The following is a 286136-nucleotide window of genomic DNA, read 5'->3' as shown; positions in this document are numbered from 1 at the left end:
TGCCAGACCCAGCTTTGTAGCCAATCCACCTTATTTGCTGGATTGGCATATCAGAGCAAGTGATAAATATCAGAGCAAGTGATATTTGTGCACTCCATCTTATTAAAGCTAAAGGGGCTTGCAACCTACTTGCAGCCAACAGTTCCCATCTTCTGAACCAGGAAATTCTGTAACTCCTCCTGTCACCACCACAACCCAGCATAATAGCACTTCTACGGTCAGATCTGCAGCTAGCTTTTCAGCTTCAACCCCTTGAAAGCTTGCAATACTTCTGGGCTGGCATCAACTGAGAGACTTGAGCAAGCTCAGAGAGAGGGAGAGAGAAAGACCAATTTCTCCCTTTTGGTCATGTGCAAACCTATGGCTCTTTTGTTGATTACCCTGCTCTCCTCTGCTTTCTGCAGTCAGCCAGGCATATTCCTGCTGCTCGGGGGACTCCAGCTAACAATGAAGAGAAAGAAGCCGATAGCCTGGAGAGACCCCCAAAATCCACGAACCAGCCCTCCCCACTTGGCTTTGTGCCAATAAGGATCCACTGGGCTCTATCGATCAAAAATTGTCTTGCATGGGCAGCGCGTGGCTGGAGGACATACCAGAGACACCCCCTCCCCTTCCAGAAAACAGGACGAAATAATAGATCTCTTGCCCACCCCCACCCCAAAAGCAGTGAGAGGGAAAGGAACAGATCTCTCATATGAGTGCGTGTTGTGTGCATTTGTTATGTTGAAGGAAGGATGGTTGACAAAGCCCTCAGCAGTGGAGAAGATGCCAGGCAAATGCAACATGGGGCGAGTTGGGTGCGGGGGGGGTGGGGTTGAGATTTGAAAGGGGAGGAGGGGAGGAGAACAGCCTGAGCCAACTAGGGGGTGGAGGTGGCAGCTATGTGGTGGCGGCGGCGGCTCCCCGCTCTTCCTCCCTGATGTGGCTGCAGGAACTGCACAAGGCACTAAGGCTAAAAGGGGTCAGGGATGGGGGTGCTTTGAAAAATATTTATAAGGAGAACCAGAAGGTAGCTAAGCTAACATTGTTAGCCTAACAAGGCTGTTTGTTTCTCATCTATGGAGGGTTTTGGAGGTGCTAAATTCAGTGTGGGTACCTGACTTCCAACTCAGCTTTCCTCTGTATAACCTGTAAACAAGTCAGAAGTGGGACCATTTTCTACAAGAGCACAGGCAATACGAGAAGCTATACATCAATTGTTCCTCCTCTGCCCCCCACCTTCCCACCCCCAACCTGCCATTTCAATTAAGAGCTGCCACCCTTGTGCAGGGCTTCTGTTCATTATCCTTCTGCTGCTCTTCTAGGCTCACCGCTTCAAGCCTCCTGCTGCCGACTCCCCACAGATGTCCTCTGCGCCATTTTTTAATATGCAGCCCACCCGCTGAGCTGCGCCAGCAAATGGCTTCTCATCTAATCAGAAGCAAAGAGGAATGCTGGGAGCAACAAAAACGCTCTCTGACTCCCACCCAGTCGTTGCCGACAAAGTCCACGTGCAGGCGGTGAGCTGGGGAGGAGGCGACGCATGGGCGACTGGTGGCGGGGCAGGGAGGGGAGTGCTCCGCTCACTCAGTCACTGTGATGTGATGATTCAGAAGAGACAGTCCGTTGGCGATGGCCGACGCCGAGCCGAGGCAGCAAGCAAGCACTGGCAGGCAGGCACACTGCAAACTTTAGGCACCCGCAGCACTGGAGCCGAGCAATGGGGGGGGCGGGACCGGGGGAGGGGGCGCCACATGCAGACTGTGCGGACTGCTCTTTGTGCTGCGGACTGCTGCTGCAGCTCAAAAAAAAGTTGTTTTTGAAAATTTTCAGGAAAGGGCCAAGGCAGGGGATCGGCGGGGGCACTTTTTGGCACCCCCTACCAAGTGGCGCCCAGGGCACTTGCCCTGCCTGCCCCCCCTATCGTTACACCCCTGTGCCTGTGAAGAGGGGGCCAGAAAGATATTCCAAGGGAGAGAGTTCCAAAGTCTAGGTGCTACCACTATAAAGGCTCTGTCTCAGGGATGTGCATGAACTGCGGTTTATGCACCAGTTCTACTATGAACTCTGGAACTCCCCCCCGCCCCAATATTTGGTCTGCTTCCTCCCCTTCAGCCTTTAAAACCTTATTTCTTTTCCTCCAGGCATTTGCCCTATAAGTTTCTTGGGATGTGTGTGTGTGTGTGTGTGTGTGTTTTAAATCTTGGATGCTATCCTTGTTTTGTACACCACCCTGAGTCTGTGGATTGGGCGGTATATTAAATCTCTGAATGAATGAATGAATGAATGAATGAATGATCCCATTCAATGATGTAGTCAACAAACTCAGGTTATCATATCTCTAAACCACAGCTGAATTCTGAATCTAGTTCCACTGCTAATGCAGATTCTCCACTGCTAATGCAGATTCACTGGTGACTACTGGGCTTGTATGCCTGACCCATTCTTCCCCCTGCCTACTATCTGGGTTTTCAAATGCTGTGTTTTCACCATTGGAGTGGAAAGATCCTCTTGCTCAGCACATTTAAACCTCTCAGCTGACATCTGTATCTCGGTGCATCAAACACATGCAAAGATCTAGGCAAATCCTAACATTAGCAGTTGATGTAGCTTAGAGGACTACATTGAAGTTTGAAATATGGCAGTATAAGTCACCTTCCAATAGTGTGATATATTGATCTTCTGCACCATTAATTTACTATTTTGTGTTCTAATGCTGAATTTGTTGTAATCATCACCAATACAAAAAAAATCTGATTGGCAATATAATTTTCATTATCTAGTTTTATCAATCGCCTGTAAACTGTCTAGAGACTTCAGTAGTGCGCAGTATACAAATATGTTAAATGAATAAATAATAAAATAATCAGATATTTCTCATTGAATGTACTCCTTGCTAAGCTGAACACCTTAATTCTGAAGGATGACTTGGAATTAATGACTTGCTTATGTGCGAGCCAGCTCAAGTTTGAGCCAGCTCAGCTTGAATGCCTCAGGTCAAGCTGAACGGGGCCTGGTTTGGGCCAAGTTTGGACTGAACCAGACCGGGTTTTAACAGAGTTTGGACTGAACCAGATCCAGAGAGATAGATAGATAATTTTTTATTTCAGTCATTGACCAGTAAACCAGACCCAGTTTTAACGGAGCCAGCATGATTTCCCCTTTGCCATTTAAAGGGGGGGAGGGGCTTCCCTAAAAGCCAAGTAGGAGTGAGAAGGGAATAAAAAGGTACCTTAAAAGTGCCACTGCAGGCAGTTGTGGTGGCGGTGCCCTGGGTAGGGGGTAGCGGGGAGGCGGTGGCTTCCCCCACCCCCCAGTCTACCCCTGCATAGCCCGGGCTGGTTCAGGCCTGGTTCATGCTCAGTTTGGGCCTCTGAGCAAGTGTGGAGGGCACTAAATGGCTTCCATGCATGCGCAGAGGCCATTTTCGTGACCTTTTTACTCCCCTCACAACTTTTACGGAAGGCCTTCTGCCCCTCCCCCCTTGCGCTATAGTGGTAAAGAGGGATTGTTACTGGATTCCTCTTTACCAGTAGGTCTCCTAGCCTTTCAGACTGGCTCAGTTCAAACTCAAACCGGGTCCAGTTCAAGAGTGCACTGAAAAGAATCGGGCCAGTTCAGCTCAAGTCCAGTTCAGTCTCGAACCGAACCACCTTTTTTGGTTTTGTTCACATCCTTATTGTTTATTAACAGCAGCTGAAATATGCCTTGCTTGTTGGAAATCTCCTGGACCACTTTTGATATTGGGCTGCATTAACTAGATATAGATGATACATTTAATAACCAAATTATTACTATAAATTTTTATTAATGACCAAATTATTAATATAACTTATTGGAGGGCACTGGGTGAAGAAGTAACCAGGAATAAATTCCTTGAAAGATGGAATATATTCATCAATGACTGGGACGACAAATCATCAACTATATAAACTGCTATACTTTTTATAACCTTATAGATAATCTATGATAATCTTCTATATTTGTGATAATAATAGGATAACAATATAATAGCTTTTTGCATGTTTATAATAACGTCTCCCCAGAAAAAATGTAAATGTATCTTGGATGCCTTATGTGGAGAATAAAAATGCAACTGAGAGCAATTGTATTCCTTTGAAACATTTATATAAATTTTAAATGGCATTTTGCATATGATAAAGTAATATAAAGTAATATTTTGTGTTTTATATTACCTTTTAACCCAATAGGTAATTTTTTAATATATATTAGTATCCTTGAATCTACCAGTACATTGAACATAAGTTTAACTTAGCATGTTTGAGGCTCTTTTAGGTTAAGGACACGTTTGACCTTTGGCTACTGACTGGGTTGCCAAGTTTACACTGTACTGAACCAAGGGTAATGATAAATATTAAGTAGTAAATGGCAATGGTAAATCGGCTTCTTTTCATGTTTTGCTTGGTTTAGGAATTTGGAAGGCTGATTTCGTAATTCATTCCAGGTGCAATCATTCCTCTGCTACGTTTTCTTTCCAGTTTCTTCAGAGAACCATTTGATTCAGATTACAAACATTCCATGCAGAATTCAAATCTCAGAGGGAGATCAGTGTTTTCAAACTTGTTGAAATGCTGCCCAAAACTATGCAAGGCTTAAATCCTTTGGATTTTGAAAAACTGATGTGTGTCAGTGTATGCACACAATCACAGGCCTTGGATATATTTAAACATCCAAACTGCGTATATATGTTCATGCATCAAATATTTGATCCTGTTTGCTCTATTGTTCTCTCCGGTAAAATGACTGGTTCATGTATTCACCACTTCAGAGATTACAAGAATAAAAACAACTGAGAAAAGTTTGCTGCTTCGGTATAAATGATGAGTGAATTTTGAAGGTATACTTTCCTGTTCCTGGCCCTCTTCATGCATTGGGTAGACAGCTTCCTATGACACAGAAAAAGCTGAACTGCTGGTTAGGAAATCATCAGGAAATTGCATATCTCCCTTAAATGCCTGCCTGGAGGCAGCAATGGGCTGGATGAGGGATAACAAACTGAAGTTGAATCCAAATAATATGGAGGTACTGACTGAGGGTGGGGAGGGACCTGAGAGATGGTTTAGATATGCCTGTTCTGGATGGGATTACACTCCCCCTGAAAGATCAGGTAAGTAGCTTGGGAGTGCTCCTGGACCCAAAGCTCTCCCTGGTTTCTCAGGTTGAGGCGGTGACCAGGAGCACTTTTTATCAGCTTCAGCTGATACATCAGCTATGTCCATTTCTAGAGGCGAATGACAAAAGACTGGTATATATGTTGGTAACTTCCAGGCTTGACTACTGTAATGCGCTCTACGTGGGGCTGCTTTTGAATGTAGTCCAGAAACTACAGTTGGTACAGAATGCAGCAGCCAGATTTTTCTTAGGGACAACATGAGGGGACAACATAACACTGGTTTTGAAAGAACTGCACTGCTTGCTGATATGTTTCTGGGTTAAATACAAAGTGCTGGTTATTACCTATAAAGCCCTTAACGGCTTAGGTCCAGGCTATTAAAGAGAGCACCTCCTTTGTTATAAATGCTGCCGCCTGTTACGATCTTCTGGAGATGTCTGGTTATGGATGCCACTGGCTCATTTGGTGGTGACTCAGGACTAGTCTTTCTCTGTGGCTGTCCTTTGGAATATACTCCCTACTGAAATAAGAACATCTCCTTCTCCGTTTGTTTTCAGGAAGACCCTCAAGACTCTCCTGTTTTCACAGGCTTTTAATTAGAATTCTATTGTTTTTATTGTCATGTATTTTAATCTGTAACTTTTAAATATTTTAAATTTTGTACATCACCTAGAGATGTACATAACAGACAGTATAGAAATATGATAGATAGATAGATAGATAGATAGATAGATAGATAGATAGATAGATAGATAGATAGATAGATAATACTGGAGCTTGGTGGTGAGCCTGACTTCCAGTGGAGTGTGTGCCATATGCCAACATTGGGTGTGTCATCTGAACCCGCTAACATTGGCATATTCCACCCTACTTGTGGTTCTGAACCCAATACCTGTAACTAACTTCAGATCTTGGTTACAAAAGTCAGATTCAGAACTGCAAGTAGGGTGGAATATGACAACATTGTTAGGTTCAGATGACACATCCAACATGCGGGGGGGGGGGCAGGGTTTCCCGCCCCACCTCACCCCACCCACTGGAAAATGGGCTCACCACTGAGTTCCAGGAAGTGGTGGTTCAGTTTTTGCCATGTTACAGGAAGCCATCTGATGTATCCGAAGAAGGTTAGTCGTGACTAACTGCCATTGAAATCAATGAGACAAATTTGTCATGACAAGCTTAAGGCGATAGGGTTGCCTTAAGCTTAGGATAGAATCCTAACTTTCTTAGAATGCAACCCATTGCATGTTTCATTGTATTCTGAAAAAAAATATGAATTTGACAAACATAGGTTTGCAAACCATCCATCTATTGCAGGTAAGGGATAGAATCCAACAAGCTAGAAAACCTAGGAGGACCATAGTCCCCAAGAGAACAATTATGGGTGACAATATGAGGAATGAAAGGAAATGTGTTACTAGGGGTGTGTTATTGCTCTCTCAAATCAAAACACTGAGAGTGATCTGGAGTTGGAGAAGCAAATCAGAGAGGCGTCAAAGAGAGACAGAGCTGTAATAATGGGTGGCTTAATTACCCTCACATCGATTGGTCAAATTTACCTGTGGGCATTGACAGAGAGGCCAACATTCTAGACGTGCTAGATGACTGTGCCTTAGCACAGTTAGTCATGGAACCAACCAGAGAGAAGGTAAACTTGGACTTAATCCTGAGTGGTGCCCAGGACCTGTTGCAAGATATCAGAGTAGTAGAACTAATGGAGAACTGTCAACATAGTGTGATCCATTTCCACCTATTTGCGAGTGAAGCATTGCCAAGAAAGTCCAACACAGATGCACTGGACTTTGGAAGAGAAAACTTCTCAAAAATGAGGGGACTGGTAAAAAGGAAGCTGAAAGGGAAAATCAGGAGGGTCAAATCACTCCAGAAAACTTGGAACCACACTATAAACCATAATACCAGAAGCTCAGTTAGAATGTATACCAAGAAGGTATACAGCCTTCAGAAAATCCTTCCTTCAGAAAATGGAAGTCCTGCCCAAATGAAGAGAACAGAAAGGAACATAAACTCTGGCAAAAGAAATGCAAGGAGACAATAAAGGATGCAAAAAGAGAGTTTGAGGAGCATATAGCTAGAAGTGTCAAGGGGAATAACAAAAAAGTATTTAAATATATCAGAAGCAGAAAATCTGCAAAGGAGGCAGTTGGACTCTTAGATGACGAGGGTGTGAAAGGGATTATTAAGGAGGATAAGGAGATTCCAGAGAAGCTGAATGTGTTCTTTGCATCTGTCTTCATGGCTGAGGATACTGACAATATACCCACTCCAAAAATGAACTTCTTAGGCTTGGAGGTTGAAGAATTGTGCCAATTTGAGGTGATGAGAGAGGATGTTCTAAACCAGGGGTGGGGAACCTTGGCACTCCAGCTGTTGTTGAACTACAACTCCCATCATCCCCAGTCACAATTATTGTGGCTGGGGATGGTGGGAGTTGTAGTTCAACAACAGCTGGAGTGCCAAGGTTCCCCACCCCTGTTCTAAACTGTCTTGAGAAACTAATATAACAAATCACCAGGGCCAGATGGCATCCACCCAAGAGTTCTGAAGTAACTCAAATGTGAAATTGCTGATTTCCTAGCAAAAATATATAACTTGTCCCTACAATCAGGCTCTGTACTAGAGGACTGGAGAGTAGCTAATGTAACTCTGATTTTCAAAAAGGGATCAGGGAGGGGTGGGAGTGGTCCAGAAAACTACAGGCCAGGTAGCTTAACTTCTGTGCTGAGTAAGTTAAGCATACTTAAGGACAAAATTGTTAAACATATAGAAGAACAGGCCTTGCTGAAGGGGAACCAACCAGCTTGGCTTCTGCAAGGGCAAGTCTTGCCTAACTAACCTTTTGGAGTTCTTTGAGAGTGTCAGCAGGCATGTGGATAAAGGTGATCTGGTTGACATAGTATTCTTGGACTCCCAAAAAGATTTTGACAAAGTTTCCCATCAAATACTCTTTAGTAAACTTAGCAGTTTACTAAGGGCGGGATAAGGGGGAAGGTTCAATTGTGGATTGGTAACTGGTTGACGGACAATAAATAGAGGGTAGAATAAATAGACAGTTTTAGCAATGGAGGGAATTAAGAAATGGGGTCCCACGGGGACCTGTACTGGGACTAGTGCTCTTTAACTTGTTCATAAAGATTTAGAAGTTGGGGTAAGTAAAGAAGTGGCCACATTTGCAGATGACACTAAACTATTTAGGCTGATGAAATCCTCAACAGATTGTGAGGAGCACCAAAAGGATCTTCCCAAACTGGGTGAGTGGGTGACAAAATGGCTAAAGCAATTCAATGCAAGCAAGTCTAAAGTCATGCATATTGGAGCAAAACACCTGTTACCAGAAATACCCACAAGGTGCTAGCTAGACATCTCAGCTATGCTTTGGCTTGACTTTAGGAAATTAGCTTGGCTTGGTGAGCAGTTTGGTTCCAGTATACGATGAATACGAATATGACAAATATTTATATAATGCTTTTCAACAAAGGTCCCCAAAGTGGTTTACATAGATACAAATAAATAAAATGGTTTCTGTCCCCAAAGGGCTCACAATCTAAAAAAGAACCATATGTTCTCAGGGTATAGACACCAGCAACAGCCACTGGAGGGATGCTGTACATGGTATGATGTACATGGTAGGGCTGTGCCTGAAACTGGTATGCCCGGTATGGTTCAAGTCCAAATTTGACTCGAACAGAACCAGGCATGTTTGGTTCCCCCCCCCCCGAACAAACCCCCTGGTTCAGCTGAAATTAGAGCCAGTCCAGGGGTTCTAACGAGAGAGAGAAACTTTTTTAGAAACTCACCACCTCTGGGGGGTGCTGCCATGGCTGTAGGGGGGGGGTCTCCAGTTGTTCCCCCTCCCCCAGCCTTCCCTCAGTCTCAGATTGGCCCAGTTCAGGCCGTTTTAGGCCCATTCTGGGCTGTGCTAGCAGTGGCCATTTGGGAGGCCACTGCCCATGCACCCTGGCCATCTGCGTGACCATTTCTTTTCTTTCTTACTCCAATTTTAACTTGATCAATGCAGGCTGATCATTCATCAGGTGAACCAACCCAGTGAATGACCAGCCTGTGCTGCTCATTTGAAAGCTGTGGTGAAAAGAGACAGAGGAAGAGTCAGCCGTGGTGGGGCAGGAAGAGAGAGTGAGAGATTAATGCAGATGTGGCCATTTCTACCAGAGAGAGAGATGCTCACACAAGTAAGGGCTTTCCCCTTCTTCCATATCCTGTATTACTTAGACCAGATAGGAGTTGCTGTGGACTGAACCTGGGCCCTTATGCAGGCATGGCATTGAGCTATGGCCCCTCCCAATCTTTTATTACCTTAGAGGATCTTCTGGGATTACTTTCGTGATTCATTACAGAAATAGAAGAACATTATTCTATAGGATTGTGCCGTTTGGCCCTGTCAGTAGTAGGGGAAAAGCCTTAATGATCACAAAAACCACATATGTTTTTAGTCAGAGGAATTTTATGACATGTAAAATTTACCTACCACAGTTTTTGCATTGTGTGACAGACAATAATAGAACTGCCTTTTACGAAGTCATTGCAAGTGTGAATAGTGAAAGGCAGCCACAGCCATCTTATCGACAGAACAGAAATGAGTAATTAATATTTTTCACGAAGAAAGTTGCTTCCTTTAAACATGCAGCAATCACAGGATTATATCAGAGCCTGGTTACATATTATAATACTCACACAGAAAGCAAAAGCTCTCTGCTTCTATAGAACACTGAAGGTATTCTCCTGCATGCTGTTTCTCTAGGCAGAGCCCATCCGGATCCACAGGGGGCCTGTTACCATCCCCGTGCCAAGGTATTCCAGGTCCCTTCCCTGAATGCTCAGCTTTCATTTAAAAAGAAGAAGTCAGCATGAGTAGCTTTTTTGTTTGTAGAGATATAATAGAAAATGTACAGTCAGTGTTCCAACCAATTGCTGCATATCAGCTAAACCTGCTGCTACATTCTGCCTAAGGAGTGCAAAGGCAATGGGATATCTGAAAGCACGGAGGGCACTTATTTTATATGTCCACTATATAGTGCAGTGTGCAGCACCAGCAGTTTCTGTTGAGATAAGCAACAACTACAGCTTTGGACGTATGGTGTAGTTTGTGTGTAACCTGCTGTAGTCCAGAGAGGGGCACTGTAGCTAGGAGTTATAATGAAGGGAAAGAAGGTGTTTCCTTATTGTGTCCTCCCTTTGTTCTCTTGTTGGTTGGGGTTTCTGGGTGTTCCTGTTTCTCTTCTTCCTATGCCTGTCTCTGGGATATGTGACTGTGAGACAGCACGTTGTGTATTGACCTCTAACTTACCAAACTGAGCCTATGCTCAGGCAATACATGTGGCAAAGAAGCTATTCTTTTCTGCCTGTATTGCGTCCGCAAGCTCACGTCCAGCTGAGTTGTTTAGGGTTATGAGAGGGCTAGTAATGCCCCTCCTCCCTTGGATCAGAATTTGGAACCATCAGTTACCTATTGTGATATTTTAAATGAGTCCTTTGTGGATAAAATGTCTTGTATTCAGGCAGACTTAGATCTCATAATTATTGCAGAGTCTAATTTGGAGGTGTCCAGCAACTCTTCTTATGTGGTTAGGCTGGATCAGTTTCAGTTTATGACTCCTGATGATGTGGATAAGCTGCTTGGAATAGTGCAGCCTACCACCTGTTCTCTTGACTCTTGTCCAACATGGCTTATACTATATGGCAGTGGGGTAGTTGCAGAAGGCCTGGTAGATATTACAAATGCTTCTCTGAGGGAGGGCAAGATGCCTCCTTGTTTAAAGGAGGCAATTATTAGTCCTCTTTTGAAGAAGCCTACACTAGATCCCTCAGAGTTAAGTAACTATAGGTCTGTCTCCAATCTTCCATGGTTGGGCAAGGTAATTGAGAGGGCCTCCCAGCTCCAGGCAGTCTTGGAGGAATCTGATTATCTAGACCCATTTCAAACTGGTTTTCGGGTGGGCTATGGGGTGCAGACTGCCTTGGTCAGCCTGATGGATGATCTCAAATGGAGAATTGACAGACGGAGCATGACTCTGTTGGTCCTTTTGGATCTCTCAGTGGCTTTCAATACGCTCGAACATTCTGAAACCATTTGAGGAGGTTGGGAGTGGGAGGCACTGCTTTGTGGTGGTTCCACTCCTATCGTACTTCTTGGGCAGATTCCAGATGGCGTCACTTGGAGACTGTTGTTCTTCAAAATGAGAAATTTTATATGGCATCCCTCAGGGTTTCATACTATCTCCAGTGCTCTTTAATATCTACATTAAACCACTCAGAGAGATCATCAGGAGATTGGATGCAGGGTGTTAATAGTATGCTGATGACACTCAAATCTATTTCTCTTATGTCAATATCATCAAGTGAAGGCATAACCTCCCTAAATGCCTGTCTGGAGGCAGCGATGGGCTGGATGAGGGATAACAAACTGACTGAATCCAAATAAGATGGAAATACTTATTATGCGGGGTTGGAACTCGGGAGATAATTTTGATCTGCTAGTTCTGGATAGGGTCACACTTCCCCAGAAGGAACAGTACACAGTCTGGGAGTGCTTCTGGATTCAAACCTCTCCCTGGGGTCTCAGGCTGAAGTGGTAGCCAGAGGAGCTTTTGTCAAATTTGTCTGATACACCAGCTGCGTCTGTTTCTTGAGATCAATGACCTCAGACAGTAATACATATGCTAGTAACCTCCAGACTTGGCTACTGCAATATGCTCTATGTGAGGCTGCTTTTGTACATCGTCTAGAAATTGCAGTTGTGGCCAGCCACCTAATGGTGCAGTGCGTAAATGACTTGATTAGCAAGCCAGAGGCTGCCGGTTCAAATCCTCGCTGATATGTTTCCAAGACTATGGGAAACACCTATATCGGGCTGCAGTGATCTAGGAAGATGTGGGAAAGCATCATCTCATACTGTGCGGGAGATGGCAATCGTAAACCCCTCCTGTATTCTACCAAAGACAACCACAGGGCTCTGTGGTTGCCAGGAGTCAACACCGACTTGATCACATACGTTATCTTTACAGAATGTGGCAGCCAGGTTGATCTCTGGGTCATCTCGGACAGACCATATTACTCCTATATTAAAAGAACTATAATGGCTACCAATAAGTTTCCAGGCAAAATACAAGGTGCTGGTTATAACCTACATAGCCCTAAACAGCTTAGGCCCTGGGTATTTAAGAGAACGTCTTCTTCACTATGAGCCTCATTGCCCATTGAGATCACCCAGAGAGGTCTGTCTGCATTTGCCACCACCTCGTCTGGTGGCTACACAGGGAGTGGCCTTCTCTGTTGCCACCCTGAGATTCTGGAATGTGCTACCTGCTGAAATAGGAGCCTCCTCATCTCTGACAACTTTTATAAAGTCTTTAAAGACACATTTATTCACCCTAACCCTTTAAATTAGACTTGTGGTTTTAAATTGTTTTAAGGTTTTTATGCCTGTTTTAATTGGTTTTATATTGTTGTAAACCACCCAGAGATGGAGGTTTGAAGCAGTGTACAACTTAAATAAATAAATAACCAACCAAGCTGTACCCAGAAGAAATTATGTACTGAGTAAAGCTCTGTTAAACTTCCACTGGCATTTTTTCTTCATTTGTTAAGACAGGATGCACGCTTCTGCACAGTGCGTGCTGCTGCATGCACTGATAGGACGATCGATCTAGTTGCACTACGGTGCTGGTGTACAAATGGCTAAAATTGCACAAACACAGTTGAATATCACTACAACCAGCTTGTACAGGGCCAAAGGTGAAAATATAATGGGGGGGGGGAGAATCATGAATCAATAGGGAGAGGAGAGCTGGTCTTGTGGTAGCAAGCATGACAAGTCCCCTTAGCTAAGCAGGGTCTGCCCTGGTTGCATATGAATGGGAGACTTGATGTGTGAACATTGTAAGATATTCCCCTCAGGGGATGGAGCCGCTCTGGGAAGAGCAGAAGGTTTCAAGTCCCCTCCCGGGCTTCTCCAAGAGAGGGCTGAGAGAGATTCCTGCCTGCAATCTTGGAGAAGCTGCTGCCAGTCTGTGAAGACAATACTGAGCTAGGTAGACCAATGGTCTGACTCAGTACATGGCAGCTTCCTATGTTCCTCATATTGTTCCAGCCCTGCCATAACTAGAAATCTCTATAGGGGATGGACTGGGAGGGAGGAGCTTCGGATCTCAGTCAGCTGGGGGCGGGGGCACAGGGCCAGAACTCTAGTCTCTATAGTTTGGCTGCAGCATGGATGTGAGGCTTGGGTGTCTGTAAAACATGAGGTTGGGTGTCTGTATGTACCTGAGGCTCCCCTTCCGACAGCTTTGCTCGGGAGCTTATTGACCATGTCTGGTTGGCCTTTTTAGGAAGCAGGATGATGAGACTTCAGCCTGATCCAACAGGGCTCTTCTTATTTTGTTACAACCTAGTGATATTTTAGGTGCGTAGAAGGGTGGGCATCTCCATGCGTAGGGGGCTGGTCCTTTCATGAGGTGTCCGGACCCCACTTACCAGACATGATGAGGTCCAATGATGCCACTGACTGTCTCAGACCAACTGGGCTCCCCGGGTCTCCTCTAGCCAGCCAGCACTCTTTTCCCAAGGCTGGGATGAGCACAGGGCCGTCCTGGAAGCATTAGAGGCCTCCGTGAGTCGGGCATGCCAAGCCATGTTAGGGCTAGATGCCTGGCAGGTCCGCCATGCCCCCACCTACTCCAAGGGCAAGAAGCAGTGGGGAGTCAATGGGGAAGGGAGGAGATGGATTGAGAGGGAGGAGCTTGGGGTCGCAGTCAGCTGGGGGTGGGGGCACAGGGCCAGAAGAGGCAAAACCGGGGAATGGAAGGGTGGTGTTTTGAGGAATGTTGGGTCTGCACAGGGGCAATAAAACCCAGCCAGGCTGGGTTTTAATGAGGGGTGGTGTGGTGACATGGGGGCTCAGGTCTTCCTGGAGATAGGCTAAACATAGAGCACTGGCCACTGTTGGAAGAGAAACCAAGGTGTCAAAAAATCTCTCCTCAATATTCTGGCAATGGCTGGGGGCAGGAAGGCAGACACGAGGCAAGGTGAGGCAATTGCCTCAGGTGGCAGTTTATTAGGCCAACAGCAGGTTGGCAGATGCCTTTTCCCGTTGCCAGTGGAGCAGCTCTTTGGGGCTGAGCTGACCCTTGCCAGCTTTGCAAGGAGCACCTTTCTTCACAGTCCTTGCAAATCTTGTAGGAAGCATGAGGAGAGAACAGGAGAAGGTTTTACAGTTTCAGAGTGTGTAGTTTTTAAATTTTAGTGCTTTTATAGTTTTTACTGGTTTTGCAGCACTATAGCCTTTATAGTGTTTAGATAGCCACATTGATTTTTATAGCCTTATAGTCTTGGATGGTTTTAACTTCCACAGCTACATAGTTTTTCACAGTTTGATAGTCCTTACCAACTCCCTGGAATTCCAAACTAGGTTCCTGGAACCTCAGGTCTTGGGATGCCTCCTAATGCCTCTTATACCTTTTATGCCTATTATGCCTTACAAACCTTTGTGCCTTTCATACCCTTTTGATGCTTTGTACTTATGCTGGTCTAAACCGTAATAAAGCTGACTTGATTTGAAGAGGAGAAGACTAGCAAGCAACCGTCCTTCCTCTGTGCTCTGAATTCATTTTCAAAGCTTGAAAGGGGCATGGGGCAAGGCAGTATTTTGCATCTCACCTCAGGCCCTGCAGTACCTTGGGACACCCCAGCATACGTAGATTTAGATGCATGGAAGGGAGCAGGACCCATTTGTTAGCTGCACCCTCACTTTTGAGTGATAGCCAATTCTGAAAAGTGATGTCCACGTACATAGGCACTCCATGCAACCCGGGTTTCTTTCTGATTGCATGCAGCACCTATTCATGTACAGCTGTATGCTCATAAAGTTGTGCCTTTGAGTCAGTGTCAGCTCCTGGCAACCACAGAGCCCTGTGGTTTTCTTTGGTAGAATACAGGAGGGGTTTACCATTGCCATCTCCCGTGCAGTATAAGATGATGGCTTTCAGCACCTTCCTATATCGCTGCTGCCTGATATAGGTGTTTCCCATATTCTGGGAAACATACCAGCGGGGATTTGAACCAGCAATCTCTTGCTCGCTAGGCAAGTCATTTCCCCGCTGCGCCATTAGGTGGCTCATAAAGTGAAGTGTGCTGTCAAGTCTGTGTTGACTCCTGGTGACCACGGAGCCCTGTGGTTTTTCTTTGGTGGAATATGGGAGAGGTTTACAATTGCCATCTCCCGTGTTGTATGAGATGATGCCTTTCAGCATCTTTCCTATATTGCTGCTGCCCGATATAGGTGTAGTCTGGGGAACATATCAGTGGGGATTCGAACTTGCAATCTCATGCTTGCTAGGCAAGTCATTTCCTGCTGCGCCATTCGGTGGCCCTATTTGGAACTTTTGCTCTTGTGCAGGTTTAAGGGCGAGGCAGAGACACAAGGGGTGGAGCCCGTGGCATGTTCCCACTCCCTCTTCTATATGTAGAGTGTCTGTATGGAGAAGGTGTTTTGAAGAAACCTATTGCAGCTTGCACATTTTGCCCCTCTTCTGCCAGTGCCATGTTACACAACGCTTATCTGCTGTTGAAGCATGTAGAAGCAAAACTATCACAGCAAATATGGTCTCATTAGTGTGACTGGGACTCTTATGATGAAGCACTGAAGTGGCAGGGCATAGGATTGTGCTGTCAGCCTTTTGAACCAGACTGCCTAAATCCATGTAAAAAAAAGGAATGCTTCTTCGACTTAATGTTTCTGATCAATTTTCCTTTGTTTATGTTACAGATGACAGATTATAATGGAACTGCAGATGTGGGTAACACGGAAAAAATACATAAAACTTAACATTTATATATTTCCAGCTCCTTGTCACACGTCAAAAGGATTTTAAAAGTTGAGGGAGGAATTTATAGCTACAATCACATTTGCAGGTATAAGAAGAATTTCAAATGGTCTCATAATGAAAAGGACTTGAGAAGGGGTATTCGAAAAAAAAGAAGAAAAAGCTTAAGGTAGACAAAGACCTATGCATGAGAAGCATACATATATACTTTTCAGGATTTTAAAATATTCAAATGTTGAGTTCTCAAGAGAATAGCATACCCATTAAAAAGCCCAGACATTACTACAATAAAAGCCAAGGAATGTTTAACATAGGGCTATAACATTAGGGTTATAAAGCCCTAAACAGCTTGGGCCCTGGGTATTTAAGAGAACGTCTTCTTCGTTATGAACTCCACCGCCCACTGAAATCATCAGGAGAGGTCCATCTGCATTTGCCACCAGCTCGTCTGGTGGCTACTCAGGGACGGGCCTTCTCCATCGCTGCCCCGAGGCTTTGGAATGCGCTTCCTAGTGAAATAAGAGCCTCCCCATCTCTGACAATTTTTAAAAAGTCTTTAAAGACGCATCTCTTCACCCAGGCTTTTAACTGATACTGTTTTGATTGTTTTTAATGTTGTTTTAGAATATTGTTTTAAAAATTTTAGATTGTTGTGTTTTAAATTTCTTGTTTTTGTTTTAAACTAATGTTTTACATTTGTTTTTATCTTGTTGTAAACTGCCCAGAGACGTAAGTTATGTGTGGTATAAAAATATACAAAAAACAAACAAACAAACAAACAAAAAACCATTTATGACACACACTGTTGAACAAATTTTTCTTAACTTTTCAACCACATGTGAAGCTGCCTTATGTTGAGGCAGATCATTGGTTGATCTAGCCCAGTACTCCCTGATCTAATTGGCAGCTTCTGTCCAGGCTCTCAAGCAGAGATCTTTCTCATCACCTGCTATTTGACCCTACAGCTGGAGATGCTGGAATTGAACTTGGGACCTTTTACATGGAAAGCATGTGCTGTATCACTAAGCTATGGTCCCTCTCAAGGATAGCCTTTGGGGGCATACAGTAATTCAGGGGAGCATTCTTAACCTTGAATCTCTGATAGAAATTACTAGTAGAGACCAATGTTCCCTTTAACAGAGATTCCCAGATATTGTTGACTAAAAGTAAGGTAAAGTGTGCCGTCAAGTTAATTTCGACTCCTGGCGCCTACAGAGCCTTGTGGTTTTCTTTGATCCCCAGTCAAAGGCCATTGCAACTGGTGATGATAGGAGTTGTAGTGAACCACATCTAGGAATCCATCTTACAAGGAAACCTGATAGAGACCAGTATAAATTACACATAGTGGGCCAGACAGAAATCTTGCAGGAAAATAATTAGATCAGGGTAAGGGTAAGCAGTTTCATTCTCCTCTCACTGCTCCCACCCAGCCACCCCGTTTGTCCTGAACCAGTTTGCCTGAACCAGGCCTGGTTCTGTTCAATCACCGACTGAAAAAACCATGATTGAACCACCATGATCGAACTGGCCCTGGTTTGAGGTGAACTGGTTCAAGATGAATCAGTTCTGGACAAACCACTTGTGCATGCCACTATACGTTTGTTGGAATTGTATCCACAGACAGGGCCTAGTTTAAAATCCCCCCCCCCCGCTCCGAAGTGACATTCAAAGTGAATTTCAGGGCTCCTCCGATGCAGAAACATCCAATAATTTTCAAAGGATGCCAAACAGGTTTCTATGTCAAGTGAAATTTCTGAGGGGGATTTCTTTTTATCCCTAGCATCTGTAGGGGATGGGGCTGTGCTGTAGCTCAGTGGCAGAGCATGTGCTTTGCATGTCGAAGGTCCCATGTTCAATCCCTGGCATCATCTCCAGATAGGACTGGGAAATACTCCTGCCTGAAACCTTGGAGAAGCTTCTGCTAGGGTTGTGCGAATCGATTCGAGTACAAAACGTTTTGTAACCAAAGCTACCTGTTTTGGGCGATTTGTGGGCAAAACAAATTGCCCCTGTGCTAGCTGGCCAGATTCGAGTCCAAAACAAATCATCCAGCTTTCAGACCTGAAAAATTTGTAGATTCAGATCGCCATTTTGTAGAGATCTCTCTTGCTGTCTCCATTTTGTGCCAGGAATATTTTTTTTAAATCCTACCCTCCCAAGCTTCAGATTGGTGACTTACAGTGTGCAGCGATTGGCTGGCAATTCCCCCCTGGTTCCAGATTGGCTTGTTTCCATTCAAATCTTGTGTTGCCATGACTGAATGACCTTGCATTGGTTAGGGGAAAGGTCAAAGAAGGGACAAGGGTTGGGGGGAGTTCGAAGGAGGGATTTATAAATGTACTTAAGGAGGCAGCCAGCCACCATTCTGCCTTCTGCTCCGTGGGAGGAGAGAGAGAGAGAGCGCCAGAGGAGCTTTACTTTGCCTTGCCTGCTTGCTGCCTTGAGTGGATTCTCTGCTTTTTGTTCCTGCTTTCCTGATTGAGGAAAAGAGAAGAGATTTTTTTCCCCAACCCCTTCCTGCTGCTGAAAGAAACACTGTCTGTGCCTGCTGTCTGTGCGAATCGAGCTGGGTACAAAACAATTTGTACCCAAATCTACCTGTTTCAGTAGATTTGTAGACAATATAAATTGCTCCTGTGCTAGCTGGCCAGATTTGGACCCCAAACAAACCAGGGGTGATTCGATTCGGGTACAAATCGAATCAAAAAAATCAATTTGTGCACATCCCTAGCCTCTGCCACTGCCAGTCAGTATAGGTCAGGGTTTCTCAGTGTGTGGATCCCCAGATGTTACTGGACTTCAACTCCCATAATCCCCAGCCCTAGTGGCCTTTGATTGGGGATTATAGGAGTTGAAGTCCAATTACATCTGGGGACCCAAATGTTGAGAATCCCTGGTATAGGCAATACAGAACTAGATGGACCAATGGTCTGACTTGGTACAATGCAGCTTCCTCTGTTCCTAGCACTGGTGCCTTAGTTATACAATACTCTCCAAAGCCACTCATCGGGCACGTACTCTGACCAACGTTTCAGCACCAGATGGAAATATTCCATGCTCCTACACTTTTAATAAGTGGCTTGTTTTCTCTGCTACTATTTGTTTTATGACAGGTACTTTTTGGGATTGATTTTACTGTTTTGCTGCTTTTAGTGGATTGATGTTGTTGTTGTTTTTCTTAGCCTTTTGGTGGGGGGGTGGGCATAGCTCAGTGATAAAGCACCTGCTTTGCATGCAGAGGGTCCCAGGTTCAATTCCCAGCATCTCCAAGTAGGGCTGGGAGAGATTCCTGCCTGAAACCTTGGTGCACCACTGCCAGTCAGTGTAGAAAATACTGAGCTAGACCGACCATTGGTTGGACTCAGTAGAAGGCAACATTTTATGTTCACTTCAGAAGTTTCTTAAAGTTAAAGCTGGAATACAAATATTAGGATGGAAGGAAGGTAGAAGGAAGGAAGGAACCTAAACACAGAAGTGACATAGGAGAACCATAAATGTATCTATGAAGCACCTGATCGTATAGTGTATCTTCCTCCATGGCCCTTGTATCCTTTCTGAAGACAGGAAAATATGCTCCGGAGTGGTTTTCCTGATATTATCCCAGTACCTATAAAACCTAAAAAAAATTGAGATCATTTTTGGTAACTGTTTAAATATGTTTAAGAGTTATATTAAAGATTAGTAACAATTTTAAATAATTTCCACTTTAATACCAGTATAGACGTTATTATGTGTATATACGTATGGAAACATACCATTAAAGTATATCCATATGTTTTATATTTTTATTGCCTTGATTTTGCTGGAGGCTATCAAAAAAAGAAATTTGCACCTCGTAGGACATGTTAGCTGTATACACATGTTCTCCCACATCACTAGAAGGTATAAATCTAAAGCTGTACTAAAGAGTCACCAAGTTAATAAATCTTTGAATATTTTCCCTGCTAACTGCAAACGTTTTAAATGTTGATTTGCTAAATGGAAAATAGACTGTAAAAAAAATGAGGTGAAAGGCAACAATTCACTTGCTTGACAAATCTGTTCTGAGACTACATACCAGTGGAAGTGAACCCTGGTCTACACACGCAGAATGAGGTGAAACAGTACTGAAGCATTACCGTGCACTATACTACTTAGAAGCCACCTAATGGCACAGCGGGGAAGTAACTTGCCTAGAGAGCAGGAGGTTGCTGGTTCGAATCCCTGCTGGTATGTTTCCCAGACTCTGTTTCCCAGACTATGGGAAACACCTATATTGGGCAGCAGCAATACGGGAATTTGCTGGAAGGCATCATCTCATACTGTGTGGGAGATGGCAATGGTAAACCCCTCCTGTATTCTACCAAAGATAACCACAGGGATCTCTGGTCGCCAGGAGTCGACACCGACTCAGTGGCACAACCTTTCCTTTGCAGGTAGAGAATGCCAGTTTTGAATGCTTCTCCCTGGCAAAAAAAAAAAAAAGACCTTCCTGCATGAAAAAAGCTAGTGCATGAGAGAGAGAAAGATTCAAGGGCCATCTTCTTCCTGCTTTGTCCCCCCACCCCACTACTTTCAGGGAGGTTAGGAACATAGGAACATACGAAACTGCCATATACGGAGTCAGACCATTGGTCTATCTAGCTCTGTGTTGTCTTCACAGACTGTCAGAGGCTTCTCCAAGGTTGCAGGCAGGAATCTCTCTCAGCCCTATCCAAACTAGAACATAAACGCTACAAACACCGCACTTCACAGTACTTGTTGCAACCCGATTGCTCTATCGCTCTCTTTAAGGAGAAAAAGGTCCCTTTTGATTTATGGGAAACGAGATGGCGTTTATACCACCAAGTACTACCACTTAATGCGGCTAAGCCATGGCTCCCAGAGGACAAGCAAGAGTGTCCTAAAATCACCTGCAAACAGAAAGCTAGTGAGCTAGGCAAGACATTCAGGGAAACCCACTCACATTTATTAAAATATTGTATGGTAGCTAAAAGAGTGTGGCAAGGAGTAAGCAAGTTGTTAGAGTAGTGGCCTGATTTGGAAAAACAGACTTGGGAAGAACTAACCTTGGGTTTGACCAATAGAACCTCTCCTCTTTTCGAAGACCCAGAAAGAAACCTTCAAGGAAACAGGATGGAACAGGTGCCCTCATACTAGGGAATTGGAATGTTCCCCTTCTCGTAATCAGGTTAGTAAACCTGTATGTCATTTATGCAATGCTCCTGCATAGGAATGAGCAGGGAAGACGCGACCAAGAGGTTCATGTAGATGAGACAGTAAATTTCTTCTGAAAAAGTTTGTGTGGTTATGTGCAAAAAGACAAGTGTGTCTCTTCTAAACAGCAGTGGAACAAATCGTGGAAATGGACAATGGACGTTGGACGTAAACCCCCCCCCCATTACCTGATGTGCCTTGTAATCCAGCCCCCCCCCCACGTGTTATAACCCTGTGGGTTACCAAATCCTTGTTTGTAAATCTTTGTAGATAAATGATGTACAAACAACCACTTTGTATATAATTGTGCTTTGGCAACGTACTGTATGCTTTGGTAGTTTGTTGGTTCAATAAAAAATCTTGTCCTATAAAAAAAAAAATCTTGTCCTATCTTGGAACCTTCTGCTTTTCCCAGAGCGGCTCCATTCCTTGAGGGGAATATCTTACAGTGTTCACACATCAAGTCTCCAATTCATAGGCAACCAGGGCAGACCCTGCTTAGCAAAGGGGACAAGTCATGCTTGCTACCATGAGACCAGCTCTCCTATATATTTCAGATGCTGCTGGAATGTCTTCACCTCTGCGTGAGGGATTAGACATGGGGGTTATAGTTTATAGTTCTCAGTTCAAAGCTTGATATTCTTTTTCTGGCTGGTACTTTATTGATAAATGCAGTTTTCATTTTGGGAGGTGAACTTTCCTGCCCCCTTCTCCTGCTCTTTGACTTCCAGCTTTCTTCTCCATCTAGCAAAATACTGTGTCTTGATCGGAAGCAACTCAGGTTACAGTCCACTGACACCCAAAGCTACAGTGAATATATACAGGTTGACTCTTCAAGGATTAAAAGATAAGGAAAATGCAAATCTTGTCCTATCTTGGAAAGGCCAGAGAGGGAACTTGGAACCTTCTGCTTTACCCAGAGCGGCTCCATCCCTGGAATATCTTACAGTGTTCACACATCAAGTCTCCCATCCATATGCAACCAGGGCAGACCCTGCTTAGCTAAGGGGACAAGTCATGCTTGATACCACAAGACCAGCTCTCCTCTCCATGGTTTGGGGTTTTACTTTAACATTGTGGGAATAATTAAGAATGTGACTTCCTCCACCACCACCCCCTGGCAATCTGAAGAAATACAGTGCATTCTGGTGGAAACAGAAGCCTTGTGAAAGGGAGCCTATTCGCTACTTTCCAGCTCCAAAATCCACTGCACTCCCAATTCTGTCACCGGCAGAAATAATGCCTGTTACCCATCATGTGACAAATGGTCGATGGGGATGCAGGTTTGTGCCCTTGGCCCGAGAAGGGAACAGCAAGTGCCACACCATCTGTGGGCACATGTTTTGTGTGGCCTATCAGGAGTGGGGCAGGAGGCTGCTTGTATGTATCTATGTCCATATCTATACCTACATTTACTATCACAACTATGGGTATTATATATTACTTTCCAACAAAAGTTCTCTAAGTGGTTTGCATAGGGGTGTGTGTGTGTGTGTGTGTGTGTGTGTGTGTGTGTGTGTGTGTAAGATAGTTCCCTGTCCTAATGGAGAGGTGCACTCTATGTCTGAGGAGGCACTTGCCCTGAAAAAGGGAAGTGGAGAGGCAGAGAAAAATGACGCAGTACCAACAAGTCAAGAATGAAGGAAGTGGTGGTGGTGGGGTTTCCCAAAGGTGTTGATGAATTTTTAATGAATAATGTATCCAGTTAATAAATTGCCTGATGCCAGATGTGTTTCAAATGTGAGATGATGTTCTCCAGAGGCAAATTAAGTAAATAATATTAATCAAAGTATCTTCTACTTACTGGTCCTTCTGGGCATCCCATGAAGAACATCTCATCCCACCACACTCGAAACATGTCAGGCAATATCAAATAATTTATTTATTTAAATTGTACCCGCACCTTTGAGAACTCTCTCCCCCACCCCCTACCCATTATTTGGTCAGGACAATTTTGCCTCCTAACCTTCTGTTGCCACCTGTGATGGGTGGAGTTCTGCCTATCACAGGACCTCAAGCTAGTGGGAAATGTGATATCACACACCATTTTCTGTGTTTTGTTTCTGCATGAAACTAGATGTGTGCACCTGCAACCAGTTGCTACATTGATAAATGAATTGGTGTCTCTCCTTCTGCACAAGGATTGTATATATTGCTACCATCTGTGCGGCAAAATCTTTTAAAGTACAGAAGCTGGGGTGGGGAAGCCCCAGTTCCAGCATTCTTCACATTCTAAAAATGACAGCCATTGCGCCACGCTCTCAAATTCTATTTTTTATGATCATGTTAGATTTTTGTTAAGATTTTGACTGGAGCAAGCAAGCTCAGTTTCTGAACGCTGAATGTCAGGCACAACAAAATCCTTACCAAAGCAATCTCAAATCCAGAAGCAACATGTCATTTGGGTTTTTCCAAATACCTTGGAAAGAGAAAAAGACTAAAATGTGGTTTGGGAAAAGGAGTGATATGTTTTCAAAGTTCAGCTGCAGAGTAAAAGAAAACATATTTATAATACATAGCCCCTTCCAGTATATTTATAAATCTGTAAATCATTTTAAGAGGGCGTTTTGTTTTGTTTTCTTTGTTTTGTTTTCAAGGGTATTCCTTCTTGGAGCAACATGTTGCATGGGACTCTACACCACATAATTTATATATTATTTGTATCCTGATATTTAACAGTGCCCATCCAACCCTAGCACAACATATCTCCAGTGGCTGTTGCTGGTTATCTATCTATCTATGGGGGGGGCCTCACGGAGGTGGGGAGGGACTCATGTGGTGGGGGGAGCTACGAAGCCCTTCAGGTCCCAGTGCCAAAATTACCTAGGTGCACCACTGGCCACAAGTGGTTTCATTATTATGCATTACAGTGCATTAAGTGAAGTAGTGAAGATATGGAGGAGGACTTCACTGATGACCAATGGTGAATTAAAAACCCCAGGGAGCAATGATACTGTAGCTGCTGAAGATGGGTGACCTTCCTGGGTTCCAGGATTTTAGAACATCGTCATCAGCTTCCTGAAATCTGATCTGACCTCAGCAGATTCCAGTCGCCTGCATGACTTTAGTCAGCCCTTGTTTCTCTCTGTGATCATTATTGCAGAGACTCGCAGCAAGCTTAGTATTTTTGTCCTCCTGCTGGATTATGGGAGAAGAGATGACTCCAGTGCGGTTGGTTTTTGGAACTGGCCACTTCCTCTGTCTGTCCTAGCTTTTTAGCAAATTGATTGATCTTATTTATTATGGTATGGTTGTTGCATTAATGTAAGAGGAGCAACCCACATTATGCATATTTTAACAGACTAAAACCAGTTTCTCTGTTCTTTGAACATGCTGTGCAACATGAGAAACTGTTCTGGAAGCATTTCCCGGTTTCAGGAGCTGCTTAACAGACAGCATTGCAAGGCAGGGCGGAGGATTCCTATTTGGGAAACAGAAGTCCAAAGATCCCTTGGATGCACTGAGCTAGTTGGCCAGCTCTTTTCTTTAAACAGGCTTTCTAGCTCACTCTTTTATAAAGATTATTTCTGAGTGGAAAATGTGTGTGTGTGTGAGTATGTGAGGTTTGCTCCCTCCAAAGCCATCTGTCCCCATACCTGGCCCAGGACCCCTTGGTGTCTGTGGCATAGCAAGACACTGTCCTTTATCTCTGTGGTGCATAGAGTGAGTCACAGGCCAGCCCCCATTCACCCTGATCCCCTTCCTCCACTTGTGATGCGTGTCGATTGCTTCCCCACCCAACCCTGATGATTTGATTCCCCATCCCTCACCCTGCTGATTCCCCCATCTACCTCAATCTCTTCCCTTCCATCCACAGCATGCAGAGTATATTATGCATCGTTTTTTTCCACCAGGGGCAATTTCCCCACCCAATCCTGACAATCTCCTAACTATCCCCTGCTGATTCCACCCCACCCCCTGCCACATGTCCCCTTATCTGGGAATGGCTGCCTAAATGTTGGAAGTGTAAAAAAGAGGAGGGTTCCTATATACATTTATGTTGGACTTGTAATAAGTCTAAAGGTTATTGGAATTTGGTATATAATGAGCTCAAGAAAGTATTTAAAATGACTTTCCCTAAGAACCCAGAAACAATATCACTTGGCATCGATAATAGTCCACTGCCTAGGAAATACTGGATCCTTTTTATGTATTTAACAGCAGCAGCAAGATTGACATTTGCATACAAATTGAAAGATACTGATTGTCCGAGTAAAGAAGATTGGACATTTAAGGTGCTAGAGCTGGCAGAAATGGCAAAGCTAACGGCATTATTAAGAAATAAATTTGAAGCATTTAAAAGGGAGTGGGACCCTCTTCTTGTTTACCTAAAAACATATTATAAAATGGATTTGTATCAGGCTTTTGAGTAATAACCAAAATGCCCTAGAGTTGATTTTTGCATGATTTAACGGGGGGGGGGGGGAGAACGATTAAGTTACAGGCAAGACTTGGGTATTGTAATTGATGCTTGTTCTAATGATGAGATGAAAGTCATTTTTATTATTTATTTATTTATTTTCTTCTTCCTTTTTCTGTGTGTGTGTGTGTGTGTGTGTGTGTGTGTGTGTGTGTGTGTCTTACATTGTGGGAAAACTGAATAAAATGTTATGGGGGGGGATACTTCCTCTTGTTGATCCTAAATTTCCCGACCTTCAGTTTTATGGGATGACCCCTGGTTCTAGTGTTGTGAGAGAGGGAGAAAAATTACTCTCTGTCCACCCTCTCCACTCCATGCATAATTTTATACACTTCGATCATGTCTCCCCTTAGTCGCCGTTTTCCAAGGTAATGAGCCCCAGATGCTGTAGCCTAGCCTCATAAGGAAGGTGCTCCAGGCCCCTGATCATTTTGGTTGCCTTCTTCTGCACCTTTTCCACTTCTACAATATCCTTCTTAAGATACAGTGACCAAAGCTGTATGCAATACTCCAGATGTGGCCACATCATAGATTTGTATAAGGGCATTATAATATCAGCATTTTTATTTTCTCTTCCCTTCCTAATGATTCCTAGCATGGAATTAGCCTTTTTCACAGCTGCCACACACTGAGATGACACTTTCAATGAGCTGTCCACCACAACCCCAAGATCTCTCTCCTGGTCAGTCACCAACAGCTCAGATCCCATCAGCATATATGTGAAGTTGGTGTTTTTTGCCCCAATGTGCATCACTTTACACTTGCTTACATTAAACCACATTTGCCATTTTGTTGCCCAGTCCCCTAGTCTGGAGAGATCTTTTTGGAGTTCCTCACAATTTGTTGTGGGTTTCACTACCCTAAATAGTATAGTGTCATCTGAAAATTTGGCCAATTTTCTGGTCACCCCAACTTCTAGATCATTTATGAACAAGTTAAAGAGCACTGGTCCCAGTACCGATCCCTGGGGGACTCCACTTCCTACCTACCTCCATTGTGAAAACTGTCCATTTATTTCTACTCTCTGTTTCCTGTCCTTCAACCAGTTACCGATCTACACATGAACGTGTCGCCTTATTCCATGAATGCTTAGATTACTCAAGAGCCTTTGGTGGGGAACTATCAAAAGCCTTTTGGAAGTCCAAGTATACTATGTCAACCAGATCACCTTTATCCACATGCCTGTTGTCACTCTCAAAGAACTCCAAAAGGTTAGTTAGGCAAGACTTTCCCTTGCAGAAGCCATGCTGGTTCTCCTTCAACAAGGCCTGTTCTTCTATATGCTTAACAATTTTGTCTTTAAGGATGCTTTCCATCAATTTAGCCAGCACCAAAGTTAAGCTGACCGGCCTGTAATTTCCTGGATTCCCCCCTGGATCCCTTCTTGAAAATTGGAGTCATATTGGCTACTTTCCAGTCCTCTGGTACAGAGCCTGATTGTAGGGATAAATTATATACAGTATTTTTGCTAGGACTTCGGCAATTTCACATTTGAGTTCCTTCAGAACTCTTGGGTGGATGCCATCTGGCCCTGGCGATTTGTTAATTTTTAGCTTTTCAAGACAGTTTAGAACATCTTCCCTTGTCACTTCAAATTCAACCATTTCCTCAACCACTAAACCTGAAAAGCTCAATTCTGGAGTGGGTATATGTACAGTATCCTCTGCCATGAAGACAGATGCAAAGAACTCATTCAGCTTCTCTGCAATCTCCTTATCCTCCTTAATAATCCCTTTCACACCCTCATCATCTAAGGGTCCAACTGCCTCCCTGGCAGTTTTTCTACTTCTGATATATTTAAATAAGTTTTTGTTAGTCCCCTTGACACTTCTAGCTATACACTCCTCAAACCCTCAAATATGATCATCTCTCTTTTTCTGAATCCTGTAGTGGGCACCAGTCTTCTGCAGGCATGAAGGACCTATTAGAATTGTCTGCCTCAGGAGTCTAATGAATCCTGATGGCTTTCTGGGGGCTTTTAAGGAGTTGCCTGCCGGAATGAGGAAATTATCTGGGTGGTTAACATGACTGTTCCTTGGTTGACTGAGAAGCTGAGGACAATGAAACATTTGGGACATGGCTAAAGCATCATTGGTGGAAAACTTGCAACAAATCTGACTAAGCATAGGTCAGAGCCTATTTCAAGACCCACTCTGTGGCAGTGGCATCAGCAAGGAAGACTGATTTCTCCACAAACTCCACCATTGCATCCAGGGTCAGCCCAAGGGTCTTTGGCACCCTAGACAAAGTATGACTTTGACGTTCCACCAATTCAGCACAGAGAAAAATGAGAAGCCCAGAATGAACTTTAACATGTATTTACTTGGCATTCAAAATGAAAAAAATATATAAAAAGAGACATTTATTGTATTTTTAAAATTTTCATTAATCCTAACAAAATTATACTGTACTGGGCAAACCACACAATAGCTGACACGTTAACAAATTTCCAGCTAAAAATTATTTATAGAAGTATATTAGTGATCCTTGCTAATCTTACAGAGCTGTTGTCATTACATGGGCAGTAACTCACCAGGAAAGTTTTCAATAGGCAGAGAGTAACATGCTCTATGGTCCCCTGGCTGGTTGGCAGGCTCTGTTTATCACATGTGGGCACCCCACACCCCAGCCAGCCAGCGCAGTGAGAAAACTACCCATGACACAATAGAACATGTTGCTCTTTACTTATTGAAATCTTTCCTGGTGAGTTTCTGCACATGCAGAGGCATCATCTCAGCAGAAAGCTCATGTCTGTGTTTGTGTGTGAGAGTAGTTCCATGCTATAAAGCTTGACAAAAGTATGCCCTTTGGAGTGTTTCAGATAACAGAAAGAATATGCACATTTGGTCTACAAAATATCCCATCTGCATTTTTTATTTATCTGCAATATTAAATAGAAAATAAATTTGGTTCTGTCTAATTTGGTACCCTTTAAAGATTGCTGCCCTGGGCAACTGCCCAGTTTGTCTATATGGTAGGGCCACACCTGATTGCATCTGCTCAGGATTGTCCTTTTCTGAGTGATCAGAGTCCTGCAACATTGCATTCCAAGAGCTGGGCTAGAGGACTGCTCAGTGGTTCACTTTTAAAATGAATGCATGTACAGTCATTCATGCAAAAACATTTATATGTGTATAGACACTTGAATGCACATGCAATGCAGTATCTGGATAGGACAATTTTTGGTGTAGATATAACCTTAGTTGCATATACTCTCCCGAACCCTTTTCAGACAATATTTGCCCTTGCATCCAGTGAACATATGAGGGAGAACTGAGAATGATTCCCATGCACCAGAGTTCCAAATTACAGCCATTATGTGCAGAAACCCTTTCTGTGTCCACACTGCGTCTTTCAGACAAACACCAAATGCATGATCACGGGGTGTGTGTGGCCAGCTGATGTATTGGTCCTGGGGACAGGGCTAATTAGTGCACTCCTGCTTCCTCCACTCACATTCGCTGAACATGGAATGGAACATTGTCTGAAAAGAAGCTAAGTGTGTAAGTTGTTGACAGAAAATCGAAAATACAGTCATCAAATGTAGAAAATGAAATTAAAAAGAGGAAAGCTAAGCCTGAATATCTGGGGAAAATATCTGACAGCAATGTACAATTCACTTCATGGAAAAGTTTTGCAAGGAAAAAATCCAGTTCCTTGGGACATTTAAAAATATGAATAATGTACAATTAGAGCAGGGCCACTCCTGCCTTTACTGGAAAATTGAATTGACCTTGTGACATAAAGGGAGTTTTGCCATTTTGGTTAGTGGAGTCCAGATGTCCAAATTTTACAGTTACAAAATTACAACAGTGTAACGGGACATGCCCAAACACATTAGCTGCGTAGCAGGCCTACAGCAAGGCATTATTCAACTTTTCAACATCAGTAAGAAAAAGCTGCTTGAATTTCTTACTCAACATCAGTAAGAAAAATGTGTTCCTCTGGATGATTCCTCTGAGCTTGCCATCTTAATCCCAGCCTTTCTTGCCTGGCATCTTCTACAACCCTGCACTGCACAGTAGTAGTGATAGGGAACTGGAGCAAATCCGGGGGGGATCATTTGAGACCATTTTTGATTCATTTACTTATTTCGTTTGAGATTATCTATCTATCTATCTATCTATCTATCTATCTATCTATCATGACTCTTGCTTTAAATTAATGGGGTTGTTCTCACAAGCAGCGAAGCCCAGGCTTAGGCTTGCCGCGGTGCCAAACCCAGCAATGAAGCCTGGCTCTTAGCCTGGGTTACGAAGCGAGTGCACCGGGATCCGGGATCATGTGTTAGCATGGGCTGCTTGCAACCCGCTCTGACACAGAGGTGAGTGCCTAGAGTGTCAGTCTCCTGAGGGAATCCCCCAAGGCATAGTGCTCATGTGGTGCATTGTGGGATTCCCCCAGCTACCGGAACACTGCCAGTCCAGATCGTCTGTGGGCAAGATAGGTTTAACCCTGCCTTCCCCCTGCCTGCCCACGCAATTGTGTGAAAGGCCCCAATGAGTGTTGTGCACTACTGTTTTTTAGCCATTTATCCTGTTGTAAAAATTTGTACATGGTTCTTTGCTTTTACATATTATACCGGGGAAGAATATTCATTGGTTTCATCTAATTTTGGCATGTTAATAGATGCCAGCATTTTCTAGGTGGGTTACATTTTTGGTTTGGGTTCTATTAGAATGTCTTGTCTACAGAGGCGTAACTATAGGGGGGGCGGGGGGGGCACGTGCCCCGGGCGCCATCTTTTCTGGTCACGTGGGGGGCACCGCAATGACCAAATTTTTTTAAAAAAATTTGTTAATACAAATGTTTCCTGCTCAGTGCAGCAGCGCTGCAGCAGTCAAGGGAGCACGTCGATGCCCCCTTCCCCATGAGCGGTCCCTTCCGCGCCGCCTGCGCCCCCCCATTGCTTTGCTGGCACCTGGCGGCCAGTCAGTGGCCTGGCTTGGCGGCGGCGGGTGCTTGTGAGGAAAAACCTAAGTATAATGTAGTATGTTGGGGGGGCAGCAGGGGGGGCGTGGTGGTGGTGGGGCATTTCAGTGCTTGCCCTGGGTGCCGTTTTCCCTAGTTACGCCTCTGCTTGTCTAGGTTTAACCCTAAAAGGTCTTTGCAATTGTGGATTACATTTGGATACCACCAGTCAATGCATCTCACAGAGGCTTACAACCAACAATATAAACAGTTAAAACAATCAAAGCTGTTGAAAACAAACAATTAAAAACTTCCCCCACAAACCATTTTAATGGGTGGGAATGATGCCTTGAGAATTATCACTGATCTTTAATCCTTCTAGATCCAGAACTTCCTTTTAACCCCAATCAATAATATGGGACCCACTTGTATATATTTTTCTTGCTTTTATCTTTCCTCTCTTCTAGCCCCTCATGGAAGGTGGACCTTCCATGAGGTTGGGTGAGGTGGTTGCTTCAGGCAGCAGATTACTGAAACACCAGCAAAATGGCACCCTGAAGAGTGCCATCAAAAGAGTGGGGAAGAGGGTGCACCCAAGGGGGAGCAGAATTTGGCACGCTGCCTCAGGTGCACAGAAGCCTTAAGCTGCCACTGAGCTAGCTACTGCACTGGAAGTGCTGCATTCTTCTGTATGTCATTTGACATTCTTCTGTCAAAAAAATCACTCACTTTTCTTGTTGTTCTGACCATATGATGCCTATGTCCTTGTCCACTCCTGGATCCTGCACAGACACCTCAACCTTATCTTCAAAGCTGGGGAGATAGCAGCCTATCTGCATAATCCCTCAGCAGCTTCTGGTGAAGACACTGTCGATTACGTGAGTTCACTAGGGCTTGGGCTTCTTCTTGCCACACAGGGCATGCATGTGTGCTCTCTCTCTGTCTCCCACTCCCAGTGGGTTGAAAATCATATTCTAAACAACATTACATCAAAGGAACTCAGGCACCTTTCAAACAATAGCCCCATTCACATGTAATGGGAAACGAGTTGAAGGGGCCTGAGGCTGAATTTTTAGTACGTCTGCGTGCAACCGCAGTTCAGAAAGTAAAGCTACCTGAGGTTTCCCTCCCAAAACTCCAATTTGAACCTTCAGTTTGTTGTGGGTTTCACCACTCCTACCTGAGGTTGGATGATGCCAGCATTACATCCGAACACTGCAGTCCAGTCCCACTGTGCTCCAACTGGAGTTGAGAGAAGAAACTCCTCCCTCTCTCTAGCTGTGATTGGCTGCTGGCACTGTCCTTCAGTCCAGTAGGAAACCCACAGAGGGTAGGAAACCCACTTCCCCCTCCCCTTTGCAGTCTTCCTGTCTGCAGTAGGGGTTTTGCCGGTTATGTTCAAATGCGGACAGGTAACCGTGCCGGGGGTGGGGTAGGGCGTGGCAGAACTGTGGGTCCAATGGACCCACGGCTCCGTGTTGCACACAAATGTGGCCAATATGTAATATTGACTCTGGGATGCACTCCCTATCTAAGAGCTTCTCCATCTCTGGCTGCTTTTAAAAAGACCTTTAAGACATGCCTGTTTTCTCAGGCTTTTAGTTAATTAATTTTAAACTGCTTGTTTTATTTTGTAACATTGTTTTAATCACTTTATACTGTTTTATGCTACTTGTATTTATGTACACCCCCTAGGGACACACATATCAGGCAGTATATAAATACGATAAATAAGTATGTGAGTGAGTAAGTAATACAGGAAGAAGCAAGAAGTTACCAAATAAAGCTGTAATTCTTGATCTTATGGAAAGCTAAAGGTAAGCACAGTCAAACATGTACCTCAAAATTCAGGATAGCTGAGTTAAATAAGCTCAGAGAAGTGTTAGGTAGGATTCTTTGGTTAGATAAACTAATGGGGAAAGGAGCCTACATTGGGTGGGAGTTCTCAAAACAGCAATTAATGGTGCAACCAAAAACAATTTCAAGGAGAAAGGAAAAATGCCACGTCTAAAAAAGTCAATGTGATCGTGCAAACAGCTAGTGATGAGAGGAAAATTAAAAAGGAGACATATAAGAAATACAACAAAGGACAAATCCCCACAGATGAACACAGACAAATTTCTCAGACTTGTAGGAACAGTCAGTGGCTGACATCCAGACTAAACCAGTACTGATGCAATGAGGGAGGGGTGGTAGTTTTGCAGATCCCCCCTTCACTTTGAAGCTCCCCGTGCTTCCTGAAAATATGTCCCTTAGGGTGGCCGGACCTCATGGACATCTTCAGGCAGAGGCTGGGGTGGGAAAGGCTGGAGGTGGTAAAGGATTAAGAGAGAAAAATATGCCAAACAGGGCAATTTAGGTGAAATTCAAAGATGTTGAAGGGTTCCAGAATAAAACAAGCTGATTTCACCAGAGGGGAATTCTTGTAAAGTTTTGAGGGTGGCAGCTTATCACTGCCACCGATGATGAGAGCAGCAGGTGTCTTTCCCTCCCTCCCTCCCTTACCAGTGGTGGTAGCACTAGTCATGATATAAAGCTTATTCTCATCAGCATCCTAACCCAGGCCAAGGCAACCCAGCCTGGGTTAGGCTGCTTCTGTGCAGCACCAGGATCCAAGCAGATCCTGACACTCCCTGCCCTCCTAACCCTACTTTTACCCCGGCCCTTAGCCAAGGTTAAGGGTGTGAGTTCGCCCTTAACCCCAGCGGCAGGATTGTGTGTGTGGATGCATGCTCTAGGCACCCGCAGAGTCATGTGCCAAGAGCGCCCAAATCATGGGGGTATCCCCCAATGCACTGTGCTCATCAAGCATTGTGGGATATCCAGAAGTTAGGATGCATTGTCCCAGCCTCCTGAGATCCACACTGCAGGGGCAGCAAGGATCATGTGGGTGTGCGGTGGCACACTAAAAATGGAAGGAAAGATCATCTGGGGGGGAGTAGGTGAAACATAACCTTATAGTGTCATTCTGAGGGGGGTTCTGGGGGCAAATTTATTTATTTTAATATGTATTTATCAAATTTGACAAATTTGAAAAAACAAAATGGCCACCATGCATGCGCAAATGACCTCTTCAAGGCTGTAGGCCATGCCAGACCTCGCAGAGGCCATGTATGTATGTGCGGCAGCAGCCAAAATGGCCACCGCGTGCCTTTACGGAGGCCCCAAAGGGCTGAAAATACTCAATTTACCCAGCCGTGGCGGTGATTTGAGAGGCTGGTCGGGGAGGGGGAACCTCCGTGGACCCCCTCGTGACCTACAGGAAGCCCCCTGAAGGGGCTACAGGTATTTTAAATCTATTAAAAAATTTTTTTTAAATTGCGGACCTGCCTGGACCAGACTGCACCGGGGGGGTTCGATGGGGTCCGGACCGAACTTGGCTGGTCTGGTTCAAGTCCAGTCCGGACTCAAACTGAACCGGGCCCGTCGGTTCTGTGCACACCCCTACTCCCTTTCTATCCTTCCTTCTTCTTACATCTATCTCTTCCAATCTTTCTCCATAAGTTGGACATGGCACTGCTGGTTCAACCCACCTTATCAAAAGCCACAGCTTACCAGCTGAAGATAACCAGTCTAAATTCATCAGCAAGCAATCCTAGTATCATTATATTAAAGTCCAAAAGTTAGAAATGTGCCCTTGCCAGCCATTATCTAAATGCAAGCACAGAAATCTATGAGACATTCATTCATTCCTGTCTGATTTTGACAAGCTTAGGTTGTGGGACAAAGAAGACACTTCCAGCACCATACCTGCAGAAAATCTTGCTAACATATGTATATAATATCTTAGAAAACCAAAACTAAACAGAAAAGCCACCATAAGCCATTTGGCTAGGAAGATTCTTGGAATCCTCACATGCCCATAAATCTGAAACTCTCAAACTTCAACGCTAAAACATCTCAAAACAGAAGGGAAGTGATAAACATTGACTGCAGCTTAAAAGAGAAGAGTGAAATGCAATCGTGTCCCACTAGAGGGTGATCTGGTCTCCTTCAACTCACCACAACAAGGTATGCAACTATGCAATCTGCTTTTATTAAGCCTGTCTGTACCACATTTATTGGAGGGACATCAAAGGATTCTTGCTTCCAGTATTTTCCTAGCCCTTCATGTCCCATCAATAGTAAAAGCATCCCTTAAATTTCAAAAGTATTGCTGAAATCCCTACATTCCTCAAACTTAATAAATATTACTGTGTTCTTTAGAGCCGTTGAATGCTGCTGACGTACGTAGAAGAAGACCAACACCCTGATTCAGAATCCCCATGTCGTTCTTCAGGGCTCAGACCTTCAGGGAGTCCAAAACACGGGCACCACCACTCAGTACTGACCAAAGGCGGAGACAACTCCAAAGAAATCCAGTTAGTTATACAAGGAAGCCAAGGTGGGTCAGCTGATACTGCCTGGCCCTGATAAAAGTTGCCAGGTCAGACTTGTGCACTGAGTTAGCAAGAGGGGGCCTTACTTGTGTCCTCCTTATAATGGGCTGTCTTCACGTTTGCCTTGTGTTGTGTGCCACACTTCCAGCAGTAACTCCATCTGACATTCTCCATGTTAATGAAGGCAATAGACCTGTATGTCTAAATGAATATGCAAGGAAAGAAGATCCTTGTGTGCACTCATAAAATCTCCTGGATTAAGCTTCAAGACCTTTTTTGCGACAAATGACTAACAGGAGAAATAATATGAACAAATATTACAGAGCTGTTGATTCAGTCAATATGATTTCTATCCATATTGTTTATGCAAACCTTGGATTACCTGAATAGTTTTACACTTTTGGATAAGTGAGACAGTACTCTAGATTATCTTTGGTGGCTTTTGCCACTACCTGTTGAACTTTCAATAATTTTTTTGCTGAGTCTGTTTAAACAGATCTCCATGGGTATATATTCCTCCCAAATAAGGACAACACTTTGTGCATCTGAGGAAGTGGATTGCAGCTCATGAAAGTTTATGCTCAATAATTGTTAGTATTTTAGATCTCACAAGAATATTTGTTGGTTTTGCTACAAAAAATGAGCACAGTTACCTCTCTAAAAGTTGTTGCCATTCACATGTACATACAGTAATTATGTCTAGTATTTACATTGAGAAATGATGTTTCATACACATTAATAACATTGACAAGTATTCTGCATTAGCAATTATTGACCCGACCTTAAATATTAGCAAATATTAAGCAGGGATATGTTAATTGATTTGAATTAAAATCAAATCAATTCACCTCTTATCTGGGTGATTTGAGTGATTCGAATTTGAATCAAATCACTTCTCAAAAGGGCAATTCGATTTGAATTCAATTTTTGCAATTCAATTTGAATTTGATTTGAGACCCATTTGGCACCTTTCAAAAACCATTCAGGCCCACTGATCGTTTTAAAAGGCACCAAAACAGGGTCAAATTGATTCAATTTTGATTCAAATTTGAATTGAGTTTTTAGACCAGATTTGAATTTGATTTGAATTTGAAATGAGTTTTCAGAATTCAATTCAAATTCAAAATGAACAAAAATATTGGTTCCATGCACCTCTCTAATATTAAGCACATAAGAAGAGCCTTGCTGGATGAGACCAAAGTTCCATATAGTTCAGATAAGGTTGGAATCATAATTTTGCCAAACTGAAATTTGAGTTCAGGTTTCCTTCAAGGAGAAACTGAAATTCAAGGATAATTTCATAAGCACATAGGAGGCTGCCTTATATAGGTCAGACCATTGGTCTATCTAGGCCAGTATTGTCTATATTGACTAGCAGCAGCTCTCCAAAGTTTTTCAGAAGTTTTCCCCAGCCCTATTTGGAGATGTCAGGAATTGAATCTGGGTTATGTTGTATGCAAGCAGATGCTCTACCACTGAGCTATGGCCCACCCCCATATTTTAAAGTTCCTCCTAGAGTGAAGCATTTTCTCAGTTAGTTTTCCCGCACCCCTTTCTCAGAATGGTGAGTCAGATGGCCTTGGGAAGTCAGTAAGCATGATAGAAAGACAATAGGCCATCTTGCTATTGCTCTGCAGTAATAGGTATATAGTGTCATACAACCTATGAACTTGGAGGTTCCAGATAGCCATCGTAATGTATAGCCTATGGTAGACCTTTCCTCTGTAAAGTTGTCTAATCCTCTTTTAAAGCCATCTAAGTTAGTGGCCATTATCACTTTTTGTTACTGTGAATTTAATAAATTATTAGCTCAGGCGTGATGGGCTAACATGTGGTGAATTTCATTTGTGGGGGGTGGGGGGGACTGAGTTTCTAATGGAGAATCTAACTTGAGGATTCAAACATTCTGGTATAGGGATTTGGAGATAACATTTCAGATAATGTGGGTTTGTATGTTGGACCCCAATTTTGCATATCATCAAACAACTGTGGGGGGGGGGCACTGTTTTATTTATATGTTCATTCCAGAAAATGTATTTTGCTGTATTTTTCTTAGCAGAATGGTTGCTGTGGGTGGGTGGCATGGTAAACATTGAGGATCAACACTTGTGGCCATCTAACCCTTAACAAGGAAGTTGCAGTAACCTTGTAAACTCCACTAGTGCAAAGTGGACCCCTGTAGAAATATAATGCAACATTATGTTTTGTGGTTTTAGCTGTCACAAGAAACACCTAGAAATGTGAAGTATTTAAAGTGTATACATGCAGTCAGAGGCGCTCTTACTCCTGGACTTGGCGCCGAAGTCCAGGGCCTCCACAGCCCCTGCCCCCCCAATCCTCTTTAGTCTGTCCCAGGTGGTGTGGTTGCCCAGCAGAACATGGTGATGCTTAATTTGCAGGGGAGGGGGGGCCTCCAAAGGCCTTTAGGTCCAGGCTCCAAAATTACCTGGGTGCACCTCCACACATGCAGTGCAATCCTATGCATGCCTACTTGGAAGTAACTCCTAGTACATTAAATAGCATTTTCTCCTAGCTAAGCGGGTATAGGCGTGCAACCATAGTATAACTTCCTTAGCTAATCCATGTTGTTCTGTGGTGACACAATATCCTGAAATATTGAAATAAAAATAGAACTGCAGGCAGTATAGCAGCTATTGCAAAGTTCTGTGGCTACCCTGATATAGTGATGCATTTTAAATGAATCAATATTGGCCCAATGAAACTGTGTTCCAGTTAACATTTAACATCCCATCGGCTGGCATCCTGACTAAGTGTGCATACACATTTCTAACAAAAGTGCACACACAGTACTAGTGCCTACTCTTCCAAAGCATGAGTGCTCATGTACAAGAGCATGATGATTTTGGCTGTGTTCCCCTTGCTCTGGAAGTGCTTTTTGACCTGTGGAAAACGAGGGCTTGTTTTGGGGGTCAAAAAGTGTTTCCAGAACAACGGGAATGCAGCAAAAATCATTGTGTCTTGCACAAGGGCATTTGTGCTTCAAAAGCATGAGGGCTAGCACTTTAGGTGTGCTTTTTGTTGTATTATATCCAGTAATCTTTTGTATCTAGTTGCTTGGACTTACATAAGATTCATTCGTGTGTATGAGAGAAGCAGCTATAAAACACTTTTGTTAGAAGTATGTCTGCACCGTTGGCCAGGATACTGGCCTTTGTCTATACTGCCTGAACCCATAGGAGGGCCTTCTCTATGGCTGCCCCTCTTCTTTGGAACACTCTTCCCCCTCTCCAGATTCGTTCAACCCCCTCCCTGGCTGCTTTTAAGAACCTTCTTAAGACCCATCTGTTTTGCCAGGTGTTTGCCCTTTAATTATTATTATTATTATTTTAATTAATTGGTATTGGTATTGTTGTTCACCGCCTAGAGTCTTTGGAGGAGGTGGTATATAAGAAAAATTTAATTAATTAATATTGGCCCTTGTCTTTATCGGTGTATGAACAGGGGCACACCTAGATAATTTTGGAGCCCGGACCTGAAGGGCTTCAAAGCCCTGCCCCCCAAACCACTTGAGGGCTTGGGGAGGGTTTGGGGCAAGTCAAATCTTTTTAAAAACATGTTTTAAAGCACCGCTGTGTGGTGGGGACAGGAGCTGCCAGCGTATGTGCAGGCACTCGGGGGAGGGAGGAGGTGGCAAGAGCTCCTTCTCTGAGCCCACCTGCCTCCCAAATTGCAGATTGGGCCATTTTTGGCCTATTTATGGTTTCTCTGCGCATGCATGCATGCTGGCAGCTCCTGCACACCCGCTGGCAGCTTCTGTCCCCACCGCACAATGGCATGTTAAAAAGGTTTTTAAAAAGATTTGACTTGCCAGGCGGGCATGGGGCAGTGGCGGGACTCTGTGGAGGCCCCCCCCGAACATTTGGGGGCCCCCCAGAAGACCAAATCCCCATGGTCCATGGCTAAGTGCGCCTCTGCATATGAAATGACTCTTGCTTTCTTTTTATCCAAACTATTGATTTAACCCATGATGGTGGAGGGTAAACTTCTCAAGAAGGTAAGGGTATATCTGAGTCAAGTGAGCCTGCTGCAGGCACATTTGTCCAATTTCACTGCTTGAAAGTGGTGACATTTCCCTGTTAAAACTGATCGGATAATTTCATTTTTGAGATAGGCTTCTCAGTTCATAAGGAACCTTGAAGGAAATGGTGTAATTGCATTCAGTGGAGGATTTCATCCCAAAGAACCAATTCTAAGCATATTTATTTGGAAGAAACTCCCATCAATTTCATTGAAACTAGCTGCCAAGAATGTCTGCTCAGGACCACAGTCGAGATATTAACAAGACTCAGTCCTCTGCTTCCTTTTGAAATCAATGTGACTGCACTCAGAGGAATTATGCCTTGAGAATCAATACAGGCATCTTTCCATAAGCAAACTCTCACTAAATCCCGTGGGAGTTTTCCATGAGGCATGGCAATATTGCCATGTCTCAGTTTCATTTTTATTAAATTATTTTTACAAGCACATTTTTACCATTAAATGGACATACAAATGACTTAATCTGAAGGAATATCAAATACATTCCTTAGAATTGGTCCTCCCTTAGGGATATTTTGACATCTGCATAAGCCTGGAGGAAAGAGCAGGCAGGATCTGTATTGTAACATGGAACATTATTCTCTACCACATTTTTAAAAACAATAATAAAAGGAGAAGAGAGTTCTGAGCATGGAAGCTGATTTAGAAACAGATGTAAACCATGCCGAAGCACTTGAAGTTAAAACATAGGATTTTGTGAGGTAACTCAATCACATTTTATGAAAGAGAAGCTATTTTCCTAGTTGGGTTTTTTCCTCTCTCCCCTTTCACAGAGTTTGGACACCAAAAGCATTTAGCATTATTAAAGAATGCAGCATTAACTTCATGGCATTCAAATCATATTAACAGACAAGGCCCAGCTGCTGTTGATGTAGAGTGAATTGCATTTAAGCTTCAATTGTCAATCTGGATCAAAATAACAAATAAATTTATTTATTTATTTATTTATTTATTTATTTATTTATTTATTTACTGTACAGCCCAGGGTGTTTCATACAGAGAAATAATTAACAAATAAGATGGATCCCTGTCCCCAAAGGGCTCACAGTCTAAAAAAAAATATTGCACCCAGGAAGGAACTTCTCATTCCTAAGTTCAGTGTGCTGTCAAGTCGATTTAGACTCCTGGCACCCACAGAGCCCTGTGGTTTTCTTTTGTAGGATACAGGAAGGGTTTTCCATTGCCTCCTCCCGTGCAGTATGAGATGATGCCTTTCAGCATCTTCCTATATCGCTGCTGCCCGATATAGTACCAGTGGGGATTTGAACCAGCAACTTTTCCTTGTTAGTCAAACATTCCCCAACTGAGCCATTCTGACAGAGCCAGTAGTGGCCAGTGCAGGTGCCAATGAAGGAGTGGCAAGAAGCATCTTAGAGCATAAATTAGTAGGTGCATTCCTCTGCTCCGGGCGCACCTGCAAGCTGCTCTGAGCAGCAGCACACCGCCCAGCACTCCCTGCAGCGGGGGATCAACTCTGCCACTCCTCCCTGCTGGTGGGGGATCGGCTCCGCAGAAACAAGGTAAGTGGCAGAGCTGATCCCCGGCTGTAGGGAGTGCTGGGCGGCACACTGCTGCTCAGAGCACCTTGCAGGTACGGCCAGAGTGGAGGTAAACACCTACTAATTTATGCATACAGGTGGCTCTCACCTAGCCTTGCCATGTCCCCCGGATTTAGGGTAGCCCCTGGGTTTTGGCTCCTAAATTTACCCAGCTGCTAAATGCCCCCCGGATTTACACAGATTTCAAATGTGCTGCCCAGATTGCCCGGATTTTACTCTGGATCCGATCACATGGGAGGGCAGAGGAGGAGGGGAAAGCATACAAATCTGTCAAATAAATAAAGAGATAAATGCAAGTTAGTGATCACATAATTTGCATAATATTCAAATTAGGCCACCCGGATTTGGGAAGCTTGAATACGGCAACCCTAGTCGCCATCCCACTGGTGGTGCCTCTACTGGCCGCTACTGGACAGAGCAGTGACATAGATTATTGTGTCTTTCATCTTATCTGAGCAAAGGTTACAAATCAAAGACTCTGCCCCCTTGGTAATCATTCCTCACCCTTCAGCATTTAGAGTTCAGCATGCATGGACAGTTTATTTGAAACTGCTACACCGTTGGCCCACCTAGCTTAGTACTGCATACTAAGCTATACTATACTGGCAGTGGCTCTCCAGGGTTTCAGAAGGATATTTCCCAGGCCTACCTAGAGATGCCAGGAATTGAACCAGGAACCTTCTGCATGCAAGCAGATGCTTCATCACAGAGCTATGGCCACTTCCCAACCTTGCCGTGCTGGCCTGCAGTGAATACATGGATGATACGTTTCCCAGTCAAAAAAACTTTGATGACATGATGACCTAATTGGTTGTCCTGAAATACAAAGATTTCTGACTCACTGCATCACGAGATTTCTTTACAGGCATTTGGTAAATCTTAAAAGCTGAAGTACACATCCAGAAGAAGCATGTAGTATAGCAAATTTACAATGCAAACAGGATATCATGCATGTGAATGTTCTCCCACATAAAGTGTTCCCTACACACAAGGGCTATTTACATGATCAAAAGCTGGATAGGACCCAGCTTGGGGAGCTGTGTACACTACACTTGCAATTTTCAATTGTGTGTGAGCAAACAACTAGGTAGGCTGAGGGGGGAGTGATCATGTATAAGAAAGGAATCAGGAAAGTTGGTGCCATCCTACCCAGCTTTCGTACTAGGAGGAACAGCTGTCTTTACTCCACTGCTCTCTCACACATGATCACTTCCCTCACCTGCTACCTAGTTGTTTGCTCACACATGATCGAAAATCATGAGCACACACTCAGTTTTCGATTGTGTGAACTTCCTTAAAGAAATCTAGCACGTCTGGGGAAAGGCTAGCCTAGAATTCTTCCTTCTGGCATTCTTTCTTTCTGGCATTCTTTCTTTCAACATCTGGTGCTCTTTTCTCCCCTTTATCATCATCAACCATCATCATCACCACCATCATCATGATCATGAAGTCAGGCTTGCTTCTCATGATAAGGCCTTTCTGTGGAGGCTACTTGAACTTGTTTCAGGTAGTGAACTGCTTCTTCGTGTGTACCATCATTGCCCATAAATTGCTGTCACTACATAGTTTATTTTTCTACTGCTACACAGCACCTCCATAAAGACAATGCATCTTGGGAGATGATCTATGTGACAAGTTGCTACATTAAAAAGAGAGCTTACCATGTAGAGCAGTTGCTGCATGAAATCAAATTCTTAAAAAAAAAATTAAAACACACCTTCATCCATTTACATTTACTGATAAACATTTCATTTTCAATTAATGATCCACAGGATACCTGTTGCACAGGCACAACTTTGGTCTGAAATACAAGCACCCATCTTAGTAGAACTAGCTAGCACAACATCCTTGCATGAGTGCAGCATCTTTGCGCAAGTGCAGCGTCAATCTGGGTGTTTACCAGAATGATGTGGCTTTGTGAAAACTAACACTCTATTGTGGTATATGCTTGGTGTGCCAGATGCACGACAAGGCAAATGCAAGTTGAGGTTGCTGATCTAGGATCTCAGTTTCACACTAATGGGAAGAATCCATCATTCAAAAACTACTGCTCTACCACCCAATTGAGATATGCAGGATTTGAAGAAGTGTGCTGCTATGTGCAATTCAAAAGGGCAAAGCAGGAAAGGTTCCAGGTGCATGGTGTCCAGTCTCCTCAGTTACCTTGGAATATCTTTCTTTCTGATCTCTTCTCTGGCCCAAATGTTCTGCAGCATAACGTGGGCACTGCTGAGCCTCCTGATCTGCTACAGGATCCTAAGGAACTGCTGGTGGCCTTGCACAAGACGCAAGAGCCCAAATACTTAGAGTAGCATGGTTAAAGTAGCATGCCTGAACTTTGGAAGCACTACTTACATTATTTCCAGTGTAAGTAGCACCCCAAAGCGCATGTAACCTACTTTAGGTATTTGTGCTCTTGCACAAGACTGCTGACATATCCTTAGGAGCCCACAGAGCGTGGGAGATTCAGAACTGCTCATGTTATGCCACAGAACATGTCAGCCACTGGCTCTTAAAAAGCAGGGCAACTCTTTAGCCTGTGTGGTTAATATTTCTGTGCTTGCTATGCTCTGGGCTCCTTAGAGGAAGAACAGGATATACTGCAAATGTAAAAATAAATAAAATAAATATAGAAAGAAGTCTCACAATGAAAACTCTTAAAACACACAGCTTTTTCCTTTTTTGCCATGTAATATTTGAAGGGCCCATCCGCACATAATGGCCAACTGCGAGTCCAACGGACATTCAGGTTGCCTCGCCGCACCCCCCTCCCACCTGCTCCCAGACTAACACAATCCCAGTCTAGGAACCAGAAATGAGGGTGGGACTGGCTGCGCGGGCATCCTCTGATCCCTGGAAGGACAGCCCTTTCCAGCCAATAGAGTTACAGCCCATGGGAGGAGCTTCCTCCCTTAACTTGGTTTAAGGAGGAATTTCAACCCGGATGACACAGCACTGCCAACAGACCCTCGGTCTGGTGAGTGAAACTCACTACAGAACAAGCAGGGGCGTAGCTATAATTGAACGAAAGGGTTCAAAGAACACAGGCCCCCAGCTCCTGAGGGCCCTCCAGGTCCATCCCTCCCAATTTTCTTCATTGTCTCCCTCACTCTGGGGGGCCGCCCGAGAGAGGGAGGAACACGGGCCACCTCTCCCCTAGCTATGCCCCTGAGACCAAGGGTTCATTCTGAGGTTTGGGGGTGAGATCGGAACCACGTTTTGGTACAGGAACTGCAGTTCCAATCATTTGGACAACACGGGGGCAGAACTGGAGGTGAATTCACCTCTGGTTTGGTGTTATGTCTGAAGGGGGCCAATGTGTCCAAAAGCAAGCCTTTAAACCCTCTGAAGAATCTTGGTCCTCGTTACTGAAATCTCTCTCTCCAAAATTCAGAATGGGAGCCCTTTAACAGTAAAGTTGCTTAAATCTCATTTACTTTCCTTCATTTTTTTTTAAATGGAGTGTAGGATTACAGCTGGTGTCCTCAGCAATTTGCTCAAACATCTAGTTACTGCAGTTAAAGAAGATTCCACTTTTTTGGAGAAAGCATGTGGACTTTAAACACTACAGACAGTATTGTGATGTAGACTGACATTTCAAAGAAGACAAACACTGTGTTGATTGTCATCTCAGACAGAAAATAAGCTTCTTGCCAACAGAGACGATGAATGTTCCAGCCACTTTCAATAGGTTTCTGTCTTGTGGAGAAATCAAGAGAAGTTTTTCCTTATAGACCAAGTCGACTACCAAGGCGAAGGCACTCACATCATTGTGTTTGGCTTCCTAGTCAGTCAGTCAGTCCTTTATTGCGGTCATAGACCAGTACATAGTTAAAACATACATACTTACAAAAAACTCAGCATAATAAAACAGACAGATTATAACACAATACTGACAGGTTAAAATTAAGGCAGTTGTGGAGATCTCCAAATAGATCTTACTGAAAACCTTACTGAGCAGAGCACCCTAAGAACATAAGAACAGCCCTGCTGGATCAGGCTCAAGGCCCATCTAGTCCAGCATCCTGTTTCGCACAGTAGCCCACCAGATGCCGCTGGAAGCCACAGGCAGGAGTTGAGGGCGTGCCCTCTCTCCTGCCATTGCTCCCCTGCAACTGGTACTCAGAGGCACACCCTTTTGGCTGGAGGTGGCCCACAGCCCTCTGACTAGTAGCCATTGATAGACCTCTCCTTCATGAAGTCATCCAAACCCCTCTTAAAGCCATCCAGGTTGTTGGCCGTCACCACATCCTGTGGCAGAGAGTTCCACAAGTGGATCACGCGTTGTGTGAAAAAGTACTTCCGTTTGTTGGTCCTAGACCTCCTGGCAATCAATTTCATGGAGTGACCCCTGGTTCTAGTGTTGTGTGAGAGGGAAAAGAATCTCTCTCTCTCCACTTTCTCCACGCCATGCATGATTTTATAGACCTCTATCATGTCTCCCCGCAGTCGTCTTTTTTCTAAACTAAAAAGCCCCAGGTGTTGTAGTCTTGCCTCGTAAGAAAAGTGCTCTAGGCCCCTGATCATCTTGGTTGCCCTCTTCTGTACCTTCTCCAGTTCAACAATGTCCTTTTTAAGATGTGGTGACCAGAATTGTACGCAGTACAATTCACCCTCCATTACAATCCTTCCTATGTGAAATTATGACCCTGAAACCTACATGCATTGAAAGTATAGTGAAAACTAATGAAGTTGCTCACTTAATTCCATGCTTGGTTTTGTTTTGTTTTGAAAAATCTGGAGTTCTGTGTCACAGATCAGCAGCAACCCCAGTTAATCAGGTATTCACAATATATTTCTGTATTTAATTAAAGCATAATTAAATGACAGTGGCCTATCTCTGAAAAACAGATGAAAGGTTTGTGTAAGAATCCCTAGGTTAATCCAGTTGTTTAAACTGTTTGTTGTATTTGACTACTTGCCAAGAAAAGGCCAGGATTACATGAGCCAGCTGGCAAATGAGGTGGCTGGTAAGGGAAGCTCTCAGCTGATTAGGACCATAGCGGAGGGCCTTTAAGAAAATACCATCTCTTTTTAAAAAATAATCTAAGCATAAGCCACTCTCTTGGCTGTCCAGTCATTGTACTACATCAAAAATCTTAAAATTACACACAGACCACACACACACACACACACTATGATTTGTAAATCATGCTACCTGAATCATTGGCCCAAGCAGTTTATTTAGATTCCTTTTAAACAGCTATCTGGGAGAAACAATACATCAAAGCCGTATTTTTTGGTGCTATAGACTAGAGGAGAGGATTGTGGGACTGGCAAATAGCAACACCTCTGATTGGGGTGGGAGGTGGAACTCAAGCTGGGGTGTTTCATATCTATGTACATCTAGAAGCATAAAGCGTAATAAATGTTGGCTGGCTTTTAGCGCACCCATAATCCCACCTGGATTCAGCAGAAAGGGCAGGTGGTCATCAGCATGGAACCCATTGTACTAAGTCCTAAGGGAGGAGAGCTGGTCTTCTGGTAGCAAGCATGACTTATCCCCTTTGCTAAGCAGGTTCTGCCCTGGTTTCATATGAATAGGAGACTATATTTGTGAGCACTGTATGTTATTCCCCTTAGAGCCTCTCAAAGAAGAGCATCTGCATGCTTGCAAGCAGAAGGTTCCAAGTTCCCTCCCTGGCATCTCCAAGATAGAGCTGAGAAAGATTCCTGCCTGCAACACAGAAGCAGCTGCCAGTCTGTATAGACAATACTGAGCTAGAAGATGATCAATGGTCTGACTTGGTATATGGCAGAGTCATAGGGCTAGTCGCCAGAGAACCATCGGGCTCACCCATGAGCCTGGTGATTCTCACAATGTTTGAAAACTTGGCTGGGCTCCCAGTTTTCATCCATCATGAGAATAGCCTCATTGTTATCATAATTGTAAGGTGCTTTTTTTTTAAAAAAAAGGTAGAGATAACAACGTTCTGCATTCCTAGGATCAAATTATAAACTTGGCATCTTGGCAATAAATAGCCATTTATTAATGGTTATTTTAATTTTTTTAAATACAATTTTAGATTTTAATTGTGGATAGGTTTTAATTGTAAACCACCCAGAGATTTTATATGGGGTGGTATATAAATATGACAAATAAATAAAATAAAATAAATCTTGTGATGCTGGACTAAGATATGAAGCAAATACTGTATAACAATATTTCCCCAACTTCTTTTCTAGCTTGGATTTTAATATAAGCCAGAAAAGAACTTAAACCATCCTTCCACCTATCCACTGACCCATCTGCTTGTCTCCCCACTGCCTTACCCAGTCACAAGTCTCCAACCTTGATCCCACCTACCTGCCCATACACCCACACCTTGCTGCTGTTGCTCACTTACTTTTCTGCTTTGCATGTGTTTTTACTTTCTGCCACAGATCACTAATTGTTCTTGGGTCAATAAATGGATGAAGGTTTTCGGCTTAATTCCTGGACTATGAAAGACATATCTGCATCTTGAGTTAAGTCAAGTTTGTGGCTTGACTTACATATTTGAGTAATCTGCCATTCATGCGTTTTGAGCTCTCTGCCATGGCCTCACTGATCGTCCTTGAGACTAATCTCAGCTTCTGGATTTATTGGGCCTTCAAAGGAACTAAAAGCAAAGTCATAAAGTCCTAAACAATTAAAACATAGGTATGGTGATGTGGGCGGCAGCCCGCAGCTATATCTTTTGATGGCTCCCACTGTCACTGGCCTCTGCAGCTGGCTCCCACAGCCACCTGCTGACCTCTTTCTCCCTCTCCCCCTCCCTGGTCCGTGCTGGAAAAGAGCAGATGCTCATGGAGCCGGGGAGCACCCACCTCTCACTCACCAGCCCGCCTCTCTCCTTTCACTCTCCGTGTGGACTAATGACATCACCACCTGGTGTGTGTTGACAGGTGGTAACATCACTAGCTTACACATGAGGGTGAAGGGAGAGAGGTGGGCAATTGAGAGGTGGGTGACCCCCTGGCCCTGGCCCCATGTGTGCCAGCCCTCCACTGGCATTGGCAAGGGAGGGAGGCAGGTGGCTGCTGTGGCTAGCAGCCCTGGGCCCATTGGGCAGCCCATGTTCACTGGACACAGTTGCCCAGTGGTAGTTTCACCCCTGAATTAAAACACGTTGTCAACATGACAACAAAATACTGGTTATCAGAAATGTAAAAAAGAAGAAGAAAGAGCAATACCATCAATGGGACCACATAAAAGGACCAGCCAGTGATAATTTATCACCCAAGTCAAAGACATGTTGCAAGAGCCCTGCCTTGAGTCGGCATCTACAAACAAAGTGGGAGGGTGAGAGCTAGACAGATATCCTGTGGCAGGGAATTCCACAAACACCAGCAATGAAAAGTCCCTGCCCCATGTACCTACTCATTCCACCTCAGCCAGTGGTAGGACAAGGAGCAGAATGTCCACTGAAGGATCTAAGCCTACAGCTGGCTCCTCATGAGGCTTGATTGCTGCTGGAGACAGTAACAATAGGTCACAGATGAGAATGGTACTATAGGACCAAGCAGAGATGATGCGGTTGGCTTCTGGAGGGGATGTGATGCAGGAAGAAACAGGGGCGATATGCATGTGGTTCTGGATGCAGATGTCTGCAAGCCAGGTGTCAAATGTGAAACATACCATATGAACTTGAATGTTGCAGCAGATGGGCACTGGTGATATTTTCTTCTTTCGCACCTGGCGTTTGCTGCAGCAACATGTCTGCCTTGCCATGTGAGATCTGAGAAGCTGTCAAAAAGCAGAAAAGAGCGAGGAATTTTTCAAAGGCCTGGCTGAGCCTGCCTTCTCAGTCGTAACACTTTATGACACTTTTATTTTCAATCCCAAATCTCAGATGCTCAATTCTCCCCCACCCAACCCCCTCAGGAGATTAGCAACTAGCTGCAGCCCTTCCAATTTCCCTCTGTTTTTCCCTTGCTTTTTAGTCAGGCCAGAGTTACCACTCAGGTTTCCTTAAAACCCAGCCCTTTAAAATTGTAACCTCATTGTAGGTGCAGATAGGCAGATATATGTTACCTCTCTCCATCTTACGTGAATGGCGAAGAGTGCAGAGCAACCATCAGAAACCAGTGTAACTTCCCAATCCCTCCCCATTATGGTGCCTCCACACAGTGCACACTCGGTACCAGGGGGAATCTCCCATGGGGTGACCATGTGCAGAAAACATGGGCTGCCCAGTGGGGTCAGAGTGGGGGGAGCCAAAACCACCACAACCACCCACATGCCAACTTACCTCCATTCCTTTGCACCCACCTCCCCCATTCAGTTATGGATTCACCACTGCATGGCACCGTTTGGGAGTTAGATCCAGCCAGGAGCGGCTCTTCCCTGCCTTTAAGGCAGAGAAGAGCTGCTCCTAGCCATGCTGTGAATGCAGCACCAGCCATTTAACTCTTGAATGGGGCCGCGTGGCCCCTAAACCAGCACCCCACTGCATCTGACATCAGACTCAGGGGGCGTGTTGGGGGCGCGACCCGGGTTCTTTGAACCCGGCCGCCCAATGGTGGCTACGCCCCGGTAAGACCCTAATAAAATGACATTCTACAAGATCTGTCAAAACATTAATATCACTTTATTAACCCCAAAGCCAAAATAAAGGAGCAAACTAACTTGAAAAGGAACAGTATGTTTTAATCCCAAATGAGGAGCAGTACCATGACATGAGGAGCAGTTCCTTGCAATAAAGGGTAGTTCCCTGAAATAAGGAACAGGTGGCAAGTTTATTGTAGGCAGCTTCTCCCAGCAAGGGCAGCCCTTGAATGAGTTGAGGTGAGGCAGTTGCCTCAGGCCGTGGATTAGTGGGGCAGCAGCAAGGCAGCAAGATGCCCTCTGCCACCATCAAAGATGCTCTTGAGGACTGATCTGACCTTTGCAAGTTCTGCGAGGAGCACCTTTCACACTCCTTGCAAGAAGCACAAAGAGGAGGCTGCTGGTGGCAGTCTTCCTACCACCCCTGTGCCTCTTTCAAAACTTGCAAGGGTTGGTTAGAAAAGGGGGCTTTCCCCACAGGGGCATGAGGCACGGCAACATTTGGTGCCCAGCCTCTGGCACCTCACTACTCTGGGCTGCCCGTCTCTCAACATAGATAAATGCATGACAGTACATTTCTATGAAGCTTGGCATCATCATAAAAAGTCACAGCTTGAAGAGAGCTGGTCTGGTGGTAGCAAGCATGACTTGTCCGCTTAGCTAAGTAGGGTCCACCCTGGTTGCATATGAATGGAAGACTAGAAGTGTGAGCACTGGAAGATATTCCCCTTAGGGGATGGAGCCGCTCTGAGAAGAGCATCGAGGTTCCAAGTTCCCTCCCTGGCATCTCCAAGATAGGGCTGAGAGAGATTCCTGCCTGCAGCCTTGGAGAAGCTGCTGCCAGTCTGTGTAGACAGTACTGAGTGAGATGGACCTATGGTCTGACTCGGTATATGGCAGCTTCCTATGTAACTGCTTCCTTCTATACCCATTGTTGTCTTCTGAATTCTTTGCAGCTGAGGTTTTTCTTGGTACCAATTAGTGCAGGTTCTCCGGGCATCCCTTTTATGTGGACTGCTTGACTGAGACCACCAACTCCCTTCTCATAGGCCACCAGCATCTGATTTATTTACAAGGTAGTTAAGGAAGCACATTTCTTTCACCAGCAAGCCTCAGAAGGAGTTATAAATCCCCCTCCCCACAACAACCTAATTTAAACAACAGGCAGAGAATTGACCTCACAGTGGAAGGTAGAAGAAGCAAATATTCAGTAATTGTCATAAAGAAAAGGCATTAATTCAAAACAAAAGACATTGTTTCTACAGCTCGGTGACAGATAGTGACATAAAATAAACCCACAAGCTTTCGCATTGCGACTTGAGTTGGATTTCCCCTGCAACAAGATCAAAGCCAGGGCATTTTAAGTTGCTGTCAGATAGCATCAGACAGGGAGGCTCACCACAAAGCTAGTGGAACCTAATCAGTCCCTTCCCTTCCCCTGTTTAACAACCACCCACCTTTACCACATGTACACACACTCTCTGTGTTTACAATATCCTGCACTTTTGTTCAGCGTTCTGGTCCATTAGACACAGTAAACCTCAAGTAACCTTGCTATGGGTCCCGCACTTCCAGGAACCATTTGGTTCAATGGTTTCGCTGCTTCTTTGATCAATAAAAAACAATGGGCAGTGGGTTTCTAGGAAATTTGTCATGTGACGTGTGTCAGTTTTTAGGCAAGACCCCAAAACCTTCCTTGGACCACTCTGGTCTTACTTTACCTACATCACCATGCCTGCCAGACAGTCTCCTCTCAGACCTCACTACTCATTGGTACCTTCCCTTATTGCTACATATCTATTGCAGATTGTAAGATTTCTGGCTGGGGTGAAGAACACATTTATGGGCTGTACTAATTAAAAGCGTGTGGAATTTCACAGGCAAAGCAGGGAGACACATTGGGGGCAGAGGAGGAAGAGGGCTACCTACCTTCTGCTCCTCTTACGCTTTTCCTGTCCTTTATTTATTTATTTATTGTTAAATTTATATGCCTTTCACTAAAGCAATCCCAAGACGGTTTACAGCAAAAAAATTTAAACACATGATGGTAAAAAAGACACAATTAAAATATTAAATGAAAAAAATATTAAACAAATCTGATTAAAAATTTAAAACAGAGGCATAAAAGCAGTACAGACTATGAAGAGCAGCAGCAGAGAATCAAATAAATGCCTGGGCAAAAAGCCAAGATTTTACACTTTTTCTACAAGCTGTGATGGAGACTGAGGAGCGAATAGCCACCGGGAGAGCATTCCAGAGTCTGGGGGCAGCAACAGAGAAGGCCCTGTCCCGCGTGCACGACAACCGAGCCTCCCTCATTGTCGGCACCCGGAGCAGAGCCCCCTCGGATGACCTCATCAAGTGGGCAGCAACCCTTGGGAGCAGGCGGTCCCTCAGGTATCCTGGGCCCAAACCGTTAAGGGCTTCAAAGGTCAAAACCAGCCCCTTGAATTGGACCCGGAAATGAACTGGTAGCCTGTGCAGCTCTTTCAAAATGGGTGTGATGTGCTCCCACCGGGCAGCTCCAGAGAAAACCCTAGCTGCCGCATTTTGCACAAGCTGCAGTTTCCGGATATCCTTAACCCCTGCCCTCATTTATTTATGAAATAAATACATCACTGAAATTAATTTTAGATCAATCAATTAATAATTTGAAATAAATTAAAATAATATTTGATTAAAAGAAATTCTATTGATTAGAAACATAGGAAGCTACTATATATTGAGTCAGACCATTGGTTCATCATATAATAAAATAATATTTGATTTAAAAAACATTTTATTGATTAGGAACATAGGAAGCTGCCATATATCAAGTTAGACCATTGGTCCATCTAGTTCAGTATTATCTACACAGACTGGCAGTGGCTTCTCCAAGGTTGCAGGCAGGAGTCTCTCTCTGCCCTATCTGAAGATGCCAGGGAGGGAACTTGGAACCTTCTGCATGCAAGCATCAGATGCTCTTCCCAGGGTAGCCCCTAGGAGGAATATCTTACAGTGCTCACACATGTAGTCTCTCATTCAAATGCAACCCAGGGTGGACTTTGCTTAGCAAAGGGGACAATTCATGTTTGCTACATTCAATAATTGTATGGACTTACATGATCTGCAAGCCGAACAGAGACCGTAGGCTTACTGCGCCTCTGGGGAGACAAGATGGTAGCACTAGAAATATTACTATATTTCTTCTCAGTCTGGCTAATGGGGGGAAGTTCAGGAATGCTTCTAGAGCAACTGCCTGATCTCTCCAGTAGTGCCGCAGTCTCTGCAGGGCTTGCAGATTATGATCTGTTTAGTGTTTTGTTATTGGGACATTTTAGAAATTTGAACTACATATTGTTGTTAGCAGCCTTGTGTTGAAAGGTGGGGTATACATGAAATGATTAAAAATAAATAAATCAGCCCCCTTCCCACATTGTGAGGGGGTGGGGGTGGGAAACCTTCCCTAGCCTGCTTTTGAACAAAGTTCTGATATGCAGAAATCAGCAGGGGAACCTTTTATAGGTGGAGCTAAACTTTAGCACCTACTAATGGCTTCAGATTAAGCTGGGAAAGTTTGATTGATTGATTGATTGATTGATTGATTGATTGATTGACTAGGGAAGAAAGGGCCTGTGTTCGTCCCACTCTCCAGCAGCCCCTAGGAGTGAGGGAGATAAGGAAGAAAATAGGGAGGGGTGGAGATGGGGGGACCGTGTTCTTTGAACCCATTCACTTAATTATAGCTATACCCCTGGATTGATTGTTGGATTTTTATACCGACTTTCATTAAAACAATCTCAAGGTGTTTTACAAAACATTTAAAACAATTTAAAACTATCAACAGATACATAATAAAAATTGGAATATAAAAATTGGAATATAAAAATTGGAATATAAAAAAACAGATCTAATTAAAATTTCATTAAAAAACTGATAATAAGAGCATAAAATACAGAGAAGCTGCAGCAAAAACAACACTCATATAAAAGTCTGGGGGGATATCTCACTTGCTTTTTAAAAGCAAGGATGGAGATGGAGATGTGATGGCGCTTGAGAAGTGGATATCCACCAGGAGAGCATGCCAAAATCTGGGGGCATTAACTGAGAAGGCCCTGTCCTGCTTGCACGAAAACTGAGCCTTCCTCATTGTTGGCACATGGAGCAGAGCTTCCCTCGATGGCCTCGTTAAGCAGGCAGAAATCCCTTGGGAGCAGGCAGTCCCTCAGATATCCAGGGTCCAAACCATTAAGGGCTTTAAAAAACAAAACCAGCACCTTGAATTGGACCTGGAAACAAATTGGCAGCCATTGTAGCTCTTTGTAATAAACCAGTTGGCAGCTCTGGATAAAATCCTAGCTGCCGCATTTTGCACAAGCTGCAGTTTCTGAATATTCTTAAAGGGCAACTCCACACAGTGTGTTACAGTATTCCACCCGTGACATAACTAAGGTGTAGGTAAGGTGTAGGCCAAATAGGTAAGGTAAGGTGTAGGCCAAATCGGCCTTCTTGAGAAAGGGATGAAGCTGGCGCACTAGCTAAAACTGTGCAAAGGCACGCCTGGCCACTGCCTCCACCTGAGCTTCCAAAAGCAGAGCCAGGTTCAGCAATACCCCCAAGCTGTGCACCTGCTCTTTCAAGGGAAGTGCAACCCCATCCAGAACTGGTTGAGGGCCCTCATCCCAATTCTCTCTCCTATTGACCAACAGGACCTCCATTTTGCCCAGATTAAATCTCAGTTTATTAGCCCACGTCCAACCCATCACTGCCTCCAGACCCCGACTCAAGACATCCACTGCCTCCCTATAGGATCAGGTGATAAGGAGAGATAGAGCTGAGTGCATATTGCTGACAACTCCGTACAAGTCCCTGGATGACCTCTCCCAGAGGTTTCATGTACATGTTAAACAATATGGGGGACAAACCAGATCCCTGTGAGATCCCACAGGTCAATGACCAAGGAGCCGAGCAGTAGTTCCCCAGCACCGCCTTCTGGACCCTTCCCCCAAGAAAGGACTGAAGCCACTCCAAAGCAGTACCTCCAATCCCTATACTCAAAAAGCAGTCCAGAATGATACCATGGGCAATGGTATTGAAAGCTGCTGAGGGATCCAGCAGAACCAAAAGGGATATACTCCCCTTTTCAAGCTCCCAGTGTAGGTCATCCACTAGAGCCACCAAGGCAGTTTCAGTCCCATATCCAGGATGGAAGCCAGATTGAGAGGGTTCTAGATAATCCATATCATCCAAGACTCTCTGTAGCCAGGATGCACCACACATGCTCTATCACCTTGCCCAGAAAGGGATGGTTAGAAACAGGTCTATAGTTGTCAAGGATGGAGAGATCAAGGGAGGGCTTTTTAAATAATGATCTTACCATCGCCTCCTTGAGGCATGGTGGTATCTTGCCCTCCCTTAATGAAGAATTGATTATAGCCTCCAACCATCTGCCTGTACCCTCCTTGGCAGATTTTATTAGCCATGAAGGCTAATAAAAGGATCAAAGCACACAATGTTGCCCACACACTGCCCAGGATCTTGTCCACATCATCAGGCTGCACTAACAGAAAAGAATCCAACACAATAGGACCTGATAGTACCCAAGGCATGTCTGCTGGTACTGCCAAAACCCTGGAGTCCAAACAGCATGGGTGTGAGTGACTTTATCTGTAAAGTGACATGCAAACTGATCTCAATGGGCTGTAGGTGGTTCCTCCCCCATTACCTGGGGGGAATGCATGGAGCAATGCTGTTGCTACACAAAACAGCTCTGTGGGTCTGCACTGAGGAATGGAGGCAGTGAAAAAATGTTTCTTCACCACCCCCACCCCCACAGAGTAGTCTCTAAATGGGCTGTATCCTGTGTTCGGTTGGATTCATCATGACTCTTCCTCCAGCGTCGTTCCAGCTATCATCTGTGTAGTCTGAATTGTTTCATTGTTCTAAGCTCCAAGGAAAACCAAGGAGCAGAACAAGCTTCATCAACCAAGCCGGAGAGGGCATTTAGGAGCAACCGTGCTAATAGTCTGGACTGCCTCCACGTTCAGCGATTCACCAGGGCCTCAATAGACTTGCCACTCTGGACCCTTGAAACTCCCTGAGGGCTGTCTGGAAACTGACCGGATCCATAAGCCTCCAGGGGTGGACCATTCTAATTGGTCCACCACCTCTGCAGAGGGTAGATGGAGCAGTCAAACGAAACCCCACCAGATGATTATCTGTCCATGACAAAGGAGTTATCGCAGACTCCCCCACGTCCAGATCATTTATTTCCTGGTCAGCAAAAACCAGATCCAGAGTATGTCCAGATCCAGAGTCCCCAGGGGAGACATTGAAGTCTCCCAAGTCAATAAGTTTAGGGGAGACCAACACCACCTCCGAAACTACCACAGTCAGCTCAGGCAAGGAGACTGAAGTGCAACAAGGTGGTCAGTACACCAACAGAATCCCCATCCTATCTTGGAGGCCGGCCCTCAAGGTCAAGCACTCAAAATTCTGAGATTGTCTAACCGGGCACCTGGAAAGGGGAAAGGTCTCATGACAGATGACCTCATGCCCCCTCCCCAACTCTCAAGGCAGGGCTGCCGCAAAACCAGAAAACCTGGAGGATGAGCTGAGAGAGATTAACCGCACCCAGCTCATTCAACCAGGCTTTTGTCACACATACCACGTCAGCATGTTCATCCACAATCAAATCATGGATGAGAGATGTTTTAGCATTTACTGACCTGGCATTCAACAGCAGCTCTCTAATCCTAGAGGGAGTGTTTCCAGAGCTCCCTGGGGCTGCAGGGCTGAGAGAAGAACTGGGAAAAGGACCTCAATTGACTGGAAGGTTTCCCCCTGTAATGTCAATTGCCTGGACTGTTTACCCTGTAACGTCCTGCCCAACTCCTACAACCATATCTCCCTTCTGAATGCTACCTGTGAAACCACCACCCCCAGACCATCCCCACTCTTCTGCACTCCCAGACACAACTCCCCAGCCCAAACACCCCCAGGCTCCTTTGTTTCAGTAACAACTGGCCCACAACTTTTGCAAGTTTGGGGCAGTATAGAAATATGACAAACAAACAAACAAACAAACAAACAAACTTCCTCAGGCATGCACAAGAGCTCTATGTCGCACTTGCTAACTCTTTTTTGAAAGCAAAGGAAGTTCCATTTGTTCTTTCTGCTTCCCAATCTGCTCACCTCAAGGCTGAGAGCCAAAAGGACAGGAACCCCTGTGCTCGCACGAAGAGACTCCCCCTCCTAGCTGTTGTGGAATTATGGAGGCTCTTTCAAAGGCTGGCTAGTTACGTTTTCTGTCCTTTCTTCAGGCACCATCTCGTATGCCACAGTTTATCCATCTTGGTGAGCCAGAGTCAGGTCTAAACAAGCATGCCTGCCTGCTCCTGCCCTTTACTTTATGCAATGGGCCACTGAACAGGCAAGGAGCTATCCTTTTTTCTCTCCTTAATTCCCTTTCATCTGATAATCATCATTCATCTTTTTCCAACTGAGACAGAAACTGTTGTCAAGTTTGGACACTGAGATATCTGTGAAGTCGGCTTTTAGACTTCCACTAAAAATAAATAAAAGGGATGTCCTAAAGCTTAGCCCAATATTGCGATTGGAGGATGCTAAATTCCATTATTCTTAATGGAATAAATAGCAATATTGGGCTAAGCTTCAGGACATCCCTTTTATTTATTCTTAGTGGAAGTCTAAAAGCAGACTTCACAGATATCTCAGTGTCCAAACTTGACAACAGTCTCTGTCTCAATTGGAAAAAGATGAATGGTTCAAACTCAGCCTACCAGAGCCAGCCCATAAGTTTGAGAAAGCATTGTCGAAGCTACATATTGCATTTTGCATTACTAAGGTAATGCCGAAAGGGGCCCTGAATAAACATGTAGCACTTCATTGTCTCTTCAGCCCAAAGTCTTACTTATTTTTACAAATATCTTATTTCAGCACATTTTTCCTGGCTTGCTGGAGAGGTATCTTGCTCAGCCACTAAAGTTCTGAGTGAGCAGAATGGTTGTCCTTGTTTAAAAGCATTTTCTATTCTGGCCTGAATAATCTTTCCAGAATGGCTGAAGAACACCTGTCCTCTGTAGGCTAACAAAATACATTAGCAGACGTTTGGCCAAGCTACCGTGGAGATGCAAAATAACAAAGTAATCCAGGACAAACGTTCAAGGAGTACAGAATGGCTGATATGATGTTCAGCTTATCATTGCCATAGTGGTCCACCCCAGAGCTGCAGCAAACTTCAAAGCAATCTCCCACGCTCCTCAGATGCAATAGATATGGAAGCAGCTTTTCTGCAGGTTTCCCCATTGTTATGAATGGAGAACATAAAAACATAAGAACAGCCCTGCTGGATCAGGCTCAAGGCCCATCTAGTCCAGCATCCTGTTCTACACAGTGGTCCACCAGATGCTGCTGGAAGCCTACAGGCAGGCGTTGAGGGCATGCCCTCTCTCCTGCTGTTACTCCCCTGCAACTGGTACATAGGAACATAGGAAACTGCCATATACTGAGTCAGACCATTGGTCTATCTAACTCAGTATTGTCTTCACAGACTGGCAGCGGCTTCTACAAGGTTGCAGGCAGAAATCTCTCTCAGCCCTATCTTGGAAATGCCAGGGAGGGAACTTGAAACCTTCTGCTCTTCCCAGAGCGGTTTCATCCCCTGAGGGGAATGTCTTACAGTGCTCACACATCAAGTCTCCCATTCAAATGCAACCAGGGCAGACCCTGCTTAGCTATGGGGACAAGTCATGCTTGCTACCAGAAGACCAGCTCTCCTCTCCTTCTCAGAGGCATCCTGCCTCTGAGGCTGGAGGTGGCCTGTAGCTCTCCGACTAGTAGCCATTGATAGACCACTCCTCCATGAAGTTATTCAAACCCCTCTTAAAACCATCCACATTGTTGGCTGTCATCACATCGTGTGGCAAAGAATTCCACAAGCTGATTTTGTGTTGTGTGAAAAAGTACTTCCATTTGTTGGTCCTAAATTTCCTGGCAATCAATTTCATGGGATGACCCCTGCTTCTAGTGCTATGTGAGAGGGAGAAGAATTTCTCTCTATCCACTTTCTCCACACCATGCATGATTTTATAGACCTCTATCATGTCTCCCCACAGTCATTTTTCCCCTAAACTAAATAGCCCCAGGTGTTGTAGCCTTGCCTCATAAGAAAGGAGCTCTAAGCCCCTGATCATCTTGGTTTCCCTCTTCTGCACCTTTTCCAGTTCTACAATGTCCTTTTTTAGATGTGGTAACCAGAATTGTAAGCAGTACTCCAGGTGTGGCTGTACCATAGTTTTGTATAAGGGCATTATAATATTAGCAGTTTTATTTTCAATCCCCTTCCTAATGATCCCTAGCATGGAATGAGAAACCATGAGAAATCTGCATGCGAAACCTGCAGAAATGCTGCTTGTGCATCCTCTGCTTTTGAACAGTGTGGGAATTTGCTCTGAAGTCTGCAGTAGCTCTGGGTTGGACCACTATGGCAATGCTAGGCTGAACATCATATCAGCCATTCTTTACTCCTTGAACATTTGTCCTGCAGTAGCTCTGGGGTACATCATTATGATGACAGTAGACTGTGCATCATGTCAGCCACTGTCCCTGATCCAGCTGTAGTTATACAGACCAATTACGTGAATTCTGCTTCTGCAATTAAAAAAATTGCATCCAGCTAGTTCAATTAGTTCAGTGCTTAAATTAACATAGAAACAGTGGAAACTTCTGCAGGCAGAAATCTATTAATGGCTTGGGGTAAGTGTCTTTTCCCCCTCTAGCAAAAGACTATGGCTGGCATCCTGATTAATGATGCAAGGGTGAGAAGCACTGGTGCTTCTGAAGGGTTCAACTAAGTCCACTGTGCCAACTTAATATATGTCCTTGGTGGTTGCACTGCCCTCAGGGACATATTTCAGGTGTCACAAAGGACTTCAAAGGGCATGAGAGATTGGCTAAAATTTCCCCTCCTCCATAGCATCAGCATAGTGTTTAGTCTGGATACCAGCCCTTAACTTTGTATAGAATTACCAACTTTGTTTGTGTGTGCCATGCCAACAGACTTGGCATGCAGAAATATAGCAATGAAGCTTTCCCCATCTCCTTATCTGTATGCCAGGAAAAGTGTCACCTGCTAAATTTCTCCATGTTGTACTGTGGTTAAAGGCACAGGAGCAAGGTCAGTTCAAAAACAAACAAAAAATCCCCAGAACTCCATAACATCATTCGTCTGGTATCCAAAGTCTGAGGCAGAGAGGGGCTAAGTATATACGACTAAGACGAAAACATGTGTTTTTGTTTTTAAAGAGAAGCTGAGGTTGGGTCAGCTGTTTTTGATAAAGGAAGCCTCAGTGCTGCTGAACTCATATATAAGAAGGGATTACTGGGTTTACCACAATCCAGAATTCCAAACTAAAAGAGTAGTTCTAAGTGTCCATGGTATTTGTTGTAATAAAATTTATCTGGTACAAAGCAAAGTCTTCTTACAGGTGTTCCATCAGCATTCAGCACTGGGTAATAATTACAGTGCAGTTTTTAAGCTATGTAAAATATGGCGCATTAAAGCTTCTAGAGTTCTGTCAAACAGCAGGATTAGGAGATCACATAGGATACAGCAGGTTTCTGTCATGCTGCAGCTGTGTCTCTAGGTGAAATACCTCTGCTAACAAAAGCATAACATTCAGAGGTGTCAGAATGAGTTCTGCAAGGAAGAAAAATGGCAGGGAACAGGGGCTGACATTCTGACTGAAATTACTAGAGGGAGTCCGACTGAAATTTAGTAGTGCTTTAGAGTAACTCATGAGTAGTGCGATTGAGTATCTTAGTCTGGATGTCAGCCAGGGTGTTTAAGCCTTGACTTATTGCACTAATTTAAGAATGTTTGATCTTTGTGTTAACTGGGACAGAAATATTCAAGAATATTAGACATAGCTGGGGAAAAGAAACACTCCTTTGCAAGAAAAAATCAGATTTATGATCTCATTTGCTGCCTCCAAATGTTTGCCTGCTACATCCTGGCCTTTTGCTTTCAGTTTCATTTCACTTGCACACCTTTACTCCTTTGCTTTTCTTGTGTCTTTTAAATCCTGATAAACCAGTGTTGAGACCCATAGAAGAACACTTTAGGAACAGGAAAAGAATTCTAGAAAATAACTTCATAAAAACCAACTAAATGTTTTCTGGTATTTTGGGATTTCGCCCCTCCCCGGTTGCCAACTACTATGCACGGTATTCCGCCTCTATACATCCTTTCTAACAGCCTGTACTGTAGCTATTATTACCTTCTTACCAGCCCTTGATTATTTCTTCTTCAAAAAGATCCCCCTGTCAGGCCTGTAGTGAGGCGGAGTCCTTACCAGGAAAGGCCCACTCTAAATAATTCTGTGGCCGTGACTCAAATCTATCTCTGGGCTGCTCCCCTCCAGATCCTCCATGAAGATGAAGCTAAACTAGGTTTGACACATCTCTTCAACTCTATATTGTGTAAGGCAGATTGTGATGCCCTCCTGAGGAGAGATATAGAGGCCCTCTTCAGACAGGACCACAAACCATCAGTCCATTCAATCCACAATTTGTTTCCATCCCCCCACCCCACTTGCTCCCAGGTGATCAAAATCTTCAGTCTGCGAGCCGGTAAAGGGGATAGGACTGGCTGTGCAGGCTTCCTCTGACCCTGGAAGGACAGCCTGCACCAGCCAATGGAAGAGAAGCCTGTGGGAGGAGCTTCCTCCGTGAACTCTTCCCAGAGCGGTTTCATCCCCTGAGGGGAATGTCTTACAGTGCTCACACATCAAGTCTCCCATTCAAATGCAACCGGGGCAGACCCTGCTTAGCTATGGGGACAAGTCATGCTTGCTACCAGAAGACTAGCTCTCCTCTCCTGCTCAGAGGCTTCCTGCCTCTGAGGCTGGAGGTGGCCTGTAGCTCTCCGACTAGTAGCCATTGATAGACCACTCCTCCATGAAGTTATTCAAACCCCTCTTAAAACCATCCACATTGTTGGCTGTCATCACATCATGCGGCAAAGAATTCCACAAGCTGATTTTGTGTTGTGTGAAAAAGTACTTCCATTTGTTGGTCCTAAATTTCCTGGCAATCAATTTCATGGAGTGACCCCTACATCTAGTGCTATGTGAGAGGGAGAAGAATTTCTCTCTATCCACTTTCTCCACACCATGCATGATTTTATAGACCTCTATCATGTCTCTCCACAGTCGTCTTTTTTCTAAACTAAATAGCCCCAGGTGTTGTAGTCTTGCCTCATAAGAAAGGAGCTCTAAGCTCCTGATCATCCTGGTTTCCCTCTTCTGCACCTTTTCCAGTTCTACAATGTCCTTTTTTAGATGTGGTAACCAGAATTGTAAGCAGTACTCCATCAGCATATACTTGAAGTTGGGGTTTTTCGTCCCAATGTGCATCACTTTACACTTGCTAACATTGAACTGCATTTGCCATTTTGTCGCCCACTCCCCCAGTCTGGAGAGATCCTTTTGGAGCTGCTCACAATCTGTCTTGGATTGTGAGTTTGGTATCATCTGGAAATTTGGCTACCTCGCTACTTACCCCTGCTTCTAGTTCATTTATGAATAAATTAAAAAGCTCTCCTGAGCTATTGTTTATATTGCTTGCAGTGAGCTAGCAAGAAAAAAAGCCTTCTAACTATCCAGGGCAGAGGGTGAAAGGTTGCTGAGGGCACTATTATTCCTAGGGTCAGCCCTGAATTTGTAGAGTAAACATGCCCTAAATGTCAAAAATAGTTTTGGGGTGTGTATGTGTGTGCACGTGCTTGCTTGCTTGCTCTTGGAGGTGCTTGATTGCTTCTGTGCCAAAATCAAAGACTCAAATGAAAAGGGAATTAGTGGACAAAATAAGGGACTAATTTCTTTCTCTCTCTCCCTATTTAATCCCCCCCACCCCGCCCTTACAGTGCTTGGAACAACACGGTAGTATATTCCAGCAAAAAAATGTTCCATTACCACCTCATAATTCTGCGCTGTGTAATCAAATCAAAACCACTTGATGAGAAAAAACAAAACCAAAAATCAAGGAAGATTATAAAGGGAGTAGAACCTGAAGATGCAACACACACATTATAATAAGTAATTGCTTGGTCTGCTTAATCACAAGTCTGAACAGACTGGCTTAAAGGCCCCCATTCTAATAGTGGAAATAATGCTCCATTCAATGGAAATTACTGGATAAGGTTTCAACAAAGGAGGGAAAGTAGTCAGCAGAGAGAATCACATTGAGGGAATGGCTGCTGCTAATTAATTAGTGAAACTCCAAAAGGAAGTCTGAGCCTTGTTGTAGCAACTAAATATTTGGGTTTTACCTGAGCTTCAGGAAATAAGGCAAGTCATCTGAAAAGATTAATCATCCGTTTTCTAACACTGATGAATTCAGAGGTCGGCAGTGTTTCCAAGATCAGGTTAGATGGAGCACAATAGTACCTTATTGAGAAGGAAGTTCCACAAATTGAGACGAGCCAATTTAATGGTTACTCTGGTATGTCACAAAGGAGTATACTATGTAATGTTTTGTTCTTCAAGCTAACAGATGCACCTGCAGCATTCCAGAGAAGAATAGGGAGATGGGGCATAAGTCTTGCCACAAATCTTCAGGCAGACGTTGACACTGAAGCAACATGTTATTAGGTTGAAACAGAATTTGTAAAGCGAGCTTTTGTTTTCTGACTGAAGAGATGTCAGGGTAAAGTGCAATGCATTATGCTATCAGGAAAAGTGGAAGGAATTAAACTGTGGAGGGGCCAGTCAAATCTCTGGCAATGATTGGCTGAGCTGTCCGGACATCACAGAGAGGTGGGATAAGCAAAAGGGGCTCTGGCTTCTATTGGCTGTGCTTCTCAGATCCTAGAAAGATGGGGCAGGTGAAAGGGCCTAGGAAAATAAATGAAAAATAAGTGAGGGCCTAGGAAAGCAGGAACCAAGGGCTGGATACAGGTGGTCAAGAGCAGTAGGGGAACTTAGGAAATGATGATAGGGAGAGGATAAGGTCCAGAAGAATGAGAGAGGGAAGGAAAATATGGGAGAGAGAAAAGGCAGGAAAAAGAACTTCATGTGGGCAGCAATGAGAAAGTTTTTTTTTAATTGCCCCCACTCCCCTCAAGCCCAGCCCAAATTGGTTCAGACTTGAGCTGGACCAGGGCCCAGCTCACCATGCACAGAACTGGACTGGACCTGATTTAGTTCGGGTCTGGCTCAATTCAAGCCAAACAGGCTTTTCTGGTTTTATAGGGTTGGTGGTGGAACCAGGGTGGAAACCTTTTGGTGAACTAGCCACCTTATCCCATTCAGGTAACTGACCAGCTCCTCACCTGCTTGGTTTTATCAATAAAGTAGCCTCAGATGGTCTCAGATCATCCCGAGTCCCACAATTTGCTAATCTTATACGTTATTTTGTTATAAGTCATAGGTGGTTGTAAATAATCAAAGAAATACACCAGTAAGACATAGGAGCATTGAACATAGGAGTGTTGTAAATAATCAGAGAAATACCTGTACAACCAGAAGCAGCCGGTGTGGGTGCCACCTGGAGGATGTTGAAAGGCACCTTTAAGCACAAATTAATAGGTGCTTCCCTCTGTTGCAGCTGTGAACTACTCCAAGCAGCAGCGCACTCCCTGCGGAGGCGGATCGGCTCTGCCCCTGACCTGGCTTCTGTGGAGCTCATCCGCTATCAGTGGCCAGGTGAGTGGTGCAGCCACTATGTCTCCATTAAGACACAGGAGTCTTGACATATATCACATTCATAAAATTGTACTGTGGCCCAATTATAATTCAAAACATATACTTTCATAACCATGAGTGCAAAATCCTTTTTCATCCTTCTTAGAGATATTTGCTTGACCAGGACCTTCCAAATTGACCTTTTGGCAAAATTTGAGGCAAATCTTTGGGACTAGAGACTTTTGAAAAGTTGAAGCCCCTGAATAGTGCCCTTGTCAATTGCTACTGTGTGTGCATCACTATTAACGTAGCTTTAGGTTCCTAAGGGTGACGGGACTGACTCATTAACAGCTATGGGGAAAGTTCCAAGCTGGGGTCTAACTTGGTTTCTGTTTTACAGCTGCTTCCCTCACAAACACAGAGTGATCTTATATAGATTTAATTAAGAGTTTATTCGGAAACAACTCCATTTTCTCTTTCTCCTTTCCCTCCCTTTCCCTTTCTGAGCAGTGGGGGCCAGTGTGGGTGCTGCCAAAATGGGGGTGGGGGGGGCAGCAGGAGGCACCTTTAACTGTAAATCCATAGGTGCCTACCTCTCCTCCTGCCACACCTGAAAGCTGTTCCTAGCAGTGGTGTGCATCGCCCAGCTGGTTGGTGGAGGAGGATCAGCTGTGGAGGAGGATCAGCTCTGCCACTCAGCTGGAGGAGGCCATGTGTATGGCCAGGAAATGGCCTCCATGCATGTGCAGAGGCCAGCTAAGTGACGGAGCTGATCCTCCACCGCAGGTTATGCTGGCCGGTGTGCCACTGCTCTGAAAAGCTCTCAAGTGCTGCGGGAGGAGAGGTAAGCACATATGAATTTACAGTTAAAGGTGCCTCCCGGCTCCCGCTGCCCCAGCAGCATCCACATTGGCCACCACTGCTTCTGACTCTATCCCCCCCACACACACACACAAACACACACACTCTACAAAGGATCCCAACTGGGAAAAACTTCTAAACAAAACATGAAAGACACTAGATATAAAACAACAGTATTTCATACTTTGCAAATCTTACATATCACAGTACTACTACTACTACTACTACTACTACTACTACTACAAATATTGCTTTTCAGCCAAAGTTCTCAAAGTGGTTTACATAGAAAAATAAATAAATAACAAACAATGGAAAGATAAGAAAACATAGAAAAATAAATAAACAATAAACAATAAACAATAAACAATAATAAGGGCTCACAATCTAAAAGGAAATACTAATACTAATACTAATAATGAGGAGGAGGAGGAAGAGGAGGAGGAGATATTGAACAATGGCTAACAACTGGGAAAACTCATCTCATCATGAAAGACCCAGCAAAAGGTGCAGTTCCAAGTAATTATAGACCGATAACCTGCCTGACAACCATGTTCAAATTATTAACTGGAATAACAGCAGATGAAGTGATGCAATACTTATTAACTAACAAACAGCTTCCAGTTGAACAGAAAGGAAATTGCCTGAACACCAGAGGCACAAAAGACCAGCTGCTGATTGACAAAATGATTTTAGAAAATTGCAAGAGAAGAAAAACAAATCTACAGTAAGTATTGCATGGATTGACTACAAGAAGGCCTTCGACTCATTGCCTCACACATGGATACTAAAATGTTTAGAAACAACTGGTGTCAGCAAAAACATTCAGATATTTATAAAAAAAGCAATGAGCACGTGGAGTATACAGTTAACAATCAATGGCAAGACATTTGGACAGGTTAGAATTAGAAGAGGCGTCTTCCAAGGGGACTTACTATCCCCTCTGTTGTTTGTAATTGCCATGACCCCACTTTAACAAATACTAAACAAAACAGGCCTTGGATACCAAACATCTAAAACATCAAGTAAAATCAACCATCTGCTGTACATGGACGATCTGAAGTTGTATGGAAAGTCCCAGTCAGAAATCGAATCACTGCTAAACAGTGTCCGTATATTCAGTAGCGATATAGCAATGGAGTTTGGACTAGACAAGTGTGCTGCATTAATCATGAACAGAGGAAAAATAAGAAAAACAGAAGGAATAGAACTGCCCAATGCAAGCAAGATCAAGAACCTGGAAGAGAAAGAACATTACAAATACTTGGGTATTCTCCAGTCTGATAACATCGCACACACTGAAGTTAAAAGAAAAATTGGAAGTGAATACATCAGGAGAGTAAGAAAAATCCTCAAGTCCAAACTCAATGGCAGGAACACCATACAAGTCATAAACACCTGGGCTATACCTGTTATCAGATACACTGCAGGAATAATAGACTGGACCCAGGCAGAGTTAGAGACGCTAGATCGTAAGACCAGGAAAATCATGACCATCAATCGTGCTCTGCACCCCCGCAGTGATGTAGATAGGCTATACCTCCCTTGCAGCTCAGATGGAAGAGGAATGCTGCAGGTCCATCAAATGGTAGAGGAGGAGAAAAGAGGCCTTGAAGAATACATCAAGGACAGTGAAGAAGATGCACTTAAAATGGTCAATAATGAGAAAATATTCAACACCAACGAAACAAAGCAGGCCTACAAGAAAGAACAAGTCAAGAACTGAGCAGAAAAATGGAAAAATAAGCCACTGCATGGTCAATATTTGACAATATAAGTGGAAAATCAGACATCACCAAGACCTGGCAATGGCTTAAGAATGGCAACTTGAAGAAAGAAACAGAGGGTTTAATACTGGCTGCACAAGAACAGGCACTGAGAACAAATGCAATAAGAGCCAAAGTCGAAAAATCCACAACAAACAGCAAGTGCCGCCTTTGTAAAGAAGCAGATGAAACCGTGGACCACCTAATCAGCTGTTGTAAAAAGATCGCACAGACTGACTACAAACAAAGGTATGACAAGGTAGCAGGGATGATCCACTGGAACATCTGAAAAAAAAAAATACAAGCTACCTGTAGCCAAAAATTGGTGGGACCATACAATTGAAAAAGTTGAAGAAAATGAAGATGTAAAAATATTATGGGACTTCCAACTACAAACAGTCAAACATCTGCCACACAATACACCAGATAGAACTGTAGCCGAGAAGAAAGAAAAACAAGTTAAAATAATCGACATAGCAATACCAGGGGATAGCAGAATAGAAGAAAAAGAAATAGAAAAAAAAATCACCAAATACAAAGATCTACAAATTGAAATTGAAAGGCTGTGGCAGAAAAAGACCAAAATAATCCCAGTGGTAATTGGCGCCCTGGGTGCAGTTCCAAAAGACCTTGAAGAGCACCTGAACACGGAGATCACCATCAGCCAATTACAAAAGGCAACTTTACTGGGAACAGCCTATATTCTGCGACGATATCCATAACAACAGCAGCAACATTGACAATAAAATTCAGCCATCCCAGGTCCTTGGGAAGGACTCAATGTCTGGATAAAACAAACCAGTCAATAACACCTGTCTTTACTGTTTAAATTATTATTAATAATAATAATAATAATAATAATAATAAGAAGAAGAAGAAGAAGAAGAAGAGCCTATATTTTGTGATGATATCTACAATAATAACAAAAATATTGATAATAAAATTCAGCCATCCCAGGTCCTTGGGAAGGACTCGATGTCTGAGTAAAACAAATGTCAATAACACCTGTCTGACTGTGTAAACAAGAAATAAGCAGAAGTCGTCACTCATAATGCCATAATCTTTTGGACTTTTCTTCCCACCCCAGTGTAGTTGATGTTGTGCATCTTTCCCTCTTGCTGTGCATATATGATCCCTCCCCCTAGATATATTTAACAATATAAAATCTTGAAATCCAGATTTTGAAATTCCAGTTTCCAGCCTCCTCAAAAGCAAATTTGAAACATGAGAGAGAATTTAATCCCCAAATTTTATTTTAGGTATAGAAAAATCAGTGTCACCAGTACAATATCTACAGAACCTTTTCCTTATTACAGCAGCAGACGTGTGTGCTTATTCATGAAGGGTACGTAATGAAGGGCAAGTACTGTCATTTCGGGAAGGTGACATCTTGCAACAACCTAGAAAACAAAGGCCTTTTAAATGGAAAGGAAGAGAAGGGCTTGAATAGCAATGAATGACACAGAAGATTAAGAATGTCACCTGAATGCAACTGAGATTAGGTTCACTGCTAATATTAAGAACAGCTAGACATGTTTACTATAGAAATCAGTGGATGCCTCTCCTGGGGAAAAAGTTATACTCAAATGACAATGTCATGTGCCAAATGGAAAAGAGAATGATTCAGATCTGTTCCATTGTGATAAGGCAGAGGAGACAACCCAAGAAATACTGGAATACATTTTAAAAACGGTTCCTCAGGCAAATGTTTTGTTTGCAAAAAATTATTCTAAATATTTGTGGCTGCCCCACAAAACATTTTAAATTGTCAAACATAAAAGTAACCTTTAATATTGAAATATAAAAGCTACCAACTTAAAATTTTTAGAATTGAAAGCATTCTAGGATGCCCCCCCCCCCGCCCGTTGTGGCTCAGTATAAATTACTCCGGGTGGGGGGTGGGGGTGGCGGTGGCACAGAAGTACTTTTCCTTGCATGAAAAGTAACAGAAAGAACAAGTAAGCCAGGGGTTCTAAACCTTGGGTCCCGAGATGTTGTTGGAAAAATGCCCCCCTTTAAGCCCTAGGTAGGTCCTCCCAGGCACAGGGGACTCTGTGTGTGTGTGTGGTTCTTTTGTGACTGCATCCCTTAAAAGAACTACAATTCTCCCAATTCCCTGCGTCTTAAGGGAATTGACTCAACCTAAAGGCAGGGGGAGGTACCTTTTAAACCAGAAGCTGTAGAGGAGTGAGGAGGCCCTTCAGTGCTCTGCAGGAAGTGAAGAGGAAGTAGTAGCAAGCGTGCGTGCGCCTGTTGTGTGCGCATATACACATGACGGGCGCACGCATGCTTGCTATTTCCGCCCACTTCTGGCCGATGGGGGGAACGGGGTGGCAGGGAGGAATGCTGCTGCCCCAAGGGACTTAAAAATAACAGCGCACCGGCGGGGGAAATATGGCGGGAGGGGTGAGTACACCCTCCCCCACCCTTAAAGTACAACCCCTGCTGGCGCCGAAGATCTTCGTGCACATCCCTCATTTCATGTTGCAGAACCAAAAGAGATATACTCCCCTTTTCAAGCTCCCAGTGTAGGTCATCCACTAGAGCCACCAAGGAAGTTTCAGTCCCATATCCTGGATGGAAGCCAGATTGAGAGGGTCCTAGATAATCCATATCATCCAAGACCCTCTGCAGCCAGGATGCCACCACACATGCTCTATCACCTTGCCCAGAAAGGGATGGTTAGAAACAGGTCTATAGTTGTCAAAGATGGAGGGACATCATGCCTTCTGTTTTGAATACAAATATGATCAAAATTTATATACCTCTTTTCAAAAGTTTCCAAAGCAGTTTACATAGAGAGATAGAGAGAGAGATATAGAGGCTATTCACACGATTGTAGAAAATCAGGCTAGCCTCCGCTAGCCTGATTTTCTACAACCGTGAGAACCACTGGACTTGGCTGTGAGCCTGGTGGTTCTTAAGCGGGTCACCCGCTTAAGTAGCCCGGTGCTTAAACTGGGTTTGTGGAGCGAGCACTCCGCAAACCCGGTTTAAGCAATTGTGAGTTACCCTGGTATGGCTCCGCGCCACAGCAACTCATGAGGAGACCCCTGGAGGGGAGGCAAAAAGCCACCTCCTGGCTCCGGGGGTCTCTCCAGCATGCCCTGAGTGCCTGCGCAGGACATGCTGGAGCTTCCGGGGGCCAATTTGCCCCCGCTCCCCCCAGCACCCGCCAGCTCCATAACGGAGCCAGCAGAGCAGACTGTCTGCTAGTGTGCAGGGAGAGTGGGCTAAGCCCGCTCTCCCCGCTCACCCTTCCCAGGCAAGTCTCTGTGATTGTCAGACCTGCCTCATAAAATGGCTCCCGGTCCCCAAAAGCCTCACAATCTAAAAAAGAAACATAAGATAGACACCAGCAACAGCCACTGGAGGGATGCTGTACTGGGCATGGAAAGGTCCAGTGACTCTCCCCCTGCTCCATAAAGAGAATTACCATTTTAAAAAGGTACCTCTTGGCTCTGTTAGCAGGGTTCCTGCACCCACCCAGGTATCAGATAAGGAATGGGGATGGAGTGAGGGCAATGTTTTTTAGTGTTTTTGTGGTGGGGTGGTGGTGGTGAGTTGTACAGGCATGTTGGAACTTTGACAGAGTTAGCAATGACAGGAGGGAATTTTGTTGGCGTTCTGACTGTGGGCACCCTGTATTGCTACAAAACTCATTCTGCTAATGCCAGATATAGGGCAAAGGTGCACCCAGGTAATTTTGGAGACTGGACCTAAAAGACTTTGGAGCTCCCCGCCGCCCCGCTGCAAGTTAAGCATCATTTTAATTATGTAAGTTCTTGAGGGCATAAACCACACCACCCAGGATAGACTACAGAGGATTGGGGGGGGGCAGGGTGTGTGGAGGCCCTAGACTTTGCCCCCAAAATCCAGGGGTAAGAGGGCCTCTGATATTGGGACCAACATGCCTGTCAGATCTGACCTAATGCATAACCCTAATTGGTACTTTTATTTGCAAGTCATCTTAGTGAATGGATCATGGGATACAGTAGCTGATTGGCTCCACCCCTGCGGCAGGATTTGCACTTGGCTTCAGTTGGTAGACCTTTGAGTTCTAACAGAAAACAAAGAAGATCTTCTTTCACCTTCTCTCCTTTTGCCCTATCTTCCTACTGCCCTCTTTAAACCAGCCCACTTTGTTTCTTGACCATGTTTAAGAACCATGAAGAAGAACCATGTTTAAATTGACATCTAGCTGGCTCCATCTTTTAACTGCTCAGACTTGCCAGTGTTATGGTAGCATTGATAGGTGCTGTGCTTGCCTTGTTTATAGTTCTGAATCTCAAAATGCTCTATTAGTAAAAGCCTTGATCTGAAAAATTGTAACGTATTCAAAGCATCTGAAGAATTTTTCCCTGCCCTTGTTTTCTTTGCTAGATGAAGCCCTACTATTGCTCTGCCTCAAAAACACAGCATATAGGACAGCAGATTGACAAGAGTTCTTCCTGAGATGATGGCTCATTGGGAAAGATCTTCCTTAGCAGCCGGTGTCACTAGCAGTGAGATTTAAGATTTTGGTAAGTTTCAGAGTTTGTCCAACAACTGCAGTGAGGACTGGGAGACAAAAATTTATCTTTAGTACCTGAATTACAGTCAGCAACAGCAGAAAAAATGGGATCACCTCGACATTATTTTGGAAAGCCTATCTATCTAGTAGGTGATAAGTGTTATAGTAGGAGGCTAGACTGTGAGGGCATTAACACAATCAAGAACTAGGGGTGTGCACAAGCAGTTTGTACAGAACCAGTTTACCTCAGACCAGGGCCAGTTGGGGGGTTTGATCATGGACCGAACTGGGGGTAATTCGGTCTGTGATCGAACTGAACCAGGCCCGGTTCAGGTGAACCAGTTCTGCATGGTAAGGGGCAGCTGGGCAGGGCCGGTGAGAGAGGAAAAAAGCTGCTTAGCTGGCCAGCTTTCTGCTGCTTGCCCTCCCGGGTTGGCCCCAAATGTGCTTCTGCCTCCTTTACCAAGCCACTGGCTTGGCGGTGGCTCGGTTCTGGCCTCCACACATGTGCAGAGGCCAGAACCAAGCCAGCAGCTTGGTAAAGGAGTGGGACCAAATGGCCCGGACCTGCTGGTCAGTTCAATCGGACTGTTCCAGAGCAGACTAAGCAAACACCATAATGTGTCGCTCCTCAGAACAGGATGTTTCAGGAATGGCAGGATCCCACTTGTCCATCGAGGAGAAGTCTATTAATGTTCATTGGCCATGATAGCTAAGTGATACCTCTATGCACAGGGGCAGCATACCTCTGAATCTGAGGTTCTGGAAACAAACAACTGGAGTAGGCTGTTACCCTCATATCCTACCTTGTAAGCTTCCCAGAGACATTTGTTGAGCTGCTGTTGCAAACAGAAGGCTGGACTAGATGTACCTTTGCTCTGATCTAGCAAGGCGTTCTGCCCATTCAACAAAGTGAATGGGGAGTTTTAGCAGTGGCTTTGCTCCATCTGCAGACCTTCAGGGGGACTCAGTTGTCATGCACACAGGAAAGGGCCTTCTCTTTTGTTGCCTCCAGGCTTTGGAATGCTTTCCCTGTGGGTGTCCGTTCTCTGATCTCTGTGGCTATTTTTAAAAAGCAACTAAATACTTTTTTTTGTTAGGTTTTCTAAATTCAGGATTTTACCCATTGGGGTTGAAAAAACATTTCTCTCTGCTTCCCTGCTGTTGCTCTCTCTTTGTCTTTTTTATGGCTGCAGCTTTTTTGGTGCTTTTATGGTTCATATTGTTTTTAATTGATTTTAATATTTTAATGTGATTCTTATGGAGTTTTATTATATTTTAACATTTGTAAACCACTTTGGGATGAGTTTTATGAAAGGCAGTATAGAAACTGAACTATAAATAAACAAATAGGGATTGCCACTACATAGAAAAGAAACTAAGTGGTTTATCTTGGATTATATAGAAAAGGACAAAAATATCACATAAAGCAAAAGTATTCCTAATGTCATGGAGGCTACTGGGGAAGGGGCATAGATCAGTGGAGGAGTCCATGCTTTGCATGTAGAAGGTCCCAGATGTTGCAGAGAAATTACTTATCTTCTATAAGTAATTCTACAGGAAGCAACTTTAACTAAGAAACAAGAGTAACTAACTAAAACATAGACCACCTTCACATTGGACCTGCAGTTTCCACCTCTCTCACCCCTGCCCCGCTGCGCACCTCCCAGGCAATCAAAATCTCAGTCCTGGAGACTGCAAAGAGGAGGGGGATCTGGCTGTACGGGTGGGGAACTGGTTGCACAGGTTTCCTTCACGCATAAAGGACAGCCCTGGCAACCAATCAGAGAAGGAGAGAGGGCAGAACTTCCTTTCCTTAACTCCGGTTACAGTGAGCACAGCCTTCAATTCAGTGTTTGGACAACACACTGCCACCTGCAAATCTCAGGTCGGAGCAGAGAAACTGACTACAAAACAAAGGTTCAAATTGGAGTTTGGGAAGGGAAACCTCAGGTCACTTTTGATATGGAATCGCAGTTGCATGCATTCAGATGACCACAAAATCTCCAGTTTTGTGTTACTTGTGAAGGCAGCCAAAAGCTTTTTAAAAAACCCACCAAAATAAACAGACTAACAGTCTCTTAGGGAGAACCTCTCAGTTTGAATTCAGGACTGCAAGTGAGGAGGAGACAAACACAGTGACTCCACTGCCAAGCCAGATCACAGACACATTCAAATATATGCAAACATACTGCACACAAAGAACGAAGATATGTTCGCCCAATTCTGTTGCTTTTTTCAAATTAAAGCTTTGCAAACGTCCCTGCAAAACTCAACCACATTTTCTTTAATTTGCAGAAAATAGACAATATTTTCATATCCTTCAGACAAGGTATTAAGCAAAAGTCCATTTTTTCTGGTTCTGGCATATATATCTCCTGCAGCCCCAACTCTCAGTATTCCCCAAAAAGAGCATATGTGCCCTTACAAACTCTCTCCCTCTTTGAATCTTTTACTATTAAAAATGCAGCATAAGAGAAACTTGATATTCATGGTTCTTTGTTGAAAGACCTCCTCCAGTCTTTCCCATATCTCTCTTGCTGTATTTTTGTCTTCTTTTTGATATATTAACTGATCAGTTACAGTCAGAGATATGTGTCCTATGGCTTGCTTATTTGCAGAATTCCATTCTTGCAGTTTCTCTGCATTCTTCTCTGTTGGTCTTTGTTCCTCCAGAACATAAGTATATTCAGCAACATCTTCACATTGCAGGACCATGTTCTGTAGTTTGTTTCATTGAGCAGTTCAGCAGTGGGATGCCTCCCCGCAGATGCAAATATAGTTATCTTGTCTAGCTTTCTTGCCTACAAACTCTTTATTTCACAACGTTTTGCTTCACAGCTGGGCCCATAACCCAGTGTTGCAGAGAAATTACTTATCCTCTATAAGTAATTGAACAGGAAGCAACTTTAAGTGAGAAATAAGAATTTGATAGTTATTATTAACTAAAACATAGGCTAAGAAAACAATAAACAGACTAACAGTTTCTTATGCGGAGAGAGGAAGAACCTCTCAGTTTGCATTCAGGACAGCAAGTGAGGAGACAAACACAGTGACTCCACCCGCAAGCCAGTTCACAGACACATTTCAAATATACGCAAGTATACTGCACACAAAGAATGGAGACAATGTCCATGACAAAATCCCAAAACCCAATTCAATCTCTGACATCTCCAAATAGTGCTGGGAAACCCCGAAATCCCGGAGAGCTGCTAGCTCGTGATGTAGACCAGGGGTTCCCAATCTTGGGTCCCCAGATATTGTTGAACTACAATTTCTATCATCTCTATCCACAATGGCCTGATTCAGTAGGCTAGTTCACATGATCACTAATTGGGTAGGACAAGCCTTCTACCCTAGGGATGTACACAAAACCAGCTTGGTTTGAATCTGAACTGGATTTGAACTGACCTGGCCTGGCTCAGTTTTGGTTCTGGTCGAACCAAACCTGGTTCGAACCAGTTCGGAGCTCTTCTGACAAAGGGGACTCTGGTGAGGATTCCCCTTTAAGGGGTCAGGGGAGCTTCCCTAAGCCTAGAGGGGGTGGGAGGAGAGTCAGTTCATACTTACAAGTACTATCATTGATGGCGGCGGCTGTGTGTGTGTGTAGGGAGAGATGTCAGCTACCCCCACCCCTGCCGGCCTGCCCCAGAGTAGCCAGGGCCAGCAGTGGCCTGCTTCTGGCTTCCACGTACACGTTGACACCTTTTTGGTGACCTCCACATATGTGGCCACCATGCAATTTGTGTGGTCACACAAAGGTCTTCTGCACATATGAGAAGGTCATTAAAATGGCCTCCATGTGTGCCAGGATACCTGAACCAGGCCAGAGAAGGCCTGAAGGCCCAAACCTGGCTGCTGCTGGCCTGGGCTACTCTGGGGGAGGCCAGGAGGGGTGGTGGGGAGCTGCTGCCCTTGCCGCCCCCCCTCCCCACAGCAGCCACTGCCAATGATAGTACTTGTAAGTACCATCCTCACTGGATTCCCCTTTACCAGTAGATCTCAAAACTGATTTGGTTCAGACCTGACCCAGTTCAGGTCAAACTCAGACCAGCCGAGGCCAGTCTAGTGTTACCCCGAACCTGTCAAGATGAGCTGGTTCGACATCGAGCCCAGTTCCAACTGAGCTGGCTCATACACCCCTATTCTACCCAAGTTTGGGAGCTGTGCACACTCCCATTTTGCTATCGTGTGTGATTAAAAAGCAAGGTCAACAGTGGGTGATAGTGTGTGAGGCTTGCACTAGGTAGGAGGGCTCTATCCTACCCAGCAGCTGTACCCATCTGTTTAATGAGGTAGGAGGGAAAGCTGTTCTACCCATTGGGACCCTCATGGGTTATCAGTTCTCCTGCCTCCTATCTTCCTTTTTACTTGCATATGATCAAAAAACGGGAGCAGACACAGCTTCCAAATTTGGGTAGGATGCTTGTCCTACCCAATTAATAATAATGTGAACTAGGAAGTTTGTATGTCTTGTGAACAGAGTTAAAACTGATGGGGAAAGTGAACTGGTATTTGGGTGTAGACTGTCAATCTGTTTAGTCGTATTCAAGTAAACTACCTTCTCTGTAAGAATGATTACAAAAGGGGGGGGGAATGATTTTCAAGAATCCAGGAAAGAGCCCAATGGATCTCTTCTGGGAAACTGTTTCCAAGCTTTGGGTCCACTACTGAAAAGGCCTAATAGTTCCACCAACAGTTTTCACTTCCTTTGCAGATGGTATATGGATCAGAACCATTTATCTTCAATAGGCTGGTGTTTTCCCCCTGTAAGATTAAAGAATGATACTTATTTCTGGGAATCTCCTCTGTCTCCTGCAGCATCCATTCTGTTCTAAATTGTCTTGTTCCTACCAGGTGATCTTTTTATAGAACTGACACCCTGAAAATTGAAACTGAACTGAAATTGAAATAGCAGCCTTCACAAGATTTATATTTTCAAAAATGTATGCCACTGCTAAACTATGCGTGCATTGTCGGGTCTTCAGAGAACCTCACAGAGTGTATCTTTCAATGCACGTCTCTCTTGGTTTTCGAAGACAAAAATTCTTATTTTAAGCTATTTACACTGGCAGCACTTCAAAAGACTACGGATGCTTTACTTCATGCCAGTCTCTGCAGCAACGAGGAAGAATCCTTTTCATAAGATGGCTCATATCTTCTTGACCTTTTGATACAGATTTGCCACAACACATTTTTGCCTCCTTAGTACATACTTGAAATGACAAAAACATTTTTTAAAAGAAAGAAAGAAAGAAATACAGTAAGCCATTGATATACAGGCAAACCAGTCTAGATGAGTGGCTTGGTACTCTGGTGCTTGTGGAAGGAAGACCTTTGTGGACCATGGCGCTTCTTGCTGAGAGGGTGCTAATTCCAGTGTTTGTACCATAAGATGAAGGCCGGTTAAAAGATCCATTTTTCATGTGCCACAGACAACATGTTGACGTTTTTAGTGATTTTGGCATGTTTCACTCTTCTCAGGAACGCTGAACAATGCTCGGGAATATCCAACTAGCAATTTGCCATGCCATAAAATGAAACTCATCCTAGCTGAGCCAGAATGGACTGTGCATCTAAAATGAGACATGTTCACACAACCAATAAGAGTTCTATCCATCTTTGGGAGCTGTGCGCACTCCTGATTTCTGGTCATGTGTGAGTTAAAAGCTAGGTTGGAGAAAGAGAAAGTGAGTGGCCGCTTTCGGATGTCATGGGAAACCTGAAGCAAAGTCACCTCAGGTTGACCCCCTGGGATATCCGAATAATCGGAACTGTGGGTACAGGACCAACCACGGTTCCGATTTCTCCCCCAAACCTCCAATGGAACCCTCAGTTGCAATTCATTTTCACTCACCTAACCAAGGGTCCGGAGGGTCCATTGTGTTTTCCTGGTTGGGCAAATAGCCCAAACCAGAGTTAAGGGAGGAAGCTCCTCCCACAGCTTCTACTCTATTGGTTGGTGGGGGATATCCTTTCAGGGTAGGAGGAAGCCTGTGCTGCTAGTCCTGCCCCCTTTGCCGGCTCCCAGACTGAGGATTGTAATAGTCTGGGAGCACACCAGGTGACTGCAGGCAAACTGCGGGGTCTGTTGGACCCACAGTTTTGAGTTATGTCCGAAGGCGGCCATAGTATGGGAGGTGGGCGCAGGCTCCGATGGCGTTTCCTCCTGACTTGATAATATGCTGGGTAAATGTGCTGGGGAGGACAATGCCGTCATGACCTTCATCGCCTCCCACACAATCACTTTCCACTTCTCCTCTGATCTAGCTTTTTGACACACGACTGAAAATCGGGAGTGTGCACTGCTCCTAAAGCTGGGTAAGATGCTTGTTCTGCCCAATTAACGATCATGTGAACAAGCCTACTGTGTTAGAGAGTTGCAAGGATATTTTATAGTCATCTCTACTGTGTTGTATTAAGGTGTGACGATGCATTGTCTGCTTAAAGACTACTCTTTAAGACTCCTCTCCTCCTCTCTCGTCCTTTAGACTACATGAAACCCTACTACAGAATTGGGTTGGGATATCTGCTAGGAATCAGTATATAACCTTGTAAGCAGTGGCATAATTACAATTGAACAAGATGGGACAAATGGCTTATAAATACGCATTTGAAGAGCCAGATGGAAGGCAAGATAGTTTGTGAATCCACTAGCCATCTCCATCCATGGCATTTCCTAAAGTATGAGAATCCAGGTCCCTACCCCAAGGGGCTCACAATTTAAAAATACACGGAAGGTAGACAATAGAAAAAGGAGCCAGAATTATTCATATCAAAAAGGGCACAGAAAATATCAATTGTGTTCGTATTTTGTTTATAATTTGCAAGTTTTATAGTATTGTTTTATTTTAGTTTTGTGTGTTTTAAACAAAAAATGGAAAATAGTTTAAAAGGAGTTGGAAGTGGAGGTAGAGAAACTGGGTGAAATTATGCAATTACTTCACATCTATATATGTAGTTTTGGTTACAGAATGGTATGGACATACATACACACACAGAAAGACACAGAGGTTCTCATAGCCAGCCATTTCTGGGTAGGAGAGGGTTAACCCAGGTACAGAGACTCCTCATTGCTTGTTTCTTGAGTGTCCTCCCGACAGAAGCTTGGGAAAGCTACGTTTTGTATTGTTTTGCTTTCTCCTCTTTATCTTTCTGCACCCTCCACAATGACGCAGATCATTTGCCACTCAGACAGAATTGCCAAAATAATCAGTTTCTTTCTTTTCCTCCCTGCCTATAAAACACTCACATATTCATAAAAAGTTGAACCATCTTGTTAAAGTGTGTTTCAACCTTACTGGATTCTTCATAACAATTCCTTTGTAAAGCATTCTTATCAATTTCTATGAGACCCTTCTAAAATATGTAGTATGAAGATTGCATTCTAGGGACATAGCCCAGCTGGGTGAATAGCTCAAGTTTTCCCATCTGTTTCTTCTTCATCAGCTCCTTGTTCCAAACCACAAACTGCTTGTTAAATATTTGAGAGCTTAAAAAGCAGTTTAGGGGTTGAATTAGAGGGGTAAGCAGCTGAAACAGAAAACAGGTGGAAAAAGACAGGTGCACAGAGAAATCTAGCATATGAGAATCTCTGAATCTCATCTCTCTCTCTCTTTCTCCCTCCCTCCCCCTCCCCCTCTCTCCAGACTGCCCATCTCACATGATATTGAAGACTACTTGTATTTGGATACTTTGCTGGTTTCTCTCCAACTATCCTAATACCTGAATTGTCTGAATGCAGACATCAATTAATTTTTTTTTAAAAACCTACATGAAAGCTGGTTTAGTTTCACTGGCTGACCTCCTGACTAACTAACAAAGCACTTGCAGGAGGAAATTGGGCTAGTGCAAAACTGTTGTGCTAGTACTTGTGTGAAGTCTGGAGCTTATGCTCAAGACTCATGTTCTGCTACTGCAAGAATGGTTTGCATTTGTGCAACAATATGCAATGGTGACACTTCTAACTCATTTTGATGGAACTTTTGCACAATTGTGCAAAGGTGCAGTTGCACAATTGCACATATCTCTAGGTTTTTAGTGCAACCGCATAACCTTCTTATGCTTGTTCATTATAGAAGCACTTCATTAGTCAGGATGCCAGCCAGTGAAACTAGACTGGCTTTCATGTAGGTTTTTTCAAAAATTAAATGATGTCTATATTCAGAAATTCAGGCATTAGAATAAGTGAAGAGAAACTAGCAAAGCACCCACATTTAAGTGGCCTCCAATATCATGTGAGATGAGCAAGCTGCAGAGGGAGGGAGGGAGGGAGGGAGGGAGGCTGCATTCACATGTAACGTGAAACTGATGATCATAGGACCCATGGTTAATTTTTCTAAACATGGATTACATTGCGGATGTTCATCCAACCTCTGATTTCACATTGCAGACATTCTAGCAACCTGTGATTTCAGGGAAGGGGATCCCCTTCTCTTCCTGGCCCACCAAGGCACATCCCAGCAAGCTCCATAGCACTTGCATCACCAGACTGGGCAAGGCATCAGCACAACATCATAAGAGAGTAGCTGCCATTACCACAATCTTCAAGGGGGCATGCCGAGCATGATAGTGCCTATGGTCCACCTGGCCTTGGTCGGAATGGTCCACCTGGCCTTGGAAAGGAAAGGGCATTTAAAACCTTTTAAATGCCATGCTGTGCCATGCCAGCGCTTCTTCTGGCAGTGATTACATCACCACCCTACTAACAGCCCTGAAACAAAACCATCTCGCACAAGCACAGTTTATGTTGGGGAGTGTCCTTGGGGGGCACTATCTCCCTGTTACTCAGGAAAGGGAAAGGAAGGTGTTGACTACCTAGGAGGGGGGTTGTATATGAGATGGGGGGAAAGATCCTGGGGTCTGGTTCTCTGTGACCAAGGATGCTCTTGCGAGGGCTCACCCCAGTAAAGCAGCCCATGCAGACCTAACCACACTCCTGCCTTCTTGGTGGCTTGCCACCAGTGGACTAGCACTCTCATGAGAGGGCCAGTCTACTGGGGAGGATGTTAGACTCAAAAACCTTCATTCTTCCGTTGGACTGCACGCTCATGAGTTGAACGAATGCAACAAAGTCAGCGTGCGCTAACCGCTCTCTGTTTAATGATAAAACTTTTGCACTGCAACCCCATCCTCACCTAGGAAGTAGCAGTGTGCCCGAACCGGTCCGGCGGCCATTCCAAAGAATGGCCGAACTGCCGGACCGGTCCGGCCCTGCCTGGTTCGGGTCCGGGTGGGGGGTATGCCTTTAAGGGCGGGAGGGCTTGCTTAGCCCTCCCGCCTCCTTGCCCCCGCCAGCGCCCGTATTGAACAGTATAGGGGCGCTGGAAACCAGCCACCCCCCCCGCCGCGGCGGCGGCGAAATAACCCCCAAAGTCAGCCAGCCAGCCAGCCAGCCCTCCCTCCCTCCCAGCTAGCTGCCCTCCCACCCACCCACCCACCCGCTCGCTCACCCGCTCGCACACTGGATAAAAAACGAGAGGAGCTCCGGCACAGAGCTCCTCTCGTTCGGAAGGCCTCCTGAAGAATGGCGGCTTGCGCGCGCGCGCGCATGCGCGCACCGCAAAGCACGCCATTCTCCGGAGGCCCGGTCTACCCGGCGGGAAAGGGCCGGGTAGACCGGGCCTCCGATCGCCGGAGGCCCGGTCTACCCAGCGATCGGAGGCCCGGTCTACTCAGCGATCGGAGGCCCGGTCTACCCGGCCCTTTCCCGCCGGGTAGACCGGGCCTCCGGAGAACGGCGTGCTTTGCGGCGCGCGCATGTGCGCACGCGCAAGCCGCCATTCTTCAGGAGGCCTTCCGAACGAGAGGAGCTCTGTGCCGGAGCTCCTCTCGTTTTTTATCCAGTGTGCGAGTGGGTGAGCGAGCGGGTGGGTGGGCAGCTAGCTGGGAGGGAGGGAGGGCTGGCTGGCTGGCTGACTTTGGGGGTTATTTCGCCGCGGCGGCGGCGGCGGCGGGGGGGGCGGCTGGTTTCCAGTGCCCCTATACTGTTCAATACGGGCGCTGGCGGGGGCAAGGAGGCGGGAGGGCTAAGCAAGCCCTCCCCGCCCTAGAAACAAGGCCCCCCTTCGGTGCCGGTCCGGACTTCTCCGGACCGTGCACATCACTACTAGGAAGTCTTTCATATGCCCAAAGGAGACTTTGCCACTCCATGTGTCAGACCCTAGACATGTGTATGGACTGGTAAAACATCAGATGCAGGGTCTTTACTCTCATCCAAAATTATCCTGAGGAGAATTGCACGAAAGGGGAGCACCAATTTCCAGTGATCCCAGGAGTGTGGACTCACCATTCCAGGCACAAAAAAGGTGGACATGTTCAAATGAGTGGATGGGCTGGCAGAGGGCATGCTTTGACAGCTACTTGGTGGTAGTCGCCAAGACAGGATGAGCTGTTGGCGAGGTACCTGTCCCTGTGGCTTTCTTATATAGAGCAACCTGGTAGGGTGGCATCTGCCATCTGGCTGCTATGGCCTGACATGCTTGTGAGAGAGTGGTCCATGGGAGAAGGCGATGTCATCCCTTTACTTGTAAAGGGGAATTTTCACCAGATTGCCCTTTACAAGTATACCACTTGAGCCAGTTTGTGAACCAGTTTGGCCCGGTTTGGTGGCCAAACCAGAAAGGACTCGGTTTGGCCAAGCCTGAGCCTGTACCAGGATGGGTCAGTTCAAATTTAGTCCGGAATTGAACCAAACCAGTCTCACGGCCATATATTTTAAATCATTACAAAAAAAATCTGGGAGCAGACGTATGATTTCTGTTCCAACAACAACATTATTTGGCAATTTTTTTCATGTTATATAAGCACTGAAAATCTTTCAATTATTTTTCAAAGTTCAGGGAATGTAATCTTATAATTGCTCCCAAATATACAGCACTTCTTGACTAATACAAGACAATTGAATAAAGGGATTTGCCCACTGAGGAGCTTTATGGATTCTCACCAACCAGTGTTGGACCAATTCCTTTGCTAGCAATTTGTGTCTTTTCCACATTGGATTTTGATGACTGCCATTGGAAGGGCTGTTCAGAAGAATTACATGGAATAGCCTTCCTAGTGTGGTGTTTTTGGTTAATCCATTTCTCGATCCAGGCCAACTTTTTAATGATGCCTTAGTTACTTTTAGTCCAGTCCTGGAGTAGAGGTGGGGCTAACAAACAACCAGCAGCAAGAGCATTGAAAGCAGTCTGCATTTGCCTCTTGGTCAATATTATCAATTTCATTAAACCATAAATATTCCTGATTTTATTCCACTGCCTTGTCCTTTCATGCTACAACACTTTCCTCTGGGTTCTACACCTGAGACTGTACTACTTTGATTGGAAATGTGGGGTGCTTGGAGATATGATTAGATTAAATGTTTCGCAGTGTCAAAAGCTTCCTGTTTATGGAAAGCTGGCCTCTGAAGCAACCCTTACCAGATGACTAGGAATGTGGTTTGCTTGTTTGTATTTTGTTTAAATGAAGAATCGTTCATTCATGGATCCCACTTGGGCATTCTGAAGTAGTAAAGTCCTAGGAATGCTCTATCATGTCATTTTCCTGACTCAAGCAGAGGGGTGGAGAGAAGAAATAGTGAGTATTTTCACTACCATAGTAGAAGCATAGGAAGCTGCCTTATATCAAGTCAGACTATTGGTCCATTTAGGTCGCTATTGTCTGTACTGAGACAATCGGAAGCTCTCCAGAGTTTGAGGCAGGAGTCTTTCCCAACCCTACCTGGGGATGTCAGGAACTTTCTGCGTGTTAAGCAGATGTTTTACCATTGAGCTACCACCCCATCCTCGGCTGCCAGATGTCTTGATTTTGTCCTGCTTGCAGAGGCGTATCTAGGGAAAATTGCACCTAGGGCAAGTACTGAAATTGTGCCCCCTGTCCAAGCATCTGACACCCATCATTCAGATAACTTTACTATAATATGAGCTGAAAAATACAAGTCAAGCTCATTAATCTTTTAATATTTCAAAAACTATTTAGCAGTGGACATAGCCAGACCAAAAAATGCTGGAAAACTACAAATTTCAGTATGCGGGGGCTCCTGAAATACCCAAATACTATGTGGAGATGTACTTGGAAAACTAAACAGAAGTGCCTGTTTAATTCTCTACTATGCATTGTAGCATCACTATTACATAAGTTTTAAAAATAAATGGAGAATTTGACTTTTCCCAGATATTCTGAAAATAATTAAAGGATATGCAGAGTAAACTGTGTCACTGCTTGGAATATATTCTAGTATTTCAGAAAGACAGTTAAAATGAGAGAAAGCGCAAGAAACTCCCAGTGGGCCTTAATACTAAGGATTTCACACTGATTCAAAGACAAACTCACCATTAATAGCCATATTATTAAGACATCACATTTAACTCACTTATCACAAGAAGCAAAGTAAGAGCAAATGAGTACAATCCTAGCTCATAAGCTTCAGCTCAGTATTCACAAGCCCTGATTCTCTGTACATAGTGCCAATCTGAATATGTGTACAGTGACTTATATTAAATTAATTAAAAAAATTTTTTTTACCTGTAGCCCCTTTGGGGGGCTTCCTAAAGGCCATGGGGGGGTCTTCAAAGGTCCCCCCTCCCCCCACTGGCCTCTAGGGCCTCACAGGGGCCATTTGAACATGTGTGGTGGCCATTTTTAAATATATATATATATATATTTAAAAAACTGGCCGCTGAAAACAAAATGGCCACCATGCATGCTCAAATGGCCTCTGCAAGGCCTGGCATGGCCTAGGACCTCACAGAGGCCATTTGAGCATGCACAGTGGCCATTTTGTTTTTCGCTGCCATTTAAAAAAAAAATTAATTTAAAAAATTGGCACCCCCCTTCAAGTGGTACCCGGGGCACGTGCCCTGCCTGCTGCACCCTAGATAAATGCCTGCTTGTGCCCTGAGTTAGAAAGAAACCATTAATGGATGGTAGGAAATGTCTTGGCTTTCTAAATAAAACAGGAAAGTAGCACCCCTGCTAACTTGGCTAAGAGGTACCTTTTAATGTGGTGATTCTCCTTATTTATCAGGGGGAGCCCTATAACTGGCCCTATCCACCCACAGCACAGTACCTCCAGTGACTGTTGCTGGTGTCTATATTATGTTTCCTTTAGATTGTGAGCCCTTTGGGGACAGAGATCCATCTTATTTATTTATTATTTCTCTGTGTAAAGGGGTGTGAGGTGTGGCCCTTGAGGGGCGCGGCCCGGGTTCTGTGAACACATTTGTCCAGTGGTGGTTCCGCACCTATTTCAACTGCTCAAAGTTTTGTTTCAGCCCTACACATTTTCCCCACCTCATGGCCCACCCCAAAAACTATTTGCCAGGACCCAAAGAGGCCAGGAGAAAATCCTTTATCCTTCCTCTTTGCTGCCCGCCATGAAGGAGCAAACAGCCACCTGCTGTGGCTTGACTTTTAAAAGGCCATGTTGTTGTTGTTGTTTCCTTTTCCCATGGAGTCCCAGGAATTGTGCAGGTGCTCCTGGGATTTTTAGTCTTTCCTGAAGCTGCAGCAATGGCTGCTGTATTAGGGTACAGGCTTTTGATCTGGCTGATTAGCCTCTACTAGGTGTGAGAAAGATTTCAGGTTGCAGCAGAGGCTTCTGAGGCAGAAAAACAGGAGTAGCCATTTCTCCATTTGAAAATAAAATCTAGCAATTACTCAGGTCTGTCTACATAACTTAAAAAAACACAAGGATCTCCTGCAAGGCAGAGAGCAGAAGTAAAGACAAATATAATAGTCTTTATAATGGCAAAGCTGGATATTAGTGTTGCTGGTACTTTATGTGCTAAACTGCTTATGATGAGGTCACAGTCTGGCAAGGACCATTAGCATCACAAATGATATGAATGCAAATTGTAACCAAAAAAATGCTAACACAGAAATGTGTGATGTGGTAATTTTGCTTATAAAAGGATAATACAGGGATAGTCAATGTTCACTTGCTATGTTGCCTGAGCTTTTAAAAAGGGACTTCTCCATAAACAGCCCTTGGGCCTTATGAAATGTTAACACAGTTGATATATAGTGATGGTGACAATTACTGTTCCTGTTGAAAGCATGGTATATTATATTCAGAGAGAAAGTAATTTATCTGTTAGCAGTAATATTTCCAGAACTGGACAGATCCCAGTTTGGGCTCTCATATTTAAGGCAGCTCTGGCAAATTAGATAGATATTTTCATGGGCATTTGCAGGAACTTTTCTGGTGGGGGCAAGCTCCCGCTGGTGGCCCTCAGGCCCCTGTCTTATTATAAATGGGAGCACGATAGTGCACGTGCCCTGACCATGTCCCCTACATCAACTTCAGATGGAGGGAGGCATGACTAGTATTGGGGAGAGGGTGAGCTCCATCTCTCTCCCCATCCTTGGTGGTCAGCGCTTTGTTCAACACTGGCTAGGGGTTACTTTCTCTGCCTCTGTAGAACTCTGTAGAACTGGAAAAGGTGCAGAAGTGTCATGGCTCAGACTTCTGACTCAGAAGAGTCAGAGCAGGAGGATTCACCTGCTAGTGAGGGCTCAGAGGCACAGCAACAGAATTTGGCAGGGAGACCAGACTCTGGAGCTGAGGATTCACAACAGCTGCCAGACATGATTTCTGATGGGGAGGAGCCTGGGATTTCACCTGTCTTGAGAAGGCATCTCAAGAGGCAAGCTCAGTGGCAGTCACGCAGGCATTGGAGATCACAAGAGAGGAAGCAGAAGTGCTGACTCAGGGAAGCCTGATTGGCTGCTGGTTCTCTTGAGCCATATATATAAAGCAGCCTCTCAATTGCTCAGATGCTGTTTGCAACTTTTGCTGGCTGCAGACAGTATGTTATTTGAATTCCAAAACTTTATCCAAGTTCCAGTTTGCCTTGTTTATGCTTTCCTGCTTTGTTCTGTTAATTCCTTGCTTCTGTTGTCCTTCGCTATTTTCATTCCTTGCTCTGTGTTTTATTTTCACTTAGTACTCAGTTATTGTTAGAGGGGGTGTACCTAGTTCAGTTCAGGGGACTTAATTCATTTACTGTTTTTTTCTTTGTGAGCCTTTTATTTTTCATTCGTGCAGTTCCACTGCCACTTTCTGTTAACTCACCGGAGAGTGCTGAAGGGGGTTGTAAATCCTGTTGGGTTAGCCGAGCTAACAGATTTATGAAAAGAAGAGGGCAACCAAGATGATCAGGGGCCTAGAGCACCTTTCTTATGAGGCAAGGCTACAACACCTGGAGCTTTTTAGTTAAGAAAAAAGATGACTGCGGAGAGCCATGATAGAGGTCTATAAAATCATGCATGGTGTGGAGAAAGTGGATAGAGAGAAATTCTTCTCCCTCTCCCATAACACTAGAACCATGGGTCATCCCATGAAATTGATTGCCAGGAAATTTAGGACCAACAAATGGAGGTACTTTTTCACACAAGGCATAATCAACTTGTGGAATTCTCTTCCACAAGATTTGGTGACAGCCAACAACCTGGATGGTTTCAAGAGGGCTTTGGATAACTTCATGGAGGAGAGGTCTATCATCGGCTACGAGTCAGAGGGATATAGGCCACCTCCAGCCTCAAAGGCAGGATGCCTCTGAGTACCAGTTGCAGGGGAGTAACAGCAGGAGGGAGGGCATGCCCTCAACTTCCGCCTGTAGTCTCCCAGTGGCATCTGGTTGGCCATTGTGTGAAACAGGATGCTGGACTAGATGGTCCTTGGGCCTGATCCACCAGAGCTGTTCTTATGTTCTCTCTGAAAAACTCTGAATCAGCACAAAACGAAGCTCTGATTAACAAAGATTGGGAACCGGGGAGCTGCCCCTTTCCCCAATACTGGTCATGCCCTCTGAATAGAAATGTGAAGACCCAGAGAAAAACCAGTACAAATCAGGGAAAAACAATTTTTACAGTTTTTTTTCTGAAGGACCTTTTTACTTTTTCCATAGAAAATTGAAACAAAAATTGAATTATGAAATATTTTCTTTTGGAATTATGAATAATTCCTTTACTCTTCTAAGCTTCTTGCTTGCTTTAGATTCCTCCTGCAGCATGTGAAAGAAATTGATCAAGAAATGAATAAATGTGAAAAGTGTAGAGAGGCATGTCTCAATCCAAGCAATTCAGTTTTCATAAGTTACTAAGATGATAAAAACAAAGTATCAGAAGAAGCAGAAACTGCTGATAGTGAATAGCTCAGAAAATGAGACTAATTAGACAAGATTTCATGTGGCAAAATTGTACTCAATAAATCTTTCTCCCCCTTTTTGTTTTTTCTGAAAGTGACGGGAGGTTCACCACTGCAATGGTGGCACAATCATTAATAATGACAGAGCCTCTGCAAGCATGGTAGAAGCGAGGACATGGTTTGGGGTACATGAAATGAACGTGCTTGCCCCACTCATCAGTTGGCAGAGTACTGTACTGTATGTAAGCTGTACTGTATGTAAGCCCTCTACTGTACTGTATGTAAGCCAGGGTGTTTTTTCCCACATAACGCATAGTTAACCTATGGAATTCTCTGCCACAAGATGTGGTGACAGCCACCAGCCTGGATGGTTTCAAGAAGGGTTTAGATAAATTCTTGGAGGACTGGTCTATCAATGGCAACTAGTCTGAGGGCTATAGGCCATCTCCAGAGATTCAGAGGCATGATGCCTCTAAATATCTGTTGTGGGGGAGCAACAGCAGGAGAGAGGGCATGCCCTCAGGTCCTGCCTGTGGGCTTCTCCTGGGCATCAGGTGGGCGACTGTGTGAAACAAGATGCTGGACTAGATAGGCCTTGAGCCAGTAAAGTCTAGGACTAACACAGGAGTGGTTCTTAGATTCTGGACTCTACCCACCCAGGCTGGCATTTGGATCACTCTGAACAGGAAGCCCTATAAAGGGCTTCCTGTTTGGAATATGGCTTTGCCCAAGTAACAGGTTCTTCTGGATTCTGGTGGATTCCTGTTTCTGATTCCTAACTGGACTCCTTGGCCCTGAGTTTCAGCCTCAGTCCTGGCTTACTTCTCATTTCTAACTTCTGATACTCTTGTGGTTGTTGCCCATGTCCCAATTCCTGCCTTGCAGATGCTCTGACCATGAAACAACATGTTAGAACATAAGAACATAAGAACAGCCCTGCTGGATCAGGCTCAAGGCCCATCTAATCCAGCATCCTGTTTCACACAGTGGTCCACCAGATGCTGCTGGAAGCTACAGGCAGGAGTTGAGGGCGTGCCCTCTTTGATGCCATTGCTCCCCTGCAACTGCAACTCTCTCCACTTTCTCCACGCCATGTATGATTTTATAGACCTCTATCATGTCTCCCCGCAGTCGTCTTTTTTCTAAACTAAAAAGCCCCAGGTGTTGTAGTCTTGCCTCGTAAGAAAGGTGCTCTAGGCCCCTGATCATCTTGGTTGCCCTCTTCTGTACCTTCTCCAGTTCAACAATGTCCTTTTTAAGATGTGGTGACCAGAATTGTACGCAGTACTCCAAGTGTGGTCGCACCATAGTTTTGTATAAGGGCATTATAATGTTAGCCGTTTTATTTTCAATCCCTTCCTAATGATCCCTAGCATGGAATTTGCCTTTTTCACAGCTGCCGCACATTGAATAGACACTTTCAACGAGCTGTCAACCGCAACCCCAAAATCCCTTTCCTGGTCCATCACCGACAGCTCAGATCCCATCAGCATATACTTGAAGTTGGGGTTTTTTGTTCCAGTGTGCATCACTTTACACTTGCTAACATTGAACCGCATTTGCCATTTTGTCGCCCACTCCCCCAGTTTGGAGAGATCCTTTTGGAGCTGCTCACAATCCGTTTTGGATTTCACTACCCGGAAGAGTTTAGTATCATCTGCAAATTTGGCCACATCGCTGCTTACCCCTGCTTCTAGATCATTTATGAATAAATTAAAAAGCACCGGTCCCAGTACAGATTCCTGGGGGACCCCACTTCTTACTTCCCTCCATTGTGAAAACTCTCCATTTATACCTACCCTCTGTTTCCTGTCTTTCAACCAGTTAGCAATCCACACATGTACTTGTCCCTTTATTCCATGACAGCTAAGTTTCCTCAGGAGTCTTTGATGAGGAACTTTGTCAAAAGCTTTTTGGAAGTCCAGGTAGACTATGTCAACTGGATCACCTTTATCCACATACTTGTTGACACTCTCAAAGAACGCCAAAAGGTTGGTGAGGCAAGATTTACCTTTGTGGAAGCCATGCTGGCTCACTCCCAGCAGGGCCTGTTCTTCTAGGTGCTTTACAATTTTATCCTTGAGGATGCTTTCCATCAATTTGCCTGGAACGGACGTTAGGCTAACCGGCCTGTAATTTCCCGGATCGCCCCTGGATCCCTTTTTGAAAATCGGTGTTACATTTGCTACTCTCCAGTCCTCTGGTACAGAGCCCGATTTCAGGGATAAGTTAAATATTTTAGCAAGGAAGTCGGCAATTTCACATTTGAGTTCCTTGAGGACTTGTGGATGGATGCCATCCGGCCCTGGTGATTTGTTAGCTTTCAGTTTTTCCAGACAGTTTAGAACATCATCCCTTGTCACTTCGATCAGACTCAGCTCTCTAGCCTCCATCCCTAAAAAGCCTGGTTCAGGAACAGGTATATGCTCAGTATCCTCTGCCGTGAAGACAGACGCAAAGAACTCATTCAGTTTCTCTGCAACCTCCATATCCTCCTTAATAATCCCTTTCACTCCCTCATTGTCTAAAGGCCCAACCGCCTCCCTGGCAGGTTTCCTGCTTCTGATGTACTTAAAGAAGTTTTTGTTATTCCCCTTGATACTTTTGGCTAAATGTTCCTCAAACTCTCTTTTTGCCTCCCTTATTGTCACATTGCTTTTTTTTCCCCCATAGTTTGTGTTCCTTTCTGTTCTTTTCGTTTGGACAGGCCTTCCAATTTCAGAAGGAAGTCTTCTTCCCTTTTATGGCTTCCTTGACGGTACCCGTTAGCCATGCTGGCATCCTCCTGGACTTAGTGGTACCTTTCCTCCTTTTGGGTATACAATCTAACTGGGCTTCTAGTATTGTGGTTTTGAGTAAACGCCATGCACTCTGGAGCGAAGTGACTTTCCTGATTTCCCCCCTCAGCTTTCTTTTCACCATACTCCTCATTTGGGAGAAGTTTCCTCTTTTGAAATCTAAAATATCTGTGTTTGACATCCTTGGTGATTCTCTCCCCGCATGTATGCTGAATTTGATGGCACTGTGGTCACTGTTCCCTAAAGGGTCGATGACACTGACATCACGCACCAGGTCCTGGGTGTCACTCAGAATTAGGTCCAAGGTCACCTTCTCTCTGGTCAGTTCCATGACCAACTGTTCTAAGGCACAGTCATTTAGCGTATCTAGAAATTTGACCTCTTTGTCCTGACTTGAATGTGAATTTACCCAGTCTATGTGTGGGTAGTTGAAATCACTCATAATTACAGCCCTGCCTCTCCTTGATGCCTCCCTGATTTCCTCCTGCAACTCCCAGTCACTGTCGGCATTTTGATCTGGAGGGCGATAGCATGTCCCCAGTAGCACGATTCCTTTCCGGCCTTGTATAGTCACCCACAGGGTTTCTGTGGAGGACTCCAGTCCACCTAGGTTTTCTAGCTTGTTAGATTCTATCCCTTCTTTAACATACGTGTCATACGTTTCATTGATCGTGTCATTCTTTTGTGCATGTCAAGTAATTCTCATATGTGAGAATAAATGTGCTAAATAAATAAATAAAATATTTAGTTTCCTCTGGTGATTTAATTATCACTGAAGAGAGGAATGTTTTTTCCTATAATCTATCATTATGACATTTTTTTTCTTTATCATTATGTGGCTCTGTACAAAGTAAACAGTGTATCAGCAATACGTTTTTATTTATAGTACTCTTTACCACATAAATTAGGAAATATTCTCAGCTGTTTGGGGATCTGCCATCCATCATTGATAGGCCTATCCTCCATGAAATTTGTCTAAGCCCCTTCTAAAGCCATCCAAGCTAGTGGCCATCACCACATCCCACGGCAAAGAATTCCATAGATTAATTATGCACTGTGTGTAAAGCAAAGTAACCAAAGATTATCCAGTACAAGAATAACTCCCTGCTAACTTGGCAAAAAGCACCTTTTAACATGGTGATTCTCTTTATTTAGCAGGGGGAGAGTAACTGGCCCTATCTCCCCCTAGCACAGTACCTCCAGTGACCATTGCTGGGGTCTCTCTTGTGTTTCTTTTTAGATTGTGAGCCCTTTGGGAACAGGGATCCAATTTATTTATTTATTATTTCTCTGTGTAAACTGCCCTGAGCCATTTCTGGAAGGGCAGCATAGAAATCGAATTATTATTATTATCATCATCATCATTATTATTATTATTATTATTATTATTAAGAAGTAATGAAGCATGTACTTCCTTTATTTATTTTATTTATTTATTTGTTCGATTTTTAGACCGCCCTTACAAAATATCTCGGGGCGGTTCACAAACATCAAAGAACCTTTAAAACATGATCCCCACCGCACCTTAAGATTATCTGAGGAGGTCCATCTCCAGTTGCCACTGGTTCGTCTGGTGGCGACGCAGAGGCGGGCCTTCCCTGTAGCTGCTCCTGGGCTGTGGAATGCACTCCCGGTAGAAATTCATAATTTGAGATCATTGTCGTCCTTCAGGAGAGCCCTTAAAACCTACCTATTTGGCCTGGCCTTCCAGGGTTTTAAATTATTAACTGTTTTAAATTGTTTTAAATTGTTGCCCTGATTTTCAGGGCTTTTAGCTGTTTTATTGGTTTTATTGTGTTTTAATAGTTTTTAATTGTTAATTTGTTTTAAATTTTTTTATCAAGCTGTAAACTGCCCTGAGCCATTTTGGAAGGGCGGTATATAAATCTAATTAATAAATAATAATAAATAATAATAAAATAATTTAAGAGCACTGGAAGGCCAGGTTGAACATGTAGGTCTTTAGGGCTCTCCTAAATTCCAATAAAGAATTCAAATTATGGATGTCTGCAGGGAGCGCATGCCACAGTCCAGGAGCGGCTACAGAGAAGGCCCGCCTCTGGGTCGCCACCAGACAAGCTGGTGGCAACTGGAACCGGACCTCCTCAGATGATCTTAGCTTGCAGTGGGGATCAGACCAAAGAAGGCGCTCTCTAAGGTAACCTGGACCTAAGCCGTTCAGGGCTTTAAAGGTAAAAACCAGCACTTTGTATTTTGCTCGGAAACATGTCGGCAGCCAGTGCAGCTGTTTCAAAACAGGCATAATATGGTCTCTCCGGGTTGCCCCGGAGACCACCCTTGCTGCCGCATTTTGAAATAACTGAAGTTTCCGAACTACGTACAAAGGCAGCCCCACGTAGAGCGCATTACAGTAGTCAAGCCTGGAGGTTACCAGCTGGTGCACCACTGTTCTGAGGTCATGCTCCTCTAGGAATGGACGCAGCTGTCAAATCAGCCTAAGCTGATAAAAAGCACTCCTGGCCACAGCCTCCACCTGAGATACCAGAGTGAAGCCTGGAACCAGGAGTACCCCCAAGCTGCGTACCTGCTCCTTCCGGGGAGTGTAACCCCATCCAGCACAGGGAGATCTAACTCATCCCTCAAATTCTGAGCCCCTACAATGAGCACCTCCGTCTTGCTTGGATTCAGCTTCGATTTGTTATCCCTCATCCAGCCCATTACTGCCTGTAGGCAGGTATCTAGGGAATGAACACCATTTCCTGATGAAGCACATGAAAGAGAAAAGTAGATTTACCCACCTCTTAGCAACTCCTCCCATTTTCCTTCATGCTGCTCATTCTACACAAATGCCCGGAGGTATCCTAGAACTGAGCTTTAATTCAGAAGCTTTTCATATGGCCTTCCTACATGGCGGCTGCAGCTTCAGACAATTGAGTAGTACAAATATGCAAACCATAACAGCAGTCTGTGATACAGTAGTCTGGAATAGCTGGCGTAGATTTTTTTGGGATCATCATCCACTTTTATCAACAGGTGATTCACATGTTACATTTAATGCATATAAAACATGTGCAAATGATTGTAAGAGCTGTTCAGTTATGGAACAACATAATTGTTGTTCCCATAAGCAGGGAACTAGAAGACTTCCAAAGTCCCTTTCAGCTCTAAAACTCTATGGGCCAGTCTGGCTGATACATCCTTGGCTGATGTGATTTAAAAGGGGATAGGGTTAGAGCATGACTGTTGTGACTTCTTTCATGGCCATCCCAACACCTCATAGCACTTCTTTGTGTGTGTGTCTGTGTCTGTGTGTCTGTGTAGTGCACTGGGGGGGGGCGTGTTTGCCCAAATGGCGGCTCTATGCATGACTCAAATTCTAGTTTAAATTACTATTTGGGTTGTGTATAGAACTGCCACTTGGTCAAACAACCCCATCCATTCAATAAAAGGACACACCTCCATTGTTAGGATGTGTATGAAATACAGCTAAAGAATGCACATTTGGTGCATCCCCTTTAATCACATGGGAATTATATAAAACCAGTCCTTTTATTGATTTATTGATTGATCGATTGATTGATTGATTACATTTATAAACTGCCCCATCCAAAAGCTCTGGGCGGTGTACAACAACTTTAAAAAGACATTAAAACACACAATTCAAAATTTTACATTGCTAAAACCAATATAAAAACAATTCACTAGCAATCAAAACCATTTAAAACCAATTAAAATACATTTTAAAACAATGACTGTATTATTTTTGGCCTGTAGGTGTGTGTTTAACCTTCTCTCATTTTCCCCAGAGTCCACACTCCAGAGACCAATACATCAGTAAACCAATACTCCAGACATCAATACATCAATACATCAGTACTCCAGAGACCAATACAACCCCTGCTAACTTGGCAAAGAGGCATCTTTTCAGATGGTGATTCTCTTTATTTAGCAAGGGGAGAGTAACTGGCCCTATCCACCCCCAGCACAGTACCTCCCGTGACTGTTGCTGGTGTCTATCTTATGTTTCTTTTTAGACTGTGAGCCCTTTGGGGACACTGATTAGTCTTATTTGTTTATTTCTCTGTGTAAACCGCCCTGAGCCATTTTTGGAAGGGTGGTACAGAAATCAAATGAACAAACGAATGAATGAATGAATAAATAAAAGAATTTAGAGGCAAATTTAATCATTAAAAGGTCTAAAGTAATCAACTTAAGCAAATATGCGTTACACACACACACACACACACACACACACACACACACACACACACACACTTACTTTTTCATTTATATCCTGCTCTTCCTCCAAGGAGCCCAGAGTGGTGTACATGGTTTATGTTTACCTTCGCAACACCCCTGTGAGGTAGGTTAGGTTGAAATAGAAGTGACTGGCCTAGAATCACTCTGTGGGCACATTAACACATAATGCCAAACCAGAGTTGAATGGGGCAGAGGTTTAAATTCTTGTACATATGAATGTATGAAACCGTGGTTTTGGAGCAAAAATCTCCTTTGGTTCCCCTTGCTTAATTCCAATTTGAACCTTGGGTTTGTAGTAAGTTTTGCTGATCCATTCTGAGATTTGAAATTGGCAGCATTACAGTGGTCCCTCGACTTACGAAGATAATCCATTCCGAACGCACGTTCGTAGGTCGGAATTTTCGTAAGTCGAAAAGTGCATCCACGGAGGTCCAGAAACACTCGTAAGTCGAGGAAACCGCATCTAAAAATTCGTAGGTCAAGGAAGCCGCATCTAAACCAGCAACGACTTCCGGTATTTTTTGTCGTTCGTATGTCGAAATCTTCGGATGTCGAGTACTTCGTAAGTCGAGGGACCACTGTATGTCTAAATGCAGATCCTGCCATAACCAGAGTTTCGTGCTGTTTCTGGAACCTAAATCATAGAGAGGATGGCCCAGACCTACCCAGGAATGCACCAGCTCCATGACTGCCACGCTTCTCGCTGGACACCTCTCTGAGCACTTGCCCCTCCCCTCCCCCCCATCTCCGCACTCCACAAGTGGTTGCCTGGCAACAGGGATACCGCCTTGTCCCATCCCAAGCTTCTAAGCTGGTCAAAGTGGAAAGTCACATTGCGGGATGCCTGCTTTCTACTGTGTCTCTTGCTTCCCCCTCTGGCAATCAGAAGAGAAATGGGACGGGGTGGCAAGATGGGCACTATGTGTTTTGGTCTCCAAAAATGAATCGATAAAGAAGTATCTTCACAAGCACATGCAGTCGCGCTGGCACCATAAACCAGGCAACTTGATTAGATCGCTGCAAAGATAACATATGGCAGGGCAGCAATACCCAGTGTTGGGTTTAGAAGGCAGCCCCAATCAGAAATTCTTGAATGGTTCTACTCTATTTTTTGTACAATGAAGTTGGGGGAGGCAGCGGGGAGGCTGCTGCTTCCCTTTGGATAAAAGCATGCAGTCTCTGAGAAGAACAATCCAGCAGGAGCAATATTAACTCCGGTCGTGGGAGAGATTCTTCCTGTGTGGTGAAGATCAATGCTGCTCCTAAATGGACCCCTCTCATCAATGGAGACATGCATACAGGCTGGATGGCAGCTGCCACCTCGTTCAACACAAACAAACCATGGGGACATGTAACACAGCAACACCTTTCCCTGCCCTGGCAACTGCTATGAAGAAGCAGTCCAAGCAGTCCATCTGCTAGTCCTGTCGTCCATTGTCATATATCCATGTTTGTTTTTGCCCAGTATGGCCGCCCTACTTTCCTGATATCGCTGATAATTTTGCTACTCTCACCCACGATTCCCTGTGGCGGCCGATCTGCATATGCCACAACGCCAGTCAAAATTCAGGAAATTTGAATGTGAGTCAAGATCTATCCTTGGTCCCGGTGTTTCTCTAGTCTGTCCATCCAGGACTGCCCGGCCACAAGGAGCAGCCACTACCCCTTGGGAGTATTAAAGGAGATGAGGGGGTCATGGTGTGCAAGTTTTATTATTTACCAGAGAGTACAGGGCCTGCACAAAAGCAGGGCCCCCTTTATTCAGATGTCCTATCTCATGAGAGCGCTGTCCAACAGAGGACCAAAGTTCACTGAGCCTCTGGTCCTCCCCAGTGGGCTGGCCCTGTCATGAGAGGGCTAAACCCCGGGCAGCAAGTCAATGCGGGGGAAGGTATGTGCTTGGATGTTCCCTGGCTGCTTTGCCTGGGTCTGCCATCGCAACAGCATCCTTTGTCACATTGGACCAAGATCCTTTGCCCTCCCTCATATACATATTCCCTCCTAGGAAATCGTCATGATCCTTTTCCGGAGTAACGGAGAATAGTGTCTCTCTCCATCCCCCACATTGCCAGTATTTGTTACCCCTGCTAGCTGGGCAAAGAAGCACCTTTTACCGTGGTGATTTTCTTTATTTAGCAGGGGGAGAGTAACTGGCCCTCTCCACCCCCAGCACAGTACCTCCAGTGACTGTTGCTGGTGTCTATCTTATGATTCTTTTTAGATTGTGAGCCCTTTGGGGAGAGGGTTCCATCTTATTTGTTTGTTATTTATCTGTGTAAACCGGCTTGAGCTATTTTTGGAAAGGCGGTATAGAAATCGAATTATTATTATTATTATTATTATTATTATTATTATTACACGGGACAGTTTTGATGTGGCGGCTGTTACTAAGGCAGCAGTACAATTGCTGTCAGGAGAAGTCCTTAAATGCCATTTAAAGGGGTTTAAATGCCCTTTTCCTGCCAAGTGTGAGCAGTCCATTCCAAAAAGGCACAATTGTGCTTGTCATGCCCCCTTGAAGATGGTGGTCAATGGCTGCCACCCTGCAGACATTCTGACGCCTTGTCCACAGTCTGGCAATGCAAGGGCCATGGAGCTTTCTGGGATGTGGCCTTGGTGGAAGAGGAAGAGGGAGGGGCTCCCCTGCCCTGAAACTGGAGGTGACTGGGCTACGGTTGGACGAACATCTGTGATGCGATTAACGGTTACAAAAATTAACCTCAGGCTCAGCTACCCATGGTCTGCCATTACACACAGCCATAGAGTTTCATGGTTGAACAGGGATTTCAACCCAGGTCTCCCTGGTACTCGTCCAACACCCCAATCCCCATTCCAGACTAGTAGAAGCCAGTAGAAGAAAACAGACCTCAGGAGTCTCACAGATTTTTGTAATTGACACGGGGTAAATGAAGCAGCAGCTCCTCAAGCTTCTTCGCAGTTCTTAGGCCCCAGTCTCCATCGTTCCTAGTGCTGACTCTGCAGCTGAATGAATGATGCTGGTGAGCAGAAAGCCAATGCATACTGATCTGTATTCAGGCACAGTTATTCTCATTGTTGGGCCCTCTCTCCAACGCTCAAGGAGACGGACCACTTACCGGACTGTGCGGTGGCAGGAGAGGAGGCCACAGCAGATATGGTCCCAATGGGAGTTGGATTGAGCATAGGGAGGGCGAGCACAGGGAGGGCGAGGAGACCAAGAGTACAACAGTACAGTTCTTATCTGTGCCATGCATTTGAGGGGCCTGTACCCAGGTTTGCTTTTAGTACAGTCATTAGCTTCATTCAGACACAGAGGTGCACCTAGGTAATTTTGAAGCCTGAACCTAAAGTCCAGGGGTAAAAGTCCCTCTGTAGACATTATCAGCAGAAGGTTGTACTCAGAAAAGAGGTGGGAAGTCCCGCCTAGCACATCAATCACTCTCCCCTGCCAGCTGGGCCCGTCACACTTACAGGCTTCGTCTGGAGAGGCAAAGGTTGTAAGCATGATGGAGTTTAGTTCTGCCTCTTTTTCAGAGGCTGTACTCAAGTACAGTCTCCTAATAATGTCTAAATAAGGCGATTCACACAAATACATGTATGTGTGTAGAGTCATCTGAATGCAGACAGCATATGTCTAAACAAGGTTTCCACTTCTCTGGCTTTTCCGGCAGGAAACATTGTAGTATTGAAGACTGAGCAAATGTTATTTAATCAGCAGAGAAATGTGTACCAAAAGAGTGTAGCTTCTGGTATAAGAGCATAAGAACAGCCCTGCTGGATCAGGCCCAAGGCCCATGCCTTTGAGGCTGGAGGTGGCCCATAGCCCTCAGACTAGGTGATTGCCTCAGAACATGCCACTCTTGGTTCCTGTAGCAGTTCACCAAAATGTCTTTCTTTCTTTTTTAGCCTATGTGATGTCTATTTTTTCTTCTCAAAATATTATGAAATGATACAGGAGTTTTTGGTCTTCATTCTGGGAAGGCAAAAAATAAAAATACTTCACAGGTAATGGATGAGGTTTCCCAGTGCCAGCATCATAAAAAGCCAAAGTATGTGTTAAACCTATTGGGCTGTAGATAAAAGGATTTTCCCTCCTGTTTATCTGCTTAAATAAATCTGGGAATAGTATTTAGAGAAGAAACCGAGAACTGGACCTTGTTGCTGTAACCCAGTCATGCAGTAATGGATGGTGATAGGCCTTGTGGAGTTGAATAAAACCTCATAGTTCCTCTGTATGCAAAAAAGCTGCCAAATATTCCTGGCTTTTGGAAAAGACAGGTACCATAAGAGCCAGGAGAGAATCAAGTTTTTTTTCATGTGTGTTTAAGATAAAATGGAAAAATCTGAAGAAGTGCAAGGCCATTTAATATGATTGTTTGATGGTTTTACTCTGCGTGGTTGACCTGAATATTTAGCACAAAAAGGCTAGAAACAGGGTAATTGGTTTTTCCACATCTGTTATGAATAACTGGTCTTCAGCCAGAATTATCTACTAATGTAAATAATTAAACCGGCCCAGGTAGCCATAAATAGGACTGTGGGCATATATGATGCCACTTGCAAAGAACTTGGAGCCAGGCACAGAGCAGTCAGTCCCAAACTGTGTGCCACAAGAGAATTGCTAGCATGCTAGGAAAAACAAACTAATTTTAAGGATTACATCAGGATCCAAACTTAGTCATTATACAAGTCCTGATATCCAGATAATGTTGCACTGGTGCTACAGGAGAGAATTCCCCCGCCCCCTCAATCTCCCCTTCCCTCTGAAGCCCACTGTGCTTCCCAAAAATATTTACCTAAGCATCATATTTTTGGGAGGGACCTATTTTTGGGAGTCACAAGGGGCTTCAGAGGGAAGGGGAGATTGGTGGGGGGAAATCCTCCCTTTTTGCACCAGTGTGGAATTAGTCTGGAAGTTAGCCATTAATTTCAATGGGATTTAGTCATGACTTACTTAGGGCAGGTTCAGACAACCTGCTGCAAATAAGCAGAAGATCATCAGGTGTTCCCAGTGAATATGTGTTCCCAAGGCAATCTGTTACTTCCACCCTTTTCCATGTTGTGTGAACCCAGAAATATTGGGTGCAGACTCAGCTTCCCTCTGTGACCAACGTTCTCCACCAAACTTCAAATGTTGGGCGAATGGTGGGCAGTGGAGGGAAGCTGACTTTTGCTACTAGATATTTCCAGATTTGCATGACATGGAAAGGGGTGAAAGTACTGGCTCGTGCTGGGAGTGCACCAATGCCTCAAACACCCTATTTCCTTCTACTTATTTGTAGCAGGTAGTCTGAATCCACCCTACATCTGGATTGTGTTCTATGTCTTCTCTGAGACCAAGGTATCCACCAACAAAGAGAGAGCAAGCAGCCTTCCATGATCCATTGCTCTGATCTTCTCTCCTTTTCATCAGCATTTTTTAGGGGGGCAGATGCAAGTACTTGCATTCAAAAACATAGTCAAATATGTATTTGGCCTTAATAGACTCAGTCAAAAGGATCATCTGGCTAGCTGTGTGGGCCTCTGGTATGTCTTTTTTGAGCTGTAGCACCCCTCCCCCTTTACCTGATTAATTTCTTAGTTTGCTAACCCTCTGTGGAGAGAGAACCATCCTCTTCTTCTTCTTCCTCCACCCCAACATGTAAACCGCTTTGAGAATTTCCAGGTTGAAAAGTGGTATATCAGTAGTAATAACAACAACAACAATAATAATAATGGCTGACATGTCCTACAGCCTAACACAGAACACATGACAGTATTAAATTCTGAGTGGCAGGGGCCATCTGTTACAGCCCATGAAGGGACTTGTATAAGCTTTGTTGAAAACGTTTTTAGCCTGGAAAAAAAAATGTCTTAAAAGGGGATTTTTTCACAAAGAGCTAATGTATTTCAGGGTATTAAGTGGATTCACAGAAATTGCAAAATCTCTTTAAACTATAAATGAAAGACACAACTTTATTTATGCGCATTGACAAGCTGCTGGGAAACAGGGCCAACAGGGCAAGCATGACCTCTCCTTATGTTCCTCTCTTTGGGGGCCCCACATCGCAAATGTGGTTGGTGGCAACCTGTGACAGGATCAGGCACATGGCGAGCTTTCCTGGAATTCTCCCCAGCCTCAGACCTCCACACATATTGGCCTCTTTGGGAGATTGCATTTCAAGTGTCCCATTTCTATCTTTGGACCTTTTTTGAGGTGTGGCGGGAGACACACAAAGGAATTCTCTTTTCTTTATGTCTAAGCTTCTGACTCCACTGACCTCAAGTCTGCAAAGCCCTCTTGAGGGAGCTTTAGCACATTTGGGGGGATTTAAACATTGCTGTAAAGTGGAACTCTGGAATTACCGCATAACATGCTATTTACTATAGCAAACATAAAGCTGGAATTTGCTGGAAGAGGCTCGGAGAGGATTTTTTTTTTTTTTTTTTAATTCCCCTCCCTTCTTGCAAAAGCAACAATTTCATTAGGACTAAAATCCCTGCAATAAAATGGTCGCTATTGAATTCCATGACAGCTTTTGTAACAAGAAAACGACTGCTGTGTTCACCCTGAAAGATGAAGAGACCATCCTTCTTAAAAGTAATTGGCTCTGCTTAACACTCCCTGAGTGTGGCGTAGACTGTTTTATCCATTTGTACTTGCTCACTCATCTCCCGAGTCAGGAATTGGTTTTCAAAGTAAAAAACAGAAGAAAATTCATTTTTCATAAAATGCACTGCCTAAGATAAAATGGCACCAGATTTAAAAAACAAAACAAAACACCCTACTAGACATATAACCTAGCCCAAAAGAACAAAGAAGCTTGAAAACCATCATCTTTCATAGCGCTACAGTGCTGCACATTAAATATAGATTTTTGCTGCTGATTATATTGTTGAGCATTCCATTGTTCCCTTGCCATTGGCCCTTCAGGACTTTATTACTTCTGTGTCCAAGATCTGACACAGTCAGCCTGAAATGCATCTGATCTCAATGAATGGCATGGGATGAAAAAATAAAATCAGTAAATTTCAAGAGAAAATGAAATACCATATTAATTTTCCTGCAAGGCTATTGATTGGTGACAGATGTTGCTTTTTTGCTGTTTAATTTTTCCTGATTCATTTTCAAAAATAAAAATATAGATAGCTGTCAAAGTATTTTACATCATCCAGAGTGTTCATTCAAACAACATTCCTTTATTTTTCTTTTTAGATCTGCCAGATTTGCAGATATATCAACCTGAACTGCCTACATCATAGAACCTGGTATTATATCATTTACAGGTTTTAAATAGTGAAGCCAGATTCCACTGTGACCTTATCAGGCAAGCAAGAATCCTGGCCCACTGAAGTCTTGCCATTGTAAAGCAAAGAGACAGGGAGAAAGGCCTGGATGAAACTCCAAATTTAGTTGACACCTACATAAATGGTGTTGCATTAACAGCAAAATTGGACTCATGTTCAACTATGTTCAGTTTTAAGAGCTATAATTTTTTCTAAGGCCAAAATCCAATCCTTAGGGCATGATCCAGTTGTCCTTCACTTTGTCCCTTCTGCTCATATGCTGTTGTGAGACTTCTCTGTTACCAGTGCTCCTTCTGCAGTGACAGCTGTCCTGAGCAGACAGGAGAGCTGTCACTCATGGGACAGTTGGATTCACCTAACTCAAGGGATTAACAAAACGAGGCTTATGGTCTGTGTACGCCAAAATCATATCTAATGAAGCAGGCAGGTCAGTATTTACCGGATTCCCTTTTACAAGCAGGATCCTCAAGCCAGTTGAACTGGGCCCGGTTTGGTTCAAACTCAGATCGGCCCCCTCTTTTGGGGGGCCAGTCCGGTTCGAGCTTCAATTGGTCAAACTGGGCTGGTTCGAATTGAACCAGGTTTGATTCCAATTGGTTCTGCACACCCCTACTCAGATGAGTCCAGCTCAAGAGTGACCATCTCTTTGGCGCTGAGAATGTGCCTGGCTCTTCCCCCTCAGGATCTGAGTCCTGGCTGTAGCTTGTGGTATGAACATTTCAAGGTGCAAGTACTGGTTTTTAAACTTTAAAGCTCTAAATGGCCTGAGACCAGGAAATCTTGGGAATGGCTGCCTCCCAGATGAACCTACCTGAGAACTTTGATCTCCCCTCGGAGGCCTTCGTCTATGTTTCCCTTCGGTCAAAAGCATAATGGATGGGCATGAGAGTGAGAGTCTTCTCAGTGGTGGGGCCCAGGATTACCCCAGTCCCCATCACTGCCTGCCTTTTGGTGGATAACAAAAACTGTCCTATTCCAGCATGCTTTTTCTTAGATCTGCCTTCATTTGCTAATTGCTTCGAACATCCTGGATACTTCTAGCTACTTTCTCTTTTAATATATAATCAAGGTTATATTTTATGCTGGTCCATGACCGTAATAAAGATTGATTGATTGATAATTTCTTCAAATTACTGTTTATGGTTTCCTAACTATGATTACAGTATAATGGTGTGTGTGTGTTTGTGTGTGTTTGTGTTTCTAATTCTGCTAATGGCTATAATTCTGCTATACTTGTCTAGAATTCTTTTGTGGAAAGGCAGGATATACATTATAGTAATTATAGTAATAAATTGTAAATTCTAAGGATGGTGCAAATATCTATATATCTATATATCTATATCTAAGCCACCTAATGGCTCAGTGGGAAATGACTTGCCTAGCGACCATGAGGTTGCCGGTTCAAATCCCCGCTGGGACCTATATCGGGCAGCAATGATGTAGAAAGATGCTGAAAGGCATCATATTGCGTGGGAGATGGCAATGGTAATTTGAAGTTAATTTCAGGGTTAAGGCGAAACATCTAAGAATTTTTAAGGGAAGCCAAACAAATTTCAGTAAGACGAGTGAAATTTCTCAGGGGAGTTCTGCACATTCCTACCTTCTTCCCCTCCAAGGCATTTTTCTCTTGCTCTGAACAAAAACATTGCTCTCTTATCCTACCTTTTGGCTTGTATTTTTCAACTCACAATCCTAGCATAGGAATCTCCATGGATACAAAAGATGAGACCATGGATCTGAATGGATCTGAGTGTGTACCTTTCTTAAACTGTAGAGGTGTGAGAAATCTGGAGGCTTCAGTAAGGGGGAAAGGGCATCGGTTTAGCACTCTAACACTTTCCTCTTCTTTTTTCTTTCCACCTCCTTAACTGCTGACCAAGTTGTTGTCTGGACATCGCTCCAAATGCTGATGTTTGAATTCTATGGTTAGGGGCCAAAATACTGCGCAATAGACTATTGAGGAGAGCTCGTCCTGTGGAAGCAAGCATGAATGATCGCCTTTGCTAAGCATGGTCTACTTGGTTTGCATTTGGATGAGAGATGTGAGCACTGTATGATATTCCCCTTAAGGGATGGGGCCATAGCTCAGTGGAAAAACATCTGTATGCTTGCATGCCGAAGCTCTTGGGTCCATTCCTTTAAGAGTGCCCTAAACACTTATTTGTTTGACCTGGCCTTCCAAGGTTTGTAAAGTGTTTTTTTTAAAAAAGCATTTTAATTGGTTTTAAATGGTTTTAATTGTTTTTTGAATTCTTTTTATATTGTTATTAGCAGTGTGTTTTGAATTGTGTGCTTTTATGTCTTTTTAAAGTTGTTGTACACGGCCCAGAGCCTTTGGATGGGGTGGTTGAGAAATGTAATAGATAGATAGATAGATAGATAGATAGATAGATAGATAGATAGATAGATAGATAGATAGATAGATCCCTGGCATCTCCAGGTATGGCTGGGAGAGACTCCTGCTGAGAGATTCTTGGAGAGCTGCTGCCAGTCAGTGCAGACAATACTGACCTAGATGGACCAATGGTCTGACTCAGTATAAGGCAGCTTCCTATGATCCTGTGCCAGTTTTTCCAAGCCACCGGGGCTGCTGCACATGTGAAAGACAGCCCTGGTGGTGTTGCAAGGGCCAGCAGTTATGCCCTGACTTGAACTAGTGTGTAGGCATTTGCATTGCACTACTTTCATCAATGGAAGTCCATGAGCTATTTCAAGTTGTTGCAGAACTGCAATCCGCCGCCCCCCATGCCAACACCACTGCAGCAACCCCAGTGAGTTGGACATGCTCACGCTCCATTACGCAACATGTTGGCCACTGTGTATTATTATATAAGCAAGTCTGCTACTGTTTGATTCATCAGTGTGATCCACTGAGTGATGACTTGAGCTCTGATCTACCCAAACTGACCATCTGGGCTCACAACTTCCCCTGTGTCCTCTTTCCTGCCAGCTGAGGGATGACTCTGCCAGAAACTGAGATTCTGACTGTGATCTATGGCTGAGCGAGCAAGGGGAAATGACTGGAAGAAAACACCACGCACAGCTGTTGTGCTTCATTTATGCTCCATTTTGCACGAAATCCCACCAATTATCAAATATGCTATTTGCATTCATTATTCATGAGCATTTTCAGTACATATTAGTAACATAACAGGCAAGTTAAAGAATAACTGAACATTTGGAAGCTAGGCTAAAGCAATGAGTCGGTGTGTTGTCCGGTGGCTTTGGTCCAAGAGTTCTGAGTTCCCCTTCCACATTTCCCATGGATGCTTCACCTTGAGCCAATTACAACCTGTCAGCCTCAATTTACTATCTGTAACATGGCAATCAAAATCAACCCTCCACCACAGAATTGTTTTGAGGATAGACATCAAAATGAGTGCAAAATATTTTGCACATTAGTAATGGCAGATAGAAGTGGGGAAGGGTTCTCGCTCAGCGGTAGAGCTCATGCTTTGCATGTAGGTGGCCACAAATCCCAGGAATTAAGCCGGTCTTCTGGTAGTGAGCATGAATTGCCCCTTTGCTAAGCTGGATTCATCTTGGCTTGCATTTGGATGGGTGACTACATGTGAGCACTGTCTGCTGCAAAATATTCCCCTTCGGGGCTGGGGCCATATCTCAGTGGTAGAGTATCTGCTTTGCATGCAGAAGATCCCAGGTCCATTCCCTGACATCTCCAGGCAGGACTGGGAGAGACCCCTGTCTGAAACCTTGGAGAGCTGTTATCAGTCAGTGTTGACAGTGCTGAGCTAGAGGGACCAGTGGTCTGACTTGGAAGGCAGCTTCCTCTGTTCCACCCCTGACATCTGCAGGTAAGGCAGGGAACGACTCCTGTCTGAGACCCTGGAGAGCTGCTTCTGGTCAGAGTCAACAATACTGAGATAGCTGGACCAATGGGCTGACTTAGTATATGGCAGTTCCCACATGTACCTCTGAATATCAGATGCTGGGAACAAATAAGGGAGGGCGGTTGCCTTTATGCCCAGCTTGTCAACTTTCCAGAGACATCTGGATGGCCACTGTTGGAAACAGAATGCTGGGCTGGATAGATGATGATCTGATCACCCAGCCAAGCAGTTCTTCTATTCTTAAGTGCTGTATAAATAATGCATCCGTCAAAGGCAAGTGTAAGGTGTTTCGTGCATTTGTTTTGGAACTTGCTGGAAGTGTAAACAAACAAGGCCCATGCAGCCTGAAAACCCCATGCAAACTTTGACATCTGAACAGAACCTTTTTTAAGACCAAGAATGCTGTATTGCAGCAACAGAGCACGCCAACAATTTGCCAGTGTAAAGCAAGAGGCTGATCATGTAGAAAGATAAATGGCGGACTTGGATTGACTTCTTTTGACCTGCGGAGTCTTGGCAAAGTTTCACTGTTGGCTCTTAATCAGACTCCTGGTGCATTTCAGGCATTCATGGTTTTCTCTAGTCAGGCTGATCCAAGTTTGGATGAACATAATTGGATATAGGCATTCGATACAGTGTGGATAGTGTAAACTGACAGGCTGAAAATGATCCTTATGGCCAGCCCTTTGCAGTTAGCAGTGATGACAGCCTCAGTCTTTATGTTTGCACTTGATTATGCAACCTCTTGTCACTTTCCCCCATTTCCCCCCATTTTCCTTCCAGTTTGCTCTTTGCTGAAGGAAAAGCATTGTTGACTCAAACGTTTCTGATTTAACATTTAAAACTGTTATTGCTTGTAAGCCGCCCTGAGTCCTATGGGAGTAGGGCGACATATAAATCTAACTAAAAAAAACTACCTCTTGGGTTGAATAGCTGATAAACTCCATGTCTTGTTCTGGATTCAGTGACTAGATTAGACTAGACAGAGATCATGAGCCAGATTGTGATGTGGCTGCATGTACCACATGGCAAAATGGATGGCTGTCCCTATGGACCAGCTGAAATCTCCTTTAGGCACTAGAATGGTTAAGAAATGGGCCCACTCTGGCTGACATGATTAGGAAAATTCTCAAACTAGTTCCATTGGAATAAAAAAGAGAAGTTAGATCTTCGGGCTGTTCTCAAAATCATTAATAGGTTTCGGAGCTATGCATGCTCTTGTTTGGTGATTGTGTGTGAGTTAAAACCCAGGCAGGAGGAGGAGGAAGTGATCATGTGGAAAACAGGTGCAGGTTCCAATGGCGTCATCCGACCCAACACTTTTACTCAGCATATAAGAACATAAGAACAGCCTTGCTGGATCAGGCATGAGGCCTATCTAGTCCAGCATCCTGTTTCTCACAATGGCCTGCCAGATATGAATATGAATATGACAAATACTTATATACCACTTTTCAACAAATGTTTCCCAAAGTGGTTTGCATAGAAATAAACAAAGTAAATAAATAATGCCTCTGGAAAGCCCACAAGCAAGGAAAGAAGACATGCCCGCTCTCCTGCTGTTGTTTCCGTGCAACTGGTATTTAGAGGCATCTTATCAAGGCATCTTATCTAATGGTGCAGCAGGGAAGTAACTTGCCTAGGGAGCAAGAGGTTGTTGGTTTGAATCCCCACTGGTATGTTCCTCAGACTATGGGAAACTCCTATATCAGGCAGCAGCGATATAGGAAGGTGCTGAAAGGCATCATCTCATACTGCGTGGGAGATGGCATTGGTAAACCCCTCCCGTATTCTACCAAAGACAACCCACAAGGCTCTGTGGTCGCCAGGAGTCGACACTGACTCGATGGTGCAACTTTACCTTTACTTTATAAAGGTAGAAGGAAACACCATCGGTGCCTACTCCCGCTTCCCACACAAACACTTTTCCTTCCTCCTATTTCCTTTTAAACTCACTCACGATCACAAAATGGAAGTGTGCATAGCTCCTGCACTTGCCTAGGACACTTGATCTATCCTATCAATGATCTTGGGAATTAGCCTACTGCCTAATTTGTCCTTTTAATTTCAGTGGGACTACTCTGCATAATTTGCCTCATCATGTAAGTCACTGGTAATAACTTTTAGCAAGTCATTGGCTGACACGCTATGCAAGCCCTACATAGACGGTAGGACTTGCAGAGCCACTGCTGCAGGGATGAAAGCAGCAACGAGGTTGGAGAGACCAAGTGGTGGCACGAGAAGTGTTACCATAATTCTTTCCATGGTTGTGAGTGGGTAAATGTGCAGTGATGCTTCTAGAGCAAGAGCCTGATCTCTCCAGACTTGCAGCTGCTTCCGTCTCTGCAGCAGTGTATGTAGGGCTTGCATATCATATCAGACAATATAGTATATGTGCAACTATCTAATAAATGAGATAAATCACACTGATTAAATAATCTCTGCAGAAAGTGCAAGAAAGCACAAGGAGAAAGCCTAAGATTATTATTCTACACATACTCACTTGCAAATAGTGGATGGTATACAAATATTATTTATTTGTTTATATATTTATCATATTTTTTATACCCCCTGATATGTATATCTCTAGGGTAATAAATAAATTATTATGCTAATAATAAATATGCTAATAAACAAACAAACAATCATTTAATGCAGTGGGATTTCCATCCGAGCAAACATGCACAGGATCGGGCTGTAAGATTCAAATGCAACTTTAAGTAACCTGATCATGACGTTCTGGAGTGCACCTGTTCTCTGCTTGTGGCTTTAGCTGAAAGCAAAATTTGACACCAACTTGAAATTTGACACCACCATTTCCAAACTGAAATACAAATGTTTGAACTTTGAAAAAGTTTTGAATTTTGCCTTTGGGGGGTACTTTAGCAAAGTATATGTTAATTAGTTTTTATTAGAGCAATCCTATTAAATAGCAGCTTGCCAAATTCAGCACAACAGGACAGATGTTCCTCTGTGGATGTTATGGGAGCACACACAGCTAGGAGGGCGCACAAAATCGGTTGGCCAGGTTTGGTTCGGTTCTGAACCAGACCCAGACTGGGTCAGTTCGGTTTTGAACCCTCTTGAACTTCCTCCGGTTCAGTTTGGTTGGGGGTGGGGGTGTTCCATGATTTTTTTAAAAAAAAATTAAATTAGCTTATGCGCTCGGGGGTGTGTGTGCTACAATGGCCTCAGGGGGTTTCCGGAGGCTCCCCCTCCCCCGTTGACCTCCATTACAGCCCCAAATCATCCTGGACCCAGCCCCAGATCCTGCCATGCAGAGGCCCATTAAGCATGTGTGGCGGTCTCCAAAATGGTCACTGTTGACAGAGGACAGGCCCAGAAACAGGCCGAAGACTGCCTAAACTGGGCAATTTGGGGCTGTAATGGAGGGAGAGCTTCCAGAGATCCCCCGTAGATGCGGTAGCACCCCCGGAGGGGGTAAGTTAATTTTTTAATTTTATTTATTTATTTATTTATTTATTTATTTATTTATTTATTTATTTGCTTTATATACCGCCCTCCCAAAATGGGTCAGGGTGGTTTACAGTTAAAACAAACCACTAAAACAGTAAAGAGCTGAAACAAATTAAAAACAACATAACAACTAACAATTTAAAAACATTTTAAAACAACAATTAAACCATTACAGTAATTAAAACCCCTGAAATAAGGGTTTAAATTTTAAAATAAACCAGATTTTAAAAAACCCCAAAATTTAGGATGCTGAGTAAGCTTGGGTGAAGAGATGGGTTTTCAGGTGTTTTTTGAAAATTGCCAGAGATGGGGAGGATTGTATCTCAGCAGGGAGCGCATTCCACAATCTCAGGGCAGTGACCAAGAAGGCCCGTCTCTGTGTAGCCACCAAACGAGTTGGCGGTAACTGGAGACGGATCTCCTCAGATGACCTCAATGGGCGGTGGGGCTTGTAATGAAGAAGACGCTCTCTTAGATACCCAGGGCCTAAGCAGTTTAGGGCTTTGTAAGTTATAACTAGCACTTTGTATTTTGTCCGGAAACCTATTGGCAGCCTGTGTAACTCCATCAGTAAAGGAGTAACATTGTCTCTCTGAGATGATGCAGAGACCAACCTGGCTACCGCATTCTAAACCAACTGAAGTTTCCAGACTACATACAAAGGCAGCCCCATGTAGAGCGCATTACAAAAGTCCAGTCTGGAGGTTACCAACAGATGTACCACAGTTTTGAGGTCATTGATCTCAAGAAACGGGTGCAGCTGGCGTATCAGCCGAAGCTGATAGAAGGCACCCCTGGCCACCGCCTCAACCTGAGAAACCACGGAGAGGTGTGAATCCAGAAGTACTCCCAGACTGTGAACCTGTTCCTTTTGGGGAAGTGTGACCCCATCTAGAACAGGCAGATCAAAGTCGTCTCTGGAGTTCTGACCCCGCACAATAAGTACCTCCATCTTATCTGGATTCAGCTTCAGTTTATTCTTCCTCATCCAGACCATTACTGCTTCCAGGCAGGCATTTAGAGAGCATATGCCAGCTCCTGAAGAAGTTGGCATGGAGAAGATCTGGGTGTCTTCAGCGTACTGGTAACACCCATCTCCAAATCCCCTGATGATCTCTCCCAGCGGTTTCATGTAGATGTTAAAGAGCATTGGAGAAAGTATGGAGCCTTGAGGGACGCCATACTTAAGCTCAGATCTCGAAGAGCAACAGTCTCCATTCAACACCATCTGGAATCTATCTGAGAGGTAGGAGTGGAACCACTGTAAAACAGTGCCTCCCACCCCCAACACTCTCAGACGTTCCAGAAGGATACTATGGTCGATAGTATCGAAAGCCGCCGAGAGATCCAAAAGGACCAACAGAGTCACACTTCCTCTGTCAATTGCCAATTGAAGATCATCCACCAGGCCGACCAAGGCAGTCTCCACCCCGTAGCCTGCCCGAAAACCAGTTTGAAATGGGTCTAGATAATCAGTTTCCTCCAAGACCGCCTGGAGCTGAGAGGCCACCTCCCTCTCAATTACCTTGCCCAGCCATGGGAGGTTGGAAACAGGCCTATAATTGCTCAACTCTGAGGGATCTAATGCAGGCTTATTTAGAAGAAGTCTAATGATTGCCTCCTTAAGACAAGGAGGCATCCTGCCCTCCCTCAGAGAAGCATTTATGATTTATACCAGGCTGTCTACAACAGCCTCCCTGCTAGATCGAACAAGCCATGTTGGACAAGGGTCAAGAGAACAAGTGGTAGGCCTCAATGGTTAGTTCAAATTTCGTTCCAGCTCAGAACTCAGTAGGTGGCCTTGGGCAGATCATAAACACTGAACTACCTCACAGGGTTGTTAAAAGGATTCTTGAGATAAGGCGTGTGAAGTGCTTTGAATTTTCAAAATTATGTAAAAGTAAGTTGGACTGTTAGAGCAAATGCTTCCTTGTGATTATGTCAACTGGTCAAAAAGCTTAGCAACCAAAGCTATTTGCAAATGTTACCCAAAGCAGATGATGGGGGAGAGGCCTGGTGACCCCGATTAATGGCATTGCACATGTTTACTTCTCTCGTGTTGAATAGAAGCACTTGGAAAGCGAATTTAATGAAGAGCCTCCAGGGTTCAACTCTGAGGTTACCAGCATCCTTCAGTCCTAAAAGAACCTGAAAGTTGTCAGAAAAACACTCCAGTTCCTTTGGCATCAAGCAAGTTGCTTGTCAGTCATACCAGTAAAAAAAAACCCTGAAACATATTTTCTTAATGCATTTGTTGGCTAACTCAGTCATCTCCCTCAGCTCTAAAAACTGAAACTCTTCTGCTTTTTGAACAGAGCTACAAACTAAATTCCTCCTGTTTTGGATCAACTCAGTTCATTGCACCTTCTGGGCCCATACATATTTGGCCAATGTTCAAGCCTTTTTTTTGCTGGTGCCGAGAGTTTTTATCTTCCATGTGTCTAAAGGTACTTCTGCATGGAATCTTTTAAAATCCTTGGGTGTGTTCATTTCGTGCGTCTGAGACCTGAAAGCCACACAGCCCTCACGGACAGCCCCTCCTCATGGCAGATGTGATTAATTATAGACTGAGTTTGGGCTGTGCAATTCTCATCCAGGAAGAAAAGACATGACTCAAAAAAATCCAGAAACCTATATTAAGAAGGGCTATTTCTCAAGCTTCCAGTTGCACATGAAAACATACACTGTCAGAGCATTGGAAGCTTTCCCCTTGTCGGTGTATACTAGGAAAATAAGGAAAGAATCATCCTTCAGTAGTTTAGAAATAGAGGGTGTAGAGATGTGCACAAAATGCGATTCAAGCATTGAATCACTGCACATCCCCCAAACCTTTAACAGGGAGGAGAGCAGGTCGATACCTGCTCCTCCCCCAATTGCGGCCACAGGAAATTTGGCGGTGCTCCCCCCGGCTATGATCCCAGCTGCCCTCGCACATTTCATGTGTGTTTTGTGCACATTTCTAATAGGGGCACACAGAATTCCTCTGGGAGATTTCAGTTGATTTGTCTTCTTTTGAAAATTATCATGGTTTGCCTTGGGAGGAACCCTGAAATCAGAAGTGGCTCATGCTAAGGAGCTCGAAGGGTGGAGAACAGGCTGCAGTAGTTTAGTTACCAGCAGGCACTCTCTTTTCCCCTTATGGCCCTTCTCCAGCGGTAACTGAGTAGTGTGGGCTGGTCATTCACCCAGTTGGGGATTTCCCTCCCCTACTGGGTGAATGACCAGCCTGCATGGCTCAATTACAGCCAGGTCTGGGGTCAGAAAGCTGTGGCTTGTCCTCCACCTTTCTAGCTCATCAGCACAGGCCACTACTGCCTGGAATCTTCTTCACATTTTACTTTGTGTGAAATTTTGGTGGGAGGAAAATTCCTTGACAAATTTCACTTGTATTATATCATATATCATTTGGCAGCCCTTAAATATTCTTAGGTTGAGAGCTATTTGACAATGGAACAGTCTGACTCACACAGGAGGTCTTCAGTCAGAGGTTAGACAGCTGTCAGGGATGTTGCAGCAGATTTCTGAACTTAGCAGCGGTCAAACAAGAAGGCCTCCAGTGTCCCTTCCAGTTCTAGAATTCTATGATTCTATTATTTTTCACCTTGGGAGAACCCCAAAATTTCCTTCAAATTTCAGTTATATGAAATTTTGGTATTGACTCTTCATAGGATATATACCACCCATTCTATATCCTCATTAAACCTTTGTGGGACCATTGTATCTTTCCTATGATAAATAGACAATGCTTCCATAGTCATTTGAGTGATTAACTCCACTCACTGCCTGCACGTGTTCCAAAAGCCAAATGTTTTCCAGTAGCCATGCATAGAGACTTGTCAGGTGCTTGTTTGCCTCAAATATTGCAATTTCAGGTGGGCAGTAGATGAGGAGGAGAAGATCCCACTTTAGAATCCAGTGGAAAGAGTTATGGTATGCAAGGACATGGAATTGAATGAGAAATAGTAATGATTTACTGAGACAGATATTATGTACAGAGAGGCAAACACAGTCTGCCTTCAGTGCTCTTGCTGCTGGCTGTTTGTTAGCCCTGCCTCTACACCAGTACTGGAATAAAAGTATCTAAAGCCCCATTCAAAAGCTGGCCTGGATCGAGGAATGGATTAAGCAAAAACACCACGCCCACCATGTTGCTACAACATAAGACCTCCAGTACATTGTCTCAGTTCAATGCAAGAAGCCCCCAGTACATCAGTGAGCCAATGATAGGCTGCGATCTGATCCCATTCTGATCTTTCAAGCCATGTAAGGCCTGATTTCAACTTCCCGAGCTCATATTTTGCACTTGGCACTGGCTGGAGACCAGAGCCATTCTAGTAAAATCAAAGTAAATCCCACAAGCCTAAAGTCTACTCATTCGTGTCCTTCATTACACTGCCCAGTATAGTTTACAGTGCACTGACACAAATTCTGCTGCAAGACAGCAGTTATCAGTCTTATAGTTGCTTGACCCTGAGAATTCACTAAATCACAGGGCTCAGAAGTTAATAGCTACTCCATAAATAGCATACCCTCCAAAGGTAGGGATGAAGTTCAGTGCAGGATCCCCACTACTGTGTCATTCTGCAGAAGCTGGTGGATATGAATGCAAAAGAGAGAGAAAAGAGTGAGGTGGGGGTGGGGGACACTCACCTTCAAACATAGAAAACATCTGTGCATCTTTTCTGTTCAGGCTTATTTTTTCCAATCTTTCACATACCAGAAATATTTCGGCATGACTCCTCCATTATGGCAGAAGAAAAGAAGGGGGGGAAACACCCCATACAATATTTTGTTAAGAAGAATTTTCCATTAATTTGATCAAATGACTTTGCCCTTGTCTCCTCTTTGCCTTTTAAAAAGAAACGCTGCCATTCTGATGCTTCAGGAGGACTGCTTCTTGCTACTGCTGTCTCTTTCTCATCTGACTTCAATTAGCTCAGGGCACTTGAGCCATGTTCTGATTGTAAGTTGTGCTAAGAGGTAACCAAAGGGGAGAGGGTCAAGAGAGCCTAATGTGTTATGAGAGATCTCTTTTGTGTCACTTTATTCCTCAGAGGGCACGCCAAGCAGATGCCTGGTCAGCAAATCTAGGAATGTCCATTAAAGTTCTTGATGATTTCCACAAATGTTTTTGATACCTTTTTAGTTCTTCCCATTTGTTCGACCTCTTTCTAATTTATTGTTATTAAGCAAGTATGCGAGTACCCCTGCTAACTGGGCAAAGAGGCACCTTTTACGGTGGTGATTCTCTTTATTTAGCAGGGGGAGAATACAGTAACTGGCCCTATCCACCCCCAGCATAGTACCTCCAGTGACTGTTGCTGGTGTCTATCTTATGTTTCTTTTTAGATTGTGAGCCCTTTGGGGACAGGGATCCATCTTATTTGTTTGTTATTACTCTGTGTAAACCGCCCTGAGCCATTTTTGGAAGTGCGGTATAGAAATATAATAATAATAATAATAATATGACCTTAGGATACAGTTCTGACAATTCCCAGGTCTGGCATATATAAACATTGCCATATAAATAACAGAAATCCTGTCTGGACTACTTTCAATACCAATATATGTCCACTACCACCTTACTTTGATAATAGCTGCTTATCCTAGTCACCAGATGAACAATCTGAGAGACAGATATTCACACAGTTGTTGGAATCCAGATTTAATGTGGGTTACCTTTTGCAGAGAAATTCTCTATAGAACAGGAAGCAACTTTAACTGAGAAACAAGAGTAGGGGTGTGCCCAAACTGTTAGTCCCGAATCGGTTTGCCTCAAACTCGGGGTGCTTCAGTCTGTGATTGAACTGAACTGGGCCCAGTTCAGGCGAACCATTTCAGGATGGTAATGGGAGGCCGGGTGGGAGTGGTGAGAGAGTAAGGAGCTCCTTACTAGTGCCACCACTCTCCACCACTTGCCTGGCATGGCCCTAAGCATGCTCCTCCTCCTTTACCATTTCACCTGGCTTGGCAGTGGGTCAGTTCTGTCCTCTGCGCATGTGCAGAGGTCTGAACCAGGCTGCGGCTGGCCTGGGATGGTCCTCAGGAGGCTGGTGGGGGGTTGGTGGAACCCCCGCCACTGCCTCCACCACCACTGCTGATGTCTCCGCCATGGCAAATACCCTTTATCTCGCTCCTGCCTTAGGGAATGCCCCTTTACTTGTAAAGAGGAATCCTTGATGGATTCCTCTTTACAAGTATATCCCCAGTTTGATGGCTGAACCAGACTAGACCTGTTTGGCTGGACCCGGAACTGAATCGGGTCCGGTTTAGCTGGTTTGGTTCGAACTGAACTGACCAAACTGATTCTGCGCACACCCCTAAACAAGAGGTTCATATTTATTACTAACTTAACAAAGGCTAAGAAAACAATAAACCAACTAACAGTCTCTTATGCAGAGAGAGGGAGAACCTCTCAGTTTGAATTCAAGGCAACAAGAGAGGAGCAGACAGACTGTGATTCCATCCCCAAGCCAGTACATCGATACATTCAAATAGAGAAGCATGCCCTGTATAAAGAACTGAGACAATGTCTATAGCAAATCCCAACATTACCGACATTAGAATGATTGTCTCAACCTACACACTAAGGTGATTCATGGCCCAAGATGAATCTGAGATACCCACTTTGATGTGGGTTCACATTATCATACCAGTGTGGGTATCCAGCATTCAACCATGATTCCTATGATTGTGAGAACCTGCCCATAGTGAGACTCTGTGAGGTTCTCTGATATTCATGTCTCTCTGTTATAAAGGTCCATACCTGCAACCATTTTCTAGCCAATTCTCTACATGTAGAACCATCTCTTAGAGCTTTGGTGTAAAGAGAGATTTATCCAGCCATGAGTGGCCTTCTATGCATGGCTAGTGGGTGAAATATTAGGGGCTCCTTAACTGAAGAAGTTGGCTCAGGGATGCAGATGTGCTTCCTTATTAGGCCTGTACAACTTGTGACCTGAATTCCGCCAAATGTAGCCTCCTAGAAATGCAGAGTAGGCCATCCGTAACTTGATACATCTTTGGTTGTTGCTGAATGCCTAGGATGGCAAAAGAAGAGGTGGTGTGTATTGTCAAGTGCCTACCAGGCACAATACATGACCGCTGAGTTGCATTCAACTTCAACGGCATTCAGCTTGGTCTACAAGTTGTGTAATCCTGCATTATTCCATATACTGAGGTAATTTCAGAACTTGCATATCCCTCAGTTTCTGATATGAGTTACAGACTGAATCCAGTACATGATTATTCTTGTACATTTCTTCTGAAGTTGTGGCCACTGTTAGAGCTTATAGCAGTAGATGAGGTTTGCAGGTTGACCCACCAAACTAAATGCAGCCCACTACCTAAGTATGATGAACCTCCAGAAACTTTGCTGCTGCTTTTTGATGCCTTTCTGGGATGACAAAAATAACAAGCCCATTCACATGACGAAAAGCCGGATAGGAGGAGTGTCCAGCCAGTATCCCAGCCCTGTGCACACTCCTGAGAACCAATTTGTTTGTTTGTTTGTTTGTTTGTTTGTTTGTTTGTTTGTTTGTTTATTAAGAGATTTAATATACCGCCCAATCCTCAGCCTCAAGGTGGTGTACAAAACAAGGATAGCATCCGAGATGTTAAAAAATCCCAAAAACTTAAAGGGAAACAACTGGTGGAAAAGAAATGTCTTCAATAAGGTTTTAAAGGTTGAAAGGGAGGAGGCAGACCGAATCTGGGGAGGAAGAGAGTTCCAGAGTGAAGGGGCAGCAACAGAAAAAACCTTCCATGGGCCCTAGTACCATGGACCTCTCAAAGACCAGGAACCGAAAGAAGGGCAACCTGAGAAGATCTCACAGGACAGAACAGGACTGGCCACGAGAGGCGGTCCTGAAGGCAAGCAGGCACTAAGCCCTGAAGGGTTTTTAAGGTAAGAACCAGCGTGTTGAATTGGACCCAGAAGCAAATAGGTAACCAGTGCAGCGACCGCAGGAGAGGTGTCACACTATCATATCTTTTAGTGCCCATAAGCAGGCAGGCCCCCGCATTCTGGACCAAGTGAAGCTTCCAGGTCATCTTCAAAGGCAACCCCAGGTAGTGTGCATTACAGTAATCCAAACAAGAGGAGATGAGGACATGGATTACCGTTGCCAGGACCTGCTGGTCAAGATAGGGCTGCAACTGGCCAACCAGCCAAAGCTGTGCAAAGGCACCTCTGGTCACGGCCTCCACCTGCTGCTCAAGCAGGAGCTGTGAGTCCAACAGGACCCCCAAGTCACGGACCACCTCCTTCAGGGGCAGCACCCAGAGAGAGAGAGACAGACTCAGCAATTGGCCTGGTCGAGAAGTAAGCAAAAGCAAGTCAGTCTTTGTGGGATTAAGTCTGAGCTTGTTTTGGCCCATCCAGACCCTGACAGCCTCCAGACACTGGTCAAGCACAGAAATGGCCTCTCCAGAGTGGCCTGGGGTGGCAATAAACAGCTGAGTATCATCAGCATATTGATGGAATTTCACCCCAAACCAACGGATGACCTGCCCCAGCGGTTTCATGTAGATGTTAAAAAGAATAGGTACAAAAATCGAGCCCTGAGGGACCCCAAAAAGGGCAGAACATTTGTCACCAATGCACACCTACTGAAAGTGCCCACTAAGGAAGGAATGGAACCACTGCAGAACAGTGCCCCCAATCCCCTTCCCCACAGGTACTCCAGAAGGATGTAATGACCAATGGTATCAAAAGCTGCGGAGAGATCTAAAAAGACCAAGAGAGGGGCGCTACCCTCATCAAGGTCACAATACAAGTCATCAGCCAGAGCGACCAATGCCATTGCTGTGCTATGCCATGACCTGAAACCTGACTGACAAGGATCCTTGTGTTGGCAAAAATTGAGGTAGGCAGATGGAAAAGTGATCGTGTGCTCTCCACGGCCTGGGTAGGGCAGCTGCCACCAACCTACAGAGTTTACCTAGCATTGTACCGAGGGTGGAGGAAAGCATGTCCCACACCATCCCATCCAGTTCACAGCTAGCACACAGTCACTTTCCTGTCCTCCTATTTCAATTTTTACTGACACACACGATTGCTTCTTGGGTCTGGAATCCTGACAGGACATTCCTCCTCCCCTGCTTTTGATCGTGAGAACGGGCTTAGTATCTGTGTGAAGTAGGCCACAATGGTTGGCTATAGTCTTTCCTCTAACAGAGATTCCCAGATGTTGTTGACTACAACTCCGGGAAACCACAGCTGCAATGGATTTAGCTTGGGGATTCTGGGATCTGGGAATCCCTGTGAGAGGGAACACTGGTTGGCTAGGGAGTTGTATTTGGCTTGAATCTGTGTAAAATAGATCATTGACCTAATCCAGGGGTTCTCAAGCCTGGTTCTTCAGATGTTGTTGGCTGAATGCCATTGTGGCTAGGGATGATAGGAGTTGTAGTCCAACAAAATCTGGACTATATGGTGTTAGACTACAAGGCTGGGAACCCATGTTCTAATCTATCAACTTCCAGACAGCAGAATGAGATCTAAGATGACAACCTTGTTAGGATAATTTCACAGTTTCCATACTACATCAGCCCATCTCCTGCAGTGCTGACAGCTCAGATGAATTGAGCTTCACTCAGATGTATGAGAACAATCATGAACTGGACTCCACCTGCAGGTCATGCTATTGTTCAGATGCGCATCATTACATTATGTCATTCATAAATGGGATTTGATGTATACATATCTGTATGCAATGACCGATGAAATGCAGCACATGTGGCCATCACCTGCACAACCTCCTACACATTTCATTTTGAGGGGCTAAGATGATCATCTCTAGGTCTGGGGTGAACTGCTACAGCTATTATCTACTTGCTTGTATAAAAAGCAGCTGTGTTGAAATTTATGCAGTTGTGTCATATTAAAAGGGAGGAAATAAGCTCTGAAATAGAATACTTTTAGAAAGGATTGCTCGACAAAATAGAGCTTATCCCCTCTCTTTTTTAAAAAAACCACGTCTCTTATAAACCCAGGAGGTATTTCATGAAAGATAATAAAGCACAACATTAGGGTATAAATAAACAATTAAATGCACTGTCTGCATTTAAGTAACAATGTTGCTTGAGTGAAGGGCCATTCATTATGTAAGTGAATGTGCACTTGAGGGTGATGATAACACAAACATTGTTTGAGCTTTTTAGGCAGGGCTTGAATTGACATTTTACTCAGTTGCACTAGTTTGTTTTTTAAATGCCCATTCCAGAAGACATTGCTGTCATAGCATTTCTGGTTGTCTTCTTTAATTTTGCAAGTTATGAATTCCAGGCAGAATGTGTCACCTAGGGTACCAAAGGAGAGAACAGTCTGGAGAAATGTAAAAAGAACCTGGGAGATGGAGATGAAGAGAGTAAGAGCTAAAGAAGAGGTCACTGATGGCATATGATGATGACCATTTGATGATTGACAGTAGATGATACAATACACTGGAAAGAAACCCAGAGAGCAGGGACTCCTTTTATTACAACACCCACTTCACTGACAGTTCTCAGATGGAGGAAAAGTTGGAGATATAGCTAGAGCCTGCCTTGAAGAAAGCATGTCCTGATGAATCAGGCAAATCTCTTTGAATCCCCCACTGTTTCTAGTAGGGACTAACAAGATGCTTCTGGAAGCCCCAAAGGCGTGAAGGCAACAGCATAAACCCATTGCCTCAGGGGCGGAGCCACCATTGTGCAAATGGGTTCAAAGAACTTGGGTCACCAATGAAAAGGGCCACTGATGCCTGCAGGGGGGGCATGGCTCCGGCTCTGGAGAGCCTGTCATTTCAGGAAGCGCTTGCTGCCTGACAGCATGCATTTCTCTTTCTTTCCCTTGCTAGAGGGAGAGAAAGAGAAATGCATGCTGTCACGCAGCAGGCGCTGCCTGAAAATGACAAGAGAGAGCTTGCTCGGGGCTCTATGGAGCCCAGGCATGGGCAGGGGGGAATTTGCTCGGGGCTCTTTTGTAGCCCAAGCCATGTCCCCGTGCACATATGGGCATAACTAGAGGGCCCACCGAGCGGGACCAGACACAGGCCACCATTCAGCTGGCTCCACGCCTGAATTGCCTGTCTCCCAGCATCTGCTATTCTAAAATACGCTGGCCACCTTTGGACATAATGCAGAACCCATGGTTCCGCACCCCTCCCCCCGTTCTCTCATCTGTATTTGGATGAAATGGAGAGCTCCCTCACTTCAGTCTCATTGACTGCAGAGAGGAGGGGGAACTGGCTGCCGGAGCTTCCTTCTTTAATGAAAGAAAGCCCCAGCAGGCAATAGCAGCTGGAGTAAGGGAGGAGCTTTCTCCCTCAACTCCAGTTTCATAAGAGGAAAACTGCAGTTCCAGCATTTGGATGTAACGCTGGCACCGCGGAACTGCAGTTAAAGGCGGTGAAACTCACTACAAACTCAAGGTACAAAAGACAGTTTGGGGAGAGAAACCGGGGGTCAATTTCTTCACGAAACTGCGGTTGCCAGCATTTTCATTTCCAATACTGGAAGTGAAGAGACCTCTGGTTTCATGTTATGTGTGAATGCGGCCATGTGTCTTAGAACGTGGAGTTTTCATTTAACTGTCATGACTAATTGCCTTTAATAGACCTGTCCTCCTAAACTCTACAAATCACCACTTGCCTTTACTTGTATCCTCTTTAATTGTGGCATTGTGCAATCAGTTTGAATATATTGGTACTTAACGCTCATTTCATTTTCTTTCTTTGGTTGCTTAGGCTTTTGCTCTGTAGAGACTCTGGAAAACTTCACTTACCACAAGAACAATTTGTCTAGATTTCAACTGCAAAGTTCAACTGATATGAACTTTGCAGCAAACACTCAACATAGGAATATAGGAAGCTGCCACATACTGAGTCAGACCCTTGGTCCATCTAGCTCAGAATTGTCTACAGAGACTGGCAATGTCTTATTCAAGGCTACAGGCAGGAGTCTCTCTCAGGCCTATCTTGAAGATCTCAGGGAGAGACCTTGGAACCTTCTGCATGCAAGCATGCAGGTGCTCTTCCCAAAGTGGCCCTTTCCCCTACAGGGAATATTTTACAATGCTTGTACATGTACTCTCCCATTCAAATACAAACCAGGGCAGACCCTGCTTAGCAAAGGGGAAAATCCATGCTTACTACCACCAGAGCAGCTCTCCTCCAGTTCAGCTCCCGTTCATGGATCCAATGAGCTTCCACTCATGCATGTTCCTCTTCCATTTTTACCCTGGGGTGATCATTCATCATATGTCCCTATCCCTATGAACATATGGACACAGATATACACACCTCAGAATAATGAAAAGAAGCCATGGCTAGGCTTTGATAAACATTACCTCATATTTCGAGCACTGCTGATTTCAACACTCTAAGCTGTTTGACATGTTTTTGTCAGCTCTGTGGGTGATTTCCGGCTCATTTTCTATTACAAAGCCAACAGCTATTAGCCTTTTAAAAACCAAGAGGGTTTGTTGAACAGGATCGAGTTTGAAATTCTGACAACTCCATTGAATTTCACTTCCTTCCTAACAGTGGCAAGGAGTCTTTGAAGGCTTCAACTACCTTTGAGTTTTCACAAAATTTTTCATTTTCCCTCTTCTCTTTGTTCTTTAAACCATCACAGGTGGCCACATGAGGGCCACTATGCCTTTTCTTCAGTGTTGTAACTTGTACAAATCCTATGTTCCTTGTAGCTGAGGTGCACTTTTTTTAGCCCTTATCTGAGGGAACTCCAGCTCGCAATAAAGCTTCCGTGATGCTCTCACAGTAAGATTCCAATGTTAACTGGTTTCCGCAATCTCATTATTCACATTTTCCAGTTTAATTTCTCCTCTGGGTCCAATTCAGACTCTCTAAACTCTTCCACATGAGTGTTTTCCTGTGGACACAGACAAATGGGAACTCAGCTACTATTTATTATTATTTAAACACCCCGGCTGTTTAAATAATGACTTAAATTTTGTGTAGCATCCTGCTAATCCAAGAGTGGGGTGCATGCACTGGTTCAGTGCAACTCAAAAGCCCGTCCATGCTGCTAGCAAAGGTGGAGAGCCTCTGTGGCTCCTAAGGATCACACCCTCACTGTAGCAATGATCTCTCATTGGGGATGATGGGAGATTGTTGCTACAGTGATGATGCAGTCCTTAGGAACTACAGAGATTCTCTGCCTTTGCTAACAGTGCGAACGGGCTTTGGAGGCACACCGAACCAAAGAGCATGTCTCACCCTTGGATTTGCAAGATGCTGCACAGGATGTAAGCCAGTATTTGGGTTGCTGATGACATAATTGGAACACTAATTATCCGGTACAATACATCCCCCTAAAGTTACCTTGTTTCTGGGTGTTCTAAATTAGTTCATAATGTGTTGGCACATGCATATTATTGCAGTGCGGCTTGGGAACTGTAGTGTGAGGAAGGCAGGTATCAGTCTGTTGCCTAAACTCCAATTTATCACATGCCCGTATTGGTCCGGACAATGAGGCTCTATATGCCAAATGCTTAGTAATTATGCGGGCTCATGTCTGATGCAATCTGTTAGCAGGCTTGATATGTTTATACTAAATGGATCGTCGGAAGGTGATTTACCAGGGGAGTTCACATACTGGCATGGGTGTGGGGGATCTAGTATGATTGGCTATTTTGCAGTCTCCAGAATTCTGCTTGATTATATCCTATTCCTGAAAGTTGACTTTAGAGTGGAAAGTGACCATATGCCCTTGACCCTGTGTTTGATATCTCCAGATTGCAATCTTTTTACCTTGGAGGAACCCACCCCTGTCTATGCCGATACTGTTTCCCACTCTCGTGTCAGATGGACCAGTGAGACCTCTAAAGGTCTGAGCAACCTTCTTGAGTCAGAGGAACTGTTGCACCTTAGGTCTAATATTCTAATGGTGGTTCAATAAATGAAATTTTGGACCATTACCAAACATTGATTCAACAATTACAGAGCCCCCCCACTACTGAGAGGCGACCAGGTCCCCCATCCTATAATAACAAATCCAGACCATGGTTCGGCCATGAATATGTACTAGCTAAGAAATAGCTGGTTAAAGAACTTAATCTATTTAGAGCAGGGGCCCTGTCAACATCTTCTTAATCAGTGATGGCCCAGAAAAAAACACTATAAAAATCTGATTCACCATAAGAAAAAACTAGCATTGAAAGTGTCCTGCCAGGTGCTGATACCTCTAGATTTCTCTAGGTTTTGGTCACTAGTAAGAGGGAGAATAAGGCCCAGAACAGTCCAAGACTATTACCTGATTCCACCTGGTATTTGGGAATCCCATTTTCATGCCCATTTTATGGCCGCCCCAGGTTGTCTTTATACAACAGATGATAGGCCAGATTCTTCCACCCTAGAATGTCCCCCAGTTACTCCTGGGGAGGTTAATGAATTGGTTGGGCAACAAAATTCTGAGAAGGTGCCTGATGGTGATTTTGTCCCCATTGAATTGATAAATTGATTGATGTGGCTTGGTGGGCCCCAGTATTAGCATCTGGCTTGGCGGGCCCCAGTATTAGCATCTATCAATCAGACTGTGTGTATCCTTCACGATTGGGGTCAAGCTATAATTATCCCAATCTTCAAGAAAGGCAATAAAAATGTTCCAGCTAATTATAGACCTATTAGCCTCCTCTCCATAATTGGTAAACTTTATGCCAGACACTTATACTGGAAACTCCTTGATTGGATTGACCGAGAAGATGTACTGGCAGATGAGCAGGCTGGCTTCAGAGCTGGACGATCTACCTTGGACCAGGGTCTGGTCCTGAGGCATCTAATAAACAAGTATAAAAGAGTGCAAGCCTTCAAGGCAGCCTTTGATCACATCTCTCATAATAGATTATGGGGGAAATTATCAAATTCTTCAATCAATCAAAGATTACTTCTGCACTGCAATCCTCAGGGACACTTAACAAACCCTGTTAGAGCAGAAAGGGGGGTCTGGCAGAGCTTTATATTAACCCCAGTACTGTTTAACTACTACATTAATGATAAGGTGGACAGACATTCTAATCTGGAATTTCACCCACCTAAACTGAGCAGTAGACATCTAGCTATCCTTCTCTATGCAGATGATGCCATGCTTCTGTCACAATCTCTGGTGGGGATGAGAAAAATGCTAAGAGCTCTGGCTGACTACTGTCATGAAAACTTGCTTTCCATCAGTTATCAGAAGACTAAAATCATAATGTTTGTCAAGAAACCTGTTATGCATATATGGCAAATTAATGGGGTTGGTGTAGCACAGACATTGCAATATAAATATTTTGGGGTCATCTTCCAGGTGACAGGTAGCTGGAAAGAGCAAATGGCCTGAGGTGTGATTCTGATATTCTTCCTTTCTGCAGGGGGCAGATATGTTCCAGCTGCCATTAAGGTCTTTCAGACTAAGGTAATTTCACAGCTTCTTTATGGCTCACACAGATTTGCATATATCGTGACTTTTGTCCCCTTGAAAGGATCCAGTCTACATTTCTCAGGGCTATTTTTTCAACCCCCTGCTGTGTGTCAAATGTCAAGCTGCAACTGGAAGCTGATTTGTTAAACTTGGATTCCCCTGCCTGGATTTATATTTTCAACTTCTGGTTGAAATTGATCTTTTTTTCCTTCTGGCTTAGCACCCTTAAACTTTAAAGATGAATACCTTAAATACTCTGATTGGACACACTTAATCACTGAAAAGTTAAAATATTATAGGCTGTCAATAGAATTTTTATTCCCTCTAGGCTATGATAATGCCAGGGTGATCCTTAAGCAGTGCATTATTGATATGGAACACCAGATAGATTTAGGCCGAGCATCAAGCTACAGGCGGTTTGAAACAGTTAATCCCTTGCAAAAAACAGCCAACTACCTGTATAACCTGACATATCCAACCCACAGAAGAGCCCTGACACTAGCCCGGATGGATGTGTTGACCTCTGTGGTATTAGAGGTAGGTTTGGGAGGGCCCCTTATTTGGAGAGATTGTATCGTTGTGGGAATGGCAATGTTGAAATAGTTGGTCATGTGCTTTTGTATTGCTTTTTAAAATTGTGATTTGCGTCTTAGATTTATTGATCATCTTGTTTTTAGGTATCCAAATAACTCTGTTGAGTTCTATTTAAACTTATTTCTTTCTGATACATATACTGATATCTTGCATCTGGTGGCCAAATTCTGTATGGCTGTGATTAAGATCTGCACATGGTGTGTTGGAGATGGTTAACACAGGCTTTTAATGGGTGTTGGGGTTTTTGTTGTTGTTGTTGTTATCGTATTCCATTTTATATTAATTTTATGTAATAGTTCTTAATTGTACAATCTATCTATCTATCTATCTATCTATCTATCTATCTATCTATCCACGCACACACACACACGCACACATTTATATCAATATTTAGTTTTAAGGACCCTTATATTTGGATCTGAATTGTATATTGATCTATGATCGTAATAAACTGAATCTGAATCCAATTTATCAATATTTGTTGCACTGTTCTGCTTTAAGGAAGATAAAATCTGGGTCATTTGCTCTTTGTAAAGGACTGAAAGCTGGAATTTATTAGCCAACAGTGATAAGGATATTCCTGATAAATTGCTTCTTTTGTCATTGTAATGACAAGTATCATACCTGCCAACATTTCAGAATAAGAACTAGGACAATGTTTTTTTTACTCTCCCCCTCCTCCCTGCCAGAAAGGCATTCTGTGCATAGCTAGTAGATGGCAACTAGCCAAAGCAACCATCTGATCTCAGACGATCTCAGAAAAGCAAAGTCAGTACTCTGTCAAATAATCTGACCCTTTTCTGCAGGGCTGTATTATATAAACTGAAGAAATTATTCTGAAAAACAAAGTCAGTGCTCTGTCAAATAATCTGACCCTTTCTGCAGTGATATAAACTGAATAAATTAATATCCTGAAAAGCAAAGAAGTCAGTGCTCTATCAAATAATCCTACTCTTTCTGCAGAGATATGAAGCAAGTGCTCTCTTAAATGCATCAGACCCTGCTTTCCTGCAGGGAAATCCATGCGCTCTGAAAGAGAGAGACCTTGTGGCCAGGCTCCCTTCAGAGACAAGACATCTCTCCATGATGGCCTCTACCTCAAAGCTGCATCTCAGGTGCAGATGACTCTCTGAAGGGAGGGGGAGTAGAGAGGCAGTGGAGATAGGAATGTTCCATTGCATGGTCGTGAGCTGGGAAACATGGTGGGAACTCGTCGCTGTCCTAGGTAAATAGGGGCAGTTGGCAGGTATGAAATATCTGATCAAAAATGGTCACTGTTGATGTCACTGATAGTTTATATGTTAACTGTTTTATTGTTCTTATATCACCAACGGCTTATCTTGTTATGACTGATCTAAACAATTCACACTAATTTTTATTCTGATTATTATTTTTTCCTACAATGATTTTTTCAATCATTATAAAGGCCCCTGTTATCTTTTCTCCATACGATGTTTGTGCTGCAGGGAAATTGCTTTTTTCAGTGTTTAAACAGAATATTATTTGCTAGGAAACCATGATTGCCTATATGATCCAGCATTTTGTGATTCTGTAGTGTGAGTGTTATATGGAAAGTGAATTCTGGGAGGTAATGCCTGTGATGAGGAGATAGGCTATAAGGTCATTATGCGGCATCATGTGAAGGCCTCTAGATATAGCCTCTATAGACATATCTCTACAGTGCCTCTCTAACAACTATTCCTGCATCACATCAAGGCAATCCATAACTAGAGAATCCCAAGACAACCTTTAAAAAAAATTGTGAAGACTTTTGGGACAAAGAACTATCTTCTGTTTTCTTTTGCTGTATAAACCTCTCTGAGAATGTTTTAGTTGAAACATGGTATGATGATGATGATGATGATGATGATGATGATGATGATGATGTGCAAGGTAATGCTGGTGTTGCCGATCAGCCGCTGCTACTGCACTTATAAAAGCCAGCCCCAGCTGTGTTGTGTAGGAGTGCAGTTGCACAATAGCATAGGAACTTACATGGTTCCCAGGTGCACATGTGCTGTTTTAAGTAATTGCACAACTGCACTCTTGCATAACACCACTGTGGCTGGCTTTTATGTGCACAGGAGCACCAGGTGATTGGCGATGATGGCATTGCCTTGTGCCTCATGTCAGCCAGTAAATAAGAAATAACAACAGCAATAGTAGCAACAGAACCTGACATTGGTGTAAGGGCTTGATCCTTCCATGGGCAATCTCCAGATGACGTTATAGCCATGGTGAGGGTAAGCCATCACACTGATTTCTTTCCCAGCGATTGCCACGTGATGTCTAGTATATGCCCTTAGTGTCACTGTATGTCTGTGGGGAGAGAAAGGGAAATGTTATTTTAAAATTTAAGTTGTGCTTCTTTAGGCTCTCTAGGCTACATCATTTCTATATTGTATTATCTGATTAACGTTTCCCATTTTTTAATCTTTCCTTTCTATTCCCCTCCCCCCCCCCGCAACTGATGTGGCAGAGTTTTTCCTATCAAATAGGTCCCTCAGAGGGAACTATACAAAGAGGTCCCTATACTGCAGATCTGTATCAAAGGAGTTTAGTGTTGGAAGGTCCTTCGGAGGTCTTCCATTCCAACCTCCTGCCCACTACAGGAAACTGCTACAGCTACCCTGAGAGATGGCTATCCTGCCTCTCTTTGAAAACCTCCAGTGAGGGGAGAGCCCACCACTGCCTGGGACAGACTGTGTTGCTGTTAGAAAAGGAGGCTCTACACACAATCAGTGTGTAGAGCCTGCAGGGCTGCTGCGGGGAGAGTGGGCTTGACCCGCTCTCTCCTCAGACAAACATCCAGCCATCCCTGGGCAGCCAGATCAGCTGCCCACATGACTACCAACTCCGTCATAGAGCCGGTAGGGGTGGTAGGGGCCACCCATTCTGGGCAGACACCCAAGCAGAGGCGTAGCTAGGGAAAACGGCGCCCGGGGCAAGCACTGAAATGGCGCCCCCCCACCGCGCCCCCCCACCGCCACCCCCCCAACATACTACATTATACTTAGGTTTTTCCTCACAAGTGCTCGCCGCCGCCGCCAAGTCAGGCCACCGACTGGCCGCCAGGTGCCAGCAAAGCAATGGGGGGGGGGCGCGGGCAGCGCGGAAGGGACTGCTCGTGGGGAAGGGGGCACCGACGCACTCCCTTGACTGCTGCAGTGCTGCTGCACTGAGCAGGAAACATTTGTATTAACAAAAAATTAAAAAAAAAATTAAAAAAATTTGGTCATGGCGGCGCCCCCCACGTGACCAGAAAAGATGGCGCCCAGGGCATGTGCCCCCCCTGCCCCCCTATAGTTACGCCTCTGCACCCGAGACCAGGATACTTGTTGGAGCCTCCTGGTTGGGGGGCCTCCACGTGAGTCGCCACGGTGTGGAGATGCACCATGGCAACTCACAATTACCAAAATGAGGTTAGCAGAGTGCTCGCTCTGATAACCTCATTTAAGGGGAGGACTTAAGCAGGGTAACTGCCAGGAGCGGCATGGTCTCCCTTAGCCCGCTTTTGAGTGGTTGTGTGAATAGCCTCAAGGTTTCCTAATGTCTAGCCTAAATCTGCTCCCTTGTGACTTCAACCCACTGGTTTGGCTCCTGCCCTCAGAAGCAACACAGAGCAGGTTTGTTCCTTCCTCTATGTGACAGCCCTTCAGATATGATCATATCTGCCTTCTGTCTTCAACAGAATGGATACAGAAACAGGTACCCCAGATCAGGTGCTAGGTCCATGAAAGGGTTCCTTGCACTCCTGTCTCTTCCTCATCTTTCCTTGGAAGCTTGTACTTCCATTTCAATAAGAATTCTAAGTATAGGTCCTCCATTTAAGGCACATCACTAAGGTGCATTGGAGAGTCATAGGTTGCTTGTAGCACTAACAATCTCCCAAAACCTCTTTGAACCCTTGGTTTCCCGATGGCAAACCAGGACCACAACCATAGAGCCCCTGAGTTTCTAACCTCCCCCCACATGCCAGCACATACTCCCCACTGTTAATTTATCAGTGCCATTAACAGAAACACACATCATGCACATAAAGAGAGATTGTCTTTCTTTAACTAACTGAAGAAGAAGAAGAGGACCACAGCTAGGGTTATTGTGGCTGTGTTCATGCATTCATTTCAATGGAACTTGCACTGTGCCCAGGTGCAGCATCTGAGACTTTTGCACTTTAGAAGTGGAGCACTCCATCACCCCATAGCTGTCTTTCCTGCTGTTGGGGCAGGGGTGATGGAGGAATGCTCCCAGATATATATGCAGAAAACTCATCTTATTGCCTGCACTTTTCTGCTGCTGCTCTGTGGCTGGCACAGGGGCAGCCACTGTGTGTGTGTGCAGGAATCGGTTTATGTTTGTTTGTATGTAGGGTTGACATAACATAAATACTGAAATGATAACATTTGAGAACTCTCTCCTGCTATCTCTGTCTTTTCCTCCAACCTTTTCTTGCTCAGGATCACATCAGGTTCAAAGCAAGCAGGGGAAAGCAGGCTTATTCCAATCTGGCTCTTTCCCTTTAAATGCAGGAAGTCTAGGGATGCAGTGTCCCTGTTGCCAAGCAGTGGCAGGAGGAGTGAGGTGATGGCAGAAGCGGAACATTTACACTGAGAGACAGCCAGCAAGAGATGTGGCCACCCTAGAACAGACACATTTCTGAGCTGCTCTGAGCTGACCTCTTTATGGTAGCAGGAAGAGCTTCCTCACAGAGCCCAAGTTACAGCAGCCCCAGAATTTGGACAACACAGTGGTGTTCCAGAACCTCCGGTTTCAGCAGTAAAACTCACTACAAACCAAGGGTTCAAATTCACGTTTGGAGGCAAAAACGGAGCCATGGTTGGGTGACGGAACTGCAGCGTCACGCATTCAGACAATCAGAAACACCTACCTCAGCTACGTTTACCCTAGGTTTGGTTGATTGTCTGAATTGGACCTTAAAGAACCTTATTGCACAGGAGTACACTCAACAACATTTTAAAATAGTATCCCCAACAGTTTCCTCAATAGCCGGGGGGAGGGCCAGATGATACTCCCCCCCCACTCGAAAATAGAGATTGTCCCTGGTTAATAAGGACAACTAGAATATATGATATTATAGTCTCGCTTTTTTAACTTTTGAAAGAACAGCTAAAAGAGTTTTGTCCACATTCTCCAAAAATTTAAATCTCTCACTGCAAAATAAACAAATAAATTGGAATATAATAGTCCCAGATATAAACATGTGACAGCGTTCTAAAGAATGCTGGGTTATTCCTCGTGACCTTTCAGAACTGCAGTTGTAGTTATAATTCCTGCTATATTTGATACACATCACACTGGAAGAATTATAAAATATATTAAGGTAGTTTCCTATTTTTCCATCTATATACTGATGACATTTCCACCTGCTGTTTGCCTTATTGTCCACAATGATAAACTGCCAGTGTAACACCTAACGTATTTGTTTTCAATCTCATCCTCCCATCACTCACAGCTTTTAAAAAGTTTTATTTCCATTCTATTGCATGCCGCTAAAGCTGTTATGTTAAAGTGAAGGTCTGTAATTTTTGCAGTTGTTCCATGCCTGCTTCTGCAGTTACACCCTTGGTGTTACTGAAAATCATCATAAATGTTAAAAGTTAGCCAGTTAATATTCATCATGGGATACGCATATACTTGCATGAAGCCACGGCTGTATATGTGATATATTAAAATTCTTTTAAAAGTCTGGGACAAGCTCACATTCCTTTACAATCAAACAATCTTTTGCGCAGCCAGGGAGCTGCCCCTGTTTTTCTCTTGAATATCCATTTGGTCAAATGTAGCAGAGCTTCCAAGAAGGCCCTCCTAGATTAGCATGAAGAAATGGGGACAATAAAATGAAGTAACCGGACACAGATTGTGGGTGCTTAGGGTGTGTTTTGGGGGAGTTTAGCCCCCCCCCATCACAGACAATGACCTTTGGCTGGCTGCCATTATTTTGCTCATGAGAGGGAATGACAATTTCTGATTAAAGACTCCAGGATTTTAGGATCATCTGACCCATAATTTTAACAGAAAAGTAAGCATAATCAGTGATCTTGCCACTTAACTTTCCTCCAACATTATTCTATCTCTCATTTGGATGTGAAGTAAATGGAAGGTATTCATGCTTTCAACCAGTGATGAGTGGCCTTCTCCTAGCCAGGCTGGGATAATGCCCTAATCCCACCCCCGCAAAAAAAACCACTTCAAAAAGTCCATCCTGAACCTACTTTGGCTTCTGTTCCAATGATGTAATGGGGAGTGACTCCTCTTTTCCCCTGGAGCATGGAGCATGGGTTTATCAGGGAAATTACCCAAGGCCCTCTTAAACTCAGTGAGAAACCCACCCCTAGGCTAACAAGCATAGCAAAAATGTTTAGAAGTAACACCAATTTTGCCCCCCGCCCCACATCAGCATGGCATATGATGGGAGTAGAACCTATGATTCACATTCAGGTCCCCTCTGCCACCACAAACATGCTTGCACTTGCACATCTGTTGCACATCTGTGGCACACTTCATCTGATTTCAAGGAAATTTTACACACAAGCATTGTAGCACAAGAGCGCAATCCCACAAATTCTGCTTTTGTAGCTAACAGACTGTACAATGGTACTTCAGCCTAGTTACTTTGTATGCACACAAGTTGTAGAAGTTACACAAGTTGCACAAATGCAAAATTGGTGTAAATGACATTACACAAGAGTAAGCCCATTGCAAACAATGGGCTTACTCTCATGCAATGTTGTTTGCACAACTTGTGTCCATGCAAAGTTACTAGGTTGGCATACCATTGTGCACTATTCCAGGCAGTGCAGCCATGCGAGATTCTTGCTCTAGCGCAGGGATTCTCAACGTTGGGTCCCAAGATGTTATTGGACTTCAACTCCCATAATCCCCAACCAAAGGCCGCTGGGGCTGGGGATTATGGGAGTTGAAGTCCAATAACATCTGGGGACCCAATGTTGAGAATCCCTGTGTCTAGCGCAACATTGCTCATTACACAAGCACTTTGTTCGGTTGTTAGCCACCATATTTAAGTCTCTGAGCCACACTTTGCTGGTTTTCATCATCATATGATGAATGGTCTCTCAACTTTATTGTTATTTGAGGAAAGCTGAACCTATAAACCTTATATTGAGTCAGGTCATTGGTCCATCTGACCAAGTAATAGCTTCCTGGAATTTTAGGCAAACATCTTTCCCAGACTTGTTGCTTTTCACTTGAGATAAGCATTTCACTTGGAAACTTATACTTGTGCAATGTGGAAACCATAGGTTCAGAACATAAGTTCATGTTCTGGTCTTCTCTACTATTAGCCAGTGATCTGCCTAAGAACAGAATTGATCAGCTGGCACTCATAAATCATAATCTCAAATTCACTACAATACTATTTCAGTTGCTTTGCAGATATATAATACCCATTGCTTTGCAGATATATAATGCATGGTGCAGTGCTGTTCTTCTATTAGTCCTCAACTGAAAACAGTTAGGAGTAGAATAAGAAGAGCGACCCCCCGCCCCGCCGGGCACTAATGAACTTTTGTCAAATTCCATATATAATAGTTTAAAACAAAACAATGTTATTAATACAAGTGATTACACTAAGTTGCACAAAACCCCTTTCTGATAAGATAAAGGACTGGCATGTCCATCATTTGCCAGGCTCAAAGTTGGCCACTCAATGCTGAAGTCACATTTAACATTATTCTTATCCCCTGAGATATTTGGAGATCTTCTGAGTTAGAGTAGTGATGCTTCTAAATACTATCTGAGACAGCTTAGATTTACAAACTAGGGTTGGCCCATAACACTCACCTCAGTGTGGTTAAGGGAACTGCCCCAGGGTGATCGATGAACACCCCAAAACTGCATTCAGGCTTTGTGTGGGGAAATTAGCTCGGAGTGGAGCAGTTCCACATCAGAATATTTTTTTGTGAAAAGTGTTGGTGTTTTGTGAAAAGCGTTGGAAATGAACTGAGAGAGAGGTTGAAGTTCAAATTTTAGGTTTTATTTGAAGGTTTTATTTGAAGGTAAGGGATACAATGGAGTGAGCCAATTAAAGCAATATTCCTACTACAAATATGTTACAAGATTAACCAGATTACTGCAAGAGGAAATTTAGCTTAGTGTCCGAATTAAAATTAGGGTTGTGGGTTTTGTATTTTTTCTGTTTTGATTTGTACCAAATCCGAATCAACCCCATTTTGTATTTTGTCCAAAATTAAGCCTTCTGAATCACCCCAGTTTTGTTTTGTATCTGAATTAATCCGAATCTGAATCCGAATTAATTCAGATTAAAAATTGGGTCATGTGGTCAAAAGAGTGGGTGGGGGTTATAGTGCCCAATGAGTGGAAGCTACCACAAAAATTTCAAAGGAATTGGGCAAACTGCTGATTTTTGGTTAATTTTTGAAGTTTGCGCGTCTTTCAGATTTTCTCCATAGGGTATGATGTTGGTTTCAGGAAAAGTATAGCTTCACGCGGGGTGGGGAGAAAGGGTGACCCAGAGTGGAGTGTGGTTGGTGGTAGTGCCCAGTTGGTGCAAGGAAGCTACCACAATTTTTTCAGAGGAATTTGGCAAAGGGCTGATTTTTAAAGAACTAATGAAGTTATGTGTCTTTCAGATTTTCCTTGTAGGGTATAATGGAGGTTTCTGCAGTCCCATAACTCCACTTGAGGGGCACTGGGGTGGCCCAGAGCAAGTGGCAGTGTAGCACACATAGGGTGCCAACCACCCACATGGGTTGCCAGCCCATGAAGTACAGGGGTTTGTTCTAGAGGTGTTCTGAAAGTAGATTCTCTGGTAGCATATGAGAGTGGATTCATGGTTTTTCATTTAAAATCTCATTTGCTACCAGAGAATCTAAACCTAACACCTCAGAAACAACAAAGCCCAGTACCCCAATGGGTTAGCAATCCATGGGGGTGGTTGGCACCCTCTGTGCACTACACCACCACTCACTTCGGGCCATCCCAGTGCCCCTCAGGTGGAGTTATGGGGCTGCTGAAACCTCCATTATTCCCTATGGGGAAAAAATCTATACAGGAGAAACTTAAGTATATTGTACACCATTCTGGGCTCCTTGGAGGAAGAGCGGGATATAAAATGTAAAATAAACTCCTGGTGATCACAGAGCCATGTGGCTTTCTTGGTAGAATACAAGAGTGGTTTACCATTGCCTTCTCCTGCACAGTATGCAAACCTCCACATAAAATGCAGTCTGAAGTAAGGACGTCATCACCCTGATGTTGTTCAGTTCATTTAAATAAAGTGCATATCTCAGTATTAGTTTTGTAGGCTGTATGCCACTCCACTATTCCCTAAGGTTGAAAAATTGTTGCTATTACTAGCCTGAACAATGAGTCATTTGCACTCTCTTCAAGTTAACAGACACAAACTTAAGTCTGGGGGTCTCAATTTGTTTGACCCATTTACCTCAAGCTTCCCTTGATAGCTGTGGTGGACTTATTGTTTAAGTTAAATTTCTCACACTCTCTTGGAAGGTAAGACCGCTGAGTTCCTTTTGATTCTCTTTATGGACATTATCCAAACCCAGCCTGTCTCTCTTTTTTAGGGCCAGACTGCAGCTGCAAGTAGAATGTACGCCTGCCGACTGCTCTCTGAAAATAGTTGTCTTTGTTGTGACTAAGTTATCCAGGGTCCTTTTGCAGCAATGCTTTTATGATTGACCGAAGTGCCTGCAAGTTATTTTCGAATCAAGGGTTATTTCAAATTCTGATGTAACTTCTGAGTTCCTGGAAAAGGAATACAAGGGCCAATCTTTTATTTGATAATCATTTTAAATCCCACACCAAAGCAAATTGGTTTATTTTCTAAAGTTGGAATTTTCAGAAATATTGATAGCCAAGTTCAGATGATGGGTGTCTACTTTGCATATTAAATTACATTGCCTTGAGGCATAGTAAGTCTCATGCTCTCCAGAAATGTCACAGGTCTTTCAAATATTCTTTTATACTTTCTGCATAGGAAATCTTCCACAGCGTTTATTTTTTGGTATCAAATTCACACACATACAAAATGTTTTCTTTACAGATGCAGCACTCAGAAAGAAGTTCTGAGATGGGTTGAAAGATTATGCAGAGAGATGGTTTTACACTACTGCTACTACAGATATTTATATACCGATTTTTGACAAAAGTCCTCAAAGTGGTTTACATAGAAAAATCATAAATAAAAAATATGGCTCCCTGTCCCTAAAGGGCTCACAATCTAAAAATGAATGAATGAATGAATGATAAGGCAGACCCCAACAGCAGCCACAGGAAGGATGCTGTGCTGCAGTTGGATAGGTACAGTTTAGCTCTCCCTGCTATATATATAAGAATCGCCACTTTAAGGCGTCTCTGCTCAGTTGGCACTAATGCTGAGTCAAAATGGGGACTTGAGCTTCATTCCCTGGAAATGTGGTTTGCATTTGGGGCCATTCCCCCACCCCTGGGTCTACTCAAAAAGGTGTGGAAATGTTTGCAGTGAATTTCTAAAACCTACTACTACTACGACGAATATTTATATACCTCTCTTCAACCAAAGTTCACAAAGCAGTGTACAAAGAAAAACAAATACTACTTAAATAAAATGGTCCCCAAACCCCCAAAGGGCTCACAATCTAAAAGAAACATAAAGGCAAATACCAGCATCAGCCACTGGAGAGATGCTATGCTGGGGCTGCATACGGCTAGTTGCTCTCCCCCCGCTGAATAGAAGAGAATCACCACTTTAAAAGGTGTCTCTTAGTTAGCAGGAACAAAATCTACATCATTATGCACACCAATGCACAAAAATCCAGCTGGTGGGGGGCGGAGGGAGGAGCATGGTCGCCAGGACCCTGTACATGGATTTCATATCACTCTGGAAAAAATCAAGTAACATGTTAGATGGGCGGATCATGTGGGATATTACCATGCTAATGCTGCAGCACCCTGGAGGAGTCAGCTATGCAGTTGTAAGAACTTCCCAAGTGATCTTCCCATCCTATGTGATGCCTTTATTTAAATGTCAAGCTTTGCCTGAAGCTTTAGCTGTAGCAGCACAAGTCAGTGTTTGTGAATCTGAAAAAGTGGTCCAAAGATTGGGCTACCAGAATTTAAATGCTAGGGCTGACTTCAGCTGATCGACACAATGGTGGATTTTGTTTATAACAGGCTTAAGGAACACAGACGTCTCACCAAGGACACAGTGAGGCTCTACACATGATCCGTGCATACAGCCTAACCAGTTTCTGCGGGGAGAGCAGGCTTAGTTACTGGCTCCATTATGCAGCTGGTAAGGGCGGTGGGGATTGGGGGCAGCCCAGCCCCCAGAAGTCCCAGAATGCCCCACGCGAGTGCTGGGGTCTCTCTGGGGAGACCCCCGAGGTGGGGAGGCTTGTTGGAACCTCCTGGTTGAAGGTCTTCTTGTGAGTCGCTGTGGTGCGGAGCCGCATCGGGGCAACTCATGATCGCCAAAATGGGGTTAGCGGAGCGCTCAATCCACTAACCTTGTTTAAGGGGTGTGGGGTTAACCTGACTAACTGCTGGGAGCTGCACAGCTCCCAGCGGTTCTCACAACTGCTCGAAAGCGGTCTGGGCTCCCTTAGCCCATTTTTGAATGGTCATATGAATAGCCTCAGTGTGTGTGTGTGTGTGTGTGTGTGTGTGTGTGTGTGTGTGTGCACGCTCAAGTTTCTTTCTGTTTTTTATTATAGCTGGCTTCACACAATCACAAGGATCCCAATTAAAAAGTAAATCAGAATTAGCCCCACGGAGCCGATTGTGTGAATCCAGAATTTCAGGTCAATCCTGATAAAACCATTCTTGTTAACTAGCATTTAACCAGAATCGATAACCATGATACAGCACACAGAATAAAACTATGTATCAATCTGGGTTTACATCTGGGTTCAAGATGGAAGTTGTATTGGTGATCCTACTGGATGATTTACATCTACTCTTTCTCATAGAAGTTAGAATTAACAAAGAACAGGGGGAAGGGACTAGCATGTGCGTGCGTGCATGCATACATACAGGGACTTTGTTCTGGCCCTGCTTTGCGTTGGTTCTGTTTCTGCCTACTAAGGTGGCTTCAGAAGGTGGCATTTGGGGACTTCTGCTTTACCCCTTATGAATTGTCTGCACAGTACAGAAAGTACTTGTCCCCAATATTGTTTAACAACCTTAAGGGAGATTGCCCCTCAGGCACATCATGAGCATTGGGCAACATTCCCTGTATAGAACATAAAAACATAGAAACAGCCCTGCTGGATCAGGCCCAAGGCCCATCTAGTCCAGCATCCTGTTTCACACAGTGGCCCACCAGAGGCCTCTGGAAGCCGCAGGCAGGAGTTGAGGACATGCCCTCTCTCCTGCTGTTACTCCCCTGAAACTGGTACGCAGAGGCATCCTGCCTTTGAGGATGGAGGTGGTCTATGGCCCTCCGACTAGTAGCCCTTGATAGATCTCTCCTCCATGAAGTTATCCAAACCCCTCTTAAAGCCTTCCAGGTTGTTGGCTGTCATCACATCTTGTGGCAGAGAATTCCATAAGGTGATTATGTGTTGTGTGAAAAAAATACTTCCGTTTGTTGGTCCTAGATTTCCTGGCAATCAATTTCATGGGATGGCCCCTGGTTCTAGTGTTATGTGAGAGGGAGAAGAATTTCTCTCTATCCACTTCCTCCACACCATGCATGATTTTATAGACCTCTATCATGTCTCCCTGCAGTCGTCTTTTTTCTAAACTAAAAAGCCCCAGGTTTGTAGCCTTGCCTCATAAGAAAGGTGTTCTAGGCCCCTGATCCACTTGGTTGCCCTCTTCTGCACCTGTATAGTTTTTTTATACAGGTAAAGACCAGAGGGAGAAACAATAATATGTCTTGTGGCAATCTTAATGACTAACACATTTATTGTGGCATAAGCTTTCATGGACCAGAGTCCACTTCGCCAAACACAGACTTCTTCATTCTCTCCAGTCTTTTCACTGTTGGAAACATGACTCTTTATTACAGCTGGCTGTGCTTCCTCCTTATATACGGGTTTTTAAAAAATTGGCTTTCTTTTATTGCATTATTTTCTTTAATTACTATTCCTTGTTCTGAGCACTTCTTCACAGGACAGTGATCAATCAATTGTATTAAAAAATAAAGTTAGAAAGAAGAGAGGCAAAAACATGTGAGTTTCCCACCTGTGGTGGGCACACTTTTCACATTTTGGCTACAACCCACAACCAGAGTGTGGTGAATACAAGGGCTGTTTAAGCGGTTCGCAGATTGCAGGCTGTGCCCACATATCATTCCATGCTTGTTTGTTTGTATCGGTTTCTCCAAAAATAAATGCACATTCAAATGCTCGCCTCCACTCTGAGTGGCAGTTTTCTTGCCAGAGTCATTGAACGAGGGGACGTGACAAATACATTCAATGTTTCATGAAGAGGGCCTTCATTCATTAGACTGCAGTTAGTTCCTCGGCTCAAATCCACTTCTGTCAAATTAAGGCCAGCTGTTTTTCTTAATACAAGTACTATTTGCAGGCTCAATTAGAGTACATTGTTAATAGATCAATGGGGCAGAGCATAATTGCAGGAGCGGCTCTTTCCTGAGGGAAGGTGAGTCAGTTGCCTCAGGAGGCAAAATACTGGGGTTCCAAATGGTAGCTGAACACCCCCTGCCGTTGCCATTGGGGCAGCTTTCTGGGACTGATTTGACACTTGCAAGATACAAATCAGAAGTACGAGGAAAGATGAGGAACAGCATCAGACAATATAGTCATAATGTTTCATGATCCTATAGCTTGAATTAGTTATTTTGCCTCCATTGTTTCAAGAAGCCCCATTCACTCACTCCTCTACTCCAGAACAAGCAGCAGAAGGTCGTGCAGCCAGGTAGGCTCCTCCAGCCTCCCAGGAGCCAGGCCAACCTCTTTGCTTCTTTCCTATCTATGTTGTTTTTGTTGACTGGTCAGAGATTGTAATAAACTAATTGAATAGCTTCTTTTCTGGCCAGGAAATGGACTGGGTGATACCATATGTGCACAGGGGCACAGGGTCATCTCTTCTGCTGATTTCAGCTGGCCTGGTACTGACTTCTCTCCCCATCCAAGTTTTTCCTGCCACATGGTCTTGGGCAGAGACAGAAAATTAGCCTGGAAGGCTTTGGCCTAATCCAAAAAAGCAATAAGGTCATCCTCACAACCACTCTGCCCAGGTAGGGCTGCCCTACCTGGATAGAGACAGTCGATCCCAATCACGGTGCTCCATGACATGGTAGCTCATTTTTTAATTCCAGGCAAATAGAAGGGTAGAAGGGTGCGAGCGTGTGCTTCTATCCCACTCCCCATCGAGTGAACACTCAGGCTGCCTGCAAGTGTTCAACAAAGCCAGGAGGCAAGAGTCATGTGCGGGGTGGCTGGTAGGAGCCTGCCTCCCCACCCACCCTCTCCAGTGGGGTCGTGTGAACGACCTTTATATTTTCTAAGAGCTATCTGGCCCATTTTCTGAACAAGTTTGAAAATGTCAAGTAAGCTTCATTAAGAAGAAGAATTTCATGTTCAGCAAGTATTTTATGTTCTACAAGTATTTCATGTTCAGCAGAATCCTGGACCTTGCTCCCCTATTAATATTCTTTGTCATCCCTTTGCTCCCGCAGACTAGCGGTTTTAGAGTCACCTCCGAAAAGGAGACTGCTAGCAACCTTCCCTCCTCCCTGCTCCTCATGTACTTTCAAAGCTTGCAAGGATTGGTTTTGAAAAGAGCCTCTCCCCCAACAGGAGCATAGGGCAAGGCAAGATTTTGAACCATGCATCAGGTCAGGGTTGCACAACTTTGGCCCTCCTGCAGATGTTGGACTCCAACTCCCATAACCCCCGACTATTGGCCACTGTGACTGGAGATGATGGGGATCTTAGTCCAACGACTGCCGGAGGGTGAAGTTGTACAGCTCTGCCTCAGATGCTGCAATACCCTGGGTCACCCCTGTGTAATTAGCCTCTTTTTTCAGATTATGACAACAGGCTAGGGTTCTGTTTCAGTCTTCAGTCACATAGACTCCCTGATCTTTTTGTTGTGAGCCTCCTAGAGAACAATTTGTTATGGGGCAGCTAAGAAATAAAGTTTTTTTAAAATAATAACAACAACAACAACAACAACAACCACCTATTATTATTATTATATTATATTAATTAATATTAATATATTATTATTATTATTATTATTATTATTATTATTATTATTATTATTATTATTATTCCTCACATTTTATGCAGCCTGTTTTCTAGACACTTCAGAGGTCTACCTTATTCTGTTGTCCGTATTTTTGTGGCTACTTTGTGGACTTTTTGGGGTGGGTGGGGGACGACATTTAGTGATCAAACAGCACACTTGCTTTTCTATCAGCCTATAAATTTAAAACCATCTTAAATTAAATGCAGCCAGCTAACACCAGCATAGTAATTATGTTGGATTTTAAAGAAGAAATAAATAGGACTTTTAGCATTCCTTACACCCTGCTGGGAGAACAGACATGGCTTTCATACAAATCTGCAATTTACATAAGAAAAGAGGAGGGGTAGAAGGTTCGGTGAAGGCCTTGTGTTTTATAGCTGCTTCCTTCATAAACATGAAGTAGACTTATGTTGTTAAGACTTTATTCAGAGAAACAAATCCATTTTCTCCTTCTCCTTTCCCTCCCTTGGCTTTCTGACTCCCCCCCCCACTCTTTTTTGATTCCCACTGGGACAAACTTCCAATCAACAAAACACAAAAGGTTCCTAGTTAGAATACAACACTTTGAGGCTGTTGTCACGCACAGCCAAGACCGGACTAAAGCAGCCAAGCCCGGACTTGGCTGCACATGAGAACCCGAGGGAGCCAATCGGCTGCCAGTGCTGCTGCTTCTGGAACCTGCCCCTTAAACAGGGAGTGAGCCTTTTTAAAATTGTGGCAGCACCAGCTGCCTTTAGTCGGCACTGTGGCAGTGACAAGCTCCTGCCTGTTGCTGTGGGGATCTCCACAAAGTACAGTGCACTTGCACAGTGCATTGTGGGATTTCCAAGGACCAGGACAATGCGTCCTGGCTGCTGACCCTCCATGCTGCCCCATAACTCCACGCTGCCCCATAACTCCACGCTGCCTGGGGGCAGTCGGTGTCCGTCTGGGCAGGCGGTCAGCATGCCCAGCACAGACCCAACGATCGTCTGCTGGGGAGGTAAGCTTCTCTAGCCTTCCTCCCTGCATGCCCTCAAGCCCTTCTCACTGATCATGAGAAGGGGTCCTTGTCATGAATGAAACAAACTCTGTTGAACTGGAATGTGATGAAAAGCATACTCATCAAAAGTAAAGGAGATTAGCAGCATCTTTCGTGTTGACCAAGCTGTCTATGCTTGGCTGTAATAAATGCTTCAACAGCAGACTGTAATTAATATTTTTGTAGTACGTGTGTCTGTTTAAAAAGCTCAGCTCTCTAGAGCATCGTCAGACTAGGACCAGTGAGACCCGGTTCAAGCTCATCCATAAACTTTACTAGTTGACCGTGGGCAAGTCAAAATCTTTTGGTCTAACTGACTACACAGAGTTGTTGTGAAAATAAAATGGGAAGGATCAGTTACAGTGACGTGAGTTTCTTAGAGGACAGGCAAAGATGCATATTATTATTATTATTATTTATTTACACAGTCAGGCAGGTATTATTCACTGGTTTGTTTTATCCAGACATCGAGTCCTTCCCAAGGACCTGGGATGCCAGAATTTTATCATCAATACTGTTATTGTTATTATTATAGATATCGTCGCAGAATATAGGCTGTTCCCAGTCAAGTTGCTTTTTGTAATTGGCTGACGGCGATTTCTGTGGCCCCTATGGTGTTGAGGTGCTTTTCAAGGTGTTTTGGAATTGCATCTAGGGCGTCAATTACTACTGGGGTTATTTTGGTCTTCTTCTGCAACAGCCTTTCAATTTCAATTTGTAAATCTTTGTATTTCGTGATTTTTTTCTATTTCTTTTTCTTCTATTCTGCTATCCCCTGGTATTGCTATGACGATTATTTTGACTTGTTTTTCTTTCTTCTCGACTACAGTTATATCTGGTGTATTATGTGGCAGATGTTTGTCTGTTTGTAGTCGGAAGTCCCATAATATTTTTACATCTTCATTTTCTACAACTTTTTCAGTTTTATGGTCCCACCAATTCTTGGCTACAGGTAGCTTGTATTTTTTGTAGATGTCCCAGTGTATCATCCCTGCTACTTTGTCATGACTTTCTTTGTAGTCCGTCTGTGCGATCTTTTTACAACAGCTGATTAGGTGGTCCACGGTTTCATCTGCTTCTTTACAAAGGTGGCAGTTGCTGTTTGTGGTTGATTTTTCTACTTTTGCTCTTATTGCATTTGTTCTTAGTGCCTGTTCTTGTGCAGCCAGTATTAAACCCTCTGTTTCTTTCTTCAAGTTGCCATTCTTAAGCCATTACCAGGTCTTGGTGATGTCTGATTTTCCACTTATATTGTGCAAATATTGACCATACAGTGGCTTATTTTTCCATTTTTCTGCTCGGTTCTTGACTTGTTCTTTCTTGTAGGCCTGCTTTGTTTCATTGATGTTGAATAGTTTCTCGTTCTTGACCATTTTAATTGCATCTTCTTCACTGTCCTTGATATATTCTTCAAGGCCTCTTTTCTCCTCCTCTGCTGTTTGATGGACTTGCAGCATTCCTCTTCCACCTGAGCTGCGAGGGAGGTAGAGCCTATCTACATCACTGCGGGGGTGCTGAGCATGATTGATGGTCATGATTTTCCTGGTCTTACGATCTAGCGTCTCTAACTCTGCCTGGGTCCAGTCTATTATTCCTGCAGTGTATAATAGGTATAGCCCAAGTTTTTATGGCATGTATGGTGTTCCCGCCATTGAGTTTGGACTTGAGGATTTTTCTAACTCTCCTGATGTATTCACTTCCCATTTTTCTTTTAACTTCAGTGTGTGCAGTGTTATCAGCCTGGAGAATGCCCAAGTATTTGTAATGTTCTTTCTCTTCCAGGTTCTTGATCTTGCTTCCATTGGGCAGTTCTATTCCTTCTGTTTTTCTTATTTTCCCTCTGTTCATTATTAATGCGGCACACTTGTCTAGTCTAAACTCCATTGCTATATTGCTACTGAATATATGGATAGTGTTTAGCAGTGATTCAATTTCTGTCTGGGACTTTCTATACAACTTCAGATCGTCCATGTACAGCAGATGGTTGATTTGACTTGATGTTTTAGATGTTTGGTATCCAAGGCCTGTTTTGTTTAGTATTTGTGAAAGTGGGGTCATGGCAATTACAAACAACAGAGGGGATAGTGAATCCCCTTGGAAAATACCTCTTCTAATGCTAACCTGTCCAAGTGTCTCGCCATTGATTGTTAAACGTGTACTCCACATGCTCATTGCTTTTTAAAAAATAAATATCTGAATGTTTTTGCTGACACCAGTTGTTTCTAAACATTTTAGTATTCATGTGTGTGAAGCAATGAGTCAAAGGCTTTCTTGTAGTCAATCCATGCAACACTTAGATTGGTTTTTCTTCTCTTGCAGTTTTCTAAAATCATTTTGTCAATCAGCAGCTGGTCTTTTGTGCCTCTGGTGTTTGGGCAATTTCCTTTCTGTTCAACTGGAAGCTGTTTGTTGGTTAATAAGTGTTGCATCACTTCATCTGCTATTATTCCAGTTAATAATTTGAACATGGTTGGCAAGCAGGTTATCGGTCTATAATTACTTGGAACTGCACCTTTTGCTGGGTCTTTCATGATGAGATAAGTTTTCCCAGCCGTTAGCCATTGTTCAGTATCACCTCCTTGCAAAATGTGATTGAACTGTTTTGATAGTTGTTTATGAAGACTTGTTAGGTGTTTAAGCCAAAATCCATGCAGTTGATCGTCGCCTGGTGCAGTCCAATTTTTAATTTTCTTTGCTCTTTCACTTATTAATTCTGGTGTTATTATTAGATCTTGCATTTGTTGATTACATTTTTTGACCTCTTTCACCCAGCCTGCTTTTTTATTATAATCTATTGGATTGTCCCATAATTTCCCCCAGAATTGCACTGTTTCTTCTTTATTTGGTGTTTCTATGTTTTTTGCAGTTTCTCCTTCTATGCTTTGGTAGAAACGTCTCTGATTCGACTGGAATTGGAGATTCTGCCCGTATTGTGTAATTCTGGCTTCATATCTGCTAATCTTCTTTGACACTGCTGTTATTTGCTGCTTTATTATTTCCAAGACTTCTCTAATTTTCCTTGAATATAGGTGGTATTTTTGGATCAGATACTGTTTGGTGTTTTTATTCTTCAGCTTCTTATGAAAGACATCTTTATATTTACTAGCATCTGATCTAAGCCTGGTGATTTTATTTTCTAAGCTAATCTTCCATTTAGGTGATGTACTAATTTCTTTTTTTTTTTACAGGTACACTGATGATGGTGATGATATTTATTTATTTATTTATTTATTTATTCGATTTCTATACCGCCCTTCCAAAAATGGCTCAGGGTTTACACAGAGTAATAACAAACAAATGAGATGGAACCTTGTCCCCAAAGGGCTCACAATCCAAAAAGAAAAGTAAATAAAAATAAAAATAAAAATAAAAAGTATCTAAAAAGATAGACACCAGCAACAGTCACTGGAAGTACTGTGCTGGAGGTGGATAGGGCCAGTTATTCTCCCCCTGCTAAATAAAGAGAATCAACACATTAAGAGGTGCCTCTTTGCCAAGTTAGCAGGGGATAAATGGTGGGGGGGGGAGCAGTGTGGAATCCAGCTTTGTAGTATAAAAACTAGATTTCTTTTAAAAATGCTTTTTAAACCAACTTTTTAAAACACCCGAGTTAAGAAGTCCTTGGAGAGTCTGCTGGTCTGAAAATGCAGGGTAAGTGTGTGAGTGTGGATACATTAACTGATTTATTATTATTTATATAAACAACAGTACCAGAGGTGTGTAGGCAAAGATTTGGCTGGTGAGTTCAAGATTTGAACATCAGCTTTCCTTACTCTCTAGCTCCTGGCCCCACACTGCCCATTTCTCTCCCCTCTACTCTCAGTCTCCTCCCCCTGGCTCCTCTTCCTCCCTCCTCTTTCCCTCAGTCTTCCTAGTCCCTCCCTCTTCTAACTTTTCTTTTCTTTTCTTTTTTCTTTCTTTTTTTAATTAAAGAGTTTTATTTTATTAAATATAGGAAAAAAGAACAAAAGAATGCCCCTCCCAGGGCCTCATGCTGCAGGGAGGGTTATTTGTCCCAGCCCCGTCTCAGCACAAGCCCTGGAAGATGTCCTATTGGCCAGGGACACTGCAAGGGGCGGGGTTCAAGCAGCAGCTACGGCTGCTCCCTGCCCCAAACTTTCAGTTGGTGCTTGGCTTTCCCCACCCTCCCTTCCCTAGGCACAGAACGGGCTAGTGCTGGTCATCCTTTTGGGGGCCGAGTAGGAATTTTTGGCTTCTAACTTATTGGCTGTTGGGGTTTCATTCTGCTGACCAAGTTGTTAGTTAGTTAGTTAGTTAGGTCACAACTGGTCAGGGACAGTGCGGGCTGGGTTGTCAGCAAAGGGGATTTTAACATTGGTGAGCACCCTTGGGCAGTTGAATAGGTTGAGTGGTCAATTGCTCCCTTGTGGTTCTTGTAGCCCAGGGATGCTGGTTGACCATGAAACCAGCTTCAGGATTTCACAAATCCTAGGGCTCAGCGGTCACGGAGATGCAAAGGCCTGGAAGTGTCCAGACCCCTACAGGGTTGAAAATGAATGGACAGAAGCGGGTTCTTGTCAGGGTGTGTTGCCCACTTAGGACGCGGGTTAGGGCTGTGAAGTCTGAACCCAGTCTTTGTTAAGCCCGCACTGTCAGGCGGGTGGAGTGTTTCCCTCCTACTGTCCACTACTCAATTAATTAATTGAATTAATAAAGTTGTGGCCTGTTATACCCAACACTTGGTGTCTGTGTCTTCTTGGGCTAGGGTCTGGTGACAATGGTTACATCTCTGAGCTTCCAATTTCTCACATATGAAGTATAACAGAGTTTACACAAAGCAAAATCTCTTCCATCCTAACACCTTCCCCTATTCTTTAACCGAATTGAAACGAGATCAGAAAATATGCACATACAGAAAAAGTACAAAGCAATCTATGTTATTCATAAAAAAACCTTGGTTACATATCCAGATAAACCTGATTCCCACATATTTTGTATTCTGAATTAGCCACAAATAAAGTAAGCATAATCATAAAGCGAATCTTCCTTTAATCTTAATCCAAAATATATCTTCTGATATGAGTTGTACTGTTGAATACCAAATGATTTGAACCGGATTTCATTATTAATGGGAATCTAGTTTGGGTTAGAATTACAAAGCAATCTATGTTAATAATGGGGGTGGGAAACACCCTCGGTTACATATCCAAATATACCTAGCTTACGCATATTTGTGTTCTAAATTAGCAACACATAGCCACATATAAAGTAAGTTTAATCATGAAGCAAATCTTCTGTTAATCTTAATCCAAAATATATTTTCTGAAATGAATTATGCTATTGAGAAGAATACAAAATGATTCAAACTGGGTTTCGTTATTAAAGTTAATCAGGAGAAAGAAAAAAGATAATGATAATGATAATAATAACAACAACAACAACAACAACTGCCTTTGTAAAGAAGCAGATGAAACCATGGACCACCTAATCAGCTGTTGTAAAAAGATTGCACAGACTGACTACAAACAAAGGCATGACAAGGTAGCAGGGATGATCCACTGGAACATCTACAAAAAATACAAGCTACCTGTAGCCAAAAATTGGTGGGACCATAAAATTGAAAAAGTTGAAGAAAATGAAGATGTAAAAATATTATGGGACTTCCAACTACAAACAGACAAACATCTGCCACACAATACACCAGATATAACTGTAGTCGAGAAGAAAGAAAAACAAGTCAAAATAATCGACATAGCAATACCAGGGGATAGCAGAATAGAAGAAAAAGAAATAGAAAAAATCACCAAATACAAAGATCTACAAATTGAAATTGAAAGGCTGTGGCAGAAAAAGACCAAAATAATCCCAGTGGTAATTGGCGCCCTGGGTGCAGTTCCAAAAGACCTTGAAGAGCACCTCAACACCATAGGGGCCACAGAAATCACCATCAGCCAATTACAAAAAGCAGCTTTACTGGGAACAGCCTATATTCTGCGACGATATCTATAACAATTGACAATAAAATTCTGGCATCCCAGGTCCTTGGGAAGGACTTGATGTCTGGATAAAACAAACCAGTCAATAACACCTGTCTGACTGTGTAAACAAGAAATAATAAAGAAAAAAGAAACATCATCTAAACTAAATTGGGACAGTCCCCCCTAATGTTATATACTAACATAACTGTATCTTAACCTGCCTCCACATAAACGGAACTTTATCTTTTATGTATTCTTCTGATTGATCCTGATCCAAAATTTTAAACTTCCTCTTGCATTATATAATCTAATAATCTAATGATCTTGATCTTATATCTAGGTCTTCTAATTAATCTTAATCCGTGATTTGTCAAATACTGATAGGTATCTTTGCAAAATCCTGAACTTCTTCCAGCAGTGTAACTAATAATCTTGGTCTTGTATCAACTATGATTAGTCTTATTCCAAAGTTTAATCAGATACTGTTAGAGAGAAAATTTGCATTTATAAATTATTTTGGGTCCAAAAACATATATATTTGCAATCTTCTGTAATCCGGAGAAGGTTCCTGCCAAAAAGACACCGCCCATCTGAGTTTGATTCTTTTTGCCAAAAATTTAGTAGTAGTTGGAAACATTGACACTCGATGTGTCTTGACAATCTGTGGATCCACTGTCAAGTTGATTCCACATTCTGAGAGAGAAAAACTTTGCATGAGAAAAGTTTCTTCTGCAAAAACAGAGCAGGAGCTTATGTCAAAAATTTCTGTAATGTCAGAGAAGTCTCCTGAGTCAAATCCTGAAAGCTGTAAAGGGCCCTGTAGCAGACCTTCTCTAACTTTACTTTTCAAGGCTCCTACTTCCCTTAGCCCCTTGCAAACTCATCTCCTGATTCCCCCTTTTGTAAACTCCTGCTTCTTCTCCTTGATTCACAAGGCCCTGTCTAGGATCTGAGCAGCTCAGCCAATGGCATGCCAGAAACCTCTCTGCCTTTCCTATCCCTTAGTGACATTAGGCAAAGGGTGTCAAGGTCTGGCCCACGGCCAGGGAAGTTCACGGCTTGGCTGGACGCTGCTGACTGAATGACGTGCGTTGAATCTCAGCAATGAGTAGGAGTCTGGTGCTGTAATTTATGGAACAAGCCAAGAGCTCCCAGCTGGTAGGAATTTACGTCTTGTCAGCCCTCAGCGATAGGCGTTTGCTCCTCCTAACAGCTTCTAATTGCGTTCTGCGTTTAGAACGCCTGAGTTGTTGTGCTGTCAATGGTATTTCATTGCCTAGTTCTTCCTCTGATTGGTCTCTCACACTTTCTGCTGATTCAGGCTGCTGTGCCTGTTCTAAACCATCAGCTGGATCTATCACAGCTGTCTCAGGAACGCTGACAGCCGGGTTCTGCCCCTCAGACACTCCTGACTCGGCCGGAAAGCTGCCAGCCTCCCTTTCCTCCTCGCTGTCGGAGCTCAAGAGCATGACAAAGGGGCCATTCACACAACCTGTCAGGCGGGCAAGTGGGGGGGGGAAGGCTTCCCCCCAGATGATCATTGTTTCCCTGGTGGGAGCGCGCTCTGTGCTTCCACATGATCAGCCCAGCTACATGCAGCGCAGAGCAGGGTGGATGTCACTCATTGTCCCAGCCCCTAGTAATCCCACAATGCACCACACAAGTGCACGGTGCATTGTAGGGATCCCCCCTGTGATGGGTGGGCACCCATCAGTGTTGCAGTGCTGGCTGAAAGGAGCTGGCACTGACACATGGTCAGGTAAAAGGGGTTAAGGGAGGGCTTTACCTTGTTTAAGAGGTGGGCTCCCTAGGCAGGTTTGCTGCCGAGATGCCGTCAGGAGGAGTCACAGGTCTTCTGGCAGTTTTCATGGGCAGCTGAGCCCATTCTTGGCTGCCTTAGCCAGGTCTTGGCTGATCATGAGAACAGCCGTGAACTCAGACAACCACAGCTACCTAGTGCAGTACCATATGGATCTGTTATATTGCATTGGTGAATAAAAATGAATATCTGCTTCCCATTTTAGGGAAATTATCTATGCTTAAATTTTTCATTTGCAGGAGTGCTTCTGTAAATCATTTCATTGATTAGAATGTTAATGAAAGATGCATTTATATGACACGTTAGACACGGGAATGCTCAGGAAGCTCTTGCACAAATAAGCATGTGTACACACCATTCCATTAAGGACTCCAGTAACAGGAGTAGGTGGTGCTAACACAGAATAACTGCAGTCTCTTGGAGATGGAGGGTGACAGGGCCAATCGGGTTGGTAGTAGCGGTTGTCTAGTCTGGGCAAATGCCTGTGCCCACCAAGGGCCCAATAAGCCAATTGTGCTTCCTACATTCTTTTCCAGTTAATTGAGGCCACTGATGAGTTTTGCCTGTGGGCTTCCATAGGCCTAGAACCAGCCTTGAAAGTAAAGATGCAATGAGGCTATTCACACACACAGCAGAATCCAGGCTAAGGGAGCCCAGCCCGGTTTCTGCAGCGTGTGTGAACCATTAGCAAACCCGCCTATGTAGCCTCCCCATTTTCTTGGTCATGGGTCTGCCACAGCTGCTTGCAGCCATGGCGAGCACACTTGGGGAGAAGAAAGGCTCCCAGTAATGCACCATGCACTTGAGCAGTGCATTGTTGGAGCTCCAGGGGAGGGGAGCCATGCGGTGATGTTTCTCTGAGCCCAACCCCCATAGCAGCCGAACGAAGCACGGGTGGCCCACAGGAAAGCCACCGTTTGTCTGGGCGGGTGATCCACCCACCCAGGGACCTCTCCATGATCATCTGCAGGGAAGGGAAGGTAAACCCTCCTTCCCCACAGTTAGCCTCGAAGCTCTTCTCACTGATTGTGAGAAGAGCTTCATTGGTTTTTTTCTGCAGTCATGGCTGACCTTCCCATGAAGCATTTCCTTCTTCCTCTAATGTGTGCCATTTTCTCCCAAATTGGGCTAAACTCCAAAGCAAGGGGAATCATTTTAACTTCTGCTTGAGCGATGAAAATATCCAAGGCCACCTCTTTGCAGTGAAAGGCAACTTCACTTACAACTAGATGTGGGTCATGCTCACCTGTTGAATTTCCTGCCTTCACACCTGATAGAATCATCCTTGGTTCTAGCAAACAAGTTTTTGCTTGAAAATAGACAACTTTCTGAATTTGTGGTTTCAAACTGAGAAACACATTACCCTTCTAAATAATGTTTTGTGCTACTTGATACTTTGAGATTAATAATATCACACAATAAAAGATCACGTGACAGGAAGAAATGCATCTTTATGTCATCCCATCTGCACATTAGCATTTGAATGTACTGCACCGCTCTATCTATGTCGTTATCAAAAGTGCGGAAGCACTTAGAATCTCAGTGCAAATGTGGCAGTTTGGTTTTATGCTTGAATGAATACTTAATATACAAATAAAGAGAGAATACTTCTGTAAGCAACGTTTCCATCTCCAGGGTTGACTACTACTATTTCCAGACTCCAAACAAAACAGGATTGAAATGTCTTATACAAACTTTAGGAAATTAAGTCAATGAGACTTTACACATGAGGCTCTACACATTAGCTCGCTCTCCCTGCAGACAATCACCCGAAGAGCCCTGGGCAGCCAGATCGGCCACCCACACAACAACTGGCTCCATCATGGAGCTGGTAGGGGCTGTGGTGATCAGGGGCCGCTTGGTGAGTGTGTGGGGCATCCCAAGGCTGGGAGGCTTGCTTTAGCCTCCCCACGGGGTTTTCCTTGCAAGTCGCTGCAGCTTGGAGCTGCGCTGTGGTGACTCACGGTTGCCGAAATGAGGTTAGCGAAGCACTCGCTCTGCTAACTTCATTTAAGTGGAGGGCTACTTTGTCAGGCTAGCCGCAAGAAAACCACCAGGTTCTCTGTACTGCAAACTGTGCAAGCGAGCCCACAAGTCCGGTGGTTCTCATGATGGGGGCAAAACCAGGCGGGCTCCTTTAGCCTGCTTTTACCCCATCATGAGAACAGCCTCAATGGCTGATACATTGACCAAGGATGCAAGGATATAGTAAGACACAGCCTAACAGAATTTCCCAACTGCACCCATGTAGCAGGGAAGCAGCCACCTTTTGCACTCCTCCTTTCTACAGGAAGCTTTCTGCACTGCCTGAAAATATGTCTCCAAGGGCTGCACAGCACTCAGGGACATATATGTGTGTGGCACAGAGGGCTTCCTGGAGAAGGGGAGGGTGTCAGAAACTGATACTTCCTCACCAAACTAGTGCTGTTATTTGGAATGTTCTGTACTGGTGCAGCAGGATATATAAATCATACACATTAATTAATAATAAATTAATGGCTTACATTGACCCCAACTATGTCCCTTTCATTGGTTTTCAAGAGGTCTTCATTCTATTGCTAATTTTGGCTCAATTGTGCCCCATAAATGAAAGTATCAGAAACCTGCTATTTAGAAAAGAACAACCCTGTTTTTTAAATTTAAAAAGACTTTGAAAACCTCCTGTTTACAGTTTTGCCTTCTGCTGTGTAAAAAACTTTGCCTCTTCACAGCCTTTTTAACATCATGGATGGGACTTTCCCTCTATTTGCATGTCTTCCCTTGAGAGGTTTTTTATCTTTCTCTAATTGACTAATTTAGCTAAATGCCATGTTGTTATTGTGGAAGCATCTTTCTAAAAATGGAGTCTTGGTCTTTCCGCTTCCAAAAATGGCATTCTGCCTGCACCACAGCCACCACCTTAACCTTTGTTCTGTCCTTAGAGCCCAAATGAAGTTTCATTTGAAATTTGGTTGGGAACACTGAATATCTTTGGTGGGCCTCTTTTTTCTGCCTCCATATTGATGGAACCAAAACTGAGATTGTCAGATTCAGAGCAAATTTCACTCACTGCAGTTGGATCTACAGTGACCTGTTGTCCAGTAATCAATTCCATGTGCACATATGTGCAGTTTTATAATTGCGGCTGACATACTGTGCAAGAGTATGTCAGCCTTGTAACATTGTGCTTGTGCAATTTGTGTAAATTGTATTACACAAAAGTAAGCCCATTGGGGAAATGGGTTTACTTTTGGGTGGCACAATTTGCACAGATTATGCATTTGTGCAACTTACACAAATGATATATTCTTGCACAGTAAGACACTGTCAGCCAGTGTTTGTCCTTAAATAATGAAAGAAATTCACCTATCCAGACACATGTCTTGCTTCCACTAAAGTTCAAACTAGAAGTTACGTTAAGAGAGTGTTGAAATCCTGTGATGGGTACCCCCCCTTTTTTTTCCCTTTTTACAAAAAGCAGGTGTGGGGTGACCTTTCTGGATCAGGGCTGAAGTGTGAGGAGAAAGAGATTCAACTCCCCACCCCCCGCACACACACACACACTGCTGTTTTCACACAGAAAATCCCTATCCTTGAAATTGCTATTTTCTCTAGTTGGCAAAGTTTGCCTCATGCAAGTTTTATGCATGGGGTTGGGTGGGATTTATATTCAATTTAAAAATGGTGCAAGGGAAACAGGTTAAGCATCTCTTGCATTTGCTGCCATCACAATCTGAATTACCACCCCCCTTCACACACACAATTTATTTGTTTATTTTATTCTTTAATTTATACACCACCTTTCATTAAAATAATCCCAAGGCGGTTTACATTATCATGAAAATGCACAATTAAAACAATACACAATTAAAAGTACACATCTTTAATTTAAATATAAAAATTCTACATATCTATCTAAAAGGTTGTAAACCTATATAAAACAGTAAAACATAAAACACAGAGCAGCAATAGCAAAAACAGTTCTCTCATATATAATCAAACAGCAAAACACAGTTCTCTCAAATAAAAGACAATCTCTAATATAAAAGCCTGGGTGAAGAGCCACATTTCCTAAAAACTGTGATGGAGACTGAGGAGTGAATGCCAGCCGGGAGAGCACTCCAAAGCACGAGAAGGCCCTATACCGCATTCTCGACAGTTGAGCCTCCCTCACCATCAGCATGTAGAGCAGAGCCCCCCTCCAATGATCTTGTCAAGAAGGTATAAACCCTTGGGAGTAGGCAGATCTTCAGATATCCAGGGCCCAAACCACTAATGGCTTTAAAGGTCAAAACCAGCACCTTGGATTCGACCTGGAAACAAATTGGCAGCCAATGTAGCTTTTTCAAAATGGGTGTAATATGGTCCCAATGGGTTTCTCCAGATAAAATCCTAGCTGCCACATTTTTCACTAGCTGCAGTTTCCAAATGTCCTTCAAGGACAGCCCCACGTAGAACATGTTACAGTAATCCAGCCATGATGTGACATGGGTAACTGTGGTCAATCTGCCTTCTCGAGAAAGGGATGTAGCTGGTGTTGGGAATTCTCTCTGGTAAGAGATACCCTTCTATTACAGCAGAGTGCACAGAGGCAAAACACAGCGGAGTCTGCCTAGGCATGCGTGTATGCTGAGAGTAAAACTTGGAACCAGTTCATAGTTTCAAATCAATATAAGGAGTCTTATTGGTGAACTCCACTCTAGATAGTAAAGTAGCCAGCTAGCTGGATGCAGAGGGATGGAATCTACACCTCTGTAGGGATGTGCATAAAACCGGTTCTCCCGGTTCGGTTCGGGTCCGAACCGGGTCCGGACCGGACCGGGGTGGTTCGGTTTTGGTTTTGCCAGACCACCCCCCCGGTCCGGTTTCGAACCGGTTCGGATCCGAACCGAACCGGTTCGGATCACAAAAAGTGGCTGGTTTTGAAGGGGACATTGTGTTCTACCTGCCACCCAAATTTCAAGTCGATTGGACCTTCCTCTGATTTTTCACAAATTTTTTTCAAAAAATAAATTTTTGCCCATAACTCACAATGTGGAGCCCTTAGGGGCAAAAAAGCTGGGGTGGGTGGTAGCCACCCATGGGTGTCCTCCACCCCAAAAATCCCAAGGCAATTGGTGGCTCCTAGTATTATTGGTGAATTTCTGAAGAAATTTTTTTTTCCATTGGCTAGAATGGGGGTTTGGGGCTGCCCCAGACCCACCTCTGTGGGGTGGCAGCACCCCCAAAGTGGGTCCTGGGCCATGGCAAAAATGCCCTCAGTCCCTCCCAGCAATCCCCGTAGAGATAGGGGTGATGGTTCTGTTGTTTTTCTGAGGTATTCTGAGTGTAGATTCTATGATAGCTTATGAGATTTCCAATGAGACACCATGAATCCACTCTCATTTGCTATCACAGAATCCACACTCACTCAGAACACCTCAGAAAAACAACAGAACCATCACTCCTATCTCTACGGGGATTGCTGGGAGGGACTGAGGGCATTTTTGCCATGGCCCCGGACCCACTTTGGCGGTGCTGCCACCCCACAGAGGCGGGTCTGGGGCAGCCCCGAACCCCCATTCTAGCCAATGGAAAAAAAATTTTTCTTCAGAAATTCACCAATAATACTAGGAGCAACCCAACAATTGCCACCCCATCTTTTTGGCGCCTCTCTCTGGGCGCCCTAACACGTAACACCTAGTCAGTCCATCTTAATGCCTACCTACTACCACCACTCCTATCCAAGCAAGTAAGAGGAGGACACTCAGAGAGACAACACCCACTCTCTGATCTAACAAAAAGGCCACTGCTGTGCTGCCTGCCAGCACAGCAGCAGCAGCGGAGCAGCACACTAAGCACAAGAGCAGCACACACAGAGAAGAAGCAGGAGGCGGAGCAGCAGAGCAGCAGACCTGCCGCTCTGCATGATGGGTGACGTGATGCCCAAAGAAACCACCGCCTCACTCAGTGCCTGCCACTGACTAGGCCCGACAGACAGAAGCCAGCCAACCTGCTCTGCTCTGCTCTGATGCTCCCCATGGATGATGCACACACACCCTACATCTGCATCCCAATGACCAGACCAGACCAGACCAAGTGCGCAGAGTCAGCACAGGCCAGCAGCCACCAGCCCAGAAACAACAACAGCTACTACTGCTACCACCACAACCAGTGTTGCCGCTACAATAACATTCCCAGTCCAGTCACGCGCGCCACAGCCTGAGCCTAGCACACAGCCAACAGCTGCTGCCAGCCAGTGCCTGGCAAGCCCAGCCAACATGAGGAGGAGAGAGCTAACAAGTAGACGGCGCACGCACATCACCAACCCATCACGACGGCGCAACTGCAAGGGGAGAGGGCACAATTACAGGCAGGAGGAGGAGGCAAGGCAATCCTAGCACAGATTTGAAAGTTTAAAATCCACCAGGACATCTTCTAGAATCTAGACTTCTGTTTTTTCTACCACCAGCTGTAGTGTCTAGTTAGTCAGTGTGCTGTGCAGCTGAGCTGAGCTGAGCTGAGCTGCATGTGAGGAAGGGTGATTGTAGCTAGTTCTTTAGTTTCAGCAGACTGAGCATTGAGCATGGGCAGTGGCCTTGGGAAGCAACACAATTACACGACACTCACCTGCTGCTGCTGGTTCTAGAAGTTGCCTCTTCTCGTCTTCACCTCTTCGTGTGTGTGTGTGTGTGTGCAGTGAGTGCATGCCTTTTGCCTTGCTGGAAAGAAATGCTTCTCTGGTCCACCACCACATATCTGCTCAAGGACACAGAGGCCCAAGGCAGAGGTGGTGGCACCAGTGTGAGTGCATGTGTGCTGGTGGTGTTTGCCACCACAGGTGTTTTGTGTGTGTATGTGTGCGCTGCTAGCTAGGAGGGGGGAGGGAGGCAGGGAGGGAGGCTGGGAGGCAGGGGGGAGGAAAGGGGAGGGGGAGAGGGATGTAGAGGGGATTGAAGGGGGGAGGGTCCGGCTCAGAGTTGGTCAGCCACATATTTGTGCACACACGTGCTCACGTGTGTGCTTCGGTGGGAGAGACCAGACTCTCATCATCTGCCAGACCGGGGTTGGGGGCAGGTGAGGCGGTGGTGGGCTGGAAGGGAGGGAGGATGGAAGGTGGTGAAGAGGAAGGGGAGAGGATGAGAGGGGAAGGATGGAGGGAGGCATGGGGGGGAGGAAAAAAAACATGTAGACAGACACACACCACACTACACACAGAAAGCATCCACACACAGAGACAGTGCTAGGCATCCATTCACACAGACAGACAGACAGACAGACACACAACAGGAAGAGACAGACTGAGCCTGCACCACACACACACACACAGACCCAATTCCCCCCCTGCACAGTTATCAATCAATATGTTGTGTTGGCAGCCAGTTCATTGCTATTCTGATGGTTTTGGGTTTTTTGCCATCAGCCAACATCAACAGTGACCACAATCAAGATGAACATAAGATGATAATAATTCATTCGTTTCATTTCAAAAAATCACCCAATCATTTTCTCCATGTAAACCAAGCCCCCCACACATGATTTCTGGTGACATTTTCAATAAAATCAATTCATTTGGCATTCATCATTTTGTTCTCCCTTTGTCACCTTTTTTTCTTTCTTTTGCATAATTTTGAGGCTTGATTTTGACATGGGGTTTTTAAAGAAAAAATTATTTACATGTTTATTTACATACAGTATTTACATATCTACACTGCATTTTTGAACGTATACCCGCCGCTGCCGCTAAGTCTAGTACTCCGTGGGCTGTGCTACTTTGGGGGTGTGTGCCGTGCCCACGCCAGGTCCCCAAATGCTGACAGGTGGATAGATAAAGGGCCTGTGCTGGTCAGCATTGGGTTTCTTTTTAGGTGGGCGTGGGCATTGTAAACATCTGGCCAGTCGCAGCACTACAACTACTACTACAACTGCATCTCTGTGTGGGCACACTACACGCTGCGACTGGCTGGCACGGCTCAGCATCTGTCACATCAGCTCAGCTAGAGGTGGAAGGGGGGAGGGTAGGGATAAGCACAGAGTTCGAGCCAGGCAGGTGACCAACCATGGGGCAACCCACGGTAATCACTCGCCCGTCTCAAACTGCAGCTTGGGGTAGCCCAACAGGGGGAGGTTCACCTTAAGGAAGACCAGCTGCTCCACCAGACCAGGGTCCAAGCGGGGAGCGAGAGGGTGTCACCACGTCCCCGGCACGTGAAAACACCCGCTCGCTCTGGACACTGGTTGGGGGGCAGGAGAGGAGGCGCACAGCCACCACCGCCAGGTCCGGCCAGACTTGGCGGCGGCTCGCCCAGAACTGTGCGCAGTCCACGCCGTCTCCCTCCACAGGCTCCTCCAAGTACTGCGCAACGCATTGCTCAGCACTGGAGGGGGGCCTGGCAGGTCGAGCCTCCCGCATACCAGGCATGGCGCCATAGCAGAACCGCTGAAACCACTGGGCGGATCTCGAGTCGGTAGCAAATGGCTGCTGCGATGGCGCCGCCTGGGATGCCGCGCTGCTGGACTGGGAAGAGGGAGGGGAAGGGGAAGCTGACGCCGGCTGGCCGCCCATGCTGCTGCTGGGTGCGGGTTGGGCCGCGAGGGCTGCCCCCGCACCACTACCAACACCCTGGTCTCTGCGGGCCCTAGCGGCCTCCTCCTCCCTAACCTTCTCGACCAGGATGCCCTTCCACCTGGGCAAGTCGTCGGCACTCACGGCATTGCCCTTGAGGGCTGGGTGACAGAGACAAGCGAGGACATACTCCTCCCTGTCTCCCAGCACATCAACGAGCCGCTTGTCAACCCCAGACCTCAGCCTCCCAGCCAGAGCACGACCCTCTGGCGTGGTCAGAGAGATATGGAGTCCACCCATCAGCTTCTCGAGACCAACAGCTGTGGGCAGCGCCTGGCTCAAGGGAGTGGTGTCGCCACACAAGCCCTTCGTGGCAAGCTGGAAGGGCTCGAGTGCCGACACCGCCTCGGACATCTGCTTCCACTCTGCGTTCGAGAAGTCGCAGACATCCAAGGACTCGTCCCTCGCCAGGGCGACAAGGGCTCTCTCCTGCTCCAACAGGCGCTGGAACAGGAGGAAGGTGGAGTTCCACCGCGTCTCCACATCCGTAGGGATGAGATGGCGAGGAAGGCCAAGGTCATCCTGCTTCTGGCGAAGCAGTCTCCTGGACTTCTCGCTGCGGTGGAAGTGGGCGGCCAGCTTGCGGGACTTATCCACAAGCGTGGCCGTGGCAGCAACAGCACCTGCGATGGGGTGGGCCCCCTTCTCCTGGGACGCCCTCAGCTCCTTAAGGCCAAGGGCGTCCCTGACGGTCAGATGGAGCGTGTGTGCCATACACCGTATGTTCACACAGTCCATGACTGTCTCGACAGCGGCGGTAACGTTGGCTCCATTGTCGGTGACAATGAAGCCGCGGGAGAGGTGTGGACACCCGCCAATCCACTCCTCTATCTGGCGGTCGAGTACGGCCGCCACCTCCTCCGCGGTGTGCCTCGTGTCCATCGTCTCCACGTGCAGGACGGCCCACCTGTGCCGTAGTGCATCGGGAGCCGCGCCGGACCCGGAAGCATCGCCCGCGGAGGTCCCCTCACTCTCCGGTCCCCACCAGTGGGCAGTGAGGGCCAGGAAAGAAGCGTGCATCCCACTGACACTGGTCCAGAGGTCAGTCGTGAAATGCACGCTTGTCCCGGCCGGAGCTGCACGCAGCTTGGCCGACACGAGCTCCCTGCACCGGCGGTACAGGGAGGGGACCATGTTCCGGCTGAACGTCGTCCTTGAGGGGATGACGTATTCGGGAGCCAGGTATTGGAGAATCCGGCGGAAGCCGTTGTTCTCGACCACCTGAAACGGCTGGTCATCGGTGGAAATCATCTCCCCTATGAGGCGGGTGAGGTGATGATGGTCCACGCGAACAATACGCTGGCTGCCCGAGGACTGCGTCCACCGCTGGACGGGCAGTGTAGCCTGCCTGCTGGCTGGCACACTGCCGCTGCCCGCCCTAGTGGCAGATGCACAAGGCGCACTAGCGCTGCCAGCCTGTCCCCTGAGACCTGGGTGGTGACGCTCTAGGTTTCTCCACATAGGCGTCGTACCCAGGTGCGCAGGGTCCCTTCCACGGCTGACAAGCATCCTGCAGTGGACACAGCGGGCGTGGAATGGGGCATCTTGAGGGACCTCAAAATGCACCCATGCACCACTGCCCTTGGCCTCCTGCGCCCTGGGCGCCGTCCTAGGCCGTTTCTCGCAGGGTGGCTGCAGTCCTGGGGGGGGGGGGCGGCCGCCGCTGCCTGCCCACTGCTGCCACCCAACCCGCCCCTTCCGCCCTCCACAGCGGAGGAAGGGCCCGGCTCAACTGGCATCGGAGAGGCAGGCCTCTCCTCCACCACCTCGCCAGACCGCTCCCCACCAGAGTGTCGGGCTTCACGAGGGGGGGCCCCACTGAGCGGCGAAAGGATAGGGGGAAGGGGCCCCAGAGGGAGGGAGAACCTGGCTGCATCGCTGCCAGCCGCACGGTCCTCACCGCCCTCTACCTGCTCTTCCAACTCCACAGTCTCCTCCACCTCAACAACTGGCGGTAGCTCAGCAGCACCTGGTGCCGCCGGCGAGGAGGGACCCGCCACAGCCCTAACAGTGCCTCTGCCTCTGCCGCGATTGGCAGCAGCAGGCGTGGGGAACTGAATCCTGCGCACCAAAGATGGGGCCGGAGCAAAGAATTCTCCAATGGGGAGAACTGGGGTGTCCTCAGGCTCCCCGCGTCCTCTCCCTCCCCGTGCCGCAGGCGCACCCCGCACCTGGCCTCTCCCACCTCTGCCTGCCAGCCTTGAGCGAGCCCTGCCCGCCACACGGCGCTCAGACATGCTGCTAGGTCAGAAGGAGGGAGACTTTAGGAGGAAGGCCAGACAGGGTCAAAAAAATAATTTGGAGGGGCTTAGGGGCCAAAAAAAAGGCAGCTGATTTGGAGGCGGCGGGGGGGAAGTTTGTTTTCAAAAAAGGAAGCCAATTGGGGGGAAAGGAAGACTTTTTGAGGGGGGGGGAAGCCAATTGAAGTGAGGGGGAGGGTGTCCTTTTAGAATTTGGGACTCGGGAGTCAACCAAGCCAATTGGGGAGATGGGTCTGGGAGGGTTTTTTTTTAGAAAAATAGGGGGTTAAAGGGTGGAACCCCGGTGTGGGAGGGTGGCACGGGCAGTTGGGTGGAGTAGTTGTGGTGTGGGTGGCAAGTTTTTAACTTTTTTTGGGGGGGAGAGTGGATGGGGGAAGGGCACAGCACCTACCGGGGGTGGGGGAGGGATGCAGTCAACGCTTGGGAACCTGCAGATCAAAGGAGGAAACCCTTATTTAGTGAACTGGAACACAAAGTGTGGGTTCTGGGGGGTGGTTCTCAAGTAATGCTCCTGTGGGGGGAGCATCAAACTCAATGCAGCCTATTTAGTGACTCTAAATTGCACACAACCAAAACCAGAACCCAGTCACACCAACACAGAGGTTGAACCCACCCACTCTGTGACTCTGCCTGCCCAATGCCATGGCAAGCAAGCAGCAGCAAACACTTGATGGCAGCCTCATGGATTGAACATCATGATCATCATCATACGTGTGTATTGGCCCAGCATGTAGTGGCAGCATCAGAGCCCAGCCAGGACCCCACTCAGACTGCCCCAGAGGCAAGGAAGCACTCTGGCATGGCATGGGCCCAGCATGTAGTGGCAGCATCGCATCAGAACCCTGGACCCCACTCAGACTGCCCCAGAGGCAAGGAAGCACTCTGGAAGGCACCTGTTCAAAAACCACCTGCAAGACGCATGCAATGCAACGCAACACACAGCAGCAATTTCTTTACTGGGCATGGGCATGAAGACACAAGTTTTACAACAGTACATCTCCTCTCCAAGGTTCCCTCCCTCCTCCCCACACCCAAATGCATTTCAGAATAGGGGTGTCCCTATTTAAAACCGCCAGCTAGGGAGAGAAAGGGGCAACAAAAGGTGCACAATCGCACACGCACTAACCCCTCTTCTTCCGGTCCTTCTCCTGCCGCTCACTGCTGGTCACGGATTCGCCGCCGCCAGCCAGCCACCCTGGGCTGAGACACAGCAGGGCGGCCGCACGAGGCACACAGGCAACCGGGGTAGTTCAACAACGATGGAGGGGCAGAAGTGAGGAGACAACACTATTTGTGTCGCTCAACTCACCCCCAAGCAGAGACAAAATCAACCAAAAACTATAAAAAGAAAAAAAAAACCGATGGCAGCCGCCAGGTGGGTAGGCTACTGTGTGTGGCTGCAGCTGTGGGAGAGGAGGTGGAAAGTGAAGGGGAGCAGAGAGAGAAAAGACTAAGAGAGAGAGAAAAGAGAGGGGGGGCAGGGACAAAGAGAAAGAGAGGAGAGAGAGAGAAAAGAAAGAGAGAGAGAGGAGAAAGAGAGATGATAGAGAGAAAGAGGAGAGAGGAGAAGCGCAGCGCAGCAGGGAGGGGGGATTCAGGTGTGGGGGGAGGACACAGCAGTAGCAGCGGTCCAAAGAGGTGGGGGGAGCAGAGAGGGTGTGTGTGGTTGGGGGCTAGTGTGTGGCAGGGGGCCTGGGGTAAGTGGAGAGAGTCGGGGGCAAGGAGGAAAAGAGGTGGGGTGGGGGGAGCAGAGAGGGTGTGTGTGGTTGGGGGCTAGTGTGTGGCAGGGGGCCTGGGGTAAGTGGAGAGAGTCGGGGGCAAGGAGGAAAAGAGGTGGGGTGGGGGGAGCAGAGAGGGTGTGTGTGGTTGGGGGCTAGTGTGTGGCAGGGGGCCTGGGGTAAGTGGAGAGAGTCGGGGGCAAGGAGGAAAAGAGGTGGGGTGGGGGGAGCAGAGAGGGTGTGTGTGGTTGGGGGCTAGTGTGTGGCAGGGGGCCTGGGGTAAGTGGAGAGAGTCGGGGGCAAGGAGGAAAAGAGGTGGGGTGGGGGGAGCAGAGAGGGTGTGTGTGGTTGGGGCTAGTGTGTGGCAGGGGGCCTGGGGTAAGTGGAGAGAGTCGGGGGCAAGGAGAAAAAGAGGTGGGGTGGGGGGAGCAGAGAGGGTGTGTGTGGTTGGGGGCTAGTGTGTGGCAGGGGGCCTGGGGTAAGTGGAGAGAGTCGGGGGCAAGGAGAAAAAGAGGTGGGGTGGGGGGAGCAGAGAGGGTGTGTGTGGTTGGGGCTAGTGTGTGGCAGGGGGCCTGGGGTAAGTGGAGAGAGTCGGGGGCAAGGAGGAAAAGAGGTGGGGTGGGGGGAGCAGAGAGGGTGTGTGTGGTTGGGGGCTAGTGTGTGGCAGGGGGCCTGGGGTAAGTGGAGAGAGTCGGGGGCAAGGAGGAAAAGAGGTGGGGTGGGGGGAGCAGAGAGGGTGTGTGTGGTTGGGGGCTAGTGTGTGGCAGGGGGCCTGGGGTGAGTGGAGAGAGTCAGGGGCAAGGAGAAAAAGAGGTGGGGTGGGGGGAGCAGAGAGGGTGTGTGTGGTTGGGGGCTAGTGTGTGGCAGAGGGGTGTTGGGGGGAAGGGGAGGGGGCAACAACAAACAGCAAAGGAGAAACTGGAACAACTCGGGCAGCAGCAGCGATTAGGCTGGATGGGGTGGTTGGGGGAGGAGCTGGGCCTGGGCTAGGGTAGGGTCTGGGAGGAGGGAGGGTGGGGGGGGCAGGCAGGGGGGGAGGAGGAGGAGGAGGGTAGCAAAATATATAAAGCAATATATATCAAGAGAACACAAGCCAGAAGTTTAAAAAAAAAAATTAAAAGAAAGACTATAACCAGCAGAAAAAACTTGGGGGTGGGGGTGTGGGGAGGGGGAACCAAACACAGACTCTGAGGGGGGCCACTAAGTGAACAGAGACAATGAAACCACAATTGCTGCAAATTAATAATAGCAAATGAATAAGTGGAACCAAGCAAAGAAAACTGGACTCGGTTTGGCAGCAGCAAACTTGGGAGAAGGCTGGATGGGGTGGGGTTGGGGTGGGGTGTGGTTGGACTTGGAGGGGCAAGTTTGGAGCAGGGAACCAAAACTGATTATATGGGACAACAAGAAACAACAACAGAATCCTCTGGGGGTGGGGGGGAGGGATTCAGGGAACCAACTCGCAGGGCAGCAGCAGTCAGCAGAAATAAACAAAATGGTACAATTTAAGCAAAACCAGCAAGCAATATATAACTGAAACCAATGGAATGCAATGTGAAAATCAAAAAGTTGGACAACAACAAGGCAGGACAAAGAGCAATAATTAATGGAAGAAGATTTAAAGCAATGAGGATGCAGTGGGTGGGAGTGGGGGAGGGGGAGGGTAGGCCCAAAGGATGAGAAGGGAAAGGGGGGGGAGGGGGGGAGAAAAGCAGACAGACAAGGAACAGGGAAAATTGGGGGAAATTAAGAAGAAAGTAAAGTGAAGTAACACACAGTATACAGACAAGAGACAGACAGAGAGAGGAGACACACAGAGAGTCACAAAGGGCAGGTGGACAAAGGATTAGACAGAGCACACACAGAGAGACACAGGACACAGTCAGGACTCACAGAGACACCAGAGCAGCCAGCAAAGGGCAAGCAGGTCTCAGAGATGATCCCACAACTGCAGCCAAGAGAAGTTTCCAGAGAAGAGGCTTGGGTTTATATAGGTTTGAAATTCCCTCCTTTGGGAGCCCCCACCTTTGCACTCCCCCCACGGCCAACAGGGTGCCAGCTCTCAACAGTGCAACAGCCAAGCAGCCTACCAGACCAAAGGACTCATTCTGGCCAATCAAGGATCAATAGCGCAGCCAATACAATGCCTGGAAATAGCATCACAAAATGGATGCAAGGAGGAGCAAAAGTTTCGGGAAGGAGACACAAAATGGAGGACACACTTGGAACTTTAAAGAGACACTCCAGAGACTCAATTTCATTCCCGAACCGGTTCGGGAAACCCGAGCCGGTTCGGTACCGAACCGGCTCGAATTCGGTCCGGCTCGGTCCCCGGAAGGGCCCGATTCGGTCCGGGATCGAGCCGCCGGATCCGGACCGGTTCGGACGAACCGGTCCGGATCCGAACCGAACCGCACATCCCTACACCTCTGCACACATGGTGCAGGGAGAGAGGAGCGTGGGTGTTGCAAGGGAGAAGAAAAAGAGAAGGGGAAGTGGCAAGGCAGGCAGGAAGGAAGGAAGGAAGGAAGTCCCTGAGAGTAGCAATCTACATACCAAAGGAATAGTGTCAGAGCAATAGATGGCCAATGTCTTGACCACTAGCCTTCCGACTCACTAATTTGTCCCCCTCTGTCACTGAGGCATGAGCCAGTGCAGAGTCCTTCACTTTCAACAGCTGGCGCACTAGCTGAAGTTGTGCAAAGGCACTTCTGGCCACTGCCTCCACCTGAGCATCCAAAAGCAAAAATTGATCAAGCAGCACTCCAAGCTGCATACTTGCTCTTTCAAGTGCAACCAGAACCAGTCAAATCCCTTCATCCTGATGGGCTCCCTACTAATCAACAGCACCTCCGTCTTGTCCGAATTCAGTCTCAGTTTACTAGCCCACATCCAGCCTATCACTGTCTTGAGCCCTGATTCAGGTCATCCACTGCCTCCCTAGGATCAGGTGATAAGGAGAGATAGAGCTGAGTGTCATCGGCATATTGCTGAGAACTCAGACCAAGTCCACGGATGACCTCTCCCAGTGGTTTCATGTAGATGTTAAAAAGCATGGGGGACAAAACTGAGCCCTGTGGGACCACACAGGCCAGTGGCCATGGAGGTGAGCAGTAGTTTCCCCAGAACCACCTTCTGGATGCTCCACACAAGAAAGGACCGAAGCGGTGCCCCCAATCCCCACACTCAAGAGGCAGTCCAGGTCAATGGTATCAAAAGCTGCTGAGAGGTCCAGCAGAACCAACATGCATGGATTCCACCCATCAAGGTCCTGGCATAGCTCATCCACTAAGACAACCAAGGGAATTGGAGTCCCATACCTAGCCCAGAAGCCATATTGAAAGGGATCTAGATAATCTGTATAATCCAAGACTCTCTGCAGCTGAGACGCCACCACACTATCACCTTGCCCAAAAAGTTAAGATGAGAAACAGGTCCGTGTTTGTTCAGGTTGGAGGGCTTTTAAAAATAAAGGGAGGGCTTTTAAAAATAGGGATCTCGCCACCACCACCTTGAGGCATGATGGCATCCTGCCCTCCCTTAATGAAGCATTGATAGCCTCCAAGCACTTGTCCGTACCCTTCCTGGCAGATTTTATTAGCCATGAAGGGCAAGGGTCTAGAACACACCATGTTGCCTGCACACTGCCCATGATCTTGTCCACATCCTGCGCCAACGGAAAAGAATCCAACACAATAGGACCAGATGATACCCGAGGCACATCTGCCGGAACTGCCAAAGCTCTGGAGATGCGAGCAACTTTATCAGCGAAGTGGCATGCAGACTGGTCACAATGGGCTATAGATGGTTCCTCCCCCATTACACGGCAGCAGGGGGATATTTGAAGCAATGACTTTGCTACACGGAAAAGCTCCTCTGGCCTGCACTGAGCAGACACAATGGAGGCAGAGAGAGAAAATGTTTCTTAGCTGCCCCCATCGCCACAGAGCAGTCCCTAAAATGGGCTCTAGCTTGTGTTCAGTCAGATTCGTCATGACTCTTCCTCCAGCATTGTTCCAGCCATTGCCTGAGTTGTTTCATTGCCCTGAGCTCCCCCCAAAACCAAGGAAACTCCCCAAGGACTGTCTGGAAACCAAGCTGATCTATCAGCTGTTCTAATTGGTCCATCACCCACACAGACAGTAGTCAAACTAAACCCTACCAGATGATGATCTGTCCATGACAAGGGAGTTATATCAAATTTCCCCACCTCCAGAGCATTTATTTCCTGGTCAACAAAACCAGATCCAGAGTGTGTCCCACCATGTGGGTAGGGCCCGATACTAGTTAAGATAGCCCATGGTTGCCATGGCAGCCATGAAATCCTGAGCCACCTCTACTGGGGGGGGGGGCGGGCTCATCATGGACATTGAAGTCCCCCAAGACAATGAGTCTGGGGGAACCCAACGCCACCTTCGAGACAACCCCTGCCAGCTCAGGTTGGGAGATGTGCTGCAGGGTAGTCAGTACACCAGGCCTGCACAACATAAGGCCCGGGGGCGGGATTCGGCCCGCAGTGACTATTTTACTGCCCCCCAGGTATCCTGCAGCAATACAGGAGCTGGAAACTACCTTATAGGGCCATCCTGTGCATGCTTTCTCAGAAATATGCTCCATTGGTGTGCCCAGCGAGGCTTACTCCCATGTAAGCATGCCTAGGATTGCAGCCTGGAACTAGCAACAACAATTTAGGGAGAGGAGAGGACTTGGCATTTGTTTGAGGCTGGCATGGGGATGGCATGCACTCCAGAGGCCCCACTGATTGAGCAGGGACAGGACCTATTCTCTGGCCACTATCCTTGGTTAAAACTATGGGTCCACTGACAGGGGGGATAGATCCACAAGTAACTAATAATATTTTTAATTTTATTGTAATAATGTACTAAAAGTTGACCTCGGCCCCTGCACGCCAAGTTGTAGATGGTTCTGGCCCACCAGGGCATTTGGGTTGTGCAACTCTGCAGTACACCAACAGAATTCTCACCACAGTCTATCTCGGAGGCACACCCTCAAGGGCAAACACTAAAAATTCTGAGATTGCCAAACTAGGCAATCTCAGGGGGGACCAAGGGGGAAAGGTCTCATGATAGATGACTGCAATGCCCCCTCCCCGACCCTCATGGCATGGTTGTTGAAGGATCAGAAAACCTGGAGAACAGAGCTAAGAGAGACCAATCCCACCCAGCTCATCCAACCAGGTCTCCATCACATATACCAGGTCAGCATGCTCATCCACAATCAAATCATGGATGAGATTTGCACCCTCTTTGCACAAGACTGCCACTCACTCTGGGCCACCCCAGCACCCCACAAGTGGCTTAAAGGTTTTTCTCCATAGGGAAGAATGGAGATTTCAGCAGCCCCATAACTGCACTTGGGGGGTGCTGGGGTGGCCCAGAGCGAGGGTGCCAACCACCTCCATGGGTTGCTAATCCATGGGGTACTGGGTTTTGTTGTTACTGAAGTGTTCTGAGTGTAGATTCTTTGGTAGCATATAAGATTTTCAATGACAAACCATGAATCCACTCTCATCTGCTAACCTTAAAGACACATAAACTTCAAAAATCACTTAAAACTCAGCCCTTTGCCCAATTCCTTTCAAATAATTCTGATAGCTACCTGGCCCCCCTTGGGCACTACCACCCACCACACTTTGCTCTAGGCCACTCCTTTCTCCTCGACGTGAAGCTATACATTTGCTGCAATCCTCATTATTCTCTATGGGGAATTCCAAAATAATTTTAAAATTCACCAATAATCAGAGGAGTGTTCGATTGCCTTGGAACTTTGTGGATAGTAGGCACCCCTGGTTGTCTACCACCCACCCCACGTTTGTGACCCTAGGTGCTCCACAATAGGGGATATGGACTGGTTCAGGTCCCATTATACCCTATGAGAAAAAAATAAAAATAATATTCAAAAATTCATTAAAAAATCGTATGAGTGTCCGATTGCTTTGGGGTTTGGCTGGCAGGTACCCCTGGGTGCCAGCTACCATCCTACCAATTTTTGGATGTCCAAACTGGTTCAAACCAGTTCAAACCAGTTCAGAACTGTTCAAATTCAAACTGAACCAGGGGAGGTTCAAGTAAAACCAAAACTGAACCACCCCCTCCTGGTTCGAATTCGAACCGAACCAAGCAAACCAGTTTTGTGCACATCCCTATTGCAGGGCAGTGACAGCAGGAGAGATGGCATGCCTCAGCTCTGGCCTGTGGGCTTCCCAGGAGCATCTGGTGGGCCTCTGTGTGAAACTCTAGATAGGCCTTTGGCCTGATCCAGCAGGGCTGTACTTATGTAAGCGGAGCATGATAGAGATGTGCAGAATGTTCTGAGCTCAGACATTCTGATTCAGAACAGGCCTTCTGGAGTGTTCCGAGCTTGGAATAGAACACCCCTATAAAGAGGGACCTCTTCCAAGCTCAGAACGCATGCACCTGTGTGGAGGCCAGGTGAACTCCAGGGATGCTCCACCGCTGCATGGGCTGCTGGCCACAGCGCTGCAGTGGCAGCTAGGAGTGCCCACCCGGCTTGGCGCATTACCGCTGGTAAGAGAAGAACTTCAATTACTTTAATGTTAAAGGTATCTGTAAGTGCTTGGATTAATTTAATGCTAAAGGTACCTCTAGCCACCCTTTGGTGGCACCCTCATTATCTTAATTTTTTTTTAAAAGCCGGAACACTCAGAACGTTCTGAACAGAAAGGGTTTGTTCTGTGGAAACACCGGGTGTCCCTGGTGTTCCAGTATGAACATTCGGGCCATTTTGTGTTCTGTTCTGAGTTTGGAATGGAATGGAAAACCTATTTCGTGTCCACCCCAGAGGAAGAAGAAGTGAGGAAGCCACTATCAACTAGTCAATCCTAATACTTTTATTTGGATGCAAGTTGTTTCAGTTGGATTTATTTCCGTTAAGGAATGTTTAGGATCGCTTTGTAAATGTGGAGACTATACGTACAGCAGCAATACAACTCACATCAAATTCCAAAACGTATCTCAAAACAATGGAAGGAGGGAAGCACAGAGAAACCTATTACTGTCCCCCAATTCGTTGTGTGTGCTCATAAGCTTCAGACAGATTGATTTTGCAGAGTTGTAATCATGTCTGGAGTTCCCATTAGAATAAAATGTCAGGAAGCACAAGCTTGGAAAATTACTATAGTATTGGTGTTAAATGAACCCGGGTCATTTGAAGTCGATGATGTCACTCAGTATTCTAGCATAAAAGTACGAACATCAATAAAGAAACTGCAGACGGAAGGCATGGGACAGGGAAAGACGGAGAGCAATGAACAAGAAGTTCTTAATATAAATTCAGGTATTCTTGATTGCTTTTCTAATAGTTAGCAGAACACTTTTTAATGCTATAGGAAAAAGATAAAGCAAAAGCACCTCCCCTTCCCCCGCCCATGTTAAGAATGGAATTTCTCCCTCTGCCTCTGAATACACAAGAGGAACGTGAAGGCTCACATGTATTACTAAGGAAATGGCTGAATATGTTTAAAACAGCTGCACATATCAGTATAAACAGGGCTGGATTTAGGGGCAAGTGACTCAGGCAACCAGTTGTGGGGGAGCACAGACATTTCAGCCAGTTATTCTTAAATTTTTAGAACTTTATATAAGATAAGAGGAAACACAAATGGCTTTTTCTTTCTTGCATATATAGCATGAATAGATACAGATTTTGTTAGAGGTTGTTGATTTTTACCCACAATAGGTAAAACAGCAGAGCACTAAGGAATGAGCACACGCTCCAGTTACAGGGTAGGAAGCAGAGAATGGTTCGGATATTGCAGCTATTTAGAGAAAACACATGGAGATCCTTGTATGACTAAACACTAAATATTTATTTGTTAAATACACTTAGATAGGAAAGACCTATCTCTAATCTAAAGGACTACATAGTGGATAGGTAAGGAGAGAGAGAGATGTTTCCATCTGCTCTCTAGGAGGAAAGGAAGGATTGTGACTCAGCACAGGAAGTGCTGCAGAGTCAGTTCAGGGGTCATAGAGTAGGGACAGATAGGGAGACCCTGACTCACTGTCTCTACTCCCAATGCCCCTAGTGGTCATTAGGACAGTTGGTGCAAAAGGTCAATGCACTGGAAGTTCATCTCCAACAGATTTACAGTTCCATGTATTCCATTTCCAATCTCTTGCATTGTCTTATCAAATAAGGCAATTTGAGAGATAGATTGTGCATTAAACGTTTGAAAGGGAATACAAATGGAATTAAAAAGAAGGCACAGGAGTATTGAAAAAACAGAGGTTGGAACCTAAGGTACTTCTCACCTGCAGTTCCTTTTGGTCTAGGGCCAGCCTTGGGTATGCATGCACAGTTCCTTTATTCTTTGATAATGACAATGGAAGAGAATCACTTATGTGGCATGGATCAGGACTGGACTGGATCGGACCTTTCCCCCTTAATCCAAGATCTCATTCTGCATCAATTGTACTTGAAGGAGCTTTCATTCTGAGTACAGTCATGCTTGTTTTCCTTTATTCTGGCAGGTGAAGAAGACAAGATGAGCCTTCAGTGGGGTAAGAATGTAAGAACTATCTGCTGCATCAGACCAAAGGAGAGGCTCCAACTAGGGACAGTCCCTGATTTTTGTTATCACTCAGTGGTAAATCACTGGCTTACAGACAGTGCAGCATCCAAGAGGGATGCGGGCGTTGTGGCTGTGCGTGGACATCAGTGACAGGGAAGACATGACAGCTGGAGAGCAGAGTGGTGCAGTGTTTTTGGTTAATCCATTCCTTGATCCAGGCCAGCTCTTGAATGGTGCTGTAGGTTCTTTTAGTCCAGTTCTGTGTTAGAGGTGGGGCTAACAAACAACCAGCAGCAAGAACACTGAAAGCAGTCTTCACTTGCCTCTCTGTAAATAATATTGGTTTCTATTTCTATATAGAACATCTTTGTCCCACTATAAATGTTAAAGAGGAAATGAGGGAAGCCTTGGCTATTGAGCAAGTGTGTGTTTTTTCATTTTCTCTCGCCTGATTATGAGATCTGTAATAGGATTGGTTGATATGGGTACTGTAATAGGATTGGCTATTTGCTGTTAGTCTGCTGAGTCATGATGCTTATCTACTGTATGCTTGCTTGCTTCAACTACTAGAACATAGCACTGAAGCTGATGTGTTACATTGAAACGTTTGCTGGTTCTGGGCATCTCTTTTTATGTTTTATGCATTAAAGGAGGTCTTTGAAGAAGTTTAATATCTATTTCATTAAACCATTAACATTCCTGATTCTACTCTACTGCCTTGTCCTTGTGTGCCCCAATGTTTTCCTCTCATTTCTACAAGCAGGTACTCTCTTGTTTCCCTCCACGCAATAAGAACATAAGAACAGCCCGGCTGGATCTGGATAAGGGCCTATCGAGTCCAGGATCCTGTTTCACACAGTGGTCCACCAGATGTCTCTTAGGGATGTGCACGGAACCGGCTGGCCCAGTTTGGTTCGAGTCAGGACTGGACTCGAACCTGAACGGGCCAGTTCGGTCCGGCACCCCATCGAATCCCCCCCCCCCCCGGTTTGGTAAGGAGGTAAGCACCCTTCTAGTCCCATGATTTGCATGTGAAATATATCAGATGTGTCACCACTACTCCCCACCCCTTTTCAGTGAAGAGGAAGGCTCTTTCACCTGAGACCTTGAAAGGTGGGCTTTGAGACCTCTGCCAGCATGGCTGCAAGGAATGAGCTGGAAGAACCATTGTTGTGGCTCCCTGTATCTTTAATGACACATTGCTTCTTTCTTCTTTTGTGCTGCTTATATTTGAAAGAGGTTTCCAGGTAAGAATAAACATCAACATGCTCTGAACATGCAGAGGCATATATTTAATTCTAACTAGGTAAGCTGATAGTCATCTCTATATACCTAGATACCGGTTGAGACAGGTATCCTGCTTTAAAAACAAGAGACTAGGGGACAGAATGTTTATGGTTGAGGAAAGGCATTCTTTAATATAAGAGAGAGGTCCATCCAAGCCAAAATACCAGTTTACACTGAGGAAGATGCAAGTAAAAAAGCAGGTTTAAAACTAGCCAAAGATACTATACTCCATAATGTGTCAGACAGTCTGGTGTACATCTAGAACATGAATATATTTTGCAGCGATCCAGAAACTATTCTACAGATTTTGTGTGACTTACCCATGATTGCCCCTGAAAACGTCCCTGAGAATTACACAGCCTTTGGGGACATATTTTCAGGTGGCACAGAAGGTTTCCTTTGGAAAGGATAGTTTCAATTAATACTGGTGCAGTTAACTGAGAAATTCTCTGAGGTTGCTTCTTCATTTGCTCTGTAAGTCAGCCACTTACTTTGTATACCTCATAATTGCTACAATATAGCACTATTATCAACCTGGATGAAACAATCATCTCTACCCTGTGACCAAAAAAATATTTAGAATCCCATTTGCTATGTAGAACTACACCCAATTCAGCCCTTATACAAATATAAACACTTTTGTGTGTGTACAGTCAGTGGGCATTGTGTGTTTGTGTGTGCGTGGGGGGGACCGTGCTTCCTTAGGTCTACTGGCCCTTCCCCTGTCCTGCAAGTGTGTTTGGCATAGCCCATGAAACAGCCTTTTCATGTGCAAATGTGGGTATACATTTGCAATGTGGGTATACATTGGGGCTATTCTTACAATCACAAAAATTGGGCTAGGAAAATCCTAGCCTGATTTTTGTGACCGTTAGAACCACCGGGCTCACAGCCAAGCCCGGTGGTTCTGGAGCGGCTAACCCGCTCCTGTAGCCCACCTCTTAGCCCGGGTTTGCAGAGCGAGCACTCCGCAAACCCGGGCTAACTGCTCGTGAGTAGCCGCGGCGCAGCTCTGCGCTCACACAGGGCATACTGGGGCTTCCGGGGGCTGTGCGGGCCCCGAGCTCCCCAGCCCCCACTGGCTCCGTTTCGGAGCCAGCCATCGTGTGGGTGGCTGATCCTGCTGCCCAGGGCTCCCTCCCCACTCGTGAGCGGGGAGAGCGGGCTTAGCCCGCTCTTCTCGCTCACCACATGAAACCGGGTCTCACGAATCGTGAGACCTGGCTCATTTTCATGTGCAAATGTGGGTATACAAATGTGGGTATGCACTTTCAAAAGCAGTGGTGCATAAGCTCTTCCACATGCTATGCTAAATAACCTATAAATCCTTGCCAACACGGCAAAGAGGCACCTTTTAATGTGGTGATTCTCTTTATTTAGCAGGGGGAGAGTAACTAGCCCTATCCACCCCCAGCACAGTACCTCCAGTGACTGTTGCTGGAGTCTGTCTTATGTTTCTTTTTAGATTGTGAGCCCTTTGGGGACAGGGATCGATCTTATTTATTTATTATTTCTCTGTGTAAACCACCCTGAGCCATTTCTGGAAGGGCGGTATAGAAATCGAATAAATAAATAAATAAATCCCTAAACAGCTTAGGCCCTGGGTATTCTTCTTTGCCATGTGCCCCATCACCCACTGAGATCATGCAGAGAAGTTCATCTGCAGTTTCCACCAGCTTGTCTGTGTCTACACAGGGATGGACATTCTCTGTTGCTAACCCGAGACTCTGGAATGCGTTCCCTGTTTTAAAAAGTCCTTAAAGACTTGTTTTTTCATCCAGGCTTTTTAACTTGATTATGGTTTTAAATTGTTTACGCTTTTCATTTTTGTCTTAATTTCTTTTATGTTGTTGTAAACTGCCCAGAGGCGGAAGTTTGGGTGGTCTACAAATTTGATAGATAAATAAATGATGAATAAATAAATGCAAATGTGTGGGGGATAGAGCTTATGGGTACAATCTCGCCCCCTACATGTGTATTGATTGTACACTGCTGCCCCATAGGTGTACGTGGTCCCATAGGTGCCCCTGAGGTGTAATCATAGCTGACCAGAAATATTAGGAGGGGGATATTCCCCTGGATGCTCTTTATAAACGGTGTCTTTGAGAGAGCATCTACCAGTCTGCCTCATGGTTTTTAAAAACAAGGCATACAAAACATGCCCCCCCACACACACTCCACCATTATGTAAAGATGGTATAGGAAGCCAACATTTTACCAGAGATGTTTAGCTAGGAATAAACCTACAGCATGACTCCCTTGCCAAAATTTTCCTTCTTGTTTGTTATCACTCACAATGGAGCCAATATTATGAAGATATGGCACGGCAGTCAATTCACATTTATTGGGATTGGTTTCAAATAATAATAATTTTAAAAAAAACCTCCTAAAACATACATTGCCTGTGCCTGCAGCTGTCAGCGTTTTCTAAACAATGGTGATGTTGTTGTTATTGTTATTATTTGGCATTGCTGAAGATCTTCTGGCAAGGACTCACAAAACCTGCTGTCATATCCGTCACTCAACAAAGGCTTGTAAAATTCTTTTCGGGCTGCAGGAGGAAGTAATTTACTCATCCACAGATTAAAAAACTGGAAGTGCCAGCTTAATGAACCTTGACTTTTTTTCCCCTTTTCAGACTGCAAATGCAGGTGGAACATGAGAAAGCCTTGCTTGTGTTCACGGAGGCATGGAAAGTACAAGCGGCAAAGGAAAAAGGTGTGGTACAACTTGGTGGAATGCATGTGTCAGACTGCACAATATAACAGGAGGCCACACACATTTGGAAACGGAGAGTTTTATATGCTGCAGAAAGCAGACTTTATAATCTGTATTCCTATTTTAAATCTTCATCTCCCACTATTAGGATAAATAGAATACTAGGTGCAAGTTGGGAAATCTAAGGTATTGATTGGGTTGTTGGTTTTTAGCCAAATCAGTTCTATGCATCCAACATCAACTCTAATTAGGTGATAATATTTTACTCATTACATGCAAAATTGTAATGACCGTAGGGCTGCATACATGGTCCCACTCCATTTATCTTCAGAACAACCCTCTGAAGTAGCTTTAGCTGATAGATAGCAACTGGTTCAAAGTCACTCAGTGAATTTCATCACTGAGGGAAGATTGGAACTCAGGTCTTCCCCAGTCCTGGTCAAATATGCTAACTGTTATACCACTATGGCTCTCTAGTCAATAGTTCCAACCAGGGCATAGCAGTGTTGGCAGTGGCCCATGGCTAGATTTCTGGGAGTAGCAGTAGGAGTGTGAGGATGCATTCCCATGGAGCCTCCCTACTTTTGCAAGCCATACTGGCGCAGAGCAACCATCTTGTTTGTCACTTAGACAGGTGTCTCACTGCAGTTACAGGGGAGCAATGGCAGGAGAGCGGGCAAGCCCTCACCCCCTGCCTGTGGGCTTCTCAGAGGCATCTGGTACACCACTGTGTGATACAGGATGCTGGACTGGATAGGCCTTGGGCCTCATCCAGTAAGGCTGTTCTTATGTTCACTGTATGTGTTGACATCAGGCCTTGAATTTCACTGTAGGCCATCAATTCAGGCCTTGAGCCTGATCCAGCAGGGCTGTTCTTATGTTCACTGTAGACCATTACTTCAGCCCTTGATTTCCACTGTAGGCCTTTACTTCAGGCCTTGAGCCTGATCCAACAGGGCTGTTCTTATGTTCACTGTAGGCTTTCACTTCAGCCCTTGACTTCCACTGTAGGCCTTCGCTTCAGCCCTTGACTTCCACTATAGGCCTTAACTTCAGGCCTTGAGCCTGATCCAGCAGGGCTGTTCTTATGTTCCCTGTATGCCTTGACTTCCACTGTAGGCCTTAACGTCAGACCTTGAGCCTGAACCAGCAGGGCTTTTCTTATGTTCACTGTAGGCCTTTACTTCCACTGTAGGCCTTCACTTCAGGCTTTGAGCCCGATCCAGCAGGGCTGTTCTTATGTTTACTGTATGTAAGCCAGCACTGCCGAAGAGTTTTAGTCAGAAGACCTGGTGCTTCATTCATCTGTGCTAGTTTGTCTGTGTATGTGTGGAATTTCGATGAGTTCCCCTTCCCCTGGAAGCCCACTGTGTCACCTGAAAAGAGTGAGGGCTGCCCAATTGCCCCACTCCCATAGCACCGACAGAGCATCACGGTACCAGGGCTTCTTTAGTTAGAATGTCAGCCAATGGGATCGATTTTGCATGAAATGGGGATAGGACTGGGAATTAAGTCATCAAACCAGACAGATAACACAATTGTGTAAATGTGTTTGCTTCTGATAAACCTTGGGGTTTTCTTTTAACGAAAGGTGGTATAGAAATGTAAAAATAAAATAAATAAATAAATAAATAAAGTGTTATTGACTGGTTTGTTTTATCCAGACATCGAGTCCTTCACAAGGACCTGGGATGCCAGAATTTTGTTGTTGTTTTTATTTGGAGGTCTGATTTTATTTTTATTTATTTATTTATTATTAAAGTTCTATACTGCCTTTCATTAAAAACAATCACAAGGTGGGATTGGGATGCAAACAGTCCTACTCCACCCGTCCATATAACATCTGAAAGGGACTGAAGCATCGAAAAATGAAGTGATGTAAATGTGTGTGTGAACCAGTGCCAAATGTTCAGTATTCAAGTGTGTCATACTTTTATCTTTATTCATTAAGATATCTCCTTTCCTAGGCTCAGAGGGTCTATAAATGCAATAAGGCAAGATTAATCCATAATTACATGGTGGAAAATGGCACACCTATGTATAATTCCATTCCAGATGCACATATTCGAAAGACATGGTTTCAATATTTCTCGGCCATCTATAGTGACACTCAAAATGAGTTCACCTGAGAATATTCGCTCCTTGAAACAGATTCACTTCCAGCATGGCCCAGAACTTCAGAATCAGACTGCAAGCAGCTGATTGCCAGCTTAATTCTTGGGGAAGCTCTTGTGGAAGTTATGGTGCCCTCTGAGTATTTAAATTCAATACCCATACTAGTGAGACTATTTTCTGAAATTGACAACACCTGTGTTGTTCTTTCCAATCGGAAACAAAGGCAATAGACAGGAGCCCTATTGCCCCATCAATCATAAGAATATACAAACAGCCCTGCTGGATCAGGCCCAAGGCCCATCTAGTCCAGCATCCTGTTTCACACAGTGGCCCAACAGATGCCACTGGAAACCTACAGGCAGGAGTTGAGGACATGCCCTACCTCCTGCTGTTACTCCCCTATTCAGAGGCATCCTGCCATTTAGGCTGGAGGTGGCCTATAGTCCTCCAACTAGTAGCCCTTGATAGACCTCTCCTCCATGAAGTTATCCAAATCCCTCTTAAAGCCATCCAGGTTGCTGGCTGTCACCACATATCATGACAGAGAATTCCACAAGTTGATTACGCATTGTGTGAAAAAGTACTTCCGTTTGTTGGTCCTAGATTTCCTGGTAATAAATTTCATGGGGTGACCCCGGGTTCTAGTGTTATAGGAAAGGGAGAAGAATTTATCTCTATCCACTTTCTCCACACCATGCATGATTTTATAGACCTCTATCATGTCTCCCCGCAGTCATTTTTTTTCTAAACTAAATAACCCCAAGTTTTGTAGCCTTGCCTGATAAGAAAGGTGCTCTAGGACCCAGTTATCTTGGTTGCCCTCTTCTGCACCTTTTACAGTTCTACAATGTCTTTTTTTAGATGTGGTGACCAGAATTGTACGCAGTACTCCAGGTGTGGTCACACCATAGTTTTGTATAAGGGCATTATAATATTAGCCCTGTTATTTTCAATCCCCTTCCTAATGATTCCTAGCATGGAAATGGCCTTTTTCACAGCTGCTTCACAATGAGTCAACACTTTCAACGAGCTGTCCACCATGACCCCAAGATCCCTCTCCTGGTCAGTCACCAACAGCTCAGATCCCATCAATGTATACTTGAAGTTGAGGATTTTGTCCCAATGTGCATCAGTTTACACTTGCCAGCATTGAACCACATTTGCCATTTTGTCGCCCACTCCTCCAGTTTGGAGAGATCCTTTTGGAGCTCCTCACAATCTGTTTTGGATTTCACTACCCAAAAGAGTTTGATATCAACTGCAAATGTAATTTTAAAAAAAAATTGACCACCTCGCTGCTTACCCCTACTTCTAGATCATTTATGAATAAATTTAAAAGCACCAGTCCCAGCACGGATCCCTGGGGGACCCCACTTCTTACTTCCCTCCATTGTGAAAACTCTCTGTTTATACTTATCCTCTGTTTCCTGCCCTTCTACCAGTTAGCTTGTCCCCTTATCCCATGACTGCTAAGTTTCCTCAGGAGTCTTTGATGAGGAACTTCGTCGAAAGCTTTTTGGAAGTCCAGATATACTATGTCAATTGGATCACCTTCATCCACACACTTGTTTACACTCTCAAAGAACTCCAAAGGTTTTGTGAGGCAAGATTTACTTTTGCAGAAGCCATGCTGGTTCTCTCCAAGCAGGTCCTGTTCTTCTGTGTGCTTTACAATTTTATCCTTGAGGATGCTTTCCATCAATTTGCCTGGAACAGACATTAAGCTAACCGGCCTGTAATTTCCTGGATCGCCCCTGGGTCCCTTTTTGAAAACCGGGGTTACATTTCCAGTCCTCTAGTATAGAACCTGATTGCAGGGATAAGTTATATATTTTAGCAAGGACGTCAGTAACTTCACATTTGAGTTCTTTGAGGACTCTTGGATGGATGCCATCCGGCCCTGGCAATTTGCTAGTTTTCAGTTTTTCCAGACAGTTCAGAACATCAATATGTCTCTTGGACATATCCTCCAAACTCTACACCCAACATCTTTTAAATAAGTTGGAGGACTGGACAGAGATGACAAAACTTTTCCTTCCAAATCAGGCAGGCTTTCATAAAGGTCATAGCACAGCAGATCATTGTATCATCTTAAAGTCCTTGATTCAGAAATACACTAGTGACCATTAAAAACATCTTTACGTCACATTCATTGACCTTACGTGAGCCTTTGATTGTATTTCTAATGGGTGAAGCTTGAGAGGACCAATACTGATAGATGGCTTCAATTATTCAGATACGTATGAATTTGATCAAGTATATCTAGTATTGGTTGTCCAAATGCAAAGTGTTTTACAGGTGCAATTATTCAAATGATTGAAATATCCAACCAGTTGCAGGGGAGCAACAGCAGGAGAGAGGGCATGCCCTCACCTCTTGCCTGTGGGCTCCCCAGAGACATCTGGTGGGTCACTGTATGAGACAAGATGCTGGACTAAATAGGCTGTGGGGATGATCCAGCAGGGCTGTTCTTATGTTCTTAAGGAGGATGAGGAGAAGATATAGACCTTCATAGGAACATAGGAAACTGCCATATACTGAGTCAGACCATTGGTCTATCTAGCTCAGTATTGTCTTCACAGACTGGCAGCGGCTTCTTCAAGGTTGCAGGCAGGAATCTTTCTCAGCCCTATCTTGGAGAAGCCAGGGAGGGAACTTGAAACCTTCTGCTCTTCCCAGAGCGGCTTCTTCCCCTGAGGGGAATATCTTGCAGTGCTCACACATCAAGTCTCCCATTCAGATGCAACCAGGGCAGACCCTGCTTAGCTATGGGGACAAGTCATGCTTGCTACCACACAATCTTGAACTGCTTTAATAAGGAGCAGTCAGGGCCGGCCCTAGAATTTTTGGTGGCCTAGGCAAAGTATGGCTTTGACAAAGAAACCACTATTCTGTTAAGGTTATATTCTGTTCTGTATGTAATACAATCTTCTATATATATAATTTGCTAAGACATACCCGTGCCTATTCCCATGCGTGGCAGCCCTCATGAGATTTCGTGAGCAAGGGGAGGGAGAGAGAAAGGCGAGCGGTCGGCAAAAGGAAGTGGTGGTGCCAGCCGCTGGCCGGCGAGAGGAAGTGCTGCCCAGAAAGAGGAAGCAAAGTGGCATCCAGGCTGGCCGCCATGCGGCAAGAGGAAGCACGGCCTGCTGAAAGGAAGTGGTAGCCAGGGCGGCCGGAAGTGGTGGCTGGGGCTGAAGTGGGGGGACAAACTGGAGCTGAAGGGAGTGGGGAGAGACAGGGAGAACTAGGGGCGCAGATGCTCTGTGCCAGGCCAGCTAGTTTTAACTGATTTATTTATTCATTCATTTGATTTCTATACCGCCCTTCCAAAAATGGCTCAAAGCAGTTTACCCAGAGAAACAATAAATAAGATGGATCCCTGTCCCCAAAGGCCTCACAATCTAAAAATTAACACAAGATAGACACCAGCAACAGTCACGAGAGGTACTGTGCTTGGGGGTGGATAGGGCCAGCTACTCTCCCCCTGCTAAATAAAGAGAATCACCACATTAAAAGGCGCCTCTTTGCCAAGTTAGCACGGGCAACTGCTAGGGAATTAGGGAGGGGCGAAGCCTGATATGGTGGCTGAAGTTGAGGGAGGCGGTGAGGAAGCAGATGGTACGTTTAGACATTTGTAAGTTGTCCTGCCACCACCGCCCTGTTTTCACAGTCCAGCTCCGTGCAGAGTCTGCCCCCGCAACATAACCTGCCCCCTCCACTCAGCTTGAGGGGTCAGTCCAACAAAGCTTTTTAGTGGGCTAGCCCCTCAAGTGGTCACTGTGCATGTGCATCGGCCAGAAGAGTGGCAGGGTGGGGCATGTGTCAGGGGTGGACTCCGCGCAGAGAGACACAGCAGCATGGGGGTTGGGGCAGTAGTGGTGGTGGGACATTTTATGCATTTCTAAAGGTATCGGCTGCTTCCTCGCTGCTCTACTGCAGTGAGGAGTCCACCCCAGTGTGGGGTTCACCCCTGCTGCTACTGGGAACCATTGTGGCTATTCACTGCAGGGGCAGTGGGGGCACCCAACCTCCTTCCCCCCGCCCCACGATTTGGTGCCCTAATGACACCACAATGTCCACTTATTTCCAGCAGATCCCACCAGCAAGTTGTATCACACAGTATGCAAAATATTATAATTATATGTATTATCCACTTTTGAAAATATCCTGCAATACATGAGCATTATTTACACTATGAAGCCTCTGCATATGTCTGAAGTACCTGCACTTCCAGAAATGCTTTTTACTTTGGCAAATCTGAAATATCATCAGGGAATCCAGGAGAGATCAAAGGGCAAATTGGGTGTTGTTTGAAACAGAGCAGTTTTTCTCATTACAAACCACTAGGGGGGAAAATATTAAAGCCATCCAAATTTCACAGGTTCAGGACATTTGAAATGAACCCAAACACTACTAGTGTTTCTGAGTTTTCTTGTTTAGAAATTCTGAGCGATTAGAACATAGCATTTCTTTGTTACTCTTTTGTAGACATGATGTCATTGTTTCTCCGCATTTTACAATTAACTGGTGACATCATTGCCAGAAACTAAGCATAATAATGCCATGATGCTATAAGTGAAAAATGCTGTAATATTGCTGAGTGGAGAAGGAGTTTGAGCTCAGCGCAGGGGATTCAATGGGGAGGTCTTTTAAGCATTCGTTAGCACACCCCTACTACAGCTACTTAAAGTAATGAGTTTTATCATTGAAAGGTACCCTAGAGGTCTTCTAGTCCAGGGTTTCTTAACCTTGGTCCTCCAGATGTTGTTGGACTACAACTCCCATCATCCCCAGATATGGCCTTTGTGGCTGAGGATGATGGGAGTTGTAGTCCAAAAACATCTGGGGGGCCAAGTTTAAGAAACCCTGCTGCAGCAGATGCTTATACTGAGCAGGGGGTTGGACATCTGCTGCAGCAGGGGGGTTCTCAAACTTGGGTCCCCAGATGTTGTTGGACTACAACTCCCATCATCCCTGGCCATTGTGGCTGGGGATGATGGGAGTTGTAGCCAGTTGTATGGGAGTTGTATGGGGACCCAAGCTTATGAATCCTTGTGTTACAGCATCCCTCACATATGACCATCCATTCTCTGTTTGAAAGCCTCTGGAGAAAGAGAGCCCACCATTATGTGAAGCTGACTGTTCCACTGCCAAACAGCTCTTGCTTGCTCAGAAATCCCCCCTAATACAGGCACGGCTTGTGAACGCACCTCCGGGGGCAGCGGGGGGCTTCTTCAAGGTAAACAGAGCCGGCGCTCCGTGCTGCCCAGCAGCCCCCGCGGTGGGGAATCGCCTCCGCCACTCACCTGGCTCCTGCGAAGGCGAGCCCCTGCCAGCGGCCAGGTGAGTGGCGGAGGTGATTCCCCGCCGCGGGGGCTACTGGGTGGCATGGAGCACCAGCTCCATTTACCTTAAAGAAGCCGCCCACCGCCCCCCACCCACCCCGGAGGAGAGTTCACGAGCCGCGCCTGCCCTAATATCTTCTCCCCAAATGGGAGGTGATTTCCTAGAAGAATTACCAGCTGGTTTTTTTTAAATTGATGCTGCAGGTTGAAAAAGTTTAAATGAAGGTTTAGATGGATCTTCTTAAAAGTGTTTGTGGGAACATGATAGATATAAAATATTGTAGAGTGCGGAGAAAAGGGATAGACAACACCTTCCCTCGCTTCTCATCTTACTAGAGCTCATGGTTAAGAACATAAGAAGAGCCCTGCTGGATCAGGCCCAAGGCCCATCTAGTCCAGCATCCCGTTTCGCACAGTGGCCCATCAGATGCTGCTGGAAACCACAGGCAGGAGTTGAGGGCATGCCCTCTCTCCTGGTGTTACTCCCCCGTACCCAGAGGCACCCCACTCCCAAGGCTGGAGGTGGCCTACAGCCCTCCGACTAATAGCCATTGATAGACCTCTCCTCCATGAAGTTATCCAAACCCCTCTTAAAACCATCCAGGTTGTTGGCTGTCACCACATCTCGTGGCAGAGAATTCCACAAGTGGATTATGCGTTGTGTGGAAAAGTACGTATGACTAGAGACCGACAAGAAAGTACTTCACAAAATGCAAAATTACTATATGGAACTCACTGCCCCAAGATGTGGTGATGGCCATAGGCTTAGATTGCTTTAAAGTGAGATTCACCTAAGGAAACATTATTTTACAGATAACTGTAGCTCAACAAGAGTAAAAGTGGCTTCACACATAATAGTGGCTAATAATAATAATAATAATAATAATAATTATTATTATTATTATTATTATTATTATTATTATTTACATTTTATATCCCACTCTTCCTCCAGGGAGCCCAGAGCGGTGTACTACATACTTAAGTTTCTCCTCACAACAACCTTGTGAAGTAGGTTAGGCTGAGAGAGACGTGACTGACCCAGAGTCACCCAACAAGTATCATGGTTGAATGGGGATTTGAACTCAGGTCTCCTCGGTCCTAGTCCAGCACTCTAACCACTACACCACGCTGGCTCTCCAAATAAGTAGGAGGGGACCACCAGTTCCTGGCAAGCGCGTGCTCCTGGAGTGAACTGGTTCTTCTGCCCCTTTCCATGTCAGCCAAACCTGGAACTGTCAGATTCCCAATGTCAGGGCCACTCTGTCACCCAACATATGTAACCTAGATTAGAAGTTGGGTAGTGGATGTTGGGTGCTGGAGCAGACCTGACATTGGCAACCTGACGTTTCTGAGTTTGGATAAAATGGAAAGAAGTGGAAGTTCTAGCTCATGCTGGGAATACACGCTCACCCTGAACCAATGGTTCCCGTGCTGCCATCCCATGTAAAATGCCCTAAGAATCAGGTCATTGATAGTTTTTGACTTAATATCAAAGACAATTTTGATGAAATGTGTTGGTAGATTTGAAATCATGTTTATGTGAATACCGGGGGCAGCTCTTCCTTCCCCCTGTAGTGCACTGGAGAAAGGAGGCAGTATCACGATTCATGATGATGATTGCATTGTTACCAGACCCTAGCCCAAGAAGACACGGAGACAAGTATATGGGTGAAATGGGCCACAATTTATTAAAATCCAAACATAGCGAACTGGAACTCTGGTGATTAATCACCGCTAACAAACAGTGCGGGCTACTAGGCCTGAGCAAGGGCCCCAAAGCCCTGCCCACAACCAGCATGGGCGACACACCTTGGCTCAGGAAATAAGGCAGGAATGACCCGCCTAATTCCTTCAAAGCCAACCACCCCCTTTTCAGGAAGTGATCTGGATACTTCAAGGACTTCAACCACCCCGGACCGCAGAGCCCAAGGGTTGGTGAAGTCCTGAAGCTGGTTTCTTGGCAATCATTCTCCCCGTGCCGCACAGGCCACAAAGGAGCGATTAACCAATCCACCTTTAAATACCCAAGGGTGCTCACCGAGATCTAACCTCAATTTTCCTTAGCCCGCACTGCTACTGCCACACAGGGAGGTTAGCCTCGAGCTTGACCTCCCTGCCCCATAACCTCCAAAAACTCGGCAAGCCCCCTCTGAATATTGCCCAGGTATAAATTGCACCCAGCCTCAGAGAGATGAACCCAATCGGGTCGGTACAAATCAGGGAGGCGTGCCGCTATCCCAGGTTGTAGCACAACCTCCCCACCCAATGCCTGAACCATCCGGCCAATGGCCGCCGAGGCCTTACGACGGGCCTTTTCTATTCCCAAACCTGAAGACACACCCCTCCAGACCCTACGCTGGAGCCAGGAGACCCAAAGAATACGTACCCCAGGGATCCATTCCCGCAGAATAACAAAGTCAGATGCGGCTTGCCGAATAATTGAAAGGCCAGTTCGCCGGCCCAAATCAATTTCACCCAAGTGTAATACCACCACCTGAGGGGCAGGGAAACTAGCTAAATGGGTCCTAATTGCGGGAAGCAGCTGCCCCCACAGCATGCCCCGCATGCCCAACCAATAGCTAGAGGCCCTCTGGCCAAAACCCAACTGCGTGCCCCACTGCGAGGTGCTGGCCCGCTTGAAGGCCCAGAAGACCAGCGAATGGCCACAAACCAGGACCCGGACCGGAGCCGCCGCTCCACCAGCACCTGCCGGGAGAAACACAGAGGAAAAAACGTGAGACGTTGGCCGCTGTCAGCGCACATATCGCCTGACCGCCATGGACCTCCAACGCCCAATCCGCCAAACAGCATCCTCAGCCATGCCCATTCCTGAGGCAGTAGAGGCAGCCCCAATTCTGAAGGAATGAAGGGTGAGACCGGTTATAGGGATCCTGGCCTGCCCAAGGACCTTCCGCACTACTGCCAGAAACTGATACTGTGTCAGCGGGCTGCCATTCTCATGCAGAAACAAACATCCCCCAGGACAAGGCCTCAGCCTAATATAATGCCTGAGGGCCGCCACTGGGCAGAGCACGGAACTGGCAGCCTCTGCCAGCTTCACCACCTACCCCCTGCCCCTCTGATCCGTCTTCCAGCGGCGGAGGAAAAGGTTGGCCGTACCGGCCGAAAATGTCAAATCAGAAAGCTGCAGACAGCCATTCCGAGGGGAACAACCGCTGCGCGGCAGCAATTCGGATGGGCGAAAAGCGCCAAAGAAGGCAAGTAAAAGTGCTGCCCTAAAGAGTGATACCTCCCAAGGACTGGAACAACTGATACCTAAGCGACCCAAAATAGCAGCCAACATATCCAGCGTAAGCGGGCGCCTGCTGTCCTTCAAGGCCGGAGACATCCTGGCCCATCCCTCCAACATACGCCGGACACGTGGGTCTGAGGATGAATCCGTAACCCCCCTCACCTGGGCTTCGAAAGATAAGGCCGACAAGTAACCACCCAAAGTAGACCCAGAACGTCCTGCCTGGTGCAGTGAAACTAAAAACTGCTGCAGGTGACCAACAGGGGCAGGCCAAGACTCTGCCAAACCTTCAACTCTCCGGAATTGGGCAAAAGCCTCAATCTTGGCCGCATAGCTCGCCCTTGTACTAGGTGCCAGCGACGCCGCTATGGCCCGCTGGGCTTCCAATTGCCAAGCTGCCACAGTACTGCTGGCATGGGATCCGGGAGCATCGCTGCCTCGGGAGCTAGTGCCCTGAATCTGTCTACCTGAAAATGAGACAAGGCATCAGCAATCTCATTCTTGATCCCCGGAACATGTCTGGCTTGAAATACAATATTCGCCCGCAGACACTGGAGCACAAGCGCTCGCACTAAACCCATGACCCTACGCGAGTGTGAGGTTTGGGCATTGACAATGTGAACTACGGCCTGGTTATCACACCAAAACCTCACCAAGGAATTGGCAAACTCCCCGGCCCAGATGTGGACTGCAACTACAATGGGGAACAATTTGAGAAAAGTCATGTCCCTGACCACACCCTGTTCAACCCACAACTAGGGCCAGGGGGCGGCACACCACCGTCCCCGAAAATAAAGCCCAAACCCGGCCCCACCGGCCGCGTCCGAGTGGACCTGTAAATCGGCTTCCAAAAGCTGTCGGGACCGCCAGAGCGAGGTCCTGTTAAATGTGAGCAAGAAGGTCTCCCAAAGGGCCAAATCAGCCCTGACTCCTTCGGAGATCCGAACCCTGTGGTGGGGGGCCTTAAGGCCTACCATGAGGTCACAAAGCCAACGCAAAAAGGCCCTGCCGGGGGCCACCACCCAACAGGCAAAATTCAGGTCGACCGGCCACCACCTGCAGTTCCTGCAGGGAAGCCTTGCGGGCCCGACCCAGAGACCTAACCAACTCCAGCAGGGTTTGCAATTTTTCGGGGGGCAACCTCGAGCACCCTGCTACGGAATCAAGTTCGATGCCCAAAAACGATAACCACATGGCCGGGCCCTCCGTCTTATCTCGTGCAAGAGGGACCCCAAGTTCGGCTGCCAGCTCCATGAAGGAACGCAGCAGGTGACAGCATACCCCAGAGTTGCCCCTCCCTACGAAAAGAAAATCGTCAAAAAAATGGGCTGTCGAAACAAGCCCCGCCCTCCGCCGCAGTGCCCATTCCAAAAACGTGCTGAAAGCCTCGAAGGCAGCACAGGAAATGGAACAGCCCATGGGCAACGCCCGGTCAAAATAAAATTGACCAGCGAAAGCAAAACCCAAGAGCTTGAAATCTGCCAGATGGACGGGCAGCAGGCGAAAGGCGGACTCTATATCACACTTGGCCAAGAGAGCCCCAACCCCTTTGCTTCTAACCACCTCGACCGCCTCGTCGAAGGACGTGTAGCGCACAGAACACAAAGTGTCGGGGATACCATCATTGACGGATGACCCCTTGGGGTATGAGAGGTGGTGAATCAGCTGGAATTCACCAGGTGCCTTCTTAGGCACCACCCCCAGCGGCAAAACCCGCAGCCCCGGTAAGGGAGGGGACCGAAAAGGCCCAGCAACCCTACCAGCTGCGACTTCCTTTGCAATCTTCTTCAAAACAACCTGCTCCTGACCCATAACTGACTTGAGGTTGCGGGTCCCGAGTGACCCCCATCGGGCCGATGAAGGAATCCTGAAACCATCCCTAAAACCCAGAAACAAGTAGGAAGCCGCAGATCTGTCAGGGTACTCCCGCAACAAGCAGCCTAACACCTCAAGCCGAATGGGGCTGGGTCCCTTTTCCCGAAGCGGGTGGAGGGGGGCCGCCCTTTTTATTGCCCCCAGGCCGAAACTTGCCACCCGACCCAGAGGAACAGGCCCGGGGGCACCCAGAACTGGGGTGCTTTGCCCCGCAAAGGCCACACGCGTGCCGGTAACGGCAGGGCGACCGGGAGCACCTACCATTTGAGTTGAACTCCCAACAAACCAAGTGGGGTTGAACCCACTGTTGGCCCGATCCAGCCAAAGGAGCGGACCCAAAAGGCCTGGACAACAAGTGCCCACTATCAGATCTGTCCCCTTCAACAGGGTGGGCCGGGGACATTATCACAAGCCACAACTCCTGTAGCGGGGCATCCCAGGGCAGCGAGGGGTCGAGGGCAGCTCTCATTCGAAAACTCTCGTCGTAGCGGATCCAAGCGGATCCAAGTGATCCCGCAAAATCAGAGACAGCCCTGTGGATAATATCCATATATTTAAGCAGGGCGGGGCCCCTAGCCGGCTGCGCCTGTACAATCACCCCCATGTATATGGTGAAGCCAGACAGCCAGTTGCTCCATGTCTTCTCTACTGGCTTACGCTTTGTAGCCTCATGATCCTTACAGGACTCCCCTTCTTTATGTTTAACTTCGGGTTCCCGGAACAGAAGGCTAAAGATATCTATATATTCTCCCCTAAGGATCTTTTCCTTTGTGGAGGGGAGCAAGTGATCTCCTAAAGGAAGCCCCATCCCCCCGTACGGGGCATGTTGGGGCATGAGTATAATGCCCCTAGGATAGAACCCCGGATCGCTAGGTGCGGGGACCAGTGCATTAGCATTGTTCGCTGGCAAGGCAGGAGAAGCACCCAGGGGCCCACTAATACCCCAAATATGCCCAGCTGAGCCCTGGAGTACCAACACGCTCCCCACCGTGGGAGGAGTGAACCCCAGACCCCAAGTGTGTGTGTAGGGGGACCAGTATGCAGCTGGTCCCCAGCCCCCCATAGTAGGCATCGGCCAGGGTACGGGAGGCCACTGGCCGGTGCCTCCGGGGTGTGTGGGTGCTGCTGGCTCACCCGGGGTCAAAGGGAGGGACGAATCCTGAGGAGGCTGCTCAGCTGGGACTGCAGACTGAGGCAACACGGGTCCAGGCAGCGCAGGAACTGGGTCCAGAGGTTGCGGTGGTGCTGGCAGTCCAGGCGGATCTGGTGAAGGCCTCGCTGGGTCAGATGGTTCAGACGGAGTGCCAGGCCCAGCAGGGGCCCCACCCTTTTCAAGGGCCTCTAACCTGGAAGAGAGAGACTTCAATAATTGGCTCCTAGCAGCTCCGCGAGTCCTGCGAGGGACCTTGGGTGGTGGAACGCCCCCGCCTCCAGGTGGGCCAGCCCCTGGGTCTGAAGGAGCATTCCTAGCTTTTTCAAGCGCCTCCATCCGCCCAATCAGGGCTCTAATAACACTCATTTCTTCATCCTCATCCTCTGACGAAGAGGGGGGAGGAGGGGCGGGACGTTTAGGCTGCCTAATGGGCCACCCACCCTTCTTTTCTTTCGCCTTTCTAGGCATAGTTCACACAGACTAAACCACTAACAGACAAAATGACAACTATCCAATAAGCCTGCCCACTTGGCTCTCGTTTTGCTCTGTTTTTTTTTTTTTTTTTTAAATTGAGCAGGAACAACCCAATCTCAAACGCCCAAGTAACGCAATGGTAACCTGGTATTAACAGCAGAACCCAATTAACGGTGTGCCAACCAGCCCTTGCGCCAGCTGCCCAATCCCCCACCCAGCTAGGCCACCACCCACCAGGACCAAACCCCAACAGAGGCCAGAAGCCACCCCGGGGCAAAAAGGAATGAGGGACAGAGAAAAGAGAAAAGCAGGGGGAGGACTATCCACCCGAGGGCCGCTGCCTTAAGAGGCAGGGCCCATCCGAGGGCCGAGGGAAGGGAGACCAAACCGTGACTCCGAGGCCAGAGAAGCCTCCCCCACGCCGCCGAGAATACGCCGCACGCCCGGCCGGGCGGAGAGAGATTCCCCGCCTCATGCCCAGAACGCTGCCCGGAGACTCTCTGCGCCGCACGCCCGCTCGTCAGGCGAACCCACACCCTCCCCCAAATGGAAGGAGCTCGTAGCAAGAGCTCCTTCCCGAAAGAGAGCTGAAGGCCAACTGAATTGCTTGGGGCGTGGATCGGCCGATCCCAGCCGAAACCACGCCCCCCCCTCGTGCAAGGCAGCCAATCGGGCTGCTTCTTGGGCCCGTAACAGGCTGGAACAAACTCCCTCCCCCAGCACGAGGCTGAGGGGAGGGGGATTCTGGAGCATGATTTCCTTTAGGTAGGGGTGTGCATGAACCTATTCCAGCAGTTCGGTTAGAGTTTGAGCTGAACTCAAATCGGACTGCCCCGGATCAGCCCAAGTGTTAACTGAGTGTCAGCATGCATGGAGGCTGGAAGCGGGACACTCTGGAGTGCTGGACCCAGTCTGGGGAGGAGGAGCCATGCTGCCGCTGTGCCCTCAGATTACGGGTGCCTTCTCACCCACCCCATTATGATTTTTTTTATAGTAGGCAGCATTCCCCCCTTACTTGTAAAGGGGAATCCTCACCAGACTCCCTTTTACAAGCAAGCCCTCAAGCCCCTGGTTCAGCTCAAACTCAGACCTTTTTCAAACTCAGCCGAACTGGTTCGGCTCAAACTCAGACACCCCTTTTGGTGGGGTCTGGTTTGGTTTGAGTCCAAACTGGTCAAACCGGCCTGGTTCTATCTGAACCAGTTCGATTAGAAAATGGTACTGCACATCCCTACCTCCAGAGATGGAAAACTCAAATTCTGAACTTTGCTTCTGCTGCCTAGCCTATCAAGGCATCAGCTTTTTGAAGTTCAAAGAAAGCAGGAGAGCCCACTGTGCCACCACCAGGTAAGGCCCTCAATAGATTGACAAGGATAGCCCCATTGCATTAGCGAACCAATGCACTTATAACAGATTGGGTTGGATCAGATCCAGTTTTGATTGTTTTCAGTGATGAACAGTCGTAATAGAGGGAACTTAGGTGTGATACAGTAGATTTCTTCTTACACTCTTAAATTCATCTGAATAAGTTTCTTTTCCTCATTTAGGTTCAAGATTAGATAATAAACATTTTTTAAAAAATTAACTTTATTTCATTGTATCATCATATCCAAATGAGTAATGGATAGGAGCTTTATTAGAATATGGAAGTTTTGTATGATCCTTTCTGATCCTAACCAGGGGGTTTCAACCTTTTTTGAACCTTTTCAAAACCAGGGGGTTTAGTGTGTGTGCATACACACATACACATTTAAATGTTACAGTTATGAGACAGACTATTACAGTCACCGGCTTACATCCAGACTAAGTACTCATGAATTGTCAGATTGAAATTAATCATCCCACTAATTTCTATATCATTACTCATGAGTATCTTTATCTGGATGTAAGCCAGTGACTGTACTAGCCAAATCCTCTGATCTTGAGGTAATGCAGTTGTGTTCTAATCACTAGTCAGGGATGCGGGAGTTCTGTGTGCTCCTTACAAGCTTTATAAGTACCCCCAGAAGTTTATGTACCCCTGTTTGGGAACCACTATTCTAGACCATGTCTAGGGGTGTGCAAAACATTTTGAGCGTGAAACATTTCAAGCTTGAAATAGGCCATTCTGAGTGTTTTGAATTCGAAACAAAATGGCCTGTTTCAAATGCTAAACAGAACCCAATTTTGAGCTTGAAATGTTTTGAGTGTTGAGCGCCAATTTGGCATCTGTTTGGCTTGAGATCTCCTTACTTCTTGTTTGGCTTGTTATAATGCAGATCAAGTATTATATTGGGCAACTGTGCCCCCATTGGCTGGGGGAAGGGAAGAAGAACAAAATAGGTGGCAATTTCAAAATGTATTCAAAGACCTTTGAAGAGGGCAGGAGTGGAGGGAGGGAGGAATCAAGGAAGGTTTGATTTTGTGGTTTTCTTTTCTCAGATAAGAAAAGTATAATATGCTGTGCTATTGCTGCTATTTTAACTATCTGGTTTTGCTGGATCTCAGACTGAGAAAGGCCTTCCTTCCTTGAGTTGTAGTTTGTTTTGTTTGTGAGATAGTATTGTGGCAAAAAATGACAGTGGCAGCTCAGCGCTCTCTCTCTCTCTCTCTCTCGCTCTCTCTCTCACCCATTTGTACATTTCTTTTGTGGGTTGCGTGGTAGATATCACCATTCATGCCCACTCACTTTGATGTCCCTAGGAGATAATCAAACTCACTTTGGTGTCCCTAGGAGCTACCCATGGGGAGTAATGGGGTGTTCTGAGTTCCCCATTTTATTTATTTTTATTTTTATTTATTTATTTATTTATTTATTTTTGCATTTATATACCGCATTTCGTTAAAAAGATAACCCCAAGGCGGTTTACAAAAGTTAAAAACATACAATAAAAAGACAATAAAAACATCATGTTAAAAGTATAAAAACATATAAAAACAGACATAAAAACAATACAACAAATACAACAAATAAAAATACAGAGAAGCAGCAGTAGAAAACGATCATGTAAAAGCCTGGGTAAAAAGCCAAGTCTTTAAAAGCTTTCTAAAAGCCATGATGGAGTCCGAGGAACGAATGGCCACTGGGAGAGCATTCCAGAGTCTGGGGGCAGCAACAGAGAAGGCCCTGTCCTGAGTGCACAACAGCCTGGCCTCCCTCATTGTCGGCACCCGGAGCAGAGCCCCCTCAGATGTCCTTGTCGATGTTCACTATGGCTGAAACACTATGGCTGAAACACACATTGTTCACTATGGCTGAAACACTTGAAACACTCAAAACATTTTGAGTTTATTTCATCAAAATAGATGGCTTGGCCACAGTTTTGATGAAACGTTTCCAGTATTAAGCATTTTGTTTCAAGTTCAAAATGACACACAAAATCCATTTTGTGCATATTGCTAACCATGTCATATCTCATGGTATGTAAATGAGGATCTTTACATAGGACTTGTTCACATAATTGTTGAAATCTAGGTTTAATGTGGTTTGCTGACATTAGCATGATTGTGTGAACCCACACCAAGGCAGGAGATTCATCTTGAGCCATAAATCACTTTGACATGGGTTCACCCAAACCTAGATTTGAACAACTGTGTGAACCAGGCCAATGAGCAGAATAGAGATACCAAGCAGCTGAATAGAGATACCAAGCAGCTGCATACCAGGTTGGAGCTATGATTCCCTACTGTAAGCAATTACAGGATGGGAATGCATGATAGCTGCATGCACCCCCATCTTCAGACCCTACAAATCATGGACAGGAGGACCAGATGGCATACCAGACGTCTAGCCAGCACTACTGCACTGCACATCACCCTCAAAAGCATGTGTCAAGAAAAGGGCAGGAGTTCACCTTGAGCAGACCTTCCTTACTTCACCTGGGGATGTTATTGTTTGTGAGACCTGGAATCCTTTCTCAAATACCACTAAAATAGCTGGAACAGATGCATCAAATGCCAACCTCATTTCTGCAGCACTAATGGCTACCAGAAGTTCCTTGAGTGTGTGACATAAAGAGAGTGAACTTTGCCTTATCCATCCTTGGAATTCCAATAAAAAACAAAGAGTACTTACTTCCTCATAATGGAAAAAAAAAGCCCCCAACTCTAGATATATAGTGGTGGATGACAAGTGAGTGAAATATGGAAGGACGTAAAACAAAATTACAGGAAATGTTGCTTGAGGAAACATGTTTTCATACAGCAGGAAAATCTCATATACTAAAGCTTCTATTACTCATTATTAACTAGCTTCAGACTTGGTATATCAAAAAGACAAAGGGCTTGTAATCTAACTTGAACCAAGTGCATGGGGTGGGGGAAATAATAGCAAAGACAGCATTTGAAACATGTGGCATGAAACCCAACAGAGCATTGCCGTTTGCAAGTGTTTCCATTTGCAGTTTCCAAGTCCTTTGAAGAAGTGTTTGAGTGTGTGTTTTGGGGATTGAGTTCTGGTGTCTGAGGACAGGGTTTTTGTTTTTGTATTGGTTTTGGTTACTAACAGTTTATATATTTCCATAACTTAGTGTTCAAAATAATACAATGTACAAAAAACACCCAGCAATAATAACACATTGATGTACTCTCACCTTCTCATTACAACTATTCACTCAAATCATACAGCCAGTTTATGTCCACATTGAATGAATGGATGAGTGAATAAATAAATACATAAATAACCTCAATAAAAATACCCTTCCAAAAAAGGAGGAGGAGGAAGGGAGATAAAAGCTCTAACTACAGTGTCAGAGTGTATGCCAGTATCTAGGAGACAACCATTACCATACCATACCATACCATACCATGAATATTTACATAGAAATAAAGAAATAAATTGTATTCATTTGTTTGTTTTATTTCTATACCACTCTTCCAAAAATGGCTCAGGGCAGTTTACATTAAAATAAAAACAATTAAAATCTATTAACAGTTAAAATCAAAAACTATAAAAACAATATAAAACCAATTAACAATTAAAACATGTAAAACTGTCTTAAAACCCTGGAAAACCAGGCCATTCACAGTTTAAAAGCAGTTTAAAAACCCTGGAAGGCCAGGCCAAACAGATAGGTCTTAAGGGCTCTCCTGAAGGCCAATAAGGAATTCAGATTATGGATTTCTGCCGGGAGTGCATTCCACAGCCCAGGAGCAACTACAAAGAAGGCCCACCTTTGAGTCACCACCAGACGTACCAGTGGTAACTGGGGACAGACCGCCTCAGATGACCTTAACATGTGGTGGGGATCATATAGAAGAATGCACTCTCTAAGGTAGCCCGGAACTAAGCCATTCAGGGCTTTAAAAGTAATAACCTGCACTTTGTATTTTGCACAGAAACATATCAGCAGCCAGTGCAACTGTTTCAAAATAAGCATAATATGGTCTCTCCAGGTTGCCCCAGAGACCAATCTGCCTGCCACATTTTGAACTAACTGAAGTTTCTGAACTACATACAAAGGCAGCCCCATGTAGAGCGCATTGCAATAGTCAAACCTAGAGGTTACCAACTGATGCACCACTGTTTTGAGATCATTCTGTTCAAGGAATGGACGCAGTTGTTGAATCAGCTGAAGGTGAAAGAAAGCACTCCTGGCCATAGCCTCCACCTGAGATAACAGGATGAGGCCCGGGTCCAGGAGTATCCCCAAACTGCGTACCTGTTCCTTCTGGGGGAGTGTAACCCCATCCAGCACAGGAAGCTCTAATACATCCCTCAAATTCTGAGCCCCCACAATGAGCACCTCCATCTTGCTTGGATTCAGTTTCAGTTTGTTATTTATTATTATTTATTGTATTTATTTATTACATTTATAAACCGCCCAATCCAGAGGCTCTGGGCGGTGTGTACAAAAACCTTTTTAAAAGACATAAAACCCACAATTCAAACACAATGCTAAAAACAATATAAAAACAATTCAAAAATGATTAAAACTATTTAAAACCAATTAAAATACTTTTTAAAACAACAACACTTTACAAGCCTTGCAAGGCCAGGCCAAATAAATAGGTTTTTTAGGGCTATCTTAAAGGCCAACAGCGAGCCTAAACTGCAGATATCTGCTGGGAGTTCATTCCATAGACCAGGAGCAGCTACAGAAAAGGCCCGGTTCCGAGTCGCCACCAGACGTACTGGTGGTAACTGGAGACGGACCTCTCGAGATGACCTCAACGAGCGATGGAGATCATACCAAAGAAGGTGCTCTCTAAGGTAACCTGGACCCAAGCTGTTCAGAGCTTTAATGGTAATAACCAGCACTTTGTATTTCATCTGGTAACATATCGGCAGCCAGTGCAACTGTTTTAAGACAGGCATAATATGGTCTCTCTGGGTTACCCCAGAGACCAATCTGGCTGCTGCATTTTGAACTAACTGAAGTTTCCGAACTATGTACAAAGGCAGCCCCACGTAGAGCGCATTGCAGTAGTCAGCCTGGAGGTTACCAGCTGATGCACCACTGTTTTGAGATCGCTCTCTTCAAGGAATGGACGCAGCTGTTGAATCAGCCGAAGCTGATAGAAAGTGCTCCTGGCCATAGCCTCCACCTGAGATACTATCATGAGGTCTGGATCCAATAGCACTCCTAAGCTGCGTACCTGTTCCTTCTGAGGGAGTGTAACCGCATCCAGCAGAAGAAGAGCTAACTTCTGCAAACCCATTACTGCCTGTAGGCAGGCATTTAGGGAATTAATGCCATTTCCTGATGATTAAGATGATAAAGAGAAGTAGATTTGGGTGTCATCAGCCTCCTGATAGCACCCAGCACCAAAACTCCTGATGACCTCACCCATCGGTTTCATGTAGATATTAAGAAGCATTGGTGTCAGAATGGAGCCCTGAAGGACTCCATATAACAGCTCCTGTTTTGAGGAGCAGCTGTTACTAGGTTCCACCATCTAGAATCTACCCGAGAGATAGGAGCGGAACTACTGCAAAGCAGTGTCTCCTATCCCCAACTTCCCCAGGCAATCCAGAAGGATACCATGGTTGATAGTATTGTACGCCACCGAGAGATCCAAAAGAACCAGCAGAGTCACACTCCCTCTCTCGATTCCCTAGTAGAGGTCATCCATCAGGCCAACCAAGGCTGTCTCAACCCCACAGCCAGCTCTAAAGCCAGATTGAAATGGGTCTAGATAATCAGCTTCCTCCAAGACTGCCTGGAGCTGATTGGCCACCACCCTCTCAATCACATTGCCCAACCAAGGGAGATTGGAGACTGGCCTATAACTATCCATCGCTAAGGGGCCCAGGGAAGACTTCTTAAGAAGTGGTCTAACCATTGCCTCCTTCAGACAAGGAGGCATCCTACCCTCCCTCAGCAATGCATTTATGATATTAACCAGGCCACCTCCTACAACCTCCCTATAGTTGGTCAAGGATCCAGAGAACAAGTTGCAGGTCACACCACCCCAAGCAGCTTGTCCACTTCTTCAGGAGTCACAGATTGAAACTAATCCAGTCTAATACTGCAAGAGGGGTTGCTGGACACCTCCTTCATCGACCCTGCAGAAATAGTGCAGTCCAAGTTGGCTCAAATACAGGAGATTTTGTCTGCAAGGAACCCACTAAAAGCATCACAGCAGAACGTTTCCAGGGACTGATTTAAAGCAGAAGGAGCAGAAATTCAGCTCCTCACAACCTTGGATAGCTCTGCTGAATGCGAACCTACAGATGCAATGCATGCAGAATCATCTAGGAAACGCCAACACCAACTGAACATACACTCTGTTGCTAGGCATTAGGGATGTGCGAACCGGTTCGGATCCGAACCGGTTCGGGTCCGAACCGGTTCCGGTTCGGAGGTTCGGATCGAACCGAACTGGGGGTGGTTTGTTTCGAACCGGTTCGGACCGGTTCGGATCGGTTCGGAAAGCTGAAAATTGGTCAGATGGTAGCTGGCACCCAGGGGTACCTGTCACCCAAACCCCAAAGCAATCGGACACTTGTACGATTTTTTATGAATTTTTGAAAAATATTTTTATTTTTCTCTCATAGGATATAATGGGACCCGAACCAGGCCATTATTTCTTATTGTGGAGCACTCATGGGTGCCAACAACCATGCAAACCCTGAAGCAATCAGACACCCCTATGATTTTTTATGAATATTTGAAATATTTTTAATTATTTTTCTTATTGAGTATAATGGGACCCGAACCAGTCCATATCCCCTGTTGTGGAGGACCTAGGAGCACAAAAGCAGGGTGAGTGGTAGACAGGCATGGGTGCCTACCACCCAAAAAATCTCAAGGCAATTGGACACTCCTCTGATTATTGGTGAATTGTTAAGTGTTTTTGAATTCCTCATAGAGAATAATTAGGATTGCAGCAAATGTATAGCTTCACGTCGGGGGGAAAGGGGTGTCGTAGAGTGCAGTGTGGTGGGTGGTAGTTCCTAGGGTGGGCAAGGAAGCTATCAGAATTATTTGAAAGGAATTGGGCAAAGAGGTGATTTTTAAGTGATTTTTGAAGTTTACGCGTCTTTAAGGTTTTTCCTCATAATAAGTTATAATGGAGCTTTCAGCAGCCCTATAAGTGCACATGGGGGTGCTGGGGTGGCCCAGAGCAAGTGGTGGTGTAGTGCACATAGGGTGCCAACCACCCCCATGGGTTTCTAACCCATGGGGTACAGGGATCTCTGGTAGGGGCACCCCCATGGGTACAGGGTTCTCTTGTTTCTGAGGTATTGAGTGTGGATTCTATGATAGCAAATGAGATTTTCAATGAGACACCATCAATCCACTCTAATATGCTATCATAGAATCCACACTCCGCCTCCTGCTTCTTCTCTGTGTGTGTGCTTAGTAGGGGTGTGCAATTTGGGATTTCGGGTGATTTGGCTCGGACCCGAACCGAATCACCCCTGTTCTGTTTTGTGCCCGAATCTGGGTCACCCGAATCACCCTTGATTTGGTTCGGATTCGGATTTAATCCGAATCTGAATCGATTCGGGGGGTAAAAAGGGGCCCAGGGGCAAAATTTTGGGGTGGGGTGGTAGTGCCCAATGGGTAGAGTCTACCACCGCAATTTCAGGGGGATTGGGCAAAGGGCTGATTTTTGGTGAATTTTTAAAGTTTTAGTGACTTTGGGGCAGTTCGGGGGCATAGCATGGGATCTGGGCAAAAGGAGTGGGGTGGGGTGGTAGTGCCTAATGGGTGCAGGCTACCACCCCAATTTCAGGGGGATTGGGCAAAGGGCTGATTTTTGGTAAATTTCTGAAAATTTCATATCTTTGGGGCATATTGGGGCATATTGGGGCAGAAAGTGGGGCCTGGGGCAGAATAGTGGGGTGTGATGGTAGTGCCTAATGGGTGGAGGCTGCCACCCCAATTTCAGGGGGTTTGGACAAAGGGGTGATTTTTTGAGAATTTTTGAAGTTTTAGTGACTTTGGGGCAGTTTGGGGGCAGAAAGTGGATCTGCCCCAAAATAGTGGGGTGGGGTGGTAGTGCCTCATGGGTGGAGGCTACCACCCCAATTTCAGGGGGATTGGGCAGAGGGCTGATTTTTTGAGAATTTTTGAAGTTTGGGTGTCTTTGGGGCAGATTGGGGGCAGAAAGTGGATCTGCCCCAAAGGAGTGGGGTGGGCTGGTAGATAGTGCCTAATGGGTGGAGGCTACCACCCACCCCCAATTTAAGAGTGATTGGGCAGAGGGGTGAATTATGGTGAATTTATTTGTATGAGGTTTGTCTTCATAAGGTGAAGTGTGCTAAATTGATTACTTCCTCATATTATTCATAGTAAAGGAAAGTGTGAAAAAGTGAAAGTGGGGTCATGAGAGTTGTTTAATTGAAAAATATCTCATTTGCTATGATAGAATGAGAATTCACACCTTTTCTATTCACCATAATTCACCCCTCTGCCCAATCACTCTTAAATTGGGGATGGGTGGTAGCCTCCACCCATTAGGCACTATCTACCAGCCCACCCCACTCCTTTGGGGCAGATCCACTTTCTGCCCCCAATCTGCCCCAAAGAAACCCAAACTTCAAAAATTCTCAAAAAATCAGCCCTCTGCCCAATCCCCCTGAAATTGGGGTGGTAGCCTCCACCCATTAGGCACTACCACCCCACCCCACTATTTTGGGGCAGATCCACTTTCTGCCCCCAAACTGCCCCAAAGTCACTAAAACTTCAAAAATTCTCAAAAAATTACCCCTTTGTCCAAACCCCCTGAAATTGGGGTGGTAGCCTCCACCCATTAGGCACTACCACCACACCCCACTATTCTGCCCCAGCCCCCACTTTCTGCCCCAATATGCCCCAATCTGCCCCAAAGACATGAAATTTTCAGAAATTTACCAAAAATCAGCCCTTTGCCCAATCCCCCTGAAATTGGGGTGGTAGCCTGCACCCATTAGGCACTACCACCCCACCCCACTCCTTTTGCCCAGATCCCATGCTATGCCCCCGAACTGCCCCAAAGTCACTAAAACTTTAAAAAATCGCCAAAAATCAGAGGAAGGTCCAATCGACTTGAAATTTGGGTGGCAGGTAGAACACAAGGTCCCCTTTCAAACCAGCTATTTTTTGCGATCCGAACCGGTTCGGTTCGAATCCGAACCGGTTCGGATCCGAACCGAACCGGGGGGGTGGTTCGGCAAAACCAAAACCGAACCACCCTGGTCCGGTTCGGACCCGGTTCGGATCCGAACCGAACCGGGAGAACCGGTTTTATGCACATCCCTACTAGGCATACAGAGTGTTGCACAGTATGTCAGCCACTATATACATGTGGTAAATTGATAAAATTCATGCTCTTTGGTGTGAAATCTAGTTTATTTCACTGGATTTCACGGAGCGTTCTCTATGGTAACCCCAATGGAATGTCCTCCCCATTACAACCATTTAGCTATGAACGAGATCTATATTGAAATATTAGATCATTTGTAAGGAAAAGCAAGATCTTTACTATTGTAACTGTACAGCTTTCCAAGTGGTAGGATAAACATTACACAGAAGTTATCAGTGCATTTCCTTTAGGTTTGTGCATTTCAATTTGGCAACAAAATGTTTTGTGTCCAAAAATGGCATTTGTATACGAATCAAAATGAAAAAATTAAAAACAAAAATTTTGTATACAAATCGAAATGACCCTATTTTGGATCTGAAGTTTTGTTTTGTTTTGTTCTTCAGAGCTTTGACTGCAGCAACTAGGGAGGCAGTGAGTGTCTGTCAAGAAGAGATTAGCAAAAGATAAGCTATGCAAAAAGCAGGCACAGCATCACTGAGGAAGCTAATTTCCTTGGAATTATGTGCTAAGAAATTCTGATTGCCAGCTCTAAAAAACAATGCCCTGTTTCCACTCTTTCTGGGCTGATTGCTTTGAGGGTGGAGGGGGGGGGGAGTTTGTTTCAATTCATTAACAAGTTACTCGCTTGCTTCTGCCTTTCCAGCTGCCTCATTCAAGAGAGTCAGAGAAAGAACTAATTTTGCATTGCATGTCTAAACTCAAGTTTCCATGATGCCATGCTTGCCCTGCTACCTGCCTGAGCCCAGCATACTGCTCCCTAGTTACCATGTGTGTATATAGTATATAATGCAATTCAAATGCCTGCCTGCCTAGGATAGTTCGTTGTTCTGCTGCCTCTGTGTGATCTTGCTTTGGAAACCTGTTCTTAAAGCTCTGCTATTGTTGTTGATGTGTTGAAAAAAAATGTCTGTGAATGAAAACTGCTTGCTTTGTAGAGGAGGGAGAGTAGGGCACACTTGATGCTGCTGTTAGCCGTAATTTGCTGCAGCAGTGGAGTGTGGGCTTGGGGGTTGCAGCAGTGGAGTGTGGGCTTAGGAGTTGCAGCAGTGGAGCATGGGCTTGGGAGAGTGAGGGGTTGTTGAAGTTTGTGTGTCTTTGTGGCAGATTTAGGGCAGAAAGGGGTCTGCTGGGTCAGAACAGTGGGTTGTGTGGAAGTGCCCCAAGGGGTGCCTGCCACAACCCCAGACTCCCATGGAATTGGCCTAAGGGCTGCTTTCTTAGGAATTGTCGAAGTTGCAGTGTCTTTGGGGCAGATTTGGGGCAGAAAAGGGTCTGCCGGGGCAGAACAGTGGGCTGGGTGGAAGTGCCCCAAGGGGTGCCTGTCACAACCCAGACTCCCATGGAATTGGCCTAAGGGCTGATTTTTAAGTGTGTGTCTTTGGGGCAGATTTGGGGCAGAAATAGGTCTGCTGGGGCAAAACAGTGGGTTGGGAGGAAATGCCCCAAGGGGTGCCTGCCACCACCCAAACTTCAAAGGAATTGATCAAAGTGTGTGTGTGTGTGTGTGTGTGTGTGTGTGTGTGTGTGTGTGATTTGGGGAAGTTTGGGTGTCTTTAAGCTTTTCCCCCATAGAGAATAATGGTGGTTTCAGCAGCCCATAACTGCACTTGGGGGGCACTGGTGTGGTGCTGAGCGAGTGGTGGTGTAGTGCACAGAGGGTGCCAACCACCACCCTGGATTGCTAACCCATTGGGATACTGGGCTTTGTTGTTTCTGAGGTGTTGAGTTTAGATTCTCTGGTAGCAAATGAGATTTTTAATGAAAAACCATGAATCCACTCTCATGTGCTACTAGAGAATCTACTCTCAGAACACCTCTAGAACAACAAAACCCTGTACTTCATGGGTTGGCAACCCATGTGGGTGGTTGGCACCCAATGTGCACTACACCACCACTTGCTCTGGGCCACCTCAGTGCCCCTCAGGTGGAGTTATGGGACTGCAGAAACCTCCATACCCTATGAGGAAAATCTGAAAGACATGTAACTTCATTAATTCTTTAAAAATCAGGCCTTTGCCAAATTCCTCTGAAAAAATTGTGGTAGCTTCCTTGTACCAACTGGGCACTACCACCAAGCACACGCCACTCTGGGCCACCCCGCTCCCGGCGTGAAGCTATACTTTCCCTGAAACCTCCAGCATACCCTATGGGGGAAATCTGAAAGACGCAAACTTCAAAAATTAACCAAAAATCAGTCGTTTGCCCAATTCCTTTGAAATGTTTGTGGTAGCTTCCACTCATTGGGCACTATATCCCCCATCCACTCTTTTGACCATGTGACCCATTTTTAAATCTGAATTAATTCGGATTCAGATTCGGATTAATTCGGATACAAAACAAAACTGGGGTGATTCGGAAGGCTTAATTTCAGACAAAATTCAAAATGGGGTTGAGTCAGATTTGGTACAAATCAAAACAGAAAAAAATACAAAATGTGCAACCCTAATTTCCTTTTTTATTTTTTAAGGGGAAAAGTGGATTTGGCTGTCAGAAAAGAAGGTGCTCCTTTTATATTTATTTCAGCCTTGCTGCTATTTTAATTCTGTTTTTCGTAAAACATTTTTTCCCTTTTTTCTCATGTTTTTTATTTTTAATTTTAATAGGTATTTTATATTGCCTTCAGTTTTGTAATGTTTTGGGTGAGGCAGGTTATATAAATCAAATCAATAAAATAAAAATCAGTGTTCTCTTCTGAGAGCAACTCTGCAGTCAGCATGTAAGGGACATGCAATGCACTATGATCCATTACCAAATGAAATGTCAAGTCATGTTGACTTGTTCTGATTTTTTAGTACAAAGCAATAGAATTATTTCTCTTCTCCAGCTGAAAAGAACTTGATGCACCCAGACTGCAAATCAGCAAAATCTTTTCCTGTTTTGTGTGTATATTGAATGGGAATCCTTTGTATATAAGAGCAGAAAATCTTTTGAGAAAGAGTTGCAGAAATATTGTAAGTGATAATGGATCTGTTACCTTCTGCAACAGAGGTAGGCAACCTTGACTTTCTAGCTGTTGCTGAACTACAACTCCCATCATTCCCAGCCACAATAAATTGTGTTCAACAACAACTGGAAAGCCAAAGTTGCCTACCCCGTTCTACAAGCATGGTGTTATTGTTGGGATTTTGCCATAGACATTGTCTCAGTTCTCTGTATGGGGTATGCTTCTCTGTGTTAATGTCTCTATGTACTAGCTTGGGGTTAGAGTCACTGAAGCTGTTCTCACACACACCCTAACCCAGTCTAGGGAAGCCCAGTCTGGGTTAATCTGCATATGAAAACCACCGGGTATCAGGCCCAATCCCAGCAGGGCAGTGCCACCTAGCCCCACTTTGAAACCCAACTCTTAGCCAACATTAAGGGCTCGAGCAAGCCCTTAGCCCGGGCTCTGGGATTGTGTGTTCACTGGGGTTATGTTCAGCCCCAGCAGACACAGAAATGGGTGCCTAGAATGCCCATCTCCTGGGGGATTCCCCCAATGCATTTTGCATGTCATGCAGTGTATTGTGGGATATACGGTGGCCAGGATGTGTTGTCCTGGCCTCTGAAGCTCTACGCTGCACCACTTAGCATGGATCATCTGAGAGTGTGGTCTGAGCTCCCAGCAAGGTCAAACATTCATGGGGGGTGGGTGGGGGCAGTAAGGTGAGTTTGACCAGCCTTCACCCCCAGCCACCCACTGCCACACCTGCCTGGTAGTGTGAACAACCTCATTGCGTTTGTTTGTCTCCTCCTCACTTACTGACTTAAATTCAAACTGAGAGGTTCTCCTTCACTCTGCATAAGAAACTGTTAGCCTGTGTATTGTTTTCTTAGCCTATGTTTAGTTAATAATGAATATCAAACTCTCGTTTCTCAGTTAAAGTTGGCTTCTTGTTCAATTACTTATCGAGGATAAGTAATTACTCTGCAACAGTTACTAACCATCTCTACTCTTGCAACAAATATACAAATATTATCCAAGTCTGCAATCCTAAATACAGTGGCTGAACTGCTGACTGATGCTGTGCTTGCAGCTATGGGATCTTCTTGCAGTAGCACAACTTAGTTCATTGCACAAGAGCAACTTTAATCAGGATGTCGGCCACTGGCTGACATACTGTGCAACGTTACATCCATGTCACCACGTAATGGTTGTGCAGTTCTGTAAGTGCAAGATGCTAGAATTGTGCAAATTCAGGTGTGCGACATTCCCAATTGCCATACCGACATGCCGCTCCGTTTGTGCAGTTTTTGCTCTTGTGCAACTTTACAGCAAACATTGTAAAGAAGTGCTGAGATCTGTGAGGTTTCCTTGATCTGCATTGCAAGCAAATCAAGGATGTCACCTCCTTACTGCCTCATGTCATGTAGCGCTAAAGCAAAATGAGCAGAAACAGGGTGTTTTATTTCTGCAAATATGTATATTCTGCTTTTGCATCTAAAAACATCTGAAGTGATCAATTTGAAACAAATTGATCAATGTAATAACAATAATGCAGAAGTCTTTCAGTGAATGGATAGGAGATTGCCTATGAATTTCATATACGGGTGAAACTCGGAAAATTAGAATATCGTGCAAAAGTCCATTAATTTCAGTAATGCAAATTAAAAGGTGAAATTGATATATGAGACAGACACATTACATGCAAAGCAAGATAAGTCAAGCCTTAATTTGTTATAATTGTGATGATCATGGCGTACAGCTCATGAAAACCCCAAATCCACAATCTCAGAAAATTAGAATATTACATGGAACCAAGAAGACAAGGATTGAAGAATAGAACAATATCGGACCTCTGAAAAGTATACAGTGTACTGTGCTTGATTGGCCAGCAAACGTGCCTGACCTGACCCCATAGAGAATCTATGGGGCACTGCCAAGAGAAGGATGAGAGACATGAGACCAAACAATGCAGAATTGCTGAAGGCCGCTAATGAAGCATTCTGGTCTTCCATAATACCTCATCAGTGCCACAGGCTGATAGCATCCATGCCACGCCGCATTGAGGCAGTAATTGCTGCAAAAGGGGCCCAAACCAAGTACTGAATACATATGCATGCTTATACTCTTCAGAGGTCCGATATTGTTCTATTCTTCAATCCTTGTCTTCTTGGTTCCATGTAATATTCTAATTTTCTGAGATTGTGGATTTGGGGTTTTCATGAGCTGTACGCCATGATCATCACAATTATAACAAATTAAGGCTTGACTTATCTCGCTTTGCATGTAATGCGTCTGTCTCATATATCAGTTTCACCTTTTAATTTGCATTACTGAAATTAATGGACTTTTGCACGATATTCTAATTTTCCGAGTTTCACCTGTATGCTACCTTAACCTCCATCATGGAAGAAAGGCTGAGTATCAGTGTAACAAATAAAGAGCTTTGCTTACAAAAAAAATCCCTACACTGGCAATAGTGACAGTTAAAACCAATTAAAATAAGATAGTGGCTGACATCCAGAGCAGCAGTCCATGGATATGCCAGAAAGAAAGAAAGCTCTCCTAGCCAGTGGCATATGAAGTCCTGTAGCATCCACAATTTCTGAACTGGAAAAGGGCCCTGATGCCCCACCAAGCCCCCTACTACCCTCCATTGCTTTGTGGGGCTGGCACTAGCACCCACACACTGCCCTCTACCTTGTCTCCCTGCCTCCTCCTCAGACTCCTGTCTCCACCTGCCATCATTTCCTGCCAGGTGTTGCATTGGTGAGCAGTTAGATGGCCTGCTTTCAGAGAATAAACGGTCCATCTGCCTGATTGCCAATGCAAGAGATGGTGGGCAATGATGTCAGGAGGCAGAGGAGGAGAAAGAGGTGGCAGGAGGAGGCAGGCAGAAGCAAGGCAAGGGGCAGCATGGAGTACCTACATGCAATGAAAGGGAGCAGGGTGAGGGGGGCAGGTGGGCCCTCAGTGCCCCCTGGGGCTGGCAGATCCTGTTCTTTGAATACATCTGCACAATTATCGTTATGCCTCTGTTTCTAGCGGCACTGCATTGGGCACACAGTGCGGGAGTGGGAGAGCAACTTTCAATTATTTACATTACCTCCAGAAGTGCCCTGTGTCACCTGAAAATATCCTCTGAGGGCTTCACAACCTGCGGGGATATATTTTCAGTGACACTGGGCACTTCCAGAGGCAAGACAAAAAATCAAAATACTCTGTCCCCTGCTGTGCACATGGGTGTGCCCATAGTGGGAAAGTTTTCTGCTGGGTGGAGGCACCATTCTGGCGCTTCCACAGAGTGCTGCTTGGATGTCAGCCAATACAGAATTAGAAAGGTTACAGATAACTCCATTCAAAAAGGCTTGGAGACTAAGAAGTTCTTGATCTCACACTGGAAAGATACCATGTTTGATGCTTCATTAGCCTGATTGTGGAGACAGTTCCATAGAGAGGGCACAACTTTCAAAATGGCTGTCTCCCTACTTGTCTCCTGCCTAAACTGTGATGGCAGGAGCACTCAGAAGAGGACCTCTGAACCTTAAAGGTTGGACAGGTTCATATGGGAGATGGCAGTCTGGATATGATGAGGCAATAACTCACCTAAGCACCATTCCTAAAATAGTATTGTCACCAAGAAGGCAATTACATCAGTGTAAATACATGCTTTCTTGTTAATGTATGTGGATACAATATCAAATGAGAACGTGGCCCATTAAACATTTGAAAGTGCAGCTTATACCATGTCATTATAGCCCAAGATATTCTATGTTACTTGTACACGTTATAGATGAGCTGTACAAATGATGTGAATGTATGAAAGACGGTGAATGTTGTCTTTCACATGAGCATGTTGACAATCTTAGATGTCTTTTGTGAATGTCTGAAAACTCAGAGGACTGATGTGTGCTGATAATCTCTCACATAACATTAGAACCAGGGGTCATCCCATGAAATTGATTGCCAGGAAATCTAGGACCAACAAACGGAAGTACTTTTTCACACAACGCATAATCAACTTGTGGAATTCTCTGCCATGGGATGTGGTGACAGGCAACAACCTGGATGGCTTTAAGAGGGGTTTGGATAACTTCATGGAGGAGAGGTCCGTCAACAGCTCCTAGTCAGAGGGCTATAGGCCACCTCCAGCCTCAAAGGCAGGATTCCTCTGAGTACCAGTTGCAGGGGAGTAACAGCAGGAGAGAAGGCATGCCCTTAACTCCTGCCTGTGGCTTCCAGCAGCAGCTGGTGGGCCACTGTGCGAAACAGGATGCTGGACCGGATGGGCCTTGGGCCTGATTCAGCAGGGCTGTTCTTATGTACTTATATAAAAGTGATTGTCAGCATTCATTTGAATACTTTACTTCAGAAAAGTGAAGAAGTGTTGTGTGTGTGTGTGTGTGTTCACATGTGAATTCTAACATTCACCGAGTTTGGAACACTCAAGTCGTTGTTACATCTATATTCTATGTCCAGCTAAAACCGATAATCCCAAACGCCAGGGAGAAAAAGTAAGATCAGAGCAGCATTTTCTAGCAAGATTTTTGTGCTGACACAACCACCCTTGCCGCAGTTAAAGATAAATTCACATTTATTAGAAAGAGAATCACATAAATTATATATGCTGTAAATAATGGTCTCTTGTGCCTGTTCTTGGCAGAGCGGTTAGACATGAACTGACAAAGGATTCCATCCTGGGCGATTTGTCTCCCTGTTTCCCTACATATGTCTTAAAGGCACAAGCCAGGGAAGGTAACATCAGAATTGTTCCAAGGACACATAAAGTCCCTCTCCAAGCAGCAACTACACAGGGGCGGAGCCACCATTGGGCCAATGGGTTCAAAGAACCTGGGCCGCTGACCAATCAGGGGCCGCATCTCACGGCCCCGACACACACACACACCCCGCATCTGACGTCAGACGCAGGAAGGCTAATTTAGCTCCTAAGTGGGGGCTGCACAGCCCCTTTAGGAGCTAAACAAAGGCTGGCTCTGAGTCGCTCCTGGCTGCGCATTGCGAATGCAGCGCCAGCCTATGTAGCTCCTGAAGGGGCCGCCTGGCCCCTTCAGGAGTTAAAAGACTGGTGCTGCTTTCGCAGCACAGACCAGAAGCGGCTCTTCCCTGAAGGGAAGAGCCACTCCTGGGCTGGGCTGTGAAAGCAGTGCCAGCCTTTGTTTAACTGCTGAAGGGGCCGCAGGCCCCTTCAGCAGTTAAGGGCAACTCTCCGGTCCCAGGCTGAACGGAGGCTTCGGGATCTGTATTTTAGCAGCTGCCTCCTCCCCTCACTTCGCGGTCTAGCAGCGGCAATTGGAGGCCTTGTCCTTGTGTGCAGAAGCTTTGCTAGGGCTACCAGGTAGGCGAGCGAGCCTGGCGACCAGGCGGGCTAGGGGAGATCATCGAGGAGCGGCGGCGGCTCCCGGTATGCTTTGGGCCAAGGCAGCCATTTTGAGAAGCGCTGTAGCTGCTTGGTGCGAAATTAGACCCTGGGACTCGGCTTGTGTGTGTGTGTGAGAGAGAGAGAGAACCACGTTCTTTTAGATTGATGAGCAACTTGGAGGGGCAATTTGGGGTGTGAGGACATGATTTATCTCCCCTCCCCCTGCCTGCCGCGCTACTAGAGTATTGCTTTGCAGGAAGGGCGGGAGGGATACTTTAGACCCATTGATGATGTAACGTGCGAAGTGGAGGGAGAGGGCTACGTGAACAGGTGCTTTTTGCTCAGATGCTTTTTGCAGAGGGTCGAAAGGAAAAATCTCCCCTGGATAAGTTTTGGGGCGGGCGTGTGAGAAAGGTACGTGTTGTACTCTGTGCATGTGTCTCTGCATCGTGAGGCTCCAGGGCCTTGCTGCATTGGAGGAGGGGGGAAGACTTGGGTGATCACTGGAATGTGCCGTTGTGGAGGGTGGATTATCTGCCCCCAGTGAACGGATAGGAACATAGGAATGTAGGAAACTGTCATATACTGAGTCAGACCATTGGTCTATCTAGCTCAGGATGTGCTGAGATGAGCTGGGCTGCTGTCGTCCTCCTGAGGATGGGGAGAGGGACAGAGGCCATGTAGGCACTGGCTTGCCTCGGTTCCGGGTTCTGGACTGCAACCTCTTGCTCACGTGCTGCTCATTGTTTGGATGTCTGGAGTGGCGCACAACGGAGCCTCAAGGCTCCGTTCAGCCAGACCAGGCCCCACGTCTGATGTCAGATGTGGGGGCGTGGTTAGCCCCAGCGTCTGACGTCAGACACGGGGGCGGGGTCAGCGGGGCCGCGGCGGCGGCTGTACACAGGCCACTGGCGGTCCCGCTCCGCCACTACAACTACATTAGGTGCTGTGATGCTGCTGCTGATGATTGAATGAGAGGGAGTTTGTTCTTGCATACCTCTCCCCACCCTAGTTGCCTTGCCTGCCCCACCACCGTGTTAATCCCAGGCACATGGGCTGCTCATTTGCCCCATTCCGCAACCTGGGAGAATAAGCAGCCTGCACACCTGGGGTTAACATGGTGGGCAACATGAAGGCAAGACAGCCACGATGGGAAGAGGTACGCAGGTACGAGCTGCACCTGTGGCTCTTTTACTGCCCTACCACCACACACACACACACACACACACACACACACACACACAGAAACATAGGAACATAGGAAGCTGCCATACATTGAGTCAGACCTTTTGTCCATCTAGCTCAGTATTGTCTTCACAGACTGGCAGCAGCTTCTCCAAGGTTGCAGGCAGGAATCTCTCTCAGCCCTATCTTGGAGAAGCCAGGGAGGGAACTTGGAACCTAGATGCTCTTCCCAGAGCGGCTCCATCCCCTAAGGGGAATATCTTACAGTGCTCACACTTCTCATCTCCCTTTCATATGAAACCAGGGTGGATCCTGCTTAGCAAAGGGGACAAGTCATGCTTGTTACTAAAAGACCAGCTCTCCTCCACTGCACCTGTATGGGCCACTAAACATAAAGTGTGCCATCAAGTTGATTTCAACTCCTGGCGCCCACAGAGCCCTGTGGTTGTCTTTGATAGAATACAGGAAGGGTTTACCATTGCCTCCTCCCACGCAATATGAGATGATGCCTTTCAGCATCTGCCTGTATTGCTGCTGCCCGATATAGGTGTCCCCCATAGTCTGGGAAACATACCAGCGGGGATTGGAACCGGCAACCTTCTGCTTGCTCGTCAAGCATTTCCCCACTGCGCCACTTAAGGTGGTCACGTATGGGCCACTACTGCAAAACAAAAATGCCTAAGAATACCAGCCAATGCAGGAACTAATGGGCATCATTTGGGGATGGCACTTCTGTCTCCTCTTCTTGCCTTGTTTCATTGGGCTTCAAGGAAGGACAATGGTGTAAGCTCTATTACGACAGCCCTTATGGACAGAGTCAGACAACCTTGATTTAAAGAACAGGTTTGGACAATCGTCAGGCAGGCTGTACTTACAAGTTGGGAAATGTCAGGATATGAGAGAGTCCTGGCAGGCAGGGCGTCTGAACCTGTCCAAGTTTAGTTCCCATTCCACATTAGCTAAATTCACCCAATATTCTCTGCCCAGAGCCAGTGTGGTGTAGTGGTTAGAGTGCTGGACGAGGACCAGAGCGACCTGAGTTCAAATTCCCATTCAGCCATGAAACTCACTGGGTGATTCTGGGCCAGTCCCGTCTCTCTCAGCCTAACCTACTTCACAGGGTTGTACACTGCTCTGGGCTCCTTGGAGGAATAGCAGGATATACATGTAAAACATAAACAAATTTAAATGGCAGGCTAAAACTGGGTAGAGAATGTCGTTTGTTTATTTATAAGTTGTGTTTTAATATTGCCTTAAGTGGCTTACAGTATTAAAGATAAACAAACAAGTTACAGAAAATGTTCAAAGCAGCATTGCCTCAAGCCACTGATGGTCTTTTCAGAAGCTGAAAACATCTGCAATGAGCTCTCTTCCAAAGGAAACTAAAACCCAGGTCACACTGAGGGATGTGTGTTTCGTTTCGGATACAAAACGTTTTGTGCACAGAACAGGCCGTTTCGGCTGTTTTGTAGCCAAAACAAAACACCTAATGCTCAAAACAGAAAATTTTGCAGCCAAAACAAAACGTCCCTGTTTCGGATACAAAATGTTTTTTTGTTTCGGCTGTTTTGGAACTCCATTTTGCAATCGCAAAAAGTCTTTCTCCTTCAGTCTCCATTTTGAGTTTTGACATCTGTTTGAATTTCCAGCCCTTCCAGCCCACAGACTGGCCAGCGAAAGCATGGGCTGATCTGCTGGCAATTGCCTCCTTATTCCTTTTAAGCAAATTTAAGGGTAAATTTTACCCTCATTGGCTAGTGGGGCAGTGTGCATTTACCCTCATTGGCCAGTGGGGCAGTGTGCATTTCATTGTTGTTGTTTCACACTGTTGTGTGTAGATCAATTGCATTTCGGGCAGGAGGGATGTGGATGTGCATGACTTTGGAAATCTGCCTGATTTTTTCCAAAGCTCTGCTGTTGTTGATGTGTGATGTTGATGTTATTTGGGGTGGATTTGGGGCAGAAAGGGGGCTTTGGGGGCAGAAGAGTGGTTCAGGTAGTAGTGCCCCAATGGGTGCCTGCTGCCACCCAGATTCCAAAGGAATTGGGAAAAGGGCTGATTTTTAAAGAATTTCAGAAGTTGACATGTCTTTGGGGCAGATTCGAGGCAGAAAGGGGGCCTGAGGGGCAAAACAGTGGGTTGGGTGGCAGTGCCCCAAGGGGTGCCTGCCACTTGCCCTATTCCAAAGGAATAGGGCAAAGGGCTGATTTCTTAGGAATTGTTGAAGTTTACGCTTCTTTAAGGTTCCCCCCCCCCAGGGAATAATGGAGGTTTCAGAGGACCCATAACTCCACCTGGGGGGCACTGGGGTAGCCAGGAGCGAGTGGTGGTGTAATGCACACAGGGTGCCAACAGGGTGCTGGGTTCTGTTGTTTCTGAGGTGTTCTGAGTATAGATTCTCTGGTAGCATATGAGATTTCCAGTGACAAACCATGAATCCACTCTCATATGCAACCATAGAATCGGAATCTACACTCAAACATCTCAGAAACAACAGAACCCAGTACCCCATGTGCTCTACACCACCACTCACTCTGGGCCACCCTGGTGCACCCCAAGTGCAGTTATGGGGCAGGAATTATGGAGGTCCATCATTCCCTATGGGGAAGAACTTTACAGACGTGCAAACTCCATTACATTTTTAAAAATCAGCCCTCTGCCCAGTTCCTTTGAAATAATTCTGGCAGCTTCCTTGCCCCCACTGGGCACTACCACCCACACTACTCTGCTCTGGGCCACCCTTCCCCCCCCCCCAACATGAAGCTATACTTTTGCGGAAACCTCCATTCTTCCCTATGGGAAAAATCCTATACTTCAAAAATTCACCAAAAATCAGCCCTTTGCCCAATTCCTCTGAAATTTGGGTGGTAGTTTCCACCCATTGGGCACTACCACCTCCACCCACTAGTTTTTACCCAGGGCCATTTTTCAAAATCCAAAATGTTTCGGATTCGGATTTTGCAATTTCAAACAAAGAACAAAATTGGGGTGTTTCGGATTGGCTGATTTCGAACAAATAACAAAACAGGGGTGTTTCAGATTCGGGCCAAAAACAAAACAGAAAAAAAACAACAACGCACAACCCTATCACACTGCCTCTGGAACATCTTGCCACTAGGGGCACTGGAGAGCACATAACAGTATGATATTTTTGAAAAGCCTAGTGCATTTAGTGGTACAAACATTCTTAAAACTGCACAGTTCATAATTATACCCTGTGGATCTTTCCTGCATTGAGTTATAGTCCCATAGTTGTATAGATATGTTTAATAGCCATCTTTAGGCAAACAATTTGCCATTTTCATGCAAGTTGTTGGGTGTTTGGGGGGTGTTTTTTGCTTGTTTGTTTTTTGCTTACAATGTGGTGCATTAAGAACATGACTCTTGAAAATGTGGATTCAGTTTGGATCTGGATTTAAAGTTTGCATCATTGCAAAATGCAAAATGTGATCACATTTTTAAAAATATATTTTTAAATTTTAATTTTGAAATTTGATTTTGCAATTCACTCATCTACATAGCAGTATCTTCAGTCTTGCTGAAGCAATAATTATGCATTAATCTCAAAAAAATCAATTATTACACCAGCTGCAATGTTGAATTTTGAAAAACAAAACCCTTTGCATTGGAACTAATTCAGTTAAATACAATAATGCTTTGCATTTACAAGTTTTGTGCCCCAGCCTGTCCAATATTTTTTTTCTGAAGATGTTGCCAAACTTTGTAATTCCTTGGCTGGAGTAGCAACTGTGGTGACTCATAAAATGATCACCTTAACTATAAGGTTAACATTATTGCTCCCCAAGCTGTTCTGCAGCTTGCATTGAAATCCAAGATGGAGAAGAACTCAACTCTTCCTCCCTCCTACCTACTTGACTCCAGTTCCCTCCTCTCCTCCAGTCACCAGTTTTTGTGCATCCCCTTTGTCCTTTACTCCATTGCTCCAGTCCTGATGTGGTCATATATACAGATTTTTTCCTCACACTCAATGTGTTAGTCATTGTGCAAAACACGAATGTGCAAAACCATGAATGCGCATCAGCAAAACATCAGTACACCTTTTTCTAAAATCTCAGTTTACAATTGAATTTAGAATCCATGTGTCAGAGCTTCTAAATTCTGTGTTTTTATTTGCAATCTTCATACATTCTACTGTATATATTCACACAATTGCCTGCAAAAAAATGCCTCTAAAACCAGGAGAGGGTGCCAATGCTATGGGAAAGACCCACACAACCAGTCCTGTCCTCATGGTTATGGGTTTTTCAATGTCCCAGGAGTGTCATGGGATGAATCCATGACATGTGTTTCCTGTAGTGTCCTGTAATTTATAAAGGGCAGTTCAATCCCAAACATAATTGGAAGTATCAAGAGGACATACTTAACATGATAATAGACACTGGTAGCAAATCTGTTAACTATGGGTAGAATATGATGGTTGGACCCTGGAAATAAGACAGTGGGAATCTGCCAATGTTAAAAATCAGACTAAAAACTATCATGCTAACATATAGACTGACTTATTTAAAACATATCTGTTTTATCTCCAGATGTTGCTGAACTACAACTGCCATCTTCCCCAGCTGTTATAAATTGTGGCTGGGGGTTATGGGAGTTGTAGTTGAACAACAGCTAGAGAGCCAAGGTTGCCTACCCTTCCTTAAGGGGAACTCTTACAGCACCCCCATGTAGCCACCCATCCAAATGCAAACCAAGGCAGACCATGCTTAGCAAAGGGGACAATTCATGCACACTACCACAAAACCAGCTCTCTTACCTGCCCATTCTTAACAACACTGGGGCTCCATTCCGATGCCACAGCAGCCCCAGGGTACAGCATTACTAGGGATGTGCAATCTGGCTTGACCTTGAGCCAGTTCATCATTAAACTGGTCCAGCTCGAGGGCTTGCCCTTGGGCCAGACCAGGCATACACACACACCAGGCTAGTTCAGGGGATTTAGAGCCTAATTTATTTTTTAATTTACTCGCTGGTCTGCTGGGTTTGGTGGCAGCCCTGGGCAGTGCTTCTGCAGCTGCAGGGGGTCTCTGGTGACCTCCCCCCATCTTAAAAGGGCTGTTTCAGCCCATTTTGGGGCCTTTTTGGTCCTTTCTGTGCTGGCTGCAGCCATTTTGGAGGCCGCTGCGCATGTGCATGGCCATTTGCGTGCCTAACCCAGGGTTTTGTGTGTCTCTGTGTGGGGTTTTTTTTTTTTTAAGCTTAAAAAATGTAAGCTCTAGAACCCCTGAACCAGCTTGAATTTGAACCAGGCAAACAAGTTTTGTGCACACCTCTAAGCATTACATCTTTGCAATACTGAGCATTATGTTAATCAGTATTTGCTTTTAAAAGAATATACAATGGGGTATTCCAGTTTCTTTGCTTGAACCTCAGGGAGATGTTATTATTTGGTACTCACTAATAATGTTTGCATCACTGTAAGGATATACAGGCAAACCTCATTATCTGTGGATCCATCATCCACAGTTCCACGTATCTGTGGTTAGGTGATGGACACCTGGCCTTGACATTCGTGGGGGGAAATGGCACACAAAGTGTTAACTCATATATCTGCAGGTTGGGGGATGGCTGGAAATGACCTTGGAGGTCATTTCCAGCTTCAATTTTAAGAAATTGGGCCATTTTGTGGCTCTTCTGCCAAGAAAAAAAAGTCCCCCGCCCACAATTTTTTGTGTTTGTGGGGGCATTTCACGGTTTTGGGGAGCATTGCTAAGCACATGGGGACCCCACGGAGCATGGTACAGTAATGATTTACAGGTGGGGTTGCCTTTTTTTGACCATTTTCTTCCATCCAGGAACCTAACCCCGGGTTTTCCAGAGGCACCATGATTCATTACTCACGGTTTCATTATTCACCTCAGTAGGCGAGGAACAGAATCCCGCAAGTAACAACGTATACCTGTTTATCAATATTTCAGGGGTTCAAGTACAGCTTTGGTAGACAAACTTGTGCTATACTTAGCACAAATGTGCATAAGTATAGTAGTGTCAACCCTACACTACTACACTTTTTATATTTGATTTTTTAAAAAGTTTTTAAATTGCTTTGTATTTTGTTTTTGTTTTTCCCCTTCCCTTTTGGTCTGTTATAATTTAATGTTCTATGTGTTCTTATTTGATGTTTTAATGCTATGTTGTGAGCCGCCCAGATAACAATTTGTTATAGGGTGGCTAACAAATAAAGTTGTATATTACTTAGTTATTTGATTCTCTTTATTTAGCAGGGGGAGAGCAACTGGCCCTATCCATCCCCAGCACAGCATCCCTCCAGTGGCTCCAGCCCTTTGGGGACAGGGAGCCATTTTATTTATCCATTCATTCATTTGTTTATATCTATGTAAACTGCTTTGGGAACTTTTGTTGAAAAGCGGTATATAACTATTCATCTTCTCTTTGTTATGACCTGTGGTTACAACAATAAAGTTATGACTGACTGAACTATCTGCCTTTTGATTTATATTATTATTATTATTATTTCTTCTTTACACAGTCAGACAGGTGTTATTGACTGGTTTGTTTTATCCAGATATCGAGTCCTTCCCAAGGACCTGGGATGGCTGAATTTTATTATCAATATTGTTGTTGTTATTATTAAAGATATCGTTGCAGAATATGGGCTGTTCCCAGTAAAGTTGTTGTTGTTGCTATCATTATTAGTTATTTATATATCTTTGGGGTGTAATAAGTATTTTAATTGCTTTTAAATGGTTTTAATTGTTTTTGAATTGTTTTAATATTGTTTTTAGCACTGTGTTTTGAATTGTGTGTTTTTATGTCTTTTTAAAAGTTGTTGTACACTGCCCAGAGCCTCTGGATGGGGCAGTTTATAAATGTAATAAATAAATAAGTAAGTAAATAATAATATTATTACACCCCAGCGAGATATAAATAACAGCTACTTCTTTAGCATGAGGACTATTAGTTAGTGGTGTTTTCTTGGGTGAAGTAGGACTGCTGTTAGGCAAAAATTCTTGCACAAAAATATGCAAAAGGACCAGTGGTCTTGTACTGAGACTTTAGATTCTTGTACATTCCTGCATATTTAATTATAATGTAACAGACTGTGTCTTAAAACAGTACTGACTCAATTGGCCCTTATATGGGACATATTGAAAACAGAGCACAGCCCTAATCCAGACCATTGAATGCCAACATAGCTCTCCCCTCTCTGCTCCTCCCTGCCCCCCCCCCCAAAGCATGTGTGATGCCAGGAAGGAAATTCAGGCAACGTTTTTATATTAGATATTAAAAATATGACAAGACCACCATGAAATGGAGTAAGTTGACATGTAAAACTTGTCCTTTTAATAAAACCACTGTAGAAAGATTTGTAATTAGGATAAAGCAATTTCAAACAAAAGCTTACGTCGTATTGAGGATTTCCATAATGCATGTTGATAGGCTTTTGATTTATGATTTGAAAATGTGCTAGAATAATATACAAGAAGCTCATGAACAATGGCAGGATTGTTCAAATAATGTAAGGGAAATGTATTTGAGAAAGTCAAGCAATGCCTCAGGATCCTGATGGAAAACAAGCTAAAACAGAAAGTGATCTAACAGAAAAGTCTAGATGGAAAAAAATATTAATTTTCTTTGCCTTGGCATTCCTCTTGACATATCACCTCACAAGTTGTTCATATTAAATTAATACACTTCAAACAAGCCATAGTTCAGGTCTGCTTTGACAGGCCTTTTCTAAAGGTATGCCAGACACTGAATATATGCAGTCCTGGTATTCCTTTTTGGTCAAAAATGGCTTGCTGTATTAATTTGCACCTCACATTTTTTCCCTTGTGATTAGAATCCAGTTTAACAGGAGGAAACAATGCTCAGGGTATCCAAAGACTCAGTGATGTGGTGTTTTTATTTTGAGTGTTGTAATTGAGGATTTCTTTCGAAGGAGTCAGACCAGGGGCAGGGAATGTGAGAGTGTACTATTGCTATGCTATTTACACAGAATTGTAGAAAAGGTAAACTTCTGTTAGAACACCTACTAAGTCTGTTAGCATTACATAAAAATAGCCCTGCAGGATCAGGATCAGGGCCTAACTAGTCCAGCCTCCTGTTTCACGCTGTGGCCCACCAGATGCCTCTAAGAAGCCCACAGGCAAGAGATAACGAATGCATGCCCCCTCTTCTGCTGTTGCTCCTCTGCAACTGATATTTGAGTCATCCTGGCTCTGGGCCTGGAGGTAGCCTATGGCTATCAGGACTAGTCACCATCAATAGATCTTATCTCCATGAATTTGTCTAAGCTCCTCTTAAAGTCATCCAAGCTGTTGGCCATCACCACATCCCATGTGGTGATGGCCCGCAGAGAATTCCATTGATTATGTGCTGTGTGAAAACGTATTTCCTACATTTTAAAGGTGTTAATTTAAAGGACATAGAGCTGTAGATAGTTATTGGGCATGGCATCCCATGTCTCCCTGTGTAATGTTAAGAACATAGGAAGCTGCCTTAAACCAAGTGAAACCATTGGTCCATCAAGCTCACTATTGTCTACAATGACTGGAAGCAGCTCTCCAAAGTTTCTGGCAAGAGTTCTTCCCAGCCCTACTTGGAAACAGTATTCCCTCTAACAGGGATTCCCAGATGTTGTTGACTACAACTCCCATAATCCCCACCCAAGGGCCATTACAGCTGGGAATGCTGGGAGATGTAGTGAACAACATCTGGGAATCCCTGTTAGATGGAACAGTGCTTGGAAACACTAGGGATTGAACCTGAGATTGTCTTCATGCAATGGAGATACTCTTCAACTGAGCTATGGCCCCATGCCTCTGAAGTGTGGAAAACAGGGATGAGAAGAACCATCTGAGAAAATTCTCTTAAAGTTTCTGCTTGGGAGGAGCCCTGAAATTCCCTTCAAATTTTTATTTTTCCTTGAAAGGGTCCTTGAGATTCTCTTCAAATTTCATTTTGCCCCTGGAAGAACAGTGAAATTCTCTTCATATTTTACTTAGGATAGATTTGAGGGGTGCTGTAGTTGGATTTCACTCCTTGGCAGGTGTCCATCACCATGAGTTTATAGAATGGTGTCACCCAGCCAGCTATTAGGGGTATACACTGGAGAACTCCCAGTGCCCAGGTCAGGGGCGTAGCAAGGTTGGAGTGTGCCCAGAGACAAGATTTTAAAATGATTTTAAAAAGATTCCCCCCTGCCATCACTGAAGCTCAGCTCATGAAGTAAAGAAATCTTAAATGAGGCTGAATAGTGGTAACAAAAAGCATAGTAAAAATTATATATATATATATATATATATATATATATATATATATATATATATATAAAAATCTGTGTGCCACAATAGAACATCATCCTAAATTATTTTTAAAAGGTTTTGTAAATTGTGGATGATGCAAGTCATTTAATGGTACTTGAGAAAGACATGCTGTTCTGGTAGCTCCAGGTCTTAACACTCACATCAATTTCAGAGGATAAATACAACTGAAGAAAGCCCGGGCAGGTGTGTGCCTGGGGGAGTCAGTCATGTGACTTGCCTCTGGGCCCCTCCCCAAGGCAGTGGGCCCTCAGACAACTGTCTCCCCTTGCCCTATTATAGTTATGCCCCTGGCCCAGGTGACAACCTCAGGTGCTGTATAATGTTAGAGAGCTTAGGAGGAGAGATTCATCTATCTGCCCCAGTGGAAGTGCACAAGTAAGGGAGCACTGCTAATTAATATTGTCTAGAGACATGGAGTTAAAGTTCCAAATTACTGTAAGTAGTATAAAGGGCAGAACAGGGCCCTTTACAAGTAAAAGGGAAGCCTGCCTTTAAATGGCTTCTAAGGGTGGCCGGTGGAGCAGTGAGAGGGCAACTTACCAGTGCTGGCAGCTCCTCTAAACCTGGGCACTCCCCCCAGCAGCGTGGGCCCCTCTGCACATGTGCAGAAGTCATTTGTGTGACCTCCACACATGCACAGAGGCCAGAACCGTGCCACCGCATGGGCCGCATGACTGGGGGGGGGGAGCACTGGGATTTAGAGGAGTTGCCGGCGCTGGTAAGGTGCCCTCTCCCCAGACCCAGGTCGCCCTTACAAGCCTTTTAAAGGCAGGATTCTACTTTGCTTTTCAACCAAAGACCAAGCTGCCAGTTGGTTTGACAGAGCCAGTTCATGGACTGGTGGTTCAGTTTGAATGAGTTCGAATTTGGACCAAACCATAAAAACCAGTTCCATGCACACCCCTAAAAATTGTATTGTTGCCAGAATATAAAATGAGCATAGAGCTAAAATCTATGAGAAGCTATACATTTTTAAAAGTGAGATTTAAAGTTTTGATAAAAATAGATGTTACAACATGCACTTTGTCATCTCTAATAGGGAATGATATTTTCCTTCTGCTATGCCATCCCGTTTGGGGGTGTAAGGCAGGCACTGTACGTTCATGTTGAATGACCTGTTGCTTTAGCTAATTGGCCATTTCCTTTCCTTTCAATTCACTCCCACTATCACTTCTTTGTCTTTGAGGTGTTCTACCAAACTTGTTGCTCACTACTGCAAAGTACTCCTTAAATTTCTCCAGCACTTGAGTTTTCTCTTTTAGCATATAAGTAAAAGTGTATCTGGATGTGTATCATCAAAGTGTATCATCAATGAAAATCAAGAAATCTACTTCCTCCTGATGATTCAACTTGCATGGGTCCACAGAAATTGCTATGAATAAACTCTCAGGGGTGCTGTGACTCTCTCTATTTTCTGGTGAAAGCCTTCATTGGTTCCCTCACTTGGTCTTCGATGTAACAGTAATCATCTTTGTACTCTACTCAATAGCCTCTGCATGTGGTATATTTGACTAAAATTGAAAGTAGGGATGTGCAAATTGATTCGGGTACAAATTGATTTGTACCTGAATCTAGCTGATTCGGGTGATTTGGAGCCAAAACAGATCACCCCTGTGGTCCATTGGCTAGATTCGGGTACAAATTGAATCATGCCTGATTCGATTCAAATTGATTCAAGATTCAGATCTCTCATATTAATTCTCCCAGTTTCCCAGCTTTTTTTTTTAATTAAAAAAAAAAAAAAAGCTAAGCTCTAGCCCTTGTAGAAGTGTAGTTATGGAGAAAAATGTGTGGTCACTATTCTTCAAGTGTTTGGGTTCTTTGGATTATAATAACTTTCCCTCAATGAATCCCTATGAGGATTCATTACACACCTTCATTTCTTCTATTCATTTTGACTGTCTTTTCAACAGTGCCAACTGTCAACTGCCATGTGCCAACTACACCCCACTCCCACCCGCAAGGCAGTGGGGTACTACTCAGTTAATGTTCTAGGATTTCCCCCCAAGTGTTTAGGCTCTTTGGTGTCTAATAACCTTTCCTCATAATGAATCCCTATGAGGATTCATTACACACCAAAGAATCTAAAACATCAAAAATTCCTAAAATATAAACTGAGTACCCAGTGGACCTTGTACCCAGTACCCAGTGGGTTGGGGGAGGGGGGTAGTTGGAACATAGGATGCCACTAATTCCCCACCCCCACCTGCAAAGCAGTGGGGCCAAAATGAACAGAAGTGAAGGCGTGTAGTGAAGACACCAAAGAATCTAAACACACAAAAATAACTAATAAATGAACTAAGTACCCCAGTGTGTGTGGAGGGGGGAGGGTGTAGTTGACACATGGCAGTTGACAGTTGGCACTATCTAGTGACAATCAAAATGAACAGAAGAAATGAAGGCGTATCCTGAATCCTCATAGGGATTCATTATGAGGAAAAGTTACTATACACCAAAGAATCAAAACACTTGAAAAATAACGACTGCACATTTTGCTCCATAACTCCACTTCTACAAGGGCTAGAGCTTAGCTTAAAAAAACAACAACCATGAACACTGGGTTTCTATTTTAGGGTTAGGATATGGCAACTGCAAATCCCCACTGTTTCCTATGGTGGATATGTTCGAAATCAGTCAAAACTAAAAAAAACCCACAAAACATTAAAAATTAACCAAGTGTCCCACTACCTTGAAATTTGGGTGGTAGGTGGCATACATGGGGACCTACCCACCACCCAAATTTGGTGCCCCTAGGACCTTGTTAAGTGGTCCGAATTGGTCCAAATCCCAATCAAAACAAATCAAATACAAATCAAATCGTGGGTGATTTGGAGGGGGTAGATTTGGATACAAAACAAATCAGGGGTGATTTGTTTTGGGCACAAATCAAATTTAAAAAATTGATTTGTGCACATCCTTAATTAAAATGCTTTTAAGTGTAGGGAGATAAAGAGCTTCCTCAGTTCTCAAGGTTATGCCTTTGGCAGCTTGAATCTGATTCTAGCTTTCCCTCTGCCGTCTTTCTGCCATCTTACAGGCTTATTGAGGTTTTATAATTCAAGTCGACCTCACCGAATAGTTCCTTGTCTTTAATCAGATTTGAAATTGTGCCACTATCTGAAACTAGATTCCCATAGTCATTTTTGCAATCACTTTCAACATTGTTTTCGGCAGATTTCAAACATTTCTGAGTTTACTCCATTTCCCTTTTCTGCTGTTTCCTTTTCATCTCTTTTAGCTCTGTGTTCATGCTTTGGAGTAATTTGAGCTCTGAGTAATCCCTCTTGGAATTTATTTCAGTGATACTGCACAGGAGATGGCAGGGGTAAACCCCTCCTCAGGGGCGGAGCCACCATTGGGCAAATGGGTTCAAAAGAACCAGGCTGCAATCCCTCAGGGGCCATGCCTCGTGGCCCCAGACATGCCCCCTGCATCTGACATCAGACATGGGGGTGATTTCGCTCTAAAACGGGGCCACGCAGCCCTGTCTGAGAGCGAAATCGGCCTGCACTGCATTGGCAGTGCGGCCGGAGTGACTCTCCTTGCCTTTTAAAGGCAGTGAGAGCCATTCCAGGCCATGCGGCCAATGCAGTGCAGGCGGATTTTGCTCCTGAACGGGGCTGCACGGCCCCATATAGTCGACACTGACTCAACAGCACACTTCACTGTGGCTAGGGGCTACTGTGGCTAGGGCCTTGGTTCTAAGAACAATTCACTTGCAAATGGCCTGGCTTTGTACATTGCCAATACACCTTGCTTTTTCATGCGGTCTGAAATGCTGTAACCTTACTCTTTTGGTCAGAGAGCTCACTAGAGGCTGTATCTCTCATATCAAAATCCTGCAGTCTAGAAATCACAAAATCCTAAGCAATTTCTTCTTTTGCCCCCGAAGAATATTGTATCACATGAAATCTTTCAGGTAGACTATTCAAATAAATCCAATAATTAGTTGATATGGTCATTTTGCATTTTGCCTTACACATCTTCTTGAAATGTCCAAAATTTGATTAATATGCTAAGTTAAATCCTGTCCTTCTCTGAGCTTAATATTGCACAGTCAGATCAGTGCTCATATTACTTGTCTTTCTAGCATACAGACATTTTAAATTCTCCCAAGCTTCCTTAGCTATCCTGGTCCTTCTCAAATGCACAACCATTGAGTCACTTACATGCAAGCAGATGAATCTGTAGACATTTCTGCTTTTGGCATCCCATGCTGCTTGTTCTCCAGCTGCTTCAGGTCTCTCCTCCTGCAAGATGCTTTCCAGTCCCTGAGCCATGAGAAAGCACTCTATCCTGAATGACCATGTCTCAAAATTAAATCCATCCAGCCTCGGAATTGCTGTCTTTCCCTGTGCTGCAGTCTTCATGGCAAAAAACATCCTTGCCATTTCTCTCGAACTCAATCAAGCAGGCTTTCCACTTACTTTCAGTGCCTTTTTGTTTTCTTTCCCTGGGTTCCCTGGACCCATAACCCTGTTAGAGAGCTCAGGAAGGGAGATATCTTCATCTGCCCCAGCTATGCAGGTAAAGGAGCAATGCTAATTAATATTGTGTGGAGACATGGAGCTAAAGTTCCAAATAAAGTAGTTTATTCACGAAATCCATCAGGGAGACAGATTGATTGATAGATTGCCTCATTGGTAGGTAGCTACATACAAGAAGTGGGGGAAGGGAGAAAGAGGAAGTCTGTTTCTCAGGTGAGAGAATGAAACCTGAGACTATCAGTCTAACAAAGGGGAATCAGAGTAGAGAAAGCCTGGTCAGACGGGGGGATGTCCTTACTGGCTCTCTCTATTCCCAGTGCCCCTAGTGGTCAGTTGGGTTGCTGGTGCTAAGAGCCGATGCCATCAGGAGCTGCATCCCCAACATATAAAATGTGAAATGTAATTTGTCATGAAGGGGGAATATAGACTGCGTATTTCAGAGGGCTTCATAGTCATTTCTTTTCCCAGGGAAATGGTAGTTTTGTGAGTAGGGCCAGGATCTTTAACAAAGAAATCTCAGCACCTTGCCAATCTACAATCCCTAAGAATTCTAGAGGAAACTATAGTAGTTAGGGATGTGCGAGCCGGCTCGGCTCAAAGGCTCGTTCTTGAACTGGACTGGGGGGAGCCGATTCAGGGGTGAGCTTAGCCAAGTCTCCACCTCATGAGGAAAGGATTTCCCTTTACAAGTAAAGGGTTAAATGCGGGGGAGGTGAGGGGAAAGCCTTTCATTTACCTATAAAACCAAGCCACCACAGCAATGGCAGGGACGGGGGATGGCAGAGGTGGTGGAGGGGACTTCTTCCACCACCACCACCCCACCAGCCTCCCAAATGACCAGTGGCCATGCTTCAGCCTGTTTCAGGCCTCTGCACATGTGCACAGAGGCTTGAAACAGGCCGCCGAATGGCCACCTGGTCATTTGGGAGGCCAGCAGGAGGGTGAAAGGAGCCACGGCTGCCACTGTCCCTGCCACCAAAGCCAGGGCACCACCATCCCAGGCCTGAAATGGGCCGCTGAGTCACTTGGGAGACCATCAGGGGAGTAGAGGAAGGCCCCACCCCGGCCTCCACCATTCCCCATCCCCACTGCCACAACCATGACTTAGTTTGCTGAATTCTCCTTTACAAGCCTCTCCAGCCGACTCGGCAGCCGGACAGGGCCCGGGTCTCCCAGAGCAGCCCAAATCTGGCTTGGATTCAAGCCAAACCATCCAGCTGTCCAGCCCGCAAATCCCTAATGGTAGTTAGTGATCTGAAGCCAATATATGAGCAGAACTACATATAATGCTTAAAGTGTTATTAGACCTGATGTTTTTTCTTTCGTCAAATCAGGTGTGGCGTGAATTCTGACCATGGTAGGTGGCAGGTTTCTGACCACTGGGGTCCCAATCCACTGGGGTCCTGATCCAGCTATTAACTAAAACAACAACTAAGTTCATCAGAGCTAATTAATGCTCTAATTGTCACATGTCATTTACAGTGTAAACATGCCTGAAATCTATTATACCAAAATCTAGCTACTTTCATTCTCATAGCAACCAAAAGGTTCCCAAACAATTCTCTGGACACATTATTAACATATGTTTAAGTCGTTTCATAAGAATTTTATTTTTTAGGCCTACAGAAAGACAATTTGGTCATTTTTATACAAGAGACTTAAACTGGGTTTGTTGTTCATGGCTTCGTTCTAATTCAAACATAAAATATGCATTAGCTGGTACATACTGTCAATGATTGTCCTGAATTCTGCTCTGCCTTAACAGGAGTATATGTAACACTTAAAGTGCAAGAGAGATTTGAATGTGTTCCTTCATGTCGTGTATGAAAATACTGTGAGAGGTGCTGATTTTTCTCAGCCATTGTCTGCTTGAAAGCCCAGGAAATAAATTCTCTCACCTGAATGGAGGCAGCTGATTCTGTGTTTAACTTAATTTTCACCCGAAAATTGAGGAGCAATCCCTCCCCCTCCGAAAGCCTGTGGAATGCCAGAATTTAAAAAGGAGGTTGTGAGATCAGGATCCCTCTCCTACTTCTTCCAGAAATACATGACTGAGTTTGAAAGCCAAAGGTGTAAAAAAAAACCCAAAAAAAAAACCCTTGTCAAAATTGGGAGTATCCTGTCAGCTTTAATTAGAGGTGCCAACTGCTGACAAAAAGCAGCTTTGCATGAAACTTCTCCATGGAAACAAAGCAGCTTTGCAAGGAGGGTATCAAAAAGCAGAGGGCTTTCCCTCCCCCGAGTTGTGGAGCAACAATTCACTTAATAAGGAACTCCTCTTTTTAAAGGAAAGCCAGCACAAGAAAGGTTTAGCTTCACAGCTAACCAGGCAAGTACTGTGTCTGAATTCTGATCACTATCACGTCTTGCCTATAGGCGTGAATATGGAACCACCAATAAAGAAACTTTTCCCCTATAGGAATCCAGAGCTTAGGTTCCTCAGACCAGAAAAAGGGCCAAAAAAGAGGAGGTGGGGCAGAAATAAGAGCAGAAAAGCAAAGTACCTTGGTCTCTAGGTCTCCAGCTCTCCAGCAATGCCCCCTAAAAAACCCAAATCCTCTGGTTTTGTGTGTGAATTTTTATGGATTTTTTTGGTTTTTTGCGCACACACACAAAAAGCCACAAAATGGCTCCACACTCCAAAGTGGTGGCTGGAAATGACACTGGAAGTCATTTTTGGCAACAGGAACTGCAGATAGGTGGAAATAGCCTATTTTTCTGTACTGCAGATAAAGCAGCTGGGACTATAAGACTCATCGGCGGATGCAGGAATACACAATGTGCAAACCTGAGGATTATGAGGTCCTCCTGTATTTGCATTCAGATGACTTACATTCACATGTGTTTCTTTATAAATGGTGTGAGCTTGCGTTCATTTTAAAAATGAACCTGGGTACAGGCCCCCTGAAATGCAGGCTACAGATAAGATAGGAAGGCTACTAATGTATTTGTGCTCAAAGTAACCCGCGAGTAACTACTTTTGTACAGATCTGTACCTGTGTACATGCTACACCGATGGTATGAGTGTTAAACAGAATGTGTGAATAGGTCCTGGTCCTAGCCTGGCACTCTAATCACTACACTGCGCCAAAGATGGCCCCAGAGCAGTGTTTGTCAGCTGTGGCCTGTCAGGGATCCATCTGGGAAATCTTACAAGGCTGCAGAAAATCCATCAAGGTGTAAAATGTGTTTCACCACATACCCCCCTATACACAGACTGCAGCACCTGGGCACAGTCTTAAGAGTTGTCCCATCAGCCAGGCAGTGAGAGAGGAGGAGGGATGTGCAAAAGATGCCATATGGCATGTCTGTGTCTCAAACACACTGAACCTGAACAACCAAAAGTGCCCCGAACTTTTCAGGGAAAGGATCCTTAATTCTGAATAGTGAAAGCAATTTGTTTTCCCTTGCCTAACATTTTTATTTGGAGAGGGGAGCTGTGAGAGAATATAAATATCACATAGAGGCCAAGGAGGTGGAGCGGAGGTTATCGGGAGCTTGGGTTCCACTTCCATCTGACCCGAAGCACAGCACAAAGAGGGGGTCTCGGGTTTCCTTGCTGGCTTTCTTTTCCTTCAAAAGCCCAAACCAGAAAAAACAACTTTAATTCCTTTGTGAAGATCAAGAAGGGGCTTTTAAAAACACATACACCACACACACACACACACACACACACACACACACACACACACACACAACCCTATACTAGGCATTCAGCTTTTATTATTATTATTATTATTATTATTATTATTATTATTATTATTAAATATTTACCTGTTAATATCTATCTGTCTATAATTGGCAGGGGAGTTGCAATATCCTTGTGCATTGCACCCAAACTGTACAGTCCACAAGCACTGGGGTATCTGATCACATTGCTCTCCCTCCTGTCTGTATCAATACAAATTATACAAATCTTATACAAATGTGTGGTGCAGGGGTGTAGCAAGTTTGAAGGCAGCCCAGGGAGGAGATCTGAGGATGCCCCCCCGCCCTTTGGGATGTGAGCATAGGAACATAGGAAGCTGCCTTCTACTGAGTCCGACTATTGGTCCATCTAGCTCAGTATTGTCTACACAGACTGGCAGCTGCTTCTCCAAGGTCACAGGCAGGAGGCTCTCAGCCCTATCTTGCAGGTGCCAGGGAGGGAATCTGGGACCTTCTGTATACAAGCATGTGGATGCTTTTCCCAAAGAGGTCCCATCCCCTAAAGGGAATGTTGTTTTGTGCTCACATGTAGTCTTTCATTCAAATACAAACCAGGGCAGACCCTGCTTAGCAAAGGGGACAATTCATGCTTGCTTCCACAAGACTAGCTCAATGGCTGTGCTCGGCCCCAACGTGCCAGCTGCACTCCATCACCAAGCTAGTGCAACTGTGGCATTTTGGTGAGGCAGAACTGCCTCAATCCCAGGATAAAGTGTGGCCCCTTTAAGGCCTTTAAGGCAGTATTCTCTCTGGGATTGGGGCAACTCTGCTTCACTGAACCACAATGGCCACCCCAGCTCTGTGTTGTTAGTAGGCTACATTGGCTCAGCTAGGGAGTAGTGGACATGAGTTGCCATCAAGGTAGCCAGAAGCACTCACATCCCAAAAATAAGCATTGTGAGCGGGGGGGGGGGGGCAGTGCAACAACCCCAAACTAGAGGGTGGGGGATGCATCAGGAGGTCCCCAGCCACTTGTGGCCCTTAGACATTCCTCCCTTCCATTTTAATGGGAGCTACACCCCACCTATGGTGTGATCATACTTGGAATATTGTGTAGCATTCTGGTCACCACCTTGCCAAAAGAATATTGTAGAGCTGGGAAAGGAGAAGAAAACAGTAGCAAAATGATTAGGGGGCAGGGGCAAAGAAAGTTAAGCCATTCGGGGCTCTTACATTTAGAGCAGAAAGATTACTGAAGAGGACAGGATAGAGGTTTATGAAATATGCATGGTGTACAGAAACTGGGTTGAGAGGCGGGGTTTCTCCCTCTCCCATAAAACTAGAACCTGGGATCATCCAAGGAGACTGGCAAGAGATTTAGGAGAGACAAAAGGAAGTACTTTTTCATAAAGCACATAATTAATTTATGGAATTCACTGCCACTAGCCTAGGGCTGGTTCAGATGATACTGGGTCCTCAAGTCTAGCCTGATTCTATGCAATTGGCATATTTGCACACCGCGAGTGCCAGGTCTTTCCCACTTCCTGGGGCAGAGGGGTGCCTTTGCTTAACTGTCTATGGGGGGTAGACAAATGCAGAGTGGCAATTCAGATGAACAGCTCCCCAATGCGATTAGGGGAAAGCGCCCCTACATGCTGGGAGGGCAGGAAGGACATGAACCCTCATGGCCTGCACTTGTTCTGAATTTCTTGATTTGACATGCGTGAACTCATGGCATGAACTCAGTTGTGGTTAGGCTCCACCCTCACATTCACATCACAATTTGAAATGATATGAAACACATCCATAGGCAGCTGTCCTGAGTCTGCAAAGATGGACAGGTGCCTACACACCACACCTACAAGTGTAAGCATGTAGGTTTATTTCACATGCTATTTTTCTGAGAGCCAGCAAACTGTAGTGGTTAGCATGTTGCACTAGGACCGGTGAGGCCTGAGTTTGAATCCCCACTCAGTCATGAAACTCAGTGGATGACCCATTTTTCTCTCAGCTTAACCTACCTCACAGGATTATAGTTAGGAACAAACATAACCATGTATACCACTCTGGGCTCCTTGGAAGAAAAGTGGGATATAAGTGTAAAAATAAATGAAATATGTTTTAGCTTGTGAACCTTTTGGGGACAAGGAATGTTTTTTCCCCCTCTTCATTTCTTTTGCTTTGTATACTTTCATAATATTTTTAATTGAAAAGCCATATATAGATATTTTAATAATCTTAGTTTAATAATAAAATGAATGTGCATCGCTCAAGGGCGGAGCCTGTGATACCACCTCCTGTCTTCAATTTTTCCTCCATGCAATTAACATCTGTACAAAGTATCACCAATATATTCATGCAGTAATTGGAGATATTATTCCCTACTAAGTAGGAAACCCTTTCTTAGTCCAGTTATCTAAATATATACCACAGAGTGGAAAAACCATGTACAGAGCATGTGTGCCAAGCGTCACACGTGATGCTGGGGACCTGGGCAACCCTAGGTCTGCCAGTATCTGTGCCAGTTCTATCTCCTTGACACATGTTCCTGTATATGCTTGAAAACATGTTTGTCTCATTCACATTTCCACATTTCTCTGAATTCAGGACAGGCTTGTGGATTTGAAAATGCCTTTGCTGATATATAAGATAAGTTTGGATTGTTGTAATTCTGATTAGGCATACGGCTTCTTGATATTTATTTATTTTTCTTTGTGCAATAAAAAGTTTGTAACAAAAATAGAAAAATATTTAGGTGCACATCTGAAAAAGTGATGTGTGATTGGTCCTATCTATCTATCTATCTATCTATCTATCTATCTATCTATCTATCTATCTATCTATCTATCTATCTATATTATTGTTATTTTTATCAATTTTTAGATGTATATACTACCTTAGTCAATTGACCTTTAAGGAGAGGAGAGCTGGTTTTGTGGTAGCAAGCATGACGTCTCCATAGCTAAGCAGGGTCTGCCCTGGTTGCATCTGAATGGGAGACTTGATGTGTGAGCACTGCAAGATATTCCCCTCAGGGGATGAAGCCGCTCTGGGAAGAGCAGAAGGTTTCAAGTTCCCTCCCTGGCTTCTCCAAGATAGGGCTGAGAGAGATTCCTGCCTGCAGCCTTGGAGAAGCCGCTGCCAGTCTGTGAAGACAATACTGAGCTAGATAGACCACTGGTCTGACTCAGTATATGGCAGTTTCCTGTGATCCTATGACCTTGGATGCAGGATTCCTTTTTCAAATTGACAGGTTTCCATATCCATTTCCTTATTTTCTGGTAATCTCCTGCAACGATTATGTATTTTCATGACTGAAGAAGTTTTATCTCACTTTCAGAACTGATGCTTCTAGTGTTATCTTCTCTTGTTACTATCTTAGGTTAAATGTTAGCACTGGGGTTAGGGAAATGGGGAAATGGAATAAAAGTGTCATCAAGTTAGAAATATTATATTGCTAATCAGACTTACTCATGCTAATGGTATCGAGTCACTGCCTCACATAAAAGGATACACTTCATACAACCCTTGCAAAGGAAAATTAAGTTAAATTTTGAGTCCTCAGCACTTGGGAGACTGGTATGCATGTTAACTTTAAAATGGAGACCAAGACTCAACAAAGTCTTGAAACATGCCCTACAGGTATAATCATTATTTTTCCATGAACAGTTTTTCAAACTCTACCGCTTTGCTTGTTTTTTCTCTGGGAGGCCTCACCCTTCTCATAGGTTCCAAAAATTACGCCTTGCACAGGTAAGAGTCATAACACATCCATCAGCATACATAGATAGATGTGCAGGTCATTGATCTACAAGATGACTTCACAATAGATTCCCCCCAACATTTGATTATTGATCCTCTACAAGGGTGGGGGGGGGAGAGAATTCTTAGAAATGTTTGCAGTTTTACTTTGCAGTTACTCGCATGCATCGCATAGAAGGTGGTTGCCATTAAAATGTGTAATAACAATAACAATGATAATTCAATTTCTACACCACCCTTCCAAAAATGGCTCAGGGCGGTTTACACAAAGAAATAATAATTTTTAAAAAATTAGATAGATCCCTGTCCCCAAAGGGCTCACAATTTAAAAAGAAACATAAGACAGACACCAGCAACAGTCACTGGAGGTACTGTGCTGGGGGTGGATAGGGCCAGTTACTCTCCCCCTGCTAAATAAAGAGAATCAACACGTTAAAAGGTGCCTCTTTGCCAAGTTAGCCGGGGTTATGAAAATGTATGTTTCATGTGCAAATCTTGCTATTTCTAGGCATCTATAACTTGCTGCATTTTCAAAGCCAGAAATAAATAAACAAACAAACAAAATGAATCAACAGGTTATAACCAGGTTTTGCTTTTGTTGTGTTAGGCAGCTTGAAATGTCACAGAATCATAGGCTGGCATGATGCCCATCTTTGTAATAGTCCACCATGGAGCTGCTGCAGACTTCAAAGGCAGCCCTGATGCTGATGGTGGAAGCTGCATTTCCACAGGTTTCCCCATTGTCACAAATAAGGTGGCATAGCATGTGCAGAGAAGAAGAGGGGAGCAATTTTCACTCCTCTCTGCTCCCTCCAAAAGTTTTATTTGGATTTCAGAAATATGTCTCTGAGGGCTGTGTGTCCCTCAGGAACATATTTCTGGAAGTTAAACAGCACTTTTGGAGGGAGCAGAGAGAAGTGAAAATTCTCCCCCACCCCATCCCCACCTTGTGTTCCTTTGTCTGAGCTCAGAGGCATCCTGCCTGCAAGGGCACAGCCCCTGCTCTGTTTTCCTAATGCTGTGCATCATATAGGCCAGTATTTGTAGTGTGTGTGGAGAAGCAGTTTGGATGAATGGCTGCCCCACCACATGACACAGGAAAGATGCCCTGGCACACCAGAATAGGGAAAGGACGTATATGCTCATGGTGCATACTTATCCAGATAATGGATGTTCAAGCTGGTTGGAAAATTATTGTCTGAACCAGCCCTTTGACTTTGAGAAAAGTGTCTTTTCTTCAAGTCACTACAAGGAACCAGCATGAGTAGGATGAGCTATTTGTCTGGGGACAGTTTCACCCCCTCATCCGCTTGATCCGCTTTGGTGCCAACCATGTATCAAAACCGTAAATATAAAAGACAAGCCTTAAATAACAATTGCAAAATACGTCTTGAAGACAATCTGGTTTTCCATTAATTGAATTGGATGGTAACTAATTGAGGGATTGCTATTATGGCCACAGTGTATTTGGTTTTCTTAAGATCAAAGAGTACATGGCCAAACAAAAGTCTCTGCTAAAGCAAATAAGCATAGCTTCAGTCTTGTACTTGGCCATAATCTATTCCCTGATTAATGTCTTATATAACATGGAATATGGCTGTGGTTATAGAGTGTTTTAAACAAAAGCCAGATATAAATGAAAAACTGACTTAATAAAGCTGCTGAATTGTCGAAATGCTAGAGGTATTTGCCCACTGTGGTAACATGATTGTCAGTATTTATTTATTTATTTATGCATTTATTTATTTTATATTTACATTTGCCATCCTCATTTCAGCTCCGTCTAATGTTCAGCTTATATATTTGTAAATAAACCAAATACACCATGAGTCTCCAATGATTATCCAACCATTTGAGTAGCATTGCCCAGAGAACTGAAGAGTGGGTGTATAACAATATTATATTTTTAAAAAAATTAGCAGCTAACAACAACAATAACAACAACAACAATAATAATACCATGCTGACCACACAAATGGCTGCGGCGCATGTGCAGAGCCCATGTGTGTGCCGGCATCTCACAGGGGCAGCTGGGAGACACCCAGCCAGCATGCGGCCAAAGCTGGAGGGAGCGCCGCCATTACAGAAGTGGTGGTGAACAGAGGAGGAGCAGGGATGGAACTGCTCTCCTCTGTGTTAAAGGGGCTGGGTAAGCCCACGGTTTTAAAGGGATGTGCCCGCAATTCGGACGCTGAATCACATTTCGAGCACATAACTCAAGAGTGCTCTTGCACAAGAGCACAATTGTGCAGACACTGTGTTGCTAGGCAGACAGGGTGTTGCATGGTATGTCAGCCAATAAGCCTTAGTTTCACTGCCTGGCAACCAAACTAAATTACTCCTACTGAAATCAGGTTGTCCTTTAGAGCAGCTCTGGAGTAGTATTAGTGAATCACTTAATCTGGACATCAGCCACTGAATGGATTGTGGGCAGAGTAGACAATTTAGGAACATAGGAATCTGCCGTCTACCGAGACAGACCATTGGTCCATCTAGCTCTGTATTGTCTACACAAACTGGCAGCAGCATCTCCAGGTTTACAGGCAGGAGTCTCTCTCAGCCCTATCTGTAGATGCCAGTGAGGGAACTAGGAACCTTCTGCATGCAAACATGCAGATGCTCTTTCCAGAGCAACTCATCTCCTTAAGGGAAATTCTTACAGTGCTCACACGTGTAGTCTCCCCTTCAAATGCAACCAGGGCTGACCCTGCTTAGCAAAGGGGGACAACTTATGCTGGCTACCACAAGAACAGCTTTTATAAGCTGGATCTCTTATAATAAATGAGCTGTTTATAAACCGGATCTCTTTTGCAGTGGCAGCTGGTGAGGGCAGCACAGGGTGGTGGTGGTGGCAGGTACCTTTTAAAAGTCCTTACCGGCAATAGGTAAGGTAACTGGCAATAGGTAAGTCCTTACCGGCTTGCACCTAGAAGACATGGGGAGCTGCAGCAGCACCCTGCCCAGCATTCTACGTGGCAGAGGCCCCACCTACGGCACTCACTGGGCCTTTGCGCATGTGCAACAACCATTTGTGTGGCCAGCATGGTGTTACTGGCCATGCAAATGGCCCCTGTGCTTGCAAAGAGGCCTCATGAGTGCCATAGATGGGGCGTCCACTGTACAGGATGCCAAGTGGGATGCCACTGCTCCCCGCATCTTCCAGGTGCCAGCGCTATCACCAGTAAGGACTTTTAAAGGCACCACTCAGTGCCTACCCCCTCCTTCTGCCCTCACTGGCCACCATTGCTCTTTAAGTTACTATTCTTCCCAAACAAGGAGTATGTGGCTTTAAGTAAAGTCATAAATGATTTGATGGTTATAACCTGTTTTTCTTGTATGGCAATTCACTTTGCTTAGAAGCTTGAGAATAAAATAAAAATACTTTCTGTGTGCATATAGAGAAAGAGAGAAAACACAACACAGAGACACACAAATCATTACTGGATATTGATGATTTCGGGAATTATGAGAATGCAAAGGCTGGCTTTAACACGTTAGCAGAATCAGCAATGATTGTGTAATTCCTCAGTGATTGAGTTTGTTTTGGAATTAAGTTCCAATCTTTAATTCATTAACCTATTATCATTGAAACATCATTTCATTTCTTTCGAAATACCCAGATCTTTTAAACAAAACAATAGCAACAAAACATTGTGGCTGTTTTTTTAAGCTAGGCATTATTTCCATTTCAAAGCTGAATGTAAATATCAAAAACAGCAATACATCTGCTTTGTCTGTTCTTTTTGCCATGTCTTATTTCCTGACTGAAATACATGACTGTGTCAAGGGTCATCTGAGGATAGCAATTCCCTGCCTTAACCCAGGGAATGCTTACAAATTCAAAATGATTGCAATGCACGGACCTTAATCACAAGGTTGTGCATCACTTGACTATGTAGGAAGAGTTTTGTTATGACTTCGATCCCTGCTCTATCAGCAGCACTTGTTGACAACAGTGAGTCCCAATTTGTTTTCCACTGAAAAGAATGGAAGTAGCACACAATGAGGCTGTTCACATGCGCAGCCAAGAGTGGGCTAGGCTGACGAGCCCACTCTTGTCTGCAAATGTGAGCCTGTGGCAGCTGAGTGGCTTCCGGCAGCAGCGCAGCAACAAAAAGAGCCCTGCCTCTTAATAGCACTTAGCAATAGCAATAGCACTTACATTTATATACCGCTCTATAGCCGAAGCTCTCTAAGCGGTTTACAATGATTTAGCATATTGCCCCCAACATTCTGGGTACTCATTTTACCAACCTCGGAAGGATGGAAGGCTGAGTCAACCTTGAGCCCCTGGTCAGGATCGAACTTGTAACCTTCTGGTTACAGGGCAGCAGTTTTTACCACTGCGCCACCAGGGGCTCACTTTAGCGGGCACTTCTTTAGCCCTGTTTTTCTGATTGTCTGCCAGCACTGGCTGCTTGCAGAAGGGGCTGGGAGACTGTGGAGCTCCCAGCTGGTGTCAGGAGAATCCCCATAATGCACTTGGATGGTGCATTATGGGAGGTCTGGGGGGGCCGAGTGACGTGTCCTAGCCCCCCAACCCTCTGCGCTGCCAGAGAAAGTAGCTGCATGTCTGGGCGTGTGATCTCCACACCCGTACCATGAGCAAGGATCGTTTGTGGGAAAGTAAGCTTTTCAAGACTTCCTCCCCATGCGCCCTCAAGCCTTTTCTCACTGATCGTGAGAAAGGGCTCAATCACACAAGAGTCAGTTGTACCATTACTGCCCTCTTGCACAGCAACATCACCATGTGTGTTAGAGTCCTGCAGTGGCATGGGTGGGTCTAGCAGTGCCCATGTTACACTGTGGGACAGTAAGCTATTATGATAAGAGTCCTCTACAGTGCTGGTTCCATCCCTGAAAACTTTGGATTATACCAGTGCTCTTCTCCAGCAGTTCTTTGATATTAGGCCCTGCTCAGGCTCATACTCACCTGATGGATGAATGCAGGACAACTTCATCATCTAAATGGTTGATACAAAACATTCAGAAAATCAGCATTGTATAAATGGTAATGCTCTTTTTTATTACTATTATTATTATTATTATTACATTTATATCCCGCTCTTCCTACAAGGAGCCCAGAGCGGTGTACTACATACTTGAGTTTCTCTTTCACAACAACCCTGTGAAGTAGGCTAGGCTGAGAGTGAAGTGACCGGCCCAGAGTCACCCAGCTAGTTTTATGGCTGAATGGGGATTTGAACTCGGGTCTCCCCGGTCCTAGTCCAGCACTCTAACCACTACACCACACTGGCTCTTTACATAGCGGGAAGCTGGCACAGGGGAAAGCACAGGAAATATGACTAAGAATGAAATCATTGGCACGTCGAATGGAGTGTGTCCCACTGAACTCAGTGGAATTTACTTCTAGGTAAATTATGCATAGGATTAGGCAGTAAAATATGTTTTGAGTACTCAGCTTAAAGATAAAGGGGTGCCACAAGGATGCCAGTAAGTTCTAGTAGAACTGCATTAAGCCCCTGCAGGGATTTCATATATGAAGGAGTTTGGTGGCCACACTTGGATGAAGACTCATGGCTGCCAAGAAGGGGGAGAGGAGAACCTCTTGTATTGGGACCCAAAAAAACTAGTAACAGATAGTGGACCAAAATTAACCAGCCAGAAATGGAAAGAGATCCCTGAGCAAAAAGAATTGAATTAAAAATATCCAGACATCACTGTACCGTCCAGCTCCCAATTGCCTCAATAAAATATCACTAAGATCTTTCAAAGAGGAGATACAAAAGATGACTAATGATAGTGTGTGAAGACCAAGCTATCCCAATTCCTTTTGAAAGAGAACACCTCACAGGGTGAATCAGCCCAGTTATCGCTGAGAAGAAAGATAAGGACTCCGCTGGACATAATGTATCGCAAAACGAAGGGGAAGTGCAGGAGAAGTGCAAAAGAAGCAGATCTTCCAAAAGCACAATCATGATGATCATTTCAGATGAAAGTCTCAGTGGGGGTGGGAGGCACAGACTCATGTCTACACCAAAAGCTTTATACCAGCCAAACTGTCTGGGTTCCAAGTAGAATTCAAACAGAGCCCTTATCTTTAAAGTGTGTATAGACATTGGCCAAACAGTCAGGAAACATCAAAATCACATCCACATATGAACCAATGTGCCCATGCTTGAGCCCTTGGCTGTCAATGGATACCTAGAGCATTTGGCTATAAATGCATACCTAGAGCAACATACAGTTAATGTCGTGTTTAGGGCTGCACAGTCATGTCTGTCCAACAAGCATGGCGATCTGACAGGCTCCCCACTGTCGTGTCTGAACTCTGTTGGTGTTCCAACATTTTTGTTGGACCCAGGTTAAATGTCCAGTAAGCCATCTCTGTCTCAGCTGAGAGGTGGCTCACTGGCCATTTAAATGGGTCCAACAGGAATGTTACAAAATGTTAGCCTTCCGATTCAACTCAACCCAACAATTTGGGGGGGGGGAGGGGCTGATGTCATCCTTCCCAACCATTTCTCTGATGGGCCAGATCAGATCAGAGCCACAATTTATGCACAAGCCTAGCTGTAGTACTAAAGTATATAAAACTTGTAAAATCCACAAGGTCACCTAGTCAGGAAGTCAGAGATGGGAAGGTGTCTTCTATGCCAGAGTAGGATACAGATTCTGAGCAAAACCATTATCCATTGAGGGAAAGAAGAACTCCAAGTTATTGAAAGGGTATGTTCAAGCTGTAAATTAAAAGGGGAGGAATGCAGTAATATCACCAGTAAAGAGTGAAATATTAGAACCTTTAGTATGGGCATCCTTCAACTTCCCCCCCACCCCAGTTCCAGGTAGTGTGTTCTGTACAGCAATAAAGGAGCATATTTGTCCTGACTACAATAAAAAGTTAGTCACCGTTTGTTTTTTCTAGCACCCAAGGCCTTATACAAAAACAATTATTCCCAAAGTGAATCATGTCTGTTTTCACTAAATCATATTGATTAAGATTGTCAGGATTGATTATTTTTTATATATTTTGCTTTCTTCTCAGTTGAAATCCTGTAATAACTTATACAAAGTTTATCTCAGTGTTATGGTTTTCTGGCTTCCATTAAACGAGCAACTCTCTCAAGCTTTAGCCAAGATTTAGCAAAAGACAATGATGGCAGCCGATTTTATTGACTATTGTTCTGTTTCTTGTCATCACTGTTAAGCAACAGACAATTATTTGCCTGATGGCAGAATCTCATTTACATTATTGGTAAATAATCTTTCCTGCCAGTGGTGTCACTGTATTTGACTTTAAGTTTTATCCTTTTAGAAGGAAGTCTCCTTCCTGCTATGCCAGTCATGTTGCCATTCCAGCTCTTCCTCCTCAACCACGCTTTCCTTTTCATGTTGTTCTCTAGACCCTACATTATTATTTACCTGGGTACATGGGATAAAAAGTCCATCTAAAACACCTCCTCAGGTGGAACACATGTACAGCACCCAAATTATGGAGAGGAAAGATAAGGAGCCCTTCACGAAACAAACATGCCCCACCCCAACTTCCCCAGCTGTCGTAAAATCATGTTCTCTATAGCTTTCTAAAAAGTTGGCCATTACAAAAGGTAATGCCGCACATTTGGCAAGCAATCATGCACCACCCTGATACTGAAACACAATATCAACACCGTTGCACAACAGCATTATTGTACAATTGCCTAAAGTTGCACAAACATAGTTGTGCAACTCTGCAACCATTATTTCCAATTGCCATACAGCCACGCAACTATGTTTGTGCCATTTTTGGCAGTTGTGCAAGAGTACTTTTGTGAAACTGCACTGACATCGTGTTTCCCACCCACACAGCAGCAAAGGGCAGTACCCTATAGCCGACCTGTCACTGTGCTGCATCTGACTGACTGACTGACTGATTGATTGATTTCTATACCGCCCTTCCAAAAATGGCTCAGGACAGTTTAGATAGATACTGTAGATAGATAGATACAGTAGATAGATAGATAGATGGATGGATAGATAGATAGATAGATAGATAGATAGATAGATAGATAGATAGATAGATAGATAGGATGGATCCCTGTCCCCAAAGGGCTCACAATCTAAAAAGAAACATAAGATAGACACCAGCAACAGTCACTGGAGGTGCTGTGCTGGGGGTGGATAGGGCCAGTTACTCTCCCCCTGCTAAAAAAAGAGAATCACCACGTTAAAAGGTGCCTCTTTGCCAAGTTAGCAGGGGTTAGCATATGGCCCAATGGAAGCTGGTCCCCCTGATCTCCCCCATAATCTGAGCATTAGCACAGATAGGTGGAGTTCCAGAACCTGATCTGTAGGTGAGGAGCCAATGCTGTGTGGGGAGCAGAAGCATGACGGCTAGCCATGCTCCCCATACAAGCACAGCCCTGGGCACCCCCTGCTTTCAGCACTTTTCTGCAGAGGCCCTACCCAGGTGGCAGGACATACTCTGGATCTGGTTTTTGCTGACCAGAGAATAAATGATCTGGCAGTGGGGGAATTTGAGATAACTCCCTTGTCATGAACAGATCATCATCTGGTGGGGTTTCATTTGATTGCTCCATCTTCCTTCTGCAGGGGTAGAGGACCAATTAGAATGATCCGCCCCATAGGCTTCTTGATCAGTTTCCAGACAGCCCTCAGGGAGTTTCCAGTGCCCAGAGCTGGAGACTCTGTAGAGGCCCTGGTAAATCTCTAGAATGTGGAGACAGCCTGGGTTATTGACACAGTTGTTCCTAAATGCCCTCTTTGGCTTGGTGGAGCCCGTTTTGCTCCTTGGTTTTCCTCAGAGTTTAAGGCAATGAAACAACTTGGACAATGGCTGGAATGATGCTGGAGGAAGAGCCGTGATGAATCTAACTGAATTTGGGCTAGAGTCCATTTTAGGGACTACTCTGTGGCAGTGGGGACAGCTAAGAAATATTTTTTTCTCCACCTCCATTGAATCTGCTCAGTGAAGACCAGTGGAGCTGTTCTATGTAGCAAAGTCATTGCTCCACGCATCCCCCCAGGTAATGGAGGAGGAACCATCTACAGCCCATTGTGATCGATTTGCATGTCATTTTGCAGATAAAGTCACTCGAATCCATTCTGATTTGAACTCTAAGGGTTTGGAAGTTTCAGCAGAAGTGCCTTGGGTGCCATCTGGTCCTTTTGTGTTTGATTATTTTCAGTTGGTGCAGCCTGAGGATGTGGACAAGATCCTGGGCAGTGTGTGAGTGACATTGTACACTTTTGACCCTTGCCCTTCATGGCTTATATAATCTGCCAGGGAGGATACAAGCAGGTGATTAGAGGCTATAATAAATGGTTCATTAATGGAGATACCACCATGCCTCAAGGAGATGATGGTTAAACCAGGCATGGGCCGTGAACGTGCCTCGGGGGCAGGGGCGGCGGGTGGCTTCTTTAGGTGTAAACGGTGCCGGTGCTCCGTGCCACCCAGCAGCCCCCATGATGGGGAATCACCTCCTCCACTCACCTGGCCGCTGGTGGGGGCTCGCCTCTGTGGGAGCCAGGTAAGTGACGGAAGCGATTCCCCGCTGCGGGGGCTGCTGGACGGCACGGAGCACAGGCTCCATTTATACTTAAAGAAGCTGCCCGCCGCCCCCACCCCCGGAGGCACATTCACGGCCCACACCTGGGTTAAACCACTACTAAAAAAGCCCTCCCTTAATTCCACCAATTTTGATAGCTATCAGCCTGTTTCTAACACCTTTTTGGATAAGGTGATAGAGCATGTGGTGGTGTCCAAGCTGCAGAGGGTCTTGGATGATATGGATTATTTAGACCCATTTCAATCTGGCTTCTGTCCTGGATATAGGACTGAAACTGCCTTGGCCACTCTAGTGCAGGGCTGCTGAACTTCGGCCCTCCTACAGATGTTGGCCTACAACTCCCATAATCCCTGTCTGTTGGCCACTGTGGCTAGGGATTATGGGAGCTGTAGTCCAAAAACAGCGAGGTGGCGCTAAATTGAGCAGGCCTGCTCTAGTGGATGACCTACTCCGGGAGCATAACAGGGGGAGTCCAGCATTCAATACCATCAATCATGGACCGCCTCTCAAGGAAAGGGATTGGAGGTACTATTTTGGAGTGGGTTCAGTCTTTTCTCAGTGGGGGGAGTCTAGAAGGTGGTGCTGGGGGACTACTGCCTAGCTCCTTGGCCATTGGCCTCTGGGGTTCCACAGGTTTTGTTTTGTTCCCTATGCTGTTTAACATCTATATGAAACCGCTGGGAGAGGTCATCTGGGGACTTGGACTGTCAGCAACATGCAGATGACACTCAGTTCTATCCAGTAGCAGCTGGTCCGGGTGTTGCCGGGGAGGGGGAGTGGCGAGAGGCACCTTTAAGCATATATTAGTAGGTGCTTACCTCTGCTCTGGGTGCACCTCCAAGCAGCAGCACCTCACCCAGCACTCCCTGCGGCAGGGGATTGGCTCCACCCCTCACCTGGCTTCCGCAGATCTGATCCCCTTCTAGCGGCCAGATGAGAGGCAGAGCCGATCCACCGCTGCAGGGAGTACGGGGCAGTGTGCTGCTGCTGCTCAGAGCAGCTTGCAGGTGTGCCTGGAGTGAAGGTAAGCCCCTACTAATTTATGCTTAAAAGTGCCTCTCAACACCACCACCCCAGCAGCGCCTGCACCGGCCACTACTGGCTCTATCCGTCCTTATCCCCTGATCCTAGGGAGGAAGTTGATGTCCTGAGTCGAGGGCTGGAGGCCATGCTGGGTTGGATGCGGGCTAATAAACTGAGATTGAATCCAGGCAAGATGGAAGTGCTGTTGATCAGCAGGAGAGCCAATTCGGGTGAGGGGATTCAACTGGTTCTGGATGGGGTGGCACTCCCCTTGAAAGAGCAGGTGCACAGCTTGGGGGTATTGCTGGACTTGGCTCTACTTTTGAAAGCTCAGGTGGAGGCGGTGGCCAGGGGTGCCTTCGCATGGCTTCAGCTAGCGCGCCAGCTGTGTTCCTTTCTCGGAAAGGCAGATCAGGCCACAGTTACCCATGCCTTAGTTATGTCACAGCTGGATTACTGTAACACACTCTACGTGGGGCTGCCCTTGAACTGTATTTGTAGAATGCAGCTAGGATTTTATCAAGGACAGCCTGCTGGGATCATATCACACATGTTTTGAAAGAGCTACATTGGCTGCCAATTTGTTTTCAAGGGGCTGGTTTTGACCTTTAAAGCCCTTAATTGTTTGGGCCCGGGATATCTGAGGGACTACCTGCTCCCAAGGGTTTCTGCCCATTTGGCAAGGGCATCAGAGGGGGCTCTGCTCTGCATGCCAACAATGAGGGAGGCTCAGCTATCAGGCACATGGGACAGGGCCTTCTCAATTATTGCCCCCAGACTTCGGAATGCTCTCCTGGTGGGCATCTGCTCTTCAGTATCCATCACAGTTTTTAGAAAGCAAGTGAAATCTTGGCTTTTTACCCTGGCTTTTATATGAATGTTGTCTTTGTTGCTGGTGCTCTCTATTTATAGTCTCGTGTATGTTTTTAAAACTTTTAATTATATTTATATTTTTATATTCCAATTTGATATTTTTAATGTGTAGCTCTTTTATAGTTTTATATTTTTAAAAAATGTTTTGTAAACCACCTTGAGATTGTTTTAATGAAAGATAGTATAAAAATCTAACAGTAAACGCCACCAGTTGTATACTTGCTAGTGAGATGGGAAGTGCATAGGGAACGTTGAAGTGTTCACAGTCTCTTCCTGTTTCCTTTTGGAGAGGCTGCTGGGAGGCTGGAGTAATTAAACTAATTAAACTGAAGCAACTAAACTAATCTCAGTTATCACTCTTTCTATCTACATTAGGCAAGCTAGGAAGTTATTAAGTCCTGAAAAGAACTTGCACAGTATCTGAAGATAGATAGATATAAGATAGATATAAGTTTATTCGGTCATTGACCAGCAAACATTTACAATAAACCAGTATGAATTTTACAAATAATATAACAAAACCTGGCCATAACAGAGATAATATGAGTGTCCACATTAGTTAAAAGATAATTTAAATAAAATTCATCAGACTGGCCAGGAAAATCATCTAACATAGGAGATATAAGTGAAGACATCGAATTATGGTAATCACAACACTGAAGATGATGGACAAGGTAAACTTGAATATTCAAAAAACATCATATTGTGCTCCTTGTTTCCCAAAACAATAAGAAGTTTCAAACACAGCACTACCTGATTTGGGTTTTTTTTGTTCTTGTTCTTTTGATGTTTGTTCTTTGGAAGAAAGATTACAGAAAATTTACAGCTTTTTAGTAGTATTTGGTTTATTTACCAATATACAAGTAGAACATTTTGTGGTGGCAAGCACATTACAAAAGACCCACTACATAGCCTAAGATCCTTAAAGAGAGGTGTCCCAAGCAACCTTCAGCTCTCTCTCAGCTGCTCTTCTTCTCTTTGTCCACATTCACACAGGGGCAGATTAAGCTTTTTGCCGTCCATAGGCAAAAAGGGTTTTGCCACCCTTTTACCTTAAACAAAAAAGGTTTTCCTTTTTTTAATATATAAGGTAAAGTGGGGTACTTTCTCCTCACCCACGCCACCCTTGCTGCAGCCACCACTGCCCACAGAGAGGGGCAGCAAAATTTGAGGAGGGGCAAAATTTGCAGCTCCTCAAATGTTGCTGCCGTAGGCAAATGTCTACCTGCCCCTCTGTTAATCCACCACTGCATTCACATGTAACGGGGAACCAGAGTTGCAGGAGGCTGAGGTTTCCTTACCGTTCTGTCTGAAAACATGAAAGTCCAGTCCCATCCCTTCTGTGACCTTAGGTTTTTCTCCAGAGACTCCAATTTGAGCCCTCAGTTTGTAGTGAGTTTCACTGCTCAAAACTGAGGGTCCACGGAGCCTCCATTGCATCTGAATGCAGCACTAGAGGCTAGGGATGAGCACTGCTTCTTGCAGCCCTGCGTGGCATCAGCACACACATGGCTGACCACGCAAATGGCTGGCACGCATATGCTCTGGCCATGTGTGTGCTGATGCTGCACAGGGCTGCAGGAAGCAGAGCTGCAGCCTTATGTGGCTGTTTCTAAAGCAAGCACCGGTGGGGAGGGAGGTGGGGGGAGGCAAGCAGGTAAGCAGCTCCTTACCTGCATCTTAAAGGTACCCCTCCCCACCTCACAAGGGAGTGCATGGCCAGCTCGTGCACACCCTTACTGGAAACTGCATTTGGATAGATTGGAGTTGAGGGAGGAAGCTCTTCCCTCTCTCCTTGAGTGATTGGCTGTGTGGGCTGTCCTTCGTGCAAGAAGGAAGCCTGCACAGCCAGTTCCCCCTCTTCTCTGTAGTCTCGCTGACTGCAGAGAGGACGCTTTCTGTTTCATCTGAATGTGAACAGGAAAGCAGGGGATGGTGGGGAGCAGAACTGTGTTATGTGTGAATGCGGCCATTCTCTCTGTCTCTCTATTTCTGTGTGTCCCCAAACTGCAAAACTACGGTTTCCTCCCCACCGCCCAACTATCTCTCCCTTTTATTGTAGAGGTGGGGGGGATCACCTCCTCCATCTCTGATGCCTTTTCTCCCTTCCAGATAGTCCAGTGAGATATTTCTGCCCAGAGGCAGACCTATGGTCCATTAAGGAACAGTAGTCAACATACTGTACAGCACAGCAAAACACAAGCCGTTCAGTACAGCCTGAACTCTTTAACCTCAGAAAAGAAATGGCCAGCTATCAGTTAGTAACACTGTGAAGTTGTTAATCTATCTCAGCAAGAAGAACATTCATCACTAGATAGTTTTGGTACTTCAGAACTGACTCTTTGTTTGAAACAATGATGAGAATGAGGAAACAGGAATCATTCTTCAGAGAGTGTGTAGTTCAGTTGGAAGTTCATGTGAAGTGTCATTAACTGGTAAGGATTTTGACCTATGAGATACTTTCACAGGCCCAGAAGAAGTTGGCAACGTTAGCAAAGAGAAAAGGTAATGGGAGACATCCCAGGGCAGCACCGAAACGTTTAACATCTGGCCATCACTTAGCAGGAGGGTGGGGGGACCCATGAGGAAGTTTACCATAATATAAGAATACATAGTGTAAATGTGTGAACAAGTCTTTGGGTGGCAAATGAATCATGAAAAACATAAACAGCGCAAGCAGATTGTGAAATGTTGAATAGCTTCTGGATTAAATCTTTGAAATAAAAAATTATGAAAGGTTTTATGCCCAAACCCTGATATGAAATCTTAACTGCACCAGAAACTACTGAGATGCATCCAGAGAAGGATGAACTATTTACTCCCACCCAAAAAATGTTTGGCAAGTCATGGAACTGTGGAACTGCAAGAAGTCTGGGCTTACAGACAAGTCTTCTAAAAAGTGACTGTTGGCTGAGTTACCCTAAGAAAGCTGCTTGTTGGCAAGAGCACGTATAGAAGAAGATGAAGTGAAGACCTCGCTCTCACTTTCCCACCAAGACTTTTTCTCACAATTAATTTATCAGAGGTATTTCAGCTCAGACTTTCTGCTCGGTAACTGAGGGCCCCAAGTCTAGACATAATCCACTGCCCTGTGCAATAAACAGAACGACTACATCTCTCTTTTCCTTCTCTCCTTTTCTCTCCCTCATTCTGTCACATGCAGACACCCACACAAATGGCAGTCTAAATTCATCTGTGAAGGTATTAGTGATGTAGTAAGTAGCAGCTGAGACATAGTTCCCGATTAAAATATTGAATTCGGAAAGGATTTAAAAATAAATAAATACTGAACTCTAAAGCAATACAGAAACAGAAAAATTGATCTCTTCCATCTGTCCTCACTATTAAAAATGCAGCTCTTTCCAGCTCTCCTGCCACAGGCTCTGACTGTTCTTGCTACCTCTGGTCATTCTTCGCCTGAAGATTACTGCAGCTGCCGGTCCTACTACCAGTTCATGCCTGGCTGGTTCCTGCTGACCAAGCCATGTGACGATTGCTCCCATCATTGCTTCTCCTGCCATGCTGCCAATTGCCCTCTCCTAGCTAGGGGCATAATGTGTGAGAAAAAGTGGTTTCTCTAAGTATGGTTCTAGCTGGATGAGGAACTGTGTGAGCAAAAAGATGGTTTTACCTTCTAGTGAAATTCAGCAATGGTAAATATGATAAATGAATGCTTAAAGTGACACTTGTAAGATCTTGTATAGTATTCACACACAATGATTCCAAGCAGACATAGAGCTCTTAACAAAGCATTTTCATTGAGCAACACACACACTGGCTGCATTCACACATAACGTGGAACATTCCGTTCCCCCCAGCCCATCCTCACCCCCCGCTCTCCTGTCCTCCTTCGGACAAAACGGAAAGCTCCCTCTCTGCAGTTAGGGATAACCGGCTGTGCAGGCTCCCTTCTTGCTGGAAGCACAGACCACACAGCCAATCATGCAAGGAGAGCGGGGGGGGGGGCTTCCTCTCTCAACTCTGGTCTGGGGGAATGCAGCCACCAGTGTTGCATTCAGACACAACGGAGGTCCTGTTGAACCTTGGTTTTGAGCAGTGAAACAAACCGAGGGTTCAAACTGGAGTCTCCAGAGTGACACCTCGGGCCGCAGAAGGAACAAGACCAGAGTTACACACATTCAGATGTAACAGTAGGGAAACCTCTGGCCCCTGCAACTCTGGTTCAGAATGTGTGAATGCAACCAACAAGTAAAGATAGCAGATACAACAGCTTGGCAGATTCAACATACTCCACTAGAGTGAAAACTAACTGCTGATTCCCTACACAATTTAAAACTATCTAACATGTGGACTATTCCAAGACTATACCAGCTTCTCTTGTTCATGGCATGAGATTTATGCTTCCACCTGCCTTGGAAGCCTCCCTAAGGATATCGCTCTGTACTTTAAAAATCTGAGCAATAGGCCCACAGGGTCTGACTCAGTCCACAGCCCACCCGCCCGGCTCTGTATTTTAATAATTAAACCTTTTCTTGCCTCTAAACAAATCCAGTGCTCTTTTCCAGTTTTCGAAGCCATCACCAATGTACCCATCAATGTCAAGCAGCGTAGAGGACTTGGGGTATGCATGGAACCATCTGGTCCACTTCAATTCAAGTCTGAACTGGACCTGAACCAGACCGGGCCAGTTCGGTCCGGCACCCCCTCAAACCCCACCCACCCCTGTTCAGTTCAGTCCAGGGGGGTACGTGAATTTTTTAAATTTAATTTTTAAAAAACAAAACATACCCCCTCCAGGGGAGTTGTCTGAGGCGGCCAGGAGTGTATGTGTCTGTGGAGGTTCCCCTCCCACTGCCATAAATCGGCAGTTCGGCTGCTCTTAAGACACTCTTTGGCCTTTCCCCCTTGCTATGGTGGCCATTTTGGAGGCCACCGCGCCTATACAATAGGCCTCAGCATGACCTGGCATGACCCAGGCCTGGCATGACCCAATTTATGGCATAAAGGAGGCCAGCAGGGGGAGGGGGAACCTCCACGGACCACACTACCCCCTGGCCACCTCAGACAACTCCACCAGAGGGTGTAAGGTTCCCCCCCCCCAATCCATCCATCCATTCATTCATTCATTAGATTTCTATACTGCCCTTCCAAAAATGGCTCAGGGCAGTTTACACAGAGAAATAACAAACAAATAAGATGGAACCCTGTCCCCAAAGGGTTCACAATCTAAAAAGAAATATAAGATAGACACCAGCAACAGTCACTGGAAGTCCTGTGCTGGGGGTGGATAGGGCCAGTTACTCTCCCCCTGCTAGAAGAGACCATATTACTCCTGTATTAAAGGAGTTACACTCGCTGCCAATATGTTTCCAGGCAAAATACAAGGTGTTAGTTATAACCTATAAAGCCCTAAACAGCTTGGGCCCTGGGTATTTAAGAGAACGTCTTCTTCATTATGAACCTCACTGCCCATTGAGATCATCAGGAGAGGTCCATCTGCATTTGCCACTGGCTCGTCTGGTGGCTACTAAGGGACGGGCCTTCTCCGTTGCTGCCCTGTGGCTTTGAAATGCGCTCCCTGGTGAAATAAGAGCCTCCCTATCTCTGACCATTTTTAAAGAGTCTTTAAAGATGCATCTGTTCACCCAGGCTTTTAACTGATACTGTTTTGATTGTTTTTAATGTTGTTTTAGAATATTGTTTTTAAAAAAATTAAATTGTTGTGTTTTAAATTTCTTGTGTTTGTTTTTAACTAATATTTTAATGTTGTTTTTATCTTCTTGTGATGTAAGTTTTGGGCGGTATAAAAATATGTAAAATAAATAAATAAATAAATAAATAAATAAATAAATAAATAAAATAAAGAGAATCACCACATTAAAAGGTGCCTCTTCGCCAAGTTAGCAGGGGTTTAATTTTAATTAAAATTAATTTTAGCAGGTTTTAATTTTAATTTAAAAATTAATTTTTTTAAAAAAACCCTCGCATACTTCAGAGGGGGGTGGTTCGGTCCACTGTTGGACCGAACAGGGGGTGGTGAACCAGTTCGACGTCAAACCTGTTCACAGTCGAACCTGTTTGCACATCTCTATAGAGAACCAGGTCACTAAAGAATTGATCTGGGACATTTACCTCAGTCACCCAATGCCGTCAATGACCCTGAATCTCCCTCTTCTGACCCTGTGGTTGTGTGGCACTTCTGTCAGACAAGGATGATTTTCTGTTGAATGATTAATCATCACTCATATTGTCAATGAACCACTGCATGGCGAAGTTTGCAGGGGATAATAAAAGCAGCATAGTTGCATGTATGCCACTGTCGGTCAACATTGCTCTAGAATTCCCAGATGTTATTTCCATGGTTTTGAAAGAAATCATCTGATTTTCAAGAACAGTGACTGCAGGTCCATGAAAAATTTTACCAATTTTTTTTACCAAAGAATTCAGCAATTTACCACACACACAGTGAAAGGTCTTCATTACATGATGTTACAATTAAGGAGAAAGCATCAAAGCACATTGTCACACTCAAGAATAAAACAATGGCATGTTCCAGAATGCATCTGTTTCACATTAAGTACAGATGTGAAATGTTGATAGAAACCATCACTATCATCACTGGTGTTTTTGCTTTCCTTCATTTTGTATCACCAAAGACCTGACTAGTTCAGGCATCGTTCAATAAAATGGAACTTAATCCAATTAGGTTGAAATACCCTGACATTTGAAAAATAAATGGCTACAGTTTCAGAGTCCTTTCCATCACAAACATTGGGCCAAAATCTTTTCAGACTCCAATCCAAGTCCAGGGCAGAGCTGCCAACAGTTGATTTCAAAACTTCTGGTACAAAGGACTTTTCCCGCCCTCAACTGTACCTAAGGGCCTGGTGACTCTGAGCACATATAGAGTTTCCTTCCATTGTGAAGGGTACCAGTTTTTGTTTAAAAATACAGAAATAGTTGTCTCCCCACAGAAATAGTTGTCTCTCCACATTCTCCTATAAATAGGGATATAGAAACAAGGGGACTAAAACTCAGGGGTCCTTTTCATGTTTTTTAATGAGTTAACACTGAAGGAAGATTTGTTTTCATGCATGCACAAAGAAGTCAATATACACAAAAGTCACACCTAAGTGTTAGTCCAAATGTGGGTTGATGTGGTACAGTCGTCACATAGGCACTCTGTTACATTTCATATTGGGAAACATATTTGCAAGTGTCCCAATGAGAAAATCTCTCTCTCTATTTTTCTAAGGCATACCCGTTGCTAATCCCAATCATGGCAGCTCTTGCAAAATTTTGCAAGCGAGCTGCCAGTAGGGGTAGAGAAAAGCGGTGGCAAACAGGCTTGCAGGCAAAGTGGGAAAGATGGCGGGGGGTGGGGAGAAAACGGTGGCAGGCAGGCAGAGAAGAAAACAGTGGTGGCGGAGGGCAGGCGGGGAAAGGAAACAGTGGTGGTGGGTGGGCGGAGAACTAGAGGAGCAGGTGCTCTGCACCTGGCCCAGCTAGTAATATATAGAACAGGTGATAAAAGCTTTGCTCTAAACTTCTTGCAGAAAATGTGGAAGCCTGTACTATCACATATATTCACATTTGAATTGGTTGGCAATGAAGGAACCTCATCATCCATTTGACCCACTGGGTTAGTCTTTACAGAAGAATAACAGTTCCTGTTATGGCATAGTTCCTGCTATGCTATAGAAAGCTCTCTGTTCCTATTCCATCAGAATTTAACAAATTTCTTTTGATTTCTGTTCCATTCTCAAAATGGAACAGCAAAAAATGTAGCAAAATCCCCAGAGTATTTTCTTCCCGTCATGGGGTGGGGGTGGGGGTGGATCTGTATTTCCATATTATTATAAGAAGTAGTAGTAGTAAACATTTTTCAGCAAAAATGTTCTGAAAGTGGTTTACACAGAAAAAGGAATAAACTGACTTCCTGTGCGAAAAGGGCTCTCAGTCTAAAAGGAAATACAAAGCAGACACCAGCAACAGCCACTGGAAAGACTCGGTGCTGGAGTTAGATAGGGACAGTTGAATGGTGGCGGTGGAGGGCAGTGTGGGGGCGTGGCAAGAGGTACCTTTAAAAGTCATTACTGGCAATAGCACCAGCACCTGGAAGATGTAGGAGTAGCGGTGCCCCACCCAGCATCCCACGTGGCGGAGGCCCCGCCGATGGCACTCACCTGACCTCTGCGCATGTGCGGTGGCCATATGCATGGCCAGCATGGTGTTGCTGGCCATTCACATGGCTGCCGGGCATGCATGGAGGCTAGGTGAGTGCCATAGGTGTGGCCTCCACCATGAAGGATGCCAGGTGGGGTGCCGCTGCTCCCTGTTCCTTCCAGGTGCTGGCAGTGTTGCTGGTAATGACTTTTAAAGGTACCCCTTGCCACCATCCCCTGTACCACCCTCATCGGCTGCCACTGGGACAGTTGTTCTCCCTCTGCTAAATCTAAGAGAGCCACTACCTTAAAAGATACCTCTCTGCCAAGTTAGCAGGGGCATTTAAATAGTAGTTACATAATTTTTTTCAAGATATGTACTTCCTGTCTAAATGAGTAGTGTAATCATATGTTGTGAAGTATACACTTAAAGTACATATTTTTCTGCAAGCTGCTTAGTGCACAGAATTTGTAGAAATCACCAGTTGACATCCAGACTACTGAAGTGGCCACAGAACTGAGAACTCTACACTTGCAGATACATCATTTCCGATAAGGCAGCACGCAGTGGAGAGGGTAAATTTTGGGAGTCCTATGTGCATGTTCTTTAGTCTGGATGTCAGCTACTGTATTTTTAAAAATCCAATCCACTAAAGAATCGGATGGATCCAGAACCAAGTGTTCCATGGTAAATTTTAGCAAAAGAGGGATTTGGTAATACCCATATTGTACACCTTTTGAGGCGCTCATTAGAAAAAGATGCTCTCTCACACACCAGCTGTTCTCCATTGAGGCTTTCCTTGCATGATTTATGTGGAAGTGATCATTATGGATCACTGGATCATTAAATTTTACACCCCTTGTGTTGCCTACCAACAGCTAAAGCATATGAAAGCCCAGAAACATGAGCGAGATGAGTTTCTCATTTGCTGTAATAAAGTTTTACATCGTTGCACCAAGACATGTTTTCCCCACATATGGAAATGGTTAAATTAAAATTGTAATGACTGGATCCAGAAAAGCTTTTTTAGGCCACAGAAAATTAGTTTAATCTGCAAATGTGATTTATGCCTGTCAGGAGACAAGACTCACTATGAACAGTACAGCTAGATATAAAAAGCAGTTTTCTTTTTGCTATTCTTAATAATACCTGCTTTTCTCAACATGGTTAAGTCCTTCAGTAAATCTCACTCACTGCTCACGGGAATGCTGCTCTGAGCCCTATTGCCTACGACCTGGACACTGGCATATTTATTTTAGTAATTTCTATCCCACCTTTCCATGTTAAAATAAGAACAATATTTTGGAATATCAGGAGTGCAGGCACTTATTAGATTAAAAGGCTGATTAAAACTTTCCTTTCACTGAAAATCAGGGAGGGTCTATTTTAATTTAGTGGCGCTGAGAGTTAAGGGAACTCTTATGAAACAGGGCTTTTCCTTCTAGCGATGGTGGCCCTTGCTGTCCACTGATGTTTGGAGGGAAGGACCATAGGGAAGTAGAAGAATATCTGCTCGGAATGTCCCCAGTTCAATCCCTGGCATCTCTGGGTTTGACAAAGTGTCTCTCTCAGCCAAGGGAATCCTTTCACCACCATTGTATGATAGCTCTGGGCACAAAAGTGGCCTTCGGAATCAGCAGTGGGATCTGGGCTCTCAGCAGCTGCCTAAATATTCTGACCCCTTTATTTATTCATGTGTACATAAACAAGGAGCAGGGAAGAGAGCTCTATTGGGCAGGGTCCTGATTTTTTGCCTCTGCTACACCCCTTCCAGGTGATTGCTGCTGCTGTTATTAATGACCAAGCTGAGCCTGGGGCACGGGCCTCTTGGTGCGAGCCGTCCTGGTGGCTCTCAGCCAAGTGGGGAACAGCTGGTGGGCCGCAGCAGCCAGAGGGATGAAGAGGCACAGCAAGCTTGGTGGACTGCGGAGCAGGAGCATTGATAGCAACAGCTAGAGTACTGCCTCTGTTTTAATAGGAGGGAGTTTTTATTTCTTACTATTACTAAGGGGTTGCTCTTCTTAATATGTGTCAGGGGGGTGTTACCTTGGAGGAGGTCTTTCCGATTGAGGTGGTCCTTGGCAGAGGGCGATATGGTAGTGGGATGAGGACTTGCCAGGTGAGGGGAAGGCGTGCTGGCTATATCAAAGCCATCGTGCCTCCCAGCCCGTATCCCATCCAAAGAGACCCTAGTAACTCTCCCAGCAGCCCATCTTGCCTGAAGCTGGTGCTATTAAATGCCAGGTCCATAAATGCAAAGACTACATTTATTATCCAAGTTACCATCCAAAGACTACATTTATCATCCAGGCTATTCTGGATGACCACGTGGACCTGGCATGCATTACAGAGACCTGGTTGGATGAGGGGGGAGATGTAAATTATGCCCACCAGGTTTCTGGGTGCAGCATCAACCTGGGCGGGGAGGTGGGGTTGCCCTGGTTCATCGAGAAACCATCCCCCTCATCAGATGCACTGTCCGCCTTTCTGACCAGTTCCAGGGCCTGCATGTAGTGATTGGATCATGAGACAAAGTTGGGATTCTGTTGGTATACCGCCCACCCTGCCTGAGCTGTTGGAGATGGTCTCAGATGCGGTGTTGAGGACCCCATGGCTGTTAGTCGTGGGGTACTTTAACATGCATGCTGAGGCTGCCTTGTCTGCTGCAGATTGGGACTTCATGTCCTCCATGATGACCATGGGCTTGTCTCAACTGATTTCTGGTCCCATACATATGGCAGGATATATGCTTGATTTGGTATTTGGGTCAATGGTGGGCAGTGGTGCTCCATGGATGGTCCAGGAGGCCTCAATACTGTTATCATGGACGGATCACAATCTGGTGAAGATTAAACTGAGGGTGGACCCAATACACCTCTGCAAGGGTGGGGAACCAGTTAGGATGGTCCGCCCTCAGAGGCTTATAGATCCTAATGGATTCCTGACAGCTCTGAGGAAGTTTCCTGCTGAGAGAGTGGATGATCCTGTTGACAGCCTGGTCTCACTCTGGTATGAGGAGATGGGTTGGGCATCTGACACGGTCACACCTAGGTGCCCTCTCCCAACCCACCAAGTCCAAGCAACTCCCTGGTATACAGGTGAGTTGGAGACAATGAAGCAGGATGGTAGACGGCTTGAGCCTTGTTGGCAGAGAACTCAGAATGAATGTGACCAAACCCATATTAGGGCCTACTTTATGGTGGTGATGGTGGCAAAGAAATCCTACTTTTCCACCACCACCATGTCTGCTCAGTGTCATCCAGCAGAGCCTTTTTGAGTGGTTCGGGGCCTCCTAAGTGAGGGCCCCAAAGACCATCAAACAGAACCCTTGGCAGCCTGCTGTGACCAATTTGTGCTACATTTTGTGGATAAAATCACTCGTATCCATTCTGACTTAGATGCTAAGGTTTTTGCAGCACTGGAACTGGATGTTGCCAGTGCACTGTCTGGTCTTGTTATACTGGATGGTTTTCAGACTGTGTTGCCTGAGGAGGTGGACAGGCTGCTTGGAAGGTTGAGGCCTACCACATGCATCCTCAACATTTGCCCTTCATGGTTATTGAAGGCTTCTAGGGAGGGACTGGGTTCATGGGTGGCAAGGGTGGTGGATGCCTCTCTAGAGCAGGGGGTGGTGCCCCCTTAGCTGAAGGAGGCAGTCATTAGGCCCTTCCTAAAAAAGCCCTCATTGGGCCCAGATGGCTTAAATAACTTTTGACCAGTTTCAAATATCCCCTTCTTTGGCAAGATGTTGGAGAGCATTGTGCTCAGCTCCAAGCAGTCCTGGATGAAACTGATTACTTAGATCCATTCCAGTCTGGCTTCTGACCTGGATATGGGATGGAAACTGCCTTAGTCACCCTGGTGGATGACCTACACTGGGAGATAGACAGAGGGAGTGTGACTCTGTTGATCCTCCTAGATCTCTCAGGGACTTTCAATATTGTCGACCATGCTATCCTTCTGGGACGTCTCTTTGGGTTGGGACGCGGGGGCACGGTTTTACGGTGGCTCCACGCTTACCTGGAGGTTGTACTCAGAAGGTAGTGCTGGGGGATGACTGCTCTACCGCTTGACCTTTGGCCTATGGGGTGCCACATGGATCTATTCTGTCCCCCATGCAGTTTAACATCTCCATGAAACCTCTGGGAGAGGTAATCCGTGGGTGTGGGCTGCAGTACCATCAATATGCTGATGACACTCAGCTCTACCTATCTTTTAAGTCAGCAGACACCAAGGAGGCAGAGGATGCTCTGAACCAGGGCTTGGAGGCTGTTCTGGACTGGATGGGGACAAACTTAATCCAAATAAGACAGAAGTGGTCTGGGTTGGTAGAACTGATCATACGATTAATGAGGTAGATTTGGTCTTGGACAGGGTCACACTCCCTCTAAAAGACAAAGTCCACAGCTTGGGGGTGCTTCTGGATCCAACACTGTCCTTGGAGGCGCAGGTGGCAGCAGTGTGCAAAAGTGCCTTTTACCAGATACGGCTGGTATACCAGCTATGACCCTACTTGGAGAAGTTGGACCTGACCTCAGTCACTCATGCATTGATAACATCCAGATTGGACTATTGCAATGCGCTCTACACGGGGCTGCCCTTGAAGATGGTTCAGATGCTTCAGCTGGTCCAGAATGCTGCTGCAGGACGCACATGGGCACAAGTCACTTCATGAGTGTCACACCCATCCTGCGTCAGCTTCATTGGTTACCGGTCCGCTTCCAGGATAGATTCAAGGTGCTGGTATTGACCTTTAAAGCTCTACATGGCTTGAGGCCAGGGTACCTGTTGGACCTCATTTGCCTATATGAAGCTGCCAGGGTCCTCCACTCATCATCTCAGGCCTTGCTCATGACCCCACCACTAACAGAGATCCAGCTGGTGAGGACAAATGACAAGGCCTTTTCGGTTGTGGCCCCTCAGCTTTGGAATATCCTCCATGAAGAGCTTTGCCATGCTCCCTCCCTCAGTCTTTTTTAAAAACATCAGCTTAAAACTCATCTTTTAAAAGAAGCTTTTTAATGCTCCATCTTTGGTTATATCTGGTAGAGTCTTTAGTCTTTAGTTTTTATAATTCTCAATTTTTAGCTTTTAATTTGAAACCTAATTCAGATTGTGGTTTTAGCCTGGACTTTTAACTTGTTTACGTAATTTGGTTGATTTTATTAGTTTTATTTTACATTACATTGTATCTATTTTATTGTTGTCACCTGCCCCAAACAGTAGTGTACTGGAGGGGCAGGTAGAAATATTATAAGTAAATAAATAATAGATTCTGTTTTAACAGTGCTTTTCATAAGGCATCCCAAGATGGTTTACAAAAGTTTAAATACAATAAAACTCCATAAAAATCAAATTAAAAACCTTAAAATTGGTTAAACAGGGGGAAAAATCCATCACACACACACCCATTAAAAAGACAAACAGAAGCAGGAGAACTGAGAGATCTGGCAGTGCCTAAGGATTAAAAGCCTGAACAAATAAAAAGGTCTTCAGTTGTTTTTTAAAAGTAGCCACAGATGAATAGCATTCCAGAGCCTGGGGGCAACAACAGAGAAGGCCCTGTCCCATGCACGTGCATGACAGTTTAGCCTATCTCTCAGCACATGGAGCAAAGGCCCCTCTGACAACCTTGTTAGGTGGGCAGAAACCCTTGGGAGCAGGCAATCCTTCAGGTATCCAGGGCTCAAACCAAAACTGATGCCTGCTCTGCCCTGTTGCCTGCTCTGCAGTCTGCACAAGGTTCACAAGCCCACTAGTTTAATTTAGACAGACTAACACAACAGGAGTTAATTGAATGTTCACTTTGAAAAATGTTGCTATTTGCTAAATATTTGCATCAGCAAATGCCTAGACAGCAGGATCAAAACTTCAGACTCAGGATCTGGAGCAGCTTGACTTGAGCTGATTTTGGTCTTACTAAAGGTAAAGCAGTAATAAATAATTCAGCTGGCTGACATGATGAGGAAAATTACTCTAAGTGGTCCCATTGAAAATAAAAGAACAAATTAGGCATTGCCTGATTGTCCTTTTAATATCAATGGGACTACTTTGAGTAATTTTCCTCAACATGTTAGCCACTGATTACAAGTAATATTAATTACTTGTAGGAAAGCATTAATCTGCTTTCCTACGTGATCTATAAATTGGAATTTGTTTGAGTAGCACTTTGCTATGTAGCAAAAATAGCTTATAGGCTCTTTTAACATTCATTTCTTTTATTTTAAACAATCAACTATAAATACCAGAAGCACAAAACTATGAGTCACCATTGACTGATTGATTGATTGATCATATTTTTATACCACCTGATATGTAAATCTCTATATCCCATTAGGCACTTTACTCTTCATCTAAATTTGGTCTATTATATTTGTAGTGTACCTCTAAGTCTCCTGTTGTATAGTCAAGTATCTTAAAATTGCTTGATTCAGTGGCAGAAAGGGCTGCTAAAGTTTTTCCTGCCTATCTCCTCTCAGATCCTGACATCAGCTCCTTTTCCTCACCTGCTGCTAGTGAGCAGAATTCCAGGTGTTGGGCACAGAAAGTGATTGAAGAGGGTGGATGATAGGACTGGAGCAGGAATGGATGGAAGGAACTAGAGATGTGCCAATCAATTAATATTTTAATAGTTTTGACTAATGTGGTCAGTTTGAGTGATTCAAATTCAAATCGAAAGAGCCCTAAAAGGGGTGATTCAATGCGAGGTCAAATCAAATCAGCTTGATTTGAATAAAATTGATCCAAATCTATTCAACCTGTATGGGGGGAGGGGGGAGGGAGCAGGGGCGTAACTATAATAGGGCAAGGGGAGACTGTTGTCTGGGGGCCCACTGTCCAGAGGCAAGTCACATGACTGACTCCCCCAGCCGCGTACCCGCCCGGGCTTCCTTCAGTTGTATTCATCCTCCAAAACTGATGTGAGTGTTAAGACCTGGAGCTGCCAGAACAGCATGTCTTTCTCTAGTACCATTACATGACTTGAATCGTCCACAGTTTACAAAACTTTTTTATAGATATTCTATTGTGTTCTATTGTGGCACGTAGGGGATATATATATACACTTTTTGTTACCACTATTCAGCCTCATTTAAGATTTCTTTACTTCATGAGCTGAGCTTCAGTGGGGGTGGGGGCCCATTTTAAAATCTTGTCTCTGGGCCCACTCCAACCTTGCTATGCCCCTGGAAGGGAGGGGGAGGAGAGCCTCCTTTCAGCCTTTTTTTTTTTTTTTTAACAAAGGAAGAGGCACCAGGGTACCTTGAAAATACTTTTGCTGTGCAGAGCTCACAGTGGCAGGGGGAGGCAGCAACCCGACCCACCATCCCCCTGTGGTCCGCCAGCCACTGCTTTTTAAAAGAGGTGTGGAGGTGCCTTTGAACCACTCCTAGGAGCAGTAACTGCAGTGGTGGGGAGGCAATGACCCAACCTGCCATCCCTAGCTATGGCCTGCTGTCCGTTCACACCTTGCTATCCCTTTAAATGACCCCTGTGCACATGTGGGGAGGCCATTTGAAGGGAAAGCCCAGTGTTCTTTTCACTAGAACACTGGCGTTTTTGCACAAAACCTCCCCACCACCTTCCTTGCAGGCTCTGCACAGCAAAGGTAATGTCCTGAAACCTCAATGCCTCTTTCTTTAAAGAAGGAGAAGGAGAAGGAGAAGGAGAAGGAGAAGGAGAAGGAGAAGGAGAAGGAGAAGGAGAAGAAGAAGAAGAAGAAGAAGAAGAAGAAGAAGAAGAAGAAGAAGAAGAAGAAGAAGAAGAGAAAAGGAGCCCCCCACCCCCACGGCTTGAATCAATTTGGATTCGATTCAAGTCTGAACTGGATCAGCCTGTTTAGGGCTGATCTGATTTATTTTCAAACTGAAACACATTTTGATTCTAACTCAAATCGAATCGAGATTTTCTATTCATACACATCCCTAGAAGGAACCATTAGTGCTTCCTTTCCCACTGCATTGGAAGATTTAATCATGTGGGTTCAGTGTCCAGGTTGTTAGAGATGACAATCCTATGTATTCAGACTTTTGAAAACAGAGCATCTTCTGCTCCAGGATCCCCAAGCATTAAGATCTTCTGGAGAGGTCCACCTGCAGTTGCCACCAGCTTGTCTGGTGGCAACTCGGGGAAAAGCCTTTTCCATAGCCACCCCGAGACTCTGGAATGAACTCCCCGTTGTTGTAAGCGCTTCACCATCTCTAAAGGTAAAGTGTGCCATTGAGTCCGTGTCAACTCCTAGCAACCACAGAGACCTGTGGTTTTCTTTGGTAGAATACAGGAGGGTTTTACCATTGCAATTTCCTGTGCAGTATGAGATGATGCCTTTCAGCATCTTCCTATATCACTGCTGCCCGATATAGGTGTTTCCCATCATCTGGGAAACATACCAGTGGGGATTCGAACCGGCAGCCTCTGGCTTGCTAGTCAAGTCATTTCCCGCTCCATCTCTAGCAACCTTCAAAAGAGCTCACAATGCACAGTTGTTTAACCAAGCCTTTGATCAGCTGTAGGTGAGTTTACTGTTGTTTTTATATTATTTTAAATGGCACAAATACATGCATACATGCAAATACATACATGCAAATATATACATGCATGAAAAACTGTTATATAAATAATAGTATGAAGTAAGTTAATTAGAGGCCTAATTAATTAAATTAACTAAGTTAATTAGAGGGCCCCAAGGGTTTTACTCTAAATTTCTGTCCCTCAAACATAAGGAACTTTTGTTTGAACATGGGGGGTGGGGTTTTTTGACCCCCTCCTTACTCCTGCAAGCCAGCCCGCTCAGGAGGATTGCTCAGCCCCCAGGAGCTGATTTTCACTGGATTCAGGGGTGCAGACGGAAGGCATGATTGGTGGAAATCACTCCACCTCTTGCACAAATGGAAGCACCTTGCATTTGTGGAAGAATGACTTAAAACTACCCTGAGCCATTTTGGAGGGGCGGTATACAAATCAATCAATCAATCAATCAATCAATCAAATAAATAAATCAATCATGCCTATTTACTTGGTACTTTTGCTTATCAGAATACTGGGTATTTCAATAAATGAACTATTGTCAAGTGCCTTTTATAATATTTGTACAGATATAAAGAATCTTGAATGAAGAAGGAAGAAATGTTATGAAGGAAAAATACCTTCTCATTGCCTGCCTTTATCAAAGAGGAAGTTGAGTTTTTCTGACTATATATATATATATATATATATATATATATATATATATATATATATTCAGACGAGATTCAGATAACCTGATTCCTGTGCTTTTGATTCGGGCTATTTCTATTATTTCAATTACAAGAGCAGCTAATTTACAATACAAAAGAAAATGCTTTGTTCGCCATTCCTTAAACATTTAGGCTTATAGTATTATGTTTCACTAAAACAGCTTGTGATTATAATGTAATAAGGAATGCATAAAGGAGGCATGTTATGTTCAGGCTGTCTTTGAAGGGAATTATGATGAAAGTGTTTTGCAAAGTTCCCAATAAGTAAGATACAATGCCGAGTATGGTTTACCATACTTGTGAATTCAAGCTTTTCCAAGCCAGTTCTACATGTGCCTCACAGCTGGCTGATGTGTTCCTCTGAATCGGCTAAAGTTCAGATATTTTTTGCGGGGAGGCACGAGTTCTTATCGAAACAACCTTCTGGGAACTGAAATCACCATCACTGGTGAAACTTCCTTTCCCCTAGAAACTGTAACAAGATGATATTAAATATTTACTGACTCACTTTCCAATAAGCCAGGAGGACTGAAAGAGTTGCCATGTGCCCTTAATTTAAAAACTCCTTCAGAGCAGCTTCATATGAATATGAGAGATGTACAGCATGAATAATCTGCACATATATTTAGTTGGTTATTTCAGAATATTGAAAGGTTTTCAAATAAAAGGGAGAAGGGGTAAAAATGATGTTGTGTTATTCAAATGCTAGCCTCTTCCATGAATCTCCGTGAATACAGCTGCTATTATTTCTTCCCAAGTTAGCAGGGGAAATTATCAGGCTAATACAATAGACATTGATAAGTTCATTCTTAAAAGACACTAATGCTGAAATGGGTATGAATTTGATAAGAAGAGCCAGCAGTTATGTACACCACTGATATGTATGTGTACATATTGAAAATATGAAGCTGCCTTATACCAAGCCAGACCATTGGTCTATCTAGCTTAGGACTGTCCTCACGGACTGGCAGCAGCACTCTGGGGTTTCAGCAAGAGGTCTCACCTTGGAGATAACAAAGATTGAACTTTCTCCATGCAAAGCATATGCCACTGAGCTACACTCTGATTACTACAAATTCAATTATTTATTAGATGTATTAGATTTATATCCCGCCCTTCCAGAACGGCTCAGGGCAGTTTACAACAGAATAACTACCACTAAAACCAGTTAACACAGGGGCGTAACTATAATAGGGCAAGGGGAGACAGTTGTCTGGGGGCCCACTGCCTTGGCGCCCCCCCCCCCCAGAGGCAAGTAACATGACTGACTCCCCCAGATGTGCACCCGCCCGGGCTTCCTTTAGAAATTGATGTGAGTGTTAAGACCTGGAACTACCAGAACTTTCTCTAGTCTTTCTCTAGTACTATTAAATGACTTGCATCATCCACAATTTACAAAACCTTTAAAAAAGTAATCTAGGATGATGTTCTATTGTGGCACATAGGAGATACAGATAGATAGATAGATAGATAGATCGATAGATAGATAGATAGATAGATAGATCTATGGTGTGTGTGTTTCAAAATCTTGTCTCTGGGCCCACTCCAACCTTGCTACACCCCTGAGTTAACAATTAAAATCAAAACTATAAAAACAGAATAAAACCAATTAAACATTCAAACAGTTAAAAACCCTGGAAAACCAGGGCAAACATTTAAAACAATTTAAAACAGTTTAAAAACCCTTGAAGGCCATGCCAAACAGATAGGTTTTAAGGCTCTCCTGAAAGACAGTAATGAACTCAAATCATGAATTTCTGCTGGGAGTACATTCCATAAGCCAAGAGCAGCTACAGAGAAGACCCGCCTCTGAGTCGCCACTAGACAAACTGGTGGTAACTGGAGACGGACCTCCTCATATAACTTTAATGTGCAGTAGGGATTGTGCAGAAGAAGGTGCTCTCTAAGATACCTCGGACCTAAGCTGTTCTAGGCTTTAAAGGTAATAACCAGCACTTTGTATTTTGCCCAGAAACATATCAGCAGCCAGTATAACTGTTTCAAGACAGGCATAATGGGGTTGCACTCTCCTTGAAGGAGCAAGTACGCAGCTTGGGGGTACTACTGGACCCGGCTCTGCTTTTGGAAGCTCAGGTGGAGGCGGTGGCCAGGGGTGCCTTTGCACGGCTGCACAGCTGTGTCCCTTTCTCAAGAAGGCAGATCTGGCCATGGTTACCCATGTCTTAGTCACATCACGGCTGGATTACTGTAACACACTCTACGTGGGGCTGCCCTTGAAGAATATCCGGAAACTGCAGCTAGTGCAAAACGCGGCAGCGAGGGTTTTATCCAGAGCTGCCCGATGGGAGCACATCACACCCATTCTGAAAGAGTTGCGCTGGCTGCCAGTTCGTTTCCGGGTCCAATTCAAGGTGCTGGTTTTGACCTCTAAAGCCCTTAATGGTTTGGGCCCGGGATACCTTAGGGACCGCCTGCTTCCAAGGGTTGCTGCCCGCTCGACGAGGTCATCTGAGGGGGCTCTGCTCTGGGTGCCGACAATGAGGGAGGCTTGGTTGTCATGCACACGGGACAGGGCCTTCTCTTTTGCTGCCCCCAGACTCTGGAATGCTCTCCCAGTGGCCATTCGCTCCTCAGACTCCATCAGAGTTTTTAGAAAGCTTGTTAAATCTTGGCTTTTTATCCAGGCTTTTACATGATTGTTTTTATTGCTGCTTCTATGTGTTTTTATCTGTTTATAGTTTTATGCTTGTATTTTATAGATTTTAAATTTGGTTTGCTTTTATATTTTTAGCTTAATATTCTTATTGTCATTTTATTGTATGTTTTTTAACTTTTGTAAACTGCATTGAGATTGTTTTTAATGAAAGGCAGTATATAAATGCAACAATAAATAAATAAATAAATAAATAAATAAATAAATAAATAAATAAATAAATAAATAAATAAAATGGTCTCTCCAGGTTGCCCCAGAGACCAATCTGGGTGCCGCATTTTGAACTATCTGAAGTTTCTGAACTACGTATAAAGGCAGCCCCATGTAGAGGGCATTGCAACAGTCAAGCTTGGAGGTTACCAGCTGATGCACCACTGGTTTGAGGTCATCCTCTTCAAGGAATAGGCGCAGCTGTCAAATCAGTTGGAGCTGATAGAAAGCACTCCTGGCCATGGCCTCCACCTGAGATACCAGGGTGCGGCCTGGGTCTAGGAGTACTCCAAAGCTGCACACCTGCTCCTTCTGGGGGTGTGTAACCCCATCCAGCACAGGAAGATCTAACTCATCCTTCAAATTCTGAGCCCCTACAATGAGCACCTCTGCCTTGCTTGGATTCAGCTTCAATTTATTATCCCTCATCCAGTCCATTACTGCCTGTAGGCAGGCATTTAGAGAATGAGTGCCATTTCCAGAAGATGAAAAGGAGAAGTAGATTTGGGTGTCATCAGCATACTAATAACACGAAGCACCCTCACTCAGCAGTTTCATGTAGATATTAAAAAGCATTGGTGACAGAATGGAGCCCTGAGGGAGTCCATATAACAGCTCCTGTGTTGAGGAGCAACTGTCACCAAGCTCCACCATCTGAAATCTACCCAAGAGATAGGAGCAGAACCACTGCAAAGAAGTGACCCCTATCCCCAACTCCCTCAGGCGATCAAGAAGGATACCATGGTCAATGGTATCAAACGCAGCCAAGAGATCCAGAAGAACCCACAGAGTCACACTCCCTCTCTCCGTTCCCCAGTAAAGGTCATCCATCAGGCCAACCAAGTCTGTCTCAACCCCATAGCCAGCCCTAAAGCCAGTTTGAAATGGATCTAGATAATCAGTTTCCTCCAAAACTGCCTGGAGCTGGTTAGCCACCACCCTCTCAGTCACCTTGCCCAACCAAGGGAGATTGGAGATTGGCCTGTAACTATCCATCATTAAGGGGTCCAGGGACGGCTTCTTAAGGAACGGTCTAACCATTGCATCTTTAATGAATTAATGAGTTATACAAGGAAGCTTGTTATCATGTCATTATGAGTGCTATTGTGATGCAATGGTCCAATCCTAGTTCAATGGCTGCCATTGGAGCTAGTCACTATCTCTTCCAGGACCTTCTGCAGGCACACAGAGAGAGTTCTTATGAGGACAAAATACAAATATCTCCTATGTATATCAGATTGAGCTCCTTGAAGGAAGGGTCAGATACAAATGTGATAAATAATCTAATTCTAAACAATCTAAACCATCTCTCTTTCTCTCCTTCATTCTCCACTTAATCCCATTATGCTGCTGAATGGGTTCCCAACCTTAGGTCCCCAAATGATGTTGGACTACAACTCCTACCATCCCCAGCCACAATGGCCTGCTTTTTTTCTTCCTTTTTGAAAATCCCACAGCTCTCCCATCATTTCTTTGAACAGACTAATCCTTTAAAAATGTTTCCACAGGTTCTCCTTACAATGGCATGTGAGTAAGAGGGATTTTTACATGAGATTCCAAGGCATTCAGAAAAATTTGCAGCAGCATTAGGTCCCAAGAAAGAAGTTTTTATAGTTATATCCTACCCTAGGCCTCACAACACGGTGGTGACAGAAGAAAGAGCCTGCTTTCTTCATAAAATATGGAGATCAAAACATATAGTTGCCTGCTTAAAATATCGCTGCCTACTGAAGACAGATCATCCTGGAGAGAATCTATCTATGTGGTCACTAAGAGTTGACACCCACTTGACAGCACTTAATCAATCAATCAATCAATCAATCAATTCATTTTGTATTTTTAAGATATTATTACTATGTTATATTTTTATTACTGTTTTGTGAGTCCTTTTGGCAAGAAAGATGGCATGGTAATATTTTAAAATGAAAATTTACAACAAAATAAATTCTCAGTCATGCCATCCTTGATATGGAAAGTCCTGCCCAGAGAAGTTCTTTTGGCACCAACTTTGATGTATATTTAGCACCAGGAGAACTCCTCCTTCTTCACCACACTTCTGATGCTACTCCCATCATTCCAATGAGAGTAGCATCAGAAGTGCAGTGACCAACTCCTTAGTAGCCAGGAGCCTCCCCACGTTCGGAAGCAGCACCAGTGGGGTTTAAAGAGCAGCTAGTGCACCTCTTGCTTAGATTGGCAGATTGGTGCACAGAATGCAAGTCTTTAACACTTTGTGCACATCTACCCTACACATCTGTTTCACATCACTTCTGGCTTCCCCTGAAGAATTCTGGGAACTGTAGTTTTGTAAGGGTGCTGAGCATGTTCTGTCACAGATCCATTGCCCACCTGCCCCTGCCTTGAACTACAGTTCCAGGTAAGTGGATAAACTAGTTTAGCAAGTTTAAGGTAGTAGATACACCTCTTCTGTTTTTATAGTTTTGATTTTAATTGTTAACTGGTTCTAATTGTTTTTATTCTGTTGTAAACCACCCTGAGCCATTTTGGAAGGGCAGTATATAAATCAAATCAAATCAAATCAAATCAATAAATAACTCCAGGCCCTGTGGTGGCCCTTACAGACTTTCTACACCAGCTTTGTACTGGGTTTATCTAAAGGCATATCTGAAAACCCCTGCTAACTGAGCAAAGAGACACCTTTTAGTGGTGATTCAATTATATTTAGCAGGGGGAGAGCAACTGACCCTATCCAACCGCAGCACAGCATCCCTCCAGTGGCTGTTGCTGGTATCAGCCTTGTTTTTATTTAGATTGGGAGCCCTTTGGGGACAGGGGACCATCTTACTTATGTATTATTTATTTTTCTGTGTAAACCGCTTTGAGAATTTTGGTTGAAGAGCGGTATATAAATATCTGTACTAGTAGTAGTACTACTACTAGTAGAAGTAGTAGTAGTGTTGGAAGTGAAGGACATGTGCTGTCTCATGTCTCAGTGACAGAGGGGGACAGATTAGTGAGTCAGAGGGCTAGAGGGGGCAAGAGATTGGTCATCCCTTCTCTACAGCTCTATCCCTTTGATATGTAGATTGCTACTCTCAGGGACTTACTTACTTACTTCCTGCCTTGCCACTTCCTCTTCCTCTTCCCCTTTCTTTTCCCTTGCAAAACCCACGCTCCTCTCTCCATGCACCATGTGTGCAGAGATGCAGAAACCATCTCTCTGCATCCAGCTAGCTAGCTAGATTAGAGATACTATCTCTCCACTTTACTATCTACAGTGGAGTTCACTAATGAAAACTCCTTATATTTATTTGAAACTATGAACTGGCTCCAAGTTTATTTTACTCTCAGCATACACGCATGCCTAGGCAGACTCCACTGTGTTTTGCGTCTGTGCACTCTGCTGTAATAGAAGGGTATCTCTTACCAGACAGAATTCCCAACAAGTAGTAGTAGTACACATTTAAAGCTGTTTAAAAGTCATTCCTTCTCCATTAGAACTGTAATTCTGTGAGGAGACAAGGAATATCTAATTGAAAATTCTCAGCACGCTCAGCAATTTTAAATTTTCAAAATTCTTTGTGGAAAGTTATGACACTTGCAATTGGTGTAAAACTGCTATGTTTGTAGTATAAATATTCCTTTAAGATGCTTGCAGATTTACTTTAAAAAAAAAGTTAGTCTAGTGTCAGCCATGCTGATTTAGCACTTCTGGAGATGTTGGCTCATTATTCATGGCATTTGTAAATGAATTTCTTGGAGCTACTGAATGTGTTTCAGCAAAGTGATTAAATTAAACACACACAGAGTAAAAGGGGAGTAAATTTTCAGTTAAACAGAGCAGAAAGTGCACGTGTTTGTTACTTTTGGCTTTAGCAATACCAAAGCAGCTTTACAAACTTCATAAAATGCATGTCTGCTTTTTAATGACTATAAAATATATAGCCCACAACAGAAGCAACTGTCTTTCAGGAGTGTGTGGTTTTGAAATATATATATCCACCCAAGTGTTATTTCTTGCACTATCTTTTGCTGACAGCCAAGGTGTAGTAGTGTCATTTTTGGACTCCATTCTCTGTTCCTTCTCACGTGGCTGTTTTGGGTTTGCATTTTCCACAGTCTGTAGTCAAAAAACTAATCAGTTCTAGTCATGAGGTGATTCTGTAACATTTAAGACGAAACTCTACACAGCTATAATCTGCTATGTAGTTTCTATATTTATTCTTCAACATTTCAAATATGTGCCAGGAAGGTCATCGGTTATAAATGCTAGCTTTGATTCAGTATGGCATTAGAAAATAAAAAGGGCCAGCTTGTGGTGGTGATTTCCTTTGGTGAACTATACACAATTCTGTTTAGCCTTTTCCTGCTGATAAAAAGGGGGCAAGGGTGTCATACCAGAAAAGCATAAACCTGGTTCAGCCATTTACTGATGGCAACAAGCTTCACATCATGGAGGGATGGAATGACCCCACCCCACCCCACTCATGCAGTAACTAAAGTATGATCTGGGCACTCTATGTGGGAGGCCACTCTGCAACAAACAAGTTCAAAAGTTCCCCACAGAACTATAGGCATGTTAATATTATTATTATTATTATTATTATTATTATTATTATTATTATTATTATTTATTAATAGTGCTTAACATACTTTGTAATATGACGCATGCAGTGGAATTTAGCCAAATGGAGATGTGCAATTTTATTTATTTATTTATTTGTCAAATTTATACCCCGTCCAAACTTATGTCTCTGTAAATTTTTGAACTGGTGCAACACTGGTGCAACTCTTGAGCAACTGCACAAATGTTATGCTATTATTTATTTATTTATTCAATTTATATACCGCCCTTCCAAAAAAGGCTCAAGGCAGTTTGCAACAAAATAAAAGCAATTAAAACCAGTTAGCAATTAAGATCAAAACTATAAAAACAGAATAAAACCAATTAAACATTCAAACCGTTTTTTAAAACCCTGGTAAGCCAGGGCAAACATTTAAAACATGATGTTCCACCGCATGTGTAACATTGTGCAGTATGTCAGCCAGTAATAACGATGCTGCTGCTGCTGCTGATGATGATGATGTGTGTGTGTGCATCTATTGTACTGTCTTGAAGTCACCTGCAGCTTTCTATCTATTTTTATACCATTTTAACACAATTTTCAAGAAAAGAAGCGGAGCAGTACATTGCACACCTCAGACTTCTTTAACCTGAAGCAATGTGAAAATGCTCTTCATGGCGACCCTTTGGCCTATGGAATCCTGCAGGGCCCAGTCTTGTTTCACATGCTGTTTTAACATCTACTTAAACCTCTGGGGAGGTTTGCCTGTGTTAAGGCTTCACCAATATACTGATATAACCAGCTCTATCTTCCTTTGTCAACTGATCCTAGGGAGGAGGTGATGGGCTAGATAATCCAGTCAAGATAGTGGCCCTGTTCATCAATAGGAAAACTACTTAGGGTGAGGAGATTCATCCAGTACTAGAAGAGCTGCACCCCTCCAAAATAACAGATACTCAATTTAAAGATTCTGCTTGACCAGGCTTTGCTCCTATATGCTCGGATAGTGCCTGTGGCCAGGGTTGCTTTGCACAGTTTCGGCTTGTGTACCAGCTGCACCCCTTTCCTGAGAAGGCTGATCTGGCCTTAATCATATCTCTTCTGAATTCTTGCAATGCTCTCTGTGTAGGACTCCCCTTGAAAAATATCTGGAAATTTCAGCTATTGCAAAATGCAGCAGCCTGGGTTCTTTCTGGAACCACCCACTGGAAGTATATCACTCCCATTTAAGAGAGCTGTGTTGGCTGATAATTTGTTCCTGGGTCCAATTCAAGGTGCTGATTTTGACCTTTAAAGCCCTTAACAGTTTGTGCCCTAGATATCTGAGGGACTGTCTTCTCCCAAATTTTTCTGCCCACCTAACAAGGTCATGGCAGGAGGCTGTTCTGCATGCCAGTGCTTCAAGAGGCTCAATTGGCATGTACGTGGAACAAGACTTTCATAGATTGCCCCCAGACTCCAGAACACCTTTCCTGGGGATGTTCAATGTTGCCCTCTCATATTGCCTTCAGGAGTCAGGTAAAGATAACTTTGCTTGCCTGAACTTGCAGCCAACAGGATGTTGTGCTGCTTTTTGCACTTCTGCTCTCTGTGCTTGATTGTTTTATTTGTGCTTTTATTATTGTGTTTCTTTTTTTAAGGATTTTATGGCTTTTAAATGTTTACTATTTTTTTCTGCACATCACCTTGGAGTAATGTATACATAATGTATACATAAGTATGCATACCTACATGCTGTACCTACATACACGTAATGAAACACATAGATCCTGAAGGCAGAAAAATGGTGCCCAATCTATACATTGCTCCCAAAGTGTCTACTCTGTATTGTTTTTAGAAAGGGTCAGCCCTGAAGCAAACTGTGTGAGAGAAATGAAAATATATTTATCAATATCCTCATCAAACCTACTAAATTTCATACAAATAATAGTCTTCATCGAGCTACTCCCATTGCATAAAGACAACTCTTGTACAGCCATGTGGGTGGAAAAATCATCACAAATCCCCAAATCGGTACCTTTTGGGATTGTTTTTACTACTTTGGATATGTGGAGCAGAGTGCTATAAAAACTCGGAAAAAGCTACCAAAGGAGCCAACTTTCTTCTTTAACCCTTTGGCACTGAGGGAAAAGTGTCTGGAAATCTTGACTTCTAGTGTCAAACATATCAAAACAAAACAAAAAATAGCTCACCACCTTTGAAAGTTGGCAAAAGAAATGGAGAACATAAAAGCTGTGAAAATGAGGCTAGAAAAAAATAAATAAGAATGAGGGGTTGGCTCTAGAAAAGCAGGTCTTCCTGAACTTAAAAGAAATATAGAGCAAGCACTCTGAAAGAAAACAGTACTGGTCAAGGACCCGCTTACTGATCTCCACAGGCCCTGACAAAGATCCTGGCGGCACCACCCAGGCAGGGAGATGACCCAGCCCTGCTACCAAGCAGGACTGCTCCAACGCTACCAGGATGGGCATGATGCATGCCCGATGGGCAGGAAGCCCACCAGGCCAGCCAGCCAGCAAACTCAGGTCAGGCAGTTGCGAGCAGGACTGCACCAGAACTGACCAGCCACTCAGCCTGACCCACCCTGCTGGCAGAGCACAGGAAACTCCACAGGCAACCAGGGAAGCAGCAGTTCAAAGGGGAAAGGATAGAGAGCAGCAGGCCACCGAAGAGTAGGAGGGGCAGCAGAAGGGGAGGAAACAAAGGGTGGGGCTGGCTGGAAGCTGTGGTAGTGGGGCCAATGAAAAGGAGTTTGGGGCACTGGTGAGGAGGTCAACAACACTGAGGGAACTCAGGACCTCTAGTGAGAGGCTGAGCTAAGTGCAGACCAGTGGCTGGAGGAGTAGCAGGGTGCCTTAAAGCCCCTACCCAGCCCTCTGAGACTGAGAACAGACTGGCAGGTCTCCACAACTGCCCTTCAGGATTAAACCAAACATGGCATTAACCAAAGGGTTGTCACCAAAAACCTCCAACCCTCAATGTCCAGTTTTCCTTTCAAGTGACATCCATTACACAGTATCTCTGAGATACTACTGTATTTTTGTATTGTTTTACTGCTACAAATTATTATTCTATATTTTCCCCCAGAATTCTAGTGACTGATTGATTGATTAAGTGCCATCAAGTCGGTGTCGACTCTTACCAACCACATAGATAGATTCTCTCCAGGATGATCTGTCTTCAACTTGGCCTTTAAGGTCTCTCAGTGGTGCATTCATTGCTGTCGTAATCAAGTCCATCCACCTTGCTGCTGATTGTCCTTTTCTTCTTCTTTTTCCTTCAACTTTCCCCAGCATTATGAACTTCTCAAGGGAGCTGGTTTTTTGCATAATGTGTTCAATGTATGATAGTTTGTGCCTGGTCAACCTATCTGGATTCTAGTACCAGAAAGAAAACTGGTAGCCTTCAGGGGGCTTCAGCGTTTCATAAATGAAGACCAAATCCGATGTCAAATTTATTTATTTATTTGATTGATTGATTGATTGATTGATTTATATACCGCCCTTCCAAAATGGCTCAGGGCGGTTTACAATTAAAACAGTAAAAGCTAAAGCAAGTTAAAAACAATATAGCCACAATTAACAATTTAAAAACATTTTAAAACAACAATTAAACAATTTACAGTAATTAAAAACCCCAAAATTGGGTTAGAATTTAAAAACCCTGGAAAGCCAAGCCAAAGAAATACGTTTTAAGGGCTCTCCTGAAGGCTAGTAGAGAATTCAAATTACGGATTTCCGCAGGGAGCGCATTCCACAGCCCCGGAGCAGCTATAGAGAAGGCCTGCCTCTGAGTCGCCACCAGACGAGCTGGTGGCAACTGGAGACAAACCGCCTCAGATGACCTTAATGTGCGGTGGGGATTACGCAGAAGAAGGTGCTCTCTAAGGTAACTCGGACCTAAGCCGTTCAGGGATTTAAAGGTATATCGGCAGTCAGTGCAATTGTTTCAAAATAGGTGTAATATTGTCCCTCCGGGTTACCCCAGAGACCAATCTGGCTGCTGCATTCTGAACTAATTGAAGTTTCCGAACTACGTACAAAGGCAGCCCCACGTAGAGTGCATTGCAATAGTCAAGCCGGGAGGTTACCAGCTGGTGCACCACTGTTTTGAGGTCATCCTCCTCAAGGAATGGACGCAGCTGTCGAATCAGCCGAAGCTGATAGAAAGCACTCCTGGCCATGGCCTCCACCTGAGAAACCAGGGTGAGGCCTGGATGCAGGAGTACTCCCAAGCTGCGCACCTGCTCCTTCTGGGGGAGTGTAACCCCATCCAGCACAGGGAGTTCTAACTCACTCCTCAGATTCTGAGCCCCCACAATGAGCACCTCCATCTTGCTTGGATTCAGCTTCAATTTGTTCTCCCTCATCCAGCCCATTACTGCCTGTAGGCAGGCATTTAAAGAGTGAGTGCCATTTCCTGAAGATGAAAAGGAGAAGTAGATTTGGGTGTCATCGGCATACTGATAACACCCAGCACCAAATCTCCTGATGACCTCACCCAGCGGTTTCATGTAGATATTGAAAAGCATTGGTGACAGAATGGAGCCCTGAGGGACTCCATATAATAGTTCCTGCTTTGAGGAGCAACTGTCACCTACCCGAGAGATAGGAACGGAACCACTGCAAATCAGTGCCCCCTATTCCCAACCCCTCCAGGCGACCCAGAAGGATACCATGGTCGATGGTATCGAACGCCACTGAGAGATCCAAGAGGACCAACAGAGTCACACTCCCTCTGTCGATTCCCCAGTAAAGGTCATCCATCAGGCCAACCAAGGCCGTCTCAACCCCATAGCCCATTCTAAAGCCAGTTTGAAATGGGTCTAGATAATCAGTTTCCTCCAAAACTGCCTGGAGCTGGTTAGCCACCACCCTCTCGATTACCTTGCCCAGCCAGGGGAGACTGGAGATTGGCCTATAACTATCCATCGCTGAGGGATCCAGGGTAGGCTTCTTAAGAAGAGGTCTAACTATTGCCTCCTTCAAACAAGGAGGCACCCTACCCTCCCCCAGCGATGCATTTATGATATTAACTAGGCCATCTCCAACAATCTCTCTGCTAGATCGAAGCAGCCAGGTCGGGCAAGGATCCAGAGAACAAGTGGTAGGCCGTACCACTCCAAGCAGCTTGTCCACGTCATCAGGAGTCACAGATTGAAACTGATCCAACCTAACACTGCAAGAGGGATTGCTGGATACCTCCCTCACAGACCCCGCAGAAATAGTGGAGTCCAAGTCGGCCCGAATACAGGAGATTTTATTTGCAATGAACCCACTAAAGGCGTCACAGCAGAGTGTCTCCGGGAGCTGATTTGGGGCAGAAGGAGCAGAGATTATACTCCTCACCACCCGGGATAACTCTGCCATACGTGAGCCCGCAGACGCAATGCGCGCTGACCAAAAACACTTTTTTGCTGAGCGCACTGCCATTACATAAGTCTTCAAGTGGGTTCTATGCTGCATCCTGTCAGATTCGAGCCGAGTTCTCCTCCACTTGCGTTCCAGTCGCCTACCAAGCCGCTTCATCCCCCGCAACTCCTCTGTATACCAGGGGGCCATCTTAGAAGCAGGCCTGGAGGGACGCTTAGGAGCGATACTATCTACTGCCCTGGTGAGTTCTCTATTCCATGTTCCCACCAGGGCATCGACAGAATCACCGGCTGCACCAATATCAAAACCCTCCAAGGCCTTTTGGAAACCTACTGGGTCCAGCAGCCTTTTTGGGTGGACCATCCTAATCGGTCCATCACTCCTGCAGGGGTGGATTGTGACCATGATACCAACCTTAACCAGGTAGTGATCCGTCCATGACAATGGGGTAACCACCGGATTCCCCACCCACGGAGCACCCCCCTGATCCGAACAGAAGACCAAATCCAGTGTGTGGCCGGCAACATGAGTTGGTTCAAAAATTAATTGGGATAGGCCCATAGTTGTCATGGCCGCTATGAACTCCTGAGCTGCACCAGACAAGCCAGTCCCAAAGTGGATATTGAAGTCCCCCAGCACCAAAAGCCTGGGGGACTCCAACGCCAACTCCGCGACCAACTCCGTCAGCTCAGTTAGGGAGTCAGTTGGGCAGCGGGGTGAATGGTACACCAACAGAATCCCCAATCTATCCCTAGTTCCCAACCTCAAGAATACACACTCAATATAGGTCAACTGTCTCACAGGGGCCCTGGTAAGGGAGATAGTATTTTTATGGACCACAGCCACTCCACCCCCCCCCCCGCCCACTTCCCCTAACCTGCTGCACAACAGAGTAACCTGGAGGGAGAAGCTGAGCCCACACTGGGCCACTCGCTTCCCCCAACCAGGTCTCAGTTATACATGCCAGGTCAGCTCCCTCATCCATGATTAGATCATGAACAATTTCAGTCTTGTTTTGAACTGACCTGGCATTACAAAGGAGCAAGGTCAGGCTCTGTGGGTAGTTGGTGCTGCTCCCCAAGGCCTGAGAGTTGTCAGAATAGTTGGAAGTAGAAATAGTTACTAAATTACTAATTTCTCTTCCCCTGTAACGGCCAGCTGTTCTGCCAGCGCCAATTCTTCTATTCCCCACCACTACAGCGATAGCTGCCCCAAGGCTGCCAGGAGCACCCCCTGCATCCTCCTCCTCAGGAGAGCCCAAACACATCTCAACAACTAGGGCTGGCACAACTCAGGGCAATAAAAACAGCACATGTCCCAAAAAACTCCACCCACCCACAAAAGAACCATCCCCCAGCCCTCAGTCCCACCCCCAAAGGCCCGGCCCCCTTTGGCGGGCGGCTTTGGCAGCCGCCTACAGGCAGGCCACCGGCCACGCCGCCAGCGTGTCTTCAGCAATATTTATAGGTCTTAAAGCTTCCCAGCAGCCCCCTCTGCCACAAAGGACTGCTGGCCAACACAGGTGTTGGTTGTCTATTTTGAAGACAGCAAGCTGGCAGGCAGCTCCTCGTCAGGGCAAGATGGTAACAGAAGCCCAGAGGGGCCAGATGTAAAATCCGAGCGGTGGAGGGAAGGAGGGGGGAAGGGAGGAACCAGCAGCCAGACCCTCAAACCTTTCAAATGACACTACAGTGCTATTCATGTTCAGTAAACACAGAAAATGGGGAGTGACCAAATGCCATGTCCTGATGTCAATGTGCCAGGGGCTCTGTTCTCGGGTAGCTCCATATTCAGCATTTGTCTGCAAGGGTCTTTTGACATGTGCTGTTGGGTCTATGCAGGGCTCCTCTCCATGCTGCTGATGGCCATGGTCCCCAAACCACCTGAAATCTGGAATATCGGGATCCATAAAATTGAGGTTTCGCTGTATCTTCAAGGGTAGCCCCATGTAGAGCACTTTGCAGCAATCTAGATGGGAAGTTGCTAAAGAATGGATTATGGCAACCAAATCTTCCTTTGAGAGGAAAGGCTGCAGGCATCCAAAACACCCTTGGCCATGAGTTCAAAGAATGCTGTCAAGGGATGTTGAGACAGAAGTGTAAAAAAGGAGAATGCACTGTCCAAATTCTATCCAACATTGGCAGGTTCAGGAGACATGGAAGAGACAGAGGTACTGGGAGTGTGCACTCACCAGGAACTAGAGGTTTCCTCCTACTTACTTGTTGCTGTGATGTGTGAAGCCACCCACTGTTAGAAAAATCACACTAATTCCATAGCATTAAAAATCATATTCACTCCATCAAGCGTTATTGATGCCTTAATTATGAGAACAAAATGAAAGTTTTTTTTTAATGAGTTAGAGAGACATAGCATTCTTATCTGTACTTTAGAAGTAAACCATTGGAAGCTGCCCCAAGACTTAGATGGCATGTGAGAAAAACAACAACAAAAACTAGGTTACCGCAATTGTGACTGTGATCTGCAGGTGTGTCCCAGGATCACAGACAGAGCAGCTGGAAGGTCAGGAAATTGCTAGTTGTGCTTCGGAACATACCATATAATAAATATGAACTAAAATGAAACCATCTCTTCCCCTTGGAAAAAAATCAAAAGCTTTTGCTCAACCTCCTAATCAACAAATTGTATAGTTGACCTTGGGTGAATTTTTAGCAATTGCACTCTTCCTTCAAATTATATTTCGCTTAGAGAATTTATAGTACAATTGTATCTTTGATTTGTTTTCTCCTTCTAGCCAAAATAATCCACTTCTTTGTTAACTGTAAACAAATGTTAACATAATTTTACTTCAGTTTTTACTAAAAAGAAATCCTTATGTAAAGTTATATATTTATATATGTACAATTTTATTTTATATAGATAAAATTAGAGGTGACTGACAACAGAGATAGATAGAGGAATTTATTGGTTACACATTTCTGCTTCTTCCTTCATCAGCAACTGCTGGTTTTAAAAGTAGCAAAATTATTTATGCATAATTATATATCCTCCTGTGAAAAATTAAGAAGATGGAAAAGGGCTTCCTCATCCTTTATATCTTTTTGCTTCTTTGAGCTCAAATGCTACTTTTTTCCTTTCTCTCTACCAGTTGCAGGGGAGTAACAGCAGGAGAGAGGGCATGCCCTCAACTCTTGCCTGTAGGCTTCCAGCGGCATCTGGTGGGCCACTGTGCGAAACAGGATGCTGGACTAGATGGGCTTCCTTGGGCCTGATCCAGCAGGGCTGTTCTTATGTTCTTATGGAAGCAATGGAGAAGGCCCATCCCTGAGTAGCCACCAGACAAGCCAGTGGTAACTGCAGATGAACTTCTCCAGATGATCTTAATGGGCGGTGGAGTTCATGGTGAAGAAGACGTTCTCTTAAATACCCTTAAATACCTCTTAAATAAGACATTTATTTTAAACTATATGGACAAGTATGTTCCACATGTTGGATGGATGTATTCATTATCTGCATTATTGATGTTAAGTATGTATTGTATCTTTTTTAGTTACTGATCATTGACCATAATAAAGATTTTGAATTTGCATATAGGTCAGAGGTGGAACTTGCTGCAATGTTCTTTCCACCTCCCCAATGCATCTTTATTCCACCCAGAACAAACATCTGGAAAGGGCTTTCGTGTCTGCAAAAGTAGTGGCTAAGTTAAGAACAGGACTCAGTGGAAAACTCCAGATGTGTGTCTCCCACCTCCTGGAATGGAGAGGTGGGGAGAAAAGCCTCACTTGCACTATTTCTGCTTGCCATGCCGCTGTTAAAGGCACAAGAATAGGAGCAGTAAAAAAGAGTTGGCAACCTTTCTTTAGCTCTCACAACACTCCGTGCAGAATATACCGTGCAGGAGGCCATCATGCTGTTGCATCTTGCTTCAACACTGCAGCACAAAAGCAAATGTAGAGCCAGCCCAACAGTGCCTGTCCAGTTTTATCCCCTTTCTTAAAAGCCAGCTGCACTGCTGAACCAAACTGTCAGTCACTACTGCAGTCAGCCAGTCTCTGGGAAATGAAGGGAGAATAGTAAGAGTTGGGAAACAAAATCCTTCCTTTCCTATTAAATGAGGTGAAGACATTGGGGAACAATGCAAATAGGAACATTTGTTCAGAACTTTGACGGCTGCTAAGATCCTTACCTTAAGCCTTCCAGTGGTCATGCCCATTAAGGATATACAACATGTTGATCCTTTGCTTATAAGCTTGTAAAGAGAAGGAAAGGGAGAAAGGAGGAGGGAGGCCAAGGGAGACCACTGAAGATTAGAATGCCTAGCAAATTTCAGCAGACCAAAAAATGCTGTTTTTATAAAGCACAGTATTCTGCTTTAAACGTGTTACCAAAAGCAATGCTTTGTTTTCACTTTTGACCGGTATGTTTAAGTAACACCCAAGCAACACTAGAGATTTTCGCTTTACCCTATTTTTTAATTTGTGGTTTTTGTATTTGGCATTTTGGTTTTCAGTGGGTTTTTTTGTTTATTTGTTTAATTAAAAATCTTCATCTATGTATCCCTCCCCCCCTTTTTTTACTCAGGGTTGGCATTGTAGGAGAAATAGCAGAAGAGTCAATGAAAAACCCCTACCTTCCATTCTATGCAGTTTTATGCCAGTTAGCAGCCATTGTTTCCCTAATCTGTTGCTGACTTAATGAATTTTAAAAATATATTGCCTGATCCCAGCCAATCAGGGATTACATAGCAACATGATTATGTCATAGGCCATGCAGCCATGTGACATTTGCTGTAAAATGGCATCACTAAGGGTAAACAAATCTCTTGTGTTGCCCTAGGTCTGTGTGCGAGATGAAGGGAAGAAACACATCCCTGTTGCCTGGTCAATCAAGCCGACACTTCCTTTTTGGTGGGCTCTACTGCAGGTCATTTCATTGCACATTCCAACGCTTATCCAAAATGTTTTGAAATTGAACAGTTTATCCTTAATTCTGGCCAGATATCCCAAAGGCAACTGATGATCTCATGAATCCTGAACTATACCTCACCCCACATCTTACAGATGTGGGTTGTGTATCTTCTCTCCTTTTTCTTCTTCAGGTACCCCTTCTTCTACCTCCACCCACCCAGCAGATAAATATTCAAGCCACCTAGGTTGCTCTAGTGCAGGCAGGCCTGCAACCCACTAAGCCAAACACCTCTCACCAGACATGTCTGAAAGCCTCAGAAGTCAATAAGATTGTTCACATGACCATTTGGGGGTGGGTTGGAGGGCAGGTGAGCTCCTGCTCTGTCTTCAGCAGAAGAGCAGCTTTTCTGTTTGGGTCTGCAAACCTAGGAAACATACAATCAAGGCAGCCACTGGGCTCATTGCCAGGCTGCAAGCCTCACTCCTCCATGGAAAGTCCTCCAAGGGTGACTCTGCCTTTCCAGCATGCTTTGCATTGCCAGCCGACTGGAAAGTTTCATGACATCAGTGGCTGCTCTCCCATTGGCCAAGAAAGGAGCAGAAGGTGGGCGCAGCTCTGCCAAAGCTACTCCTGTTTCAGGGTCATACTGTGTGCTTTGCAGACTACTGTTTCCATTGACAGCAGCCACTGTAGCCTCAGCTCTCTATGGTTGCCATGCAGGGGAGGGAGGGCAGGGTGCTGTTTGAACATGTAGAAGAGGTGTTAGAGAAAATTACTTATATAGCAGAGCATTTCAGGAGCTAATTCACTCCCATTACAGCAGACATTAACAGAGTCTCAGGGGCAGCTTGTAAATGATAAGCATGGAGATTCATGTAAGGTTAAACTAATCTGCTTTATTCAGAAGTCCATGATGATAGAAAAGACCTATATACAACATCTGGCTACATGTTGGTCAGAGAGAGACCTATAGAAGCATTGTGCTCTGAGAAAGAGCTAGAAGCATTCTGGGGAGAAGAAGGAGGAGGAGGAGGAGGAAGTCACTCGCAGGAACTTCCTGAGTACATTCTATCCATAGAGGGGCCATAGAGGCAGGCAGAGATAAACAGGAAAGAGAAGGAGACTCTATCTATCTCTACTCCCAATGCCCCTAGTGGTCAATAGGGTTACCGGTTCAAAAGGTCGATGCCATCTGGAGCTAGAGCTCCAACAAGAGGCACATCAGTTCTCATGATCAAAGAATCAAAGTAGAAGGGCTGTCGTCTCCTCTACCTACAGTTAAACACTGGGTACAAAAGCTGGGTAGCTCCACTAAAAACAACCTGGGCTGGAGGGATTTGAGTGGATTCTGACAATCATGCAAATATAGCTAGCTCACCTCCTCCCCTAATTTTAACAGTTGTGTGAACCAGCCTAATAAGCCTCCTGTTTTTATTACCTGTTTAGGATTGCAAAAACAGTAGCTAGCAAGCCTTCATACAAGGCTGATGGGAGGCCTTGTCCCTGGTGGGTTGCAGGGTGTGTAGGTCTGCTGTAAGGCCAGCCTCCTGTCTCCCTTGAAAAGATTCTCTTGGTGGAATTCAAACCATCCATGCTCCAGAGAAATGCAGCTTATATCTTAGAAGGAAAGGATTTTGAAAGAAAGGCCATATTTGCAATGCAATTGAATCAGATGAGATGGGAAGTGATTATGGCATGAATAGGGTATTCATGAAAGACAGAGAAAAGGCAAAGACAAATTCCAGCAATTTCACTGGAGTGGTGACAGGTGGACTTAAAGATCAGGGAAATGAAAGAGGAGCTGGGAGGGGGTGGGGACAAGGTCTTGAGACAAGGATGACTCTCCAGTTTATGGATTTAGGCACAAATTAGAGGGCTAACTTTCTAGAGTCAGGCACTCTTAGAATAAAAGTTACATTCAGGCCTAGTTAGATAGACATATTGATCTGGCTTTATTTAATAGGAACTTTAGACATCAGATGAAAATGTGAGACAGATTAACAGGGTAAGTGATACATTTGATTAGCAAAATCAGCCAGTCAGCAGCTTTGGCACTAGCAACTTTAGCTCAGGTTGAATATGTTGCAGAGTCACTTTTGCTTGCATTTCTTTCACTAAAGAATGACGACTCTGGGAAACAATAACAGGAGCACTGTTGCTTTGTAACCTCATATTATACAAAGGAGCTCAGTACACAGGAAGCTGCCATACCAAGCCTGACCATTGGTCCACCTAGCTCAGAATTGCCTACACTGACTGGCAGCAGCTCACCAAGGTTTTAGGCAGGAGTATTTCCCATACCATGGATAGAACCAAGGATCATCTGCATGCAAAGCAGGTGCTCTTCCACTTGGTTATTATGGTCCTTCAGCGTCCTACATAGGTGAAGTTATCCCCCTTTATACTCACAACCCTGATAGGTAGGTTAGGCTGAAAGAAAGTGACTGACCCAAAAGTGGGCTTCATGGCCCAAATATAGAGAGGAACTTGGATCTCCAATTCCAGCACTCTTTGCACCATATGACCAACTCCGCTATTCTTCAGCAAAACAGAATCTAGGGGTACTAATAATCTGAATACCTGATCCTTCAAAGCAAAGAGATGCCCTTCCATAGTATGCAAAGAATAGACCAGAGAAATGAACCATGGGAAGACACAGCGGGCCACTTCCTCTGTGGATGTGTACTTTAAGCTCAGGGGAGCCTTTAGTGATTGTTCCTAGTGTGCTTTGGCACACTACTGACTAGGTCTGTGAACGAATGCAAAAGCTGGAATCAGGTCTGACCCGATACAATCCAACCCCACAAATGTTGGTTCAGGGTACTTTGGACCTATCTGAATTTTGGAGTCAGGATTGGGATTGGGATGGGAGTCAAGGTCAAACAAAACATCTTTAAAATGTTTGAAAAGTAACCATGGATACTCATTGTGAACCCGGAAGAAAAGTAACATAACACCAGAGAGTTGCAGGGGAAATGATGTAACATCAGAGAATCCAAAGGGAAGTAATGTAACAGAGAATTGCAGTGAAACCTGGAAATCACTCGTTTCAGCTGCCTGTGAGTAAAAAATTGACTAAAACCTTTTATTTTTTTAAAAAAGAAGATATGCACAGGCAGGTAGGCAGGCAGGCAGATAGAGGGCAGGAGATGGAGTCATACATACCCAGCCGTAATAACGTAAAAAGAGAGAAAAGAGCAGACTCTTGCCACCATTTGGAGCTCCAGAAAGCTCCAATTTTAACCAAACGGGGTTGGAAAAATCCGATCCAAGCTTGGCTGTGCACGTTCGGGTTCAAACTATCTCCAAACCCCTCTGATTCAGGTAAAAATCAACCTTATTTTGCATAGGCCTACTACTAACTTGCATGATTCCTTATTCTGGGGTGAAAGAGAAGTGAGCCCATTTTCCTGATCTTGCCTTAAGTGTGTGACTGTTTCTTTCTTATGACTAAAATCCTTCTTTTTACATTTTAAAAAAATGATTCTGTACCTTTAAGACCTGAACAACAAACAATTGACAAATGCATGGGGAAGGATAGCTTTGGTTGCTCTTCTGTGCGCTACCTCCCTCCAAGCCATAGGTGGCGCCAGAAGAGGACAAGTGCTGCCCAGACAAATAGCTCACCACCCTGCCACATCCCCTAACTAGACCATGCAATAGCCTGAGGGAAAGGCAATTTTTACTTTTCTTAATCCTCAGCTATATATAAAGAACACTTCCCCATCAGTTCATGTCCTCTTTAAGATAGGAAGAACACTTGTTTGAAATTATCATTCCTTGTTTTTCTTTCCGAAATTGAACATGTGACAAAGTATGTCCCCCTTCCCAGAAAAGAGCCCCTGGTGGCGCAGTGGTAAAACTGCCGCCCTGTAACCAGAAGGTTACAAGTTCGATCCTGACCAGGGGCTCAAGGTTGACTCAGCCTTCCATCCTTCCGAGGTCGGTAAAATGAGTACCCAGAATGTTGGGGGCAATATGCTAAATCATTGTCAACTGCTTAGAGAGCTCCGGCTATAGAGCGGTATATAAATGTAAGTGCTATTGCTATTGCTAAATACACTGTGTCCCTTGTGCCGCCTTTTGCTTTCTGCTGTTGCCTGTCTGGAGCTTGGCAATCAGTTCCACATAACGCTGGCTACCCCCATCTGAATGGGTCAAACAGTACAAAAGTAAAATAAGTGCCTATCTCTAGAAGACAGCACTTCCTAGCACCAACTACTGATTCTAATGACATCACCATCTAATTACCTCCTGAAACAGACATCTCCTGGGTGTCTGACTTGCATTTGAAATGTGAATGAACTCAACACCTCACTCAGTAAGGATTCCTCTTTCCCAACCTTTTCCCTTTTCTCTTTAGAGAATCTGAAATCCTCTCCATCACATATTCTTAGTATGAAGAAGGGTTACAAGAAGACAAAAAAAACATGCATTTGTTTCCATTTTCACCAACAAGTTGGCCCCGTCACAGTTAGCCCAACTTCTATTTTATTTATTTATACTCGATTTTTCAGCTAAGATACTAAGATTGAATGGTGGCATTTCTGGCAGACTTTCTGAATCTCTTGATGTTGATGGCACAGTCCAGATTCTAAGCCAGGGGTGGCTAACCTGATGCTCTCCAGCGGCCGTTGGACTACAACTCCCATAATCCCCAACTGTATTGCAACTGAGGATGATGGGGATTGTACTCCAACAACAGCTGCAGAGCCTCAGGCTGGCCAGCCCTGTTTTAAGCTCTTCTCTCCCAAGGGAAGGAGCACAAGGAACTGAAAATGCCCTTCAAGCCTTTGTTATCATGTGAAGCAAGAGGCATTCAGTTTTACTCAGGCACACCTTTGGAGACCAGATCTGCTGTCTGCCTTCTTCTATGTTTTAATGTGCTTTCTAATGGCATTTTGAATGTATTTTAATTGTGGTTTTGCATTTTAAATCTATTTTATATTATATTGACTTGTTTGATTTTTTAAAAAATGCTGTGGACTGCCTGTTTTAATGAAAGATGGTATAGAGGTATACAAATAAATAAATAAATAAATCCAACATTTAGCATTGCTTAACTAATACTACATGCTGTTGATTGCTGGTTTAGTGCAGGGCTATGGAGATTGAGCTACTCTTCCCTGGTTCAATTTCAGCTCTGCCAGAAGTTATAAACAAGCCACTCCCTCTTAGCTCCAGCGGATATATAGAATGATAATTCTTAGTAGAAGTTCTCAAACTTGGATCCCCAGATGTTGCTGTACTACAACTCATTGTGGCTGGGGATGATGGGAGTTGTAGTACAACAACATCTGGGGATGTTGAGACCCCTGATTTGCAAGATGATTGATGTGATTCGTGTGAGCTTTACAAGGGTTAAAACAGGATAATTCATGTTATGTATGTGCTTTGAATGCTCAAAGCACTTCACAAATGCTAAAATAATGGTGATGGAGGATATGCATATGTAAATTAACACAATGAGAAATACTGTCAGGACTCAGGACCCACCTGGGCTATAGGCAGTCCTACCCAACCTTAAGCCAGGGCTGACTCCAGCATTGTGGAGACCCTCAGCAAAGTACCATCTGTGAGCTCCCGCCTGCTTGGGTGCCTCCCATGAGCGACCTTGGTGTTGTCATGGAACTGGTGTACTTTGAGGAGACAATGATGAAACTTTGCCACTGCCTCCTTTAGGAACCCTCCACAACATACTGGAGCTCTGCCCCAGAAGCCCTTGCAATAACAAGAGAGTTCTTCCATCACCATGGCAATTAGGGCCTAGGAGTTCAGGGATCAGCAGTGGGGCCTCCTGAGCTGCTCTAGGATGCCAACCTCTGTGGCACCAGCCTTGGATGTGGAGAAGCCGGAAGAAGTGGGGGCCTGACGTGCAGTAGATATATTGCTTTGTTAAACTGACCAGGGCAAAAGGCCAAGTTCCAAGTGTTGCTGTCGGGCCTTACCCATGCAGCCTGACCAATCCAGAGGCTTCATACTGCCTGCCAATTGCAGGGGCAGATATTGCACCACCACCCCCTCTTCTCTTTTATGCCGGAAAAGGGCCCTGAATCTTATACACCTGTGGTTCCAGGTAGTTGTCAAAACTAACTCCTAGCCTCCTACTATAAGGTTACTAGTTCAAGCTCCAGAATCCCAGACAAGCAATAAAAATTGGTTGCTGTACTTTTGACCTGAGACAGAAATATTTAGCAACAAAAAGGGAAAGCGGGCCAATGTAGAACAAGTTGGTAATTCAGAGCAATTCATGGTCAAGGTAGAAAAATGTTCTCTTGAAACATGACTGCAGTTACACCCTATATTATGTATATTTTAACTGTTGACAATATAAAGGGAACCTAGCAGCATTACCTTATCCTGCCTGATGAATGTTATCATGAGGAAAAGGTAAATCAGTAACAGCTAAGATCAAACGTACCTCTCTTCTTTTGAACATACAATGCCCTCATTTATATAAATTTTCAAAATCTGTCAGCCTTTCTCAGTTGAACACAACAGGTGAACCTCAAAGGCCAGAACAGAAGACCTTCTTGTCTATGAATGCTAAATACAGCATGAAATAGTGGCCCAAACAAATCCTTGGAAGGATTGGCCATTGGGCTACCCATTAGCTATGACTGTCCTTCCATTCCAACTGTGAAGTAAGAAGCCTGCCATTCTGTTGGTATTGGCAGCAGACGCAAAGGTCATCACACCTTCTCTTGTCTAGACGAAAGGCGAAAACAATTCTTTTAATATATTATTTGTCATTCCTTGCCAGTTTATTCCTATAGAGAATTTAAAACATGTTGAAATTTTAACTCTTCTTTTTTTTTCTTCAGTTGAAAAGATCAAGTAATTTATTATGGAAACTGGCAGAACTCTCACATTCTGACTGGCATCTGATTTTTTACTTTCTACACTACTGAAAAATGCCATAAGGCCTGCAGATACAAATGGAATAGCACAGCATCTTTCTTTCCCCTCCCATTTTTTTTCCTTTTCGAAAGCTGAAAATCTCCACTTAAATAAATATATGTACGTGGGTAGCAAGGGGTAGTAAGTGATCCCAAAAAAATATTTCCTGCTCCCTCTTTCACTCCCCTAGTTACCAGACTGGAACTTTACAGCAAAAAGTGTTAGACAATACAGTCATATATTATTGTATGGCCTTGGTCCTATAACTTGAATTAATTCTTTTAAAAGATCTTTGTAGTTTAAAGAAGCCTCAGTCACCCACTCCTCTACCCCAGAACAAACAACAGAGGCCAGTGCAGCCAGGTTGGTAGGAGACTCTGCCAGCCTCCCATTCTTAGCAGTGTTGGGACTGTCTTAGGAGTCTGCAGCAGCCCCAGGACACAGCATTATGGCTCTGTAACTCTGCGTATCATATCAGCCACTATATTGTTGCTTATTTTATATTATTTTTATTTATTATTGAAATTTATATACCACCTTTCATTAAAATATCCCCAAAGTGGTTTGTTTGTTTGTTACATTTATATCCCGCTCTTCCTCCAAGGAGCTCAGAGTGGTATACATGGTTATTTTTATCCTCACAACAACCCTGTGAGGTAGGTTAGGCTGAGAGATACATGATTGGCCCAGAGTCACCCAGTGAGTTTCATGGTTGAATGGGGATTCGAACTCGGGTCTTCCCGGTCCTAGTCCAACACTCTAACCGCTACACTAGGCTGGCTCTGATTAAATAAAGAATTAATTAATTAATTAATTAATTAATTTCATCACTTAATTAAATAAATAATTAAAACAATGCACAATTACAAGTACAAATATTAAATTTAAATATAAAACTAATACATCTACTATGACTACCACAAATATTTATATGCCGCTAAAAACATATATAAAATAAAAGAGTAAAACACAGAGCAGCAGCAGCAGCAAAAAAACCCAAACAGCTCTCTCATATAAAAGCCTGGGTGAAAAGCCACATTTTTAACTTCTTTTCCAAAAAACGTGATGGAGACTGAGGAGTGGATGCCAGCTGGGAGAGCATTCCAAAGCCTGGGACAATGACTGAGAAGGCCCTGTGGTTGCAGTATATGTCTGCACTGCAGTATTTGGCAGATATGGCAGAAATAACCAATATAATGTGCCTGCACACTTCAGTCTTCAGAGCAAGCCTTGCCTCACATTCCATCAGCATCTGAGCAGCTTAGGGAGGAGAACTAGTCTTGTGGTAGCAAGCCTGAATTGTCCCCTTTGCTAAGCAGGGTCCAGCCTGGTTTGCATTAGAATGGGAGTCAATTCTTACGAGCAGCCAAGCTCACGTGCTCACTCCCTGCCTAACTCAACTTTCAATCCCAGCCTTTAGCCAGGGTTAAGGGTGCAATTGAGCCCTTAACTAGTCCTGACCTCTAGTGATCTGTGCTGCATGGAGCAGCGCAGATTGTATGGGTGTGTGGTGGCTCACCAAAGAGGCCATGGACGATCATCTGGGGGAAGGTAGGTTCATCCCTTCCTCCCCCGCCCCACCCATCCTCCCTGCCCCCGGAACGGTCATGTGTACAACCTTTACATGTGAGTACTGTAAGATTTTCTCCTTAGGGGATGGGGCCACTCTGTGAAGAATGTCTGCATGCTTGCATGCAGAAGGTTCCAAGTTCCTTCCCAGGCATCCCAAGATAGGGCTGAGCGAGACTCCTGCCTATAACCCTAGAGAAGCTGCTGCCAGTCTGTGTAGACAATATTGAGCTAGATGGACCAATAGCCTGACTTGATAGTAGGAAGTTTCCTATGTTCTTATGCTGAGACAGGGCCTTTTCTGTGGTGGTCCTCAGGCTATATAACTCTTTGTCTTGGGAGACCATCCATAGTTAATTACCCTGATAATTTGGCAAATTCACTGATTTATTATTATGGCTGCTGTTTATTTGATCTACTAGTGGTTTTGTAGCCTGTTGGATAACGGGCGCTAGGGGGGCTCTGCGCTCCAGACCACCGCCGCCATTACCCCTCCCGCCCGCGGTTCTGGCCGGGCCCGCCACTCACCGCCGCCCGCGGCTCCGGCCGGGCCCGCCACCCACCACCGCCCGCGGCTCCGGCCTGGTCCACCGCTGCCCGGGCCCACCGCCGCATTGTCTTCTCTGCCGCCTCGTCCGGCGGCCATCCTGGGTGGCCAGAAGCGGCCGCCCCAAAGAAGCCGGGTAAGCGGCAGCACAGCCAGGCCTCGGCCATGGCTCTGCCGCCTCCTTGGCCGCACCGTCTCCTCTGGCCGAGGCGGCGGCTTTGCCGCCGCTTCGGCCAGTGTCCCCCGCCGCCGCTTACCCGGCTTCTTCGGGGCGGCCGCTTCTGGCCGCCCAAGATGGCCGCCGGGTGCTGGCGGTCCTGGCTCCCTGGCTCTGTTCTGGCCATGTGCTTCGCGCATGCCCAGAAGAGGCCAGGGAGGCACGGACACACGCTTGGTGTCCGTCCACGGACGGACACCAAGCATTTTATAGATAAGGATGGTTTATTTTTATGGATGGGTTATATAATCTTTGTAATGGTTGTTAGCCTTTTTGAGGGCCTCATTAAGGAAGATATAAATATCTGGGGAATATACCAATTTTAAAAACATAAAATATATTCCATTTTAAAATAGCTTTACTTTGAAGAGTGGGTTCACACAAAGTCCCCCCACTTCCCGTGGCAGTCACTTCATGGTGGAAATCCATGTGGAACACACTTCTTGGAAGGGTCCAAGACATGTTAGCTTTTTCAGCCAAGATGAGTCCAGAAGCGTGTGTTTGTTTTTAAAATTAGGCTTTTGGAACAGCTGCTGACTTTTGAGACCAGTGTATATTTGATGATGTAGACAACCAGGTGCCCCTGGTGGCGCAGTGGTAAAACTGCTGCCCTGTAACCAGAAGGTTACAAGTTCGATCCTGACCAGGGGCTCAAGGTTGACTCAGCCTTCCATCCTTCTGAGGTTGGTAAAATGAGTACCCAGAATGTTGGGGGCAATATGCTAAATCATTGTCAACCGCTTAGAGAGCTCCGGCTATAGAGCAGTATATAAATGTAAGTGCTATTGCTATTGCTATTGCTATTGCTACTGGGGGGAAATTACTCTGCACTTGGGAAGCTTGGGCATATGAATCTACCAAGAATACCAAAGCACTAAGTCAGGAGTGACCACCCTGAAGCTCTTCAGATCTTGTTGGGCTATAGTTTCCACTATCCCCAACTACAATGGCTAATAGTTAATAATATTTTCGTCCAGCAGCATCTGGAAAGCCTCAGGCTGGCCACCCTTGCTTAACAAAGCTATCATCCAGGACCATTATCCATTGCAGACAAATATCCACTGTTGGCCAAAAAGTGTCAAACTCCAAAA

At 44.9% G+C, this 286136-nt stretch overlaps 2 long non-coding RNA genes across 3 annotated transcripts; both read left to right on the top strand.

The window, feature by feature from the left end:
* The first annotated feature begins 43422 nt into the window (after nt 1–43422).
* Nucleotides 43423–170380, top strand: LOC128351298 (uncharacterized). Of its 2 annotated transcripts, none has more exons than XR_008319693.1 (3): nt 43423–43470; nt 70715–70854; nt 169678–170380. It is a non-coding gene; the product is annotated as an uncharacterized LOC128351298 (long non-coding RNA). The 2 variants fall into 2 exon arrangements; XR_008319694.1 differs by lacking the exon at nt 169678–170380 and adding an exon at nt 75702–75802.
* Nucleotides 170381–281591: 111211 nt separating this feature from the next.
* Nucleotides 281592–283275, top strand: LOC128351488 (uncharacterized). Its single transcript, XR_008319797.1, has 2 exons — nt 281592–281888; nt 282637–283275. It is a non-coding gene; the product is annotated as an uncharacterized LOC128351488 (long non-coding RNA).
* Nucleotides 283276–286136: the final 2861 nt, after the last annotated feature.

The sequence above is a fragment of the Hemicordylus capensis genome, chromosome 3 (assembly GCF_027244095.1).
Source record: "Hemicordylus capensis ecotype Gifberg chromosome 3, rHemCap1.1.pri, whole genome shotgun sequence".
Classification (NCBI taxonomy): Eukaryota; Metazoa; Chordata; class Lepidosauria; order Squamata; family Cordylidae; genus Hemicordylus; species Hemicordylus capensis.
This window is presented reverse-complemented; position numbering and strand designations above follow the sequence as displayed.